This window comes from Muntiacus reevesi, chromosome 2 (assembly GCF_963930625.1).
Source record: "Muntiacus reevesi chromosome 2, mMunRee1.1, whole genome shotgun sequence".
Lineage (NCBI taxonomy): Eukaryota > Metazoa > Chordata > Mammalia > Artiodactyla > Cervidae > Muntiacus > Muntiacus reevesi.
The window spans coordinates 97,903,587-98,191,944 of NC_089250.1; the positions used below are offsets into that span (position 1 = coordinate 97,903,587).

Consider the following 288,358-nt stretch of genomic DNA (forward strand, 5'->3'; position numbering starts at 1 on the left):
GTCAGAAAAGAAGAAGTAAAGCTCTCACTGTGTGCAGATGACGTGATACTGTACATAGAAAACCCTAAAGATAGTATCAGAAAATTACTAGAGCTAATCAGTGAGTTTAGCAAAGTTGCAGGATACAAAATCAATAAACAGAAATCACTTGCATTTCTATATACTAACAGTGAAAAATCAGAAAGAGCAATTAAGGAATCAATCCCATTCACCACTGCAACAAAAAGAATTAAATATCTAGGAATAAACTGACCTAAGGAGATAAAAGAACTGTGCACAGAAAATTATAAGACACTAATGAAAGAAATCAAAGATGACATAAACAGATGGAGAGATATTCCATGTTCTTGGGTAGGAAGAACCAATATTGTAAAAATGACTATACTATCAAATGCAATCTACAGATTTAATGCAATTCCTATCAAATTACCAATGGCATTTTTCACAGAATTAGAACAAAACATTTCACAATTCATATGGAAATAGAAAAGACCCCAAATAGCCAAAGCAGTCTTGAGAAAGAAGAATGGAGCTGGAGGAATCAAGCTTCCTGACTTCAGATTATACTACAAAACTACAGTCATCAAGACAGTATGGTACTGGCACAAAAACAGAAATGTAGACCAATGGAACAAGATAGAAAGATCAGAAATAAACCCATGCACCTATGGGTACCTTATTTTTGACAAAGGAGGCAAGAATATACAATGGGGCAAAGACAGCCTCTTCAATAAATGGTGCTGGGAAAATTGGACAGCTACATGTATAAGAATGAAATTAGAACACTTCCTAACACCATACACAAAGATAAACTCAAAATGGATTAGGGACCTAAATGTAAGACCAGAAACTATAAAACTCTTGGAGGAAAACATATGCAGAACACTCAATGACATAAATCAAAGCAAGATCCTCTATGACCCACCTCTTAGAGTAACAGAAATTAAAAAAAAAAAAGTAAACAAGTGGGACCTGATTAAACTTAAAAGTTTTTGCACAGCAAAGGAAACCATAAGCAAGGTGAAAAGATAACCCTCAGAATGGGATAAAATAATAGCAAATGAAACAATTAACAAAGGATTAATTTCCCAAATATACAAGCAGCTCATACAACTCAATATCAGAAAAACAAACAACCCAATCAAAAAGTGGAAAAAGACCTAAACAGACATTTCTCCAAAGAAGACATACAGATGGCTAACAAACACATGAAAAGATGCACAACATTGCTCATTATTAGAGAAATGCAAATCAAAACTGCAATGAGATATCATCTCACACTGGTCAGAATGGCCCTCATCAAAAAGTCTACAAACAATAAATGCTGGAGAGGGTGTGGACAAAAGGGAAGAAACACTCTTGCACTGTTGGTGGGAATGTAAATTGATACAGCCACTATGGAAGACGCTATGGAGATTCCTTAAAAAACCTAGGAATAAAACCACCATATGACCCAGCAATCCCACTCCTAGGCATATACCCTGAGGAAACCAAAATTGAAAGAGACACATGTATCCCACTATTCACTGCAGCACTACTTACAATAGCTAGAACATGGAAGCATCCTAGATGTCCATGGATAAAGAATTTGTGGTACATATATACAATGGAATATTACTCAGCCATAAAAAGGAATGTATTTGAGTCAGTTCTAATGAGGTGAATGAACCTAGAACCTATTATACAGAGTGAAGTGAATCAGAAGGAGAAAGATGAATACTGTATTCTAACACATATATACAGAATCTAGAAAAAATGGTACTGAAGAATTTATTTACAGGGCAGCAATGGAGAAACAGACATAGAGAATAGACTTATGGACATGGGGAGAGGGGAGGTGAGGGTGAGATGTACGGAAAGAGTAACATGGAAACTTATATTACCGTATGCAAATAGATAGCCAATGGTAATTTGCTGTATGGCTCAGGAAACACAAACAGGGGCTCTGTATCAACCTAGGGGTTGAGATGGGGAGGGAGATGGGAGGGAGTTTCAAAAAGGAGGGGACCTGTGGCTGATTCATGTTGAGGTTTGACAGAAAACAGGAAAATTCTATAAAGCAATTATCCTTCAATAAAAAATAAATTAATTTTTTAAGAAAAGAAAAAAAAAGAAAACTGACCTCACACAGAAATGTATTTGGTAAAGACAGGAGTATCTTAGTAGCTTTTTAATATATTCATAGATAATCTTTTTTGATACTATACAAAAGTCTAACAAGAGATAAATGCAATTTGAAATCATATCAGTGAAAATTTTGTACTCTGTTACAATAGTATACATTAGTTTATCTTGCAATTTTACCTATGCTGGATTTTGTAAGATCATGAGGTCATTTGGAAAATACTGGTTGGCTGAGTTATATAGATTTTCCAAATGTTGATGAATTTCATTAAACAATATGTAAAAATCACAGCTTCTAACATCACTACCAATCTTTTCATAAAAGATGTAAGTCTTGGGAAACTGTTCACATTCATGGTAACAGATACTAGTTTTCCAAAATTCTAATGTTCATCTGAAATCTTAAATTTCAGCATTGGAAACAAATATTTTCAATTGCATGTCTTGTAGAGACAGACTGACTTAATCCATTTTGAGAAAATGTCTGCCAAAGAAACAAGTCCAAATAACCATAATTTGCTTGTCAGTTGTTCTTTTAAGTAAAAATGTTCCATATAAGAAGAAAAAGTATAGTTGAGCTCACAACCCAAGAAACCACATAAGTGCTTTTCCTTGAGAAAACTGTCACACTTTGGTACAGAGCAGTACTTCATTCATATTCCTAATTATGAAATATAGGAATATTCATAATTTCTGTTTCATCAGAATACTAAAAACACATGTAACCAAGCATCAGTGTTTAATAAAAATTAATGTGCTGTGCAGTGGTTAGTTGCTCAGTTGTATCTGACTCTTTGCAACCCCTTGGACTGTAGTCTGCCAGGCTCCTCTGTCCATGGGAATTCTCCAGGCAAGAAAACTGGAGTGGACTGCCATGCCCTCCTTCAGAGGATCTTACCAACCCAGGGATTGAACCAGGGTCTCCCGCATTGCAGGCGGATTCTTTACTATCTGAGTCACCAGAGAAGCCCCTAATTTTTTACTAATCCATCAGGGATATTTAACAAAACTATTTTTTTTCTCCCACATGATAGTGAAGGAATTGTGACTTTTAAGTACAGTCTGGTGTTCCTGCTAAGGTGCCAGTAGTTTTATCCATTAGTGCTTTTTTAAACCATCAGTGTAAATGTCAACATAGTAAACTAGGCAAATTATATTTTCAGTGTTATTATGAAAATAGTTTTGTTTTCTCCTATTGCTGAAAGGATCTCTTCCATTACCACTATTGCCAAGGTTTTGTGGACCATACTTAGAAAACCAGTTATACACCAACCTGCTAAATGTACATTCACATTAGCTGACATAATTCAGCAATTAAATCTTATTCTTTTGGTGTAACATCTTGGCAACAATAAAGTGTACATCTATATTAAAAGGGAGACATCAAATTTTAAAAATTATAAACAAATTATAACTTTTAAGCTTATAATTTGCTTTTGGGAGAATTTTAAAACTGGTACAACTGGTAAAAAACCTCAGAAATTATAGATCTGAATATAACCTCCAGTGGAAGAATATTTAGAACAATAAATGTTCTGGTGTCTGTTTGATGAATTACTTTGCAGGAACTGAGAAAGCCATGGATAGAGCCACGTGGTAAGGCAATTTCCCAAATCACATAAGATTAAGAATGCAAGGAAACTGTCTCAGAACATCCCACCCCTCTTAATTCTTAGCTACCATAAATAGATTTGAAAGTTAAAATGATAAAAAAATAAAAACAATTATATAAAGAAAAATTTTCAAAGGAAGCAGTTGTCATCACTGTTAATTTACTTAGATTCAGAGATACAGAGCTAAGGAAAGGGTAGGTTAATCCAGACTCAGCAATTTACTAGCTGTGTAACCTTGAGCAAGGGAACTCTCAGGCCTGTTTTTATTTTTATTTTATTTTATTTTTTTTCAGGTCTGTTTTTACATGTGCAAAATGAAAGCAACAGTCCATACTTCACAGTCTTGTTGTATCACATGAACTAATTACAAGTTATTACACATGCTGAATAGTACCTGGCACATAGTAGATACGTAAAAATGCTATTTCTACCTCTTTAAGCAGTGGTACAGTAGAGAAATTCAACTGCTAGTCTAACAAGTTAGTCTTTATTATGCACTCTAAAAGAATCATTAAAACAACAAGAGTTACCTAGAGCTAATAAGCCAACAAAGGTGACAAGATGTAATAATAGTAATAATAATACTCTCTTCATCTAAAAGAAGGCAAAAAAAGAGGACGAGGGAACAATGAACTAATGACTTGAATAGAAAACAATAGCAAAATAAAAGATTTAAACTTTGTCATATAAAAAAATCACCTTAAATGTAAATGATCTAAATAAACATACTAATTAAAAAGCAGAGATTGTCAGATTGGATGAAAAAGCAAGACCTTAACTGTTTAATCCTAGAAGAAACTTGCTTAAAATATAAAGAACAAATGGAGTTAAATGTAAAAAAAAAAAATGTAAAAGGCTGAAATGAGAAGTACCAGGATAACATTAATCAAAAGAAAGTAAGAGTGACTATGTTAATATCAGATGAAGTAGATTTCAGACCACAGAGCAAAGTTAGTGACAAGGAGAAAGAAAGTTACCTCACAAAGATAAAGGAATAAGTTCATTAGGAAGACATGAAAATCCTAAACTTTTATGAAACCAACAATGGATTTTTAAGATAGATGAGTAAAAACTGATAAAACTGTAAAGAAAAATAATATATCCATGATTAGAGTTAGGGATTTCACTATCCCTCTCTCAATAATTGACTAAAAAGACAGACAAAAGGTGGATAACAGGTACATAGAAGAGTTGAACAGCACAACTGAACTTAATTGACATTTATAGAACATTCCACTCAATGACAGAATATACGTTCTTTTTAAGTGCATGTACATAGAATACTTATCAAGAGACACCCCATTCTGCACCCCAAAACAAATCTCAACATGTTTAAAAAGAATTCAGTCTATATACAGCATGATCTCTGACAGTGGTATTAAATTTGAAATCAATACCAGAAAGATCTGTAGAAAATCATAAAATGTTTAGAAACTAAATAATAGTCTTCTGCTAAAGCTGTAATCCTGGAGAAGGAAATATGAACCCACTCCAGTATTCTTGCCTGGAGAATTCCATGGACAGAGAAGCCTGGCAGGCTACAGTCCATGGGGTCACAAAGAGTCAGACACTATTGAGCAACTAACACACAAAGTCATAATTAGAGGAGAATTCATACACTACATGCCTGTAATTAAAAAAAAAAAGAAAAAAAGAGCAGTCACAAATTAGTGACCTCAGCTTTCACCTCAAGAAACTGGAAAATAAAGAGCAAATGAAATTCAAAATAAGCAGAAGAAAAATAATACAGGATTAAGTGAAAATCAATGACCCTGAAAATGCAGAAGTAATTAAAATATCAATAAAATAAAAACTGATTTTTTGAGAATAAAATTAATAAACTTCTAGTCAGACTGATCAGAAAAATAAGAAAAGAAACAAATCAGTGCTATGTCAATAAATTTGACCACTTGGATGAAGTGCATAAATTCTTTGAAAATACATATGTTAGTATATACACATATATTTTCTAACTCTGTCAGTAGAGAAAGAAGGATACCTCAGTAACAATGAGCACAGTGAGCTATCAGATCTTGGTTTCTAACGCCATTCCCCAATAAAAGGAACCAGGGCTCCGTGGAGAAATGGCTGATTCTAGGATTGGGGCAGGAAATACACAGATGAGCCTGGCGAATTTTGTAGTACCAGAAAATGAGGAAGTGCTCAAACAAAAACACAATGTCTGAGGTATGTCATAGGAAAAAAGGGGCCAACTGAAAGAGCTCACCTAGATGAGGTAGTGTTTTATCACGTCTCACCACTCCCCTTCCTTCTTTCCATACAGTACTCTTTGGAAGGAAGTCACTATGTGTAGCCCAATTTATGGAATGGGAAGTTACGCTCCACCTCCTTGCTGCTGCTGCTGCTAAGTTGCTTCAGTCGTGTCTGACTCTGTGCGACCCCATGGATTGCAGCCTACCAGGCTCCTCCGTCCATGGGATTTTTCCAGGCAAGAGTACTGGAGTGGGTTGCCAATGCCTTCTCCGTCACCTCCTTGAGAGAAGGGTATTTACATAAATTACAAATGTATAACACATGTAAAGATATATTGGAATTCTCCTTTGCTATTTGTGCATGTATGCTAAATCACTTCAGTCGTGTCCAACTCTTTGTGACCCGATAGACTGTAGCCCAGTAGGCTCCACTGTCCATGGGATCTTCCAGGCAAGAATACTGGGATGGGTTGCCATTTCCTCCTCCAGGGGATCTTCCAGACCCAAGGATCAAACCCACAATTCCCTCATCTCCTGCATTGGCAGGTGGGTTCTTTACAACTAGCGCCACCTGGGAAGCCTTGCTATTTACTCATTCATTTTTGTCAGTATGAATTCATGAATAGTTATTTTATACTCTTTATTACAATCCAAGACTACTTTATTTTGTTGCTCAAATAGTTTCAGCTTTGGCTACTGGGAGCACTTTCTTACTTTCTGGATGCAGTAAGACATTTAAGACTCATCTTGTGCTGTCCCTATAACAGCAAGAGTCTCACTCATTTTTACAAGAAGCTCTGGTTCCTTTTATTGGAGAACAGTATTTAGAAGCAAGATCTGAGCACATTCATTTCTAATGATATGTCTTTATATATAGGCATTCTAAGTGAATAGAGCTAAGATACAGATAGATATGCAATAGAAATGGGTTCATAGTGATGCTTCCAATTCTAATCCATCACAGTAGGGTATATTCTACTCTTCCCCTTTCCATACTCATAACTCCCTTCCCCAGTAATGGGAAACCTGGCTCCCATTATCTTCAATATATTTACTCATTTGTTCAAGCCTAAAATGCACAAAAGATTGTTTCAATGGAATATAACAACATGGCACTTGATTAAAAGGTTAATCTCTATAACAGAAGCAGTGGAGGAAAAAAGTTAAGCATAGCTCTGGAGTTAGACCTTGAATCTATCACTTCCAAAGTGTTTACCTTTGGTCAAGCTACATCACTATTGAAGCCTCAATTTCTTCACCTATAAAATGATATTATCTACCTTATTGGGTTGTGTAATGACTAAATGGGTGGCTATAGTAGATATTCAGTAAATGGGGGCTAAATGCTGTTTTGGTATATTTAGGGAACTCTGTTTAAATACTATGTAGAGTGAAAATCTTAAGGCCTCATTGTGCCTAAAACACTTTCTAGATTATTACCAAAAGAAATTAACAGAGGGATAAAAATGAGGCTCACTTTTCATGGCACAGCTTCTTGTGCCATTTAAATATTTTGCCATGTATCTGAGTTACTTTTATATTTAGAAAGACAAATTTCATCTTAAAAGGTGATATGGTTAATTAAAAGTTTCACTTACTATCTCCAATAAAATGTTTGAAGACGATGTTTGTGAAGCTGGTTTTCCTGAGAATACAGTGCCATATCCTATTGTTTTATGGCATCAGAAAGAAACTCTGACCTGTTAGTAATGTTCCTGTCATTATGTTCTCTCTTTCTTGATTTGTTCACTCAACAGATGCCTACTGAGCACCTAACTTGTTCCAAACACTATTGGAGACACCGGGGATATAGCAGTCAACAAAACCAAAAAAAAATCCCGGTCCTCATGGAGCTCACATTTTAGTGTGGGAATGTTTCACATATCTATTGCTGCTTAATAAACTACCCCAAAACGCAGTGTCTTCCAACAAACTCTTCTATTTCCTAAAAATTCTATGATTTAGGAATCCAGGGCCTGGCTTGACAACTCTGTTCCATGTAGTATCAGATAGTGGGTCATTCACTTGACTCTGTTCATCTGAGGCTTATTGGGATAGAAAGTTCAAGAAGCCTCTGCTCAGTGTGGAGTAAGTCTTTACTATGTCTGGAGCCATGGGGTACTCATCTGTACATGGCCTCTCTCCACTTGGCTAGCTCGGCCCTCCTTACAGTGTGGTGGTCTTAAGGTAGTTGGTTTTCTCACATGGCTATTGGCCTCCAAGAGGAAGTATTCCAAACATGGAAGACAGAGGCCCAGATTCAAGTGGACGGGAAACAGACTCCATTTCTTGAAGACAGGGGTAGGGAGCAGCAATGTCACATTAGAAAAGAGTATGTGGGATGGAAGTTAATATGGTGATATTTGGAAGCCATCTATCTCAGAGAGATAGATAACCAGTAAGACAAATAAGTAAAAATGAATTCTAAGGAGAAAGCTGAAGGAAGGGTAATAGAAAGGATGAGTTTAGGAACAGAGTAATAATTTTAAGTAGGGTGGCTAGGGAAGGACTCATTAAAAAGTTTACATTTAAATTAAGACATGAAGGAAGGGAAGCTAACTGGGGCAAGAACATTTCAGGCAGATGAAACAGCAAGTGCAAAGGCTCCAAGGCAGAAACATGCCTGGCGCATTCAAGATCGCTAAAAGGCCAGAATGTCTGAGGCAAAGAGAGTGAGGCATCTCAAGAAGAGCAGGAGATAGAGTTACAGAGGTAAGGGGCCAGTATAATGTGTAGAGACTTATTGGTCATTTGGCTTTCACTCTGAACCGAATGGGGAGCCTTCGGTGACTTTTGAGTATGGAAGAGATATAATCCGAGTGGTGTCTTCCCAGGATCCCTGTCTGTTATACTGAGTATAGGCAATAGGAAGCTAAAGAGAAGTGGGGAGGACAGTTGGAAGACAACTCCACAATTCAAGCAACGGATGATGGTGGTCTGAACTAGGGTGGAAGCAACAGGGATGTGGTAATTTGTTGGATTCTGGATATAAATAAATATTATAACTGTTAATGGCTATGTCTGGGTAACGAGAATCTTCAAAAGTGATGCTGGGTTATGAGAGGAGAGAGTAATACATATCTTTTGTTTGTTTTAAAATTTTAATACACTTCTATGTCATGTATTTATACATATATATATATGTATATATATTTTACATGATTTAAAAGTAACATAAAATTTGTGTGGTTGGTGAAACGAACCAAGTCACCACAAGTCTCACCAGGAAAGCCCGTGTTGGATCAAGTTATCAACAATGTCGTTTTGAACTCTGATAATGATTTCTACGACTGGGAATTAACTGGTAATTCTTACCTTCACTTCCCCCGCTTAGGGTTCTGTGAAATTTGGAGTGTGTAAACAGTCTCTCTAATTCACTTGTCACATCCTGAAAACAGTACCAAGAGCTCTCAGTGCTTACCTACCTCACAGGAAATTTGAGGTTGGATTAGATAAGGTGTTCAAATACTTTGAGTTACCACAAAAGACAGGTGCTCATGTAGGTAGAATATTATGTGTCCTGGAATATTAAAAGACATAGTGAAAATAAGCTGTTCTGTGTTTTGATCACATAAGGCATTTTGATACTCGAACTATTACTCCTCATTTAGTCTGCTATTAAAATGAGTGTTTCTCCCTAAACAGTATTCATTTTAGCATTTTTGTTCATGCCTTCTGTCAAACAAGATTTTTATCAAGATTTACTTGACTTTATTCTTCAAAGTATTTAATTCAAAGTTCACTCTATCAGTGGGTGGATTAGTTGAGTAACTGAAATACCACTACTGAATGCCATAATAATTTGTTTTAATATTTCTCTTCACAGGAGACATACTTACCAAAGACATGTACTAATGAACAATGAAATGACTGTCTAAACAGCAGACATCGTTAAAAGAAAGCTACTGGTAAATTCTGAATGGAAAATAATAAACAGCAACAGCTCTACAAAGCGTTCATTCAATGCCTCTCAAGAATTCTTCTAAAGCCATTATTGTGTGTTGGGTACTGTATTAGGTGCTAAGAATACAAGACAACACATGTCTTTTCCCTCATGAAGCTTATATTCTGCCAGAGAAATGCTACATCGTATTTTTAATTTTGTGCAACTGTTCTAATGTGGTATTTGAGATGCTATGTGAAGAGGAATTTGGAGACCGACGGCAGTATTTGTTTCTGGAGATTATGCAGTTGATTATTATAATTTTGAAAAAAAAATTACTTTTACTCTCACAAAGGTGAAGAGGAAACCAGAAAGTCATTGCCAGTCAGAATCACAAAGGGTAGTCAGAGGAAAAGGTTGCAAGTTTCAGAAAAGATTAGCCAACTGAAAATGTAAGACAAGTTGAAATTAGGCTGATAGTTCAGGCATTTTGAAATTAAAATGTCATCCAATTAAAGAAAAAAAAGACAACCTTTCTTAGAACTGGAACTTATAAGAAATCAGGCTGAATGTTCTAAACACAAACAATCTAAAAATTAAAAAGTAAACAAAAGAAGTATGGCAAAATAAAGGCTGGGATAGATGGATATTATGGGTTGGGGGAGTGATTCTGTTTTGGGAAGGAGGTTGAAATAGATTGTCTCTGAGGCTTCTTTCTAGCCTAAGGAACTTAAAATAAGTACAGCAATTGTGAAGTTACATATTCTCGAGAGAAAGATTTCTCAACAACCAAATACACCCAAGATGCTAATATTCTATTTATATTTTATAATTATTTAACAATGTTCTTGAACCAGAGCTGAGTAAAGAATATAGGCCTGGTTAATTACTGAAGAGAGAATAAAAGTATAGCTTTTACCAGATATTCTCTTGCCTCATTAGAAATATTACCATTCACTGGTCAAACACCTGTCAAATTTAAAAGGTAAACCTCTGGTCAACAGTCAGTCCAGGACCCCTACCACCACACTCCCAAATCCCCAGAAACCTTGCTAAAAACTTTTCCATTGCTCTTGCCTCTGTGTTCTAATTAATTTGCCACCAACACATCTGATTTAAGTGCCAACTTCAGACAACTCTTGTTCTGTCTTACAATAATTTAACTTGACACTTCTTGCTTCTATAATTTATCATAAACATGACCTCCAGAGTAAAAATAAAAACTCACATTTTTGATTGGCAACCTCTCCAAGTTGACTGGCACTTAGGCATTGAGTCCTAAGCTAATAAGCATTTGATTCAATCAGTTCCTCTACCTCTGATCCAAAAATTGCTCTTGGGGCAAAAACAGACAAACAGGACATAATCAAATTCACAAGGTTTTGTACAGCAAAGGAGACATAACAAAATGAAAAGACAACCTACAGATTGGGAGAAAATATTTGCAAATGATGCGACCAACAAGGGCTTAATTTCCAAAATATACAAACAGCTCATACAACTCAATAGCTACTAATAAAAATAAACAACCCAATCAAAAAATTGGCAGAAGACCTAAAAAGACATTTCTCAAAGTAAGACATACAGATGGCCAACATGCACATGAAAAGATGCTCAATGCTAACTTGCTTCAGTCGTGTCTGGCTCTTTGGGACCCTATGGACTATAGCCCACCAGGTTCCTCTGTCCATGGGATTTCCCAGGCAAGAATACTGGAGTGGGTTGCCGTTTCCTTCTCCAGGGAATCTTCCCAACCCAGGGATTGAACTTGCATCTGCCTGTGTCTCCTGCATTGAAGGCAGATTCTTTACCCACTGAGACACCTGGGAAGCTCACAAAAGATGCTCAAACCACTAATTACTAGAGAAACAGAAATCAGAACAACAATGAGGCACTGTCTCACACTGGTCAGATGACCATTATTTAAAAGTCTACAAATAACAAATGCTGGAGAGGGTGTGGAGAAAAGGGAACCCTCCCACACTGTTGCATGCATGCATGCTAAGTCACTTCAATCATGTACAACTCTTTGCGACCCTTTGGACTATAGCCTGCCAGGGTCCTCTGTCCATGGGATTCTCCGGGCAAGAATACTGGAGTGGGTTGCCATGCCCGCCTCCAGGGGATCTTCCTGACCCAGGGACTGAACTGGTGTCCCTTATGTCTCTGCACTGGCAGGCAGGTTCTTTACCACTAGCACCACCTTGGAAGCCCCCTACACTGTTGGTGAGAATGTAAATTGGTGCAGTCACTATGGAAGACAGTATGGTGGTTCCTAAAAATATAAAAATACAATTGCCATGTGATCCAGCAACCCCACTCCTGGACATATATCCAAACAAAACTATAATAAGATACATGCACCCCTATGATCATAGCAGAACTATTCATAACAACCAAAACATGGAAACAAACTAAGTATCCATCGACAGATGAATGGATAAAAAAAGAAGATGTGGTACACACACACGAAAGAATAAAAAGAATGAAATAATGCCACTTGCAGCAACATGGATGCAACTAGAGGTTATAATACTAAGTGAAGTCAGAAAGAGAATAAATACCATATCATATCTCATATGTGGAGTCTAAAATATGACACAACTGAACTTGTCTACAAAACAGAGACTCAGAGGCACAGAGGACAGACTTGCGGTTGGCAAGGGGGAGGGGCAAAGGGAGAGATAGATTGGGAGTTTGGGATTAGCAGATGCAAACTATTACATACAGAATGGATAAACAACAAGGTCCTACTGTATAGCACAGGAAACTATATTCAAAATCCTGTGATAAACCATAATGGAAAAGAATATAAAAAGAATTTACCTATGTGTGTAGCTGAATCACTGTGCTGTTATATGAGAAATTAATACAACATTGGAAATCAACTATACTCCAATTTTTAAAAGTTCTTTTGGTAAAGACTTGCCTTACTTTCAAACTGTGGCGAGACATCAAAGGAGGGGCTCTTGGGTTGGTTGGTTTTTAAGGAATAGTCCAGGTTAACCTAACATCAGAGTTCATGGTATGGTTATATATTACTACTAGCTCTTTACCTTGTAGCCACCCCAAGCTCGGCTGTTTCCTAGTATATCAGATTATTTCTTGTGCTCAGAACAACTTCAGTGGTTGGTACACTAATAATAGTCTTAGGAGCTAACATTTATTGTATACCTACTGTTTTCTTAGAACTTCAGAGATAGTTTTACATACAGGTTCTCATCGAATCCTTGCAACAGCACTCTGAGGAAGGTTCTATTATTATCGTTTTACAGGGTTTGAGGCTTAGCAGACTTAGACACTGGCCTTAAGTCAGTCAGTGGCAGCAGCACCCTTGGGACTGGAACCCAGAGTAGTGCTCTTTTAGCACAACGGAAGGAGACTGTGAAATGTGATGAACCACGGGAGGGAGCTGGGTCATCGCACCTTCGCTTTTCTCTACTCCATGCCTGACTGCTCTGCCTAGGGGATCTCACTTTCACCTATTTTGCAGGCATATTCTTTACTATCTGAGTCACCAGGGAAGCCCATTCTTAACATATAAATATTCATCTTGTACTTCTTTTATTTTACATTGGGGAGATATTCTATAATTCAGTTAAAGTTTCAACTTAATCCACAGATATACTAAATGTTCCTTTCTATGTACCCACATGAAGTTTTGCTAAAGGACAAGTTAAATGAGTGACTTATTAAACAGAATTGATGAAGGGAACTGCTCTCGACTTGAAGGGGACAAATATGGAAATTTGCAACCATGGAGGAAGACAGAACACAGTGAATATCTTTGCACTCTTCTGTTTGCTAACTGGAATGGGTATTGGCACAATAGGGTATATGGCTGCCAGCCCTGTCATAGAAGATGTGTGGTTTAAGGAGATATGTTCTCTCCTTGATTCATAGGCTCAATGATTAGGTGAGGGCTAACTAGTGGGCAGGGCTTCCCTGTGGCTCAATCCCTGACATGCAGGTTCAACCCCCAGATCAGGAAGATCCGTTGGAGAAGGGAATGGCAGTCCATTCCAGTATTCTTGCCTGGAGAATGCTATAGACAGAGGAGCCTGATGGGTTACAGCCCATGGATCACAAAGAGTCGGACAAAACTCAGTGACTAAACAACAACAATCAGTGGAGAAGGAAGCCCTTGGAAGACTTGAAGCACTGAAAATTTTGATGCCTTCCTCCCTCCACCCTATATAATTCAAAAGCAATTCCATAACAGCTCATAAATACAAATATTATACATGAGATGGAATTAATATAGTTTCTTATTAAAAAATCTAGTCTGTCTCTTCTGTGTGTGGGTTTTGTTGGATTGAGTGTTGCTTATTTTTGCCCACTGAGTAATCCAGTCCTGAGCAGTGAAAATGTAAGGTTCTAGAAGGCCAATTAAATTTAAAAAAGAAAAAAAGTTAATCTAAAGCTCATCGGCTTCTAAAATGAATGTCCACCAATACTTCACCGACTCAAGCAGAACACTAGATAAGCCATTCTCAAACTGTTTTGGGGAACCCCAAGTTCCTATAGAGAAGGTTCTGGGCCTGCTAGGAAGTGAGATGGATGATGAACTAGGAAAGAAGTCAAGGATCCTGCACTCCCTTCCCATCCCAGGGGAGCTCCACTTTGACCTATTTTACATATTAAAAAGTCTACAGAAGATTTTATTTGGAAATGGGGCTCTGTGGCTAAAACAAAACTAAACACACTGTACCATTGTTATTTCAATGCTGGTTACTGGTCAGAAAATACTTTTTTTTTCTGACACGAACTAAACCCCATGAATCAATGCAATGAATCTATAAACTCTGTGAGGACAAAGACTAGCCTTCATCCTCCTCTTCATATACCCAGGCAGCTAACGGAGTCCCACCTTTAATGGGGACTAGCAAAGTGCTGGCTGAATTCATACCTTTTTTTTTTTCCCCAAAAATAGTATATAAACTGTACAACTTATCAACTGATTCCCAAGAAGTTCATGGCAGAAAATTAAACAGACTATTTTCACTGGAATTGATAAGACTCATTGTACATTTAGTCCAACCCTTTCTGGGTTCTCCAGTCTAAGTACTTTATTTTAGTAATTGATTTGGCTGAAATCAATCTCAAGCATAATCATATCTCCAAATTTTCATTGAATTTACTTTTTTGGGATGTTGTTGCATGACTTGATAAAGGTGTTGAAGTATACTGGGCACATTATTCTAATTTCCCTGAGATACTCTGAGTGATTCTGGGATGATATGATAGCAGGCCTGCTCTCCAAGTGAGTATTTAAAAAGCACAAATTATAAAAACAAGCAAACAAAAATCCAGCCAAATCAAACAAAATACACAGTTGAATTTCCCCCAGAGGGGAATAGGAATCATGGAATCCATTCAAGTGGGCACATATAAACAAAGTTTGCCCCGAGCCCCTGAATAGTCTCCTCCTTTCAATCTGATGATCGCTCCAAGTCACTCTTCATGGCTCTATAGGCTCTCCTTCCCTCTTGCGTACTGAAAAGAGAATTTGATAAATCTAGTCATACTAAGATGTTGCAGGTGAAAGCAATTTAATGTGTCACCCTCCTCTTGCAAAAAGGCTGGCAGGTAAGAAAAAATCGAGTCAATGGTGTCACATTAGTGACCTGGATACATGTGAGAAGTTTTTCTCTTCTTCAAAAAATATGTTTAAAAAGCCAAGGGAGGCTTGATTCTCTCAGCACCTTTATATTGACAAAGCAGGACTAATAAAGTGGTCCCTGTCTTTCATGAACTTAACATATAGGGGTGGCATTTATAGGTTATTCATTTTTCTTCTTCTAAAGACAATTTAATGATGAGCATGGTCCCCAATACTAACCATAGCTACTTCTGCCCTTTCTACTCTAAAATGTAGAATAAGCCAGAAGTGATCAGCACATACTAAGCCCATATGGTAGATTTCTTCAGCTACCAAATAAAAGGCAAGTGCTTAAGTCTGACATTCAAGGCCTTCCATGAACTGACTCCACTTGTCCAGTCAAGCTTATTTCTCACTAATTCCCAACCATACCCAATTCAATGATTTCAAGCCCTTGGCATACTCACACTTATTTTTGCTTTTTAAAAATATACAATGCCATGGAAACAAATCCACCCAAGTCTACTGACTAAAATAATAGGGTTCTGGACTGGAATTTCTCAAGAGGCTGCCACTACCTAGGCTTCTGGATCTGCTTGTGACTACTCATTCAAAACTTGGTGTTGGTTGTTGAGGGGAAGTCTCAGTTTCTCCCCACATGGGTCTCTTCCAGGACTGTTGGAGTGCAATGGCTGCTTCCCTCAAAGTGAGTGGTCTGAGACAGACTGCTTAGGTATGAGTTATCCTTTCTCCAAAGCTTCACAAGAATCTCTAGATTCAAGGCATTAGATCTGATAGACAGAGTGCCTAATGAACTATGGATGGAGGTTCATGACACTGTACAGGAGACAAGGATCAAGACCATCTGCAAGAAAAAGAAATGCAAAAAGGCAAAATGGCAGTCTGAGGAGCCCTTACAACTAGCTGTGAAAAGAAGAGAAGTGAAAAGCAATGGTGGAAAGGAAAGATATACCCATCTGAATGCAGAGATCCAAAAAATAGCACGGAGACATAAGAAAACCTTCCTCAGTGATCAATGCAAAGAAATAGAGGAAAATAATAGAATGGGAAAGACTAGAGATCTCTTCAAGAAAATTAGAGATACCAAGTGAATATTTCATGCAAAGATGGGCTTAATAAAGGACAGAAATGATGTGGAACTAACAGAAACAGAAGATATTAAGAAGAGGTGGCAAGAATACACAGAAGAACTGTACAAAAAAGAACTTCATGACCCAGATAATTATGATGGTGTAATCACTCACCAAGAGCGAGACATCCTGAAATGTGAAGTCAAGCGGGGCTTAGGAAGCATCACTACAAACAAAGCCAGTGGAGATGATGGAATTCCAGTTGAGCTATTTCAAATCCTAAAAGATGATGCTGTGAAAATGCTGCACTCAATATGCCAGCAAATTTGGAAAACTCAGCAGTGGCCACAGGACTGGAAGAGGTCAGTTTTCATTCCAATCCCAAAGAAAGGCAATGCCAAAGAATGCTCAAACTACCACGCAATTGCACTCATCTCATACACTAGTAAAGTAATGCTCAAAATTCTTCAAGCCAAGCTTCAACAATATGTGAATCATGAACTTTCAGACATTCAAGCTGGTTTTATAAAGGGCAGAGGAACCAGAGATCAAATTCCCAACACCTGTTGGATCATCGAAAAAGCAAGAGAGTGTCAGAAAAACATCTACTTCTGCTTTATTGACTATGCCAAAGCCTTTGACTGTGTGGATCACCACAAACTGTGGAAAATTCTTAAAGATATGGGACTACCAGGCCACCTGACCTGCCTCTTGAGAAATCTGTATGCAGGTCAGGAAGAAACAGAACTGGTCATGGAACAAAGACTGGTTCCAAATCGAAAGGAGTACATCAAGGCTGTATACTGTCACTCTGCTTATTTAACTTATATGCAGAGTATGTCATGAGAAACGCTGGGCTGGATGAAGCACAAGGTAGAATCAAGACTGCTGGGAGAAATATCAATAAACTCAGATATGCAGATGACACCACCCTTATGGCAGAAAGCGAAGAAGAACTAAAGAGTCTCTTGATAAAAGTAAAAGAGGAAAGTGAAAAGTTTAGCTTAAAGCTCAACATTCAGAAAACTAAGATCATGGCATCTGGTCCCATCAATTCATGGCAAATAGATGGGGAAACGGTGGAAACAGTGACAGACTATTTTTTTGGGTTCCAAAATCACTACAGATGGTGACTGTAGCCATGAAATTAAAAGACAATTGCTCCTTGGAAGAAAAGTTATGACCAATGTACACAGCATATCAAAAAGCAGAGACATTGCTTTGCCAACAAAGGTCTATCTAGTCAAGGCTATGGTTTTCCCAGTAGTCATGTATGGATGTGAGAGTTGGACTATAAAGAAAGCTGAGCACTGAAGAATTGATGCTTTTGAACTGTGGTGTCGGAGAAGACTCTTGAGAGTTGCTTGGACTGCAAGGAGATTCAACCAGTCCATCCTAAAGGAAATCAGTCCTGAATATTCATTGGAAGGACTGATGCTGAAGCTGAAACTCCAATATTTGGCCACCTGATATGAAGAACTGACTCATTTGAAAAGACCCTGATGCTCGGAAAGATTGAGGGCAAGAGGAGAAGGGGACAACAGATGATGAGATGGTTGGATGGCATCACCGACTCAATGGACATGAGTTTGAGTAAATTACGGGAGTAGGTGATGGACAGGGAGGCCTGGCGTGCTGCAGTCCATGGGGTCGCCAAGAGTCAGACACAACTGAGCGGCTGAACTGAACTGAACGAGCTTCACAAGTCACATAGCACTACTTCCACTATCCTCTATTTATTACAAGTGAATCCTGGAATCTAAATTCAAAGGGAGGAGAATCAGGCTCTACCTTTGAAGATGTGTCAAAGCATCTGTGAAACTGAAAGTGAAAGTCGCTATACAATCCATGGAATTCTCTAGGCCAGAATAGTGGAGTGGGTAGCCTATTCCTTCTCCAGGGGATCGTCCTGACCCAGGAATCGAACCAGGGTCTCGTGCAATGCATGCAGATCTTTACCAGCTGAACTATCAGGGAAGCCCTCAAAGTGTTAGGGGAATCACACTGATTGAATCCGCCCACCCTGGCCAGGCACCTTAGTAACCATTTGCATGAGTTGTTTTATGACAGGAGGTCCTGGTAAGGAACAGGGAACTAATAAGCCTCCACCAACCAGAAGAGTTCAGGAAAGGTCAAAAGGAGACACCACCTGTCCAAATCCCTCCCAGAATCCTTCTCTCTGGCATCCACCTTGGCTGAACAAGGCATGCACCACCAGGAAGGACTCTGAGTCAGAATGATTGGCTAAGGACAACCTGGAAACTAATCCCATCACCATAAAACCCAGCCATGTGACAGAGCTGTTCTCCTGGGTTCCCTTACCCAACTGCTCTCCACCCTTTCCCAATAAAATCTCTTGCTTTGTCAGCACATGTGTCTCCTCAGACAATTCATTTCCAAGCATTAGACAAGAGCCCAGTTTGGGGTCCTGGAAGGGGTACCCCTTCCTTCAAAAAGGCATCTGTGGACATATGTTAAACCACCTCAATGCTCCTGCCCTGTTGTTCTTTCTGTTCCCTTGCTCAGAAAACTCTCTGCCATATCTGCAAAGCCCAATCCTACAAGACTTTCTATATACATTTAGCAGCATTCCTGGTCTCTTGCCACCAGATTCAAGCAGTATTCTGAATCCACATCAGGGCAATCGAAAATATCTCCAGACATTGCCAAATTTTCCATGGAACACAAATTACTCCTGGCTTAGAACCACAGTGCTAGATTTTAAGTTCTGTATTCATTTTTTCACCCCAATATTAAAATATGTTGATGTTGTCACTACTTAGGAAAACAAAACTTTATTCTTTCAATCAATATACTGCCGAGGACCCCAACTTTTCCTGTCTAAACTTCGTTAGGCTCCCTTCACTCCTCTGGATTATTCAGCCAACTTATTTTTCTTATCTTCTGCTTCTGGCTTTTTTTCTTTTCTTTCTTTCTTTCTTTTTTTTTTTTTTTACAATTATTGTCTCTTGCTTTTTTACTAAAAAGAAATGCAATTAATGAAAACCAACCCATATTTTAAGCCGGGCTCAAATACTCATTCTCCCAGAAGTCCTTGGGTGGAATCTTTTCCTCCCTTTCATATTTCTATTGTAATGCTCTCCATAGCCTGCTAGTAGAGTCAGGTTTATATAAACCCAGACCTTCTCTCCCAAATGTCTCCTAGGACCAGACATGATAACCAAATAGTATAGGCTGGATCTAACTGTGAATGACATCGATTTTCATTAGGGTCTTTAATACGAAGAGATACTTCAAGTGATCACATCACTAGGGAAAAAGAGTTTAAAGGTTAGTATGGCAAAACTTCCTCTCAATGCTTTTCGGTTTTTTGTTTTTGCTATTTCACCTTTATTAGAGGCTGTAGTACAATGAGGTTGATCACTCACTTTGGATCATTACTGATTACTTTCAAATCCTGTCTCATAAACCATGAGATCGTGGGCAAGTTACTGAATTGTTCTGTCCCTCAAATTGCTCATCTTTAAAATGATGGCTTTTATAATACTAGATCACAGGGTTTAATCACAAAACAGATCAACTAAGAGCTGTTCCAGCTGAATTAGGAGAAGGAGAAACACTTGGCATCATTCCCACAGACTGTAGTCTCTAAAGGCATGAACTCAGGAACCTACTGCTCTTTAGATTTGTTTGAGACAAACACCATTTTAGTGGTTCTACTGACAAACATGTTGAAAAGGTTAAATAATAGCTCAAGACAACATGGCTAGTGATTTTTTTCCAAGGACTAGAATCCAGTTTCCCAATTCATAAACTAAGCGCTCTTCCCACTAAATCTGCCAACCGTGGTACTTTCCCACCATCAGGATCTTTTCAAACGAGTCAGTTCTTCACATCAGGTGGCCAAAGTATTGGAGTTTCAGCTTCAGCATCAGTCCTTCCAGTGAATATTCAGGACTGATTTCTTTTAGGATGGACTAGTTGGATCTCCTTGCAGTCCAAGAGACTCTCAAGAGTCTTCTCCAACACCACAGTTCAAAAGCACCAGCTCTTCGGTGCTCAGAATTCATTATAGTCCAACACTCACATCCATATATGACTACTGGAAAAACCATAGCTTTGACCAGACAAACCTTTGTTGGCAAAGTAATGTCTCTGCTTTTCAATATGCTGTCTAGGTTGATCATAGCTTTTCTTCGAAGGAGCAACAGTTTTTTAATTTCATGGTTGCAATCACCATCTGCAGTGATTTTGGAGCCCCAAAAAATAAAGTCTCTCAGAGTTTCCATTGTTTCTCCATCTATTTGCCATGAATTGATGGGACCAGATGCCATGATCTTAGTTTTCTGAATTTTGAGTTTTAAGCCAACTCTTTCACTTTCACTTTCATCTTTCACTTTCATCAAAAGGTTCTTTAGTTCTTCTTCACTTTCTGCCATAAGGGTGGTGTCATCTGCATATCTGAGGTTATTGATATTTCTCCCGGCAATCTTGATTCCAGCTTGTATTTCATCCAGCCCAGCATTTCTCATGATGTACTCTGCATGTACGTTAAATAAGCAGGGTGACAATAAACAGCCTTAATGTACTCCTTTCCTAATTTGGAACCAGTCTGTTGTTCCATGACCAGTTCTAACTGTTGCTTCCTGACCTGCATACAGATTTCTCAGAAGGTAGGTAAGGTGGTATGGCATTCCCATTTCTAAGAATTTTCCACAGTTTGTGGTGATCCACACAGTCAAAGGCTTTGGCATAGTCAATAAAGCAGCAGTAAATGTTTTTCTGGCACTCTCTTGCTTTTTCAATGATCCAACAGATGTTGGCAATTTGATCTCTGGTTCCTCTGCCTTTACTAAATCCAGCTGGATCATCTGGAAATTCTCAATTCATGTACTGTTGAAGCCTAACTTGAAGGATTTTGAGCATTACTTTGCTAGCATGTGAGATGAGTGCAGTTGTGCAGCAGTTTGAACATTCTTGGCATTGCCTTTCTTTGGGATTGGAATGAAAACTGACCTCTTCCAGTCCTGTGGCCATTGCTGTTTTCCAAATTTGCTGGCATATTGAGTGCAGCATTTTCACAGCATCATCTTTTAGGATTTGAAATAGCTCAACTGGAATTCCATCACTTCCACTAGCTTTGTTCATAGTGATGCTTCCTAAGCCCCATTTCACATTCCAGGATGTCTGGCTCTAGGTGAATGATCACACTATTGTGGTTATCTGGGTTGTGAAGATGTTTTTTGTACAGTTCTTCTGTGTATTCTTGCCACCTCTTCTTAATATCTTCTGCTTCTTTTAGGTCTATACCATTTCTGTCCTTTACTGAGCATGAAATGTTCTTTGCATGAAATGTTCCCTTGGTATCTCTAATTTTCTTGAAGAGATCTCTAGTCTTTCCCATTCTATTATTTTCCTCTATTTCTTTGCATTGATCACTGAGGAAGGTTTTCTTATCTCTCCTTGCTATTTGGAACTCTGCATTCTAATGAGTGTATCTTTCATTTTCTCCTTTGCCTTTCACTTCTCTTCTTTTCACAGCTAGTTGTAAGGGCTCCTCAGACTGCCATTTTGCCTTTTTGCATTTCTTTTTCTTGGGGATGGTTTTGACCACTGCTTCCTGTACAAAGTCACGAACCTCCATCCATAGTTCTTCAGGCACTCTGTTAGATCTAATCCCTTGATTCTATTTGTCACTTTCAGTGTGTAATTGTAAGGGATTTGATTTAGGTCATACCTGAATGCTCCCTTCCTTTAAGTCTGAATTTGGCAATAAGGAGTTCATGATCTGAGCTACAGTCAGTTCCTGGTCTTGTTTTTTCTGACTGTGTAGAGCTTCTCCATCTTTGGCTGCAAAGTACATAGTCAATCTGATTATAGTATTGACCGTCTGGTGATGTCCATGTGTAGAGTATTCTCTAGTGTTGTTGGAAGAAGGTGTTTGCTATGACCAGTGCATTCTCTTGGCAAAACTCTATTAGCCTTTGCCTTACTTCATTTTGTACTCCAAGGCCAAACTTGCCTGTTTTACTCCAGGTATTTCTTGATGTCCTACTTTTGCATTCCAATCCTCTATAATGAAAAGGATGTCTTTTGAGGGTGTTACTTTTAGAAAGTCTTGTAGGTCTTCATAGAACCATTCAACTTCAACTTCTTTAGCATTACTGGTTGGGGCACAGACTTTTATTCCTGATACTGAATGGTTTGCCTTGGAAACGAACAGAGATCATCCTGTCATTTCTGAGACTGCACCAAAGTACTGCATTTTGGACTCTCTTGTTGACTATAAGGGCTATTCCATTTCTTCTAATGGATTCTTGCCCACAGTAGTAGATGTAATGGTCATCTGAATTAAATTCACCCATTCCAGTCCATTTTAGTTCAGATTCCTAAAATGTCAATGTTCAGTCTTGCTACCTACTGTTTGACTACTTCCAATTTGCCTTGATTCATGGACCTACCATTCCAGGTGCGCACCAGGAGAACCTTGAGACTAAGCCAGACGTGACTTTGCGTGTCTGAGTGCCTCCTGTGGAGGTACGGGTCAGCAGTGGCCTGCCGAAGGGGCAGGCTCCCTGGGAGTGGCCTGGTGTGGCATAAGCCCTCTTGGAGGAGGTCAACATTAACCCCACCATAGAGCCACCAGAACTTACACAGGACTGAGGAAACAGACTCTTGGAGGACACAAGCAAAACCCTGTGAGCACCAGGACTCAGGAGAAAGGAGCAGTGACCCCACAAGAGACTGACCCAGACTTGCCCGTGAGGGTCCAGGAGTCCTACTTAGTTTGACTTATTTTCTTGAGCTGGCATTAAAGCCCTGCTCATGGTCCAGCAGATGGTAACCTTCCCCTAGTTCCATTTTTCCTTAAGGCATGCCAATCTGCTTGTTGGTTCTTGCCTTAACAGTAGATTAACTGCCCTATCCAATAAATCCTTTCTACAAACTTCCATGACAACTCATCTCCCTTAAATTCGAATGGTATAAAATTAAACTCCTATAGCCTGTTGAATAAATTGACTTTTACTTATTTCTCCTAGATTTGAAAAATCTTTTTATGACACATTCTGACATCAAAGATATTCATAGTATGTAATTGTGCACTGCTTAATTCATCATTTTAGTAGTAAAAAGATACAAAGGCCTTCTGCACTTGTTGAAAAATTGCTATGTACAAGCTGTCATACCCCTTGTGGATCACTCCCAGCACTTAAAATCAGACGTGTAATGCTATTATTGTAACTGTTCTTTTATAGTTCCCATCGTTGTTTTATGTATTGATCTTCTCCACTGATGTGTTAGGTTCGCTGATGGTAGGCAGAGACTGTTTTAAGTGTCTGTATGCAGACATATTTGTTATATATATACTTGTTTGCTCAGTTGCTCAGTCACGTCTTGACTCTTTGTGAACCCATGGACTGTAGCCTGCCAGGATCCTCTGTCAATGGAATTTTTAAGGCAAGAATACTGGAATGGGTTGGCATTTCCTTCTCCAGGGGATCTTCCTGACCCAGGGATTAAATCTGCATGTCCTACATTTGCAAGTGGATTCCTTACCACTGAGCCACCTAGGAAGCCTGGTCATGTATATATATGAGGCAGGCAAATTTAAGCAGTAAGCCACACCAATAGTCTCTAATATAGTTTAGCCCACCAACTAAACTGTGAACTTCTCAAGAATATGTATTTTTTTAATCTTATAAACTCTGAGTTTTATTATAAGGACAATAAGAATATGGACATATTTTAAGTATCTTTTAAACTTTTGTGCATGGGCTTCCCTGGTGGCTCAGCAGTAAAGAATCTGCCTGCAATGCAGGAGACAGAGGTTCGACTGGCAACCCAGTTTAGTATTCTTGCCTGGGAAATCCCATAGACAGAGGAGTCTGGTGGGCTACAGTCCCTGGGGTCAAGAGTTGGACATGACTTAGCAACTAAACAACACGACCAATAAATTCTTATGCACTTGGTGAGTATGCTCTCACCAAGCATAAAGTGAAAATGAGGCAGGAGTTATCCTTTCTTTTAAAATGATACATCTGTATGTATGTACACATATCACACACACAAGTACCAGCTCTTTCTTCTCATTCCTCTTTCTATATTTATTACATGCTACGTGTCAGGTTAAAAAAACAATGGAAGAACATATGCTAGGTCCTGGGCTATGCATTACATGCATTATTTTATTTAATAATCACAATTATCCTATGAGGTAAGAACTATTTCCATCTTAAAGTTTTCAAAAAAAAAAAAAAAAAATACACAAGGTTAAAAAAACCCAGCCCTATCACACAGCTAGATCACAGCAGAGTTAGAATTTAACCCAGGTCTAATTCCAGAATTCAAACTCTTAACTACTGTGCATTGTGACCCAGGGCAAGTCTTCCACATTACATTTGTTTAGTGGGGTCACTACGAGGACTATTTAAGGATTAAGTGAGTTAAGGCACATGCTTAGCATGATACTTTACACATAATAAATACATAATCATCCTCCCTCATTATTATTATGACAGGGTTAAAAGTCAAATAAGACATGCTCCCTGCCCTTGAAAAATCTAACTTGGGGTAGGTAGAATTTTTAAATGGCCTCCAAGATTTCCTGCCCTATTAATATGACATCATACCTATGACTGTTATAGTCAAGAGATTTTTCCAAATGTGATTAAGCTTACTAATCAGTAGACCTTGAATTAATCAAAAGAGAGATTATCCTGATGTGCTATATCTAACTACATGAGCCCTTAAAAAGAATCTTTCTCTAGCTGATTGGACAGGAGAGATTCAAATCCTCCTGAAGAAGAATTTGGATGTGTCAGGTTTAATAAGCTATTGCTGGCTTTGAAGACTGAGGGTCCACATATAAGGACTGGAGTGTGACCCCTGGCTGATCAACAAGCACGAGGAAGTGAATTCTGCTGACAACCTGAAAAAGACTGGAAGCAGATTTTCCCCAGAGCATCTAGATTAGAGTCCAGCCTGGCTGACACCTTGATATGGATTTTGTGGTATCCTAAGCAGAGAACCCATTGAAATCCATACAGATTTCTAATTTAAAGAAAGGTGAATTACAATATATTTAAAGCGAAGAAAGCGAAGAACCTACAGCCAAGAATACTTTACCCAGCAAGACTCTTGTTCAGATTCGATGGACAAATTAAAAGCCTTCCAGACAAGCAAAAGTTAAGAGAACTCAGCACCACCAAACCAGCTTTTCAACAAATGCTAAAGGAACTTCTCCAGGCAGGAAACACAAAACAAGGAAAAGACCCACACAGAATAAACCCAAAACAATTAAGAAAATAAGAGAATCATACATATCAACAATTACCTTAAGTATAAATGGATTATACTTAATGCACCAACCAAAAGATACAGACTGGCTGGGCGGATGAAAACATTCATGCGTGCATGCACTCCCATTTACCACATCACTCTACCTAATCACCTAAATTGTATGTAATTATTTAATATTAAGTTAATCATGTTTCCATTATGGCTTGCAATTGTAATTATCTCTTATTTTTGCCTAGCTATTGACTGTAAAAACTGATAAACATCTTTCACTATTGTGATTATGTAAATATTACTCACTTAATAACTTTGTATTGACAGTCAACAGAAAATAACAGAATTCTATATCACTAAAAGTACAATTTATACAATTTAGTAGGAAAAAACTGTAATCATTTTTTAAAATCCAGATGCATATCAGAATTATTTTGGAATTTTTTGAAAAATACAAATGCCCAAGTATTACTTTTATTCTCCAAAGCTCTAGATGTGTTTCTTATGAGCATCCACGTTTAAAAACAACTGGACTATATGATGGTTTTTTACATTTATCTAGTCTTTTACTTTTATCTATCTTACTTTTTCTATTTCATATTGTTTTACCATTTCATTTAGTTTATGTTTTCCAATTTCTCTCTCTTTTTTGCTGTTGTTCTTTCTCAAGCCTGTATCAAGCATAGTAGAAAAGCTTTTGCACACATGCTGCTGCTGCTGTTGCTTCAGTCAAGCCCGACTCTGTGCGACCGCATAGACGGCAGCCCACCAGGCTCCGCCGCCCCTGGGATTCTCCAGGCAAGAACACTGGAGTGGGTTGCCATTTCCTTCTTCAATGCATGAAAGTGGAAAGTGAAAGTGAAGTCGCTCAGTCCTGTCCAACTCTTAGCGACCCCATGGTCTGCAGCCCACCAGGCTCCTCCATCCATGGAATTCTCCAGGCAAGAGTACTGGAGTGGGGTGCCATTGCCTTCTCTGTTTGCACACATACATATATATAAATGGTATATATAATATATATATTTTAGAAAACTTGTGAATTTTTGCCTGGCTAAAAAAATTTATGACATATTGATTCCACTTGTTGTACTTAGTATAAATAGAATGCCAGATTTCGAATTTTATTTACTCAAAACTTTGATATAGTTCCTTGTGTTTTGCATCTGTTATTACTGCTAAAAGACTAGAAAGTTTACTATCTTAGTGATTTTTTAAAAAATTTGAATGAGGCTGGAAACATCTTATCAAAGTCTGAGAATATAAAGAAATGCTATGTTGTAAAAAAAACAAACAGGAAATTAACATGTGATATAGTATTATTAACTAAACTACAGATTTTGTTCAAATTTCACAAAATTTTATGCTAGTATCCATTATTTATTTTCATACTTTATGCAAGATTCTACACTGTATTTAACTGCATTGAGCAGCTTCAGCTGCATGCAATAAATTCTGATAAATTCATTTTTATTGTTACAAATATTTTCTGATTTTCAGGTCTACTACATCCATCTACTTTCCTGTATATTCACTCTATTTGAGAATTTGATCTTGAAACTCCAACTGAAATATTTTCTAAGGGTGTATCTACAGTTTCTTAGATACACCCAGCATTTAAAAGTGGACACTTAATTTCTAAATACATGGGGTTTTAAAAGTATCTTTGATATTAATTTCTCATTTTTACATTAATTTCTTATGTAAATACTTTCTTCTCTGCAATCACCCTCTGTTTTTCTAGTCTTCTAACTTTATTGAGGCTTTCAATGGCTAAGTCAAAGATCTCTCTTGGTAAATGTCACATAGAACTTGAAAATATGTGGCTTATTTTCAAATATCTTTGATATTGATTTCTAAACATAATTCCACAGTGTTAAGAGAACATACTCTGTATGATTTCAATGCCTGTAGACCATGAAAGTTTTGCACCTTAAGTTCAGAGATACGTTCCAATGTCTCCTAGTTGATAGTCTATTGGAATTTGAATAGAATTTGTATCCTACTATTGTGTGAAAGTTATATAAAGCTTAACAATGTTGAATTGGTTCATGATGATTTTCAGATCTACTATATCCTACTTTTCTGTATATTCATTCTATTTATTTTTAAGGATTTGATATTGAAACGCCAACTAAAATTTTAATTTATCTACTTAAAAAAATAATTATAAGATATAGTGGAACTACATGTAACTCTGTTCTGTATTTTCCAAGTCTCCTATAAAGGTATTACCATACTTTCATAATTTAAAATATAAAAAGAGAAAAAATAAAGAAACGCTAGATAATGAAAAGGATTTTAAGTTGATAATTTGTTATGCAGAAGCACATAACATTAATATGTAGGAGAACACAAGAATACAAACAAGGACTTAGGCTATAAATGGAGGTATACATAGAGCATAAAGGAAGGAGTGTAAATCCACTAGAGGGAGAGCCTGAGGAGGGCACAAAGTCATCGTGAATTTAGTGGTGCTACTACTTTGAAAAATGAATAAAATCTGCTGACTGTGGGTTGAGAGGAGAATGTGTGAAGAAGAGGAGAGGAAAGATATTCCAGGTAAAGACAGAACAGCACAGATTGCTGAGGCAATGTCCAAAAGACAAGGACCACAAGAGGAGAGCACCTAGGGGCAGCTGGAGCTGGGCCACGCTGCTGCCTGTAAGCGGTGGGAAAGGCTCGGACTCGCACTCTGCTAGCACGGCAGCACATTGCAAAAGAACAGGGAATATCTGGAGTGAAGACTTGACAGAGTACAGATACATACGTGTGTGTGTGTGTATGTAGATATATATATTTCTATTTATACATGTAATAAATAGAAAATACATGTTTTAATACTTAAGATTAATAGATTGATAACTTAATACTTTATCTCCCCTGTAAAATTAAAATCACCCCAACTAATTAAGCTGAAAACATGTTTCTAAACTGGCTAAATTCAACAAAAATACATCCATTCACAAAACCAAATTTTGTTTTCTTTTGAGTAAACAAAAATAAAATATATCTTGATACAACACTCAGGAAAGTATCCATTTTCAACAAAATTATCTATTTGGCTATCTTGAAACACATTTATGACAAAGCATAATTATGTATCTATATCTTTTCCATATTTCTCTCCTTTAGTAGTTAACATTAAGAGATTACCACATCTCTCAAAGCAAATTGCTGCCATTTAAAACACAAGTTTAGCAAGATATGAGATGATTTTGCCTATCAAACACACCAAGATTGGTATTTTTCCTATCTTGAGATAAATAAAAGTGTTGGTTAATATTGCTTTAATAGTTAAAGTTATGTTATTTGAACATTAAGGTACTTTGTTCATTTGAGTACATTTCTTAGCACCAGCTGTTGGGTATGTCTTTTCTCTGTTTACCCTGATTTCACAACACTGTTTACTTCTATCAGTTTAGCCTAGAGGACATACCTAAAGGAAAAAATCCAGAAAATGTTTTCATGAATCACTCTTTTAAAGTAAAGAAGTTAAAAAAATAAAAATAAAAAAAAGTAAAGTTTTAATCACATGACCTTGGTTTATCCATTTCTAATAGTTAAGTATATATATAAGCATAATACTTTTTAATCCAGAATCCTGACCCACATTAAAAAGGTAAAAATTATAAACAATGCCAATTATACAAATATGCCACAGAAAATAACATTCTACAATATTTTCAAATGAAATCTTGTCTTTAAAAATTCAAAGGTAATACATTCCTAGTATTAACCAAGAATAAGCATGATACAGAATAGACCATTTTCATTATAACTATTACTAGCAACAATGCAGTTACACATAAATGTATAAGCACTTAAAAAGAGTGTCTTTGAAATGTAAATGCAAAAAGTCAACTCTACTTACATTATAAGTTTAAGACTAATAGAACACTGAAGAGAACTATGAGAATATAAAAGGTCACCGAAGTTTAAATACTGTGTGATGATTCACTCTTTAAAAAGACAGTGAGTTTTGACAAATTCTAACCATAGGGATAGATATTTTTCCTGCCAAACCACTTCTCTCGTTCATGGTGCAAGCATTCTATCTCTATTTAGTACGGTTGTTCCTTGTTCAGGGTAACACAGGCGACTGCATTCAAATGGCATTTACCATAAATTGCACCGATCTGCCCTATAATTTCATGTTGGACTGAATTAATTAACTTCTCAGTAGGTGGCTGAGGTACTGAACATAAGCCTAAAGAAATATTTGACTGCTTAACCTACCTTCCATGAATTGTCTCTAAATCAAGGCAGCTTCCATTTTAATAAACAGTACCAGGTAAAATATATTTAGTAGGACCTAAAGGGTAAGATAAGGCATTTATAATAAATGGATTTAGTTTTCCACAAACATGCATGTCCATTTAAAAGAAGTCAGGGGGCACGGCAGACAGTTAGGATTTAACAAAACTAATCAAGAGTTGGCATGCCTGATATTTTGAAAGACTGTTTACCTTAGGAGGTATGCATTTATATTAACAAAATGCCTTCTTTGTCCTTGCAAGATTTTTAATAAAAAGCTCACTAATTTGTAGCAATTAAAATACTACTGTAATGCTGTTTTAAGTAATTTATATCTCAGGGCTTGAAATGTAAATGTAATTTTTAAAGATATTATCAGATCATCTGCATTATAATATCATAAAATACCTATTCTATTTATGACTCTCCAATTATAACATTATTAAAATCTGACAGCTAACTCTTTGCTTCAAGTTTGTCTTCATATTATCAAGAGGAAAATTAAAAGGACAAACAAGGAATGTGAAAAGTCAGCTCATAAAAAAGCTGAAATGTCTTTTATTATGTGGCATATTTTTCTCTGTCATAAACTTCCGGCTTAGGAAAATGAGAAAACAAGTAGTTCTTTTGACAAACTCCTTGAAAAAGTGCTTAACTTGGTATTTTTAGATATTAACTGTGGAAGAAATAAAAGGAGGGAGGAAGAGAGGGAGGAAAGGAGCCCTAACTTGGTATTATACCTTTTGCTGGGATGGAGAGTGGGAAGAACTAACACTTAATGAGTAGCAGCTCAGCAGAAGTACAGCTGAAGACTTCAGCCTGATTTTAAAGGCTTTATAATATACAGCAAGATGGGACCCCAGAAACAGTCTGAATAATTTTGGGGGGAGATGGCCCTTGGTCAAGCTTCATCTAAATGGTTCTAGGAAGAAAGGCTTCAGCCTTATTTCAAAGTGCCCACTGAGGGCACAATGTCAGGTAATTTCTCTAAGAACAAATTCTGGTTCCTGGACCATTTGAATCCTTCTTGATAATAACATGCATAAGCAGAAACAACAAGAATATAATTTGGAAGTTTTAACACTGGTTTATTCTAAGGAAGGCTTTAACTAAAAAAAAAAATGTGTAGATGTCAGTTTCAGAAACAATTTTTGCTGCACATCTTCTAGCTCAGTAATTTAGTGGCAACAAGAGTCATAAATGCTGTCAAAAACAGCAGTGAGGTTTAAAAATAAAAATTCAAACAATAATATCCTTCACATTTTTAATACGTCATTTACTGAATTGGCAATCACAACTGAGATTTATGAGAGCCTTCTAGTTAGAAAAAACAAATTAATCATACCTTTTTAGGTTTTCATTGTCTCTAAATTTTATCAGGCAAGCATATAGGATTTCCTTCTCATCAAATGCTATGTCTGTCCTGGTGTCTCCAGTCACAAGAGACCTTTTGTATCATTACTCCCTTGAGTCCTAATTCTTACTAGGAGTCCTGGGCAAACACAAAAGTAACCTGGCAGTTACATTATTCTACATAAATGAAAAAAGACTCCGCTATCTAAAAATAATGAAAGGACCCATTTAAATTAATGTTATTTTTTGTGAAGTATTCATTTTACTTTGTAATAATGTAATTCTGATTCAGATAGAGTTCTTATGAGCTTTAAAAAATCTCTAGAGATTATATACAGGGCAGTAATTTAATTCTTATATTTTCATTTCTTACAATGATATTTGAGATTTTTAGTGCTGCTGCTGATAGCTCATGGAAACTGTTTTATTTGGAAATTCTGATTTTTAAAACTGTCCAGCTCTTATTTATAAGAAGCATAATTATTAAGAAAAAGGGTTTTTTTTTTGTTCCTTTAAGGTACTCATTCTTTTGCTATTTATTCCTCACTTGATTTCATAATTCTGTTTGTGTCACTATGATTAGTTGCTATGGAAATTACCTCCTATGGAAATGATTCCAATGTCATTATTGTAATAATATGACTTTAATGGCAAATATCAATAGCAGACACGAACCCCTACTAGAAAAAGGAAATCTAAATAATATTTTTAGAAGGATTAATTCTGAAATTATCATGGCCAAATTTTCTGATATTCTTAATAGGTCATCTGCTTTTTAAATAAGTACTAAATGAATTTTAAGGTGTTAACAGCTACCCATTTCTCCAAATGCCAACGTCACAATGGAAATGAATACCACGCATAGAAAAGTGAAAGTGAAGAACACTTCATCTACCTGTTACCTAAGCTTAAAAATATTTTGCTTTACATATGAAAGGTAATGTCAACAGGATTTCAGGGATCATCAAGGAAACAACTTTGAATAACACATTACATATTCCCTTTAAAGATGAAGAATTTAATATTCCAAAATTTATCCCAGGAATTTGAAAGGTCAGTGAGTTAACTAGTGAATAAAACAATAGATGAGAGCCAGTGGACTATTAGATGAGAATTCCAGAATGCTAAGAAGAAATCTTCTTGGGTGGATTCTATAATTTGTGGTTTGAATAAAACTTTTGAAACATTCCATTAGTATTAAAATTCTCACAATGAGAATATGGCTCTTATTTAACACATTTTAAATTACTAGACAATCTCTCCCCAAAGAAATGTTAATGCTTTCTTCTGCCTAGTGCTTGTTCACCGCCTAGTACTAATTTAGGAATAAATTAACCCTTCCAACAATTGAGATATTGTCTAGAAACTGCCTTTTATGCTCTGCTAGAGAAATAACTTCAATTCTGAAAATCACAAAAGAGAAATCCATTTCTTCATTATAAAATATTTTATACCTACTAATTATTGATATAAATCACTATCATATTTACTACATAATTACATATTACTATATCTACAGGGCTTCTGAATTAAGCTTCACAGTTATAGATTTTTTAAATGTTTTATACATTAAGGGTTTTCTATACTTGTGTCCGCCACCATGATCTAGGGTCCAAAATGTCTTTGATAGATTTCTGCCTTGGAGCTGGTACTGGCTTGGCTTCAATGTTGGTTTTAGTGTCTGTGTGTTCACCACCAGTTAAACTACTTTTCCTGGCAGGAAGAAGTTTTCGAGGAGCAGCCACTGGTTTCTGTAAGTGATGCATTGGGGTTGACAGTTTGGTATCCAAAGGCAAGGTCTGAGATACACTTGTTTTTTCCCAGTTGCCCTGAACCAATTGATTTTTGTTGCTCTGTGTTTTTAAGTTGAATGGAGCTTTATCAGAAGGAGGAAGGGGAGCTCGTCTCTTTTTCCCTTTCTCTTCATATAACTGCTTGCTTACAGGAGATAATACCTTTTTCTTGATTACAACTTGGTGATTACCATCAAAGAGTGTGGCCCAAGAAGGAGGTGAGGCTTCTTCATGCTGGCCAATTTTTTTTTGTATTATACCAGTTAAACTTTCAAGTTTCATAGGTGAATCAATGCCTGTAATAATTATAAGAAAAAATACATGGAACAAATTCTGAAGCAGTACACCCTTTACCCAAGTAAGTTACTACATTATGTTATCTATATAATAGTTATCCAAACCAGATCAAAATGAGTGTGTTTTTTTTAATATGTTTACTTGTAAAAATAACCATACTAATGGAACCAAAAAATAAGAAGATCATGTACTGCACGCATGCACACACACACATACATACACATGCATACGTATATTCCTAAATATACGTGGAAAATCCAGTTTTCAAAGGAGTAGAGCTTCATCAGAATTTTTTTGAATTCTGCAGATTATTTATCAAATAACTTTCGTGGGGTTTAAAATCTATTCTGACTTATAGGTAAGAGTGGATTCCCTTTTATAAACCCCTGATACATAAACTGGGAAAATGTAACTGGATTAGTATTCTTTCCTGTAGACCACTAAAGTCTTTGTAATAGGGAAAAAATCCAAAACAAAACCCCCATGGAAACAGAGTGAATCTTTAATACCACTTTGGTAATTTTCCTTGGGGAAAAATGGGAGACATTTATGTCAATTACATGATATTTTCAAATGTGTAAGCTCAAATGTTTCATTTTAAATCCAACATTTAAAGAATATATGTAAGTGCAGGAACGTTGGTGGTAAAATACACTAAAATTTAGCACTGATTTGTGCTTGTTCACAACACTGCTCACTGAGGCATGCTCACTGAGGCAATCACACAAAGATAAATAAATATACTTCAAAGTGTGGGGAAAATGGAATATTTATGAGTCTAGAAATCTAAAATTTTCCAAAGTACTAAACTTAACCAATTTTTTTGCCTGAGAGGAAAGCTTCCATTTATTAATATTCATTTATCAACACTACTTTAAAACAAATTTAATAAAATATGGAAAAAATTACTGAACATAATTACATTTTAAAATGTCAAGGTTTATATCTTCACAATTTTCATCAGCTACTCAGCTAATATTTATTTTCAGTGTACCCTTATTCATTTTGAAGTCTTAACATTTTTGTTTGATCTTAAGCATTCAAACTATGAAAACTGTGTATTCATTAATTTTGCATTAATTCATCTTTTAAACATGAGTTTCTTAGTCTATAATCATAGTCTTTTTTCATTCATTTTTGACTGTGGCTTGAAAATTTTAGCATTTTAATGTCAATAGAATAAGCTGCTTGTATAAGGACAATGTCGTTTTTGTTACCCTGAAGCTTAGAAAAGACAAACCCCACTTACTCATATCATGGTAGACTGAGGTTGCCTCTTTTGTCAAGAACAAAGGTGGTTTCCGTGGTGACATAATCTCAATTTTCATAAGTTCTTCACAACAATGCTTCCATTGGCCTAAGGAAGAAAAAGGTAGGCTAGTTTAAAACAAATGTGAAATATATAATTTTTAACAGATTATCAACATGTTTTTTGCTTTGAAAAAATAAGTGAATTCACGAAGTATTATCTTAAAAAAGCTATAAAAACCTGCACTACCCATTATTTCTAAGTTTAGGCACAAATGTACCCTATTTTAAATATAAATCTCTATGAACAGATATTAAGCTAAGCTCTGTAGGCTACTAAATACTATATTACTTCTCTAAACAGTCAATAACTAAAATGTTTATGGTAAAAGTTTGTGTACGTTCTCTTATTTTAAATATTATATAAAAACATTCAAAACAGTTGAAAAGTAAAGATTAACTGAAATATAGTTACCTGGAAGGAAGCAAAAAAATATATAAGCAGTATTTCTCAGAAAATGATTTTAATTTTGAAAATTTTAATTAAGAAATAAGAATTGCTTACAAAAAATTCTTTTAAGATGATAATTATGCCCTCCTAAAAATCAGGAAAACTAGAAAAATGCTACATTTTCATTTTATTTCAGGTACATAAAAACCTGTTACTATAAACACAGATTACTCAAAATTCTAACTGGAAGTGATGGACTTGAGTTTGAGTAGGCTCCGGGAGTTGGTGATGGACAGGGAAGCCTGGCGTGCTGCAGTCCATGGGGTCGCAGAGTTGGACACGACTGAACTGAACTGAATTTATTTTAGGAAGGACACTTTAAATAAAGACATTAGGCATTCAAAATAATATTCAATAATAAAAATACTCTTGAATAAGTTGTTTTAATTATTAAAATTGAAAAGTATGGACCATATTAATTTTTCTTGTAATTATGTTTTACTATGTTCATCTCAAAACTAAATTCTCAGACTTATTTCTCCTGAGTGGATATAAAAAAATATTTAGCATTTCTATCTTTATTGTGGACTTGTATGCTGAGGTTTACCATTCTTACATGCTAACTTACATTAGCAGAAAAGTAAATGTAATATACACATGCCTTTTTATACTGATTTATGATATGTATTTCTTTTTATTATATTCTCAACCTCTACATTCAACATCCAACTTATTTTCCCATGGCTTAAAAATTAAAGATACTTCATGTTTACTCAAAGTATTTATTTTTGTTACTTTATGTCTAATTTATGTCATGTTGTTATGATTAATATATATATATATATATTCTTTAAATCCATCACTTTAAACAGTTAAGAAATAATTAAAAAAAAACCCTTTCAGTACATTTTGCTATAATGCTAAGTATAGAATATGGTAAAAAATTTCAAAATATCTCATATAGCAATATATAAAGGGAATAAAATCTTGAGTTTAAACCTTCAAAGGTTGCTCTGTAGAATTTAAATCTAGTAGGATCCGAGATTTGATAATTTATTCCTCCTTTCTACTTCCTTTTTTAGATAAATATAGAAGTGCCAGCCTTTTCTTTTTGGGGGCAGGAAAAAAATGGCCTTATCTAATGGGAAAGTAATGAAACACTTTAAACCAGCAAACAATTCTCTGTCAAATCTTAGACTAATAACATAGTACAGCATTGTTTCAATATTGATAGTTGAAAGCTTTTCATTGTTAAACTGATAGCAGAATACTAACTATATTGAAAACTGCAATATAAAGCCACATTATCCCATGTGTTATACAAGTCAGAGATATAAATGTGGCATGTTCACTGATCAAGACATTACAATTAAACACTTTAACAGTAAATAAATTAGCAAGCATAGGTTTATGTAGTAATTCTGAGTATGCTAACAATAAAGGCCCAGTATGAGATATTTAATGGGTACATTTTGCTCACATAAAATCTGTATATTGAAGATGTTTCCACCACATATACTATTACAATGCTCCCATTCAAAATAATCTATTATGTTAAGCTGCTTATTTAACTTAGTAAATATTTTATTAAATATTTGAAAAAAATCTTTCACTCACTATTCCAAGCAGTAACCTATTTGATCACCTAAAACAGGTGTCATTCGTCTTTTACATGTTAGCGCTCAGATATTAAAAATTAGCTATTAACTCCCCTCTGCCTCCCAGGCTCCACTCCTCAAGCTGTCCTTCCACAGGTTAAACACACCAAGCTCCATTAGTATTTTCTCATGATTTCCAGTTTTCTCACCCTCATGGTTTTCCACTCTCAAGCTAAGTCAAGTAATTGAAATATGTTCTAAGTATTAAATTACTCTTACTTTATTCTATCCTAGATATCTATCTTCTATTTTGTTGCATACATCACATTTCACTGAAGATTACAAGAGGCTACACTTACTACTAGGAGAGTAAAAATTCTAAGCACAAGTCACTCTTTGGGATAATATATGCACTTCCATTTTTTGCTTCTGATCTTCGTATCTTACACAATGAATTCTAAACAGCAAATGTAATACTATTTATACTTAAAAAATTAGACTGGCAGATTTTATATCCAAAGCATTAAATACTAAAGAAGTAGCCAGACCTGAGAACCTAGTCATCATCACTTAATTACTTTGACAGTACAAAATGTCATGAGATTCTTTAATTCTTATTGGAGTATATTTGCTTTACAATGTTGTGTTGGTTTCTACTGTACAGCAAAGTGAATCAGCTCTACGTATACACATATTCCCTCTTTTTTTATTTCCTTCCCATTTAGGAAGGAACAACTTCCTAGGAGCAACTGAGTAGAATTCCTTGTGCTATACAATAGGTTCTCGTTAGTTATCTGTTTTATATGTAGTATCAACAGTGTCGATATCAATCTCCCAATTCATTTCTTCTCAAATGTCATGAGATTCTTACCCCACCAACTCCCTCTTTTAGCATAATAAGTTATTTTACATAATTTGAGGAGTGAAAACATGAAATCATCTAACAGAAGTTGATATCTAGACTACACTATTCTCACAGTTTCACCTCTTTTTCTTGTTTTTGTCTACACAAAAATTTTAAAATGCTAGTGTGTGTGTGCATACTAAGTTGCTTTGGTCATGTCTGACTCTTTCTGACCCTATGGGCTGTAGCCCACAAGAATACTGGAGTGGGTAGCCATGTCCTCCTCCACGGGATTGTCCCAATCCAGGGATCAAACCCGTGTCTCCTGCAGCACCTGCATTGAAGGCAGATTCTCTAATGCTGAGCCGCTGGGGAAGCCCTTAAAATGCCAGAGTCATTTCTAAAAGTAACACAGTCTTCTATAAGACAGACTCTATAAATCAAGAGCAGTTAGGAAAGCAGTTAAAATTTTAGCTGTAATCAGCAAATGAGAGGAAGTTGTTGTCTTTTAAGTTACATACCTAAGATCAGCTGAAATTTTAAAATAAAGAAACACAGCACATGCAGGTAAACGTGAAACAAATATTTAAACATCTACTAGTGTTAGTTGCTCAGTCGTGTCCAACTCTTTGCAACCCCATGGACTGTAGACCACTCTCTGTCTATGGAATTCTCCAGGCAAGAATGTTGGAGTGAAAAAAAAAAAAAAGAATGTTGGAGTGAGTTGCCATTCCCTTCTCCAGGGGATTTTCTCAACCCAGGGATCAAACCCAGGTTTCCTGTATTGCAGACAGATTCTTTTACATCTGAGCCATCAGGGAAGACCCATTTAAACATCTACTGAGGGTCAACAGACAATACTTTAAGGAAAACAAGTTCTGAAGAATCCAAGAAAGCCCTGGAGGGAGTCCTCTGGTTCCCTGCAATAAACGTGAAACCTATTCAGGCTTTAATTTTCTCATCTTAAAAGCAGAGAGAAATAATTTCTACTTCACTGGGTTATTATAAAAAATAAATGAAGCCATATGGTATTTGGAAGCTAATCAATAAATTTATTTCCCTTTTCTGCCCCCTCCCCAACCATCACTGTAATAACTGGCCAAGCCATGGATCAGAGTATGCTTATAAAAATCAATCTGAGGACTGCAGATATTAAGTATTTTAGAGAGGTCTAAAATGTCTAAGATTAGGATCTAATCCTAGATCCTAAAATAACTCTAGGATTATCTCTAAGAGCTGCAGAAATAAGTTCCTATTGTTTAAAAATGGTTTTACTTTGCAATTCTATAGAAAAGTATCCTAAAGACATAAAGTACTGGTTGAATCTAACAGTAGGCTTAGTTTGCTTAGAAATAGCCATTATCAATAGTCTACATTTTCAATATACAGTTTCAATATTTTTGTTGATAAAATTCTTCCTTGAGAATATTAGAACCTCATATATTTTACATACTATAACTCTGTTACGTTACTATCACATTGTTTTTATAATCCATGTCATTGAACTGTATTATTGAAATTGAAAAACTATATGTGCTGTTTAAAAAAAATCTCTTTGGATGATGTCCAAGATGATACAGTGAATCAGGAGTTAACAGAAGTCTACCTAAAAATGAATCTCCTTCTGAACATTTCAATATTTTATGATCATCACTATCCTAGAGAAGTTTTTTTTACTCATATAACTTATTATCTTTTTGATGGGAAAGATTGCCTTAAGCCATTCAACCTAATATTTTGAGAAAATGTGGTTTACTTGTTTTAGGGACCAGAACTTAAAAGTAACAGGCAATGATACTAGGAATTCACAGGTATTATCAGTTATGCACTGGGGAAAAATTGACAGAAAAAAGCATCAATGCATTGATGATACACTACCATTTTATTCAAGAGCATACAAATTCTTAATACAAACTATACACTTGTAATTTTAATATTTAGTTTGCTATGTACATCCTTTCATGCTACAAGAATATACTACTACAGAATCCAAATGTCAGCTTACTAAGATCAAAGAAATGCTGCCAGAAGGCTTCCATCCACTTCTGAAGATCTTCTCTATTGTCAGCTGAAAATATATGAGTTACAGCCTGTCCAGCAACAGGGTTGATGACAGAGAAATTATGAATTCTTTTCGTTTTATCCTTATACACTGCCCGAATTCTGGTTTCCTAAAAATTAAGACAAAATTGGTGTTCAACAAGAGAGTATTTCTATAATGATCAAATAAATGTTTTATTGCATAGCTACCATGTTTATACCAGATGCAATTACAATCTTATTGCTGATCAGCTGAAATTTAAAATATGTAATTTTGAGAATTTTCAATATTCAAGTTCAAATCAAGAAAGTTTTTAAAAAATAAATTAAAAATACTGAGTAATATCTCAAAGTATACTACATGTAGCACCAATGTTAAATTACATGAGATTAAAACATAACCTCTGTAGATTTCTCAGTTTAAGTAGGAGTTTGCTGTCTTTTACAGACATGTTAAAATTTGTAATAAAACAAGTAAGCATGTTATAACTATGAGTTAACTGTATTTCCAACAGTAATAATAAGTAAAGTATGTTTCTCATATTCACTGTAACTGAATACAGTGTCATCAGTTAAAGCAGTAAAATCATAACATTTACATAACGTAGTAAAGTTTGGCTTTCATCATTAACATTTATTTCATATGTAACATTCATTTACCAAGCTCATAGCTAAAGATCCATAAAGTAATATAAATTTGAAAATGGTAAAAAATTATTTTTTAAAATGATGAACACACCACTTTATAACAAAGGCAACAGCTTCACACATGCTGACAGTCTAAACCTTTTCTTTAAATTTTTTTCAGTATTTATTTTTGGCTGTGTTGGGCTTTGTACTGGACGTGGTTTTTCTCTAGCTGCAGCAAGCAGGGCAGGGGGGGTGGCTGTTAACTCTTCATTGTGGTGCATGGGCTTCTCACTGAGGTGGCTTCTCACATTGGGGAGCACAGGCTCTAGGCAAACAGCCTAGAGGTGGCTCTAGAGCTTTAGAGCACGGGCTCGGTTGTTCCACGGCATGTGGATTCTTCCCAGATCAGGGATGGAATCCATGCTTCCTGCCTTGGCAGGCAGATTCTTATTCACTGTGCCACCAGGGAAGTCCCAATCTAGGAAAAAGGAAAGTCCCTTTTTTTCTGAGTGCTAGTAGGTATGACACTGTGTGATCCGTCTTGTGTTTATGGGCAGAAGAGACTACTCCCAAGTCACATATATGCATTGCTATGTCACGTGATAAGCTAGCAACTACAAGCAGTTTCCAAGGAACCATGGAAAAGAAGTCTGAAATAGACCTATTAAGCAAAGATAGTGATCTGGCTGCCTGGATAATGACTGACACTTACATTTTTCTAGCACAATGCTGTTCACTAGAAATATGTTGTGCACTCCATAAGTAACTTAAGATTTCCCAGTAACCAAATTTAAAAAAGGTAGAATGAAACTAGTGAAAATAATTATGTAATAATTAATATATTATTTTAAAATAATTTATTTTTGCAACCCAGATATTGAAAATATTTTAACATGTAATTGACAAAAAATGTTGAGATATTTTACATTGTTTTATTCACACTAAAGTCTCAAAAAATTCCAGTCTGTATTTTATAGTTACAATATATCTCAACGTGGACTGGCCACATCTTAAGTGCCTAACAGCCACAAATGGCTAGCGGCAACTGTACTGAGTAGAGCAGTTCTAGAGCTGGATGGTTAAGCCTACTGTTATGAATGCAGAATACTTGGCTGGCAGTTACAAAGGCTGATTCAGAGTGGGAAGAAATTATTCACTTTACACTGAATATAGAATGAAGAGAATCTGTGTGTAGAGTCACACACCAAAACCGATATATACATTTAATGATGTCCTATGTGGACATTTTAGAAGTAGCAAAGAGTTTGAAAGAAAAGCTATCCATTCCCTGACAAATAGGTAAATATGAGCAGGCGGACACCATACAGACGACATAAATTCTTTTCTGAAGGAACTCCTATTTAAAAATCACGAGAAAAAATGTATGCCATATAAAGTAGTTCAGTTCAGTCGCTCAGTCAAGTCTGACTCTTTGCAGCCCTATGGATTGCAGCATACCAGGCTTCCGTGTGTATCACCAACTCCCAGAGCTTACTCAAACTCATGCCCATCGAGTCAATGATGCCATCCAACCAATCATCCTCCATTGTCCCCTTCACTTCCTGCCTTCAATCTTTCCCAGCATCAGGGTTTTTTCCAATGAGTCACTTATTCGCATCAGGTGGCCCAAGTACTGCAGTTTCAGCTTCAGCATCAGTCTTTCCAATGAATATTCAGGACTGATTTCCTCTAGGATTGACTGACTGGATCTCCTTGCAGCCCAGGGGACTCTCAAGAGTCTTTTCCAACACCACAGTTCAAAAGCATCAATTCCTTGGTGCTCAGCTTTCCTTACAGTCCAACTCTCATATTCATACATGACTACTGGAAAAACCATAGCTTTGACTAGACAGACATTTGTTGACAAAGTAACGTCTCTGCTTTTTAATATGCTGTCTAGTTTGGTCACAGCTTTTCTTCCAAGAAGCAAGCATCTTTTAATTTGATGGCTGTAGTCACCATCTGCAGTGATTTTGGAGTCCAAGAAAATAAAGTCTCTCACTGTTTCTGTTGTTTCCCCATCTATTTGCCATGAAGTGATGGGACCAGATGTCATGATCCTAGTTTTCTGAATGTAGAGTTTAAAGCCAACTTTTTCACTCTCCTCATTCACTTTCAACAAGAGGCTCTTTAGTTCTTCTTTGCTTTCAGCCATAAGGGTGGCACTATCTGCGTATCTGAGGTTAATGATATTTCTCCCAGCAATCTTGATTCCAGCTTGTGCTTCATCCAGCTCAGCATTTCACATGATGTACTCTGCACAGAAGTTAAATAAGCATGGTGACAATAAACAGCCTTGATGTACTCCTTTCCCAATTTGGGACTAGTCTGTTGCTCCATGTCCAGTTCTAACTGTTGCTTCTTGACCTGCATACAGATTTCTCAAGAGGCAGGTCAGGTGGTCTGGTATTCCCATCTCTTGAAGAATTTTTCACAGTTTGTTATGATCCACACAGTCAAAGGCTTTGGCGTAGTCAATAAAGCAGATGTTTTTCTGGAACTCCTTCGCTTTTTTGATGATCCAATGGATGTTGGCAATTTGATCTCTGGTTCTTCTTCCTTTTCTAAATCCAGCCTGGACATCTGGAAGTTCATGGTTCATGTACTATTGAAGCCTGGCTTGGAGAATTTTGATCATTACTTTGCTAGTGTGTGAGATGAGTGCAATTGTGCAGTAGTTTGAACATTTTTGGCATTGTCTTTCTTTGAGATTGGAATGAAAACTGAACTGGTAAATGGTGAGTAGAAGGACGTGTGCTCATCTTCTCCTGTGAGAACTCCAAACCTACAACCCCTTGCTGAACAACTGTCGACTGGAGAATGTTGGATTCCACCAAAAAAGATGACCCATGTCCAAGGGCAAAGGAGAAGCCCCAGAAAGACGACAGGAGGGGCGAAATCGTGTTTAGAATCAAACCCCTTATCCACCAGAGATGCTCAGAGGGCTCAAACAAACTCTGTGAGCAGCAGGACACATAGACCCCACAGAGACTGAGCCAGAACTGTGTTTTGAGTGTCTCCTGCAAAGTGCCTGCCACAGGGGTAGGGGCTCTGGGTACAGCAGACCTGCGTATGGCATAAGCCCTCTTGGAGAAGGTCACCATTAACCCCACCATATAGCTGCCAGAACTTAACACAGGACTGAGGAAACAGACTCTTGGAGGGCAGAAACAGAACCTTGTATGCATCAGGACCAAGAGAAAGGAGCAGTGACCCCACAAAAGACTGACCCAGACTTGCCTGTGAGTGTCCAGGAGTCTCAGGTGGAGGCGTGGGTCAACAATGGCCAGCTGCAGGGTCGGGGGCACTGAGTGCAGCAGTGAGTGCCTGGGACCTTTTGAATAGTGGGTCACCATTACCTTCATTACCTCCACCATAGTTCGGCCTCAGGTTAAACAACTAGGAGGGAACACAGCCCTGCCTAACAACAGAAAATTGGATTAAAGATTCACTGAGCATGGCCCCACCCATGAGAACAAGACTTTCTCCCTCAGTCAGTCTCTCCCATCAGGAAGCTTCCATAAGCCTCTTATCCTTATCCATCAGAGGGCAGTTCAATTCAGTTCAGTTGCTCAGTCATGTCCGACTCTTTGCGACCCCATGGACTGCAGCACACCAGGCCTCCCTGTTCATCACCAACTCCCAGAGTTTACTCAAACTCACGTCCACTGAGTCAGTGATGCCATCCAACCATCTCATCCTCTGTCGTCCCCTTCTTCTCCCGCCTTCACTCTTTCCCATCATCAGGGTCTTTTCAAACGAGTCAGCTCTTCGCATCAGGTGGCCAAAGTATTACAGTATCAACTTCAGCTCAGTACTTCCAATGAACACCCAATGATCTCCTTTAGGATGGACTGGTTGGATCTCCTTGCAGTCCAAGGGACTCACAAGAGTCTTCTCCAACACCACAGTTCAAAAGCATCTTCTGCAACTTATAGCCCAACTCTCACATCCATACGTGACCACTGGAAAAACCATAGCCTTGACTAGACAGACCTTTGTTGGCAAAGTAATGTCTCTGCTTTTTAATATGCTGTCTAGGTTGGTCATAACTTTTCTCCCAAGGAGTAAGCATCTTTTAATTTCATGGCTGCAGTTACCATCTGCAGTGTTTTTGGAGCCCCCCAAAATAGTGTCTGCCATTGTTTCCACTGTTTCTCCATCTATTTGCCATGAAGTGATGGGATCAGAGGGCAGACAGAATGAAAACCACAATCACAGAAAACTAATCAAACTGATCACATGGACCACAGCCTTGTCTAACTCAATGAAACTATGAGCCATGCCCTGTAGGGCCACCCAAAATGGATGGGTCATGGTGGAGAGTTCTGCTAAAACATGGTCCACTGGAGAAGGGAATGGCAAACCGTTTCAGTATTCTTGCTTTGAGAACCCCATGAAGTAGTTAAAAAGCTTTGAAATTTTCAAGTATAGTAAAACATAAGGATTGGTAACTTAGAGATAGTCTATCCTGTCATTTTTTTAAAAAGTAGGAATGTGAGTATCTTCAGAGGATTGTTAATATTTATGGCCAGTATTGTAATTTTATCATAATAGGATCTTTTTACACTCTTATGCCTTGGAATAAACTTCATGAGTTAACTTCAGTAAGTAATTACTTATACAGTATTCAATAATGCTGCCCTAAATGGCATCTTTGGAGCCTTCGAATACATGTAATCAACCTTTTCAAATATAAACCTTATTATCATTAGCAGAGAATGACTTAACTCTCAAAATAATCTTTGATATATTTCTTTCAAACTAAATAAAAGCTGATGCAGATATGGAGGGCTGGGGTGACAACCCTCTATTGCTGTTAATATTTAAAAACAAACCTGAACGATAAAATGCAAACTATTCTTATTTCATATTGTTGCTGAAACTGTGATTCCCTCCATTCAAATCGATTTTAATACAAATTCTTGACTATCTTTTGTATTAGGTTGGTACAGAAGTAATTGTGGTTTTGGACCGTGAACTGAAAATCATTATAACTAGGCTTAAACACATCTCTATTAATCAAAATAGGAACCATTACAATAATACATTTCTGCCAATGAGAAATAAGTTTGTTTATTCCTACAGAGTAAAAATTCATGTTCTACGATTCAATGAACTCTTGGAAAGAGTTCCTCCTACTGGTTGTGGAAGTGTTTTCCCTGCAAAAAGTTATCAAGATACTTGAAGAAGTGGTAATTTGCTGCCAAGCGGTCAGGTGAATATGGCAGATGAGACAAAACTTCATAGCCCAATTCATTCAACTTGAAGCACTGGTTGTGTGACGTGAGGTCAGACACTTTCATGGAGAAGAAGTGGGACCTTTCTGTTGACCAGTGCCAGCTGCAGGCATTGCAATTTTTGGTCCATCTCATTGATTTGCTGAGCATACTTCTCAGATGTAATGGTTTCACTGGTATTCAGAAAGCCGTACTGGATCAAACCGGCAGCACCACCAGTGCTGGACCACCAGTGACCATGATCCTTTCTGGGGTCCAAGTTTGGCTTTGGAAAGTGCTTTGGAGCCTCTTCTTGGTCCAATCACTGAGTCGGCTGTTGCCAGTTGTCACATAAAATCCACTTTTTGTCACATGTCATAATCCAGTTGAGACATGGTTCATTGTTGCTGCACAGAATAAGAGAAGCTGAAACTTTAAAATGACGGGGTTTTTTTTTTTGATTCGCGGTCACCTCATGAGGCACCACCCACTTACCAAGCCTTGTCACCTTTCCAATCTGCTTTAAATGCCAAATGACCATAGAATGGCTGATACTGAGTTCTTCAGCAACATCTCACGTGGGTTGAAGAGGATCAGCTTCGATGATCCTCTCAACTGGTGGTTGTCATTTCAGATGGCCAGCCACTGTGTTCCTCATCTTCAAAGCTCTCGTCTCCTTTGCAAAACTTCTTGACCTACCCCTACACTGTATGTTTGTTAGCAGTTCCTGGGCCAAATGCATTTTGTTGAGGTTGTGAGTTGTCTGTGCTGCTTTCTGATCCACTTTGAACTCGACCATAAAAAAAAAATCACTAGAATTTGCTTTTTGCTTAACACCATTTCTATAATCTAAAATAAACATAAAATAAACAACTAATGTCATTGATAAAAAGATATAAAGCAAGAAGTGCACATTAAAATGGTGTATAACCTAACCACATTTACTTAAGAATGTATTCTGATATCAAATGACAAAGTTCAACAGTGCAAAACCGCAATTAAATTTGCACCAACCTAATATACAGACGGTAAAATGGATTTAATTTTTAAATGAGAGTTTTATAGATGAGTAGGCAGAATTTTTAACAATACCAATATGCCATTTCTAACAAAAATAGCTATGTAGGAAATCTGACAACTTGATCATTTATATCCTTCTACAAGAAAACAGTACAACATAGAAATACTGAGCACTCCATTAACTCTGATAGCCATAAGTACTATTAAAGCTTTATAACACGAGAGGATTTTTAAAGGTACAAATGAAACAGAAAATGCCATCTGAATTAACTTCAATGTGTTATCATCCAAAATAATTTAACTAATGAGAAACTTTTTTCAACCAAGAAAGTGCGTATCAAAGAAAAAGTGATTTAAAAGTTTCTGATAATGTCAGAAAGTTCATGCAGTCAGTTTTTCACTGTGGAAAAAGTATCAGTAATAGTGTTCAGGACTTCACTTCCCAACATGGAAGGAATTAGAAAATACATGGTGCATTTTAGGATTGTTATCACTATGGGCTCGAACAATGTATATATGCAGTGAGTATCTCCTCTCAGCAGGGTATGAAGGTGAGCAACATGGGTATTTTTGCCCCCATTATTTATAGTAACTAAAATATTGCCTCGTACTCACTAACTGATTGAAAAATATTTAATGAATAAATGAATAACAAAAGAATCATTCAGATAGCAAATAAAAGTTTGATACTGAAAGACTAAGATCCTAGAGATAATCCATAGTCAGTCTTTATAGATGAGGAAACACGTTCTGAGATAAGTGTTCTTTCCAAGGTCAGTTTCTTGTTTTGCTTTTGCTAATTCCAAAACTTTTAGCTGATTTGAGAGGCTTTAAAATAATAAAAATACAATTCGAGAAGTCAATTTTGTAACAAAATACAATTAACTCTTAAGTCAAAGGAAAGTTTTTCATTATTTTGAGTTAAAACTGTACTTTAACTTCTCCTTTCTGTGGTAACAGAAAAATACCATATCAGAAATAGATTCACAACTTGTTTATCTTACTTTTAAGTATGTGACTTTTCAAATGTCTACTATATACTCAGATTATGATTTTTAAATACTCTTTCCTACTAAATAGAATCAGTTCTTTAGAGAAATGGTTCATTTCCAGCCTGGCTCAAGAAATAGGATAAGCCTAAAACATCTTTCCTACTAGAAATCAAAGATTACTAAGGTTGTATCAAAAAAAACTCAAGAGTAAACTTGAAGACACTTCCAGTAGACAATTAGAGGGCAACTGAACATCAAGAAAAATCACTACAGAAATGGTTTGATGCATGGAAAGTCTTTAAATCCATAAATTCATATGATATTTAAAAACTAACTCATTGATCACCTCTGAAGGATGCTGGGGAACCACCTCATAGTTTTGGTAACTAGTGTATTAACTGTTGGAGAAGACTCTTTAGAGTCCCTTGGACAGCAACGAGATCAACCCAGTCAACCCTAAAGGAAATCAACCCTGTATATTCATTGGAAGGACTGATGCTGAAGCTCCAATAGTAGTCACCTGATACAGTCTACTCATTAGAAAAGACCCTGATGCTGGGAAAGATTGAAGGCAGGGGGAGAAGTGGACGATAGAGGATGAAATGGTTGGATGGCATCACCAACTCAAAGGACATGAGTTTGAGCAAGGTCTGGGTTATGGTGAAGGATAGGGAAGCCTGGTATCCTGCAGTCCATGGGTATACGCAGAGTCGGACATGACTCACCAACTGAACAACAACAAAGTATATAAATGTGAAAATACAAGCCTTTATCCCAGCTTTCCTTTAAGAATTGTCCTTCAACCTAATAGCTGATAAAGTTGAGATATGCCAGCAAATAAATGAAGAAAGAATGTTAAAAATAGCACCAGTTTGGAATCCCTGATGAAATAAAGAATTTATATAATGTTCATCAACAGACATTAACATGACTGGAAGACCCAGACAGTACTACACATCTCTTGATAAAAAGTCACATATATTCTTACCAACCAACCATTCTTGTTGTTTAGTCACTAAGTCATATCTGATTCTTTGTGACCCCACGGACTGCAGCACACTGGTCTTCCTTTGTCCTTCATTATCTCCCAGAGTTTGCTCAAACTCATATTCATTGAGTTGGTGATGTCATCCAACCACCTCATCCTCTGTCACCCCCTTCTCCTTCTGCCTTCAATCTTTCCCAGCAACGGGGTCTTTCCCAATGAGTCTACTCTTTACATCAGAAGGCCAAAGTATTGGAGCTTCAGCATCAATCCTTCTAATGAATACTTAGGGTTGATTTCCTTTAGGATGAAATGGTTTGATCTCCTTGCTGTCCAAGTGACTCTCAACGGTCTTCTCCAACACCACAGTTCAAAAGCCTCAATTCTTCAGTGCTCAGCTTTCTTTATAGTCCAACTCCCACATCCATACATGACTACTAGAAAAACCATCGCTTTAACTACACAGACCTTTGTCGTCAAAGTGATGTCTCTGTGTTATAAAAAGCTGTCTAGGTTTGTCATAGCTTTTTTCCTAAGGAGCAAGTATCTTTTAATTTCATGATTGCAGTCACTGTCCACAGTGATTCTGAAGCCCAAGAAAATAAAATCTGTCACTTTCCACTTTTTCCCCATCTATTTGCCATGATATGATGGGATTGGAGGCCATGATTTCAGTTTTATGAATGCTGAGGTTCAAGCCAGCTTTTTCACTCTTCTCTTTCACTCACCCTCATCAAGAGACTTTTTAAGTCCTCTTCTCTTTCTGTGATTAGGGTGGTATCATCTGCATATCTGAGGTTGTTGATATTTTTCCTGGCAATCTTGATTCCAGTTTGCAGTTCATCCAGCCTGGCATTTCACATGATGTACTCTGCACAGAAGTTAAATAAGCAGGGTGATGATATACTTGATATACTTCTTTCCAAATTTAACCAGTCTGTTGTTCCATGTTCAGTTCTACCTGTTGCTTCTTGACCGGCATAAAGATTTCTCAGGAGGCAGGTAAGATGGTCTGGTATTCCCATCTCTTGAAGAATTTTTCACAGTTTGTTGTGAATCGCACAAAGGCTTCAGTGTAGTCAATGAAGCAGAAGTAGATGTTTTTCTGGAACTCTCTCGCTTTTTCCATGATCCAATGGATGTTGGCAATTTGATCTCTGGTTCCTCTGCCTTTTCTAAATCCAGTTGTACATCTGCAGGTTCTCGGTTCACATACTGTTGAAGTCTAGGTTGAAGGACTTTGAGCATTACCTTGCTAGCATGTGAAATGAGCATAATTGCACAGTAGTTTGAACATTCTTTGGCACTGTCCTTCTTTGGGATTGGAATGAAAACTAACCAATGAACAAACCTAGACCTGCTTCAGAAACAGAAAGAAAAAAGACAACTTGAAGATGCAATCAGCAAACTCTGGACTATGAAAACTGTGTAAGATAAATGACCAAATTTCTTCAACAAACAAATTGTGTGTAATTGTGTGTGTGTATATGTAAGAGAGAAAGCAGGGTGACAGTGGAATGAATGCCAACTGATTAAGAAATTTAGGAGACCTAATCAGTCGACGGCAATATATGGGCCTTATTTGGATCCTGATTCAAAAAGCTGTTGAAAAAATCACAAGACAGAAATTTGAACATTGTCTGGATTTTTGGTAACATATTATCTTTATGTACAACTACAGATTTTCTTAAGTATGGCAATAGTAATATTTACAAGTAAAATGATATGATTGCTAGAATTTGCTTCAAAAAAATCCTACAGTGGAGGTAATATTCTTTCTACAGATTGTCTTGAAATTTTTCCAAAAAAAAAAACCCATAAAATACAACTACAAAAATGAACTGCCTGCTTTCTTACTTATAATACAGAGATAATATTGCACTTACATCTTCCTCAGAAACATGTTGTAAAGATAAATGAGTTCTTTGAAAGATGTCTGGTCTAAAGTCTATCAGGCATGAAGACAAAATTGTTGATGGCTAAAAACAAGCCTTAGAACTTAAACATACTCTAATGACAAAGAGAGCATACCTTCTACAAACATATGGCAAGGAATGTTTGAAATAAAGCATAACCGTAAGTTAAAATAAGTATTGGGTGTGATTAGTATTAGTGTGATATAATTATTTTCAATTTATGTCAATGAAATCAGATGCAAACTCCTAAGAAAAATGTTGCTTAAAAAATTATTTTTGCTGTATTTCATAAAGCACAATCTAAATAGTTGATAGGGTTCATACATTAAAAGGACTAACATAATCAGAAGAAAATCCCATATGCTTCATTATAATTTTACTTGCTAGGGTCCATGATAAATATAATGGTTAAATGCCATTTTTAAGACAATTTAACAAAGGACTATCACACCAGCTAGTGTTATTGACTTGTTTAGTACAGATTTTATTATTCATTAAAATGAAGTCATGCATAGTATTTAAATCAAAAAAAGACTATTGATCTCAAAGACTCACACTTCTTTTCCATTCCACTCCCCACCCCACTGGCAATGGAAAAAACTTTGGCTAATAAAATGCTTTCAACAATGTATAGGAGATTCAGTGGCTCCAGTTAAGTACCCTTTATTGGGGATGTCTAGCTCAACAACATTCATAGGGAAGTTTTTTGAAGTTAAACAATCACTTTGAAGTAAATCATCCTTTCAAATTTGGACTGAAAAGAAAAGGGGAATAGCTTTTAGGCTTTTCTTTTCTTAATGTGACTATTTCCACAGATGGCTCCCTCTGAAAATTAATGAACTGACTTAGCCTTACAGGAAATGCCATTTAGAAGGACAAGAATTACAGTCATAGAAAAGATCCTATGATCAAAATAGCAGAGCTATTATTTATATACCTTAGCAACTGTAAAATTTATACTTTCACATAATTTTTAAAGTAGCATTAAGCAAAATTACTATTTTCTAAATCTTGAGAGAAGACAATCAAAAGAAAGGAATTTTACTTTGTATTTAATATTTAACATTATTAAGCATAAAAAGGAAGATCTTAGAGACCCAGTATTGGAAATACTAACAAGTGAAACAAAAATACTATTCTTAAAAGTTTTATGTAGTGCTTATCTGTTCTACCTATGAGAAAATACCAACTTGGCTTTTATCAATGATCCTATTTACTTAAGAACACATTAATAGCATATCTTCCCTTAGAAATTTACAAAGTAAGCAAAATAATTAAAACATTTACCTTATACTTCCCTTGCAGCTCAGAGAGTAGTATCTGCCTACAATGTGGGAGACCAGGGTTCGATCCCTGGGTCAGGAAGATCCCCTGGAGAAGAAAATGGCAACCCACCCCAGTACTCTTGCCTGGAAAATCCCACGGATGGAGGAGCCTGGTGGGCTACAGCCCATAGTGTCACCAAGAGTCACACATGACTGAGCGACTTCACTTACTTACCTTATATTTAAAAACCAAGTAATTTAAAACACTGAGTAGACTGCATAGACTGAAATTTATAAGTTTATCATAATACTGAAGGTGGGATGGGACAATAGAAATGACACTCATATGCTACATCTGGGGGAGGTAATTCTACTCTAATACATGTTGTCAATATCAATATAATGTCAACATGTAAAACCAACTCCTTATTCTGAAAATTGGTCATTAACATTAAACATGCATCTAGCCTTTTCAGGAGTGACATAATTCACTCTTCTTTACAAAAGAGCATCAGCTAACACATATAGAGGAAGCACAGTAGGGAGAAAAATAAATGCAATCTCCAAAGTAATAACTGATCTAGATAAGTGCAATCAGTTCACTAAAGCCATGTGAAAGATTGTTGGACAATAAAAATATTTACACTGTGGCTTAATCACTGAACTGACTACTTGCTAACTGTAAAGACAAAAGTTAACCTTTATTTTGAAGAGAGCTAGCAGTCATCACCTTAATCAAGTCATTAAACTTCTCATTGCCAATAGTGAGACAACCTGACATCATGTGACTCTGAACATAATGTTCTATAAAGTATTTGACATTATCCCTGAAATATTTTAATAAAAATGTGTAAAATGAATTTAATCAAGTATCTAGACCTAATTTATAGTTTAGAAGAAGTTAGGATGCATAACTGTTGAACTGTCTTAGATTGAAAGTGAAAGCTAAAAAGATATTTTAGCGACAATGGGGAAACATGACTATGGACTGGTTATTAGATGATATATAGGAAACCCTCCTAATTTGCCCAGCTGGGATGATATAATTATATATATATACACATAATTCTATACATATAAATGTATATAATTTGAGAGGCTCCTGTTTTTAAAAGGTGGTGTTGAAATATTCAGGGATGAATTATTAATACTGGAGACTTATGTTCAAATGTCTTCACAAAAAAAAACAGATAAAAGACTTTACAAACCTTTCAGCTATAATTAGGTCCAATAATCTAATGTAAAACATGGTGACAAAAGTTGGTAACAGTACTGTATAAGTGAAATTTTCTAAGAGAGTAGACTTAATGTTCTCATTAAAAAGACCTAAACAAACTATAATCCAATAATGATTGTAATGATGATTACATAACTGTATCTTATTTGTCAAAATTATCAAGCTATACCCTTAAAGACTTCCCTGGTGACTCACAGGGTAAGGAGTCTGCCTGCAATGCATGAGACCTGGGTTTGATCCCTGGGTTGGGAAGATCCCCTGGAGAAGGAAATGGCAACTCACTCCAGTATTCTTGCCTAGAAAATCCCACGGATGGAGGAGCCTGGTAGGCTACAGTGCATGGGGTGGCAAAGAGTCAGACATGACTGAGCGATTTCACTTCTATACCCTTAAAATTGGTGAATTTTATTTTATGCAAAGTATACAACCATAAAGCTGATTAAAAATTAAATAATATATAAAGTGCTTAATCCACTCCCAAAAAAAGAAAAATAAAGAGATAAAGCAAATATGACAAAATGTTAATGGGTGACTCTAGATGATACACAAGTGTTCAATGAGGTGTTTTTTACAACTTTCCTATAAATCTGAATAATCTTATAAGTTGAAAAAATAAGTAAAAATTGCTTTAATAAAAAATGTATCTACCTCTATTTAACTTTGAATATATATTCTTTCTTTCTTTCCTTTCTTCTCAACATATTTGTTAGTTCTGTTTTCATTGCTTTATTCCCCACTTGGCATCTTGCTTTAGTTTTGTTTTCCAGTTTGTGCTTTAATTAGTTTTGTTCTTAACTGGTAGAAGTAATTTTTGATTTCCTTTGTTAGCCAGGTCAATCTACTGTACTTTATTTTTGCTGGACTGTTTTGATTTTGCTTATGGGTGTATGTGTGTGTGTGTGTATGTGTGTGTATTCCATTATTTTAATTATTATTTGACTGATTTTGTAACTGCCATTTGCATGGGATTCTCATTTTTGGGTATTTGTTTTAATCTCACTTATTGCCATAACAAACCACTTGTGGAATCTTCATTCCTGACCAGAGATCAAGCCCTGAGCCTTTGGAATGGGAGCACTGACTACAAAACCCTAGACTACCAGAGAACTAACCCTCGGGAGTATCAAATAGTGAGAACTCACACAAAGGAAACCCATTGAATACAAGACCTGACATCACCCAACCACCAGTCGCACCCTGTACAGGATGTCTCATCTAAACAACAAACAAAACAAAAATACAAACCCAATCATCAGCAGACAGGATCACCACCTCTCTCAGCCTTGCCCATCAGAGAAAAAATAAAACAAACAACAAAACTCAGCACAAATCTTAGGCTACACGAAGCTCACACAAACCAACGGACTAACCTGAGGAGGGCAGAAACCAAAAAGAAGACAAAATCCAACCTTGACGCCTGGGAAAAGGAGACCTCAAACACAATAAGTTAAAAAAAAAATAATAATGTAAAGGCAGAGAAATATGACACAAATGAAGGAACAAGCTAGAAATACAGAAGTCCAAATAAATGAAAATAGGAAAACTACCTAAAAAAGAATTCAGAATAATGATAGTAAAGATGATCAAAAACCTTGAAAACAGAATGGAGAAAATGCAAGAATCAATTAACAAAGACCTAGAAGAATTAAAGAATAAACATAGAGAGACAACACAATTACTGAAATTAAAAATACTCCAGAAAGAATCAATAGAAGAATATCTGAAGCAGAAGAACAAATCAGTGAGCTGAAAGATAATAAAAAGGTGGAAATAATTTCTGAAGAGCAGAATAAAGTAAAAAGAATGAAAAACTGAGGATAGCCTCAAAGACCTCCGGGACAATATCAAATGCAACAACATTCGAATTATAGGGGTCCCAGAGGAAGAAGAGAAAAAGAGTATAAGAAAATTTTTGAGGAGATTAGAGTTGAAAATTTCCCCAACATGGAAAAGGAAATAGTCAATCAAGTCCAAGAGCTACATTAATCAAAGTAGTATGGCAGTGGCATAAAAAGAGAAATATAGATCAGTGGACCGGATAGCAAGTCCAGAGATAAACCCACACACCTCTGGTCAAACTAATCTATTACAAGACAAGACTATACAGTGGAGAAAAGAAGGTGGCTTCAATAAGAGGTGCTGGGAAAACTAGACAGCTACATGTAAAAAAATGAAATTACAATACTCCCTCACACTATACACAAAAATAAACTCAAAATAGATTAAAGACCTAAATGTAAGGCCAAATATTATAAGACTCTTAGAGGAATACACAGGCCAAACACTCTCTGATGTAAATCAAAGCAAGATCTTTTTGAACAACATCCTAGAGTAATGAAAATAAAAACAAAAATAAACAAATGAGACCTAATTAAACTTAAAAGCTTTTGTATAGCAAAGGAAACCATAAACAGAACTAAAAGAACACCCATAGAATGGGAGAAAATATTTGCAAACAATGAGACTGACAAATAGACCAAAAAAAATGCAGCTCAAAAAAACAAAAAAACCACAACAAAAAAACCCAATTAAAAAATGGACAAAGGCTCTAGATAGACATTTCTCCAAAGAAAACAAACAGATGACCAAAAAGTATGTGGAAATATGAGCAACATCACTAATGAACAGAGAAATGCAAATCAAAAGTACAATGAGGTATCACCTCACACTGGTCAAAATTGAAGTGAAAGTGTTAATCGCTCAGTCATGTTAGAATCTGTGACCCCATGGACTGTAGCCCACCAGGCTCCTCTGTCCATGGAATTCTCCAGGCAAGAATACTGGAGTAGGTAGCCATTCCCTTCTCCAGAGTATCTCCCCCACCAGGGATCAAATCCCGGGTCTCCTGGAAGCAGGGAGATTCTTTACCATCTGAGCCACCAGGGAAGCCCCCACTGGTCAGAATGGTCACCATCAAAAAATCTACAAACAATAAAGTGAAGAGGGTGTGGAGAAAAGGGAACTCTCCTGTGCTGTGTGGGAATATAAATTGGTAGAACCACTGTGGAGAACAGTATGGAGGTTTCTTATTGCTACAGAGTTAATACAGTCCCCTCAACATCCTTTCCTTGCCTCCTGTATCTCAATTTTATGGTGCCATAATTATAATCCCATTACCACATCATGTTGTGGGGAGAAGAAGGAATGAACAACCATGGGTTCTTTTGAATTTTAGAAAAATGTTCTGGGTGAGGGCTAATTACGGAGCCATATGGGCTCTACAGCTGTTATCAGTTCAGTTCAGTTCAGTCGCTCAGTCATGTCCGACTCTTTGCGACCCCATGGACTGCAGCACGCCAGGATTCCCTGTCTATCACCAACTCCCAGAGTTTACTCCAAACTCATGTCCATTGAGTCAGTGATGCCATCCAACCATCCCATCCTCTGTCATCCCCTTCTCCTCCTGCCCCCAATCTTATCCAGCATCAAGGTCTTTTCCAATGAGTCAGCTGTTCGCATCAGGTGGCCCAAGTATTAGAGTTTCAGCTTCAACATTAGTCCTTCCAATGAACATCAAGGACTAATCTTCTTTAGGATGGACTGGTTGGATCTCCTTGCAGTTCAAGAGATTCTCAAGAGTCTTCTCCAACACCACAGTTCAAAAGCATCAATTCTTTGGCACTCAGCTTTCTTTATGGACTAACTCTCACATCAATACAAAACTACTGGAAAAAACAGCCTTGACTAGGCGAACCTTTGTTGGCAAAGTAATGTGTCTGTTTTTTAATATGCTGTCTAGGTTGGTCAGAGCTTTTCTTCCAAGGAGCAAGCGTCTTTTAATTTCATGGCTGCAGTCACCATCTGCAGTGATTTTGGAGCCCCAAAAAATAAAGTCAGCCACTGTTTCCACTGTTTCCCCATCTATTTGCCATGAAGTGATGGGACAAGATGCCATGATTTTAGTTTTATGAATGTTGAGCTTTAAGTCAATTTTTTCACTCTCCTCTTTCACTTTCATCAAGAGGCCCTTTAGTTCTTCTTCACTTTTTGCCATAAGGGTGCTGTCATCTGCATATCTGAGGTTATTGATATTTCTCTGGGTAATCTTGATTCCAGCTTGTGCTTCATCTAGCCATGCGTTTCTCATGATGTACTCTGCATATAAGTTAAATAAGTATGGTGAAAATAAACAGCCTTGATGTACTCCTTTATCTATTTGGAACCAGTCTATTGTCCCCTGTCCAGTTCTAACTTGCTTCCTGACCTGCATATGCCTCCTAAGAGGCAGGTCAGATGGTCTGGTAGTCCCATCTCTTTCAGAATTTTCCAAGTCTATTGGGATCCACACAGTCAATGGCTTTGGCATAGTCAATAAAGCAGAAATAGATTTTTTCTGGAACTCTCTTGCTTTTTCGATGATCCAGCGGATGTTGGCAATTTGATCTCTGGTTCCTCTGCCTTTTCTAAAACCAGCTTGAACATCTGGAAGTTCACAGTCCACATATTGCTCAAGCCTGGCTTGGAAAATTTTGAGCATTACTTTACTAGCGTGTGAGATGAGTGCAATTGTGCAGTAGTTTGACCATTCTTTGGCATTGCCTTTCTTTGGGATTGGAATGAAAACTGACCTTCTCCAGTCCTGTGGCCACTGCTGAGTTTTCCAAATTTGCTGGCATATTGAGTGTAGCACTTTCACAGCATCATCTTTCAGGATTTGAAATAGCTCAACTAAAATTTCATCACCTCCACTAGCTTTGTTTGTAGTGATGCTAAGGCCTACTTGACTGTGTCTGGTTCTAGGTGAGTGATCACACCATCATGATTATCTGGGTCATAAAGATCTTTTTTGTACAGTTCTTCTGTGTATTCTTGCCACCTCTTCTTAATATCTTCTGCTTCTGTTAGGTCCATACCATTTCTGTCCTTTATTGAGCCCATCTTTGCATAAATGTTCCCTTGGTGTCTCTGATTTTCCTGGGAAGATCTCTAGTCTTTCCCATTCTATTGTTTTCCTCTATTTCTTTAAACTGATCACTGAGGAAGGTTTTCTTATCTCTCCTTGCTATTCTTTGGAACTCTGCATTCAAATGGGTATATCTTTCCTTTTCTCCTTTTCCTTTCACTTCTCTTCCTTTCACAGCTATTTTTAAGGCCTCCTCAGACAGCCATTTTGCTTTTCTGCATTTGAGAAAAGCATAACTGAAAAAGATATATGCATTCCAATGTTCATTACAGCACCATTTACAATAGGACATGGAATCAACCTACACGTCCATCAACAGAGGAATGGATAAAGATATGATACATATATACAATGGAATATTACTCAGCCATAAAAGAAAGAAATAATGCCATGTGCAGCAACATGGATGGACCTAGATTAGAGATTGTCATACTGAGAGAAGTTAAGTTAGATAGTGAAAAATAAAAATCATACAGTATTGCTTATTTTGGGAATCTTGAAAAGTGGTACAAATGACTTTATTTACAACATGGATAAAGAAGTAGAAAACAATCTTATGGTTGCCAGGGGAAAGGCAGGAGGAGGGATAAATTGAAATATTGGTATTGATGTATACACACCTACATATAACATGGATAACTACCTGCTATACAGCACAGGGGACTCTACTCAATACACTGTAAATGACCTATATGGGAAAAGAATCTAAAAAAAGAGTGAATATATGTATACGTGTAACTGAGTCACTGTGCTATACACTTGAAACTAACACAACATTGTAAATTAATTATACTTTCATACAAAAAATCTTTTTAAGTAGGAAATGCAAAGGAAAAATTTCTACTGAGAAAGGGCAGGAATCAGTGCTGGAATCAGCATTGGAGAAAATTAAGATGGAAATATTGCAAAGTTAGGTAATTTAGCACTTTGTCATCAATTTAATTTTTGAGATAAGCAACTAAATTATATTAATCTTCCCAACCTTAACCTTACCTTTATGATTTAATATTAAAATTCTTTTTGGTACTTTAGACAACAGTCATATTCACTGGAAGCAGTAATTGTGTCATCAGTCCTCAGGGTCAAATACAGCTCATGTTGTACCAAGCATATGGCTGAGTCTATACAAATTATTAGATAAATAATTTTCATATGAATCTATAATGCTTAATTGTGGAGCCACCATGGGATTTCTAAATATGCCAATTTCAGTGATCATAATAATGGAGCTGATTGACTACAGAGTCCCATCAGTTGCCAGATTATCAGCCTTTATTACCACAGGAAAAATGAGTCAATTGAAAAAGGTCAATTTAGTCAGGTCATGTAAATACTGTTAAGCACTTTTTGGAAATTAGACTCTTGCCATCAAACAAGAAAATACAGATGCACTGACTACATTAACCAAGAAGTTCTATTATAATGGTCCTCTTAAATTTAAACGGCAAACTTTCAATAGTTTCATAAGTTACTGCCAACAGGTAACTTGGCTTTGTACTGAGAACCTCATTTCAAAGCTACTTTCTACTTTCAAAACTGAGTCAAAGTCAATTTGGAGATAGGAAAAAGTTTAATTTTGCTTCCCAAATCTAGACAAGCAGTATGACTATTAAGAAAAATAAAAACAATCCATGAATCTATGCTTTCTACCCATTAGGAAAAAAGTGAGCCATATAATTTTATGTACTAGCTAGACAAGTTCTATCTGATCTCTGAGTATGGGTTTTCACTTGTAAAACAGAAATAAGATACCTGTAAAACAGGGCTGACCTACCTGCTCTGCCTCCTTTAAAGGGCTGAGATAGGAAAAATGAGTACCTCGAAGGCTATTTTCAAATCTAACTTTTAAAATATCATTTGTTTGAATTAATTTTAGTTTATTTTATAGCTATCCATATTTCATTGTACAACATACAAGAAAAAAATTGGTAGGATTCCATTTTTATTACCTAACTACCTAGCGAAAATCAGGTTACACAAAATCATCCATGTATCAGAAGAGCTCTAACCAAAAATATTTAACATGAATAAAGCAAAACAATTAGTCAAAAACAAATTTGGGAACTTGCCTGGACTTTTCAAAAATGTCAATGATAAATTTTTTTTAAAAAGGCAAGTGAAGGGTACAATTTAGATAAAAAGGAAACAAATGACATGGTGACCAGATGCAATCTGTGATCCTTGATGGAGTCTTGGATAAAAGAAAAAATAAAAATTGGAACATTTTGGAGACAATCGTGGCAATTTGCTCAGTATATTACATAATATTATTTTGCCAACAGTAAATATATTGACTATGATAATAATATTACAGTTATGAAGAAAATGTCCTTGTTTTCAGGAGAAACATGCTAATACATTCTAGGGAAGAAATTTCATGCTGCTTGCTGCTTACTTTCAAATGGTTCAGAAAAAAATTTTTTTTAAGTATCTAGAGAGAAAGCAAATGTGGTAAAATGTTAAGAACAGCTGAATAATCTAGGTGATGGGTATCAGGTTTTATTTTTCTATTCTTTCAACTTCTCTATACATCTGAAATTTAAAAAATACTCTGGGGGGAAGTGAACACTATGTACAACAAAAAGTTGACAAACAATGGAAAAATTACATCAATTTTCCAACAATAAAATGATACTTTAACCTAATTTTTAAATGAAAATAAATTCACTGTTACAATATTTGAGGTATATTATTTAAGAGCAACATTAATCTTTCTAATACAACAGATAAATTAAGTGGACTTAATTACATAATAAAAGGTATCACTGTAGGATTTCCTTTAAGAAAAAGTGGCATCATCTCTAAAAGCAGCGCAGAAACAGATCAAATGTCATTACTGGAAAGATCATAGAAATTAACTAAATCTTTATACACTAGCAGACCAGTATCTACATGTTTTTTCAGGACATATACTAACATTTTTTCTCAAAAGATAACTTAAAGGCAAGTAGAACATGTATATTACAGTTAACAGATGTGATGGCTCATGTTTTACCACATACTGAAGGCAAGCAAAGTTACACAACTAGAAACAATTGAAGTTCATAGGCAGAAAACATGATCTTCTGATCTAGAAATGCTAATTTAATTCTAGAGTTGGAATGCTATAAAGGAGGAGGAAAAACTCTCTAATAAACCCTAGACTTGGAGGATAGACAAGATGGTGAGATAAAAGAAGTCTGCCTTAGACTGAAAAATTTTCCTGCAGATTTCTGGGTGAAAACTTTGAAACTAAAATTTTGTAATCTCCTTTTTATCAAACCAGTATATTTACGTGTATGTGTATTCTTCTGGCAGAAGGCTGAACAACTGTCCATCAATCCCATAAGAAATCAGAAAGTATACTCAGGAATTTCTTTTTATGGGTTCATTTAAGCATTAACTAGAAAGAGCATATTACTGTAACATGATGTTTACATGATTTCTTAATTATACATTCATAAAAAATTTAAACTACCTGTTAACATCAAGTTACATTCTCTGCTTTAAGATCTATTTGCTGGTACAGATTTCCAATTACTACACTTTCTTACAAAATATACAGTATTTCCTTTACCAGATAAGTTCTATAAACAGAAAAATAAGATTAAATTATCTTTATGAACTATTTTTAGCAGTTCTTCCCTTTCTTTGTAAATAAGATGACAACAGTGTGAACCGTAATAGAAAACAATTTCATAAAATATTATACCTTTATCTTCAAAATAGCATTTACCTTGTTAATAGACACTATCAAAGCTGGTTCCACTTTAGCTTCAATTTCTTCTGGAGTGTAAAAACAATAGAGTTTGCCCCCTCTTAAAACACAATACAACCTTCTCCAATGAATCAGACCTCCTACCATTTGCTGAAAAAGCAAAATCAAGAAATTCTCAACTTTAAATCATTATTTATCATCTTAACTCTCAACTCAACAAAATACTTGAATTATCAGTTAGTTTTTAAAGATGTTTTAATATTATAGGTACCCAATTAATTTACCATATAATAAGTTAGTAGCCCAAAGCCAAAAAGCTAGTTTATGATTATCACATTACTCATACACATAAAATCATAAATCAACGCAATTTAAGAGAAGCTGGTCTACTAAAAATTAGTGCTTGGAATTCCACAGCAATTCACCAAATGACTCAGGAAAATTATAAAAATAACTCAATATTCAGTAACTCAATATTCAAAATATAACTTTCCCTTACTGTTCTCAGAACACGGACTTCCCTATAAAAATGCAAATTTTCTTTCCTCTTAATGGAATATTTTTTAAAAAGCTATTGATTCATTGAAGCCCATAATTAATTATTTACTGAATATAAATAACTATAGTTATAAATAAATAAGGAGTAGGTTTCACAGAGGCAGCTTTGGAAGCCTAGAGGCCAAAACTGTGCTGAAAGCTGTCTGCCAGAAAGGTCTTTATGGGAAAGGTTTGAGAAGTCCTCATCAGCTTCCCCAGGGAGTCCTCTGTTACTGATTACCCTGTTACTGCTATTAATGAAGCAAAGGAACCTGGAGAGGCAGCTCCTTAGCCATCAAAATTGCATTAAGACCCTTCCCCTTCCCACCTTGTAACTCCCAGCCACAACTCCTATTCTATGTCTAACAATGAGGAAGCTACCCATTCAAGAGATGATTTTATATAAAAAAAAGAAAATACTTTTCAATATCAAAATGCCAAACAACTGCCATTAAGATCTAAATTACAGCTACAATTGTAGGATATTTAAAGTCTTCTAACCTGCTTATTAAGAAATCCCGCAAATACATCCTCAGCCATACAGGTTGGTTGGGCGACTAGTCGGCAGCACATGTTACCATATAAGGGAAGCCAAAATGAAGATTCTTCTATTTAAATGAGAAAAAGCCAAGGTATAAATATATGTTATTTAAAGTCATTATACACTTTAATTATTTTTATAATTTTTATTTTTGCTTTATATAAGAACATATGTAAAGGTCCATCCTACTCATATTACTATATTCAATGACAACAGCAAATGAAAGAAAGCAGTCAGGACAGGATGTTATTAAACTAATAGTTTGTAATAGTGGTCCCCAACATTGTTGGCACCAGGAACCAGTTTTGTGGAAGACAATTTTGCTACAGACTGGGAGGGTGGAATGGTTTCAGGATGATTCAAGCACATTACTTGTATTGTGCATTTTACTTATATTATTATTATTACATCAACTCCACCTCAGATCATCAGGCATTAGATTCTGGTGGTTGGGGACCCCTGGTTTATAGCATGCTATCACCTGGAACAGACATGGAACTTTTAGTCTCTTGATCTCTTTCTTGATCTTAAAGCAATTAATCAATGGAGGTAGTTCAGGGCATATTAGTAACCTCAGGTAATTTAAAAAACATCCTAATAAAATTATTTTTGTATGTCACATTCTATTTTTTACTCTGGTTTTCATTATAAAGTGAAAGAAAGTGAAGTCACTCAGTCATGTCTGACTCTTTGCGACCCCGTGTACTGTAGTCCACCAGGTTCCTCCATCCATGGGATTCTCCAGGCAAGAATACTGGAGTGGGTTGCCAGTTCCTTCTCCAGGGGGTCTTCCCAACCCAGGGATTGAACCCAAGTCTCCGGCATTGCAGGCAGAGGCTTTAACCTCTGAGCCACCAGGGAAGCCATTAGGGTTTTCACTATAGTAATTAGCAAATTGATCCTCTGAATAAAACACTTGAGAGCACAACTTAAATAATTTAATAATAAACCTTTTGGCCCTTCCCCTTCTCCCTTTCCTTACTGAACAGTTCAGTTGTAAGCCATTATGTGAAGCCCACCAAGATGGGGATCTGTGCCAAGAGTTGGGGGGAGGGGAACAGTTGTGGGCAGAGGTAGGTGCTGGAGCCGGGCAGGATAAGAACGCTGAGTGAGAAAGCTTCCTGGCATGAGGGGGCAGAGCCTGAATGGGCTAAGGACGATGGATCACACGGGGAATCTAGAACCCAAGGGGAATCTCTTCTCAGTGGTTGGCCTGGCATGGAGAGTTGGGGTCCAGGTAGAGCAAGGAGGGTATCTATGCGCAGTGGCTGCCCAAGTGAAGTGTCAGAATCCAAGGAGAGTAAGAGAAGTGTGCACATTTTGGGGGTGGTCCAGCCATGGGTATCAGCTTGAGAGCAGTGAGGAAGCCATTCACACATCTGGTAAACCAGAGGCGTGCGTCAGAGCCCAGGAAGAAGGAAACCCAAGCACAGGGGCAGCTGGCTATGGGCTGTCAGAAGACAGGCAGGTTGACAAGGGTGTCCACATGGGGTAATGAGGGCAGCCAGGCATGTGGAGTTAAAACCTCAGTGGGGTGAGGAAAGCAATTATGTGAGCAAGATGGGGAAATGGTTGCTTTTAAAGAGCCTAATCAAAGAATAAAATACAGTAGATAATATAAAGATAATAGAAGACAGGTTTCTCACTGTCAGAGAAAGGAAATACAAATATGCAGAATGAACTCTTTGGTATTGGTTTAGAACTAGGTTTAGAACTAGATGTACTGGTATGAACTCATGGTTTTCAACATATAGAGATTAAGAAATCCACGACAAAAAATATACACATGTATGTCCACTAAGAGGGCCTAGGAAAAGTGACAACTAATGGTGACAGTCTGATGGCAATGAATTTACCTAAACCTCCCATGTCTTCTAAATATTATTTCTATTAAAAAGAACCAGTCTTCTTTGGAGAAATGGCTGATCCCAGGACTGGGGCAGATAAAGTACATGATGAGTCTGACATATCTTGTCATGCCTGAAGCAAGGAAGTACTCAATGAATGAGGAGGACATAGAAAAACACAGAAACCATCTTGAATGTAACCCCATTGGCCAAAACAGAGACAATCTGAATCTCAAAATAAACAAGATATTAACAGATTATAATGCACCGAGTAAAACTATAAAACACAAATCCATGCTACTATAAATAAATCAATGAATAAAGTTGAAAGTCTAATAAATACTATACTTAGTTACAAAGTACCCCCATCCCACACACAAATTATGTACTAATTACAAAAGGGGTAAACAAAAAGAGTAACTGTACAGTAGAGAAGCTTGACAGACACCCTAAAATCAAGTGATCAAAGTGAACATCATCAGTAATGGGATGAATCAAAATATGCTTCCTGACAGAATGCAATGAGAACGCAGCACTTCTGTGACATTTCTGCCAAAGATGCACATCCTGAGTCTTAGCCCCAGAAAACATTCAACAAACCTAAACACAGGGAACTTCTACAAAATAACTATGATATTTTAAAATGTCATAGTTATGAAAGCCAAGGAAAGACTGGAGAACTGATTTAGATTGAAAGAAACTGAAGAAGCATGATGATTAAATGCAGTAAGTGAACCTACACTGGATCATTTGGTCATAGGGACATTACTGGAAAAATATTTGAATAGTGCCTGTTTAATAGGAATAATAGTAATACATTAACATTCATTTCCTGACTTGGATAGCTGTAACGATGTAGCTGGATGTCTTTTAGCAGGAAATAGATACTAACATAGTTGAGAGTAATGAAGTATCAGATAAGCAACTTGCTCTCCTATACTTTCGAGAAAAATAAAAAGACCTTGATATTCAACTTTTAACTTTTCTATAAGTTTGCAATTGTTTAATAAAGTTCTTTCAAAAACATTAAAATACTCCTCTAATGTAACGTGCAGGTGGGTATACAGCCTTTATAACTGTATGGAAGGAAAGCAATGTATAATTTATTGTGTGTATCAGAGTATAAATAAAAACGCAACATATGGTCAGTCCTTTGTTCACACTGGACCACACAAAAAAAGATTTGTAAAGCTTTCACTGCACCCCTGTTGGTAAATGCCTATTAAATGACTAACAATTGGCTGTTACTATTATTAACCAAAAAGTAAGTACAGAAAATAAAATACTTTTGGTAAAAATACAATTATTTAATATATATTTAATAGATGTAGCCAAGGTTTCGTACATCAGTTAAACGAAAAAGACCAGCCTAAATGAAGAGCATGTGTGTGGGTGCTAAATTGCTTCAGTAGTGCCCGATTTCTGTGCAACCCCATGGACTGTAGCCCGCCAGGCTCCTCTGTCCATGGGATTCTCCAGGCAAGAATACCGGAGTGGGTTGTCATGCCCTCCTCCAGGGGGATCTTCCCGACCCAGGGATCGAACCCAAGTCTTTATCTTAACCTGCGTCAGCAGGCAGGTTCTTTACCACTAGCGCCACCTGAGAAGCCCAAATGAACAGCACAAAATAAAATAATTTTTATCAATTTACCTGCTCAAGGTTCTACTAACGAATAGCACACAACAAATTTTCTGGGCCTATTCTTTTTTTTATTATTACCTTGTTAAAGCTGCTATCTTTTAGGAATGAAGGGCTTCATCTGAGAGAATTTAAGTGTATAAATACACTACAGGCAATGATTTTAAAATGCAGGTATAAATAAATGAGAATCTCCTTTCTTAAAATAGGCAGGAAATGAAAGAAACATTATATAAAAGCATGGATCTAGGTAATACATCTGAAATCAAATTTGTCATTTATGAATTTAAAGTTTCAAAGTGAGTTTCTTTACATACAAGACTTATGGATGATTTAAGTTAGGATGTAACTCTTAAAGAAACAGAATCATAAATGATTAGTTTTTCAGACCAGTTCATAAAGTTTGTTCAATCAACAATGTACCTGAAACCTAAACACCACATGTAACAGTTTCTCTAGCAAAATAACTTCAGATTTCACGGCACATCAAGAAAAATAATTCCTTCCTAGTTGCAGTCCTTGAAAACAGATATTCAATGTAAAATTCTTTGTTCTACAGATCACATGCCACACAGGCCGCAGTCAGCTGTTACTTCCCACATAGATTTCTCTACAGCTCATGACCACTGGAGAATAAAGCACAGAGCTACAGTTTCTTCTCTCTACTTTTAACAAGAAAGATGGCATCTAGGCTGGTCACGTAACTTGCCCAAGTATCAACTCTCATTCTTAAACTATCTATAAAGTACTAGGGTTGTTGTGAAATCAAACAAGAAAATGTGTAAATATGACATTTATCACTGTATCTGGCATGTAACAAATGCTTCTTATAATTTCATATCCAGGGCACTCTCAGTCCCGAAGCCATATCCTTTCCATTTCTCAATGCTGTCTTTCCAGTCTTGTGCAACACATTTAATCAAAATACTTAATTCTTCTTTTCTAACCAAGGGTGATATTGGGACAAGATGAAATGAAACAGGAAGTGAAAGAACAGTTTGACTTTTCATACGGGAAGATTTTATCTAATTCATCTGTAGTTTTAGATGGGGAACAAAATGGAGTTTTAAAATGACAGCGACAACAAAACAAAGGCAAGAGAAAGAATCCAGATAACATCTCAGTTCCCTGTCAGTCAATCTTTACAATGTGGTTTCATTGTTTTATAAAAAGTATAAAAAGTTCTTGATGACAAACACAAGCCTTAAGATACCATTTTGGCTTTTTCCTTCAACTAGTAAGAGCAATAGAGTTGAGTTATAAATTTCAAAAATCTTGTATTTCCTCTTTACAGTATTTGGGAGACAGTGACATAACTTTATTTAGGAAAACCTTTTTAAACGTAGATTTATTAACAAATAAATCAAAGGGTGACTTTTTCTTGCATAAAATTGTGTTTATTTTTAATTACACACTTTTTTTCCCAAAATATAATTGATTTACAAAATTGTCATTTACACACATTTCTAGGAACATTTCTATCATATCAAAAGAGTTTGACATATAGGCCAGTGTTCTTAAATTTTCTACAGCAGAAGCTACAAGTCGGTTGTCAACCGTTTTGGGGTGTTACTGCTGTAAGCACAGGTCTTTTCATAGTCTTTAATATCCTACTCAGGCTTCCCAGGTGGTGCTAGTGCCAGTGCAGGAGACAAAGAGATGCGGGTTCAATCCCTGGGTCAGGAAGATCCCCTGGAGGAGAGCAAGGCCACCCACTCCAGTATTCTTGCCTGGAGAACCCATGGACAGAAGAGCCTGGTGGGCAACAGTCCATAGGGTCACAAAGAGTCGGACATGACTGAGGCGACTTAACGGGAATGCTCAATATGCTAATCTCTATTGTGTTTTTCTTGGAAAGAAGTATACCACATAGTTATCCTTATTTGCTCCTGAGCATTTCTAAAGGAGAATCTAGTAATATCTTAAGAGCACTAACGACAAAGGGACACTGCTGAAATTGATGCTTTCTTTGTGAATTTTATTCATTTCAACAGTCTTTCTGATTTAGTTGAATAGGATCTTTCATCATCAATTCCATTGTTAACAAATCGATAGTATTTTGAATTTTCAGGTGCTTTATCAGTAATAATATATGCCTAGGACCAGAACACATAGCAGACAAAGCACTGCTTGTCCTGGATTATTTAAAGTCTGGCTTGAACACTAGCTAGCTACATAATCTGGCACATTACATTCTCTAAGCTGTATTTTATTCATCTGTAAAATGTAAATGATAACAAAATAAGGAACTTGGGAAGGTCAGAATTAGCCAGTGGTAGAACTAGAATACGAATCCAAGGCTGATGGCTCCACAGTCTCCATTATTAATCACTTCATTGTAATGCTCCCTAATAACTACATCTCACATAGACTAAAAATAAAAACTGCTTTAGCATAAGAACATGTAATAGGACACCTACTCTCAACAGATTTTGGGGAAAACAATACAGTATTGTTAACCTATGTCACATGTTGTACAGCAGGTTTCTAGAACTTATTCACATTGTATGACTGAAGCTTTATACCAGTTTATTAGCACCCCCTTTCTCTTCTTCCAAACCCCTAGTAACTGCCATAGTAACTCCCATAGTAAACTACGCTTTGCTTCTAACAGTCTGTCTATTTCAGGCACTTCATATAAGTGGAATCAGGTAGTATTTGTCCTTCTGTGACAGGCTATTTCAGTTAGCATAATGTCAAAGATCATTCATGCTGTCACATATTACAGAATTTTCTTTCTCAAGGCTGAATATGTCTGGAACATAACAGGCACTCAATATATGGTAATAATATCAATAATTCTAGAGAACTGACACAAAATGGGATTAAAACTTAATTTGCCAAGTTTTCTGATTTACCAACTGATAATGCTAATACTGTTACGAACTTGTGGGCAAAAGAAAGCTCAACTGGATTGTTCAGACCAATTCTCCCACTGAAAACTACTATAAAATGCTGAACCAAATCTATTTTAAAAACTTTAGAGCAACAAAGAGGTAACAAAACTAAAAGAAACTACCAGTACAAATCTGATAAATGAGAACCAGTAAGTTAAATGAGCACAGAATCTGTTTGTCTTGAGAGCATTTGCTAATTCCAGCAAATCCAATTTATGATTTAAAGATCCTGCAAGATGAGGGAAGTAGACCAGAAATCAGTCTAGGACTTTAACAACATAGGCAGATTAATGGGAGGATTCCTCATATTAAGCTGATAGCTCAAAGGAATCACCAACTGAGTAGTGAAAGTGAAGTTGCTCAGTCGTGTCCAACTCGTTGCAACCCTGTGGACTGTAGCCTACCAGGCTTCTCCGTCCATGGGATTTTCCAGGCAAGAAAACTGGAGTGGGTTGCCATTTCCTTCTCCAGGGAACCATAAATAAACCAGTCTAACTGCCCAGGATTCCCACTGCTTGGAAGTGGGGATAAAGGGATCCAGAGAAACTCAGATATGGTCTTTGGATAAAGTGAGCCTAGTTGCTCCAAGTTCCTGCCAGAAGCAGACACTAAGCATTAATTTATTCTGCTATGTAAACTTTCAATTATAATGACAAATACATGAAAATAACTATACATGAAGAAACTGAGTGGTAACCAGTTACAAAAAAAAAAAAAAATAGAAACTGACCAAGAAAGACTTTATATATCTGAATTATTAGCCATAGACTATAAAATAGTTATTCTTTTAATAAAAACCTAAAAGATAATATTAACAGTGCATGCAGGGAATACAAAGCTTCATAGCAGATTTAAGAAAAAAATCAAACAGAACTTCTAGAAATAAGAAGTATAATAAGTGAAATGAAGAACTTGGTATACAGACTCAACAGCAGATCAGAGAGCTGCAAAGAGACAAAAGGAAATAAAAGAGTGCACTAAAAATTCTAGGAAAAGTAGCAAAGACAGAAAAAAAAGATGAGGACTAGATCATAAGTGATAATAAAAATAGAGAACACAGAAAGACTAACATAGGTTTAATAAGAATGCTAGAGGAAGAAAGGAAAGAGAATGGACCAGAGGCTGTCTGAATAGACAAGATGTTGTCCAGAATAATGAAAGACATCAATCAGCATAAAGAAGTTCAAGGATTTCCAAAAGCAGCATAAATAAAACTAAATTCTTCACCTATAGCATGGTGAAGCGTCAGAAAACCAAAGACAAAGAAAAAATGAAAAGTTACCTTCACAGAAGTGAACACTGACAAATGATTTCTAACAGCCAGTTCAAGACCCTGAGAGCTCAGCTGGTGAAGAATCCACCTGCAGTGCAGCAGACCCCAGTTCAATTCCTGGATTGGGAAGATCCCCTGGAGAAGGGAAAGGCTACCCACTCCAGTATTCTGGCCTGGAGAATTCCATGAACTATATAGTCCATGGGGTCGCAAACAGTTGTACACCACTGAGCCACTTTCACTTTTCACACGACACCAGAAGGTAGTGGAATTATAGCTTTAATATTCAAAAAGAAAAATATTAAAGTGCCAAACTTCTACACCATGCAAAAAATGCCTTTTAAGAGTGAAGCTAAATAAACTCATCTTCAGACAAACACAAAGAATCAAGAAGTATGATCCCAACATAACATACTAAAATAAATTCTAAGGATTATACTTCAAGCAGCAGGAAAATGATCCCAGATGCAATAAGGTATAATATAACACACACGGATTTTTAACTTCTGAGCCACCGGGGAAGCCCCATTTATATCATAATTATTTTTTAAACTGCACATTTACATTTTATGAACTTTTCTCTATTTTTAATGTAATATTTAGTGTGAATTTAAAACATATAGAGTCATCTCTCTTTACAACAAAAAGTATAAGTAAGGTAGTAAATGATTTTAAATATTCTACCTTGAAAAATGAAAAAGAATAAATAACCCAAATCATATTTCCAATCTACTTTACCAACACAACTGTATATTTTTCATCATCAGTTCAGTTCAGTTTAGTCGCTCAGTCGTGTCCGACTCTGCAACCCCATGAATCGCAGCATGCCAGGCCTCCCTGTCCATCACCAACTCCCAGAGTTTACTCAAACTCAGGTCCATCGAGTCAGTGATGCCATCCAGTCATCTCATGCTCTGTTGTTCCCTTCTCCTCCTGACCCCATTCCCTCCCAGCATCAGGATCTTTTCCAATGAGTTAACTCTTCACATGATGTGACCAAAGTATTGGAGCTTTAGCTTCAGCATCAGTCCTTCCAATGAACACCCAGGACTGATTTCCTTTAGGATGGACTGGTTGGATCTCCTTGCAGTCCAAGGGACACTCAAGAGTCTTCTCCAACATCAATTTTACAGCGCTCAGCTTTCATCACAGTCCAACTCTCACATCCATACATGACCACTGGAAAAACCACAGCCTTGATTAGATGGACCTTTGTTGGCAAAGCAACATCTCTGCGATTTAATATGCTGTCTAGGTTGGTCGTAACTTTCTTTCCAAGGAGTAAGCGTCTCTTAATATCATGGCTGCAATCACCATCTGCAGTGATTTTGGAGCCCAAAAAAATAAAGTCTGACACTGTTTCCACTGTTTCCCTATCTATTTCCCATGAAGTGATGGGACAAGATGCCATGATCTTAGTTTTATGAATGTTGAGCTTTAAGCCAACTTTTACACTCTCCTCTTTCAGTTTCATCAACAGGCCTTTTAGTTCCTCTTCACGTTCGGCCATAAGGGTGCTGTCATCTGCATATCTGAGGTTATTGATATTTCTCTCAGCAATCTTGATTCCAGCTTGTGCTTCATCCAGCCCAGCGTTTCTCATGATGTACTCTGCATATAAGTTAAATAAGCAGGGTGACAATATACAGCCTTGACATACTCCTTTACCTATTTGGAACTTGTCTGTTGTTCCATTTCCAGTTCAATTGTTGCTTCCTGACCTGCATACGGTTTCTCAAGACCCAGTTGGTCTCATATTTCCATCTCTTTCAGAATTTTCCACAGTTTATTGTGATCCACACACTCAAAGGCTTTTAGCATAGTCAATAAAGCAGAAACGGAAAATTTTGTGGAACTCTCTTGCTTTTTCGATGATCCAGCAGGTGTTGGCAATTTGATCTCTGGTTCCTCTGCCTTTTCTAAAACCAGCTTGAACATCTGGAAGTTCACGGTTCACATATTGCTCAAGCCTGGCTTGGAGAATTTTGAGCATTACTTTACTACCGTGTGAGATGAGTGCAATTGTGCAGCAGTTTGACCATTCTTTGGGACTGCCTTTCTTTGGGATTGGAATGAAAACTGACCTTCTCCAGTCCTGTGGCCACTGCTGAGTTTTCCAAATTTGCTGGCATATTGAGTGCAGAACTTTCACAGCATCATCTTTCAGGATTTGAAATAGCTCAACTGGAATTCATCACCTCCACTAGCTTTGTCCATAGTGATGCTTCCTAAGGCCCACTGGACTTCACATTCCAGGATGTCTGGCTTGAGGTGAGTGATCACACCATCATGATTATCTGGGTCATAAGGATCCTTTTGGTACAGTTCTGTGTATTCTTGCCAGCTCTTGCCACCTCTTCTTACTATCTTCTGCTTCTTTTAGGTCCATACCATTTCTGTCCTTTATCAAACCCATCTTTGCATGAAATTGTTCCCTTGGTATCTCTAATTTTCTTGAAGAGATCTCTAGTCTTTCCTATTCTGTTGTTTTCCTCTATTTTTTTGCATTGATCGCTGAGTGAGGCTTTCTTATCTCTCCTGGCTATTCTTTGGAACTCTGCATTCAACTGGGAGTATCTTTCCTTTTCTCCTTTGCTTTTCGCTTTTCTTCTTTTCACAGCTATTTGTAAGGCCTCTTCAGACTGCCATGTGGCCTTTTTGCATTTCTTTTCCATGGGTATGGTCTTGCTCCCTGTCTCCTGTACAATGTCACAAACCTCCGTCCATAATTTTTCAGGCTCTCTGTCTATCAGATGTAGTCCCTTAAATCTATTTCTCAGTTCCACTGTATAGTCATAAAGGATTTGATTTAGGTCATACCTGAATGGTCTAGTGGTTATCCCTACTTTCTTCAATTTAAGTCTCAGTTTGGCAATAAGGAGTTCATGATATGAGCCACAGTCAACTCCCAGTCTGTTTTTGCTGACAGTATAGAGCTTCTCCATCTTTGGCTGCAAAGAATATAATCAATTTGATTTCAGTGTTGACCATCTGGTGATGTCCATGTGTAGAGTCTTCTGTTGTGTTGTTGGAAGAGGGTGTTTGCTATGACCAGTGTGTTCTCTTGGCAAAACTCTATTATCCTTTGCCCTGCTTCATTCTGTACTTCAAGGCCAAATTTGTCTGTTACTCCAGGTGTTTCTTGACTTCCTACTTTTGCATTCCAGTTCCCTATAATGAAAAGGACATCTTTTTTGGGTGTTAGTTCTAAAAGGTCTTGTAGGTCTTCATAGAACCGTTCAGCTTCAGCTTCTTCAGTGTTACTGGTTGGGGCATAGGCCTGGATTACTGTGATATTGAATGGTTTGCCTTGGAAATGAACAGAGATCATTCTGTCATTTTTGAGATTGCATCCAAGTACTGCATTTCAGACTCTCTTGTTGACCATGATGGCTACTCCATTTCTTCTAAGGGATTTTTGCCCACAGTAGTAGATATAATGGTCATCTGAGTTAAATGCACCCATTCCAGTCCATTTTAGTCTGCTGATTCCTAGAATGTTGACGTTCACTCTTGCCATCTCCTGTTTGACCACTTCCAATTTGCCTTGATTCATGGACCTAACATTCCAGGTTCCTATGCAATATTGCTCTTTACAGCATTGGACCTTGTTTCTATTACCAGTCCCATCCATAACTGGGTATTGTTTTTGCTTTGGCTCATCCCTTCATTCTTTCTGGAGTTATTTCTCCACTGATCTCCAGTAGCATATTGGGCACCTACCGACCTGGGGAGTTCCTCTTTCAGTATCCTATCATTTCGCCTTTTCATACTGTTCATGGGGTTCTCAAGGCAAGAATACTGAAGTGGTTTGCCATTCCCTTCTCCAGTGGACCACATTCTGTCAGACCTCTCCACCATGACCCGTCCGTCTTGGGTGGCCCTACACGGCATGGCTTAGTTTCATTGAGTTAGACACGACTGTGGTCCTGTGATCAGACTGGCTCGTTTCTGTGATTATGGTTTCAGTGTGTCTGCCCTCTGATGCCCTCTTGCAACACCTACCTTCTTACTTGGGTTTCTCTTACCTTGAACGTGTTTTTCATCATAGATAAAAGTAATCTGGGAGTGTGGAGAGTGCTTATGCTAAGTTTTACAAATCTTCCTAATCACTCACCTCCCTTCTTCACCCTGCTAACTATTTCTTTTTAACAAAATATAACTACCAATTGTCATCTAGAGAAAAATGTTTAAGATTAATTTAGCCCCACTTTTCCTTATATCCTCTGCTTTCTATGAACAGACAGGTTGGTTTCCTCAATTACAAATTAAAAAATAAGACAGGTCTTTGACAACTATTAACAGAAGAGTGGTGAAGTCATCCATTTCAAGTCAAAGAAAAGGATTCAGAAAATGCAAAACCTTTCTGTTCTTAACAAGCAAGCCTCACAAACACATCTCTAGCAAACAGGAGACAGAGAGAAAAATAAACTTTTCACATTTGGGGAAAAGGGACGGACATATTTGAAAGAATTCACAGAATCACTCATGCCTATGTCATATAAGCCAGTTGTCACTTCAGAGGAACATATTAAAATCAGCAATTATTACTTTCATGACACATATTGACATAACATGTATAATAAGTAAAATGAATACTGTACTTACCATTCCCATTAACAGAGAGATTATGAGTCTTGAAGCTATCCTCAGCACTTTCCAAGCTCAGGGTAGTATGAGCTAGCAAACTGTACTTTGCACCACTAATAGTGAGAAAAAAGACAGGTGTTAAGAATTTAGTATATTTTCTACTACACAAAATATTTAGATGTTCAACAACAACAAAATAAACAACCTGTTTTAAAAATGGGCAAAGGTCTTGAATAGACATTTCTTCAAAGAAAATATACAAATGGTCAATAAAAACATGAAGAGATACTCAAGATCATTAATCCTAAGGAAATCACAAATCAAAACCACTTCACATCCATTAGAATGACCATTATTTAAAAAAACAAAACAAAAAGAAAGCAACAAGTTGTTGGCAAGGATGTGGACAGATTGGAATCATTCTGCACTGCTGATGGAAATGTAAAATGTTAACCACTATGAAAAACAGTATGGTAATTCTTCAAAAATAAAACAGAATTACCATGTAAAGTGTGATGAGAATTTTTATTAATTGGGCCAGGTGATATGTTTCATAAATCTTGTCTCTTACTATATATGTAATAAAATAAACATTACAAAAAATATGTATACATGTAGCAATAAAGCAATGCATGCATGCACTTCATTAATAAATAATGGTACACTCCAAAGAATGTTGTTCCTGGGTGAAGGCTTCTTGGTTTTGGATTTTTCAGTTTTATTGAAAAACAACTGCCATACATTACTGTATAAGCTTAAGGTTTACAGCACTTGATTTCATTGGTTTGATTTATCTGGACAGAGAAGCCTGGCGGGCTACAGTCCAAGGGGTCTCAAAGAGTTGGACACGACTCAGCAACTGAGCATGCACATCTTGGTTTTCAAAATACAACCATCATAGACAAGAGATATCTCTTACTAGCCAGTGTTTTTTTGTTGGTGTTTATATAGGAAAATAGATGCTTCTGTCCCCAAAACTTGACAAAAAAAAAAATTAACAAAACAACTCGCAAGTACAGTTTTAAGTTACATTCTGAATACAACTGGTATAATTCAGACTTCTATTCAGACTATTGGGAAGGTTGCTAGAGCAAAGGCACACTATGAGAACCTCATTCTCAGTGTGGGCCATTCTCTGCTCTTTTCACTTGTCCTGAAAAATTTCTATAGTGAGTTTCATTATTAGCTCTTATTTTTCCCTACTTTTACATAATAAGTGCCCCTCAAAAGTTGAGGAAATATTTTTTTTTAAATGGTGAAGAATAAAAGCAATTGAGAACAGTGACTATAACAGAAAAACAAATATTACTACACACAAAATTGCCTATTAATAATCATAGGAGTTGCTTGGTGATGGGGCACAATATTTAAGCACTATCTCAACATAGTAATTTGTCATTGATTCATGGGTTTTATACAATTTTTCCCATGCTAAACAATGGTAAATAAACTCCCTATTAGTGTTTTAGTGCAAAATGTGTTATTTTCAGGAATAGATTATTGACAAGACGTGGATAAGTGATGCAAGAGAGTGACGCTAGGTGCATCTGACACACAACAAGGCCATCAGTGTGGCAGTATTACAGTGACAGAGAGGGAGACACAATGTCTACATGCCGAGTACAGGCAGACACTCTACACTGCAGGAGGGCATGCCCTGTGGGGCATGATGAGGCCCCTGGATTTTATTCTGAGTGAGATAGGAAGCAAGTGGCAGGTTCTGAGCAGAGGCATGTGCTATGATCTGACTTGTATTTTTTAATGATTTCTCTGGCTGCCATGTAGACAGAAGACCACAGAGGCCAAGAGAGAAATGGAAATGCCAACTAGAAAGCTACTGCACCTCACCAGTCAAGAGTTGATGCAGGCCTGGGATAGGGCGGTAATTGATGGGATGGTGAGAAGTGGTAAGATTTTTGATATAGTGTAGAGTTGACCCAATGTGGACACGGGATGCAAAGAAAGGAAAGAATCAAGGACAACTCCAAAGAGTTTGGCCTGAGCAACTAGAAAAAGGGAATTGTTATTAACTGCAAAGAGGCTGACTGAGAAAAGAAGAGATATGGGAAGTAAAAATTTAAGTTTTGAACAGATCAAGTTTGAGACTGGGTTGTAGGGTTGGCAGGTGGATAATGAATCTGAGGTTATGAGAGGAAAAAGTATTAAAGAATGAAATTTGGGAGTTACCAATATATAAATGATATTTAATGAAAGTTAGATAGTTAAATAAAATGTGACAACTGAGTATCTGGACACAAGTACTCCATCATTTCAGATTAAGTTGAAGCACAATGAACAAAGGAGACAAGCAAGGAACAGTCAGTGAGGCAGAAGAGAAATCACAAAAGTGGTATCCAAGGAAGCCAAGTTCAAAAAGTGTTCCAAGGAGAGTAATCAACTGTGTTGAATACTGAAAATTCCAGGAGGAGGAATACTGATAAAAGACGATGGTATTTGGCAACATGTAGATCACTGCTGACCTTGATAAGAGCAGTTTCTACAGGATGGGATAGAAGTTAACGTGTGAAACCTGACCAAACTGGTTCAAGAGAATAGGAGGACGGGAAGTGGAGACAGAGTATGTGAACACTTCTCTGTAAAGGACAGCTGTGCAATGGGGCAAGAGAAATGCAAGGTACTTCAGCATGTTTATGTTTTTGGAAATGATGCAGCAGAAGAAAAACTGATGACAGAGAAGAAGGAAGGACATGTGCAGGAGCCAAGTTTTGAGAACTTGAGAAGATGATCTAATGCACAGGTAGGTGGTCTCAGATGGAGTAAAGGCAGTTCAGAAGGAAGGAAAGCAGCAAATGAAGATACAAATGCCAGTAGGCTGATAGATTTGGTTGACAGAGGATATGCAAGTTCTCTTCTGATTACTTCAGCATCATCAATGCTGTATCCAATGAAGTCATCCGCTTTGACTATACAGACCTCTGTCAGCAAAGTGATGTCTCTGCTTTTTAATATGCTGTCTAGGTTTGTCACTGCTTTCCTTCCAAGGAGCAAGTGTCTTTTAAAGCTATGGTTTTTCCAGTAGTCACGTATAGATGTAAGAGTTGAACCATAAAGAAGGCTGAATGCCAAAGAATTAATGCTTTCAAACTGTGTGCTGGAGAAGATTCTTCAGAGTACCATGGACTACAAGGAGATCAAGCCAGTCAATCCTAAAGAAAATCAGCCCTGAATATTCATTTGAAGGACTGTTGCTGAAGCTGAAGCTCCAATACTTTGGCTACCTAATGCAAAGAGCCAATGTACTAGAGAAGACCCTGATGCTGGAAAAGATTGAAGGCAAAAGAAGAAAGGGTCAGAGAGAATGTGATGGTTAGATAGCATCACCAACTTAATGGATACGAATCTAAGCAAACTTCAGGAGACAGTGGAGCACACAGGAGACTGGGATGTACGTTCATGGGGTCACAAAGAGTCCAACATGACTCAGCAACTGAACAACAACATCAGCTTTGAATAAGGAGTGGAAAAGGAGGTTCTATAAGAGAGAGTAATGTAATGTGAAATACTTATTCTGACAAGAGGTAAAGTGAAACGCTGTGGACACTTAGGACGATTGCTCATGTTGGAACTCACTTAAGATCAGTGATCCCTCTAAAGTGAGACCAGACAGTATTATTATTCTTGTTTCCCCATCTATTCCTGAGTGCAGGTGCAGAGGAGCTAAAGGCAGGATTTAACCAAGCTAGTCAATCCTAAAGGAAATCAGTCCTGAACATTCATTGGAAGGACTGATGCTGAAGCTTAAATGCCAATACTTTGACCACCTGATGCGAAGAACTAACTCATTGGAAAAGACTCTGATGCTGGGAAAGATTGAAGGCAGGAGGAGAAGGGGATGACAGAGGATGAGATGGTTGGATGGCATCACTGATTTGATGGACATGAGTTTGAGTAAGCTCTGGGAGTTGTTGAAGAACAGGGAAGCCTGGCGTGCCGCAGTCCATGGGATCACAAAGAGTCGGACATGACTGAGTGATTGAACTGAAGTTTCTCCAAGGTAAGTATAATAAAAGGAGAGAAATAATAGAATGAATGAATTTAAGCTAATTGAATGAAGGAATTTAAGCTAATTGGAGTCAGAATATTGAACAGAGAAAGCTGGAAATGTGGGAGGTGGTAGATATTGTTGGATATTACTACAGAGACCATGTGCAATTATGAGCAATGACAAGATCTAGGGTACAACTGTGGGATGGATAGCTAAAACAGGCACAAGATCACCAGAGGCAAGGAAGTCATGAAACTTAGAGGTCAAGGTATTAGATGAATAGTCTGCATGTATTTTAAATTCATCAAGAAATATTGTCTGAAATGGTAAAAGGCAGAGACTGGGAGAGAAAGAGAAAGAAGATACTTCAGAGTTTTACTTTTAGGAGTGATGTAATTTATTCTCACTGACCAATAAAAGTATTAAAGTATTCTTCACATCAAGAATAGCATCATTTTGATACACAATGGAATATGAAGTACCGCTTTTAGTGTACACAGGAAGTAGCTATGTTATAGGCTATGCATTTGTACCAAGTGCATTGCAGAGGTGGCAACCTGTGTGGCAGAATAGGCTAAAATTGTGTGATGACCCAAATATATGTTGAATTTTTTCTCAGGCCTTATAAAATAATTGTGGCTAAGACATCTTCTCCTCAACTATTTGAGATAAACACATAATACATTTGCCTCTGTTTCCAATGAATTACACATCTTAAAATAACAATACGAAAAAGTTATTGATAACCTACCCTAAGAATAAACTATGATAGAAACCAAATGATAGATAATGTGGTCATTAAAATGATCATATAAAGACTCTGTAATAACTCAAGGAAAAAATGTATGGGTGTATATATATACACACACATATATATGAATGTATAGCATAATTAAGAATATATATATATATATATATATATATATATATATCTCACAAAGCTAGTAACTTTAAAACCTGGAGGAAAAATATCAGTTCAAAATTACAAAAAGCAAGCACAAGCTGGAATCAAGATTGCCGGGAGAAATATCAATAATTTCAGATATGCAGATGATACCACCCTCATGGCAAAGTGAAGAAGAACTAGAGAGCCTCTTGATGAAAGTGAAAGAGGAGAGTGAAAAAGTTGGCTTAAAACTCAATATTCAGAAAACTAAGATCATGGCATCTGGTCCCATCACTTCATGGCAAATAGATGGGAAAACAATGAGAGACTTCATTTTGGGGGCTACAAAACCACTACAGATGGTGACTGTAGCCATGAAATTAAAAGGCACCTGCTCCTTGGAAGAAAAGCTCTGACAAACCTAGACAGCATATTAAAAAGCAGAGAAATTACTTTGTCAACAAAGGTCCATCTAGTCAAGGCTATTGTTTTTCCAGAAGTCATGTATGCATGTGACAGTTGGACTATAAAGAAAGCTGAGTGACGAAGAATTGATGCTTTTGAATTGTGGTGTTGGAGAAGAATCTTGTGAGTCCCTTGGATTGCAAAGAGATCCAACCAGTCAATACTAAATGAACATAAGTCCTGAATGTTCATTGGAAGGACTGGTGCTGAAGCTGAAATTCCAATACTTTGGCCACCTGATGTGAAGAACTGACTCATTGGAAAAGACCCTAATGCTGGGAAAGAATGAAGGCAGGAGGAGAATGGAACAACAGAGGATGAGATGGTTGGAGGGCATCACCAACTCGATGGACATGAGCTTAAGCAAGTTCTGGGAGTTGGTGATGGACAGGGAGACCTGGCGTGCTGCAGTCCATGTGTCACAAAGAGTCGGAAACAACTGAGCGAGTGAAGTGAACTGAACTGATTTGATCTATAAAGTGAAAGTGAAAGTGACTCAGGCATTTCCGACTCTTTGTGACCACATGGACTATACAGTCTATGGCATTCTCCAGGTCAGAATACTGGGGTGGGAACCTTTCCCTTCTCCAGGGGATCTTCCCAACCAAGGGATCACACCCAGGTTTCCCACATTGCAGGCAGATTCTATACCAGCTGAGCCACAAGGGAAACCCAAGAACACTGGAGTGGGTAGCCTATCCCTTCTCTAGCAGATCTTCCTGACCCAGGAATCAAACTGGGGTCTCCTGAACTGCAGGCAGATTCTTTACCAATTGAGCAATCAGGGAAGCCCATTCGATCTATAATAAACTGTATGCATTTTTTTCTCTTTCTAGGCTCTATTTCTAAAGTTTATATACTTTTATAATGAAATAACTGGGGCTTCCCCAATGGCTCAGCAGGTAAAGAATCCACCTGCAATGCAGGAGATACAGGTTTGATCCCTGGGTCAGGAAGATTCCCTGGAGGAGGAAATGGCAAACTGCTCCAGTATTCTTGCCTGAAAAATCCCATGGACAGAGGAGTTTGGCAGGTTACAGACCATGGGGTCACAGAGTCGGACATGACTGAGCAACTAAGCGCACACACAATGAAATAAACAATGCTGTAGGATTTGTGAAGTAGCAGGATGAAAACTCTCCCCTAAAAATCAAAACATGCAAAGCATTATAATACTACATCTACCTATATGCCTGTAGCTAGCAAGTAGTACACTGGAAACAGAATCCCACTATACTATACTTACTACCACTACCCTCTATACTTCATTAATAGTTTAATTAAGGTACTTGTCTATTAAAACAGATACATACTATCTTTTACTATTGCAAGAATTTTGAGTGCAGGAAACATGGCTTACTAACTTCATGGGAAATAGATGGGGAAACAGTGGAAACAGTGTCAGACTTTATTTTTTGGGGCTCCAAAATCACTGCAGATGGTGATTGCAGCCATGAAATTAAAAGATGCTTACTCCTTGGAAGGAAAGTTATGACCAACCTAGATAGCATATTAAAAAGTAAAGACATTACTCTGTCAACCAAGGTCCATTTAGTCAAGGCTATGGTTTTTCCAGTGGTCATGTACAGATGTGAGAGTTGGACTGTGAAGAAAGCTGAGCACCGAAGAACTGATGTTTTTGAACTGTGGTGTTGGAGAAGACTCTTGAGAGTCCCTTGGAATGCAAGGAGATCCAACCAGTCCATCCTAAAGGAGATCAGTCCTGGGTGTCACTGGAAGGACTGATACTGAAGCTGAAACTCCAATCCTTTCGTCACCTCATGTGAAGAGTTGATTCATCCCTCCCTGATGCTGGGAGGGACTGGGGGAAGGAGGAGAAGGGGACGACAGAGGATGAGATGGCTGGATGGCATCACCGACTCAACGGACATTAGTTTGAGTAAACTCCGGAGTTGGTGATGGACAGGGAGGTCTGACGTGCTGCAATTCATGGGGTTGCAAAGAGTCGGACACAACTAAGCGACTGAACTGAACTGAACCGAACCTTTAAGTCCAAAGTGCCACATGATACAACTGCTGAATAATCATTTCTAAGATAATTAAATGAATGAATAAATAAAATTATACCCCTTAGCTGAGTAATTCCTTAGTTAATTTTAAACACTGCATCATCTTTCACACTACCAAACCATCAACATCACTGTTCCTCAAAACATAAATAATCCAGTTATTCTGCACAATGATATTTGTTTTATAACTTTAATTTAAAATGTAGTATAATAGCTTTTTTTTTAGTTAATATTTAGCTATCTTTTAGTTAATGCTTTTCTGTGAAGTAAATAATCACTCTCAATTTTACTAGTTTCCACAAGATAATTGTTTAAAATGATGTATATTTACACAATGAAGAATAATGTACTAATTGGTTCTCAAGGTACATAAAATAGTTAATTCAGCTATTAGAAACACTGGGAAAAATCTAGTTACAGGAATTTCAGTAAGCTAAATTCCACAAATAAAACGAATAAATGAATCACACCAGGGAGCATGCTAAGAATTACCAAAAATGTTCACTGTCTTCTTTTAGATCAAACAATACTTTATGATGATATTTCAAGTTACTTCATTTTTAAACCATGACTAATTACAATGCCAATGCTTCCAAAATCAACAATGATCTCACTTTTAAAGCATTCTTGTCAGGATAACATTTTCTTACTAAAACATTACACTCATTCTTTCAAGCCAACCCTAATATTGAGTTCCCAAAAGTTTAATCAGCTACATTTTTTTTTTAACAAATAGGCCAATTGTTGTAACATTTGATGCAGCAAGGGTTCCAAAAACTTTATGAAAAAATAAATGACTACCTTAGATGGAAGTCTGAAAAAAAAAAAATGTACTCTTTTGTAAGGAAGAACAGCTATATTTGGTCACATGACATATTACTAGAGAAGATATATTTTGCCCATTTTGGTTAAAAATTAAAGGCTATGTTAGGAATCTTCTCATTCAACTAAATCACTATTAAAGAAATAAAAATTGATCCTTTTAGGCATTTTGATCACTACTGCTATTCTGAAATAGCAGTACCTGCTGCTGAAATACCCTGGTAGGAACCAGGGTGCTAAAGAGGTCAGTTAAGGAAGGATCAGGTAAGACTGGTCCTGGACTATGAGTTTAACTTGGTACACTCAGCATTCACACCAAAAGCTCAAAAGAAATGCTGGTATTAAAAGAATATAAGTAGGTGAAATGCTATAAAAGGTTTTACCCTGTCTTTTGATCAGCTTTAATGATATAAATAAGCAAATTCCATACAAGTTTCATGGGAAATGGTGATAAGGAAAACTGATATTTTGATTTAGGTATAAACCAAATAGAATTATCCCTGGGTCATGAAGATTCCCTGGAGAAGGAAACGGTAACCCACTCCAGTATTCTTGCCTGTGAAATCCCATGGACAAAGAAGCCTGATGGGCTACAGTCCACAGGATCACAAAAGCCTTGGACATGACTTAGCGACTAACAACAACAAAATAGAATGACAAACCTGAATAGAAGAATAAACACTTCAAGACAAACATGTCAGTCCCTGTTACAAAAAACTTAATATCAATAATGTTATTCTCAAAAACACTTTTAGGCATTGAAGAGGAGTATAGGTTAAATATAAGTTATAATATCACTTAGATTATCTTCTATGAAATTATAATCATTGTATTTAAATTTTAAAATATTTGCCTACATTTTTAAATATAGTTTTATTTATTTATTGGCTATGCTGGGTCTTTGTTGCTGTGTGGGCTCTTCTCTAGTTGTGGTGAGTGGGGACCACTCTTCACCGTGGTTTGCGGGCTTCTCGTTGCCCGCAGTGGCTTCTCTTGTTGGGGAGCACAGGCTCTGGGGCACACGAGCTTCAGTACTTGTAGCAAGTGGGTTCATGCATGGGCTTAGTTGTTCTGCAGCATGTGGGATCCTCCCAAACCAGGGATCAAACCTGTGTCTTCTGCATTGGCAGGTGGATTCTTTACCACTAAGCCACCAAGGAAGTCCCTGTCTACATTTTATAATCCTAGGACGGTTTCTTCATGTAGTGCTTCAGCATGAATTTTTCAAATAAAATTTTTCAGAAAAAGCATTGATCGTGGAACAGTAAAAATAGTAACAATAATGGTAAGAGCTACATTCATTAAGTGCTTAGAACATAAGTTCACGAATTATCTTTCTGAATCTCATAATGATCCTATGGAGTTAAATATTATTCCATTATTATTATTCCCCTTTTACAGAGGGAAAAAGAAAAACCCAAAGAGTATATTAATCAGTTCTGGGTCACACAAATAATAAATGACAAGATAAAAAAATCAAGTACTGAAACCATGAAGTTTTGAACTGTGTGAAAACCCCACTTATTGTTTTTACATGCTTGAAAGGTACAGGAAACTCTAAAGTGTGTCTAAGGAGAGACTTCTATATTTGATCAAAGCCAAAAGGCCAAGAAGTGATCTAAGGAGCCTTCTAAAAATAAATGACTGTATCTAGGCAATCTTACCCTTCATATTAGAAAACTGAGGCCCAGGAAATAATGTAACTTGTTCAGGACACTACTAGTGCTGTCATTTTCTAAATAAAAATTTTGCTGCTTAAAAACACTTTAAAACTATTGAATTTGGTGATTATCTCTAAGGTTTCTTTCAATTCTAAAATCTATGTTTCAAACTAGAAATATAATTGCTCATTTATTCATCAAAAAGTACAGTTTCATTACCTTACAGTTGAATTAAAACATTTTCTAGCAAATACTTCATATAATCTTAATCTAGAAAAGTTTTAAGTTGGCCTTAAAATTCTAAAGAGGGAAAATTAAAGGGTCTCCCTTCCTTCTTTTTAATGACATTTATATTATAAACACATATCTTCTATGACTGTTCTTCAATAGACGGGACCCATTCAAGAATCATGAAATCAATTTAATGATTCATAAACAGCATTTTTAAAAACTGAAGATACCTAGAAAAAAAGAAGTCTAATGGCTATACTATAAATAGCAAGAGCTAAGTATTGTTTCATGAAACCTGACTGCTGATGGTACTGTGTATTCAGTAACGATATAAAATGCATTTCTTACTCATGGTCTCAATCAAAATAAACTGAAAGCCACAATGCTAAAGTCCCAAGGCATTTTTCACATGTAATATAACCGATATGATCTACAGGATCTACACCTAAAATATTTTGCTTTATAATTATAGTAAAATTACTGACATGCTGAAGAGTCAACATGCAAAGAAATTCTAGGAATGCTGTCTGTACAACAGTTTTCCTAAGAAAGAAAGATAAAACTACTTGTAAAGCAACAAACACAATGTTTAAAGAAAGTATCTGAAAGAAACCAGGACTCCTTGCAGAGGTGGTGACTCTAAATGTGAGCTGAAAAATAAAACATGAACACAGAACATGTTCCCTGGTCACAAAACAAAGAAGCTAATTAGAGATTGTGTGTGTGCTAAGTCGCTTCAGTCATGTCCAACTCTGCGACCCTACGGACTGCAGACTGCCAGGCTCCTCTGATTAGGTTGTGTCAAAAAGATGCTGAGTTGGTTTAAAGGTTTCCCATTGATCAAAGATGGGGCAATTTAGCTTCGAAGAGAATAACAACTGCATTAGATTGAAACACAAATAAAACTTCAGGAGTTCAAATAAAACAAAACACTAATCACCTCCATGCAAGGATAGCAAATTATTATTCTAAAATTGGATAAATAAGGCTTCCCTCATGGCTCAGAAAGTAAAATTGGGTAAATAAAAGAATCAAGTGTATTTTTTCCTCCTTTTCCCTCATCAATTTTTCACATTTATATAGAGTTCATGAAGGACAGTTATTCTTTGAGAGAATTCCAGATTTAAAAATAAATGCACAATATTGTAAAGCAATTATCCTTCAATTAAAAATAAATAAAATTTTAAAAATGACTGCATATAGAAAAATAAATAAATACAGGACAAATTTAGAAAGCCACTAAATTATAATCTTGAATGTAATAATGATCAGTCACAGCTGCTAAAACTATTAGATATAACATTGATAGGGAACTTGACAATGGATGTATCAGGCTAACAACACCTGAACCCACTGATCAGTTTTAACACAGCTGAAAGTGAAACAAGACCTACAAATGGGATACAGTAGAAAGTACATATAATCAATATGAAATATTATTGACCTAAAAGAGAAACTGAAACTAATCAGTCTTCTAGATCTAACTGTAAGCTACAGGAACACAGAGGATAGAAAAAGGTGTTTTAAAAAGACCACAAAGTGGTACATACACACCATGGACTATTACTCAGCCATTAAAAAGAATTCATTTGAATCTAATAAGATTAGATCCATCTAATGAGATGGATGAAACTGGAGCCCATTATACAGAGTGAAGTAAGCCAGAAAGATAAAGAACATTACAGCATACTAACACGTATATATGGAATTTAGAAAGATGGTAACGATAACCCTATATGCAAAACAGAAAAAGAGAAACAGATGTACAGAACAGACTTTGGGACTCTGTGGGAGAAGGCGAGGGTGGGATGTTCTGAGAGAACAGCATGTATATTATCTATAGTGAAACAGATCACTAGCCCAGGTTGGATGCATGAGACAAGTGCCTGGTGCACTGGGAGGACCCAGAGGAATCAGGTGGAGAGGGAGGTGGGAGGGGGGATCGGGATGGGGAATACATGTAACTCCATGGCTGATTCATGTCAATGTATGATAAAACCCACTTCAATATTGTAAAGTAATTAGCCTCCAACTAATAAAAATAAATGAAAAATAAATAAATAAAAAATAAAAAGACCACAAAGATGTAATCAGATAAATTGAAAATATGGGAAATCTACAAGATATAGCTTCTTCAACAAATGATGGCAAAGAAACAGAAAATTGTTAAAGATTTAAAGAAACTTAAAAGATTCATGTAAATGCAATGTTACAGACCTCGTTTGGACCTTGACATGCACAAATCAGAAGAGAACTTCAGAATTGGGGCAATTTGAACAAAGAATGGTTATAAGATTATATTTAGGACTAATTTTTTATTTTGTTAGGTGTGATAATGGTAATGTGATTTTGTTATAGTAAAATATTTTTAAAAATCTGTAAGACTGAAAGCATGACATATATTCAGAAATTCAATAGTAGATTGATACGGAGCAAACAGTTTGATTTATAGCTAGTCCCTTTTCAAGAAAAAAATTTCATCTTTCTGCTAGATCTTGGAATTTCAAATCACTAAAAACACACTGTCACCGAACTTTCTACTTTCAAAGGAATATACCACCTCGGCTGGGTAAATGTCAGACAACCAAGTTTTGTTACTGCTCCAGGATGTCTTTTCTCATTTAACATGTAAACATATTCACCACATACAATACTCTAAAATGTCACAAATACATAATTATACTATGTCTCTATAAATATTGTATTAGAAAACTTACTAAATAGCAGAACTGAAGGACAAGCACATTTCATGATCTTCTTGAAGCACTGAACTGATTTTCTTCCCTGTAGCTTTGCTTATAGATGTTTTCAGTTTCTTAGCTAATTTTTTTGGTGTGTTAGTTATAGAAGATTCTTCTGTACAGCAACTATATACTTCCACCTTTATCTGAAAGTCTGGCCCTGCTTCATTACTAAAAACAAGGGCAATCATGTTAGAAATTTAACTTAGGAGAAAATAAAATTACAACACACTCTAATGTTTTCATAACTTTTCAAAGCAGCATTTGGAACAGATTTATGTTAATATATATTAATGAGATAGAATCTCCCTGAGTTTATTTAGTATCTAAATGACCTGAGAGGGTCACTGCAACTTCTAGAGCTACCAGCTTCTAAAGTAGGGCAATTTTAACTCAATGTAAACAATATATTCAGGCAAATTACTTAAAGAAAAAGAATAAAATGCCCTGGTTGCTTTGTTGCCAATGCTATTGTTCTTTTTCAGTTCCTTAATAAAATTATTTTAAGGCATTTACATTATATGTGTGATTTCCTGAAATGACCATTCCTCAAAAGGAAAAAGATATGAAAACAAAAAGGAAAGAAAATTAAAAAAGGTTTCCTCTGCTGAAACCTTTAGTTTTCATGTCTTTTTCATAAAGTGCTTACAGTCCACTCAACAATGTGCCCCTCCTTCCTGCTCCACCTTTGTACCTAATAACTAACAATTCACTATTTGGTTATACAGGAGAAAACAAACGAATATAAAGAGATATACTTCACAAAACATTAGATGTATCTGTAAAAATGCACAATGCTACAACAAATAAACTCTGTGCATTAGCACCCAGCATAAATATAAATATTACCAATCTTAAAAAAGACAGAGAGGGAGAGAGACTTCAAGGCATGCACTCCTTGAGATGGAGTGAAGTCTTGGTAATCTTTGTATTCTTAATCTAGCATAAAATATATTCAGTATGTATTAAAACAATATGCAGAAAATCTGCAATGTCAAGACTGGCTTTGTTCTTTCTCAGACACAATGAACTATCTTTACTATAAAAGACTGTGGTGATATTACTGCTAATAAAATATACTTAAAATTGCAAAAGAGGTCCATCAGCAGATTTTGCCTGTAAAGGAAGATCCATCAGTCTCAGAGATTTTAAATACACAGCATAGACTTTTTAAGATTTAAATAGCCAATCTATAGTTTGAATAAATCCAAGGAATAATTGGATTTGAAATACTTTTATAGTTTATTACTTGGCAACTTTTAAACATACAGTATTCCTGGTAATGACTAACAAATGTCAATATTTAGAGAAAAACCAGGGATTCATAAATACTGAATACTTATTAAAACAATCATAACAAAAAGCACATTTTTAAAACAACATTTAGAACATTTGTGAGCAGTTATTTTTAGAACAATTTGAAACACTTACAGAATTATTAAAAAGTTATAAATCATGAGCTGTCTTCCCAAGGAACTTGCACTATTCTGTGAAAAAAATAATCATTTTTTTCTTTGTGGTGAAAATAAACAAAAGCAAATTGTTGTGAAGAAGAGAGTCTATTAACAGGACAGTTTTGCCATGAAAAAATGCTCTATAATAGTTGATAATGGAAATAAACATATTTAGATAAATAATAAAAATTAATTTTTTAGTCTCCATTATGTAAACATTTGGCAATATTTGGGGGATCCTAAGTAAATTCCTTTGGTTCAACAGAGCTTATAAGATGGCCCACACTACTAATTACACAAAAAAATGTACTTTATTTTATGTGTTGCACAATTACTTAGGGGACAGTGGACCAAAGCCCCAAAACATGGTTGCAATAGTTCTTTTTTTAATGCTACATGAGTGGCAAAACTAGTACTTTCAAACTCAACTGTGTATAGTTCCATAACTAAAGATTGGAAAAAACATATATGTTGATTTCATTTTAATTGATAAGTAGTTACTAGTATTTCAATATGAAGATACCGTCTTTGAAATCCAGTAAGAAATATAAATCACATACTGATTTAAGGCCAAAAGAAAAAAATGCCAGGAAAAACTTATATTAGTTAAAACTGATTTCTACGGCTACCGGAGGAGTTCTTTCTGATTCTATATTATGACCACAATAAAATAAGCCTGTAAAAGGGCAGGGGCAATAAAAATGGCCCTGAGGATCACCCAAGTTTTTACTGTTTTGGAGTACATGAAAGAAGTGCACCATAAGAAAAAGAACATCTTGAAATTTTACTAAAGTTCTTTTCCTACAGTACATATTTCAGAACTATCTAATAAAGTTGTTACACTATTTTAGTATTTCTGTAAGTAAATCTCCTATATGAGATGTAAGAATCTGTTTTATGCTCAAATTCACTCTATATAAAATCACGTTGTAATGATATGCCACTGGATTCATAGTTTTACTACTAATATTATATGATTTCCACTTTATTTGACATTAGAAAAATTTCAGATCCAGAAATGGCTTTTAAATAATGCAACATTCAAAATCAATTTGAACAGTTAAAGATTTTAATGCTTCAAAAATAAGTCAATAATTTTGCCTTCCTCTGAAAAAGGTAGAATTTTAGGTTCTTTTCCTTCAATTAAGATTAAAAAAATACTTACAATATGGTCACATTTTCAAAACATATATCTGTGATTGTTTTATCCACAATTACCATCTCAGTATCAAAAACTTCAGCTCCCATTTTGAATAAACAAAAAATGGCATAGTGCTGTGATCCTAGAGAAGAAAAATATTAAAACAATGACTCATGTGATGAATCATGCCTATTTTACATCAAAATCTACTTGAAAATGAAAAAATAGCCTAAATATTTGTTAATAGATTCTTATTTTCATACATTGTACACTGTAATCCTTTAATTTTTTATTGAGACTGTTTTGTCAGTATATATTAACTGCTTGCTCAACTAAAATACAACTGAGTATCAAAAAATAAAGTTAAAAATATAGGCCTAAAGTAACCATCAAACTCATAAATTTTATTCCTAGGAAACTCCTTAAGCTTTAATTAATAGCAAATTTTGCACTACATATATACTATTACCCCTGTCATTTTGGCTTCCAAATATACTTAATAAAAATAAGTTTTCTATTTTAAGAGGTTAGGAGCAGACACATTAACAACAAAACATTTTCCACCAAACAGAGAGGGGGTAAACTACAAAAACAAAAAAAAGTAGAGACGTGAACACAAAAACCATAGCTGCTGGACCTTCTAAATTAATATATATATATATATATATATATATATTTTTTTTTTTTTTTTTAAGTATTCGGTGATTAAAAGACTAAATCCTCATTACTGAGAAAATGGAGCTCTTCAGATAAACTTAATTCTCTATAGTAATCAGAAAGATACACTTAATTCCCACATGTATCCCTTTATAAACTAAATTATATTTCTTAAATGAATAATAAATATACTAACCTGATTTTGTATTTTTCATATAAAACTATGCTCAATGTGATTCAGGCTCAAAGTATGAGGAACAAAGCTATCATAATAGACAAGAAAGATAAAGGATTGTCATAACTTTTCTGCATTGCCTCTAATAGCTACAAATCATTTGAGGTTAATTTCCATGACCCAAGCCATGCATGGATTTGCTAAGACTATATAAAGCCATAAAATGCTGAAGGGGAAGAAAAATTATATCAAGCTAAAAATCTTTTTCTCTTATATCCCATTAAATAATCTGAAGGAAGAGAACAAGGCAAAAAAAAATCTCCAGTATTTCTGGTCAAATAGTGTGGCCTTTACCTTCACTTAAACATCTCCTTTTGTTTCACAATTTCCTTCTCTATTACCTGTTGGCATCCTTGCACAGGTTCCTATCAATAAGATTGTGCTTATTCTGTCAAATGACATTTATTTCAGTGTGGAAGCAGCTTCTTCTCCCAATTATCTCAAATTTACTACATACTAAAGAAAACACGTCAATTACAATCAAAATCATACATACGTTCTTTATTGCTGAAGTGATCAGAGTCTTTCCACATTAGTGGTATACGAACATCTATAATGGAGGTGGAAAAGACAAGACAAGGAATAATTTTGGCAAATTTCATTTCTTCGAGTAAAATAAACCTCTGTATTCCAAAATGGATTCTGACCACTAAAGCCAGTATTTATTTATTGTTAAATATACTAACATAGTAATATTTTCTCTTAAACGTAGCTTAGACTAGGAATATAAAATCTGTTACACTTATTTAAACCTCACCAAGTATTACTTAAGAAATTAATTTATTAAGTAGCACCTATAATGAGCTTTTGTTATAAAATTTTTGTGATTTATGCTTTTGAAATAGACAAAATATGGGTAACCTAGTGTTGAATTTACATTTTGGGTAAGCAGTAGCAGCAAATGTAGTTAAATAAATTTCAAAATCATAGAACAGTAGAGGTAGAAATGACTTTAGAACGAACTTTTATCCACTATGTAAACTTTAAAGATGAAAAAAAGTAAGTGACTTATATAAGATTACTGGTTTCTGGAAGAGATCCAACTCTTGACAAACAAATCCAAGATCTTTCCATTAGGAAGATTTAACTTGTCTGCAAAAGAATTTGCAGATCTTTGTATATTCATGCTACAAACTGTAGCATTTTCCTTAAGAAATAAAACTAAAAAGAGGAATCCATTACTTCTTTCAGGCCAAGAAAGGGCCTATATTCTAAAAGTGATCTAAATATATTTCTCTCATTCACATATTCTTCAAATTCTAAGTTCAATAAATAACAAATTTATTCCAGAAATTAACCTAGAGCTTTCAAACAGTCAACATTGGTTCTTCCTAGTTTCCTCCACTCCTCCTTTTACTTTTAATACCAGGTTAACATCATGGAGTACCAACTTTCCTTTGACATTCTTATGCTATCTGCATATTTTCAAAGTTTGAGAATTAAGATTTTACCAAATAGATTAAGATGAGCAATTAGAGCATAATACAGCACAGTAGAAATCTCAATGGTAAAGTGAAGTTAGTTTTAATTTTGTACTCAGAGTACAAATTTCCAAATTTTGTGGAAAATTTCTGTTTAAAACATTTCCCTATTACACTTTGGAAGTTTACATGCCTATTTTTTCATGCCTATTAATTATGCCACTTTCAAATAATTATAATTCTTTATGAACATAAGCTATTTGGCTATCTTTATGCTGTGCTTCACTTTTAGATTCTATGATCTTTTGTGTACAATTTTGTTTAGAATTCTTTCTAAGGTTCTTAGCTCCTATTTCCAATTTCCTTTCTAGAAAAGCTTTCTATTACTCTATTCCTATGCTTCCTAACCAGGTATGAGTGCTCTTCCCACTGCTGCTTTAGCACTAATTTTTATCAAAAATGAGAAAAATAAAACATTATTCTATTGAGTTCTTCTTGTGTCAAACCAAACACTTTACATATATCTCATCCAACAATAATTTTGAAAACATATCTACCAATATATGGTTGTGTTTTCACTGTCATTTATCTCAAATGAGATATTTTTTTTAATTTCCTCTTTGATTTCATCATCAACCCATTAGTCTTTTAGTATCATGTTGTTTAGTCTCCATCTAATTGTTTTTTCTTGTTTCTTTGTGTGGTTTACTTCCAGTTTCATGCCATTGTGCATAGAAAAGATGCTTGAAAAAATTTCCATCCTCTTAAATTTGTTGAGGCTTGTTTTGTATCCAAGTATGTGGGTCTATCGTAGAGAATGCTGCATGTGCACTTGAAAAGAATGTATATTCTGGATTTTTTTAATATAATGTCCTCAAAATATCAATTAAGTTTAACTGTGAAAACACAACCATACAAAATCTATAGGATGCAGCAATACAGACCTTCCTCAAAAAAACAAAGATTTCAAATGAACAACCTCATCTACCACCTGAAAGTATTAGAAAAGGAAAAACAAACAAAACCTAATGTCAGCAGAAGGAAGAAAACAATAAATATCAAAGAGGAAATATATAAAATAGATATTTTAAAACTGTAGGGGAAAAAAATCAATAAAACCAAGAGCTGTTTTTTTGAAAGGGTAAACAAAATCAACAAACTTCTGGTCAGGCTCACTGAGAAAGAGGACCCAAATAAAAAAACAAGAAATGAAAGAGGAGAAATAAGAGATACTGCAGAAACACAGAAACCCATAAGAGAACATTATGCACAATTATATGCCAACAAACTGGACAACCTGAAAGAAATAGACAACTTCCAAAAACATACAGTCCACCAAAATGGAATCATGAAGAAACATAATTTGAAGAGATCAATCACTAGAAGTGACATCTGCTGCTGCTGCTGTTGTCCTACTCTTTGCAATCCCATGGACTGCAGCACGCCAGGCTCCTCTGTTATCACTGTCTCCTGGAGTTTGCTCAAATTTGTGTCCATTGAGTCGGTGATGTTATCTAACCATCTCATCATCTTCTGCCACCCTCTTCTCCTTTTGCCTTCAATCTTTCCCAGAAGTGAAACAGAATCCATACAAAACAAAATAAAAACTCCCCACAAAAAAAATCTAGGACTGGATGGCTTCACTGGGGAATTCTAACAAACATACAAAGAACTTACACTGATCCTTCTCAAACTCTACCAAAAGACTGAAGAGGAGGGAACACTTCCAAAGTCATTCCATGAAGCCACCATCACCCTTATATCAAAATCAGACAAAGACACTATCAAAAGAGAAAATTACAGGCCAATAACTTTGATAAATATAGATTCAAAAATTCTCAACAAAATGGCTCTGATGGTAAAGAGTCTGCCTACAATACAGCAGACCCAGGTTCAACCTTTGGGTTGAGAAGATCCCCTGGAGAAGGGAATGGCCGCCCATTCTAGTAATCTTGCTTAGAGAATCCCATGGAAAAAGAGTAAGACACAACTGAGTGACTAAGCACAGAGCACATCCTTGATAAACACAGATCCAAAATCTCTCAACAAAATACTAACAAACCAAATCGAATAACACATAAAAAAGATCATACACCACCATCCAGTTGGATTTATCCCAGGGTCACAATGATGGTTCAACATATGCAAATCAATCAATGTGATACACCACATCAACCAAAGGACAAAAGCACATGATCATCTATCTCAATGGGTGCAGAAAAAACACCTGATAAAATTCAACATCCATTTATGATTAAAAAAAAAAAAAAACTCTTACCACAGTAGTGGGAACATATCTCAACATAATAAAACCTATTTATGATAAATCTATAGCCAACATAATATTCAACAACAAAAAGTTGAAAGCCTTCCCACTAAATTCTAGAACAAGACAATGCAACCCACTTTCACCACTTAGTTGTTTGTTTTTTTTTTCCTGCATCTCATGACTTGTGGGATCTTAGTTCCCCAACCAGGGATTAAACCCAAGTCCATGGCAGTGAAAGCACTGAGACTTAACCACTGAACTGTCAGGAAATTCCATCACCACTTCTATTCAACATAGCATTGGAAGTCCTAGCCACAACAATCAGACAACCACAACAAAAAGAAATACAAGATATCCAAATTGGGAGGAAAGAGGTAAAATTGTCATTATATGCAGAAGACAGGATACTACATAGACAGAACCTTAAAAGACTCCACCCAAAAACATTAGAACTAACAAACGAATTCAGCAAGGTAGCAGGATACAAAATTAACACACAGAAATCTGTTGTATTTCTCTACAATTAACAATGAAATATCAGAAAGGGAAAGTTCAAAATAGGTGCTTTTAAAATTACACCAAAAAAATAAAAATATTTAGAAATAAACCTGACCAAGGAGGTAACTTAAATGCTGAGAATTATAAAAATACTGATAAAGTAAATTAAAGATGACTTAAATAAGTGAAAAGGTATACCATGCTCTTGAATTATAATTTATAGCGTTAAAATGGCCATACTATCCAAAGCAATCTACATATTTAAGACAAGCCCTGTCAAATTACCCATCATTTTACACAAAACTAGAAAAACCCTAAAATTTATATAGGACCATAAAAGACCCAGAATTGCCAAAGCAATCCTGAGGAAAAAGAACAAAGCTGGAGGCATAAACCTTCCAGATTCAGATGATACCTCAAAGTTACAGTGTAACAATAGCATGGTATTGGGACAAAAACAGACATATGGATCAGTGTAACAGAAGAGAGTCCAAAAATAAACCCACACACCTATGGTCAATTAATTTTCAACAAAGAAGGTAAGAATATAAAATGGAGAAAAGTCTCTTCAACAACTGATGGTGGGAAAATGGACAGCTACGTGTAAATCAAAGAAATTAGAATACTCCCTTCACACCATATATAAAAATAAACTAGAAATGGCTTACAGACTTAAATATAAAACAGGACACCATAAAACTCCTAGAAAAGAACATAGGCAGAACATTCTCTGACATATATAGTAGTAATGTTATCTTGGGTCAGTCTCCCAAAGAAGTAGAAGTAAAAGCAAAAAACAAACAAATGGGGCCTAATCAAACTTTAAGCTTTTGCACAGCAAAGGAAATCATAAAAAAAAAAAAAAAAAAAAAGAAAGAAAAGAAAAGGCAACCTACAGACTGGGAGAAAGTATTTGTAAATGATATGACCAACAAAAGTTTAATTTCCAAAATACACAAACAGCTCATACAACTCAGTAACAATAAAGCTAAACAACTCAATCAGAAAATGGGTAGAAAATCTAAACAGACATTTCTCCAAAGAAGACATATAGATGACCAACATGTGCATTAAAAGATGCTCAAACATCACTTTTTATTAGAGAAATGTATGTCAGAACTATAAAAATTATCTGACCAGTGAAGTACTATCTCAGACTGGACAGGATGACCATCACTAAAATGTCTACAAATAATAAGCACCAGAGGCAGTGTGGAGTAAAGGGAACACTCCTACACAGCTGGTGGGAATGTACATTGGTGCAGCCACTATGGAAAACAGTACGGGAGGCTCCTCAAAAACTAAAAACAGAGTTGCTATGTGATCCAGCAATTCCACTCCTTGGCATACACTCAGACAAAAGTATAATTCAAAAAAAACACACAACATTGTTCATAGCAGCACTATATACAACAGTCAAGACACAGAAGCAACTTAAACATTCAGTCATGTGTGTGTGTATGTGTGTATATATTTACACACATACACACACACATAATGAAATACTACTCAGCCATAAAAAGAAATAGAATAATGCCATTTGCAGAAACATGACTGTATCCAGACATTATCATAAGTAAGGTAAATCAAAAACGGAAATACAAATACTATATGGTATTACTTATACATGGGGTCTAAAATGACGCAAATGAACTTATTTACAAAACAGAAACAGATTCACAGATATAGAAAACAAACTTGTGGGTACCAAAAGGAAAATGAGGTGAGAAAGGGATAAATTAGGAGTTTGGGGTCAGCAGATCCCATATAATACAAACTATTATATATATAAAATAGATAAACAAGGTCCTACTGTAGAGCTCCATACCTTACATGGAGCAGAATATGAAAAAGGGATTGAACCGAGGTCTCCTGCATTGCAGGCTGATTCTTTACTATCTGAGCCACCAGGGAAACCATGGTTGTTCAGCCAGCCAGTCATGTCAGATGCTTTGCGACCCCATGGACTGTAGCACACCAGGCCTCTCTGTCCCTCACCATCTCCCAGAGTTTGCCCAGGTTCATGTTCATTGTATCAGTGATATTGTCCAGCCATCTCATATTCTGATCCCCTCTTCTCCTTCTGCCCTTGATCCTTCCCAGCATCAGGGACTTTTCCAATGAGTCATCCATGCGCATATGATGACCAAAATACTGGCACTTCAGCTTCAGCATCAGTCCTTCCAATGAATATTCAGGGATGATCTTCCTTAAGATTGGCTGGTTTGATCTCCTTGCTGTCCAAAGGACTTTCAGGAGTCTTCTCCAGCACCACAGTCCGAAGGCATCAACTTTTTGGCATTCTGCCTTCTTTATTTACAGTCCAGCTCTCACAACTGTTATGTGACCACTGGGAAGACCATAGCCTTGACTATACAGACCTTTGTCAGCCAAGTAATGTCTCTCCTTTTCAACACACCATCTAGGTTTGTCATAGCTTTCTTGCCAAGAAGCAATCATATTCTGATTTCATGGCTGCAGCCACTGTCTGCAGTGATTTGGAGCCCAAAAAGAGGAAATCTGTCACTACTTCCACCTTTTCCCCTTCTATTTGCTGTGCAATAATGGGACTGGATGCTATGATCTTAGTTTTTTTAATATTTAGTCTTAAGCTGGCTCTTTCACTCTTCTTCACCTCATTATCAAGAGACTCTTGAGCTCCTCTTTGCTTTCTGCCACTAGAACGGTATCATCTGCATACCTTACGTTGTTGATGTCCCACTTGATACTGGTTTATAACTCATCCAGCCCAGCATTTCTCATGATGTGCTCAGTGTATAGATTAAACAAACAGGGTGACAGCAGATAGCCCTGTCGTACTCCTTTCTCAACCCTGAACTAATCAGTTGTTCCATACAGGGTTCTAACTGCTGCCTCTTGACCTGCATACAGGCTTCTCAGGAGACAGGTAAGATAGTCTGGTAATCACATCTCTCTAAGAGCTTTCCACAGTTTGTCATGATCCACACAGTCAAAGGCTTTAGTGTAGTTGATGAAACACATAGATGCTTTTCTGAAATCCCCTTGCTTTCTCTATAATCCAGCAAATGTTGGCAATTTGATCTCTTCCTTTTCTAAACCTAGCTTGGACATCTGGAAGTTCTTGATTCATATAGTGCTGAAGCCTAGCATGCAAGATTTTAAGCATGACCTTACTCACATGGGAGATGAGTACAACTGTCCAATGGTTAGCACATTCTCTGGTACTACCCTTCTTAGGAATTGGGATGAGGACTGACCTTTTCCAGTCCTGTGGGCACTGCTGGGTCTTCCAGATTTGCTGACATAATGAATGCAAAACCTTGATGGCATCTTCCTTTGGGGATTTGAATAGTTCTGCTAGAATTTCATCACATTCACTAACTTTACTAACAGTAGTGCTTCTTAAGGCCCATTTGACGTCACTCCAGAATGTCTGGCTCTGGGTGACTAGCCACACCATCATAGTAATCCAGTTTATTAAGATCTGTTTTATACAGTTCTTCCATGTACACACACACACACACACACACACACACACACACACACACACACACACACACACACACAGCTAATACTCGAGTTACAAGAACAACAAACTCTAGGGAGACCGAATGGAAGCTCTTGTAAGGCAGCTAAAATAGGAAAACGGTCTATCTGAAGAAAATGTCAAGATTTTAGAAAACCATTTCACAACATGAGTTACTATGATATGGACTAAAGAGGTTTGAAAGTTTGTGACTTTCATGCAAGGTTTCTGTTTGCCAAATCAAATTATATTTAAAGTAAACTTTTTCCTATGTAAAGTTCTTAACCTTAATGAAGCTAAACAAGTACTCTAATGTTATGAACTGCATCCTGTTCTCATTATGCTCATTTTTGAGAAAAACTAGAGAGTTGCTGGGCAGAAGACATTTCATTACTTGTTAATTTTCCAAATTTAAAGGAAAAATGTAGTGAATAAATAATATGATTAAGTTATAAAGTGGGAGAACACAGATATGGTAAATAAGAGCCCAAAACAGAAGTCAGGCTCAGGCATCAGTCCTGGCTCTACACTAAGAAGTGGCTTGGACAAGTTAGTTACAAGACTGAGTCTCAGTCTCTAATTTGTAAAAGGAGGGCATTTAACTAGATCTTTAACACAGTCCGTTTCTTTATAGTTCCTTCCCTTTCTATATGACAATCTTATACTAACACAAAACCACATGCTGGCTAGAATTTTATATTATTAACTGCTGGATTCTTCTCAATATTTACTAAACTCCACATTACGTGACCTTTTATATTGTATAGGAAAATACTCCTGTTAACATTTTATTCCAGTAGAACTCAAATCACGAATCAACCATTAGCCCAGTCCTCAGGAGAGGTACTTTAAACTTCAAAGAATATGTATCTGATATGTGGCTGACCATCATCAGTTCAGTTCAGTTGCTCAGCCGTGTCCAACTCTTCACGACCCCGTGAACTGCAGCATGCCATGCCTCCCTGTCCATCACCAGCTCCCAGAGTTTATCCAAACTCATGTTCATTGAGTCAATGATGCCATCCAACCATCTCATCCTCTGCTGTCCCCTTCTTCTCCCGCCTTCACTCTTTCCCATCATCAGGGTCTTTTCAAGCGAGTCAGTTCTTCGCATCAGGTGGCCAAAATACTGGAGTTTCAGTTTCAACATCAGTCCTTCCAATGAATACCCAGGACTGATCTCCTTTAGGAAGGACTGGTTGGATCTCCTTGTAGCCCATGGGACTCTCAAGAGTACTGTCCAACACCACAGTTCAAAAGCACCAGTTCGTTGGCGCTCAGCTTTCTTTATTCTCCAACTCTCACATCCATACATGACCACTGGAAAAACCATAGCTTTGACTAGACGGACCTTTGTTGACAAAGTAATGTCTCTGCTTTTTAATATGCTGTCTAGGTTGGTCATAACTTTCCTTCCAAGGAGTAAGTGTCTTTTAATTTCATGGCTGCAATCACCACCTACAGTGATTTTGGAACCCCAAAAAATAAAGTCAGCCACTGTTTCCCCATCTATTTCCCATGAATTGATGGGACCAGATGCCATGATCTTACTTTTCTGAATGTTGAGCTTTAAGCCAACTTTTTCACTCTCCTCTTTCACTTTCATCAAGAGACTTTCCAGTTCCTCTTCACTTTCTGCCATAAGGGTGCTGTCATCTGCATATCTGAGGTTATTGATATTTCTCCTAGCAATCTTGATTCCAGCTTGTGCTTCTTCCAGCCCAGCATTTCTCATGATGTACTCTGCATATAAGTTATATAAGCAGAGTGATAATATACAGCCTTGATGTACTGCTTTTCCTATTTGGAACCAGTCTGTTGTTCCATGTCCAGTTCTAACTGTTGCTTCCTGACCTGCATACAGGTTTCTCAAGAGGCAGGTCGGATGGTCTGGTATGCCCATCTCTTGAAGAATTTTCCACAGTTTATTGTGATCCACACAATCACAGGCTTTGGCGTAGTCAATAAAGCAGAAATAGATGTTTTTCTGGAACTCTCTTGCTTTTTCAATGATCTAGCGAATGTTGGCAATTTGATCTCTGGTTCCTCTGCCTTTTCTAAAACCAGCTTGAAAATCTGGAAGTCAATGGTTCACGTATTACTGAAGCCTGGCTTGGAGAATTTTGAGTATTACTTTACTAGCGTGTGAGATGAGTGCAATTGTACAGTAGTTAGAGCATTCTTTGGCACTGCATTTCTTTGGGATTGTAATGAAAACTGACCTTTTCCAGTCCTGTGGCCACTGCTGAGTTTTCCAAATTTGCTGGCATATTGAGTGCAGTACTTTCACAGCATCATCTTTCAGGATTTGAAATAGCTCATCACCTCCACTAGCTTTGTTTGTAGTGATGCTTCCGAAGCCCCACTTAACTTCACATTCCAGGATGTCTGGCTCTAGGTTAGTGATCACACCATCGTGATTACATTGGTCGTGAAGATCTTTTTGTATAGTTCTTCTGTGTATTCTTGCCACCTCTTCTTAATCTCTTCTGCTTCTGTTAGGTTCATACCATTTCTGTCCTTTATTAAGCCCATCTTTGCACATAGTTATTTAAACTTCTTGATACCCTGAGTTTAAGGTTATTTTTTATAAACCAAAAATTTCAATGAGGTTAATTTTTAAAATATTTTTAGAAATTACAGTTTGTATCTATTTAACATGTGTAACTTATTAAAATGTGTGCATGTGTCATTTTAAAATTCCAGAATGAAAGAGTACTACTTAATATTATACCTTCCCACTTATCTGTATTTTATTAAAAGAAATTATAGATAGGACCTTGGCTTTCTAGCTTGGGCAGTGGTAAAGAATCTAACTTCCAATGCAGGAGATTCAGGTTTGATATCTGGGTCAGGAAGATCCCCTGGAGTAGGAAATGACAACCCAGTCCAGTAATCTTGTATGGAAATCCATGGACAGAGGTGCCTGGTGAGCAACAGTCCATGGGGTTATAAAGAGTCGCACATGACTGAACACACATGCATGAACATATATGTACAACTGAATCACTTTGCTATATGCTAGAAACTAACACAATATTGTAAATCAACTACACTTCAATTAAAATATATACATATGTATTTACACAATTTAATAGTCAAGTGACAGGATTAACTGCTTACATTTGCATTTTCTGGATTAAGAAAAATGTTAATAAACTTACTGGCCAGTTCAGTGAATATGTTTGTATCCATGGCCCAGTTTTCTTTTTAAATATACATTATTTATGGCTCCTAGTTTAAAAAATTAATTATTTAATCTATGGAGATTTCTGAATATGTAAGGTAAAAATATAAATATTCTTCTTATAAAAATAGTTGTTCCAGCTCCATTTATATATCTAATAGGTCTTTTCTTCACTGACTGAACGGTGCCATCTTCACCACATATGCCATTCTGAGAGTCTTTTCCTTGGCTAATGCTTTATAGATCTGAGTCATTAATCAATTACTTCCTATTAATACACTGATATCAATACCACACCATCATAACTATTGAAATTTTATATACCTTACCACCTGATCAGAAATAAATCCTTCAAAAAACATCTTATTTTCACCTGCTAATTTCTTTAAGTAAATCTTAAAAATACTAGGTCAAAATCTCCCCTCCAAAATGTTTTATTATAATTCGATTATTCAAAATGAGCTTCTCAGGTGGCTCCTGACAGAAATTTTTTGTTATTGTTCAGTCACTCAGTAACGTCTGATTCTTTGTGACCCCATGGACTGCAGCACACCAGGCTTCCCTGTCCTTCACATCTCTTGAAACTTGCTCAAATTCATGTCCATTCAGATGGTGATACAATTCAATCATCTCGTCCTCTGTCATCCCCTTCTCCTGTCTTCAATCTTTCCCCGCACAGGGTCTTTTCCATCAGGTGGCCAAAGTATTGGAGTTTCAGCTTCAGCATCAGTCCTTCCAATGAATATTCAGGACTGATTTCCTTTAGAATTAACTGGTTTGATCTCCTTACAGTCCAAGGGACTCTCAAGAGTCTCCTCCAGCGCCACCATTCAAAAGCATCAATTCTTCGGCACTCAGCTTTTTTTATAGTCCAGCTCTCACATCCATACATGACTTCTGGAAAAACTATAGCTTTGACTAGACAGACCTTTGTTGGCAAAGTAATGTCTCTGCTTTTTAATATGCTGTCTAGGTTTGTCAAAGCTTTTCTTCCAAGGAACAAGCGTCTTTTAATTTCATGGCTGCAGTCACCATCTACTTGTGATTCACCATCAGAAATATACCCATCCGAAAACATATTATTCTCACTTGCTAATTTCTTTAAGTAAATCTTAGAAATACTGTGTCAGAATCCCCCCTCCAAAATGTTTTATTAGAATTCTATTATCCAAAATGGGTTTTCCCAGATGGCTCAGTCGTAGAGAATTGCCTGCCGATGCAGGAGACCCAGGTTCGATCACTGAGTTAGGAAGACCCCTGGAGGAGTAAATGGCAACCCACTCCAGTATTCTCTCCTGGAGAGTCTCATGGACAGAGGAGCCTGGCAGGCTGCAGTCAAGAGTCGCCAAAGTCTGACACAACTGAGTGACTGAGCACACATATTACCCAAAGTAACTTGGGAACTGTTAACTTTACAAAAATGCTATTTATATAGAGTAGTATAATACAATTACTCTTACGTCTTATTTAAGGTTATTCTTGGGATATCTATTGTTTGTTTTTTTGCTGATTTTATTGTAAAGGAGATAATTTTTGCCATCATATTTTATAACTAGTTATTCTGACTCTGGGACCAACTACCACTTTTGGTAAATGTCTCAGTAAATTCCCTTTATTTTCTAGGTGTGCAATCTACTATCTTCAAATAGTACTTAAATTATCTGTATCTTTTCAGTAGTTTCAACTTTCATTCTTAGTATTTTAGCTAGAATTTCTAAAACTCTGTTGTAAAATTGATATAATAGACAAAGCTATTTTGTTCTTGATTTTAATAAGATTGCCTTTATTGTTTTCTATGACTTCACTGATGTCCTGTCAAAGGGCTTGCTACTTTCTTGACCATAGTTGATGACTCACTGCATTTCACAACTGCTCTTTTCCATAGTTGCTCTTTTTCTACTAGGGTGATATTAACTATTTACACCACCTTGGAAGGAACACTGGACCCTTGCTTCTTTTGCCATACAACCACAGCCTATTCGTCAGTTTGCCCTTTCCCATGCCTAGCTACATCAAATCCTCAAGAAGAGAAGGTGGACATTTCTTATCTATTTCCCAGGCAGTCATGTACTGTTCAGATGGGAAAAAAAAAAAAACTGTATAAGTTAGTAATTATTTTTAAATTCAGTGTCAAAGAGTAGAAATTCCTTCCACATTCTTGCAAATGATTGACTCAATTTTAGTTTACAGTACTCTTAACTTCTTTTTTAATGTCTTAATTGACACTTTATTTTGAAACTGATCAGGATAGCTAAATTGATGCTATCAGGTCCCAGAAGTTCTGTCATTTTCAAAAGTGAAATCCAAGTTACTTTTGTGAACTGATTTGGTTTTAGTCAATGAATTAGTAGTCTGCCTATTTACCATGTGCAATTTTTTTATGTTTAGCAGAAATAATCAGGATAAACCTCAATTATTTTTTTAACTTTCCTAAAGATCTGGCCAGTGAGTGGTGAAGCTGGAAACAGAAAACCCAAGTACCTTCTGGAAAACAATGTAATCTCAGAAATACTATGAAATTTTGTCACAAATATTCATTTTGATCAAAATAAGTCATATTTTCATTCCCACATCAAAATAAAATGGATTTATAAAGGGCGAATTCATTTTTAATGTTCTTTGTTTTTATCTTTTACAAAGACACACACACATACAAAACAAATACACAGACAAGATATGATTAGGCCTAAACAAAGATAAGAAGAAATTTTGCAAGTGTCCCATTTTCTGAGAATTTTGGTTCCTTAATTTAAAATTATTATTTATAATAAAGGAACACATGAAATAAGATTGATTTCTACACTCAAGTATTCGTGGTCAAGGAAACAGTTTTCTCTCTTAAATGCTTCTATTTAAACACTCTTCTAAATGGATAGTTAATGCTAATTTCATGAACTGCTGCAGTCAATAACCTACTATGAAATGACAATAAAGGCTAACTCTGTCATGGCATTCAGTCTTCAAAAACAATTTAACACATTTCCTTTGTTTACGGAGTGGCACTACAACATAAGCAAGGAATTATATTTCAGTATTAAAGATTATATTTAAGTATTTTTAGAATCCTCTTTAAAAATCTACACTATTTTGTTTTTTTCACATTAAAATTTATTGAACATAGTTAACAATATGTAAAAGTGCTATATTTGGCATCAGAAGCATAAATAAGATATAAAACATGTTTCATTCCACTCATATCATAATTGCAAAGAGGAAAACATAAATAACTATACAGCAAGTAACAGATTTTTATATATAGTTCATTTATTTTCTGAAGAATTTCTGCTAAGAATAATTCCTCTGATTTAGGATAATTATGTCATATGTAAAATTCAGGTCTACCCGTCCTGTAGTAGAATTTTTGTTTATCATGAAGACATTTCTAAAAACAGTTCCTTGGGTGACATGGCCTGAAATGTAGCAGCAGGCTTCCTGGAGCTAAGAGAACAAGGCTTTCAGCCAATGAAACAACCTAGTTATTACTTAAGGGCTGCTGGAGGTCTGTTGTTTCTAAAATGTATCAGTGAGATAATAATTATAAAAGATACATTATCTAACTAGCATACCCATGAGTCAGTCATGTATTTATTCACTCCAATCTGTGGCATCTCCAAGCCATTGTCTTTAGCTTCCTTAAACACTTGGAGAAACTGAGACAACACAGCATAAGTGCCATCTAGTGGTGAAGGGTTTCCTAACTGCATTAAGAATTTAGAGAAGGAAAACATCATTTCTAGGGGAATGATAACAGGGAAGGCTTTATAGATGAGCTAATAGATCCTGAAGATACTATAGTTATTTCAAGAGTTAACTGGGTGTCAGGTGCATAGGATGCATTGATAGAACCACAGAGAAAAATATATGGCTAATATAGACAGCTTATGTATAGGAAAAGTGGACGATAGGACTAGAAAAATAGTTGTGAGTGTGAAAGTCACTCAGTCATGTCCAACTCTTTGCAACCCCATGGACTACATACAGTCCAAGGAAAAGTGCTTGGGTCAAAATAGGAAACTCTGGTGGGGGAGCTCTATCCTATGGGCAACAGAGTGCAGTCTTCCATCCAATCAATATTCACTGAATAATAACTACACATGAGCACTGTATTAGTTTCTGGGTATATAGTGACAAACAAAGCAAACACAGTTCCAACCCTCATGGAAATTTTGGAGTAGACAAACATTAAAAGAAAGCGGTATTGAAAGCAGAAGAGGAATGGAGAGTCAAATGACTTGAGTTTGTAGCCCAGCTCAACTATTTACAGGAAGTGATTTAACCTCCGAGGCTGTAGAAAAAGAGAACTACCCTGCTTATTTCACAGTGTGGCACTGATGAGAAAACTACATTAATATATGCAATACACATGAATCGGTTTTCTCAAACTGTAAAATTCTACACAAATGTAGAGCATAATGATAAAAACAGTGTTTTACAACAAATATTCTTGTAGAGGTATGCAAAATAAAATGAAAATGGATATAAGGAATTTAAAAAACCACTAATTCTAGGAAGTTACTTTATAGAACTTACTCAGCAATATAAAAATGATCCATTACAGCATACCTGATATGGCAATCTTTCCTCTACAAGCTGTCCGTTCTTTACTTTCAAAATTCTCCTCACTGTCAAAAGAAAATAAAAACCTAATGAAAAAAAAACAAAGATCTTCTCTAATAAGCAACTGTTTTAACTATCTTTCACAAATGCCTAAATATTAAAAACAAACACAGATCCTGGAATAACAATGACTTCCAGTTAATATAAACTATTTGACTCAAACTTTGTGATATTTAGTCAACAGCTAGCTGACTTTAAAAGAAATAGAGCCATTCTCTCTTTTATTTTTTCATATAAGCTTTACTTTCCCTGATGATTGCATATTAGCTTACTCTACAATGAAAGTCTTTTGTGACCTCTTACATTTATAAACAAGATATGCCATATTTACACAAGTCTTAGGAAGTATATCTTGGGTAACCATTTCATAAGTTACATTTCTAGCTTACCAGATTAGTTACCTGAAAAAGTTAATAAATAAACTTTCTAATCATGAGCTTGCCGCCGAAGAGTATATTATCCCTATAAAGTCTCTAACAAACATTTAAAAAATTACTCTCTGCTACATATTCATGTGTAGTAATATCGTAATTTACTTCCTTGAAGTTTTAAACACTAAGCATATATCAAAACAATAAATTAACTAAGGTGGCAAAGGAAGGGAGTGGCCCTCTAGAGAGAATAAATGTGGAGAGGAAAACATTACCATGACAATAGAAAATGTCTCAAAGGAAATTCTTGGGATATAAGACACTTCCAGGTTTGAATGTAGACTATACTATTATCATAAAGTTTTTTTTCAAAACAGTTATTTCCATTAGACCAAATCAATCCCATCTCTAAACAGTTCTCCAATATCCTGTTTCCTAATAAATAACCTACATTTAGAGATTAGTATTCCATTTCTAGAGCAATGTATCCAGGAGTATTCTTCTGTGCACTTTTTTTTTGTCTCTATTCAATTTGGTTAGCCAATTAACTGCCAGTTAATTTAATTAGGTACCTCAAGTATGTGATAAGAGAGAAGCTTCATTTGAATAGTTTTGATTCTAAAAGGACTTTTGGAGAAAGACTGAGTGGGAGTGTGAAGTGTATCTAAGTTTCAGAAGAGTATGACACATATTATATGCATTTCAGTAGCCTTGCTAAAAAGACTGCACATAATATTACCATGCACCAAATTTTAAAACAAAATATATCATCCTACTTTTTTAACTCTTATTGGATTAAGCCCATAAGTATTACAGGTGAAATAAATTCCAAAGGATCAAAAATAATTTACTGAGGTACTTATGGTCAGTAAGCCTATAGGGGACATTTATATATACAGTATTTATAGAATTTATAGAATTAAGCACTAGGTATAACTTAAGCAATATAGTAGACTTAAAGTCATAAATTCTCAGGATCCTATCTAATAATTTTGTGGTCACACTGGTATTTAAATTAAAATAGGGAATTCACTCAGTGAAAAATAAAAGTACTCATTATTTCAAAATAATGTTTTGGGGAATCATAAATTTTAAAAAGTCAAGTTCAATATTTCATAGACAAGTTCAGTTTGTCATGTTTACCAGCTGGCTTATTAGGTCATCAGAGTGAAAAATTCAATTGAATAGTCTATGTTGTGAAATTATACACTGAAAGGCCAACTAGAAATCAAACACAAATCTCAATTTCCTCAAATTGGTACAAGAAATACAGTATAAACACAGTTGGCTGGCATTTGTAAGTAAATATTTCTAAAAATATCTCCTATATGAGAAAGGCATAAACTCTTCAAAATATCCATTTCAGTGAAAAAAAATACAAGGAAGCTCTAATACAGTGAGTAACTTCAGTATTATGGAATAGGTCATAGATTATGCTAAAATTTAAATCCATTAGGCATTATTAAATTGGATTAAACTTAAGGCTTTGGCAGACAAGTGAAATTCTAAAATACTAGAAACACCAAAAGCAACTGGCTGAATATTTACCAAAAAGATTTTCCCACTCTAAGTTATTCAACCACCTGGCAGGGTATAGCTTTTTCTCCCTATAACTGTAAATTACTTGCATAGGCAAGTCCTTTTCAGGACTAGTCAACAAACTTATTATACACAAATATTATCAAACTATAATATAAATCCAATTAACCAAATAATCTTACAGAATATTAAGTCTGCCTTTAAAAAATTACGATATGAAGTAATTCAGTCTTATGTTTCAGAAACTTGAATTATTTTCAATTCAGATAACTCAATTGCTATTTAGGGTGCTAAAACGTGATGCTTTTCTAATTAATCCAAATTGACAACAAAATTGTTAAACATTATCTATTTAACAATGTGCTACTGTAGCTAATAGTTTGCTACAGTTAAATAAATATTTGTTTTAAAATCTGCAATGTTAATGCCAATTCTAAATGCTACAATTAGCCAGTCTGAAGAAAAAGCAAATAACCATAAAAATCACTCAATCAAAAGCACAGCTATATAACAGTGTACCTTATTCTTATGAACCTGGTTTAGAGAATTATTTTGGTAAGATTTGTAAAAGCTAATTTAAAAGATAGAAATAAAAATATAAAAGACAAAATTTTAACTGTTTTATTAACATATTTCTGCCTGTAGGTAAATAAAATGACCAACAGAGGGTGCCAATCAGCCACTTCGTTGCTCAAAAATCTGTATTAAAATTAGCAGAGTAAATACAGATTACCTTATTTTATATTGTTCCATATTGGAATTTACAATAGCACTGCCTTCCAGAGTTAACAAAATACATTAAGAAATGACACATGATGAAAGTATTATTTTCTTAATGAAGCACTAGAAGAATTCTAAATAGGATTCTATTATTTAAAAGCAGGTTATAAAAATCCTTCACCTCTCACGCAAATAAGTGAAAACTAAAACACCCAGAAATGCTTAACATGGAATTTTAAGTCATCTAAAACTATGTGGTATAAAATCAATATTTTCATAAGTATGTTAAGTTGGGAAGATGAGTTTTCTACTTTAAATCTTGAAATAACCTATTTTCAACAGCCACCAAACAATATAAAGTTTAAAAAAGTAAAACCCGCAATGTCTTTAATATACCATATTGTATTGCAGAAACACCAGGAGTACATAATTATCACTGGCGATCTACACTTTTGGCTTTTATTTTTATGTTATAGTATATAAGTAATTAAACTAGTCAATTGGAGTATAAGAAACTATTTAGCTTTGTGGCATTATTAAAATCACAATCATGTTGAATGATACATATAATTAGGTCCTATAAGTATCTTTGGCTAGTATTATAAAGTCAAACAAAGTTTCAAGAAGACAGACTAGTGGGTTGGGCGAGGAGAGAACATTACTGCTAAAATATAAGTTCTATAAGAACAGGAATTTGGGGGGCTTCCCTGGCAGCTCACTGGTAAAGAATCCACCTGCCAATGCAGTAGACAAAGGTTCGATCCCTGATCCAGGAAGATCCCACATGCCATGGAGCAGCTAAGCTCATGCACCACAACTATTAAGCCTGTGCTCCAAACCCCAGGAGTCACAACCACCAGAGCCATGTGCATGCTCCAAACAAGAGAAGCCATTGCAATGAGAAGTCAATGCCCCTCAACAAAATAGAGCCTCCATTCATGGCAACTAGAGAAAAGCTCATGCAGCAACGATGGTCCAGCAAAGCCAAAATTAAATAAATAAAATTATTTTTTAAAAAAGAATAGGGATATTTTGGCCTATTTTGTTCACTGCTCAATCACCAGTGCCCAATATATATAACTCAGAACAGTCTAAGGAATTCAATAAATGTTTAGTGAATAGCAAATGAAGTAAAACGGAATATGGTCATTTAGTGGAGCAAGTCCTAAATAGGTGTGACTCTTACCCATTAATAACTAGTTAGTAAGTTGCTGTTAACCTCTCAGACTCAGCATCCTCATTTGTAAATGGTGGGAAGTATTTATCTAATAGCTACTAAATAAAAAAATATTTTTAATGTATTCTGTATCATTTTTAGTGTCACTCAGTCATGTCCAACTCTACGACCCCATGGACTGTAGCCCACCAGGCTCCTCTATCCACGGAATTCTCCAGGCCAGAATACTGGAATGGGTAGCCATTCCCTTCTCCAGGGTATTTTTCCAACCCAGGGATTGAACCCAGGTCTCCTGCACTGCAGGCAGATTCTTTACCATCTGAACCACCAGGGAAGCCCTAGTATTTGTGTATCATTCTTAGAAAGGTACAAGAAAACCAGGATTATTTTGTGAGTATTTGTAGTTTCAGTTTAGTCACTCAGTCATGTCCAACTCTTTGCGACCCCATGAATTGCAGCACGCCAGGCCTCCCTGTCCATCACCAACTCCAGGAGTCTACTCAAACTCATGTCCATCGAGTCAGTGATGCCATCCAGCCATCTCATCCTCTGTCATCCCCTTCTCCTCCTGCCCCCAATCCCTCCTAGCGCTGGAGTTTCAGCTTCAGCATCAGTCCTTCCAGTGAATACCCAGGACTGATCTCCTTTAGGATGGACTGGTTGGATCTCCTTGCAGTCCAAGGGACTCTTGAGAGTCTTCTTCAACACCACACATTTCATTAGGAACAACAAAAAAAACACCCATAGAAAGTTACTATACAATGAAAGTAGAATCCCAATGCTTCAGCTGATAAAAATACACCACCAACCACTCTCCAAAAAACAAACAAACAAAAAGTAACATGATACTCCAATATGAATTAAGTGTAACTTAAAAAGCTACTGCAAATAGGAGAGAAACCAAGAATCCGAAATCTAACACCCCACACTAGTAAAGGATAAAGAGCAGGTAAAGGCTGCAAAAAGGGATACAGTGGATCAAAACAAAACAAACAAAAAAATAGAGTTTAAAAACATCAAAGAGAAAGTGACAGACATAAAAGACAGGCAAAGAAGATCCAATTGGCATGCAACTGGAGTCCTTAAATAAGAAAAATAAAATAACAAGACAGGAAAGAATTAATATTCCCACCCCCCCCCCCAGGCTTTAACTCCAGGAAAACTTTCTGAAAATAAAAGAACTGAATCTATTAACACATCTTTTTTAAAGTCACTCAGTCGTGTCCAGCTCTTTGAAACCTCATGGACGGTCACCTGCCAGGCTCCTCTGTCCACAGAATTCTCCAGGCAAGAATACAGGAGTGAGCTGCCATTCCCTTCTCCAAGGGGACCTTTCCAACCCAGTGATCTAACCTGAGTCTCCCCTATGGGAGGCAGATTCTTTACCATCTGAGCCAATATTTCAAAGGCACTAAATGAGTCAAAATGCTTGGCCTTAGTCATATACCAGATAAACGACTTGGTCTTTTCAAAAAAGGAAAAAAATTAGACATTAGATTTATTGGTAACAACACAACAATGGAGCAAGGTATTCAGAGAATCTCAGCGAAAGAAAGTGTTGTCCAAGGATTTTGTATCCAATCAAGCTGCACTTTAGGTACCAACACTAAAGAAAAGCACTTTAAAGATACAAGAATGTAAAGAAAACTGTGTTCACTTTAAGGAATCCACTAGCTCATGAGCTTCCTCTAAACAACAGATGATTTTAGAAAGCATAACAAAAAGACATGTATCAAACATTATATTTATTTAACTGCAGATCAAAGACTAAAATAAAGGTGGAGATACAAGTACAGGATTGATATGTAAATACTATCTACTTAGCAAAACAGAAATACAACTCTAAAAAAAGAAGACAGAATGGTAGAAAAGGAAGAAATGGGGAAATAGGATAATAAGTTCATTGATTTCCACACAGAAAATTTTAAGTAGAAATAAAATGATATCATGCTGCTGCTTCTGCTGCTGCTAAGTCGCTTCAGTCATGTCCGACTCTGTGTGATCCCATAGGCGGCAGCCCACCAGACTCCCCCATCCTTGGGATTCTCCAGGCAAGAACAATGGAGTGGGTTGCCATTTCCTTCTCCAAAGCATGAAAGTAAAAAGTGAAAGTGAAGTCGCTCAGTCGTGTCTGACTCTTAGTGACTCCATGGACTGCAGCCTAACAGGCTCCTCCATCCATGAGATTTTTCCAGGCAAGAGTACTGGAGTGGGCTGCCATTGCCTTCTCCAAAATGATATCATATAAAGCAGAAAAACAAAATAGGAGAAGCCTAAGTAAAAAAGAACTAAGGCCATTATAAAGCTAACAGTATATAATTTTTAATCATATAAAGTTCCAGTACTACTATGACAAATAATCTTAAATTAAAAAAAGAATAAGGAAAACAGGCCACATATAAAAGACAAGCTGCAATTATAATACACATAAATTAACATAGAAGAATATGACAAAACTGAAATCAAGTATGCCAGCTATATATATATATATACAATCAAATCCAGTTCTCCTGCATCGCAGGAGGATTCTTTACCATCTGAACCACCAGGGAAGTTCTAATTTCTCTAATTTCTCTAGATTTTCAGATAGGCTCATGATGTAAAACTCAACTCTGGGATGACTACAACAAACACATTTTCAACAAACAATTCATAAAGGTTAATTAGAGATGGACAAAGATATACCAAACAAATGCAAACAATAAGAAATCAGAGTATATGACTAGACGGAAAGGTCCGTCTAGTCAAGGCTATGGTTTTTCCAGTGGTCATGTATGGATGTTAGAGTTGGACTGTGAGGAAAGCTGATCGCTGAAAAATTGATGATTTTGAGCTGTGGTGGTGGAGAAGACTCTTGAGAATCCCTTGGACTGCAAGGAGATCCAACCAGTCCATCCTAAAGGAGATCAGTCCTGGGTGTTCACTGGAAGGACTGATGCTGAAGCTGAAACTACAATACTTTGGCCACCTCATGTGAAGAGTTGACTCATCGGAAAAGACCCTGATGCTGGGACGGATTGGGGGGAGGAGGAGAAGGGGATGACAGAGGATGAGATGGCTGGATGGCATCACTGACTCGATGGACATGAGTTTGAGTAAACTCCAGGAGTTGGTGATGGACACGGAGGACTGGCATGCTTCGATTCATGGGGTCACAAAGAGTCGGACATGACTGAGTGACTGAACTGAACTGATGGTGAAAAAAAGAAAAAGAACAGTGGTTGCCTCTTCAAGTGGGAATAAAGGCAGGTACTACTAATCCAGCATTGAGGAAAAACAAACACAGCATATACAGAAAGCATAGTTTATTCAAAGAGGGATAAAAGGCAACCCCAAACTGACACAAGTAATGAATGACTGTTTATGAAACTGATAACATAAAATACAGAGAGAGAGAGAGATTATTTTAAGTAACTTTTAAACTTTTAACCTTTTATCCACAAGAATGTATATATATTTGTATGTATGCACGCACACGCATACAAAACAAGAACTATCATAAAAAATAATCTGAACTGATAGATGAATAGAAAGATATAAGACAAAGCAAATATAGTAAAATATTAATTGCAGACTCTAGATTGCAGATATATCAGTCTTCACAGAATAATTCTTTGAACTTTTATGTACACTGTAAAGTTTTAATAATTTCTGTAGGTCAGAAAAGAACTGCAAGGACATCTTGAACTTGCCCAGATGGATTTATATCAGCAATCATGCTGGTATTATAATTATGAAACTATTTTATATAATCATAGTATAAAACAAATATATATACAAATAAAATAAGGAAATATATTGCTGTTTCTTAGGAATTAAGATATTTAGAATAAGAAAAAGAGATACAAATACAAAGTAATTTAAAAAACTTATAAATATCAATATAAACGCATCAGTTTTTTTAAAGTCTTTCCCATAGTTACATGGTTTTCAAGGCCTAAAATTAGCAATCCCCAATAAAAATGAGCATAGCTAATGCTCATATCTTGGTTTCAAATTACCATTGACCCTTAAAGCAGATCAAGGCTCATTAAAGATACGGCTGACTCCAGGCCTAATGCACAGAAAATACAAGGCAAATCTGGCCATCCTTTCATGCGTGAAAGGAAGGAAGTTCCTAATGATTAACAGGGAGACAAGTTGAAAAGAACAGAGAAGCCCGCTTAAAGGACCTTCCATTTAACAAACCTGGGACAATTTAATCTATCAAAAAGATTAATGAATATAAATGATAATAACACATTGGATTAAAAAACCCCACAAATCTATGGAGACAGAAAGAAAAGGAATGCTCTTCCTTACAAAAGAATATTAGCCAAAACTTATAGGAAAATAGAGTATTATTAATAGATAATGACTTGTAAAGCCCCAATAATTTAGGCAAGGATCATAAATGGATACAATCATTAAGTGAAAGCTTGTTGGATAACAGAATATTCTCCCAGTTGCAATGTAACAGCCCAAACATTACTTATGAATCATGAAGTGAAAACTATTAAAGTATTACAGAGGAGAAATGTGGCAACTGCTATTTAAACCAAGGGATCAAACTCTTATTTAAAGCAGTAAGAACAAGTATCATATTGTAACACATTGGCAGAATATACAATCTCACTTAGTACCCAAACAAACTTAGAAAAATAATTGCAAAATACGTTTAATCAGAGTCTGATTAAGATCCAACTTTCAGCTACAGCAAAAAATGAGAAAAAGTTCAATAATATCATTAACAATTAACTGATGGGAAGTGGGGGAGACTACCGCAAAATATGCCAAAGTGGAATACTATTTTGAATTAAAGTTACCTGAGAAATAGTTCATGCAAGAACACCCTAACCCTCCTTTGTTCCCCTGAAAGCAGGAAACAAAGCTCCTATGGGAAGATCTCCTCCCTGTGCTAGAGGTTGGGAGGCATCCTTATTGACAGAGACACATAGTTTGCGGCAGAGAAGTTGTTATATGCAAACTTCATTACTTCTTCATTATTTTGCTACTCTAAGCTCAAATCCCTTTGTTTTGTCAAATCTTCACAAATAATTTACTCTTTGTCCAAAAAGGTATATAAAATAAACAACCTGCTTTGGTCACTTTTTGAATCATTTAGTTGTGTTCAGTTCAGTTGCTCAGTAGTGTCCAACTCTGCAACCCCATGAACCGCAGCATGCCAGGTCTCCCTGTCCAACTAAACCCATGTCCATCGAGTCGGTGATGCCATCCAGCCATCTCATCCTCTGTCGTCCCCTTCTCCTCCTGCCCTCAATCTTTCCCAACATCAGGGTCTTTTCAAATGAGTCAGCCCTTCGCATCAGGTGGCCCAAGTATTGGAGTTTCAGCTTCAGCGTAGATCCTTCCAATGAACATCCAGGACTGATCTCCTTTAGGAAGGACTGGTTGGATCTCCTTGCAGTTCAAGGGACTCTCAAGAGTCTTCTCCAACACCACAATTCAAAAGCATCAATTCTTTGGCGCTCAGCTTTCTTTTATAGTCCAACTCTCACATCCATACATGACCAGTGGAAAAGCCATAGCCTTGACTAGACAGACCTTTGTTGGCAAAGTATTGTCTCTGCTTTTTAATATGCTGTCTAGGTTGGTCATAACTTTCCTTCCAAGGAGTAAGTGTCTTTTAATTTCATGGCTGCAATCACCATCTGCAGTGATTTTGGAGCCCAAAAAAATAAATAGATGGGGAAACAGCCACTGTTTATACTGTTTCCCCATCTATTTGCCATGAAATGGTGGGACCAGATGCCATGATCTTACTTTTCTGAATGTTGAGCTTTAAGCCAACTTTCTCACTCTCCTCTTTCATTTTCATCAAGAGGCTCTTTAGTTCTTCTTCACTTTCTGCCATAAGGGTGGTGTCATCTGCATATCTGAGGTGATTGATATTTCTCCCGGCAATCTTGATTCCAGCTTGTACTTCCTCCGGCCCAGCATTTCTCATGATGTACTCTGCATGTACGTTAAATAAGCAGGGTGACAATATACAGCCTTGACGTACTGCTTTTCCTATTTGGAACCAGTCTGTTGTTCCATGTCCAGTTCTAACTATTGCTTCCTGACCTGCAGACAGGTTTCTTAAGAGGCAGGTCAGGTGGTCTGGTATGGGACCACCATACATACACAATTAAATGTTTTTCTGTTACTAATCTGTCTTGTATTAGACCTGTCAAAAGAAATGAGGGGCAAATGGAAAATTTTTCCCTCCCCTATACAGACAAAGATAAAATGCAGAATATTTTTAGAGGATTTTTTTTTCTTTTCCCATTTATTTTTATTAATTGGAGGCTAATTACTTTACAATATTATAGTGGTTTTTGTCATACATTGACATGAATCAGCCATGGATTTACATGTGTTCCCCATCCCGATCCCCCCTCCCACCTCTCTCCCCACCCCATCCCTCTGGGTCTTCCCAGTGCACCAGCCCCAAGCATTTGTCTCATGCATCCAACCTGGGTTTGTGATCTGTTTCACCCTTGATAATATACATGGAAGGGAGAATGACACAAAACATAATGAAGCACAAATTAAACTGTTCTTAAATACTTATACGGCACTATTGGGTGTTCTGGGCTTCCCTTGTGGCTCAGCTAATAAAGAATCCGCCTACAGCGCGAGAGACCGGGGTTCGATCCCTGGGTTGGGAAGATCCCCTGGAGAAGGGAAAGGCTACCTACTCCAGTATTCTGGCCTAGGGAATTCCTTGGACTGTATAGTCATGGGGTCTCAAAGAGTCGAACACAACTGAGCGACTTTCATTCATTCATCATTAGGTGTTCTGGGGGATACAAAGAAGAAAGAGAAAAGAATCAACAGCAGTTGAATTGCCTTCAAGCTCTATCATTTCTATTTCACCAATAAGTATGAACCAGACATTGTCCCCATCTCCGAAAGTTTATCATGTAATTGAAAATACATATTCCAAAGAGAATATAGTATGTTACAGTGAGATATTCATGGTTCAAATGTTACTAGAACTAAGAGAAAGCAAATAATCATTTTTTGAGTCCTTACTGGGAGTATAAGTAAGAAATGATTTTTTTTGAACTCACTTATGAAGGAAACTTTGATGCAAGTAAGGTATGACAGAATAAAAAAGGTCTGTAAAATGGAAATAGAAGATGGGACACTTCAGTATAAACAAAAGCAGGGGCAGGAAAATTCAAAACCCGTTTTGGGGATACAGACCAAGCATTTGGCTGAAATAAACTTGCGAAGTAGAAATTAACAAACTAATTTATAAACTATCATGGAACTAGTTTGAGATCAGACCACAAAAATCATGGAATGTAGTGTCTATCTAAAGAATTTTAGTAAATGGAAACCATTAGCTGTCTTTAAGAAGTGAACCAATATAAGCAATTCTTTATGGCTATACAGGCTTTCCAGGTGGCACAGTGTTAAGGAATCTACCTGATAACGCAGGACACATAAGAGACACAGGTTTGATCCCTGGGTGGGGAAGATTCCCTGGAGTAGGAAATGGCAACCCACTCCAGTATTCTTGCCTGGAAAATTCCACAGACAGAGGAGTCTGGCATAGCGGTCAGAACACTGCAACGAACTAGGCACAATTCACATTGCACACGTGTGTGCGCACACACACACAGCTATAACATACAGGAAAAGGTGGTGAGTTTTACTCACCAATTAAAAGATTAACATATTGACAGACTGCTGTAAACAAGCAATCCTATTCTCTAAACTAAGGTAGCAAGCTGTCCACGCTCTACCTCTCACCCCTACTAGCTACTGTCTACTCAACCTAGAAAGCTTTCTATATTCCACTATTTTGGGGGGTGGAGGGTCTGCACTGGGTCTTCATTGCTGCACACAGGCTTTCTCTAGTATGGCAAGTGGGGGCTACACTTCATTGAGGTGCATGGGTTTTTCATTCTGGGGGCTTCTCTTGTTGCAGAGCACAGGCTCCAGGGCTCACAGACCTCAGGTATCGTGGGTTCCTGGGCTCTAGAGCACAGGCTCAGGAGCTGTGGCACATGGGCTCAGTTGCTCTGAAGCATGTGGGATCTCGATTGAACCCGTATCCCCTGCACAGGCAGGTCGATTCTTAACCAGAGAAGTTCCTTCACTTTTTCCTGAGTCACTCTGACTCTACTATGAATTTTACACAAACCTAAACATTTTTTGCGTATCTAGACGTAAAAAATGGATAATATACCAGAAGTTAAAGAGAACAAGGCTTCTGTTACATTATTAGACCATCATACTAAGGGAACATTTAACCAGTTACCAATATTCCCAGGTGGTTAAAGAAAGAACAAATGATATGACTGTATCACTGACTTATCAAGTAGGGTTCCTCAACTAAACCAAAAAATGACTACTATTTTCTCAGTTCTCCCAAGGATGGTACCAAACTAGCACTAGTCCACATATACAGAAGTCACTGTATAGAATGCATGTCTTAGGGCATTAGGGCTTAATTGTTTCTTGAAACCTCAGTTAACCAGACTATAAAATGAAGCAAGACTATTTGTTTATTTACAAGACAATTGCTAATAAATTAAGAAATAGCTGAAACTGTTTGCAGAATGGTTGTTTCTGTGTAGAGAGCACCTCGTGTGAATATCTATCAGAAAAATCCAAAACTCATGTACTAGTTTTTATAAAACTCTCATCAAAAGTTACTTATTTGATCACTTCATCTGCCTGTTCTTAAATTTGTTGTTCAGTTGCTCAGTCTTATCCGATTCTTTGTTCTTAAATATTTTCCTTAAAAATTGATTATTTCCATTATTTTGTCTCACCATCCTTTTCAATAGTTTGCCAGATAACCTTCCGAAAAATCCATTTTATCATACCTCTCTCTTGCTGAAAATAAAATGATAAAAGATAAGCAAACAATGAAATAAACATAAAGCCCTCAAATAACTTACTAGAGCAGCTTAGGGTAGTACAGAGTAGATGGCTTCTTTGGGGAGGGTTAAGTTTTCTCTGGCTTTTAAGTCATTTGGGTTCACATTCCACACAGAGAGACACCACTGGGTGCCCTTCGAAACAGTTACTTAATATTTCTAAGTCCCTATCCCAAATCTTCAATAAAGTAGTTTATACCTTTCTCAGCTTGTGATGTGGTATTTATAAATGCCCTGGCACAGAATATGCCAGCTGGAAAGACTATCAGGAAATACCAATTAAACTCCTATCACTGTAAACTTTCTTGATTCTTTGCTATCCACATCCTTTCCCACTTTGGCTTGATCTTCAGCTTCATCCAAACACATCTTTTCACTGCAACTGAATAATTCATGCTTATCTTTCATCCTAAACTTTTGAGATTTTTCTTTCTTGGAATCCTGCTTTCTTCCTACTCAACAAACCAAACTCTATCTATTCAATTTTTCCATTGGACCTTCCTTAACTATACCATTTTAGAGTGATTTAACTCTTCTTTGAAAAACTCTAGATGTAGTCTATTAATTTTCTGACATTTTATCATAAAATTTTAGAGAAGGTAGACTAGTGTTAGGCAGTAGACTCATTAAAGTGCCATTTAAGTTCTGGCAGCAAAGTAAAGTTGGAATACTTTTCTACCTTGAAGACCACCAAAGCAAAGAAAGGCACAGACTGCTGAGTCTCTGAAGGTAGATTATCTGACTGCTGAATATACAAATACACTCACATTTTGACAAATTCTGTTCTTTGAATTTGAAAACACTAGCACAATACTTAGTAAACGTTCTACAAGTAGTAGATATTTGATAAATACTGGATTGATTAATCAAATGGCATAATTTATATATTATATAAACTTTCTTCAAGAAACTAAAACTTTCTTCAAGAAACTAAAAAATCTATCATGGGATTCTTTTTTATCTTTAGGTTCTTTTATGTTCTTTTATGTAATAAGAAAAAAAAGTACTGTAATTTTCAGTTACATTTGATCAGTGACCTTGGGTTATATGTGCACATAACAAAAAGAAGTTATAAACAAAATAATTCATACAGAATATTCAGATTTTTAAAGAAATAATAATTAACAGATGCAATGTTTCTATATGAGTGATAAATATAAATGTTGAAATATAAAAGAAATATACCATCAAAGCTATTTTTATCAAAGATAATCAGTAAAGAAATTGAAAGTTGTACACATTTTCAGGTGAGAGTTCCCAGATATTTTTTCTTATCTTTGTTATATAAATTCAACAGGGATTAAGATAATTTAACATTTTTACAAATCAGCAACTTCACGAAAGCTGTAAAGTCAAATTAATAAAATGGCCAGTTCACAAATCATTATAAATATTTAAAGAACATAAATATGAAGGGCAGATGTGATTCCCAGAGGAACATTCTATGTAACTGTGAGTGATGACAAAATATTGAGTGTTTAGTCCCATATTGTACTTAAACCAGCTTCCCAGGTGGCCCAGTGGTAAAGAAGATGCAAGAGCCGCAGGTTGGATCCCTGGGTCGGGAAGATCCTGTGGAGCAGGAAATGGCAACTCACTCCAGTATTCTTGCCTGGAAAATCCCATGGACAGAGGAGCCTGGCGGGCTACAGTCCATAGGGTCCCAAAGAGTCGGACACAACTGAGCATGCCTATACTTAAAAACCAATGCTTCTCAAACTTTCCAACATAAATGATCCTCCTTGACAAAATATTATTATAAATACTGTACTTAAAATCCAGGGCTTCTCAAATTTTTCCACTTAAACAATCCTCCTAAACAAAATATTGTTATAAATCCTCCTTGACAAAATATTGCTAGGAGAAATATATACCCCTGTGAGTAGCATAATACAAAACTAAGCCACACTTCTAAATTTCTCACACTTTATCTTAAAAATTCATGCTACAAAAAGATATGCCATAGTTACTCTTTGGCTTTGCGTGTCTTCTGACACATAATCATGTACTCTAAGTAATACATTTGGCCCATTTGGGAAGCACAGACTTACTCCAGTGTTATGTGTACCTGAAAAATATTTTCCTAGATTATGATACTGGAATAATTTCATTTTATAATACCAGGGATAAATAATAGTGAAAATTGACATATTGTGAATACTAATTATATAAAAAGATTTTTAGGTTTTTAATATATATCTTAATTTTCAAAATGTAAATATTCTGTCAACTGTAGAAAAGAAATTTTTCTTTACTACAGAAATTAAACAGATTAAACAGCTATCCCAAGGGAATAAAGCTAATAAATACTATACTTTGTACTCAAGTGTTTATTATATGACTTCATCAATATTCTATTTTTACAGAAATCTCTTTCTCTGACCTGTGTCCTTACTTTTCAAGAATTTCATGGAGGAGTACTATGAACAACCAAATCAATGGCCACTAATGTCTAAAAAGAAACTTTTAAACAGCGCTATAGCTTTAACAATGATTAACCATGGATAATGTAAAACCATTTATATGATAAAGGAAGCCAGTATCTAGTCACTAAATTGAGTCAATTCTAAGGTCCAAATAAGACTTGGCACTGTAAAAGGCAGCACAAATCGACAGAGAGAACAAGGACCAGGAGCTACTTAGCAAATCATAAGTAACTGCTCATTAGCTTCTGTCACTAGTTAAAATGTGTCCTTGAGTTGAGTAACTTGCTTCACTAGAACTTACACTCAGCACATGAAAGGAATGTGCTTGCTGATTTTTAAGTTCCCTCCCATTGATATCTTTAATTCTATTCATAGCTTTAATTCTGTTGCCCACTCATTTCAATTTCTATACCTAAGTTTCCCTTTCTCTCAGATAGTACCTTTTTATCAGTTTAAGTAATTAGCTTTTTAAAATTTACATTTGTACACATTAATATTCTAGTATCAATCTTGATCCTTCTTAAAATATTTCCTCACTCCTTGCTTCTTAACCATTTCATTTTACATCCTTCAAGTAATGAACACAATAAAACTGCCCAGTAAAAACTGCTGCCTTAATAGTAAGTTTACTCTGAGCCCTACTGTCAAAATGTTTATGATACTAGAGGCTACTTCAGTGTATTTTTTAAAAGCTTTGGTGATTTGACATTTTAGATTAAATTTAAGGTTAAATCACACAGTGTTTTTAATGTAAATATTTAAGTACATTAAAAACCACAGGTAAACAACGCCACTAACCATTTTCCAGCTTGAGTTGCAATCTGCTCTTCTAACTTCTGCAGCTCCAACGTGTAAGCCATTATTCGAGCATTGCACACCATGAGATTCTTAACTGCCTGCAAAATCTGGCCTTTTTGAGTGCTCAAAGAAAGGAGTTTCCATATTCCTTCTCGTATTCGAATTTCCAAATCTATCTTTTCTTGAATGCTGCAGTCCTTAGAAAAGACAGAAGAAAAAAAAGCATTTTAAAAGGCAGCAAAACACAGAATAACATTTCTTTTTATTCCTAACAAGTGAAAAATGTACTATCTAGTATTATAACTTTATATCAGGAAAGTAATAAAGTTTTAATGTATGATAGCATAAAAATTGTTAAATACTCTCTGCAAAATCTTAATTTCTTGCTTTATTAGGGAGCCTTTAAATCTACTAGAAAAACAGAAACAAAAGTGAGAAATACTACATATTTTTACTGTAATTGTACAAGGCTGAATAGTGTCCCCCAAACATTCTTGTCCTCCCAAAACCTCAGAATGTGACCTTATCTGCACAGTTTTGGATGTAATTAGTTAAAATGAGGTCATACTAGATTCATTTTGACCCTAAATCCAATGACTATTGGCCTCATAGCAAAGTCAGGTGGAGAAACAGAGGGACACACAGAGAACTCTATGTGAAGATGCAGGTAAAGACTGCAGTAATGAGTCTACAAACCAAGGAACACCAATATTGCCAGCAACCATCAGAAGCTGGAAAAGGCAAGGACAGATTCTTCTCTAGTCCCTTCAGCAGGAACACAGTCCTGCAGATACTTCTGGACTCCAGAACTATGACAGAAAAAATTTCTGTTGTTTTAAGCCATTCAATTTTAATACTGTGTTATGGCAACCTCAGGAAACTAACACAAAAATATAATAACCAAGGTGAACAGTATAGCATATGTATGTTTCATGTAAGTTGCACTGTGAAATGGCAAGACGTTAACTGATGATACTGAATTAACCAAGGAAAAACTTTCTAAAAGAACAGATGCTGAACAAAGGAACTAAGGTTTAGCAGCAGAGAGATTAACAGGCTATTTGTTAGAGTAAGCAATGTAAATAAAATCTCAGAAGCAAGAGAGTAAAAGCACTGTACTAAGAAAATGTCAGGAGCTTTAGCTTCCTGGACCAGAGATTTAAAACACAGTTTTGTATATATTTATTTTAGTTTTAAGAGTCACCATGAAACTACTAAATTATTTTAGTTCTGAAAGTCTTTCTTTCATTTTGTACAATGATCTTATAACATCCCGGCTCTAAAAACAAGTTTCAGATATAACATCAAAATTCTATAAATTGATATGTACTCTTCTGATTTAATTATAAAAAAATTATAAATCACTAGATACTCTTTGTTATTTTGTTGTTTAGTTGCTAAGTTGTTACTTTTTACTATCCTACAAACATGTGCTAATGCTTCAGTTTGTCTACTTCTAAAAATGGATCACCCTGGTATCTGTCGTTAAAAAAAAAAGGCTATAATTTACCTTTTAAGTGACATAAAATCTGTATCAAAAAATGAATGAATCTAATAACAAAAGCTTCAGATACTGAAAAGACAATCTTTTTAAAAGGAAAAGCAGAAAAGTTAGAGCAATAGTCTATGAAGATTATTCGAAAAGAAAAATTGCAGATGATTTAACTTGACTATCCAAATCCATCAAACGTACTATTCACATGCAGAAAACAGATCTGTTTAATTACATTGTGTAATTACATCATGTGATCACTATATAAAAACTTTCTTTTGTAGCATAACTCAAAACTGATATACTATATAAATGTAGTCATTTGCTACTTTTCCTTCTTTACACATGACTGAATTTCAACAACTCCATCTCATCTTTTTATGACTTGTCAGTCCCAAAGTAAATTCTTTTTTAATGTAATTAGTAATCAATTTTAAGAATTATCTGTGTGACCCACATGTCTATAGAATAAATAATCTCTGGCAGACAGGTTAGTATTGGAGAGTGCACTTACGGAGCAACTTGAAACTGGGATGAAAATCTACCCCACAATTCAAATATAAACAAATACCATCTGGTGCCATTAAATTCAAGTTTGCTTTTTAAATACTAGAATGAAGCAGCCAGTTGAACTAGCACAGTCATTCTTAAAGCTGGCTACATATTAGAATCACCTCAGGCAAACAAAAACAAACAATTAGGATTTTTGGAATTAGAACCTGCACATTTTTTTTTTAAAGTTCCTTTGGTGATTCAGTGCACAGTCCAGGTAGAGAACCAGCGTTGGACTACTTGATATTCCCCAGCAATCTGGAAAATTGCAGAAACCTTAAGGAACCAGCAGGTGGCCACAAAAACACTTAGGAATTGGTTTCTAAGGTTTCCATCCTGTAAATGAAGACTGTCTCTCTTCATCAATTATTGATTAAGACTTCATAAAACTGGAGAGGCTTGGGATAGAGTGGAGAAAGGAAAAGTACAGTCAGGGCTTAAAAAAAATTTACAGTATTTGTAAGGTTAAAAGTTCATTAAAGAAATGAGATACAGCTGGCAGATATTAGAATTCTAATGCAAAGGACGGACTCATTGGAAAAGACCCTGATGATGGGAAGGTTGAAGGCGGGAGGAAAAGGGGATGACAGAGGATGAGATAGTGGGATGGCATCACCGCCTCGATGGACACGAGTTTGAGCAAGCTTCAGGAGTTGGGTGATGGACAGGGAAGCTTGGCGTGCTGCAGTCCATGGGGTCGCAGAGTCGGACATGACTGAGCGACTGAACTGAACTGATCCTTTAGATCAGGCTTCCCAGCAGCTCAGTGATAAACTGCCTGCCAATGCAGGAGATGCATGTTCAATCCCTGGGTCAGGAAGATCACCTGGAAGAAGAAATGGCAAACCATTTCAGTATTCTTGCCTGGAAAATCCCATGGACAGAGGAGCTTGGTGGACTATGTACAGTCCATGGGGTCGCAAAGAGTCACAACTGAGTTACTGAGCACACACATCCTTTAGAGCAGGGGGCAGCTAACTATAATTAACCCAGTGCCTGTTTTTGTAAATAAAGTTGTACTGGCGCATAGTCATGCCCATTTCTATTGTCTATGGCTACTTTCAAGCTATAGAGGCAGAACTGAATAATTTCAAGAGAGACTATGTGGCCCACAAAGCTGAAAATATTTACCATGTGTCCCTTTACAGAAGAGGTTTGCTGACCCCTAACCCAGCCAAATTAACATACATAGTAAACTGTGACCCTACCTCCCTTACTCTACATGAGTGGATGTGGATCTTGGAGGGCTGATACAAGTGGGATAAATTAAGTGTATTTTTTTTTTCTGGAGTATAGTTGATTTAAAATGTTGTGTTAGCTTCTGTTTTTAATGAAACAAAAGGACCAGTTTTGTGTTCTCCATGCAAGTTCTCTTACTGTAGTATATATACTATTTGATCTCTGGGTCAAGAAGATCCCCTGGAGAAGGAAATGTCAACCCACTCCAGTATTCTTGCCTGGGAAGTCCCATGGACAGGGGAGCCTGGTGGGCTATAGCCAATGGGATCATGAGTCGGACACAACTTAGCGACTAAACCACCACTACCAGACTAGAATGTACAGTACACATCTATGCTTTTTATGCAGAGAAAACATCTGGTCAGGGAAACTACTCTAACCAAGAAAAGCTTCATGGGAATCAAAGGACTTGGTTTTAGTTAAAAAGGGGTACAAAGGGCTCTGAGGCTAGGAGTGATGTCTAGTGCCAACCACAGTGAGGACAGTGATTGTGTAATGACAGTAAGCATTCAATGGTGATGCTTACTGACCTCAAAGAGGAAGAGTAGGCAACTAAAATCATATTGGTAGAGTCAAAACTGACTAGGACACATGACAAAAGCATGTCTCTAAATAAGGGCTTGCTATCAAGTCAAACAGAAGCCTTATCTCATACGTATTTAAAGATAGGTTGATAAGACTAAATGGATAGGGCAAGGCTAAGAAGGAAACAGATGACTTAAATGTGAAAACTTAGATAATGTAGGAAACAGAAATATACTAAGTTTTAAGAGCTAGAATGGCACACAAAGGAAGGACAAAGAAAATGCCAGAGTGGTGAAATTAAGTACTAACTAAAAAAAAGAAAAACAAAGCTGGCAGCTGGTAAAAAAAAACAAAACTGCAAGAATCCACAAAGAACCTACACCCACCTAATGCATATAGTTAAACCATGTTAACCAAGAACTACAATGAAAAAGACTGCAAAATGGCATATACAGATACATTCTTTCCAAAAGAAACTGTGTGTATTTTAAGAATTGTATATGTACAGAGAAAAGTATGGAAATTGTTAACAATGCTCATTCTGGGGAATGGAACTGGAGAAAGAGTTCATAAATTCATGTTTCTATGTTTACTCTTCTGCAATGAGAAAGTATGCCTTGAATTTTAATTTTTATAAAGATTGCAAAAACTTAAACATTTATAAGAAAAGGTAGGTGGCTGCCCCAACTATTTGGATAAATGCAACAAAGATAGTAACAAAACCAGTCATCTTTCAAGCATGTATGGTATGAGTGTTGTTAAGTACTTTAAGTGAAGTCGCTCAATCATGTCCAACTCTTTGCGACCCCATGGACTGTAGCCTACCAGGCTCCTCCGTCCATCCGTGGGATTTTCCAGGCAAGAGTACTGGAGTGGGGTGCCATTTCCTTCTCCAGGGGGATCTTCCCGACCCAGGGATCAAACCGGGGTCTCCTGCATTGCAGGCAGATGCTTTTACCATCTGAGCCATCAGGGAAGTCCATGAAGTACTTTAAATAAAGAGGTTCTCAAATTCCAACAACTCTCTAAAACAAGCAATTTCCCCATTCCACAACTGAAGAAACTGCAACTTAGAAAAGACAGCTAACTTATGCAAGGTTACACAACAAGCAGCATTGGATTTTACCTTAATTGGACTTCAAAGCCAATATTCTATGCTGTGAGTAGTGACAGCTAACTAATGTTCAAGTAGAGAAGTTATACTAGTGAGTGACTATCTCAGAATCTTTGAACCTATCCCTATCTTATGGCAGGTTCATTAATATCAAAGGAAATACAAAAACTCAGTGTTAGTCAAGTATAAAATTTTTTTACTGACCCTCAATATTCCTGTGAGATTACAACCTATTACTATTTGCAATTTTTCTTCGTGATCCAAACAGAAGGAATTCTACAACTCAATTATCTTAATTTGTTGCTACCTAAGAAATCATTAAGTATTGTACTTTCCTACATGTAAATAATCTCACCTTCATGTATATTGAAGTATTTCTTGTCATTCCACATAAAACTTCTTTTATGACCTTATTCTCATCCCTTTTGTACCATTCCAAAATATTGCTGCTACACACAGCTCAATAAATACACCTGATCGGCCCCACCAACACCTATGTGATAAATGCAAGAGCCTCAAGATAACCACCAATTCACTAGAAGTCAAATTTTTACAAAATAATTAGTACAATCAAAGTGAAACAGAGCAAAACCCTTAAGGTCCCTACCCTCCATGTCCTCAGCCTGCCTTTTTGCCTGTGAAACACCTTTAGCCAAACAATAAGTTTAATCAGAGAAGTAACAAAATACAGAAGCCAAGAAAACCTTGAAAACAGGACAAAACAACAATATCAATAATTTAGTCAGTAAGGAAAGTCAATGACATTTAGTTTCTTCTCAAGGGCTACAGATAATATTCTAAGCCACATCCCATGAGCTGTCTTAAGGATACTGAAACCCCAACCAGGCGGAATAAGCTAACTGTCAATACAAGACCAGACAGTAGCCATTACAGAAGCTGCTATAACTCCAAGAACTGGTCTCAAAGAAATGGGAACAAACCTACCCTGGAAGTGAAGTTTAACTATACTTGAAACAATCAAGATGCCACTGGTCAGACTACCAATGACAAGTTTAAGATGACTGTTGTTAAAGCTGACTGTGCTATTTCAGCATGCAGCCCCCTCCCTCTGCCTATAAAAGCTCTTGGCCGCTTGTCACTGGGGTGAAGTCAGCCTTTGGATAGGAGTCCGCCCTCCCCCAGGGCTTCTCTGGTGGCTCAGAAGTAAAGAATCTGCCTTCCATTGCAGGAGACACAGGTTTGATCCCTGGGTCAGGGAGATCCCCTGAAGAAGTAAATAGTAGAGCGGATAGCCACTCTAGTGTTCCTGCCTGAGAAATCCCACGGATAGAGGAGCCTGGTGGGCTACAGTCCATAGTGTCACAAAAGAGTGGAAGGACTGAGGGACTAAATAACAACTGCCCTCCCCCACTCTTTGTTGGCCTCCAAAATGAAGTCAACTTTCCTTTTCACCAACCTTGCCTCTTTACTGGCTTCTGAACATTGAGAGGCCCAGCTGGATACAATTTACAGTTAAAAAAAAAAAAAAAAAAAGAGGTACACAAGAAGATAGAAAAACACTGTGCATCAAAATGTTAGAAATTTTTTTAAATGCTGCCATAAAACAGTATAAATTACTGATAAAGTTACTGCACTCTCTGGAGAAAGACTAAATGTCATGATTTAGTTTTCACACCATTATGAAGACTTCCTAATAACTTCGTATCTGCTAAGGATTCTAAGATTCCCAGAAAAGAAAATAGGTTTCTAAGCAAAAAATAATAGGTTGGACCATTGCTAATGGTACGAAATTGCTAATATACTACCAATTCTAATATACAAACTGGGAATTTCATATGGTTTAACCTACTTCAGAAATAGGTAAAACTGGAGATTAAATTGGAAGTGGATATCCAGTTCAAAGGCAGAATTTTCTCTTAAGCCCCATCTTCTAAATATCTTTAAAGGTTCGGAGTGGAAAGTATAATCTTTTAATAAATGCCAAGAAATAATAAAAGAATCCACTGGCAGACCAACTGTTTCTCAAGTTCAGAGGTTCCAGTTTGCTTCTCCATCCCGCCCCATCAAGTTTATACAGCGTGTAGACACAGCTTCCACAGTAATTGTGCTTTACATCAAATCTAGTAACAAGCAAACTATTCTCCACTGGCCTCGGGTGGGCTTCCGGAAAATCCTGGGGCTCCCAGTCCCCGGAGTCAGCCACACTCACAGAAAGACAAGGTCCCAATCCTGGGAGGAGGGGTGACGGACAGGTGCGCCCAAAACTCGCTTCCCCCTTCCAGGCCAATTTCCTTCCTAAAAAACTGGGGCGGGGTTGGGGAGGTGGGAATAGGGAGATTTGCAGTCGCCTACTTTTTCCTTTTGTTTTTGGCCTCGGCTGAATAGAGACGCGGACTGGGTCTCTTCCCGTCGTGCAGACAAAACTACCGCTTGAGGACCTGAAGCCGGGCCCCTCCCTCACTCACCTGCTGGGCCGCAAGCCCCGCCGCGCGGAGCTCGTGTCCCCTCAGGATGTGCCTCTCCATCTCCAGCGCCACAGCTAGGGCCGCCGGCACAACTCCGAAGGAAAGGTTTGAAAAGCCCGCCCCTGGCTGCCCAGGAGGACGCCAACCGCCGTCCCGGCCGTACCAAGTCCCGGCGCAGGGGACCGGGCGAGGGGGCTGAGAGCCGGCGTGCGCACGCGCAGAGGGCGCGCCCCCGCGCCGCCCGCGTCTGAAGTTTGCCGCGACCGGAGTTCCCGGCGCCGGCTGGGAAGTAGGGAGCCGCTGGCCCACTTAAGGGAGAGGTTGCGAGGTGGGCGGGCCTGGGACAGGAGTGGGCGGGGTCGTGGGGAAAGCGTAGCCCACTGATCGACCTGACCGGAAGCCTGGTTCAGGCTGGTGGTGTTCGAGGCCAGCCTTTTGCGCGCGGAGTCTTCGTCCTGCATCTCACCGAGGACCCTCCAGAGCTCTCGGGGTCTGCTGACGTAACGCTGCAGTCCCTGGACTCCCACAGACAACCCAGTTCCAGAAAACCAAGTGACGCTGCCCTCAGCAGTCACCCTCTCACACAGCGCAGCTTGTCACCCGAGGTCACTTAGAAACCAGGGCCTTATTAATCACGCTGGTGTCAGGCATTTCACAAGCCTTTTTCTTTTGTCTCCAATGTTTCTTTGTAATTCCAGATGCCCCTCCCCGCTGCTAAGTAGTCTGTTCTTTCTTGGAAAAAACCCTTTCATTACTCTTTCCCCACCAACATCCAAAGTGACAACAGAATGATGTATTATTTCCCCAGACTCTCATTTCTTGCTGTCCCTAAAGACCAATATAAAGACCCTTTTAATTATATTGGGAAATTAATTATTGGGAATGAATTATAATGTCAAAATATGGAATCTTTAAAAGTCAAAATTGAAATGCCAAAGATTTCAGGCCTTTGTAAATTCTTTAAAACCCCACTGTCCTCTTGAAAAAACAGAAGCCTCTTTGGCTTCTAACATTTTTTTGCTCCTAAGGGAAGAATCTATCAAAACAACCCTCCCACCCTTACCTCTTAAAGGCCCAGGGCACTTTTCATTCCATAGGTAAAATAAAACATTCCACGTTTTTTGTTTGCCTGAGACAGTCCTTGTTTGGGTCTGTTGTCCCAGTCAGTATTCCACGGATCTTGTCTTGTCCTAGATAGAGTGAATATTAAGTTATGTGGACACATCCACAAGGCTTTTTTAAACCAGTTAGTCTGAAGATGATCTTGTGAAAATATAAAGGATGCCCTTTCTTTCAGAAGGGTAATTTGCCTCTTTGTGGCAATGGACCAGTGATTCTAGAGGCGTCCCCTCTAGGAATGGCCCTCCCCTTATATTAAGAATGCATGAGTCATTAGGGATGATGACACATATCCTTAACACAAAACCATAAAATACATAGAGCTCAAAGCTACCAATCCGGAGTTCAACTCATTTTCTCCAAATACAGATCTGAATTCAAGTCATTAGGTACCCTTCTCTAAGTGCACACCTCTCTCTTATGCTTGCCACTTTGTGGTATAATTATCCCCTACTCAAAGTGAGCCTCATGAGCCTAGTATTGTACCTGACCCAGAAATATTGGATGCTTATATCAGCCGTATATTATTTTTCATATATCACACATGGCTCTCGATCAAAATACTTAGAGAAACCATCACTTCACAGAAACAGGAACAAGCCAACCAATTGTTTTTTGTTTTGGTTTGTCTTTTAAATAATTGCTTGTTTACTGAACCTGGGGCACATTAGACACAAAACCAATTTTAAATTTACATCTTTTAACTCAGTTTTGAAGTGTTTACATACACACACAAATTGGCATGCAACAGTTATCCTAAGGTAAAATACAGTCACCTTAAGCTATTGCAAGTATTTTTACCCAAAGTTGAAAAATTGTTTACACTGAACATGAAAACCTGTAACAAATTTAAATTTATTGCATAAAACTCATTCCTTGTAGCTTTCCCCTTGCAAAGATCAAATATATATATATATATATATATATATATATATATATATATATATGAGTAACCAGTATACATCAGTCATAACATAATCCTGGATCATCCCCACACTAAAAACAGATGCTCCATTAATTTTAAACCCATCATCAGAGACCAAGAAGTCTTTGACAAAAAACAATTCACATGTGCCAGAACAGAAAAAGCCAAGAAAAATAAAAACCCTAGTACTAACAGTGATGCTCAGTACCCTTATTAAAGTGGCCAAAATGCCACTGATCAAAAATAAAATAGCAAGCCAACCAATTTTAAATTGGACTCTGAGGTAGCAATATTTGATGAGTAAATACCAGGTATATAATTGGAGATATACTAGGAAAAAGAGACCTAAGAAAAGTCATATTTAGTAATTATCTGTAGAACAGACAGTTGCTGTTAAAACTATTCCTTTCGGAGAAGATACAATGAGGTTCTGTCTCTTTATTATTCATCACGGGATGTGCTCAGGAAGTGCTTAAGATACAACTATTATACAATGATTAAAATAGCTCAGAGTAGTAATGCTATTTCCTTTAGTTATACTCAGGTCCTTTGGTATTGCTGCTAATTTCATCAAACATACTTTTCTCTGGTGTATGCAATGTACATGAAAATTGAATGATCCATGAAAACCACCAAAAAATTAAAGATATCACATGAAGTAGTTTGGTCAGCTTGAGGGTGAATGAATGAATGAATTTAAAAACTCCCAGAAAGTAAGAAATACCACCTTTTGCCATCTCAGATGTTTGAGAGGTAACACTTCGGCAGGGATCGGGGGGTCTCTCATTTGACAGCTAACAGCCCACCCTTCTTGGGTTCCCACAGTAGGTGGAGTCTCACCGAACTGCCCAGGCATAGGAGCTTCAGTCGGAGGTTGAGTGATGGAATTACTGTCCTCTCAATGTCACTTCCCACTGTAAGTTCAACATTTAATATAAGTATCAGTTATGGCTAATATAACAAATATTTAATAATTAATTATTAGAAAATCAGTTTGGCATAAATGGGACAGCAAATTTAGATAATACTAATAAATATTAAAGTATATTTTTCTTCTCTCTATTAACCATACTCCTTTTGTTAACTCTCTAAAAGGCCAAGAGAAAGAAAAATACTAAATTTGAACTCAATTCTTACATAATAGACCCATTATTTTAAAAATGTGATTTGCCCCAGAACAGGTAACTTGCAGTTTCTAATATCCTCCTGAACATTCTTTTTTTTTTTTTTTTAAATCCTATTAAAAAACATTGTCTTGGTGCTTCCTTTACTCATCTGTTACGCTGAGGGTAATGAACTTAGAATGAACCTCACAGACTAGAGCTATATCTTGAATTATATACACAAAAAAGAAGGAACTGAAGTAAAGATGCTAAGCAGAAGTACAGCATTTGCTGAAATGAATAAGCCATAATCTATAAACAGCTAAAGCATCATATAATCATAAGAAGAATATGCACAGAGACTGAGGACTTATGAGCCCTATGTATGAGCTTGGGCAAACTACTCAGTGTCCTTATCTATAAAACAAGTATAATAATACCCAGTTTGTCTTTTAAAAGTTGTTGAGGTACTCAAATGAGGTAAGATTTGTGAGAGTGCTTTGTAAACTGATTATCCATCACAAACATGAGGGATTGTTAGGCAGGAAGAAAACACCAGTCCCTATGAGCAACCCAAGGAACACTGAGAACCGAATGGGAAAAGCTTATATGAATGGGGTTGGATATAGTCAAAGTATATCATTCACCACTAAAAAATAATCAATACATAGATTATATAGAGAGAAATCCTGCAGATCAGAAAAGTCCAGCTGGAAAATGATCAAAAGTTATGGTAGGCACATATTACAGGACAGTAAATCCAAATGAGAAAATGTGTAAAAAGTTGCTCAACTTTATCATTAGTTTTAATCTGTACATGGAGGTACTATTTTATAGTCACTAGACTGGTAAATAATAAGTTTGATAATACTAAGGATTGGTAAAGATGCAAATCAAGAAGATATTATATACTGATAGAGGGGATGTAAATTTGTTAAATCAGTTTGGAAAAAAAATTCAGAGCCATCTTGTAAAGTTGAAAATGTAAATACCCAGCAGTTCCACTCTTAGGACTATACATTCTGAGATAAATTTTTGCAATTGTGTACCAGCAACATTGCTTGCAATCACAAAAATATTAAGGCAAGTCAAAAGTTCATCTCAGGAGAATGTGTAAAAAAAATTGTGGTGTTTACCCACTGAAATATTATATATCAATAAAAATGAATAAACCATAGATACATGTAATGTCATGGTTGAATCTTAGAAATACTGAATGAAGCAAGCAAGTTAAATAGGAGTGCATAAAATATATAATTTCTATAAGACTAAGAGAATCTGAACAGTACACTGTTTAGGAATACATACATGTAGTAGAAGATTATATTATAAGAGAAGAGAGTGCTAAAAACAAAGCTCAGGACTGTAACAGTCCCTGGGAGAGAAGCAATGGGGTGGAAACAGAACACACTTTAGTAATGGTAATGCTTTAGTTCTTAAGTTAGGTGATGGGTTCACATTTTAATGTTTACCTGGTAGGTAACTTATCTAAAGATTCTTTTATGTGTCTCAAACATTTTATAATAAGAAATATTTCTACAATATTTACAGTATTCTGTGTAAGTTAAATAATGATGATAATGTATGGTATTTTAAAAGATACTTACCAAAATAATAATACTTTTTTTTTGCTTACAAAATTAGATTTACATTTAATTCATTTCCAGTACATATTATACTATGAGAAAGTTAGAAGTACAGCTGTAATTCATTGGTGCCCCTGACCAGTGGGAGACCAGAACTGGCCATCTGGCCATGTGGATTTATCTGTGAACACTTAAGAGCCACTCTTGAAAAGCTTGGGTGGGAGGAGGGGGTGGAATTTGCAAAGGATGAGAGGTTTTGTCAGTAGGTGGGGATGAAATTAAGTGCAATTTGAGTTATTACTGTTAATGGGACCTGCATATTACACAGAGGCCTTAGGATATTCGAGTGACATTAAAATCAGAGGGCTTCATACTAAGCAAGCAATCAGCCGGAGGAATTAGTTTTAAGATTTTAATCAATGATCCTCAAACTATAGCACACAAAGACTTTTCAAGGTTTATAAAGGCGTGGGCACTTTTAAAGGAATCATCATCATGATCTTCAACTTATGTTCTCCATCATAAAATTGATCTACGTAACAACCTGTCTGCTCTCTAGGCTTCACGTAGGTCCCGTTTTCACAGCCACCTTTTCCCACTTGACAAAAGAAGGGCATCACGTTCACCCATTCCTATTGTGTGCCCCAGGGTATAAAAACCATCTGGGAGCCAAAGGGACAATTAAATTTATTGGTGTTGATGTTGCTATAAGCAATGAACCACAGACTTAGGGTTTACATTTATAAAAATGAAAACCAGATGTAGACTTGATATTAAAAGCTGTCTCAAAAAAAAAAAGCTGTCTCATTCTAGCATTATTTAATATTCAACCATGGATACATAAACTAACTGGAGGGAAGAAAAGGCTCATCCATCTCATCATGAGATTCATTTCCAGGAAAATTTTACTTTTGATGTTTAATATTGATTTGTCATAGTCTGTAATCAACTTATTTTTTTAATCAGCTATGTACTACTAATAATTTTAATAATGCAACCCAAAAGAAAACTCTCGACAATGAAATCTAAAATTCCAATTAACATGTGTTTGTTTGTTGCAGAGAAACATGATAGGATGAGCAATAAAGGCCTCTCAAGCATAAAAATATTGTGTACAAGGATAAAATTTTGTAGAGGAAGTGGAATAAAAATACAAGTTCAAGTAGGAAAAGGAACATTAAAACTTACAGATGAAGTTGTTCATATATTTAAATGGTGGCTGAATCTTTGACATTTTGGGTTCCATTGGACACACTAAAGATAATGTTTTAACTTTATAATTTTTCAATACATTAGCAATTGCATGCTTTGTAACTATTTAGATGTATGCTAAAAACATAACAGATGCCACCTTAAAATATATGTAAGGGATAAATTTTTTTAGGTGTTTTACACAAAAATATTTGAAAAAATTCTGATTTGGATATCTGATAGCATCACGCTACAGTACCCAAACACGTCTATGTTTAACAGAGGACACACACCTGCAGACTCACCCCCTCAAATATTTCTCTGATTCTCCTTCCACTTTGCACCCACTCCACACAGTCTCTCATATGGACCTCTAGTTTCCAAAATGGACCCAGCTCCTTCTCTAGGCAACTCTTTTTTTTATGTACATTAATGCCATCAGCTAGGCTAAAGACAAACCCTTTTCTTCCTACTTTGGTTCTTTAATGAATATTCACCATTGTTTTCTTCTTTTCAAAAGTGACCAAGATACTGCTCTCTCACATAACATTTTTAATCAGCTTTCCAAGTTCTGACAAAATAAAAAAGCTTGCTGGAATTTTTATTAGAATTGCACTGAATTTAGAAGGAAATGATATATTTAGGATATTGGCATTCCTATCTATGAACATCACATATGTTGCAAATTTAGATCTTCTTTAATGTCTTTCACTGAAGTTTTACAGTTTTTTCCACATAGGCCTTTCATATCTTTTATTCCATTTTTGGATTCTTATATCTCTTCTTGATATTGGAAATAAAGCTTTAAAGATATGTATTCTAATTTTGATTAGTGTATAGAAATAAAACTGATTTTCATCTGTTAGTTTTATATCCAGCTACTGTGCTACAGGGCTTGTCTAGTGGCTCAATGGGTAAATTCTCCTGCAATACAGGAGAAGGTAGGAGAGGCGGGTTCAATCCCTGGGTTGGGAAGATCTCAAGGGCATGGCAACTCATTTCAGTATTCTTGCCTGGAGACTCCCATGGACAGAAGAGCCTGGCAGGCTGGAGTCCATGAGGTCACAAAGAGACAGACACAACTGAAGCGACTGAGCATGCATGCAGGCACCATGCTAAATTCTCTTATTATTCCCGATTGTGGGGTTTGGGCGGGTATTCTATGGAGATGACTAAGTGTGAATAGTAACAATTTTGTTTCTTTCTTTTCTAATTCTTGTTATTCTTTTTACCTGGCTTAACTGCAGTGGCTAAGGCAGGCAGCCATTATAGTGTTGAAGTGGTGATATTGGGCATTTTTGTTTTCTTCCTCAATTTGAAGGAAATGTTTCTAATGTTTATTTCTTTATCTCAGTAAGTATACATATTAACCCCGTAAGCTTTGATTTATGTTCTTCATTAAAGCATTTACTCTTCAAAAATTGCCTCTCCTCTGTTGTCTCTATTCTGTCATTCAGGAACTGAAGTTTGGGTTCAAATTCAGCTAACCTTGACTTTCTTCCAGAGAGGATTTGTCTTTGCTTCTGCTGGGAGCCAAAAGCCTCTAGGTACCTGAGACAAGTTAGGCCAGATTCTTAGGCTTACTCTAAGGATCTCAGGTACAGGTCCTTCTACTTGCCACTGACAGAGCAAAACCCTTTGTGTGTGTGTGTGTGTGTACATCCCATGTGTGCACATATAGCTTACAGCTCTGGTTTCAACTCAAGGTTTTTTGTTTGGTTGGTTACTATTATTCTGATTTTAGTCCCTTAGAGATTTTTCTTTCTGGAGATCTCAGCAATGCTACAAAAGTTATGTTTTATGCAAAATTTATGGTTCCTGCAAATTTATGCTTAATGGTTTCAGGAAACAAAATATTATTCACAAAATCCACTGTGCTGCTGATACTGAAGTTCACAAGTAAGGATATTTGAGCAGCAAAAATAGAAGCAGTAAATAATTACAGAATGAAAAGCAGTCTTAAATTGTGCATATTTGATTTTAAGAAAAACTCATTGTATTATCTCTTTCCCCTTCTGTAAATGTAGTCACCACGAAAAGCTTCTCAGTCTCCCAGCAAGGTCGTATTCCCTGATGTTCACTTTGAAGGTGTCCAAAAAGGAAAATGGAAAGACAGAATTTTTTAAAGGTTAGAACAGAGAGTCATGGAGAATAAATGGACTGGAAGGCCCCTTCCAGGTCTAATCAAGGAACGTTTCTCTCCTCTTGGGATAAAGGATCCTTACAATATCTGCCTACCAGGATTTTCCACCTGCTACACATCAGTAACTGCTGTGTCTCCCATTTTTCTCCAGAGAATAGTTATTGATGTTACCATGAGCACATTTTACCTGTGTATATTGGATGTTTGGGGAACAAATGACTTGCCTTTTTAGTTCATAGGTTTCTTTGACTCAAGAGGAGCCATACCCAGACATGAAGTGAATTTCTTCCTGATGTAGGAACTGTAATATATCACCCACAGAGCTTGCTCTTTGAACTTGATGACCTCATTGAAAGGCCCCTCTGGCACTGTTATAATCAGTGACATTCACAAAATATTTCTGGTTTGGTTCCCTTGCTCATAGATTTGCCTGTTTACATCCCTCTTCAGAACTCTTTCATCTTGCAAAACTGAAACTCTATGCCCATTAAGCAAATATTCCCTATTCTCTCTCCTCCCAGCCCCTGGCAACCACATTCTTCTTTCTGTCTCTATGATTTTGATTACTCTAGGTATCTCATATAAGTGGAATCATACAGTATTTATCATTCTATGATTATCTTATTTTATATAGCTTAATGTCCTCAAGTTTCATCCACATTGTAGCATATGTCAGAATTGCCTGGGAGTCTTGCTTCGGCTGATGGAGCGTGAGCACAAGTGTCTGTCCAGCAGCTTTAAGAGCAAGTGTGTGATTTGATATAATTTTCTTTCCTTGTGTCCCAGTGACAGGCAACCTTACAGACAATGGATGGTACAATACCCTGGGTTTCAGAGTGAGAGAACTAGAGAACCCATAGATATCTAGTGATGGACATGTATTATGAGCAAGAAATGCATCTTTGTTGTTTTGAGCCTCTGTACCTGGGGATTGTTTGTCACTACAGCATTACCCAGCCCATTATGATCGATACAAGTACCAGACTAAGAGATGGTATTTACATTAATTATAGTCTTAGCCCTGCCACCTATCTATATGCCAAATCACTTGACTTCTTTAAATGTAAGTTTTCTCACTTGTGACATAGGATTAGTCATTCTCCCTTCTCTGCTTCACTGGATTTTTTTTTTTTTTTTGTATCCAGTATTTGTGAAAGTGAAAAATGTAAAGCATGTGCAAATATATGCCAGTAGTATCATTAACAACATTGGATTGCTTTATTCTCCCCTGTATAATGCCAATCTCCAGAAAAAAAATTAGAGAAGTTATGAGAAGTCAAGAATATATTTAAAACAGGTAACAGTGAATGGATGACTTGATAATTTCAGCTTGAAGTGGTAATATTTCCACCTAAAGTAGCTAAATAACTATACACCCCTTCTTTTATAACCACAAAACTTCTTTAAAAAGTCTTTAATGCTTTTGAAATTTTATTGTAAGTTAAAGAGTTGTAACTAACAACAGTAAAACCAAAGGTAATTTTAGAAGAAATAAAATTTGTTTTGGCCTTAGAAAATATGACAGTTTTGTTTTGTGACATCAAGGTGAGAATTGAGATGGTTTGTTTACCACAAATATCAGTCAAGCTGATTAAACTTTGTTTTCAAACTGCATCTGCCTTTCCTTCACCCCCACTTTCTGAATTTCAAGGGCTTGACCCCTGTCTTCCACTGTCATCCTCCCATTAGAAAGAATGAATCACAGAGTCCGGTAAAAATGCCCTTTTCTGTTATCTTCTGAACACCTAACGACAGGAGAATCCTGTGACCGCTTTGCAGAGTGTGTGAGCATGTTGAGCAGTTCTGCACTGGTTAGTGACAACCATAAACTGGTCACTAGAGGTGTTTGTGAGACACATGTCTGGGTCTTATGGGAACATTGTTTTTGGCTTGCCGTTTGCTGTGTTATGAATGGCCAGGCAGGGAGGGCAGGGCTGCGCGCCACTTCAGTAAAGTGCTATGCCGACTGGTACTGTCACAGTAATGAAGATGATGCGTGATGAATAATTATTTATGAAACTCTGAGTTACTTCTTCAAATCATTTCTTTGTTACTTACAGAATAATATTCATTTGTAAAACATGCACTAAACTCTTTAGTTGTAATTTAAGTATAAAATAATAAGTATATAGTATCAACAAGAAACTAGTCACTTTTAACTCAAATAATGTAGCTTTGAGTTCTTCAAAGGATATTTGTGCATATGCTAGAGGACGTAGTCATCAGATATACATCTGTCTTTTTTATGTCCTAACAGTATCTTCATCTTCTGGACTTTCATTTCTTTGCTTTGTAGATGTTAGCATAATAATGTCACTCTTTCTCCCTACCATAGTATAAATAAAACCTGAGATTTTACCTGCAGGTTTATTGTGTAGCTTCCTTAATGTGTAGCTTTAAAACTTTGAAGAATTCTATGTACTAATCATACACTTGATTCATACTTGAAAAATATCTAGCCAAAATATTCTTTTAAATGTTGCTGTGCTGAGAAAGAATATTTATATTAAATAGAAAAGGTGAATACTATACTATAAAATGAGCACATAAAACACACAAAAAAAGAAAAACATGAGGTGATTTCCTTGTTGAAAGAACCTTCTTCTCAATGCCTAATATCTTATTTTTCTTCATTTTTTTAATTTAATTGAATTCTACTTCACATCTTTGCTTAATAGTTTCTTATGTTCAAGACAATTATAGAAATTACATACAAAATGATATGTATTTTATTACCTAATGTGAAATTAGTTTCTACTTTTGAACATTACATTTGTTTACTGAAACTAAATTTGCCTCTGTTAACTGCTTCAAATTCATAAGATTAAAAAAATTAAAAATAATGGTTAATGAAATCAGGATTACCTTAAGTTACTTTTTAATATACTGCAGTTTAATAAAAATGAGCTTTATAAGTTGAAAATGTCTATAGAGACAATTTTCAAAATTCTTAAAAGCCCTGAGTGTATTTTTTTTTTCTGTACCTTAATTCACTAATAGGAAAAACCAATTGTTGATTAAGCATGTTAATAACCTTTTTTATTCAAACTGACCATGTTAATCAACTTTTATTATTCAAACAAAATATTTCCCCCTGAAAAAAATGTAGGTTGTCCAGAAATTTTATTTTAATAGGATGTCAGGTTAGATTTGGTATGTAAATAGAAGATCTTACAATATGTATTTTGAATAGGAGAATGAGTTAGTAATTATCACCAAATGTATAAGATAGATGCTATACTATGTTTTCCTACTGTACAACATAAAAATCTATTGTGTAACAATAAAAAGAGATCTAGGTTGATGTCGATTCTTTATGGCTTATTAGGTCAGAATTTTTGTGACTATTGCTAAAATGGATCATAGGACTTTCAGAGCAAAGAAGATTCATCACAGAATTTTAGAAATTAAAACAAGTCTTAGAAATTATCTATCTAGTTCTATTCCACAATTTTATAGAAGAGGATTAAAACAAGGTAATGATTATAAAGCATTATAAAAATAGCAAAAGAATTTACTCCTTATTAGGTACAGTTAATATGCAACTGGGGCGTACTGGCAATCCCTTCCTAAAGATCTTTAGTAACATGATAAATTGCTAGCTTTCACTTATTATATATTTGTATGAACATTGATATATACTATTAAAAGCATTTTGGGGTGCAATTCCTATATCTGATAAAAGAACATTTCACAAAGTCAATTTCTGATGTGACCTTTTTGATGACAACATTTATTGAAGGGCATGAATTGTTTGTTAATGGTCAGCTACCACAGTATTTTTCCATCAGTTTAAAATGACTGCTTACAGCATTGGCAAAGGTTTCACCCAGGTCACAATTCATGATTTCACCAGTGGCCATTTCCTCATGTTCATCAATTTCAACAGAAATATATGAAAAGTTCTTGCTACTATTTCTCTTTCCAGCTGTGAGTCCAAAAGTTATAAGTCGTGTTGGACATGTAGACAGTTAAAGAAAAGAGTGAGAAGGAAAAGATGCCTAGTATTGAAGATCCTGCTCTGCCACTTGTTCTCCTGCCTTCCATATCCAGTTGTCATAGTTTATAAATGATTTATTAATCAGCCAGGAGCGCAGGGGTTGTGACAGTTGCAAGTCTTTTAAATAAAACACCTCCCTTTACTGCACTGTGGTACAGCTGCACTTGCCAAAGAACAAATATATTAATTCATTCACTGAGAAAGTAATTTTTTTTCTTTCTAGAAGAAGCAGCAATTTTTCTTTTCAAATATAAAGCAAAATCTAGCTTTTAAGATAGAGCTCTTGACCAAGAGTCACCCTGTCTCTCTCTCTTCTCTCTCTAAAGTCAAGAGTCAGCCTCAGTGTTGTTAAATTCATTTTCAGGTTTTATTAGAGAAAGATTCCCATTAGAAGTATAGCCAGCTTCGGATTTTACCTGCTTGATTTTATGTATCTAATTTTCAAATGAAAAGCACAACAAAAGCCTTGCCACCTTCACCTTCAACAAAAGCCTTCACCATCAGCCTCAATACTTCCATAGAGAATTTGTAAAATTCTGTATGTTGAATTAAGCTATTCCTCAGGATTATTATAATTTATTTCTGTGGCAATAAACCCCAAATTAACAAGGTTAATATCAAAAGGCTATACAAAACTAGATAAAATGTCACTCTGATGCCATAGTAATCAATTTAAAAAATGAGACTACAACTCTGAATCTATTATTATGATCATCATATTTATGATTGTATGAATAAAGTTAATCATTCCAGAATGTTAACAAGATGTCTTTCATGTATCATTAAAATAACTTATGTCAAATACTTGGCTAAATTATTGAAGTACTTTCAATATTAATAATTTCATACCAATGTCTAGCAAGAATAACCAGTCAAAATTAAGTAATCATCAATTAGGATAGATTATTTCTGTTGGCTTTCATTTGCTTTCCTAATAATCAACTTGATTTTTTTCTAAAATAGGTCAATATGAAATGGGTGCTAGTCATTTCACACTTCTAGCTTTTAATAAACCAAAACTGTTTAAAGAAATGAGTGATTCTCTTGTAAGTTATTAATCCTTACAGATATAATATATCATGTTTCATCCTTTAAATTTGATATGCTCATTTTCTCTTTAATTATCATATACTAATATGATAATAGCACAGTAATTTTATTAGTTCTACTTCTAATAAATTTTGTAAAATTGATTTACTCTAAAATTAATCATATGTGACTGTAGTACTAACATCATTCTCATTATTACACTATTGATTAGGGGGAATTTATTTTCAAGATGTTTAGCTTAAAATATAAAAGGGGGCATTAACATCCTTAATTTTTAAATTATTTTGTACTCTGGTTTGGAGTTTTGTGACTCCAGGTCTGATACATAAATCTCTCTCATTAATTTAGGCTAGAGTCCAAGAGATAGAGAATCAAACCCTTTGAATTTTCTTATAGCAAGTGTGTAATACTAGCAAGAGTCATATTATCTAACAAGTTATAGTAAATAATACAGATCTAAAATGTCAAATAAGAAAATTAAACTTTTGAATCTTAGACATATTGAAAGAGATGCTGGGTTTTGACAGAAGCTTAAAGTCTTCCATTGTTTCTATATTTGAGAAAGGTCATTCCCTTTATGTATTTATAGAATTTATCACTTTACTTAGCAATTGCTAAGTTACAGATGTATAATAAAATGGAAAAAATCATGAAAATAACTGCAGAACAAAGATAAACAGAATCATTATCCTGAAAACATAATTCTTTTTTGAAAATTCTATCAACCAATTATTCTTAATGTTAAGTTTATCATTTAACTTAATTGGGGTCAATTCCCTTCTCACCTACAGTACTCAAAAGTAGTACATATTTTCCTAATGGCTTTGATTTCATGGCTTATTTTTCTTCTCCTAAATTATTTCTATTGATATTAGTATGCTAAATAAATGCTATACTTAGGAAAGCATGCCATTTTTCTAACTGCTTTCTACACTTTATAAATATTTCCCCTTTTAAAAGTAGAGTTGGAATCTGTTTAGATAATATCTTAATCACTTCAGGAATCTTATATAAAGTATGAATTAGAAACTTTGCAAATACTAATTAATTAATTTGGAGTTATTTAATTTGGAATTTAGAATATCCTGATAGCAACTAATGGAGAGTTAGGTGGGAAATAAAACTCTCACAAGCCACTCCTTGGTAATGGCTTAGGCATACAGTTGTGAATACACCAGACATGATTCCTGACCTTATGGGGCTTCTAACTGGAATGAATTTTCTGACACATAAGGTCTTATTTCTTGAAATATGGTTCTGCCTCAGATGGACCTGGTAGAGTTTCCTCAAACCTGATGCCCAGGCCTCACTAGGTCTCCTGATTACCTTTCCAAATGCTGAAAATATGTCATTCAGTTCAGTTCAGTTGCTCAGTTGTGTCCAACTCTTTGCAACCCTATGGACTGCAGCATGCCAGGCTTCCTTGTCCATCACCACCTCCCAGAGCTTGCTCAAATTCATGTTCATCAAGTCGGTGATGCCATCCAACCATCTCAACATCTGTCGTCCCCTTCTCACCCTGCCTTCAATCTTTCCCAACATCAGGGTCTTTTCCAATGAGTCAGTTTTTTGCATCAGGTGGCCAAAGTATTGGAGTTTCAGCTTCAGCATCAGTCTTTCCCATGAATATTCAGGACTGATTTCCTTGTGATTGACTTGTTTGCTGTCTTTGCAGTACAAGGGACTCTCAAGAGTATTTTCCAACACCACAGTTCAAAAGCATCAATTCTTCAGCACTCAACTTTCTTTATGAATCAACTCTCACATCCACACTACTGACTACTGGAAAAACCATAGCTTTGACTAGACGGATCTTTGTTGTCAAAGTAATATCTCTGCTTTTTAATGTGCTGTCTAGGTTGGTCATAGCTTTTCTTCCAAGGAGCAAGCATCTGTGAATTTCATGGCTGCAGTCACCATCTGCAGTGATTTTGGAGCCCCTCAAAATAAAGTCTGTCACTATTTCCATTGTTTCCCCATCTATTAGTCTCTCTAAAAGATAAAAAATTTTTAGGAGTATAGCCACAATCTCATAATTGCAATAATTCCATACTATTGTCAAACATCTATTCAGCGTGCTCATAGTTCTCTTGTTGTTGTGTAATATTTTTTTAATCTATTTTTAAATGGTGGATAGTTGCATAATATTTTTATGCTTTATAGGAATCAGGGTGAAAATGTTCCATACATTACAATTGGGCCTCTTAAGTCTCTTTTAATCTCTTTTTCTTTCTTGAAATTTATTTGCAGAATAAAGTCAGTTGATTGTAGAATTTCCCACAGAGTAGATTTTGTTGATTGCATCTCCTGTTCTTCTGTCCTCTGAATTTCTTTTAAATTGGTAGTTGGATGCAGAGTAGTGGTTCTCTGTGTCGGGGGAGTCAGGGAGGAGGGAGACATTTGTCAATGCCTGGAGATATTTTTAATTGTCACAGTGGAGGTGAGTCTGTTGGCATCTACTGGGAAGATACCTGGGATCTTGCTAACTATCCTACAATACATGGGAGAGGCCCCCTGCCCCATCAAGAGTTATCTGGCTCAAAGTGTCAGCAGTGCCAAGGTTGAGAAACTACAGAGGCATGATCAAGTTCAAGTTTGATTTTTTTCCCCAACTTTTTCCAGTTCTTCTGTTTTTATCATCTTCACATTTTAGGCAGTAATTATTGGCATTAATTACATCAATTTTAATGATGAGATTTAATGATAAGATATGCCATAGATTTTTTAAAAATATTTGAATGACTTTAGAAAGAGTTCAAAACTGCAATTACGATTCACCTTGTTCCCTGACCAGATTATATTTTTGTTCACTAAAACATAATTATACTCACTAGAGTTTGATATCTCAGTACAATTGTGATTGGGATACAAAGCACATTTTTTAAATACTATTCAATCCAAATTAGTCCAGCTGCCCTGCTAATATGTATTTTCTGAACCCATACATTTAGTATTTATACAATTGTCTGCAAAATTTTGAGAAAATTCCATGCAAAAGGCAGTGACAAGTTTGCTTCTCATATGTACAGCTATAATTAAATTTGAAACTAAAAAAGCCATCTGTCTCAGCTTCTGAAAAAAATAAAGCAACATCATTAAGAAAAAAATTGGAAAGAATATCTAATTTACAAATAGTTCAAGTCTTTAAAATTTAGTACTGAAAATTGCACTAAAGAAATACATTTTTTACTGGAAGTAGCCTAGTTTTTTTTTTCTTTTCTTTTCTTGTGAAGTAAACTTCTGAGTCCCAATTCTGCCAGTCAACTGAGTGCGGCTTTTATGTCTTTATGCTCTGTGTTCTTCTGTGATTTTTTTAAAACAGTGAGCAATGGAATGACATGCATTTGCAGAATGTGTGGTGGATAAAAGAGCACACTAATCTTAAATTCTAAAAATATTTTTATCTCAAAGATTGAAAACAAGATAAGGGTGAATAACCTTTTAAAATATTAACTGATTTTATGCTGGAATTGTACCAAAGCTCTGTTTGTGAGATAAAAGCTCAATTATCTTCTTAGTAAGTGCATGAAGTCTCTACTTAACATACATGAATGTTTGGGTCAACCTGAAAACACAGATAGCAAGAAAAGAACAGCCTTTATAATCTGTATAATTTTTTTATTTCTTTGGAAAGGGTATATAATTTATAAGAAATTTCACTTAAATATTTTAAAATTATAATAAAAAGATAAGTGTGGTAAAATGATATATTTTGTTACCCACGATTTGTTGTAAGGGACAGAAACTGGCTCAAAGAATCTTAAATAAATGAACTATTTCACCTCACATACCATAGAAAATCAGTGGGTGTAGAACCTGCCAGTGGTATATCTGCCCCCCCACTACCATTTTTATTTTTTATTTTTTTGCTTGCTGGAAGAGCCTGTCTCTCATTGTGGAGGTAAAAAATGAAATGACAGATCTGCACTTACCCAGCCTCCCTTGACCCAGATATGAACCTCTGACCCAATCCTGGCCAGTGAGACATAAGAAGTCCACTTGGGACCCTTAGAAAACTTTCCTTCCTTATAAAAAGAAAAAGTCCTTGAGGAGAATCCACTTTTCCTTCTTATCTCTGGACATGGTTGTATGAGGCTGTGATGCTGTTGTGATTGGACAAGCTGTATGTACCAAGAGCCTTAATTTGATTGACCGTCATCGGTAGAACAAGCTACTCTTGAACTCTTCGGTATATGAGGAAAAGAAATGTTTGTTTTTAAGAAATGTTTGTTATAAGAATGGTAGAAGCCAAAAGCATTCTAATTGATACTGTTGGTTTCAAGCATTGCTATGTTGAGAAACTTGTGAAATATTAACAAGTATTTATCTGTTTTTCTCACTACTCTGTTTTCCTCAATATTGGATTCATTATCAGGTTCCAGCTAGTGGCCCCTACTGCTGCTGCTGCTGAGTTGCTGCAGTCGTGTCCGACTCTGTGCGACCCCATAGGCAGCGGCCCACCAGGCTCCCCCATCCCTGGGACTCTCCAGGCAAGAACACTGGAGTGGGTTGCCATTTCCTTCTCCAGTGCCTGAAAGTGAAAAGTGAACGTGAAGTCGCTCAGTCATGTCTGACTCTTAGCGACCCCATGGACTGCAGCCTACCAGGCTCCTCTGTCCATGGAATTTTCCAGGCAAGAGTACTGGAGTGGGGTGCCATTGCCTTCTCCAGCTAGTGGCCCCAGGCAGGTTCAAGCTTATATCATATTTACCAGTATGGTTTCAGCCTAAGGATAACTTCCTTCAAAAAAGTTCTGAGAGTAGTCCTGGGATTTAGTCAGATAACTCTGACTTCATTTCTGTATCCTTTCCTGGAACAATCCAGGATATTACATAGGTGCTGAGGATACAGAATTTCAAAACACAAAACCTATCTTTCCAGTCTAATGAGGGAGATAGAGGGAAATCAATTATTACAACTTAGCAGATAAATGCCATGTGCACTGCATGTCATAGTTTTACAAGAGAACCACAGAAGAGGGGCATCAGTTTCTACCAAAAAACTTTCCAAGTGTGGGTGAGATAAAAGCCAAGTTTTTAAAAGTTGAGATGATATGAGCTAAGTCAGAATGGCTGGTAAACTCTTGATTCTCTTCACTAATTCTAGACTATTTCCAACTATGTCAGTGGACTGAGACAAGTCTTCTAGCTGAATTCACATCAGGAAATTAACAGGAAGTGGGTTGAGAAATAGGGAAAGAGTGGGTAGGGCTTTCCCAAGGTACTTTACAGATTTAGAATCTGATTATTCTACCTTCTTGTTACAAGTATCTCCAATTGATATGACAAAGACCTAAAAACAAAGAATTACTCATTTTAATCTATCATGAAATGAACTGACAATTGACCTAGTTTTCTAATTATTGCCAGAAAAAAGACTTAAACATTGAATAACATAATTAAAATTATCCCCCAAATTAACTGCCTTATAGTTAACAACTAATTTCCTAGGGATACATTTTACTATTTTTCTCTCAAGTGAGTTCATCAAAAAGCCATGTTGTTAAAGTCAAAAGTTCATTTAGTGTTTTCGTTTTGTTTTGATTATACATCTGTTTAAAGCTAAAACTCTCTTGGCTTTCCTTTGAGGCTTCAAGGATCCATTCATGCTCATTTACCTACATGCTGGAACATGTTTACTACACTTAACGTGAAAATCTGAATTCCTAAGCTCCTATAGTACCCCCACTGCATAGTACAGTAAAGTTCAGAAAGTGAAGAGGAGAAAATAAGGGAACAGAAATGATATAAGGAGGTTAAAGTTGAGGAAAGAAAAGTTCTTCTGGGACATGTCCTATGGTAACCGGTTAGGAACACCCCAATCAGATTACTGATCAACCTGAAAAAGTGAAAGGGAAACTGTTAGTCGTTCAGTTGTGTCCAACTTTTTCAGACCCCACGATCTGTAGCCCATGAGGATCCTCTGTCCATTGGATTCTCCAGGCAAGAATACTGGAGTGGGTTGCCATTCCCTTCTCCAGGGGATCTTCCTAACCCAGAGATTGAACTTGGGTCTCCCACATGGCAGGCTAATTCTTTACCATCTGAGCCACCAGGGGTCATCCTGAATTTGGCACCAATTTATTCTTTAGAAAGAGAGATCACTTTATCTCTTAATATCTTTAGTTTAATAAGTACTGATTTATTCTTCATCTTGACTATTGACTTTGGCTATGTTATCAAAGAAGGACTTTTGCAAAATAACCACTACTTCCCACCCCCTTTTTTTGCCACACAATACAGTATGCAGAATCATAGTTCCCCAACCAGGGATCAAGCCCGAGCCCCCTGCAGTTGAAGCCTGGAGTCTTAACCGCTGGACCACCAAGGAAGTTCCAGCTCCCCTTTTAAATTTATATTATTCTAAAATGTGTTCTAAAGTTTATATTAACTTGGAATAGATCTAAATTTATATACATTTTAAATGTCATCATAGAAAAGTATATCCTCTATAGGAAAGAAATTTCTCATCTCTTTTCTGCCTTCTTTTCACCTCTCTAAAATATCAACAGCAATGGAAAATTCCACTGTTTATTACATGGGACAAAAGCTAGTGTTCGTTGGACAAATATTGAAAGATTTCAGTTTTGAGGCTTAGCATACTTAGTGTTGTATATTTCTTACTAGCTTCAAGAAATTATGTTCAAGAAAGGAGGCATTTATTATGCTTTTGTTATTCTCTCAGAAACTAGGGTGGTAGGAGTAAAAATAAACTTTGAAAATATCTGAAAATGTATAGATCTATTCTGCTGCCATGGGCCTGTTTATTTCAAAGTTTGGTAGTAAATTTATGAGAAAACAATGCCATACATAGTAACTATGTGATACATTAATCTGAAAATATTCATTATGACAAATAATGAGAGGAACAGGATGCTCTATTTGTTTAAGTGATCAAATAACTCATTTGGAGGAATAATGAACTTTCCCTGGGAATTTGACATAGGAAACTCTGGGAGGACATACACAGCTTATCTGAAGCACATCTCTGTATTTCCTTTTATTGGAAAGTTTCAATCTTTTGTAGATGAATCCAAGGTAATTATTAGAAAACAGAGTGTTCTTAGGTTGTACTAAGCTAACAGTATGGTCACCTTGCTGCAGCTGGTGAAGTGGAACACCCAGGACAAGAAAAAGGAAATTAATACTATTTAATATGTGTTGGGATAAAAGAACTCATCTTAGTTTACCACTCTGTATGAAAGGGACCTCCCCCTCCTCTGAATCCCATGCCATTAAGGGAGGTCTGTTAAGATGTCACTCTGTAAACCCCAGACAGTATTGTTCTATTCTGTTCTCTCACCATCTGGGCTGCTGCTACTTACTGTTCAGGGTTGCAGTTAGAGGGCAAGACAGTGACCACTTAAAATCACACAGGTCTTCCCTACAACCACCATCACAGCACCCCTGGCACCACATTGCCCTGAGGCTACCAGGGAACTCTACAACATGCTTCAACTTGCTTTGGCAGCACCACCAGCATCAAAGTTCTCTCTTAAATTAAAAACTTTTGCTCTGTGACGGATATAGTTAAGAGGATGAAAAGACAAGTTACAGATGACATAACATACTTTCAAATCACATAGCCTTCAAAAAAGACTTGTGTCCAATATATATAGAGAACTTGTTAAACTCAACAATAAGAGAATAAACTCTGCAAATTAAAAAGAAATAACTAAAGCATAAGACTTGAATAGACACTTCATCAAAGAGAGGAAGGCAAATACATGCATAAAAAGATACTCAACATCATTAGTCACTTTGTTGTTGATGTTGTTCAGGTGCTAAATTGTGTCTGACTCTTTTCAACCCCATGAACTGCAGCATGCCAGGCTTGCCTGTCCTCCACCATCTTCAACCCGTGTTGCTAAAACCCATGTCCATTGAGTCAGTGATGCGATCCAACCATCTCATCCTCTATTGCCCGCTTCTCCTCCTGCCCTCAATCTTTCCCATCATCAGAGTCTTTTCCAATGAGTTGGGAAATGCCAATTTAAACCACAATGACAAAAAACAAAAAACAAAAAAAAACCACAATGATATATCTCTTCAAACTATTATAATAGAATGACTTTTAAAAAAGACAATGTCAAGTGCTCCACCACTGGAACTATTGCTAATGGGAATACAAAGTGGTACAAGCACTCTGGAAAAGAGTTTGGCAGTTCCTTACAAAGTTTAACATCATACTATTATTGTCCCTCAATCCCACTACCAGGTATTCACCCTAATGAAATGTTTTGGTCACACAAAAACCCATACACAGATATTTATAGCAACTTTCTTCATAATCAGTAAAACTGAGAACAACTCAAATATCCTCCAAAGGGTGAATATTTAAGCAAATTTTGGTACATTCAAACAAACAACTACTGCTCAGCAATAAAAAGGAACAAGCATGAACTTGGATGAATATCAAAGACATTGTCCTGAGTGAAAGAAGCTAGTTTTGAAACGTTGCATACTGTATGTTTCCATTTATTAAAAGATGACTTTCTCAAAAAAGAAAAACTTTATCAATAGAGAAGAGATTAGTGATTACCAGGAAGTGCAGTGGAAAAGAAGGTGAAAGAAGGTGGCTGCAAAGGAATAGCTTGAGAGAGTTTTTAGGGTCATGAAACCATCTATATCTGGACTTGAGTGGTAATAACATTAATCCTTAGTTGTTCTAACATTAATAAAACCATATCCCTAAAAAAAAAAAATCCCTCAAAAATCCAACATTATTTGTTCATTTAAAAAATAAAGTTAAAAGCAAAGAGGAAACCCATAAGCACCACTCACCTTCCTAAAAGATAAAAAGGAATAACCAAGACAATTTGGAAAAAAGAAGAGCTAAGTAGAAAGACTCACTGTACTAGATATCAAGACTTATTATAAAATTATGTTAATTCAACAATATAGTATTGACATAAAATAAATAAACCAATGGAGCAAATCAAAGTCTGGAAGTAAACCTACGTATGTATGGACATGTAATTTATAAAAAAGGTGGCGCTGCAGATTCAAGGAAGAAAGGATTATCACTCAAATCAATAGTGTTGGGACAGTTTGGGTGTCCATGTAAAAGAATATTTCACTAAAGTTATACTGTACAACTAAATATGAAGACAAAACAATAAAGCTTTAGATGATAATATGGGAGAATATTTTAAGAATAAGGAAAGAGCTTTTTAATCAGAAAAGTAGGAATATAGATATTATTCATCACATGACATCAAGAATTTAGAGATAATTTAAGTGTTCAATAACTGCTGAATGCTTAAATCATTAATATAAAGATATTACCATACAAATAATATTTTCAAATAATAATTAATAATATGGGAAAATATAATATTAAGTGATAAAAACATGATTCAAACTATATGCTAGTTACTGGAACTATATTGGAAATAAATACAGAAAATATTATCTCTGGTCTATTGATCAGGTTTCTGACAGGATACAATGGGCACTCTCAGGCCAGGTATTTTGAGGAGAATTTAATAAAGGGACTATTTACAAAGATGTGGTCAAGATTTAAAGAGAACTGTTGTTAGAACCCAGAGAGTGGCTATATGAAGGTTGCCGAACAGGAGTTGAGGCCTTTTATAGAGACACACCCAATCCACATGGATCTAGCAAGCAGTGAACAAGGAGATTAAATACCCCGGTTTCTCTCTCCTCCATCCTTCCAGTCTCTGACTGGTGCCTGCTATTCGCCAAATCTAACAGGAAGCCAGAAGGCAAAGGGGCTGGTTAATGCAGCCCACACAGATGGGGCTCCCAGAGCTCAAAGCAGGGAGAGAAGGGGATTTGCAGAAACAAAGGGAAGGTATCCAGCGCATCTGGGTGACAGGGTACCTGAGATGATGATTTTCTTCCTTAGAGTTTTTTCCTCTACATTTCAAGAAAGAACGTGTATTACTTTGAAAATGTAAAGATGTGGTATCAAGCCCTGGATATGTTTTCTTATTATCTAAACAATGGAGTTAAGTGTTAGAGAGGTAAGCTTTTCAAAGCTGTTAGGAAGGTACAGATAAACCCTTTCATTATAAAATCCTTTATCACAGCATTGGAAACAATTCAATGTCTATCAACAGTCAAATAAAATGAATCCTGTATGGCAAGAAGTAGAATAAAATCCAGATTCCTTACCTCAGCTGACAAAGTCCTGGCTCTGCCCACCTCACTAACATCATCCCCCTCCTTCCTTTTTGCTTTAGTCATTGATCTTCCTGTTCCTTAAGTATGTCGCTTATTCTCCCTTAGAGACTTTGACCTAGATATTCCCTCTTCCTGGAATGAAGATCTCCTGATCTTTCTGTGGCTGGCTGCTTCTTAGATTTCATCTTAAATGATACCTCTTTGGAGATGGCTTCTTACCACCCAATCTAAAGTAACTCTCAAATTTGCTTTTCAGGCGAGACTACTAGAGTGGGTTGCCATTCCCTTCTCCAGGGGATCTTCCCAACCCAGGGATCAAACCCACATCTCCTGCCTTCAGGCAGAGTCTTTACCATCTGAGCCACCAGGACAGCCCACCTTAATTATATATATGCTTATATATTTTAATATTATATATGTGTGTGTGTGTATTATTTGCTCAGTCATGTCTGACTCTTTGCGACCCCATGAACTGTAGCCCTCCAGGCTTCTCTGTCCATGGAATTCTCCAGGCAAAAATACTGGAGTGGGTTTCCATTCCCTTCTCCAGGAATATTATATGTGTATAGTTTTAATTTTATTCATCATACATTTTTCATATATAATACAGTATGTAGCATTCAGCTATATCTTTATCTATTTTTTGCTTATTCATTTATTGTATGATGTTTGTTTATAGTCACATGCCACTAGAATATAACCTCCCTGGATGCAGGAATTTTGTTGGTCTTGAACATTATCATCTCCACCTACAGTGTCCAGCTCATAATAGTTGGTCAACTCCTATGTGTGTAAGGAATGTATGTCCACCTCATATGTCCATACATGCATATATACTCCAGGAATGGAGCAGGGAGGTGGAGAGGAGAGGACCATCAAATCTGTTTTCCATGGTGAGGCCAACTGAAATAAGGAGACTTTTATGTTTGTTTTGAAATCCACTATTGAAATGGTAAAAATAAATTATTTAACCTTCTACAAAGTTTCAATAGTAATGTCCCACTTGCCAAGATAAAATTGTTTTTACAGAGCTTACTCTTTCTTTTGAACACTAACCACCCAATTATGCCTCAGAAGTTGGTTTATGGTGCTGTGCGGAGTCTGATGTTCCATTTAACATACAGAAATAGATATTCTGTGCATGCCAGGGACAGGGCACTCTGTCTCCCTTTCTCTTGTCTCCCTCCCACAACTCCACTGACTGTTCTCCATGTTGTGGGCACATCCACTCTCCAAGCTCCAACACAGAATCAGGCAGCTTGCTAAAATTTAGGCTAATAACAGAGGTGAACTCCTGATATGAGTTTGGAACAACCCAGGGAGAAGCAGACATTGAGGAGGAAAGTTTAGAGGCAGAGAACAATTTGTGAGAGTTAAAAGACTAATTTAGAATATGTTACTTTGAATCTAATTACATGTCCAATGGTGATTGCTAACCAAGGACGAGAATCTTGATTTAGGTCAGCAGAATGAGAATTTATCTTTAGGAATTCTACTTAAATAATTTTGAAATTATTTCACTACTCTCCCAGCAATCTTGATTCCAGCTTGTGCTTCTTCCAGCCCAGCATTTCTCATGATGTACTCTGCATGTAAGTTAAATAAGCAGGGTGACAATATACAGCCTTGATGTACTCCTTTTCCTATTTGGAACCAGTCTGTTGTTCCATGTCCAGTTCTAACTGTTGCTTCCTGACCTGCATATAGGTTTCTCAAGAGGCAGTTCAGGTGGTCTGGTATTCCCATCTCTTTCAGAATTTTCCACAGTTTATTGTGATCCACACAGTCGAAGGCTTTGGCATAGTCAATAAAGCAGAAATAGATGTTTTTCTGGAGCTCTCTTGCTTTTTCAATGATCCAGTGGATGTTGGATTTCAAGATTGCCAGGAGAAATATCAATAACCTCAGATATGCAGATGACACCACCCCAATGGCAGAAAGTGAAGAGGAACTAAAAAGCCTCTTGATGAAAGTGAAAGAGGAGAGTTAAAAAGTTGGCTTAAAGCTCAAAATTCAGAAAACTAAGATCATGGCAGCTGGTCCCATCACTTCATGGGAAATAGATGGGGAAACAATGGAAACAGTGGCTGACTTTATTTTTGGGGGGCTCCCAAATCACTGCAGAGGGTGATTTCAGCCATGAAATTTAAAAATGCTTACTCCTTGGAGGGAAAGTTATGATCAACCTAGAGAGCATATTAAAAAGTCAAGACCTTACTTTGCCAACAAAGGTCCATCTAGTCAAGGCTATGGTTTTTCCAGTGGTCATGTATAGATATGAGAGTTGGACTGTAAAGAAAGCTGAGTGCCGAAAAATTGATGCTTTTGAACTATGGTATTGGAGAAGACTCTTGAGAGTCCCTTGGACTGCAAGGAGATCCAACCAGTCCATCCTAAAGGAGAACAGTCCTGGGTGTTCCTTGGAAGGACTGATGCTGAAGCTGAAACTCCAATACTTTGGCCACCTCATGCGAAGAGTTGACTCATTGGAAAAGACCCCGATGCTGGGAGGGATTGGGGGCAGGAGGAGAAGGGGACGACAGAGGATGAGATGGCTGGATGGCATCACCGACTCAATGGACATGAGTTTGAGTAAACTCCAGGAGTTGGTGATAGACAGGGAGGCCTGGCGTGCTGCAATTCATGGGGTCGCAAAGAGTCAGACACGATTGAGCGACTGAACTGAACTGAACTGATTTCACTACTCAATTTTTTATGCGTGTGCCTTCTGATATACATTGTTTTAATGCATCTAATATATTGACATTTTGTTTTAGTTTTGACTGATGTAGTCATTAAGATTTATTGATGATGTTCTTAGGAATTTACATTTAAGACACATAGAAGAGTGTTTTATTGGTTTAGGTCCCATTTTCCACAGTAGGGGGGATTGGGTTGTGAAAAAGGAGCTGGCTATAGGGTAGTCCTGGGAAGTGGAAGCTGTCAGGGGTCAATGCAGAGAAAATGGACAGCTAAGAAGTGATGGTGCACCTGGAAGGGCTGTCCAACTCAGAAGGAGTGAAGACTGAAGTCATCAGCCCTGCTGAAGGGATGGGCAAAGATGAAAAAGAGAGACGTAATAATATTGGTGACCAGGAAGTGTTCAGGATAGTATTATTTGTTTTTTTAACTGGGTGGAACCAACAGAAGGTTTTCAGTTTCCTCAGTAAGAATGTGGTTGTCGACACTGCCTGTTACCTACTGAGCAGCCTTTCCACCTGCTAGGGGAAGACTTCCTCTTCCAGTTGGAGAAGGGCAATCCCTTGATCTTAGGAAGGACAGGTTTCTACTTCAGGCCTAAGGATGAATCATGAAACTCTACACTAATTTGGTCATTCATTCATTCCTTTACTTATTGTTAATTGAGCACCTATCAAGAGTCAGGCACAGTTCTAAGAATTAGAACCAAGCATTGTGCCCAGTTGCTCAGTCGTGTCTGACTCTAGCCCACCAGGCTCTTCTGTCCATTGGGTTTTCCAGGCAAGAATACTGGAATGAGCTGCCATTTCCTACTCCGGGGGATCTTGCTGACCCAGGGATCGAACCTGCATCTCTTGTGTCTCTGTCTCCTGCATTGGCAGGCAGATTCTTGACCACTAGCACCACCTGGGAAGCTCAGAACCAACCATTAGCAATGAACAAAATAGAAAAATTTCTGCTCTCAAGTAGCTTATTTTCTAGTGGGAGAAGGCTATAACTAAATGCATAGAGTATGGCAGATGGTGGGCTAGGAGAAAAATTAAGGAAAATGAAAGAGGGAGTGATGGGTTGAGATGAATGATGGTTGTTACTTTATGTAGGATGGTTAGAGAAGGCCTAAGTGAGAAAAGAGTAAGTCGTCCTAGCATCTAGAGGCAGTGAACACTGCAAGGTAAGAGGCCTTGAGGATGAGGCATGCTAGGGTTTGGGTAACACTTCAAGCTTGGGTGACCACATGTTAAGGTTTGCTAAGGATATTCCTGGTTTATGCTTGTTGTCTGCTTAATTGTTAACAGTACCTTCTTTCACTCTGAAAAGTGTCTTGGTTTGGATAATAAATTATAATCACATGCACACACAGACACATATACATGCATGTACTCACATATAGGAACTGAAAAGAGGTTCTTTGAAATGGGATTAGGTTTGGGGGAGAGTTATATTTGTTTGAATTTTATATCAAGTGTATGTTTTATTTCCAAAATTAAAAAAATCAAAACAACTAAAGGAAACATCTGTCAAACAATCAGAAGGATCTTATGCTAGAAGTAAGTCATGGATGCAGATGTCAGATTCTATTGGAAGTGACATCTGAATGAGACAAAAAATTAATATTTGAGGCTAAATGTTGGTTATTTGGCTCTGAAAGTGTGGTCAAACACACAGTAAGGCCCTATATGCCTGGTTCTATGCCTGGCTGTGCCATTTACTTAACGCCACCCCATTCTTTCTAACAGTATGGAAACCCAGGGATTGAAGACTGAATGGAAACATTTTCTGTAATGTTCAACATTCAACACATTTTTTGAATGTCTGCTATGTATGAGGCACTGGGTTGGACTCTGGGCATTAAGTTGACTTGCTCCCTGCTCTTGTAGGACTTAGTCTAGTAGGAGAGACAGACAACAATAAGCAAATGTAGAGAGAATGGCAAATTGTTATAAGTATTGTGAAGCAAGCGAAAAGGCACAGTGTCAGAAAAAAATGAATGAATGAAATAACATACTACATGTTCATTTTGTTGGAGTAAAGACAACAATATAAAAGCCAAGGAAATAAAAGCAAAACTAGACAAATAGGACCTAATTAAACTTAAAAGTTTTTTCAAAGCAAAGGAAGCCATTGATAGAACAAAAATCTACTGAATGGAAGAAAATATTTGCAAATTACATGACTGATAGGAGGTTAATATTCAAAATATATAAACAGCTCATACAACTGAACATCAACAAAATGAACGACTCAATTTAAAAATTAACAGAAGAACCGTATCATCATTTCTCCAAAGAAGACATGCAAATGGCCAACAGGCAAATGAAAAGGTGCTCAACATCACTACTCATCAGAGAAATGCAAATCAAAACTACAATCAGATATCATCTGAGTCAGAATATCATCAAAAAGAACACAATTAACCAATGTTAGCAAGGATGTAGAGAAAAGGGAATCCTTGTACACTGTTGGTAAACCATTATGCACTGGTGTAAATTGGTGCAGCCACTGTGGAAAACAGTTTGGAAGTTTCTCAAAAAACTAAAAACAGACCTACCATATGATACAGCAATACCACTCCTGGGTATATATCCACAAAAGCCAAAAAAATTAGTTCAAAAAGATACACACAGTCCAATGTTTATAGCATGATTATTTACAACAGCCAAGATATGGAAACAACGGAAACATCCATCAACAGATGAATGGATAAAGAAGATTTGGTATATACATACAGTGGAATACCACTCAGTCATAAAAAAGGAATGAAATTTTGCCATTTACAAAAACATAGATGGGTTTGGTATTATGGTAAGTGAACTATGTCAGACAGAGGGAGAGAAATACAATACAATATCACTTGCATGTGAAATCTAAAAAATACAACAAGCTAGTAAATATAACAACAAAGAAACAGATTCACAGATATAGAGAACAAACTAGTGGTTACCAGTGGAAAGAAGAAAGGGGGTAGAGGCAAGATAGGGGCAGAGGATTAAGAGGTACAAGCTGTTATGTATAAAATAACTACAAGGATATATTGTACAACACAGGAAATATAGCCAATATTTTATAATAACTATAAATGGAGTTGTTTTCATTTAGTCACCAAGTCGTGATCAACTCTTTTGTGATCATGGACTGTAGCCCACCAGGTTCCTTGGACCATGGGATTGCCCAAGTAAGAATTACTGGAGTGGGTAGCCATTTTCTTCTCTAGGGAATCTTCCCAAGACAGGGATCAAACCTGTGTCTCCTGCATTACAAGCAGATTCTTTACTGGTGAGCCACCAGGAAAGTCCATAAATGGAGTACAGTCTTTAAAAATTGTAAATTCTGGTGAGTTCTGGCTTTTATTCTGGCTGTAAAAGTGATAAATATTCTAAGCCTCATGTTTTTAGTTGACATTATTTAGTCATAAGATTGTTGTAAGAAAGCAAAACAAAATTAAATAATCAATGTAAGTGAAATGTAAAGTATTATCTATTCTCTCAGCAAACATTTACTGAGTACCATCTTTGGGATGTGCTTCTGTTCTAGGAACTTAATATAGAAAGCTTCAAGATATAGGCTATAATCACAAGTTTCATCTCTAATTTGGCAAGAGAGATAGATATACGTAACTATATTTATATATTTGTGTACTTATGAAGTTTATATTTTTAGGATGCTTTCTAGACAAATGGAAGTAAAAAACTCATATAAAAATTTTATTTTAAAAGATTTCAAAATTTTGCTCACGTGTTGTCATTGTTGTTCAGTCACTAAGTCGTGTCTGACTCTTTGCAACTCCATAGAGTACAGCACACCAGGCTTCCTTGTCCTTCACTATCTTCCAGAGTATGCTCACACTCATGTCCATTGAGTCAGTGATGCCATTCAACCATCTCATCCTCTGTCACCCCTTGTCTTCCTACCTTCAATCTTTCCCAGCATCAAGGTCCTTTCCAATGAGTTGACTTTTCCCATCAGGTAGCCCAAGTATTGGGGTTTCAGCTTCAGCATCAGTCCTTCTAATGAATATTCAGGGTTTATTTCCTTTACGATTGACTGATTTGATCTCCTTGCTTTCTAAGGGATTCTCAAAAGCCTTCTCCAGCATCACGTGTTAGTGGCCCACTATTTGCCATCACTTGTATCTATTATTGCAATCAATAGAACTAAATGTTTACAACATGATGTGCGTGCTAAGTTGCTTCAGTCGTGTCTGATTCTGTGACCCTATGGACTGCAGCACACTAGGTTCTTCTCTCCATGGGATTCTCCAGGCAAGAATACTGAAGTGGGTTACCCTGCCCTCCTCCAGGGGATCTGCCCCACCTAGGGATCAAACCCATGTCTCATGTCTCCTGAATTGGCAGGCAGGCACTCTACCACTAGAGTCAGCTGGGAAGCCCACAATGTGATACTGAGGCTCAATCTTTTTTGTGCCATTTGAACCACCAAACATTAAATCATCATCAGTATACATTTGTATGAGACATTTTGGTTTGTTTTTTATAGACTTGAAAATTAGTAGTTCATATGTAGTATAAATGATCACTCTCTGAAATTTTAGTTTGTCATAACACAATATTTCATGATGACAATGCCAGATAAATGAACTCTCTCTATTAAAAAAGAAAAACATTTTTGTATTGAAATTAGGGACTGTGAAAAGTAAATGATCTGTGGATGAACTGAAAATGATTGTGTCAAAACTGAAGTCTTCCAAAGAAGAGAATGAGTTGGAAAGATTGTTCCTACAGCTAGACTTTCCCAGGAGTTCAACCAGAGCCTTAATCTATTTAAATTTACATTAAAATAGAAAGCTTAAACCATCCCTCTTGAATCTTTAAAGATCCAGTGGTGTTAACTCAGGTTGTTGTTTCGTTCACAGGTTCTATAATTGGTTTGCCTAAAGAGATTGCCAATCCCAAAGAAAGACAATGCCAAAGAATGTTCAAACTGCCACACAATTGCACTCATCTCACACACTAGTAAAGTAATGTGCAAAATTCTCCAAGCCAGGCTTCAGCAATACATGAACGGTGAACTTCCAGATGTTCAAGCTGGTTTTAGAAAAGGCAGAGGAACCAGAGATCAAATTGCCAACATCCACTGGATCATTGAAAAAGCAAGAGAGTTCCAGAAAAACATCTATTTCTGCTTTATTGACTATGCCAAAACCTTCGACTATGTGGATCACAATAAACTGTGGAAAATTCTGAAAGAGATAGGAATACCAGACCACCTGACCTGCCTCTTGAGAAACTGTATGCAGGTCAGGAAGCAACAGTTACAACTGGACATGGAACAACGGACTGGTTCCAAATAGGAAAAGCAGTACATCAAGGCTGTATATTGTCACCCTGCTTATTTAACTTATATGCATCATGAGAAACGCTGGGTTGGAGGAAGCACAAGCTGGAATCAAGATTGCCAGGAGAAATGTCAATAACCTCAGATATGCAGATGACACCACCCTTATGGCAGAAAGTGAAGAAGAACTAAGGAGCCTCTTGATGAAACTGAAAGAGGAGAGTGAAAAAGTTGACTTACAGATCAACATTCAGAAAACTAAGAGCATTGCATCTGGTCTCATCACTTCATGGCAAATAGATGGGGAAACAGTGGAAACAGCGGCTGACTTTATATTTTTGGCCCCAAAATCACTGCTGATGGTGGTTGCAGCCATGAAATTAAAAGAAGCTTACTCCTTGGAAAGAAAGTTATGACCAACCTAGACAGCATATTGGAAAGCAGAGACATTACTTTGTCAACAAAGTTTCGCCTAGTCAAGGCTATGCTTTTTCCAGTAGTCATGTATGGATGTGAGAGTTGGACTATAAAGAAAGCTGAGCACCAAAGAATTGATGCTTTTGAACTTTGGTGTTGGTGAAGACTCTTGAGAGCCCCTTGGACTGCAAGGAGATCCAACCAGTCCATCCTAAAGGAGATCAGTCCTGGGTGTTGATTGGAAGGACTGATGTTGAAGCTGAAACTCTAATACTTTGGCCACCTGATGCTCAGAGTTGACTCATTTGAAAAGACCCTGATGCTGGGAAAGATTGAGGGCAGGAGGAGAAGAGGATGACAGAGGATGAGATGGCTGGATGTCATCACTGACTCAATGAACATCGGTTTGGATGGACTCTGGGAGTTGGTGATGGACAGGGAGGCCTGGCATGCTGCAGTTAATGGGGTCGCAAAGAGTCGGACACAACTGAGTGACTGAACTGAACTGAACTGAAAGAGATTGAATTCTAAGACTGAGCTGATGAGATATTTCATTTGTTAGTTCTACACCTGTAGATACTCAGAAATCACAGATATCCACTTTCTCCCTCAAAAGCCTATTTCTCTTTCAAAACAGTCCCACATTGCAACCTGTGTTTAGTTTGATCTTTACAAAGAATGTTATAGAAGTGCTACCTGAAATCTGTAGCACTTAAAACTTATTATTCTTAGAATAACTAAGGAGATGTTCTAACAAAATTCCTTAAACAACACAAAGAAGTAGGTAGGACTTCTTGAAAATTCATTTTGGCAATTTTATAGCAATTAAAAAACTCTAGATTACTTTGTTTTTTGTATACATAGCCCTACTCTGCTTAATTAGAACCTAGCTGTTCCTCTTTCTAAATTATTACAGTTCCCTGCTTCCTTCCTTTTCCTCTTTTGTCCTCAGCCAGAAACTAAATGATCTGACTTTTAAAATTTTGCTTATTGATAGTTCTTGTTATGAGTAAGATGGAGACAGAAGCCAAAGCCATTTATGGAGAGGAAGTCTATGGATTATTGGTTGATAATGATTTCCTGTTGAGTGGTAACCCCAATAAGAGCAATGACCATGCCCATCATGTTCAACATCACATCTCCATGACCTGGGAAGGGAGCTGGAACCGAGGAGGACTGCTCTGCCACGTGGCTTGCAGTCTCAGGTTTTATGGTGATAGGATGGGTTTCCCGGTTGTCTCTGACCAATCATTCTGACTCAGGGTCCTTCCTGGTGTTGCACACGTTGCTCAGCCAAGATGGATTCCAAAGAGGAGGATTCTGGGAAGTCAGTTGGAAATGTGACGTCTCCTTTTGACCTTTCCCAAACTGTCCCCGTTGGTAGTGGCTTGTTAGTTCTATGTTCCTTACCAGGACCTCCTGTCATAAAATACCTCACATGAATGGTTACTATGGTGTCGGGCAGTGTCATTCAGTGTGTTTCCCCTAACAGCTTGACAAATAAATTCATCTCTGTCTTGGGTTTTGTTAACATGCATGACATAGGCTAACTGTAGAATCATGATAAAATCACAATAATAGGAATCATTGAACTTGATTGGCCAATAACTAGATATAACTCTGGGCAAGAAACAATACTTTGTTTCTCAGGACATGGATTTTTAATTTTAAAATGAGCTTTCCATGACATCACTACCCTGAAAACAATTTTGCTAGTCCTTTTTCAGTAATGAAACATATTTGTTAAAAGGTAACATAAGTGGAATATCAACACACTCTATTCAGCTAAAGGCACACTCTAAAAGCAGAACGAATTTGCTTTGAAACAGGGCTGGAACCTCCCTTAATTGGCCATTCTACCCCCATTGCTTCCCCGTCCAGGATGAGCCTTGAGTCATCTTTTCTGGAACCTGAAATCTCCAGGGAAAATAATTTGAAAGTCAATAACCTTCAATAAGCAATAACCAATGACTTAGTTATTTTTAATATTCTAGTTTGAAAAATTTATGACCAGCATGAAAAGATGTCATAGTGAAGAAGGAACATAGCTCTCAATAAGAGCTGAAATCAAGTTCTAGCCCTGCATTACTGTGTGACTTTGTGGTTCAGTTTCTTACTATCAAACAGATTATGCTGCTTAATAATGGCATGCTGATGAACGACTAGATAACTTGGGATATAATTGTCCTAGTTACCTATTGCTACAGAACAAACTTCCCAAAATTTTGTTTACTTGATGGTATTCAGCATGGCAGACTCAAGGCAGTCAGATTCTTACATGGTGGCTCAAGGCTCTAAGAAGAATGTGCCAGCAAACAAGGCATAAGCTGTGTGGCCTTTTATGACACAGCTTGGGCTTCCCTGGTGGCTCAGAGGTTAAAGCGTCTGCCTCCAATGTGGGAGACCCGGGTTCAATCCCCGGGTTGGTAAGATCCCCTGGAGAAGGAAATGGTAACCCATTCCAGTATTCTTGCCCGGAGAATCCCATGGACGAAGAGCCTGGCAGGCCACAGTCCACGGGGTCGCAAAGAGTCAGACATGACTGAGCGACTTCACTTTCTTTGGAAACCACATAGCATCTCTGTGCCATATTCTATTTCTCGGAGTTGTCACAAGCTTGACAGATTCAAGGGGAGGGGCTGAGACCCCCACATCTCAAAGGGAGGAGTGTCAAAGAGTTTGCAGCCATGTTTTAAACTGCCAGACTTAACTCTTCAGTCTCTGCCTTATTACTGCAGAAGTCAAGGAAGATTGGTAGGAGTGAGCAATGTATTTCTCTCCACAGTCTTAAGGGAAGAGTATTACAATGGATTCCACACTTTCTTGAAAATTCCATATTGGGATTAAAGGTACCAAGCCAAATGACTCCTGGGTTTCTATGCTGGAGTCCTATGCTTCAGGCCAGCCTCAGGACAGTGGATCAGAATGTTCTGGCAGAATTTTTGGCTATTGCTATCATTTACTATAAGCAAGGCTTCTCTAGTTAGGACATACTAAACTGAGACATGCTAGGACTTGGGACCCTTGGCTGCAGTTCTGTGGGGCTTGCACATGGACATACCTTTCCTAGAGGAACAAAAGACAAAGAAGCTACATGAGACTAAAAATGACTGCATGCATGCACAGTGTGGGCAAATTCTGGACCCAAAAGATACAAAGAAACAAACAACCAACAACAAAAAAACCAACCCAAACTGCTACTTTTGAGGAGCCTGGTGCAAAAACAGGGTACTGTACATGCCCCCCACACTCAAGACCACCTAAAGGGTAGGCAAACACCTATGCCACCCCTCTGGCCTGACTCCTGGGCACACCCCAACCCTCACCCCACATAAGGAACAAACTTGGGGAGAGAGCAAGCAAGGGACCCCAGTGTTTGCTGTTGATCCCCACTGCCACAGCAGGGGCCCCAATAAAGTCTTGCCTGAATTTCTTGTCTGGCCTCTAGTCAATTTCTATTGTTTGGGGAAGTCCAAGAGCCCAGTTGGTAACAAAACCACTCCAGCATTATTTGGATTACAAAAACAGGACATGCACATTTGGAGGGCTGCTTCTGGAACTGTGATTCTAAGAATTCCTGGCATGTAGGTTTTGTTATGTAACAAGAACTGTTTGAAATTTTTCCCCCTGCCTCCCCAGAAACAAATAAGTTGAAGATATAGAATGTACGTCATCTGGGGAAACATACTGATGCACTTTTGGACATAGATCTTTTCTTTAAAATGTGTTATAACTTGGAAAGAGAATGTAAACATGTTTAGGAAGCTAAATTTCTTATTTTCCTTTGTACTGATAAATGGACTTGGCTGGACTTTTTCTATACAAAGGAAAGATAGCAGGGACTATATTTTCACTACCAAAAATGATCTTTTTTTTTTTAACCTCTATTAACTCTACATGTTGCCTGGAGAATTCCTCTCCTTATATATGTGGAATCTATAACTTGGAATTTTAAAAGATACGTAAGGGAAAATAAGTTCAGGAATCAAATTATTTTGGTGGAAAACTGCCATGAAACAAGTATGAGAGATATTCTTAGTGTCTTGCATAAGACCACTGTATACCAAGTGGATCTGCAGTCAATAAAGACATAACTGCCAAAATGTCTCCTCTAATCATCACAGCCCTCTCTAAAATTACCAGTACAGGTTAAACCCTTGGTTTAGATGAAGGTAATGGGTCAACTAGAGTTCTTGCTACCCCTCAGAGAGGTAATAATGACTAATTATTGGCAAGTATTGCAGTATTACTATATAGATAACTTGTGTTACTGGAGGGGAAGGAGGGCAGTGTTCCGAAAGCTTGAGGCTCAGGGAAGGTAACTGTGGCCGAAGCCTGGAGTACTGCTGGAGTGGCCACGTAGAAAGAGATGCCAGGAAGGGAGCCCTGAACCCCAGGAGGGGGCACCGGGATACTGAGAGCCAGAGGCACGGAGAGGAAAACTGCAGTGAGGAGCAAGACGGAGGGGTACAGTCATGATAAGTGCTGACTGTGCTGATTTCTGTGAGTCTACTTCTGTAAGTTTCCTGGTTACAAAAATAAGAGAACCTAGTCAACAACTCCGGGTCTTCCCAGGTGTCTCATCAGTAAAAAATCTGCCTGCCAATGCAGATGTGGGTTTGATCCCTGGGTTGGGAAGATCTGCTGGAGAAGGAAATGGAAACCCACTCCAGTATTCTTGCCTGGGAAATCCTGTGGACAGAGGAGCCTGGTGGGCTACAAAAAGGTCTCGCGGGGTGCAAAGAGTTGGACATGACTGAGCAACTGAGCACACAGTTAACAACTTGGTTATGGTTAATTTCTACTCTTCAGTCTTACTTGGTAAAGTGTGGACAAGACTGTAATGATTCAATGAAATGGCACATCTGACAGTTTCTTAGCATAAAGTTTCTTGATAAACGATAGCTGTGTCATTAGAAAGACAAAGATGGCCTATCCAATAGGTTAATTTGAGGAACATTTTTAATAGGAGCTCTTTATAAAGGCCTGGGATGTGGTGAAACCCTAAGCTTAGTACAACTGTACTACTCACCTGAGACCTAAATAAGTAAGAAAAGGGGACATTTACCAGAATCTGGGGCTTCCCAGGTGACACCAGTGGTAAGAACCTGCCTGCCAATGCAGGAGACACAAGAGATGTGGGTTCAATTTCTAAGTTGGGAAGATCTCCTGGAGGAGGGTGTGACAACCTACTCCAGTATTCTTGCCTAGAGAATCCCATGGACAGAGGAGCCTGGTGGGCTATGGTCCATAGGGTTGCAGAGTCAGACATGACTGAAGTGACTTAGCATGCACAGAAGCCGGGGACAGAGAGACTAGCTGGAGAGGGCTTCCCAAGAGCACCTGGAACTTTCAGTAGACAATCCCACAGGGAGGGAGCTGGGGGAATAAATAATCCACTGGAGCCAAAGAACAAGGGAGCTCACTGATGACATCCATGTAGCCAGCCTCCCAGGGGTACAAAGCAGGTGCATGGAGAGTGGACTTGGAGAGTGGGGGGCAGATGGACAAAAGGACTCAGCATAACTGTAATTATAATTACTTTCTCCCTCATTTTTCCAGTATCCAGTATACTTGGCACCATGCCTAAGACCTGGATTCTCAATAACAACCTATTGAATGAATGAACATATTCCTGTCCATGATTGTATCAGTTAGGAACTAAGTCAGGTTGATGTTAAAAGAAACCCAACTACAGTGGCTTAAGAACACAGGAGTTATTTTTTACATGAAAGAAATCTGGAGGCAAATTTCCAAAGAGGCAGTATTTTTCTGAGTACATTTTTACCTCGAATAAAATCTGCTGTTATTAAGGAAGAAAGTCAACATTCATTTGACCAAACAGGATGAACATCAAGGACCAAATTTTGATACCTGAGAAAAGAGAATTATGGAAGAGCCACATAAGCTATCTACCTTTATGTTTCCTGTGTTAGTCGCTCAGTCATGTCCAACACTTCGCAACCCATAGACTGTAGCGAGACAGTCTCCTGTGTCCATGGAATGTCCCAGGCAAGAATACTGGAGTGGGTTGACATTTCCTTCTCCAGAGAATCTTCCCCACCCAGGGATCGAACCCAGGTCTCCTGCATTGCAGGCAGATTCAGACATCTGTTTCCTAGGCCTAGTCTAAACTAGCCAAAAACTTGTGGTCTGCAACAACTACAAGAGAAAGAAACAATGTCTGAGGTATTGTGTTTGTATGTGTGTGTGTAGAGGGGGGGGAATTATCTTCCTTTTTTAATTTTCTAAACCGCCTCCCCCCATCACCGATTCAATGGACACGAATTTGAGCAAGCACTAGGAGACAGAGAGAAGTCTTGTGTACTGCAGTCCATGTGATTGCAAAGGGTCAAACACGACTTAGCCTCTGAACACCAGCAAAACCCCTCCCCACCTCACTTTTTGTGAAGCTCACAAACCAATGAATCAAATCCCAGCTTGTCCCCCAAAAAATCATTCTAAAAATGGTCTTGAAACATTATTAAACCTACAGCTTGACTGAATTTTTGTCTTTAAATTTTAAAAAATAATATTAAAAAAATAAGAAAAGTACAAAGGGCAATACATCAAACTCCCATGTTCTCACCACTCATAAAAGAAAATTAACACTTAAACACTTGTTCCTTTTTTTTTTTTACTTGCTTCTTTTAAAAGTAAAAATTATGAAACAAAATCCCCCTCTAGACCATGGTTGAGTGTGTAAGAAAAGTGGACAAGATGCTAAGGGCAAGTCCTTTGGCCCAGGATCTCTTCCTAGGTCTCTTGGGAAGATAGACTTGCAAGTTTCCCACACACCAGTGTGGAAGCTGGCCACATTAGTGTGAACTGGGATGTTCTCTCCCTGGGGGATACACACAGGAAGAAGGTTTAGCCTTCCAGAGCTCTTCTAATTCCTGTGTGCCACTAACTGGGTTCAGAGTTTCCAGATAGTAGAGGTGGGAAGTGGGGTGTGGGGTGGGGTCAGATCAGATTTCTCTGTAGAAGTCAGTCAGCAGGTCTGGAAGGAATGATCTTTTAGGAGGGTTTGTTAGATCAGACTCAAAGCAGAGCCAGACAGAGGTTATGGGAGAGACCCAGGAATGCTAGAGCAATGTCAAGCTCTAAGTTAAGACCAACTCAGGCTGGCAACACCACTGGGCCAGACCACATTGAGACCAGAGAGTACGGGATGGTTGCCAACTTCAGCTGCAGTGCCAGAGGGAAGGCATGGCCAGGCAGAAGCAAGAGATCACCAACCTGCAAGTTCACTGCACTCTACTGCTATGAGATAACTTACACTACCCTAATCAGATGCTAGTCAGGGAAAATTAGGGTAAATCTGAGGGATGGATCATTTCACTCAGAGTCACACAAAAGATAAGCATCTGAAATCACAGATTGAATGCTACTGTTTAAACAATATGCTGCATTTTTATAGTAATATAGTTATATGATCCATACATTGCAACAATGTACTGAAAAGACTCTTTATTTCCCACCCACTCCATTCCTAATCTCCCAATAGTTTTCTTCTCATAGAACACAATTTTAATTGGTTTCTTGTGTATCTTTGCAGAGTTTCTTTATGCTATTACTAGAGAAGCTAATACATAATTTTAATCTTATTTTTTCATTTTCTTAAAGCAAAGGTAGCATAACTATTTTGACCTTTCTTCCCATTTAAAATGTATCACTGGATTTCTGTATCAGGGTTGTACACAGGTTACTTATTCTTTTATTATTACTTTTTTTGGAAAGTAGTGTGTAAGGATATTTCATAATTTATTCAACTCTTTATTGATGGACATAGATAAAATTTTGCTATTACAAGTAATGCTGCAATGAATAGCCTTATAAATATGCTATTTTGTTTACATTCAGGTATATTTTTTAACAAAAACCTAGGGGGTTGAACTTTTTTTTTTTTTTTTACTGCACTGGATCTTCATTACTGTACATGGGCTTTTCTCTGGTTGTGGTTAGCAGGGGCTACGCTCTTGTGGAGCATGAGCTCTAGGGTGCACAAGCTTCAGTAGTTGGGGCCAGTGGGCTCAGTAGCTGTGACGCATGGGCTTAGTTGCTCCAGAGCATGGGGGATCTTCCTGGAACATGGATTGAACCTGTGTTCCCTGCACTGGTAGGTGGATTCTTAACCACTGGACAACCAGGGAAGTCTTGATTTTAAATGAATGTGTAAAGTAGATGGAGACATTTATGCCAGAGAAGACTAGAACACTACCAAGTAGAATTGTCCGAGGCGCCCAGTGAGAAGTATCTTTTAGGGACTCAGATTAGTTAGTGGAGAAATAAGGAAGCCACATAATCTTGGTAAATTTAAGAATTTTATTAGTAAGTTGGTGACTTTACCTCATATCCATAGATACATGTGAGCACACATTACAAATATAAAATTAGGCTCACAGCCTATACACCCCTGTAACAGTTCCAAGACAGAAATCCACTGAGGACATTCCTGAAAGGATTTACAAAGAATGACAAGCAAACTCTCCTGGAAATCTAAGAGCAGGGGCCGGGTTGGGACAGGTTCCTTGCACAAAGGGCTGGACTTCAGATCTGGATCCCAAGCATCTGCCAAGACCTCCACAGCAGGAGCTGGAGCCCCTGCTGCAGGGGGTGCATTGAATATTTGGCTGGTTGCTCTCCTTCTGACTTTTTGCCCCACTTTCAATTGCTCTGACTACTTGAGAATTTCTGCTTCCTCATAGTTTCAGTCTACTGCTTCTTACAGCTATTTCTCAATCTTCAACTCTACCCTATGACCTTTTAACTGAGCTCTCATTCTTATTGTCTCATGGTTTCTGAGTTTTTAGTACAGGTTTCAAACTTTATCCTGTTCATTTTTCCATCAAGTCCATACAGACAATAGGTTGCTGTCGAGTCTACTGAGTGGTTACTCGGATCTGTTACTCTCCTGAGCCAACCAACAATAGTAGGATGAGGAACCATGTGGTAAAACGAGGCCCTGCTCCCGGTTGCAAGATAGCTGGGTGGGGCTATTTCCCTCACAATGTGAATGGCAAGTGTATTAACAATTCCAATATACAGAATCATGATAACATTTCCCCATGTTGTTTAATAAATTAAAATATTTTGATGATTATAAATAACTGCATAGCTGTCTATCATATGGAAATTCTGTAATTTATGGAATGAATTCCTATTGCAGGACCTTAACATTGTCTTAAGTTATTTTGATAAGACTTTTAAAATAAAATGAAATGAAAACCAGGTTTAAAAATCCCTGAAAGTGAAAGTGAAGTTGCTCAGTTGCGTTCAACTCTTTGCGACCCCATGGACCGTAGCCTATTAGACTCCTCCATCTATGAGATTTTCCAGGCAAGAATACTGGAGTGGGTTGCCATTTCCTTCTCCAGGAGATCTTCCCAACCCAGTGATTGAACCCGGGTCTCCCACAGTGTAGGCAGATGCTTTACCATCTGAGCCACCAAAAATTCCTAAAACTGACAAAAGCCACTTAAGCCACTTACACAAAACTTAATCTAGTTTATTTCATGAATATAAGTGAAATGTAACTTAGGTTATTTCTTGTCAATGCCTTTGATAATCATAAAACTTAAGTCATCTTCCCCAAGTGGTATAAGATAACCACTTTTCACTAATTTCCTACAGTCTGGAGTCCCCCAATAACTGATCATGGGAAAGGCTAAAGAGCGTCCTTCTTTGTATTTAGAAACCATCCTGTAATTCCATGCCTCTGTACTTCACACAAGTTTTGGGAAGCTCCCTGGTCTCATTTCTCATTCAAAAAGTTATTCATATCAAGTAAAGGTCTTTGAGTTTTCTTTTGACAATACAAACAACACTTCCAATAAAAGTCAAGGAAAGAGATCCTTTAAGGGTTAGAAACAGGGCTGGCTTCATGGATATGACCCAGGCCGTTGTGTTCAAATGGGCCCCGTGCTTGGTTTAATGTTCTGCCATAGCTGTCTTGAAATTAGTAGTAATTTTTGAACGAGAGGCCTTGCATTTTTATTTTGTGCTGGGCTCCTTGAATTATACAGCAGGTCCCAGTTAGAGAATATATGCAACAAGGAGGAAGGGATGAAATAGTGATAAGAATTGAAGAGAGGTCAAGCAGTTGATCAGAACCTGATCAGTATTTCCCCCTTATGCATGTGTAGAAAGATATGATATTAAGGTATATTATCAGATGCATTTTTTCCCCTGTCCACTTTTGCCTCTTTCCACTCTCCTCACCTCCACTGGAGTAGCTTCTGGGAAGAGATGACACAAGAGGACAGAAGAATAAGCAGGCAATTCTACTGTTGAGTATTAAAATAGGTCTTTGGAAAGACAGCAAAAATAGCTGTCTTGAGATAAAAGGTGTTCTGAGTTGCAAGAGCCTGGAGTCTGGATGCTTTAGAACAGAATAATGACTCTTAAAGAAAAAAATTATCAATTCAAGACAGTTTTCCCACCCTCTCAACTATGATAATCCATAAAGAGAGAAGAATCAGAGCACACTTAGACACTTTCATTTCCTGCAGAGGCTCTTGTACCTTGGTCTCCACTGCTGGGGCATGTCCTCAAAAAATTTGGGGCTCCAAAGAAGACCCATGCCTCACTCACTTCCTGTGTGAAACATAGAGAGGCATCAATCTTTACAGGTCTCCCCTCAGCAGCATGGTGAGGAAGCAGTGGATATGGTGGAGGAGTGTCTGCCCAGGGGAGCCGGAGACACCCTCGATGGTCCCCCAAACCCAGGAAGGCTGGGGAAACAGCAGCATGCTTTCCTGCTTTCCTGAGAGGCCAAGTGATGGGGACAGGCCGCTAGCAGAGAGCTGGACCTGAGACTTTGTGGTTGGGAGTAAACAGGACACACACGTACCCATGACCTGAGGCCAGATGGGAAAGAGGTTATTTCAAAGGATGCCATTGAGGGAAGATAGGATCAGGGATCAAAGTCCCTCTGTGATACCTTGTAATTACCTAAATACCCTGAACAGGGTCAAAGTGCATCAGATATCAGGGCAATAGAACATAAAAATAGTAAGTAAGTCAGTTGTAGAAAAATGAAATGCATTTTAAAACTCTGCACTTGTGGTCTGAGATTCTTACTTGCTACACATATTTTTCATAGGTGCAAATATTTGAGATTAGATAGTCCCTTAGAGCTAATCAAACACCTGAAAAAAATGTGATTTAAGAATGAAAACTCTTCTGTTTGTTTGTTTTCACATTTCACTAATAGTTGAACTGGTGTCTGCCTCCTGAGATACATTCCTTTGTAGAGAAGTTATTTTTCAGACTCGGCATATCTTTAGAAGTGGAACCCTCTCTTTAAATGAAATATGAAGAACCTTGATAAACAAACAATTAGGTGGGAGCCCTCCCTCATTATCTTCCTTTCACCCAGAGACGGTCCTGGAGACACCGCCCCCCCCCCCCCAATTATAATCCTAGTGACTTGTGCACACCCCTTGTTCAGACTGTTCTACTTTTGATGGCCTCATAAATAAGAAACAAAATGGTGACATTGGTCGCACTTAGCCAGCTGGTCCTTAGCCTACCTGTCTGTAAAGTGAGCAGAATGAACTAGCTCATAGGTGTGACTATCATTAGAATCTCCAAAAGTGGCTTTAAGGATATCTAAGCCTGCTTCCCCTCCCCCTCCTCAGATTTGTCTGGAGTGGGGCCCAGGAATCTGTATGTTTAAAACTACCCCTTCCCCGACCTCATCCTAATATGCAGTCAACACAAGAACATGGAGGAAGATGATCTTTGAGGATTGCTCTTGACAATAAAATTCCATGTACAGGTATTTGGGGAGAAGAGATATCTTCTCACTTCTTAACCAGATCTTTAAGCAACTGGAATAATCTGCTGGTTTACCTTAATTTGATGAACCAATTGGTAAAAACTCCAGAGGATGAGAGAGTGTTTTGAGGGCTCAGAGGCAGTAGATATAATACATTTTCAGTTTCACTGCTGTTAAATCAGACAGTAAAGCAGAACAAATTCTATTCTAAGAAAGTAAGAATTTCTTTCCAGCAAAAAAGAGTCCTTGAAATAATTATTTGTCCTTGGCTCTTTGGAAAACAATGGTTTTCCAATGCCAGATGGGTATAGAAGAAGAATGATTTTTATTCACATGAATGTCAATATTGCCTTCAGGAGGTAGGAATGTTAAAAACAATGTTTGAAAATTTTGGAGCCTAGGTACCATATAATTAAATTAAATCTCAGCTACAATCTTGGCTTCTTTGAGAAAAGTATTATTCTATTTTTGTTAAATATTTAAAAATTAACCCATAAGGAAATGAAAATCATCATTTTAATCTTGCCTCATATTTGTTTAATAATATCAAATGATTAATTTCCTAATTAAGGAAATGGAATTGATTTTGGAAAGTTATCATGTAGTATTCATGGTTGAAGTGTTCAATATTTCATTATGACATTTAGCCCAGTTTAATAAAAATTCTGCAGTTTTCTAGAAGGGCATTCCTCAGATGTGTCCTATGGCTACTGTTAAGAGGTTAATAGAGGTCACGCACACAAAATACTTCTATATTAAAGAAGTTTGGGAAACCCCACATACATATATATAAGTTTGGGTTTGCATTTCCACATCCTAATTAAAGTTCTTAGAAATTTCCTTTATACTAGGTGCTTTTACCGCAAGACTATTTATAGACAGAATAAAAGGCAAAGACAGATTTTTTTAAAGCTATTATTCTCAGTCCCACCTTTGTTTATGCAGGGACTGATAATAAAGGGAAACCCATCCTAATTTTTGGTTCTCCAAGTGGAGATGTTGACAGATTATACAGTCATTCTCAGCTGAGACTCCTAAGCAGATCAAGGTTTGAGTAGAATGAGGTCCCTCTCAGAATCCTGAAGAGCAGAGATGAAAAGATACAATTTGGGGTCAAGTTATTGATTTTTATTCCTTCATCAGGATGAAGTCTGACATATAATGTAGCAGCTACCCTGTCCAAAATGGTGGTCACTAGCAACATGGACCTATTTCAATTTAAATGTAATTAATTAAAATTTAATAAAATTTAAAATTCAGCTCCATGGATGAATGCATTTAAAATTTAAATTTAAAATTGTCAATAGTCACAGATGAACATTTCCATCATTGAAAAATGTTACACTGGAAACATAGGTCTAGAATACTGGTCCCAGTCACTGAACCCTAACTCGAATTCTGTACTCTCCTGTTTGCTTGGGGTCTTCCCCGTCCATCTACACTGAGCTCCTTTGTCTTGACAATTGGTTTTTATTTTGTATTTCACAATATTTTCTCTCTAGATACTATTTTAGTACTTACTTTAGTGTTTCAAGTTTTTATTTTCATGATTCTGAGAAGTGAACCGTCTCAACTGGTGGTTCTTCCTCTTCACTAGGGTCCCTAAGGTGACCGCAGTCAGCCAGGAGCCTCACATGAACATGGAATGTCCAAGATGATTTCACCTACACATTGGGCACCTCAGCAAAGAGTGACTGGGAGCTGCTGGGGTCTCTCTTCCTCTCCTACAATTATGGTTCAATTCTTGTTTTACTCTACAAAAACAAGTGAAAGGAGAAGCTGCCAGAACTCTTAGGTGCAGGGCCTAGAACTTGCCCACCATTGCTTCTGTCACATTTTATAGGTCACAGCAAGTCACAAGGCCAACTGGAGTCAAGGGGAGGGGATACAGTCGTCAATGCTTGATGGGAGATAATCAATAACACTGTCCAACCCCCTTTTTGATCATCACATAAGACAGTTCTTGAAGATAAAAATATAACAAAACTGTATAGTGAATAACAAACTTTTACTTTACAGTTTGTAGAAATATATATTCATAAATAATATTTCCACAGCATTTAGGAACCAGAGGTGAAGTCATTATAACTGCTGTGTTAAGGGTCCTAAGTGCAACAACTAAGACTGGATGCAGCCAAATAAACAAACAAATAAATATTAAAAAAAAAAAAAAAACAGCCAAAACTATTGTGGTAAGAAAGGTTACAGGTGAGGAGGAGTGTGAAATGATTTTCCTTCAAACCCATTCCTTCCCTTAGAGAGTCACAGTGCTCATGAATGTACTAAAAAATCTGAGCTGTCCTGCAGAAAAGAAGCTGGTTTGCAAAGAGAATTTGGACTTATCTCCCTTCATATTTACCCATCATGGGATGATTTCCCCACTTTCCTTTGAGAGACTTAACAGAAATTCTCAGTTGGGCAGTTCATAAGTAAAAGAAATATGTGATGCTAGAACACATTCATAAGTTAAAAATGCAATTGAAATCCAAGACTTCATATTATACAAACAATATTTTCCACAGTTAGAATTAGTAACATCCAGAATGTGTATATGGAGATAGGTAAGGGTCCAGAATACTGTAAACTTGTGACAATATACACTTAAACAATATTAGACGGCATTTTAATAATACTTATCAAAATTTAGAAGGCATACTATTGAAGACAGCATTTTCACTTATAGGAATTTACCCTCACTCCAATAAATCCTTAGTCAAATCACTCCCTTAACATGCTCCATGTATTTAACAACCTTTTTGTCTCTTGAAGAAAAAGAAAAATATGAAACTGTGAGATAACAATTGTTCACAAATAGGATGTATTGGGAAGAACATGCTTCTTTCTTAGCAAAAAAAAACTTCACGTTATTGCCACAAATTGGCTGGGTAAAGACTGCAGAGTTTGTGGAAAATCTTTGTTCAGTAAACAGATTCAGAATGCTGAACTATTACTTTAACAATTAGGATGAGGGAGTTGGGATACCCCCAATGATTTCTACCTCAGAGAAGGTAATTAAAAGAATCAAAACTTACTTGCCCTTTGAAGATGTCATTCACTTGGAGACAAAACCCTCCATGATCATCTTGGTAAAACACAGTGAGTCCAGACAACTCAGATATTTGAAAGACTTCTGCTCAATGGCAGCGGACTGAAGTCAATGTGGGAATATATGAATATCGACTAAATTTGCTTTGAGTAGAAATTGAAGGTGCTATATAGTAACTGTTTTTAACTGACTTCTGGGTCTCTTGGATCCCTTGAAATTTATGTCTCATTACTTATTATAACCAAAATTAGCATGCTTAAAAGGTGATCTTGATTTTCAAGCACCTCATTCAATTTGACAGTGATAGACTATTTTCTTGGGCTCCAAAATCACTGCAGATGGTGACTGCAGCCATGAAATTAAAAGATGCTTGCTCCTTGGAAGAAAAAGCTATGACCAACCTAGAGAGCATATTAAAAAGCAGAGATATTACCTTACCGACAAAGGTCCATATAGTCAAAGCTATGACTTTTCCAGTAGTCATGTATGGATGTGAGAGTTGGACCATAAGAAAGTTGAGCACCAAAGAATTGATGCTTTTGAACTGTGGTGTTGGAAAAGACTCTTGAGAGTCCCTTGAACAGCAAGGTGTTGGAAAAGACTCTTGAGAATCCCTTAACAGCAAGCTTTTGAACTGTGGTGTTGGAAAAGACTCTTGACAGTCCCTTGAACAGCAAGTCAATCCTAAAGGAAGTCAACCCTGAATATTCATTGGAAGGACTGATGCTGAAGCTGAAGCTCTAGTACTTTGGCCACCTGATGTGAAGAACTGACTCACTGGAAAAGATCTTGATGCTGGAAAGATTGAAGGCAAGAGAAGAAGGGGATGACGGAGGGTGAGATGGTTGGAAGGCATCGCTGACTCGATGGACATGAGTATGAGCGAGCTCTGGGAGTTGGTGATGGACAGGGAAGCCTGATGTGCTGCAGTCTGCAAAGAGTTAGATACAATTCAATGACTGAACTGACTGAACTGAATTCAATTTGACAGATACATAAGTATGCAGATATCCATACAGCACTGATCATTGCAAAATGTTAGTCACTCAGTCTTGTCCAACTCTTTACAACCCCATAGACTGTAGCCTGCCAGGCTCCTCCATCCATGTAGTTCTCCAGGCAAGAACACTGGAGTGGATTACCATTCCCTTCTCCAGGGGATCTTCCCAACTCAGGGATCAAATCCAGGTCTCCTGCAAGGCAGGTACACTCTTTAACACTGAGTCACCAGGGAAGCCTGGTTTGCAATTTAAAAAAAAAAAAAAAAAAAGGAAGTAATTCTAATAGAGATTGGTTACCTGGATGATCCATACAAAGAAATGTGGATATATATATAGCCATTAAAATGAAAATATAGGGGCTTCTCTGATGGCTCAGTCATAAAGAATCTGCCTGTCAATTCAGGAGCCATGGGTTTGATAACGGGCCCAGGAAGATCTCACACGCCACAGGACAGCTAAGCCTGCGGGCAGCAACTATTGAACCAGAGCTGGTGAGCTTCAATTACTGAGCCCACGCGCTGCAAATACTGGAGCCCATGTGCCCAGAGCCTGTGATTCACAACAGAGAAACCACTGCAATGAGAAGCTCTTGCACTGCAAATAGAGAGGAGCAACTAGAGTCACACAACTACAGTCTTTGCACAACAGCAAAGACCAAAAAAAAAAAAAAAAAAAAGCCATAAATAAATAATGAAAATATAGAATTATATATATATATTTATGTGGAAATATGTGTAAGCTATGTTAAGTGAAAAAGAAAAGGGACAGAGAAATTTGCAAAATATACATTCATCCAAGCAAAAAAATAAAATACATGTGTGCTTTTGAATATAGAGAGAAAATTTCTGGTAAGGACTATGTAAGAACCTAACAGTGGTCATCTAAAGGTAAGGGCTTCCCAGATGGTGCAGTGGTAAAAGACTGCCTGCCAATGCAGGAGACACAAGAGACTCGGGTTGATCCCTGAGTCATGAAGATCCCCTGGAGAAGGAAATGCCAACCCATTCTAGTATTCTTGCCTGGAAACTCCTATAGACAGAGAAGCCTAACAGGCTACAGTCCATGGGGTTGCAAAGAGTCAGACACGACTGAGTGACTGAGCACACATCTATAGGAAGGGCATGGGATGTTAATAGGGGAATTAACTATGCTTTCCTTATTATTAGATCTTAAAAAATAATACAAGCAAGCCTACTTTTATAATTTTTAAAAAATAATTAAATGGCAAATAAACAAATTAATTATCAAGGAAAAGAAAAAAAATTAGCATGTTCTCAAACAATTCCATATGAATGTAGTTAAATGATCTTTTTAATCTGAAGCACATGGCAGTCAATAGTTTTATGATACAAGAAAGAATACAGGATACAGGATTTGGAGCCAGACGGACCTATGATTGGATCCCAACTGTTGGACTCAATTGAGCAACTAAACAACAACACCCAGCACTTAGAGTGGAGCTTTGGACAGGTCATTTACACTTTCAGAAACTCAGTTTTCACATCTGTCAAACGAATATAACTATGCCTTCCTTACAAGGATATATATAAGGAAATTTGTCATAGGAACTGGCTTATACAGTTATGGAAGCAGCATGATCTGCTGTCTGTAAACTGGAGAACCAGGTAAGTTAGAGGTATAATTCAGTCCAAGTCAGAAAGCCTGAGAACCAGGGGAGCCCATGGGGTCAGCTCTAATCCAAAGCCAGATGCCTGAAAACTGGAGGGCCACTAGTGTAAGTCCCAGAGCCCAAAGGCCAGGCAACCAGGAGCTCTGATGTCTGAAAGCAAGATATATGGATGTCCAAGCTCAAGAGAGAAAGAGGGAATTCATTTATCCTCCTCCCTTTTGTCCTATTCATGCTCTCAATGGATCAGGTGATGCCCACCCACAGTGGTGAGGGCCAATCTTCTTAACTCAATCTATGGAATCAAATGCTAATCTCTTCCAGAAACACCCTCACAGACACACTCCAGAATAATGTTTTACTGGCTACCTAGGCATCTCTCAGCCCAGACAGGTTCATACATAAAATTAACCATTATATGAGTTTTCTGATTTCACTCTGAAAATATTCCTACCCACCCATGACTGCATTTCTATATTTTTTTTTCCCAAAAATACATGTTGGCTCATGTTTAGAAAAAGAAAAATCATCTATTAGTGGTTTAAAAAAAAATGCAATATGTGCCTATGTTTGACTAAAGGCCTCTGACAAACTTCCAAGCCAACTTTCCATGGGAAGCCAACCAGCTCTATTTGTTTAGCAGGTGATAAATTGTATCCTTGTCAATCATGTCTCTATGATATCTTCATGAGTAACAAGAGAACTTTGTTATAAAAATCTTAAAGGAAATATATTTCTCAGTCTTCTCAGTTTATTCTATAAGCAAATTCTTTTTTTTAATATTTAATATTTCTTTGGCTGCCCCAGGTCTTAGTTGTCACACATGGGATCTTTAGTGGCAGCATGTGAACCCTTAGTTGTGGCATGTGGGATCTAGTTCCCTGACCAGGGATCAAACCTGGGCCCCTTGCCTTGGGAGCAAGGAGTCTTAGTCACTGGACCACCAGGGAAGTCCCTATAAGCAAATTTTATAAAATGTAAAACAGCCCATAATCCTTTTAGCCTGTATTGCTAGTAAATATCACTACATCCAATAAATTTAGCAATGATTCCTTAATATCACCCAATGCACAGCCTATGTTCAACTGTCCCTGGTTTCTTAAAATACCCCCAGGTGTGGATGTGTCTGATGGTGAAAGTAAAGTCCAATGTTGTAAAGAACAATACTGCATAAGAACCTGGAATGTTAGGTCCATGAATCAAGGTAAATTAGATGTGGTCAATCAAGAGTTGGCAAAGTGAATAACAACATTTTAGGAATCAGTGAACTAAAATGGATGGGAATGGATGAATTTAATTTAGATGAGCATTATATCTACTACTATGGGCAAGAATCCCTTAGAAGAAATGGAGTAGCCCTCATAGTCAACAGGAGTCTAAAATACAGTACTTCAGTGCAATCTCAAAAATGACAGAATGATCTCTGTTCATCTCCAAGGCAAACCATTCAACATCACAGTAATTCAAGTCTGTGCCCCAACTGCTAATGCCAAAGAAGCAGAAGTTGAATGATTCTATAAAGACCTACAAAAACTTCCAGAACTAACACCAAAAAAAATATGTCCTTTTCATCACAGGGGACTGGGATGCAAAAGTAGGACGTCAAGAGATACCTGGAGTGAAAGGTAAATTTGACCTTGGAGTACAAAATGAAGCAGGGCAAAGGCTAACAGAGTTTTGCCAAGAGAACACACTGGTCACAGCAAACACCGTCTTCCAAGAACACAAGAGATGTCTACACATGGACATCACCAGATGGTCAATACCAAAATCAGATTGATTATATTCTTTGCAGCAGAAGATGGAGAAGCTTTATACAGTCAACAAAAACAAGACCTGGAGCCCAGCTCATGAGCTCTTTAGTGCAAAATTTGGACTCAAATTGAAGAAAGTAGGGAAAATCACTAGGCTATTCAGATACGGGCCTAAATAAAATCCTTATTATCATACAGTGGAGGTGACGAATTGATTCAATGGATTAGATCTGGTAGACAGAGTGCCTGAAGACCTATGGACAGAGGTTCATAACATTGTACAGGAGGTGGTGACAAAAACCATCCCCAAGGAAAAGAAATGCAAAAAGGCAAAGTGGTTGTCTGAGGAGGCCTGACAAATAGTTGAGAAAAGAGGAAAAGTAAAAGGCAAAAGAGAAAGGGAAAGATATACCCAACTGAACACAGAGTTACAGAGAATGGAAAGGAGAGATAAGAAAGCCTTCTAAAGTAAACACTGCAAAGAAATAGAGAAAAACAATAGAATGGGAAAGACTAGCGATCTCGTCAAGAAAATTAGAGATACCAAAGGGACATTTCATGCAAAGATGGGCACAATAAATGACAGAAATGGCAAGGACCTAACAGAAGCAGAAGGGATTAAGAAGAGGTGGCAAGAATACACAGAAGAACTGTACAAAAAAGATCTTCATGACCCAGATAACCACGATGGTGTAGGCTCTCACCCAGCCAAACATTCTGGAGTGTGAAGTCAAGTGGGCCTTAGGAAGTATTACTACAAGCATAGCTAGTGGAGGTGATGGAATTCCAGCTGAACTATTTCAAATTCTAAGAGATGATGCTGTTAAAGTGCTGCACTCAACAAGCCAGCAAATCTGGAAAATTCAGCTGTAGCCACAGGACTGGAAGAGGTCAGTTTTCATTCCAATCCCAAAGAAAGACAATGCCAAAGAATGTTTAGATTACCGAACAACTGCGCTCATTTCACATGCTAGCAAGATTATGCTCAAAATTCTTCAAGCTAGGTTTCAGCAGTATGTGAATCAAGAACCTACAGCTGTACAAGCTAGGTTTAGAAAAGGCAGAGGAACCAGAGATCAAATTGCCAACATCCTCTGGATCATAGAAAAAGCAAGGAAATTTTTAAAAATCTACTTCTGCTTCATTGACTACGTTAAAGCTTTTGACTGTGTGGATCACAACAAACTGTGGAAAATTCTTGAAGAGATAGGAATACTTGACCACCTTACCCGCCCCCTAGAAACCTGTATGTAGAACAAGAAGCAACAGTTAGTACTGGACAGGCTGGTTCAAAACTGGGAAAGGAGTACATCAAGGCTATATTTTGTCACCCTGCTTATTTAACCGATATGCAGAGTATATCATGAGAAATGCTGGCCTGGATGAGTCACAAGCTGGAATCAAGATAGTTGGGAGAAATATCAACAATCTCAGATATGCAGATGACACGACTTTAATGGAAAAAAAGTGAAGAGGAATTTAAGAGCCTCTTGATGAAGGTGAAAGAGGAAGAGTGAAAAAGTTGGCTTAAAACTCAACATTCAAAAAACTAAGATCATGGTATCTGGTCCCATCATTTCATGTCAAATAGATGGGGAAAAAGTGGAAAGAGGGACAGATTTTATTTTCTTGGGCTCCAAAATCTTTGCAGATAATGGCAGAGATAGTCTTTTAAGACATTTAAGTCTTTTAAGGCTTATCCTTGTAAGAAAAGCTATGACAGAACTATACAGGGTATTAAAAAGCTGAGACATCACTTTACTGATAAAGGTTCATATAGTCAAAGCTATGATTTTTCCAGGAGTCATGTATGGATGTGAGAGTTGGACCATAAAGAAGGCTGAGTGCTGAAAAATTGATGCTTTCAAATTGTGGTGCTGGAGAAAACTCTTGAGAGTCCCTTGGACTGCAAGAAGATCAAACTAGTCAATCTTAAAGGAAATCAGTCCTGAATATTCATTGGAAGGAATGATGCTGAAGGTGATGCTCCAGTACTTTGGCCACCTCATGCGAAGAGCCTGTTTATCGGAAAAGACCCTGATGGTGGGGAAGATTGAGGGCAAGAGGAAAAGGGGGTGACAGAGGATAAGATGGTTGGATGGCATCACTGACACAATGGACATGACTTTGAGCAAACTCTGGGAGATAGTGAAGGACAGGGAAGCCTTGTTTGCTGAAGCCCATGGGGTTGCAAAGAGATGGGCACGGCTTGGTGACTGAACAACAACAACGGCCTATGTTCAAATATCCTTGGTGTCTTAAAATACATTTTCCTATCACATTACAAGCAAGTTCTGCATAATATATTTGGCTATAAGTCTCTTAAATATATAAAGCAAAACTTACAGACTTAAAAGTAGGAATATCCAAGTCTACAAAGATAATGGGAGAATTTATATACTTTTTTGCTAGGTGACAAAACAAGCAGTCAAAAATTCATCTTTGATAATGTTGGTAGGAATGTAAATTGCTATAGCCATTCTGGAAAACAATTCTTCAAAGAATTAATAACTCTTTGATCCAGAAATTCCATTCTTGTATATATTCAAAGGAAAGGAAATCACAAGTGATATCTGTACTACCATCTTTTATTGCAGCATTCCTCACACTAAGCCAAAATATGAAAGCAACCTAAGCATCCATCAATGAATGTTTGAATAAAGAAGATGTATATATACAATGGAATCTTATTCATCATGAGAACGAAGGAAATACTATAATTTGTGACAACCTGGATGAGTCTAGAGGGCATTCTGCTAAGCAAAATATGCCAGACAGAGAAAGACAAATAATATATGGAATCACTTTATATGTGGTTAAAAAAATCAAACTTATAAGAGATAGAGGGTAGAATAGTGTTTGCCAGGAGCTGGGGACGGGAGAAATGAGGATATCTTGATCCAATGGTATATATATATCCATTTATAAGATGAATAAAATCTGAGGATCTAAACATACAGCCTAGTGACTATAGTTAACAATGCTGTATTATATACTTGAAATCTGCTAAGATTGTAGATTGTAGGCATTGTAGATTGTAAGCTAAGGTTGTAGATTGTAGACATTCTCACCAAAAAAAAAAAAAAAAAAATTAAGGTGAAAATATCATTAAAGGTAAAGAAGAATTGATCTAACGGACATATGCAGAACATTCTACCTGACAGTGAGAGAATTCACATTCTTCCAGGTGTACGTGGAACAAACCTTAATTAATCCCATGCTGGATCATAAAGCAATCCTCTACAAATGTGACAAGACTAAAATTGATCATGGCAGGATTAAACCAGAAATCAATGATAGGAAGAAAATTAGAAATTAACACCAATTTCTGGAGATTAATCACATACTCGTATATAATTTAAGAGTCAAAGATGTCACAATAGAAGTATCTGAAACATAATAACAAGGAAGAATACTTTAACAAACTTGGGAAGGGCATTTCTTGAACTGGGAAGAAAAAGCATTAATTTATAATGGAAGCATTGTAAAACTGAGCTACATTAAAATTACACATTAAATAAGTAGCTTCTTATGGGAAGAGGGTAAAGTTAGTGAATTAGAAGGAATACAAAGAAAACTACTTAAGGGGTGGGGTTGGTAATGTTCTATTCCTTGATTTGGTTAGTATTTATATGAGCATATTCACCTGTATTAATTCATCAAGCCATAAATTTATGACAGTTTTCTGTATGTATATGAATATTTGCCAAAAATTATTGTAAAATATAAAGTTCTTAAGCATAAAAATAACCCTCCAAAAAGCAATTCCTTTAAAGATTAAAAAAAAACATAAAACTAAAACTAGATAAAAGTCTAAAGGCAACTTAGAGACTTACTCTGTATTAAAAGATTTGGATACAATAATGTTATGTCAAAGATATTTGACATTTAAATATAAGATATTCTCCATTTAAAATTTTATGTGGAGAAGCCATGACCTAAAATGAACATGGATAAGTTTTTTCACTTAATTTTTTTATTGTGGAAAAATGCACATAGAAGTATATGTAAGGAGATCACATCAAAACCTATGAAACATTGCAACAAAAGCTATAATAAAAACTGAAAGTATTAGCCTTTAAATGTTTGCATCATTAAGGAAAAAGTAACAAAAAAGGGTGCATTTTTAGTATATCTCTGAAGAACATTGAAAAAAATCAATAAAATATGCTGAAAGAACTAGAAATATGGAATTTAAAGATAGGAGACAAGAAAGTTAATAAATGTAAAACAAAAAAAGAAAGATAATAATGCTCTCAAAATACAGAAGAGTAACAAAATTAGACTCTTCTTGAGTCTGATTGAGAAAAAATAGAGTAGTCCCCAAGGGTCTTTCAGCCAATCACCCTGGGATGTGCCCCCCCCCACCCCCCACCAGGTGGCAGAATCATTCCTTGGTCCTCCAGGCTGCAAAACCACCCATGTCAGGAAGTGGACCTGCCTACCAGTGGGCCAGAACCAGCCAAGGACACCCCAGGCTATACAGAAAACTGCCAGGGCCCAGTCCTGCCCACTAGCAGGTCAGCAGCTGGTCCCACCACAACAGAAGGACCTATGCCATAAATAGGAGTCACCCCCAGAGCATACAGCTCTGGTTACCAGCATATTGCTGAGCTTCATAGGAAGTCTCCCACAGGAATAACCAACTCACTTAATACATAGAAATAAACACAGAGAATTGGGGGAAATGAGGGGATAGAGAAATACACTCTAAACGAGGGAACAAGACAAAACCTCAGAAAAAGAACTAAACAAAGTGGAGATAAAGCAATCAACCTGATAAATGGTTTAAGGTAATGACTGTAAAAATTGCTCAACAAACTAAGGAGAAGAGTGGATGAACACAGTGAGAATTTAACAGGGTCAGAAAATACAAAGAAGAACCAAATGAAGTGGAAGAATACAGTAAGTGAAATTTTAAAAATACACTGGAAGAAATGGAGGGTAGATTAGAGGAACAGATCAGTAAACTGGGAGATAGAGTGGTAAAAATCACTCAAGCTGAACAGAAAAAAGAAAAAAAAAAAAAAACTAAAATGAATTTAAGATAGCTCTGGGACAACATCAGGCATACTAACCTTCACATTATAGAGGTCCTAGAAGGAGAGGAGAGAAAGAAAGGGGAAGAGAACTTATTTGAAGAAATAATAGCTGAAAACTTCCCTAACCTGAAAAAGGAAATGGATATCCAGGTCTAGGAAGTGAAGAGTCTCAAACAGATGAATTTAAAGAGATCCACACCAAAACACAATGAAATTAAAATGGCAAAAATTAAAGATAAAGGGCATATCTTAAAAGCAGCAAGAGGAAAGCAACTAGTTAAGTAGAAGGAAACTTCCTTAAGATTACCAGCTGACTTTTCAGCAGGCCAAATAAACAATCTAAACTTACACCTAAAGGAACTAGAAAAAGAAGAACAAACAAAACTCAAAGTTAGTAGAAGAAAGGACATAATAAAGATCAGAGCAGAAATAAATGAAATAGCTACTAAATAAGCAACAGAAGAGGTCAATGAAACTAACAGCTGGTTCTCTGAAAAGATAAAATTGATAAACCTTTAGTCAGGCTCATCAAGAAAAACAGAGAGAGGACCCAACTAGATAAAACCAGAAATGACAGGAAAGAAGTTACAACTGACATCACAGAAATACAAAGACTAAAGCAGTTTACTACAAATAATTATATACCAATAAAATGGCAACCTAGAAGAAAGGGATACATCTTTAGAAATACACAATTTTCTAAGACTGAATGAGGAAGAAATAGAAAATATGAGCAAACTGACTGAAATATGAGCAGGAGTGAAACTGAATCATTAATTTAAAACCCCCCAACAAATTAAAGTGCAAATCTTCTGGCTTCACAGATGAATTCTACTAAATATTTAAAGAAAAGTTAACACTAGCCTCAAACTATTCCCCCCAAAATTGAAGAAGAAATGCTTCTTAATACATTCCATGAGGCCAGCATCACCCTGATACCAAACCAGACAAAGACCCAACCTCCTCCCCAAAAAAGAAAATTATAGACCAAAATCACTGATGAAATAGATTTAAAACTCCTCAATAAAACTCTAGCAAAACAAACTCAACAGCACTTCAAAAGGATCATATACAAAGATCAAGTGGGATTCATCCCAGGTTTGGTTCAATATCTGCAAATCAATGTGATGAAGTGAAAGTCGCTCAGTCGTGTCCAACTCTTTGCAATCCAATGGACTATACAATCCATGAAATTCTCTAGGCCAGAATACTGGAGTGGGTAGCCTTTCCCTACTCCAGGGGATCTTCCCAACCCAGGGATCAAACCCAGGTCTCCTGTGTTGCAGGTGGATTATTTACCGGCTGAGCCACAAGGGAAGATACATCTATTTAACAAATTAAAGAATCTCAATGATCAGAAAGAGCTTCTGATAAAAATTCAACACCCTTTAAAAAAAAAAAAACTCTCCAGAAAGTGGGTATAGAATAAAATACCTCAAAACAATAAAGGTCATATATGACAAACCAAGAGCTAAGACCATACTCAATGATGAAAAGCAGACAGCATTTATCAAAGATCAAGAAAAAGAGAAGGGTGTATGCTCTTGCCACTTTTACTCACAGCAATCAGACAAAGAAAAAATAACAGACACCCAATATTAAAGAAAGACAATTTGCAGATAACATATATATAGAAAATTCTAAAGATGTCACCAAAAACTATTAGAACTAATAAATGATTCAGTAAAGTTTCAGACAAATAGATGGCATATAAAATGGGGAATCAACAAAAACAGTGAGAGACTTTATTTTTTGGGGCTCCAAAATCACTACAGATGGTGACTGCAGCCATGACACTAAAAGACACTTGCTCCTTGGAAGAAAAGCTATGACCAACATAGACAGCATATTAAAAAGCAGAGACGTTACTTTGCCAACAAAGGTCCCTCTAGTCAGAGCTATGGTTTTTCCAGTAGTCATGTATGGCTGCGAGAGTTGGACTATAAACAAAGCTAAGCACCAAAGAACTGTTGCTTTTAAACGGTGGTGTTGGAGAAGACTCTTGAGTGTCCCTTGGACTGCAAGGAGATCCAACCAGTCAGTCCTAAAGGAAATCAGTACCGAATATTCATTGGAAGGACTGATGCTGAAGCTGAAACTCCGGTACTTTGGTCACCTGATGTGAAGAACTGACTCATTGGAAAAGACCCTGATGCTAGGAAAGATTGAAGATGGGAGGAGAAGGGGTCAACAGAGAATGAGATAATTGGATGGCATCACCGACGTGATGGACATGAGTTTGAGTAAGCTCCAGGAGTTGTTGATGGACAGGGAAGCCTGGCATGTTGCAGTCCATCAGGTCGCAAATAGTTGGACATGACGATAGACTGAACTGAACTAAACTGAAAGTTTCAGATTACAGAATTAATATACAGAAAGTTGTTGTGTTTCTATACATTAATAGCAAACTATCAGATAGAGATATTAAGAATACAATCCCATTTAAAATTATATTAAAAAGAATAAAATACCTAGGAGATAACCCAACCAAGGAAGTAAAAGCTTTGTACTTAGGTAACCATAGCCACTGATGAAAGAAACTGAAGACACAGACAAATGGAAAGATACACTGTGCTCAAAACTTTGAAAAGTTGATATTGATAAAATGTACATACTACCCAAGGCAATCTATAGATTTAATGTAATTTCTACTAAATACTTTTGCAGAACTACAACAAATAATTCTAAAATTTGCATGAAAACACAGAAGACTCTGAATAGCCAAAACAATCTTGAGAAAAGAAGAACAACGCTGGAGGTATCATACTCCCTGATTTCAAATTAAACTACAAAGCTACAATAATCAAAACTCTATTGTACTGGCACAAAAACAGACATGCAGATCAACTGAATGGAATAGAGAACCCAGAAATATACTTATCTAATCAATTAATCTATTTCAAAGGAGATAAAAATATATTAATACAATATATAATAATACAATACAATATAATAATATAAAACTATCACAATATAATAATAAAATTATGCTAATAAATATATTAAACAATAAATACCCTCTTCAATAAATAGCATTAGGAAAAACATGACAGTTAATGCAGAAGTAGCAAACTGAAATACTTTCTCACACCATCTACAAAAATAAACTCAAAATGGATTAAAGACAAATGTAAGATGTGAAGCCATAAAACTTTTAGAAGAAAACACAGGCAGTATATTCTCAGATGCTGGTCTTACAATATTTTTTGTTGGATATGCCTCTTTGGCACTGGGAAACAAAAGCAAAAATAAACAAATGGCACTATATCAAGCTGAAAGCCTTTTGCATAGTGGAAGCAATTAGCAACAAAACAAAAAGGCAATCTACTGAATGGCAGAAGATATTTGCAAATGATTTATCTGATGAGGTTAATATACAAAATATAGAAAGAACTCATGCAACTCAACATCATAAAACAAACAACCTGATTAAGAAATTGGCAGAGGACCTGAATAGGTATTTTTTCAAAGAAGACACATGAAAAGATGCTCAACATCACTAATCATCAGAGAAATGCAAATGAAGGCCACAAGGGGACACCACCTCACACCTGTCAGAATGGCTACTATCAAAAAGACAAGAAATAACAAGTGTTGGTGAGAATATGGAGAAAAGGGAACCTTAGTACACTGTTGATGGAGATGTAAATTGCTACAGTCACTATGGAAGATAGTACAGAGGTGTGTCATAGAACTAAAATAGAATGAATATATGATACAGCAGTTTCACTTGTGAAAACAAAATATTAACTTGAAAGATATATGCACTCCAGTGTTCCTTGTAGCATTATTTATCCAATATGATAGTCAAGGTATGAAAGCAATCTAAGTGTCCATCAACAGATGAATGGATAAAGGAAATGTGGTGTAGATGTTACAAGGGCAGACTACTCAGCCATTAAAAAAATGAAATCTCATCATTTGCAAAAATATGGATGGGTCAAGAAGGTATTATGCTTAGTGAAATAAATCAGATAGAGAAAGATAAATACCACATGATCTTATTTACATGTGGAATCTAAAAAACAAAACAAATAAACAAGCAAAATGAAAACAGATTCAAAGATAGAGTTAACAAATGGGTTTTGCAGGAAAGGAGAGGGCTTGTAAAATCAGTGAAATAGGTGAAGGGGGTTAAGAGGTACAAACCTCTATTTATAAAATAAATAAGTCATGGGGGTATAATACACAGCATAAAGAATATGGTCAATGGTATTGCAATAACTTTGTATGGTGAGAGATGGTTACTAGACTTATGGCGATCTTTTCATCATGTATGCAAATGTCAGATCATTATGTAGTATAATATTTCAGTTTAAAAAAGAAAAAAAAAATAGAACAGATAATACAGGTTTTACTTGATTCTAAGAAGGAATCATAGGATTCTGTGATGAGAAAAAAACCTTAGGTGAACCAACACAGATAACACAGCCAGGGGAAAGTTTTTCCTAATCTAAGAGTAAGGACAACCTAGATGAAGTATATTTGGGTCTAGCAAAGGGAAGATTTCTAGGATGTTCTTGAGGTTAGAAAGAGCACCGTGTGTTCAAAACCACTCAGTTTCCATATTTAGGACTAAGCAAATGAGGATCATATGGGGTAGAACTTTGCTTGAATGTATGAATAATATCACAGAATCTGTTTTTCTTTGCCAATAACCACAGGGTGGCAACAACAGGAAAAAGAAGAAACATCTTTTTATCAAGATATATACTATGGTAATATATTATATTATATAACATTACATGTAGATATAAACTGTATAAACAAGCCCTGTATAATAATTGTATGCTATTTGAAAGAGATTTTTTTTCTTGCTTTCAACTTTTTCAAGCTTTCAACTCAGAGAATTCTACTTGTGTAGCTTATTTCATCATGCAACTTAACACCACATTTGTTAGTCATTTCCTGTGTGTCCAATCTACTATGTGGATAAGTTGGATCTCCAGCAACCAGAAAGTATATGAATAATCTCTGTGAAGCTCTTACTCACTATGCCTTAGTGATTTGAATACTAATTAGTATTTGTAAAGTAGGAGGAGAAACAGGAGTTAAGTAGTGGTTGATTTTCATTACCTGATAGTAACAAACATTACCACAATATTATTGCAGAGAATAGCATCCTACTGTCCTTTCATCTTGTCAGTTTAAAGAAAATGAGTCTTTATCTCATTCTGCTAGGAAAGATTTGAAACAGATAAGGATAATTAAAACAAGGTCTTCAAAAGGTATAAAAATAATAGTGAATAATAATAGTGAAACATTTTATATCTTTTCTAATTGTCACACCCACATACACAAGGGCTTATTCAATAGATTCAATTGTATATCTACAACTCAAACTTGTTCAGTATGTTAGTCATTATCCTACTCCCATCTCAGAAGGTACACCATGGACCTCTCCATCCTTCCCTCTAAATCTACTCTCCTGCATTTTCTATCTTCATATTCCTTCCTTTTCTATGTTCATATTGCACAAACACTGACCCACTTTCCAATAGAAATATGGGAGTCATCTTATCTCTTCAACTTTTGTCACATCCACTAAAACAAAAAGACCTCCTGGGACTTCCCTGGTGGTCCAATGGTTAGGAATCTGCCTGCCAGTACAGGGGACACGGGTTCAACCCCAGGTCAGGAAGGTCCCACGTACCATGAGGCAACCGAGCCTATGTACCACAACTACTGAAGCCCGCGCTCTGGAGCCTGAGTTCTGCAACAAGAGAAGACACTGCTATGAGAAGCCCATGCACCACAGCTAAAGAGCAGCCCCTGCTTGTTGCAACTAGAGAAGGCCTTACACAACAGTGGAGACCCAGCACAGCCAGGGGGAAAAAAATCTCCCTGTCCTATTGATTTTACCTCCTGAATTATATTTAAATCCCATATCTTCTTCATCTTCACTGCTACCACTTCAGGCCCTCATTCCAACATTCAGATTCTTGTAATAGCCACATAATTTCCTTCTGACTCATCTTGTGCCCTTCTCTAATTTATTTGGTGTGTACTGGTTTCAATCAATCCGTACAAAATGGAAATCTCACTGCCTCTCTCCCCAGTTTAAAATCCATCATTGTTCCCTATAGTATTTTGGATTAAATATAACATTTTTCATTTTGTCTCTAAAGTTATTCATGATCTGCACTTTGCCTCTCTGCCGTATGTACCTGACACAATAGCCAGGCTGAGCTATTATACTTGTATTTAACTGCATACCATACTGTGTATTCTTCTGGGCCCTTGCACACACTGCTATTGCCTCTCTTGAAGTTTTTTCCCTCTTTTTTATACTCTCATATCTTTCAAACACTCCCCAAACCTGGCTACGTTGTATTCAACCTTAAAGATTCAGCTCAAATGTCACCTTTCCCACCTTCATCAATCTGGGTTATATGGCCTTCTTTGTACTACTCTATGATGAAGGTTGGAAACTGTTTTCTGTGAAGGGCCAAATAAGAAATATTTTAGGTTCTGATAGTATCCATGGGATTCTCCAGGCAAGAATACTGGAGTGGGTTGCCATTTCCTTCTCTCAGTAGGCTACACAGTGGACCCTAAAAAGATCCATGTCTTAAAACCAGGAAACTATGAATGTTACCTTATTTGAAAAAATGACTGTTGCAGATGTAATGGGTTGTGAGATGAAACCATCCTGAACCATCCAGGTGGGGACTAAATTTAATGATGTGTCCTTATAAAAGAAACATATAGGAGAGGATAGGTAGAAGAGGAGGATGCAGTGTGACCATAGAGACAGAGGCTGGAGTGGAGTGATGCTGCCACAAATGAAGCAATGCTGACAGCCACTGGAAGATGGATATGGCAAAAAAAAAAAAAGACAGCTCTGGAACCCTGTGGGGAATGTGGTCCTGTCAACACCTTGATTTTGGATTCTGACCTACACGATGTGACAGATCAATGTCTATTATTTCAGGCACCCAATTTAGCTAATCCAGGAACACATGTAGCAAGCTGTACAATCTCAACCACAACTATCCAGGTCTGCCACAGTGGTGTGAACGCAGTCATAGACAATATGTAAGCAAACGGGCATGACTGTGTTCCAGTAAAAACTTTATTCAGCAAAACAGATGGTAGGACCGATTTGACCCACAGGTTGTAGATTGGCACTTATAGAGCAGTAATCATCATACTTGATTATTTCTCCTCTAGAATATCAGCATATTGAAAGCAAGAACTATGACATATATCTTAGAATTTCTAACTTAAGAATCTCAAACTTTAATTCCTATAGTGGCCAGGTAGGTGAATTAAGTGAGTGAGACAGATTGGATGAAAAAGTGAAAGTGTCACCTAATGATGGCCACATCTGCTAGGATCCTGGTAAATATTGCCATGCTAGTGCATGCTAGTGCTTCCCTCGTAGCCCAATCAGTAAAGAATCCACCTGCAATGTACAAGACCAGGGTTCAGTTCCTGGGTTGGGAAGATCCACTGGGGAAGGAAATGGCTACCCACTCCAGGATTCATGCCTGGGAAACTCCATGGACAGAGGAGCCTGGCAGGCTACAGTCTGTGGGGTCCAAGAGTCAGACACGACTGAGCACCTAAACCCCCACCAGGGCTGCATATCTAGGAGGACCACCATATGAATGGTTAATGATAAATGTATATATATATTGGGTTGACAAAAAAATTCATTTGGGATTTTCCATAACATGTTGGGCAACCCAATAATTACAAGATAATAGAAGGGATAAATGAAGTAATAATTTTAAAAGTTTAGTCCTAAAGAAGGAAAGAAAAATAGAAAAAGCAGTAACAAAACAGCCTTAATAGAACATAGATAATCTGCCCTCTTAGTGCAGTAAGCAGCACATCAGTCTCATAATAGAACATAGATAGCAACATGATATATAAATCAAATTATGTCAGTTATTATTTTAACTGTAAATGAACTAAATACACCAAGTAAAGGTTTATGGTTGTCAGATTGGATTAAACAACAATATCTTGTTTAAAGTGTCACACTTTAAGTATAAAGATACAGGAATGTTAACAGTAAAAAAATAAACAAAACATATGCCATGCAAACAATAGACAAAACAAAGGTAGTGTATCTATAGTAAAATCAGATAAAATAGATTTAATGCAAAAAGAATTACCAAATTTGCAGATATAAAGTAAAAAGGATAATTAAGAAACCTCATAATTGTAAAAGGATCAATTCAGCAGGAAGTTATTTACAATCCTGAGTTTTTCTGTACTCCATAACAGAGCTTCAAATATTAAAGGAGAAATGAACAGAATGAAAAGGCTCAGTGAACAGATTCATACTCTTAAAGAAAAACTTCAGCATACTTTATTTAATAGCTCATAAGACAATCTAACCAAAAAAACTGTAAAAACAATATCCAATTAACTAACTTGACCTAACTGGTTTATATAGAATACTGCCTTAAACTATGACAGAATTCACCTTTTCAAGTGAACATGGATTTTTTTACCAAAACCATGAAGAAAATCTCAACAAATCTAAAAAAAGTCAGTTGATCACAGAGTTGTCTTTACACAAGAGAGTCAAGATAGAAATCAATAACAAAATATAACTGGCATAATGCCAACTGCTTGGTAATTAAATACTTTGCTGTTTTTCAGTTGCTCAGGTGTCTGACTCATTGTGATGCCATGGACTGCAGCAGATTCTTAGCCACTGGACCGCCTGGAAGTCCCAATTAAATATTTTAACACCTATTAATTTGACAATTTGGGTGAAATGCATAAGTTTCTAAAACTATATACATAATTTACCAAAACCAAAGTGGAAAATTTGACTAGCTCAGAATTTAAGCCAGTATTTGACTAGCTTAGCCATATTTTATCTATTATTCAAAAATCTCTCCCAAAGAAAACTCTAGGCTCACATGGTTTCACTGGTAAATTCTTAGAAAAATTGAAGGGAAAAAAAAAATACCATGAATCGTGCACAATTTCACCTAGAAAACAGACAACTGCTTCTAATGCAACTCTTATAAGAGCAGTATAACTAGAATTCCAAAATTTGACAAGGACATTACAAGAAAGAGAATTAACAGAACCAATCTTTCATAAACACAGATGAAAAATCTTTAACAAAATATTAGACAACTGAATCTAGTGATATATAAGTTGAGCTTATTCTAGGAATGCAATATTGGCTTAACATTTAAAAATTAAACTAATCGTATTAATGTAAATAAAAGAAAAAAGATCATATGACCATTTTGATAGATGCAGCAAAACAATTTGACAAAATTTTTCTCTTCCTCATGTATTTTTATATTTAAAAACAAAGCCTTCACAAATTTGGAATAAAAGGCAACTTTCTTAAACAATTAAAGAATATTACCAAAACAACAACAATAGCAAACATCATACCCACTGGTGAAAAACTGAAAACTTTCCTTCTAGCCTTGGGCATGAGACAAGGATGCCTTTCTTACTATTTATAACTGATATTGTACTGGAGGTCCCAGCATTGTGGTATAGTAAATGTGTATATATATATATATATATGAATTTGAAAAGAAAAAAAAGTTATTATTTATAGACAACATGATTATATGGTAGAAAATCCAAAAGAATCTATAAATTCTGTGAAGTAATATTGAATCTGCAACATTGCTGGATAAAAGGTCATTCTTGAAAAATCATTTGTATTTCTATATATTATTTACAAATAGAAAATTACATTTTAAAATACATTATTTATAATAGAATATATTGACTACATAAAAATAATTTTCATGAAATAAATATAAAATATTAGGTTAACCAAAAAGTTTGTTTGGGTATTTGTAAGGTGGTATGAAAAGCCTGAATGAACTTTTTGGCCAACCCAATATTTATAATACCTCAACACTGGAAACCAAAAATATCCTTGAGGGAAGCTACATATTTAAATACATTTAGAAATAAACATTTCAGAAAGCTTTTAACATTCAGAAATCTCAATATTGTAAAGATGTCAATTTTTCCCAAATAAATCTATAAATTAACACTACCCCAACCAAAATTCTAGCAGGATTTTTTGGGAAAGCTGACAAAGCTAGTGATGCCATCCAACCATCTCATCCTCTGTCATCCCCTTTTCCTCCCGCCTTCAATCTTTTCCAGCATCAGGGTCTTTACAAATGAGTCAGTTCTTCACATCAGGTGGCCAAAGTATTGGAGTTTCAGCTTCAGCATCCGTTCTTCCAATGAATATTCAGGATGGATTTCCTTTAGGATTGACTGGTTGGATCTCCTTGCAGTCCAAGGGACTCTCAAGAGTCTTCGCCAACACTACAGTTAAAAAGCATCAATTCTTCTGTGCTCAGCTTTCTTTATAGTCCAACTCTCACATCCATACATGACCACTGGAAAAACCATAGCTTTGACTAGATGGACCTTTGTTGGCAAAGTAATGTCTTTGCTTTTTAATATGCTGTCTAGGTTGGTCATAGCTTTTCTTCTAAGGAGCAAGTGTCTTTTAAGTTCATAACTGCAGTCACCATTTGCAGTGATTTTGGAGCCCCCCAAAATAAAGTCTGTCACTGTTTCCACTGTTTCCCCATCTATTTGCCATGAAGTGATGGGACCAGATGCCATGATCTTAGTTTTCTGAATGTTGAGCTTTAAGTCAACTTTTTCACTCTCCTCTTTCACTTTCATCAAAAGGCTCTTTTCATCAAGTGACTTCTTCACTTTCTGCCATAAGGGTGGTGTCATCTGCATATCTGAGGTTACTGATATTTCTCCCGGCAATCTTGATTCCAGCTTGTGCTTCCTTCAGCCCAGCGTTTCTCATGATGTACTCTGTATATAAGTTAAATAAGCAGGGTGACAATATACAGCCTTGACCTACTCCTTTCCCCATTTGGAACCAGTCTGTTGTTCCATGTCCAGTTCTGTTTCTTTTTGACCTGTATACTTATTTCTCAACAGGCAGGTCAGGTGGTCTGGTATTCCTTCTCTTTAAGAATTTTCCACAGTTTGCTGTGATCCACACAGTCAAAGGCTTTGGCATTGTCAATAAAGCAGAAGTAGATGTTTTTCTGAAACTCTCTTGCTTTTTCAATGATCCAACAGATGTTGGCAATTTGATCTCCGGTTCCTCTCTGCCTTTTCTAAATCCAGCTTGACCATCTGGAAGTTCACGTTTCACATACTTTTGAAGTCTGGCTTGGAGAATTTTGAGTATTACTTTGCTCACGTGTGAGATGAGTGCAATTGTGCGGTAGTTTGAACTTTCTTTGGCATTCTTCAGTATTCTTGCCTTGAGAACCCCATGAACAGTATTGAAAGGCATGAGCCATCAGGAACTCCTAAATTAAACCACAGTTTGAGATTACTACTACACTCACGAGGATGGCTAAAATCAGAAAGTGCCAAGAGTTGAAGGAGATGTGTATGTAGCACTTGGAACTCTTACACATTGTTAGAAGGTTTGTAAATTGGTACGTTTTTGACTACTATTAAGCAGTATCTACTAAAACTAAAAAGGGTCCATACAATAGGATTTTATTTACATGAAGCACACAGAGGCAAGCCTAAGCCCCTCTGCAATACAAGTCAGGATGATGGTTACCTGAATGGAGGAGGGCACAGGTGTTTGATAGGAATACCAAGGAGTGTTCTGAGAAGCAGGAACTCACCCTGTTTCCTGATCCAGATGCTGGTCACAGGAATGTATCTAATTGTGAAATTCATTAGGATTTACACTTACGATTTGAAAAACTATTATATGTATATTCGTCTCCAATAAAAAGTTCAAAATACACTAACAACTCATTTTTAGAGAGGAATTAGACTAGAAGGTTGAGACTGATGTACATCACTAATTTCACCTTACAATAATAATGTTCCAAAGAAGTTATCTTTTTAACTCACCTTATGATCTTAGCTATGAGCCACCTGATAAAATACCTTTCTCTTAACCCTAGAAAATCACTCCTGTACTGCCATGGAAGGCTGAGATGGGGCAGGTGGGGGAAATCCTTCTTCCCAATCAGAAGATTTATTTCTATAGCCTATATGTTATTCTTAAATTCAGTTCTCCATTGCCTATACTTATAAGTGCCCTCTTTCCCCCTCTTGCTTCTAGAAACAAATAGAACTTTCAATTAAAACAGAAGAAAACAGCCTATGTATTCTAGGTCCTAGAAAACAGGTCCTATTTTGACAAAACATCAGTTGCATAATTTATTTTTCACATAATCTAAACTCATTATCTAACAATACTTATATTTTAACTGTATCTTTTTCTATATATTTTATTCCATAGCAGTATGTTTTCTACCCACCCCCTACCCATTTTCTTAGGGGAGATGTCTCAAAGGTTTATTTTCATATTATAAACTACTAAGAAAGGAACAGGCTTTGAAGTTTTGTGAATAATACTCACTGAGAATCTTCTAGCATAGCAGTCATGCACTGCACATTCAACAATTAGTTTTTGAGGACCCTTGGGGGAGGTCAGGCAATGATCTGAGCACTGGGGGTACAATGGAATAATGGTCAAGCATAGGTTCGGAATTTAGGTAGCCTGTATTCAAAATCCAGCTAAATAATTTTCCACTACCGCCACCTGGGAAGCCCAAATAATTTACTACCTGTGTGATCTATTAATATGATCTATTAATTCTATTATTTTTACGACTCAACTTACTCATTTATGGGGCTTCCCTGATGGTTCAAATGGTAAAGAATCCACTTGCAACTCAGGAGACCCATGTTTGATCCCTGGGTTGGGAAGATCCCCTAGAGAATGGAATGGCAACCCACTCTGGTATTCTTGCCTGGAGAATCCCATGGATAGAGGAGGTCCGTGAGATTGCCAAGAGTCAGACATGGCTCAGCGACCAAGCACGTGTGCTTGCGCACTCACACACTCATATACACACTATCACTTATGAAATAGGGATACCAGTAATTTCTCTCTTGGCCCTGTTAGGAAGGTTAAATGGCATATTATGTGAAAATCACTTAGAACCCTCCTTAGCACGTGGTAAACACGCCATATGTCAGCTGTTATTACCAGAGGTGACCTAATTTTTGCCAAATCGCCTGTTGACAAATGACAAACTTTATCACCACCACACCTACCTGCCATGTCTTTTCTGCTAGACACCCCATCCACACGAGTGAGGAAATGACAAACACATTAACTGAACTAGCAACTAAGATTGTTGCGCTGGAAAGCCCTTGGTCCATTCCAGCTCCTGCCTTTTATAAGTAATGGCACTAAAGCCCAGAGAGGTTGCCCCTCTTGGACTGAATCTCACACAGCTAATGAGGGAGTGAAACTGGTGTCAGACAGACCTTGAGTCTGCACATTTCCAGTCCAGGTGTTGGGGTGAAGAAACCTGTAAACTGGAAAATTAGCACACTCTCAATTGGCTCATTTTTGATCCCACCAAAGTGTTAGTCGCTCAGTTGTGTCCGACTCTTTGTGACCCCATGGACTGTAGCCCAGGTTCCTCTATCCACAGGATTCTCCAGACAAGGATACTGCATTGCCATTTCCTCCTTCAGGGGATCTTCTGGACACAGTGATCAAACTCAAGTCTCCTGTATTGCAGGAGGATTCTTTACTTCTGAGCCACCAGGGAAGACTTGACTCCACCAAAGGGAGCAAGTAAGTTGCACTCCTCCTAGTGGGGAAGAAGAAACCTCCTTGTAAATTGCCTATTTTTAGCCTCCATATACCCTGTGCTCTCCGCACTCACTCTGGCTAACAGACTGCTGTGGGATTTAAGGCATTTTGCATGGTGTTGCTTGGTGGTTGCCATGCCAACGAAATTTAACAGAAATAGAGTGTTCTAGTAGATTATTCTGGTGAAGGCTTTAAAGCCAGATTACAACTCTGACTCTGAAGCTTAAATAATGCAAGTGATGCAAGTACTGGCACATAGTAGGTACACCATTATACTGGTGGAAAAACAAAACATGAATGCAGTTAGTTGCATTACGGAGATGAAGACCTAGCAGTAGATGCTACTTAAATCAATCCTCAGTCAGCCTGAAACAAGTTCACTCAAACACCCTGGATTTTCGTAATTACCTGACAATGTGTGAAATGATTTGTGTGATTCCAAAGGACTGTCTGCTTCTCAGGTCACTTACTTCTGCAACCCCGGGGACTCTGCACACACATGCATGTTGCAGACACGGAGAAGCAAACAGTAATCTGACCTGCGTTTCCTTCACAGGAGCTTTATACAAACACAGGGGCCCTGTTCTGTTCTTCTAAGGTCGATTTCTGGTAAATCGACCATATAATCAGCATATTTACTATAAAACATATTTGAATTCTAGAACTAGGATTTGAACCAAGCCTAACTCCAGAGCTTGGACTCTTAATTACATTGATGTGATAATTCATTTGCACCCCTCCCCCAAACCTGAGACAATTACTGAGATATTTACAGTTAAAATCAAGGTTGAAATGAGTAACAGTACCTTCTGAGAATAGAGACACCCTGTGGAGTTAACAAGATTCATCAAAGTAACTGCAGATGAACAAAATCTTCTTCTGACAAGAAAACCCAATGGTAACTTATTCTGGTTTCATTTCAACAGTCAGACTAGGAATGTCCCAAAAGAGGTTTAAAAAAAAAAAAGCTGAGTCATCTGTGTCCTTTAGAAGGAAAGAAACCTCTCTTTAGGATGGGAAATCTTCACTTCTGCTGGGGGGACAGGGGGAGGGTGCATCTCAGAGACGGGAGTGCGAATGGTAGGGGTCTCCTTTCTTTATTCACAACCCGTATACTTTTCTAGACTTAGTTCTGCCAGTTAACTCAGCACCAGCACACTCCGCTAGGAAGGTCAAGGTGGACTGTCTAGGCTAGTTATTCTGGGATGTCAGTTGAATGAAGAGGTCTTAACATATACACCCCGCATCTTCGTGCTGGCAGATTTTCAAAGAAGATGCCCAGCCGTGCTTCATCCTGACGCACACTCTCCCGCTGCCCAGTAACTGTAAAGTCCAAACAAACCCTGCCAGGGCCTGCAGAAAGCGCAGCGCTCCAGAGGCTGGCACGCTTTCCCCCTTCCTCCCCCGGAGGGGGAAGAGATCCCGGCACTTCTCATGGTGATGTCAGTGGAATCCTGAGCCCCATCCCGCTCCGCGGCTGGGAGAGGGCAGACGGTGCTCTCGGCAGCCGGGAAGAGCTGGGGTGTCCCCCGCGGGACCACGGCGGTCCCGGACCCCCGAGGCGAAAGCTCTCTCCGCGCGCGGGGTCCCGGAAACCGCGCACGCCGCCCCCGCTGGCACGCGCCACGCTCCGCCCTGGAAGCCGCTTTGGTCCCGGCGCGGGGGTGCGCGGGGGGTGAGAGCAGGCCCGCTCAGCCTGATTTACGGCTCTGCTGAAAACCACTTCGTTCCCGCAGCAGTAGCATCGTCGTGGCGGCAGCAGCAGCTGCAGCAACAAGTCGGGTAAGTGGGCATCTGCGCCCGCGGCCCGGCCCAGAGGGCGCAGCAGAGGGGGCCGTCCGGGCTGGGCAGCAGGTCCCGTCCCGCACCACGGCGGGGAGCTGGGCATCTCGGCCCCCGCCTGCGGGCACCCGTGTGCGCACGTATCCACTCTGGCACCGGCGGGCTGGCACGCAGAGGAGCTGGGGCGGGGAGAGCCGGGACCCCCGAGGCACACTCACTTCCAGCCTGCCGCGCTTAAGGCAGAGGAAATTAGGGCTGGTCTGCCAACCCGTGAACTGGGGCCCCCGCTGGGCCCTTGAAACCTTGCGCACTCCCGGGGCGCTTGAGCACCGGTTTCCCCATCCGGGGATGCCGTTCCTTCCCCATTGCTCCCTGGCATTCTAGTACCCCTTCTTTCACGTCTGGCCTCCTGCCCCCAGAATACGCGTGGTTACACAGCTTGCTGTGGCACAGGAAGAGGTTCCCCTCTCTGGGGGCAGAGGCTGATTAACACGGAGGCTTTGTCCACTGTGGGGGGACCGCTGGCGCCTCTGCTTTCAAAGAGGTTGAGGGCCCAATAATAGTACTTTTTAGCCAAGACCTTGGCTCCCTCCCTTTGGGGCCCGGTGCTTATTACATTTAAGAAACCATTCCTGGAGGGACTAGATATGCACTGCCTGTAGAATTGGGCTGCTAGCAGCCATCTGTTGCTAGGGCCAAGAAAATAAATTTCTACGAGGAAATCAGAACTTCCCTTTAACTAAAAGAGTTATGCTGTTACCTACATGGTTCAAACTTTGGCCGCCCTAGAGGTCGTCATGTTAAAACAGGATCAGAGTGGAGACAAATCCATCCAGAACACTGTTTTAGTAAAATCTTATCTGTGGCCCCACTTAGTATTTGATACACTGGGTTTCCAGATTTCAGTAAATCTGGAGTATTAGGGGAGCATCATTATTATGATAACACTTTGATTTAAATCATCACAGCAATAATTTAAAAATAAAATTAAGGGCAGAAATCTCAGACTGAAAAATTTTCAGCTGATTGTGCGTTTAATGCCATTGCACCTAGTTTGAGTGATACCTTTCCTCACTTGAGAAAGGTTGCTGAGTTTGCTGTCTTAGGACCTGTTTTGACAATTCACTTGAGTTTCTCTCTGCCTTTTTTTCTTTTGTTTTCATGCTCATCAGGGTCCTTAGTAAAATAGTGTGTGTTTTTGCAGTGACTGTACTAAATTATGGAGGGCAGGAAAGTTGAATTCCATGTGGGAATCTGACACTGTCCATTTGGCCTTGGATTAATTGCTTTACCTCCTTGCTCCAATTTCCTTATCTGTGAAAAGGGAATGATACCCATTTTTTTTTTCATCTTAAGTAGGGGTTGGCAAACTTTTTCTGTAAAGACCAAGTAGTAAGTATTTTGAATTAGCCTGCTATAGGGCCTCCGTCTCAACTACTCACCTCCATCCTTTAGTGCAAAGCAGCAGTAGACAATATAGAAATGAGTGGAATGTTCTTGGATTTGGCCCATGGATTGTAGGTTTTAATTTTAATTAGTTATTATATGTAAAAGTCATTTGGAATTTCAAAGCCTCTGTCCCCACGAAGATCAGCAACAATTATTTCAGTAGCATTTTTTTAAACAGACATGCAAACTACCTCTTTTATTCTCCCCTGCCCAGGACTTTTAGAGTAATGCAACAGAAGGCCTTTGAGGAAAGCAGATACCCCTGGCAGGAGTCCTTTGAGAATGTCGCTGTGTGCCTGCCCTTCCGCTGCCCGAGGTGTGGGGACCATACCAGATTTAGAAGCCTGTCCTCGTTGAGGGCCCATCTGGAATTTAGTCACAGCTACCAGGAGAGAACCCTCTTGACAAAATGCAGCCTCTTTCCATCTCTCAAAGACACAGACCTGGTCACTTCCTCCGAGCCCCCGAAACAGGGAAAATTGCAGAGCTGTGGCAACATAGTAAAGCAGAAACCGAGCTATGTTAACCTGTATAGTATTTCGCACGAGCACTCCAAGGACAGGAAGCCATTCGAGATGGTGGCAGAGAGGCCCGTGTCCTACATGCAGACCTACACGACAGTAGACCTCCGTGCAGACTCGCCGGATGCTCCGAGGGCCAGTCCGGGCCTGCCCACCTCAGACACCAGAGCAGCTTTCGAGGCACATGTCAGAGAAAAGTTCAGCCGGATGGTCGAGGCTGTGGACAGGACCATAGAGAAGAGGATTGATAAACTCACCAAAGAGCTGGCCCAGAAAACTGCTGAACTGTTGGAAATTCGGGCGGCATTTGTGCAACTGACGCAGAAGAAGCAGGAAGTTCAGAGACGAGAGCGGGCCCTGAACAGACAGGTGGATGTGGCCGTGGAGATGATCGCAGCCCTGAAGCAACGCCTGATGGAATCCGAAGAGGAGCTTCTCAGGAAAGAAGAGTAAGTGGCGTTGAAAAGGGATGCTAGCCCCCTTGCTTTAGACACTTCCCACGCGCTCCCAAGTTACACTCCAGTGTTAAGCATGGTTTGGTTTTAATTGCTTGCAGGTATCTTGCTGCATTCTCCCAATGGTATAGTTAAATGTAGGAGACAAGGCTTTTAGTTCTCTTTACCGTCTCTGCTATGGTCTCCAGCTCAGCAACCTGAAAGTCAAAATATTGCATTCCTTCTCACCTTAGAAACTATAGACTACTACAAATGTCCACTAAAAGTGTCCTCTGTCCATGGTGGGATCCATTCCTGGTGTGTGTGTGTGTGTGTGTGTGTGTGTGTGTGTGTGTGTGTGTGTGTGGAGTAGGGGGTGGGGGAGTAGAGGTAGTGAGTTGGAAGGCAGAAAGGGAGTGTTGGGGCACCCTTTCTGTCTTTTTGACAATCTCCATGTAATAAAATCAAGAACATGAGATGTTGTCTTATTCAAATATAAAAATATGGTCTAAATATAAATGATTTTTGCTTCTTAGCCATTTCATATTACCTGTCCATGTTAATTAAATGTTAGTAGCTGAGAATCTATTAATAATAATTTTTATTTCAAAGAAGCAGACATGAGGAAACCCAGAGGAAGCATCTGAGATTGCCATACTTTTTATGATTTAAGTTTGAGAATTTTCTTTTTGTAAAATACTAGACTAAGTCGTGCCTGCTTGCAGAGTTGACGCTGGTTTTTCCAAATTACAGGTGATCGGAGAATCTATTAGTTTAAAAATTATCATACTTGGAAAAGCATTTCCTTATCAATAAGTATGGTTTCATCTCAAACTAGAAAAGTATATGTAACAATGCAGTGTTATATCCCAAATGCAGAATGTTGGATTTAATTTTAAATGGAGGCTCAGAATTCATAGAACCAAAGGAAGTAAAAATTGATTGACTGAAACAGCCTAAAAGGAAGGTGTTCAAATAATTTGAGGTGTGTTATACAGATTGACTTAATTTCAGGCTTTCTTAGTCCTCTGGCACTCTTCTATCTGGTGTTGTCTCTTAAAATGTAGTAATTAAAGCTTCCTCTACTTGGTAAGAGGCTGAGAAACCCTATGTATTACAGAGATCATCACTTGCTATTACTAAATGCTTACCGCCTGCCTGAAGAAAAAGCCTACACTGCTCAACTAGATACTTATTTAAATCATGTAGTGAGGACAGATTTGAATCAGCCACTGATTTACTTTGCTTCTATGGAAATGATCTCCTTTGAAAAATGTTTCCCTCTTGGCTCTTGGTGTTTCCTGGTGGGAAGTAAGTGCCTTGACTTGCTATAGCACCAAGGGTGACTAAGACTGCACCACTGAAAAAACGGCAGATGGCATTGCTTTATGTGCAGAGAAAACCATGGAGTTAAATGTGTGATATTTCTGTTTGATGGGAGAGCAGTCAGTTTAAAAGGCTACCAAGTTAGCTGTGTGCATTTATTTATTTGTCGTGTTTGATTTATTAAGTAACAAGTAACAATGGAGATGGGTTTTGGGGTGGTGGTGGCCTGGAGCATGGGAAAACAATGGTAGGGAGGAGCATATGGTTAGATCTAGGTTATTGTCAAGGATCTAACTTTCATTTTGTGTTCGAGGGTGCTTTATTATTAAAAAATAACTGGTCAAATAACTTAAATAAAAGTGGGCCACGCATGAATCAGCAGTGATAATATGTTATATCTGGTTAATCCAGTGCTGTTACCAGAGGACCAATTAGAAAACTAAATATATTCGTAAAAATAAAATTTAACAGGGTGAAATTGTGTGTGTTAAAAGTCCTACCTCCTCTTCAGGTATCCCCCACCCCATTCTTTGGAGACAGCCACGTTTAGGTCAGTGGATATCCTTATGGACCTTTCCTGTGTGCACACAGTCATAGGTACTTTATATGCACTTATCAAGTTACTGTGTTTTCCCCGGTGGAAACATGACACATACTGTTCTAATCCGTTTGCTACTGAGGAATACATGGATTTTGTTCCATTTTCCTGGTATTAAAAAATAATATCTCAGTTAACATCCTTGTACATATATCTTTGTTCACATTTTGGGGTGTATACCTAAGGGTAAATTATGAGTTGAGTTTTAGTATGACATTTTTGGACCACTAGGGGAAAAAGAGCAGTGACCAAAACAGAACAAAAACCACTTTAAGTGAAAATTTAGTGAAACTGTCTTAAACTTTTAAACATTAGATGAACAAAGTCTTCATTTTGTTAAGCCTTCACTTGGCCTGTCCCATTAATTTCTGTATTCATGCCTCAAATAATCACTCTTTCTGTACGTAAAAGAGGACTGAAAGAGTGTTCTTTCCAGGAAGGACAGTGGAACTCTTGGTCTGAGAGAGCAACTGTAGCCAGCAGCCTCCACCCCAGAGTGGGGGGCAGAGCAAGCCAGCTGTCTGTTTGTCATGCCACTGAAACCAGGGTGATTGACCAGATCATCCTGGCTCAGCCACGCTCCTTCCCTCCTCACCACTCGCTCACAGTGCTGGGCCTTCCACCAAAGGAAAGAGGTGACCTTATACGGAAGGCCCTGGTTGCCCAACAGACATGCCAGGAGCTGTGCTCTCCTGTTTGTTGTTGTTATTGTTTAGTCGCTAAGTCTCCCAACTCTTGCAACCCCACGGACTGTAGCCCGCCAGCCTCCTCTGTCCATAGGATTTCCCAGCTAAGAATACTGGAGTGGATTGCTATGTCCTCCTTCAGGGGATCTTCCTAACCCAGAGATCAAACCCAGGTCTCCTAAGCTCTCAAGGCTCATTTGTGAGAAAAAGTAGGTTGTTACAGTCCCGTTTGAAATGGACTTAAACTCCAGGGACTCTTTAAGACACAGATGGTAGATTTGGTTTAAAAAATAAGCAGACCTCTAGTATTTTGACATTCACATGAGGTTCTCTTGATTATGGATTTTCCCCTCAACTTTAAAATTCTTTTTTGGGACTTACCTGGTAGTCCAGTGGTTAAAACACTGGACTTCCACTGCACAGGGCACAATTTGATCTCTGGTCTCTGTTTGGGAATTAAGATCTCACAAGCTGCACAGCATGGCCCAAGTTAAAAAAAAAATCCTTTTTTTTCATACTGAAATAAAAGACTTAAGGGCTGATTCTGCCTTGAGGCCTCTATAGGCTGAATCAACTTGGCTATAGAAGCCACCTGTATGCTGTGTAACAGAGATTGTTTGAATTGGCAGAGTTTTGTACTTTGTGCGAGTCTCATTGTACCTCCACAGAGAGGTGTCTCCATTTCTGGAGTGCACATCCAGGAAAGAAACTGCCCATTGTTTTCAGTCTGTGCAACTTTAAAAGTCTTATGCAAACAGATACTGTATTTACTTGTCCCAGAATATTTAGAGCTTGTAGGTAGCACTGTCTGTGATCAGGTAAATCAACCCTGGCCAACCTTGCAGTAGGGTATCCCTTAATTAGAAAGATGACATGGATTGGATTGTAGCTGACTCCTGGCTGATTTGGTTACCTGGGGTTCAGAGAACATCACTGTAATAGCAGTAATCCTAAATTTACTTACATTCTCACGTGCTAGCAAGGTTGGAAAGCCCTGACCGAGCACCTGTGATGTGCTAGGCGTGTGTGGGGGGTGGGGGGGGGACATAAAATTCTTGGTCCTTTTCCCTAAGAAGCTTCCATACTACATAGGAAGAATAAATCATATCCATGTTCAAACTCAGTGCTTAAATACAAACCACGGTTTCAAGTTGATGAACATTAGAGAAAGGGTTTTCCCTTGTGTTGAGGCCACAGTGAAGAGTGAGGAGGAAGGGTGGGATTTGCATTGGTAGTCGGAGGACAGTGACATTGAAGGACGTCAGAGAGGTGACTATTAGAGATGAACCCTGAGGGGACTGTGTACTTTTAGTTCTGGAGAAACCACATGTCAGAAATAAAGCCTGAAACAGCAGAATGACAGGGACAAAAATTTAGTAACAAAGCTGAAATGGGAACCCAAATTTCTTGTCTCTTTGCTGAGTGCCTTTTCCATTAATTCACTCTGCCTCAGCCAGACTTTTGAAAATGGGATATTTGCCCAGAGCATCAAGACTTAGATAATGCCAAATCTGGCCTGTTTTGGAATGGGCCTACTTCTCTGCTGTGTTGAGAGGCCTGGCAGGGTGACATCATTTAGCATCAGAAGTGTTGGGAAATGGGGAATGGCAGCATCATCAGTATAGTTATGATGTGAAGCTTCTGGAACACCAGCTCAGGACTTCCAGCTTACTACAGGGACTGTGAACTTGACCCTGTAGATGTCCATGCCCAGTCAGGGTGGAGAATGTGCCACTGCCAGCCTTGGATGGCAGTGAGGGGGACTCTTTATAGTTCCATGTCGTTTCCATACTGCTCCCTTGCCAGCTGCCGTAGATATGACCTTTACCTTCTTCCTGCATCATTTGTCCTCTTCCCAGGCTGGTGTCAGCCAGAAGACAACTCTTTATTGAGTGCCAGGTACTGTTCTAGGTTCTGGTCATACAGTGATAACCAGAGGAGTCCAGCTTCTGCTTCTATGACAGGAATAGATGAGCAGGTAAGTCATTAAACATCATGAGGGGTGTGTTAAAAAGAGACATCCAGGGGTGACTTGAGCTAGGAATGTCCACTTAGGTTTCTATCCAGGGCTCGCTATAGAATGCTGTCCTTAGAAAGACAAGTTTGACTTGGTAACTTGCTTTGCACAGCTGAACCATCTTTCCCATCTTTGATCAACTAAAATAGTGAGCGGGCAACTTGGTCTCCAGATTGACCCATAACTAGGAAGAGGCTTAGAAAAATCATGTTAGATGTAGAGTTCAGTGGGACAGGGAGGTGTCTGCTCCACGTTTTAATGCATTTATGTAAATGGAGTCCTCTTTATGCAGGCTGTGCTCTGTGCAGACTTATAGACTAATGTAGGAAAAAACAGGATGTCAAACATGCCCTCTTAGATCTCTGCTAAGATTTGGAGGACTACCCCCCATATTTTCAAATTTTGTAAAAGAGACCCCACCTCTATTTCTGTATCAGGTACCTTTGTTGTAGGTCACTTACTTGTTTTATGCCCCAATACTTGTCTGGAAAAAGAGACAAACCTCAAAATCTTTTAGTCAGTTAAAGATTTTTGACTAAAGATGGCGTTATTAATAACACATTTCCTGCATTCAGCCGAAATTGTGGAGCCCCTGATGTGTCTCTTATGTCCTCCCTTCCCCTACCACCCTCTCTGTCTGGACTGAGGGGCTTAGGATGGGGTTTTGATCTATTTAGAGCAAATAAGAATAATTTGACTTTCTTCTTAGAGTTATTTTTTTAAAGTCCTTAATTAGAATTGTATTCTTTTTGGTGTGTTCCAGGAGGTCATAAAAGAAAGATGAGGCCAAGGGCTGACCCGAGTAGAAATGTGATGTGGCTCCTGACGTGTAGCAGGTGTGGATTCCACCTTGTGGGCCCCGCCGGGGACACGGGAGCTGACCCCGAGCTCTGCGTGAGCAGCCAGGCTTCCAGCACTTGGAGGCAGTTGGCTCCAGTTTTAGGATTTGCCTCATGGGTGACATTACCGTCTGTCTGAGGTGCTCTGTGATCAATAGCTAGGCTATTTTTAACCAGGGGTATTTTTACCATTTCGTATACCTCTGAAGAGGTTCATAAATCAGTAATGCAAAATGAAATTTAAATAACTGGGTAGAGCTTTGCCCTTGGGATGGAAGCTGTTAAAGTGTTGTTTAAGAATAGAAAAGAGGCATCAATTTTAGATCCCACCTCTATTTCTGTAGCAGGTACCTTTGTTGTAGGTCACTTACTTGTTTTATGCCCCAGTACTTGTCAGGAAAAAGAGACAAAGAAACCTCAGAATCTTTTAGTCAGTTAAAGATTTTTGACTAAAGATGGCGTTATTAATAACACATTTCATGCATTCAGCGGAAATTTGTGGAGCCCCTGATGTGTTCTGGTTTCACGTTGGGTGCTGTGGGAATCGCAGTGAAGGAGCAGGCCAGGACCCCGAAGTCCTTGGTTTTGTGGTTCATGGCGTCGACGGCACAGCTAGTCCCTAAATAGAGTGTGGACTGTGACAGGCTCCCTGGTTCTGCGGGATAACACAGCAGATCACCTAGCCCACATTTAGGGAGCCTGAGGATCATTAAGAGGGGGCTTGGGAAGGCACCCGGGTGGAGGGAACAGCTTGTGCAGAAGTAAGCACCTGGCTTGGAGGCTGAGGGGAGTGAGCTAACGCTGGAGCAGAGAGGAGGTAATGTGCCTTATGAGGCCCTAGGTGAACCGAAGGCTTTCAGGATGGCCATGAAAGCTGGAAATGGTTTGTTGACAGTAGGTTACAACAGGTGATATGATCAGTCTGCCACCCCTCATTGACAACGCAGTTCACTGCCCGTGTAAAATCGCAGTGAACACCACGGAGCGTTAGCATGCATTTCCCTCTGTCTCTGCACTTGCTTCTAGAGTGTGTTGTTCACATACAGTGTATCTTTGATTTTTCTGAAATTAACCCATCTTTAACCTACTTCTGAAGAAGTAACTGAAGGGATTCAATCTATAGTAAAATGAAGTATTACCTATGTTTTAGAGCTTACAGCTATCCTGCAAGTGAATGAGTGCATGAGTGAACAAATATTTCTTTGTAAATATAATTTTGTACTGAAGGGGCTTTTTCCCTTCATGCCTCCTTCTAGAGTTTGTTTCTGAACACCTGTGCATCTCAGGATACCGACAGATTTCTAGGTCTGCAAATCATTCAGCATGATAACGAGCTTCAGGCCAGTTTCTTATGCTATATGCTGGTATCTTTTTCCTTTAGTATCAGATATTGCTTTAAATAAAAGTATTTTTTATTGAAGCTTAAAATCTTGATTTCAATCATATTTAACCTTTAAAAAAATAAGTAAATAATAAGTCAAAAATAGGGCTGGAAGCAGCCTAGAATCAGTTAATTTTCCCAGAGCTGGTCTGCACCCACACCTGGGTTGAATTTCAGGTTTGCCCTTATCTTCTCATCTGGCCTTCCAGCTTTGCACTGTATTCTGAGTCAGTGTTGAGAACTTAAAACCACACGTCTTTTACTCTGCTTTCTGATAGCATCATGTTGTTACTCTTTTTCTTAGTTACATTCAGCTTTGTAACTTCATGTTTGTTTCTTTTAATGTCTGCTTCCCCACTATGTGGGGAGTCTGCCTTACCACAGCTGGATCCAGCCCACCACCTGCTTTTGTGGAGCCCCTGCGCTAAGAATAGTTTTCTTTTTTTGAATGCTTGAAAAAAATTCAAAAGGCAAATAATAATTCATGACCTTTGAAAATTACATGAAATTCAAAATTCAGTGTCCATGAGTGAAGTTGTATTGATACGCAGCCTCTGTGGCTCTTTTGTGCTAGGCAGACTGGAATAGTTGCAACAGAGACCATATGAATTTCAGAGGTTAAAATATTTACTTTCTGGCCCTTTACAGAAAAAGTTGACTGACCCCTCGGTTAGACAGTAAGCTCCATGAGGACAGCCACTTGTTCATAAATGCCCTTGCACTAAGCCTGATACCTGGCAGCATTCAGTAAATGTTTGCTGAGTTACTGAATAGTGGAATAAATACATTTAGGGATTCTGGCTGCATTGTACCAGGGTTCTAGCCTGTGTTGTCCACCCTTGTCTGAGTTCTGAGATTTAGGATCACTGTGTATATGGTAGGGCTTCCCGGGTGGCGCTAGTATTAAAGAACCCATCTGCCAATGCAAGAGACATAAGAGATGCAGATTCGATCCTTGGATTGGGAAGATCTGCTAGAGAACGAAATGGCAACACACTCGAGTACTCTTGCCTGGAGAATTCCAGTGGACATAAGAGCCTGGTGGGCTCCAGTCCATAGGATCGCAGAGTCGGACATGAGTGAAGTGACTTAGCATGGTATTGCCAAATTCAGGCGTAAATTGAAGAAAGTAGGGAAAACCACTAGACCATTCAGGTATGGCCTAAATCAAATCCCTAACAATTATACAGTGGAAGTGAGAAATAGATTTAAGGGACTAGATCTGATAGAAAGAGTGCCTGATGAACTATGGATGGAGGTTCGTAACATTGTATAGGAGACAGGGATCAAGACCATCCCCAAGAAAAAGAAATGCAAAAAGGCAAAATGGCTGTCTGAGGAGGTCTTACAAATAGCTGTGAAAAGAAGAGAAGCAAAAAGCAAAGGAGAAAAGGAAAGATATTCCCATTTGAATGCAGAGTTCCAAAGAATAGCCAGAAGAGATAAGAGAGCCTTCCTCAGTGATCAGTGCAAAGAAATAGAAGAAAACGATAGAATGGGAAATACTAGAGATCTCTTCAAGAAAATCAGAGATATCAAGGGAACATTTCATGCAAAGATGGGCTCAATAAAGGACAGAAATGGTATGAACCTAACAGAAACAGAAGATATTAAGAAGAGTTGGCAAGAATACACAGAAGAAATGTACAAAAATGATCTTCATGACCCAGATAATCACAATGGTGTGATCACTCACCTATAGCCAGACATCCTGGAATGTGAAGTCAAGTGTGCCTTAGGAAGCATCACTATGAACAAAGCTAGCAGAGGTGATGGAATTCCAGTTGAGCTAAAAGATGATGCTGTGAAAATGTTGCACTCAATATGCCAGCAAATTTGGAAAACTCAGCAGTGGCCACAGGACTGGAAAAGGTCAGTTTTCGTTTTAGTCCCTAAGAAAGGCAATGCCAAAGAATGCTCACACTACCACACAATTGCACTCATCTCACACACTAGTAAAATAATGCTCAAAATTCTCCAAGCCAGACTTCAGCAATATGTGAACTGTGTACTTCCAGATGTTTAAGCTGGTTTTAGAAAAGGCAGAGGAGGCCAGAGCTCCCGGACCGCTCCTGAGGGGAGGGAAGGTGGAGACTGGGTCGGTCCCCACTGCGAAAGGCCCTGGACCGGGGAGCAGCGCAGACACGAGTATGACTATTACCGAGTGTAACAGCCCAGTTTGCTGGCCATGTCCTGTCTCCAGGAAAGTTGTAGCTGCTGTTGTTTCAGGTAGTCCCTTGGGTACCAGAGCCTCTAAATGTGACCTGTGCTTATAACTGACCTTACCTGCCAACATCCAGTCTATCATGGCCTCTGAAAAGCAAGTCAACATCCTAATGAAGTTACTGGATGAGGCTCTCAAGGAGGTGGATCAGATTGAATTGAAACTGAGCAGTTATGAGGAAATGCTCCAAAGTGTAAAAGAACAGATGGATCAGATCTCCGAAAGCAACCACCTCATTCATCTCAGTAACACTAATAATGTAAAACTCCTGTCTGAGATAGAGTTTCTTGTGAGCCACATGGACCTGGCCAAAGGTCATATAAAGGCACTTAAGGAAGGAGATCTTTCTTCTTCCAGGGGCATTGAGGCCTGCACCAATGCTGCAGATGCCCTGCTGCAGTGCGTGAATGTAGCTCTTCGACCAGGCCATGACGTGCTTCTGGCAGTTGAGCAGCAGCAGCAGCAGCAGCAGCAGCAGCGTTTCAGTGATTTGCGAGAGAATTTTGCCCGGAGACTGGCCAGTCACCTCAACAATGTTTTTGTTCGACAGGGTCATGATCAGAGTTCAACTCTTGCTCAGCGCTCTATTGAACTGACTTTACCTAATCATCATGCATTTCATAGAGACTTACTCCGATATGCCAAGCTGATGGAGTGGCTAGAGAGTACGGATTATCGAAAATATGAGGGACTAACAAAAGTATGGATTTGACGTCAGTTACTCACTGAGTATAGAGCATTATCTTTTAGAATCGAGAGGTCGTGTGTTCAGTTCCGCAAGTGACATTTGAAGCACTGTTGTATGTTCTTAAAAAAGCAGCAAGTAGTTGAATTTCTTAGTGCTCATTAGCTATGGAGAACATTTTTTTTCTTTTTCATTTATTTTTATTCGTTGGAGGCTAATTACTTTACAATATTGTAGTGGTTTTTGCCGTACACTGACATGAATCAGCCATGGATTTACATGTGTTCCCCATCCTGATCCCCCCTCCCGCCTCCCTCTCCATCCCATCCCTCTGGGTCTTCCCAGTGCACCAGCCCTGAGCACCCGTCTCATGCATCCAGCCTGGGCTGGTGATCTCTTTCACCCTTGATAGTATACTTGTTTCAATGCTCTTCTCTCTGAACATCCCACCCTCGCCTTCTCCCACAGAGTCTAAAATTCTGGAGAACATTTATTTTATGTACTTAGATGGAGAATAGCTAAATTTTGAACTTCAATATAGTATTAGGCCATACTGTAGCTTGAAGCATCATTTAGTTTAGTTAGTTAAATAATTATTTCCTGAGTTGCTTTATGTGCAATATAAAAACTAGAGAGTATGAAGTTATATTTTCAATGAGGCATTTGCTTTATAAGAACCTGTAATCTGTTCTTTTAAGCACATGCAGTGTGCCTCTTTATTAAGCAGACATTCCATTGTTCCAGGCACAGAGGAACATGGGTATTTCTGTTCCTGATTGTGGGACACACTAGCTGGAAAAATTGGATTATCATATTATGGTACATTTCTTTGTCACTCACCAGATTTTCACTGTGTGCCTCTTTTGTACTCACTAATCCATATGTAAGAATAAGAAGTGGCTCCCACACATGCTCCTACTTCCAGAGAGCGTCAGGTCTGCCCGGGAAGAGCAACTATCCTTAGCAGCCGGCCAGAGTTAAGTGCTGAACTGGATATGAGTTTAAATGTATAGCATGTTAGAGAAAGGAAATTCATGACCTGTAGCCACAGGAGAAAACTTCATAGAAAACATTGGACTTGACTCTTTTCCCGGGACTTTAAGAAGACCAGCCTGACTGAAGCTGAAATTCCATATTCTAGAAGAGTGAGAAGTTAGGTTGAAAAATCTGAGTCGTGAGTCCTAGCAGCATTCTTCAGACATAGGAAGAGACTTGATAGGGGAAACTAAGAACCTAATACAATAATGAACTGAAATGAAATCTTGGACGAAGAGGATGATAGTAGGAATAGAGATTATAAGTCACAAGAGAGAATCCCAAAACAAGGGACAGGATGGTGCCAGACTTGTGAGACGCAGAGATTAAAACAGTGATAAATACCACTTGGGCTTCCCAGGTGGCGCAATGATAAAAAAAAAATCCACCTGTCAATGTAGAAAATGCAGGCTTGATCCCTGGGTTGGAAAGATCCCCTGGAGAAGGAAATGGCAACCGACTGCAGTACCATTGCCTGGAGAATCCCGTGGAGAGAGGAGCCTGGTGGCCACAGTCCGTGGGGTCGCAGAGTGGGACACGACTGAGTGGCTGAGCACACACACACACGGATGGCCACAGCTGGACAAGAAAGAGCCATTCACACGTTCCCTTAGCAAACGCGCTGAGCATCTGCTGTGTGCTGACACTGTTGTATGCACGAAAGAGAACGGCGCTGAAGGAGACAGGCGAACACTTGCCTGTTCAGAGTACATATTCCAGTGGAGAAGGACCAACATAAAAGTCAACTTCATAGTCTGCTGGAAGGTACTGCTGAGAGCTCTAGAGAAAATAAAGCAGGGAATGCTAGGACATCAGAAAGGTTGCGGTTTCAAAAAGGGTGGTCCGAGAAGGCAACATTTGAGCACAAATTTTAAAGATAAGCAGGGGTGCGCAGTGGGAATTTCCGAGGAAAGCTTTCCCAGCACAGCACAAGTGCCCCAAGGCAAGAGCAACCTGGAGCACTGGAGGAGCAACCAGGCCGTGGTGGTGGGAGCACGGCGAGTCAGGTTCAGGATGGGAGGGCGGGCGTGAGAGGTGCGGTGGGGGGCGGGGGGCGGGGCAGGGCAGATCTGGAAGGGACTGGGCACCGGTGTTGGAATTTGGTTTTTACTTGCAGAGAGATGAGGGAGGGGTGTTGATGGGCTTTGAGTAGCAGAATGACATGCTCTCATTTAGTAAACGGCCATTGTAGCAGGAACCCTTGGGCTCAGGACTCTACTGTTGTGTTGTATTCTGATTAGTTTTGAGTCAGCAGAATTCTGATTTGGAGATAGTTTACAGAAGAATATTTGCATGACTGGAATCTTTGCCTTCTGAAGTTTTAAGAGGATTAATACTGTATTTTGAATGATTAAATATTGTTACATCTTAAAAAAAAAAAAAAAAAGAAAAGGCAGAGGAACCAGAGATCAAATTGTCAACATCTGCTAGATCATCAAAAAAGCAAGAGAATTCCAGAAAAACATCCATTTCTGCTTTATTTACTATGCCAAAGCCTTTGACTGTGAGGATCACAATAAACTGTGGAAAATTCTGAATACCAGACCACCTGACCTGCCTCTTGAGAAATCTGTATGCAGGTCAGGAAGCAATAGTTAGAACTGGACATGGATCAACAGACTGGTTCCAAATAGAAAAAGGGGTACGTCAAGGCTGTATATTGTTACTGTGCTTATTTAACTTATATGTAGAGTACGTCATGAGAAATCCTGGGCTGGAGGAAGCACAAGCTGGAATCAAGATTGCTGGGAGAAATATCAGTAGCCTCAGATATGCAGATAACACCACCTTTATGGCAGAAAGTGAAGAAGAACTAAGGAGCCTGTTGATGAAAGTGAAAGAAGAGAGTGAAAAAGTTGGTTTAAAACTCAACATTTAGAAAACAAAAATCATGGCATCCAGTCCTATCACTTCATGGCAAATAGATGGAGAAACAGTGGAAACAGTCAATGGCTGACTATTTTGGGGGGCTCCAAAATCACTGCAGATGATCACTGCAGCCATGAAATAAAAAGACGCTTACTCCTTGGAAGAAAAGTTATGACCAACCTAGACAGCATATTAAAAAGCAGACACATTACTTTTCCAACAAAGGTCCATCTAGTCAAGGCTATGGTTTTTCCAGTAGTCATGTATGGATGTGAGAGTTGGACTATAAAGAAAGCTGAGCGCCGAAGAATTGATGCTTTTGAACTGTGGTGTTGGAGAAGACTCTTGAGAGTCCCTTGGACTGCAAGGAGATCCAACCAGTCCATCCTAAAAGAAATCAGGTCTGAATATTCATTGGAAGGACTGATGCTGAAGCTGAAACTCCAATACTTTGGCCACATGATGCAAAGAGCTGACTCATTTGAAAAGACCCTGATGCTGAGAAAGATTGAATGTGAGAGGAAATGGGAACGACAGAGGATGAGATGGTTGGATGGCATCACCGACTCAATGGACATGAGTTTGTGTAAACTCTGGGAGCTGGTGATGGACAGGGAGTCCTGGCTTGCTGTGGTCCGTGGGGTCGCAAAGAGTCAGACCTGACTGAACGACTGAACTGAACTGTACATGGTATGGCATAGTTCTCAAACTCTTTGGCCTGACTTCCCCTACACTCTTAAAAAATCTGAGGACCCCAAGAAACTTTTCTCTGTGTAGGTTTTGTCTATCAAGGTTTGCTATATTAAAAATTAAAATTTAGGAAAGTAAAAAGGACACTTATTAATTCATATAAAAGCAACAATATTAATCCATTACTTGTTTTACACAATGAAAATATTTTATAGAACAATTTTCCCCAAAACAGATAAGTGAAAAGAATGGTATTGTTTTCAAAATTTTGGAAATACTTTCACTGTCTGGCTTAACAGAAGGCAGCTGAATTTCGTTAGTTCTGCTTTTAATCTGTTGCAAATTTGTTGTTTTGGTTGAAGTAGATGAAGGAAATCTAGTCTCACACAGATAGGTAGTAGGAAAGTGGAGAGGTACGTTAATAGCCTTTTGAGAGAATGGTGGCTATTCTGCTTTGATACTGTGCCAAAGCTTGACAATTGGTAGTTTCTCAAAGGTTAATTGCAGTGTGGAATCTGAAACCACACCACTGAACAAACATTTCCTCCGCCCCTCCATTGAAATCCATTGGTCTGTCTTGCACTGAGTGGATCTTTTACTGTTAGGAGTATAATTATTTTAAAAAGTACAAATGCAAAGTAGTTAAAAGCTCTTTCTTTTTCATTCAGGAAATTCACAAGATTCCTTGGGGAAATAAGAGGTGTTTCTGGATATTGTTAATCCAGACTGAACAGGATGTGAAAAGGGGGATGTGAAGTTGTGCATACATATTATTCCACAGTTAATCACCAGGTTTTATTCCTGTTTTTATCTAATACAGATACCTAAACACAGTCTCAGTATGATGAACTTCTCCAGCCCTTTTCTCTTGTAATTTCCCTTTTAGAATTAAATCATCATTTTTTTTTTTTCTTAGTTGATGTGAAACATCCATAAACTGAAATTAGGTTAGTATTGATGCCAAGTTGTTTGGAAAAAAGGGTATTAACTTCTTAGCTTTAGGGCACAAGATAATTGGATGAGGGAGGTTAGAAAAAGATCCTGCTTTTTTACAACATGACATAACACTCCACAATCAACTAGTGGCATTAATGTTTTAAAAAGTTTTATATGAAATAAAAGTTTTATATGAAACCAGTTATAAAACATCACTTGATGTAAAAATACAGCCACAGTCATAAACTGCATTGCATTCAGATTTCTTTTCTTGCTTTTGAGACGTTGATCCTGTGGGATTAAGCTGTCAAATACTGATGTCTTATATTCTAAACTGTATAGCTTGAGAGCCCAATAATAGTAAATATGCACAGAAAAAAAAAAAAAAAAAGACTGGAAAAAAATACACCAGAATGTTGACAGTAGTGACCTCTGGGTTATGGGACTATGGGTCACATTTTGTTTCTTCTTTGTCCTTTTTAAACATTGATTACGATAAATATTTATTGAGTATTATGTGTCATGTATTGAATGATGGAGTTAAAGCAAAAAGCTGATTGAACTTCTGCTCAGTTGGATCTTCCATAGATCACTTTTTATATTTCTCATAATAAATGTGAAATGCTTCTGTAATGAGATAAATATAGTAAATATTTAAACCAAAATAAACTGAAAAAATACACTGGCTCTTTTTCCTACGTTTTCGATTTTGGTGGGTGAGAGGGTTGTGGGTTTCTAGTTGTTTCTCCTTTAAGTACCAGTGTGGAGATGCTTCAAGAGTCAGTTATCCTGAATATCACTCTCAATGTAGAGGACTCTTTATTACAGACTTGATTCCACATAAATTGAAGCCTTGATTTTGGAAAGAAGAAGGAGTAGCCGTTTCCTGGGCTTTGTTTTTGGTGGTGCTTTTGAGCCGTATGAAGATGTTCCATCCAAAGGTTCTCTACCATAACTAAGAACCATGACAGGGCTGGATGTGACACCTGAATGGACCCTCACTGTTTTGCTGCTGGTTAGCCTTTTGTGACTCATCTAGGAGGCAGAGCAAAGGCAAATGACAGCAGAACTTGAAAATTGGCTTCTCTCTGTGGCTTGAACAGTTTGGAAAGTGTACATCTTCTATTCAGGGCTCATAGGGAAACATCTGGAAATAAAATTGGAACTTACAAAAGAGAACTTTCCAAAAGGACTCTTACTTCTTATATGTGATTACTTCTTAGCTACTGAAAGATAATGGAATTCTTATGGGCTCTGAGTTTATATTTGATCTGGGTAGGATAGAACAAGTTTGATGAGCAGTTTTTGTAGTGAAGCATTGTTAGAACCAGTTTCTTTTCTGTTTATAGAAATACATAATTCTGAAAGTTTTGCAGAGATGCTTGACTCTGTAGGAAGTATCAGAAACTTTTCAGTATGGCAAAATATGATGAACTATATTTGTGAGAGAAAAGTCATTACAAATTGTAAAAGTGGCCTCCTGACTAGTTGTACAGAATAAAGGAGTTGGAAGTCACCACCAATTATTTGGCAGAGATCTGTGAAACTGACTTACTGAGCTGAACATCCATGAAGTTCTACTCTCTAGAAATTATGGAGCTTAGCAGAAAATAAAAATCGAGTAGAGGCTGAGAAGATTCGGAGAAGGAATAGAATTTAATTGACTATCTAGAACAAATGCCTGAGGTTAGATTGAAAAAATAGATTTGTTAATCTAAAATGAAAAACGTTTAGGGGACAATGATCAGATTCTTTAGAATCTTGGTTCTGCATGAGTAGAACATGGCCAGAAAAATGAGGGATCACTCCTTGAAGGTTGAGAGTTCAAAGACACATAAATATTGTATCCAACAAGTAGTGAAATTATTGAATTCATTTGCTCCAGTGGGTGTGACACAACACACAAAGAGGATGGCCAAAAAGATCGTCATGATTTCTTACTGAGTGAGGCAAATCAAATGAGAAAATTGTGGTACTGTATACCTACTGGTACTGCTGATTAGTGTGTGTGTGTATTTGTAGAGATGTTTGTGAGGGCAATTACCAAATGTAAATGGTGATGGTCTTAGGATGATGGGATTTTAGGTGATATTTTCTTCATTATTTATTTCCACATTATTTAATGTGTTTGAATTTTTAATAGAGAACTTATTTAGTTGTAACTCAGGGAAGTATTATTTTCATACTTGCATTAGAATTAAGATATAAAATAGTAATATAGTTATTAAAAATTTTCTGGATTTGTGAATCACAGTGAATTATGCAGATGAAGGTATTTTGTTCAGCTTTTTAGGGAGGGGCAGCCTGCACATTGCTTCTATGTCAGCTACAGTAGCTTCCCCAACACACCTTGGATCTACCTCAAGATGGCAGTTCTTGGACTGTTTCATTCTTAGCTCAAAATATACTATTGGACATATGCTGTTTTATATGCTCTGGTGCTCAGTGTGGCATCTTGCTTCCACACTTCCCTACCTGTAGTCTTTTCTTCCCTAATAGCCAGACTTTTAAAATATAGGACAGAACTTTTCTCAAAAGTGGCCTGTGGTTTCCCGTCTCATAGTAAAATCTGGAGTCCTCCTGCTGACCTGTGAGACCCTACCTGGTCCCGGCCTCGGCTGTTCTCCCCTTCCCTGGCTCTGTTCTGTACTTCAGACCATTCTGCATGTTCCCACTGAGGGTCCGGCGTGCTCTTCCCAGCTGTCTTCTTGGCTCTCCTTGCTTCCTGGTGTCCATTCAAACGCTGCCCCATCCAAAAGGAGGTTCTGACTTTGCTGTCTCCAGTATCTCTTGTTCCTTTCCTTCCTCTGTCACTCTTTGTCCCCTTGCACCCAGTCTCCATTTCCTCCTTAGCACTTATCACCAACTGACATAAGTTTATTTTATAGTGACTATCTTCTACTAAAATGTAACCTCTAAATGCAATCACTAAAATGTAATTTTATGTCTTCTATCATGGCTACGGCCATACTATGTAGGGCAGTGCCTGACACATAGTAGGCTCTCAGTAAATATGAGTTGAATGAAAGAATTCACAGCCCACTCCAGTATTCTCGCCGAGAAAATCCCATAGACGGGGGCCTGACAGGCTGTGGCCCATGGGGTCGCAAAGAGTCAGACACAGCTGAGGTGACTGAGCACAACACACGTGGCCATGCTTCATAGGGCGGTGCCTGGCAGGGAGGCTCTCAGTAAATATTCGTTGAATGAATGAGTTCCTGTCTCAGTTCTCCATTCTGTGTTCTGACATTTTTGCCTTGCAGAGAGGTGGTTACATTCAACCATTTCCTGGAAACAGCAGCTGAGAAGGAGGTTCAAGGAAAAGCTCGGCTTCAGGACTTCATAGAGAATCTGCTGCACCGGGTGGAGCTCGCGGAAAAACAGCTGGAGTACTATCATAGCCAGCAGGGGGCCGGCCTCTGCGGGGACTCCCAAGAGCACGCGGTGAGTCCTGCAGGCCCGGAGTGAGGGTGGTGATCTGTCAGGTGGGGCCAAGGACAGAAGGAAAAGGTGCTGGGGAATGACTTGCAGGAATTTTCTAGACATCGTTTGAAGGCATTGCCCCAGCCACGCCTGTGTTGAGGAAGTGATACAGGTGAGTCTAGGACACCTGGGAGTAAGTGAGACCCTGGATGCGTGATCTCCGGTTCTTCACCTCCAACTCCACATTAGGCTGAGGTGGTAGAAGTACTTTTATGTTGCAGCATAACAGTTTGAAGTATCCAAAGAAATCATTTGTCCCAATTATGTGTCAGGTGGATAGGAAGTTATTAATATTATCCTGTTTTTGAGCTCATCAAGGAATCATCTGAAAACTTTCATGCTTTTTAGTTAGTGAAAGATTTAATCACTTCCCCCCCCCCCCCAATAGGAAGGGAAACACTTGTTGGTAGTCTCTGTAGGTGAAACATTCTTTTTTTTTTTTTTTTTTAATATTATTTTATTAGTTGGAGGCCAATCACTTTACAACATTTCAGTGGGTTTTGTCATACATTGACATGAATCAGCCATATAGTTACACGTATTCCCCATCCCGATCCCCCCTCCCACCTCCCTCCCCACCCGACTCCTCAGGGTCCTCCCAGTGCACCAGGCCCGAGCACCTGACTCATGTATCCCACCTGGGCTGGTGGTCCGGGTGAAACATTCTTTAAGTAGGTTTTCGAAAAGACTAAGCAAAATTCCCCAGTGGCATTATATAATAGGATTTTGCATACAATTTTACATATGGTTGCAGGGACTTAAGAAATCCCCAAAGCCCAAATGAGAACCCTGAATATAGATGAAGGTCCAGCTCTCATAAGTGGCTTGATCAGGGTTGCCTGTTCTCTTTGGAGGGTGGGTGGGAGGTGGGTGGTTTACAAATAAGCACGCTTCAGATGAGGGATGTGGGTGGTCACATTTACCCTCTATACAGTTTCCTTCATGGTATAAACAACAAAGCCAAAGAATGGATTTTTGAAAACCTAAAGTGGTTTATTTACAACATTTTCATCATCAGTTGAATTTTATTTACCCTTACCATCTTCTCAGAAGATTTAAAAATGATTCTTTTACTAACCCTGAAATGAGGATAAAAAAAAATAGGAAACATTTATGCTAACCAAAAGATTAGTAAGGTCGCCGTTGGTTGATTGAAAAATTTAGGTTGAGCAATCTGGAAGCCAAGATTTAACAGGAAACATGATTAAATAAACAAAGGAGGAACGAAATGAAATGCAGGTTGATGAAAGAAGTAAGACCAGAGGGAGAGACACAGATAGCAGGAAAGTACAAAGTCAAGGAGGAAGTAGGGCTTGATCACTGACTTGGAGGGAGCACACATCACCCTGAGAGGTGTCAAGGATGAACTGTTTGATTTCTGAAAGAATGGGCAGATGTGGTTTCCCCTGTTTTCACGTATAGTCCTCTCAACTCTTCTCTGGGTCATAATGTGCCATGTTATGAGACAGTCTACGAATCCTAAAACCATTTTTCCTTTTTACTTAGTCTATTTCTTATAATAAAATACATTTACCATGTGTTTGATGTAATTTACTCAGTCTGGCCTCTCTGTGTATCTGGGGCTGTGGATACATGGAAGAACTTGGAAACTTTTCGCAGGATAAGCTAAGGGTCACATCTGTAGTAACCTGTTTGGTCCAGCTTAGAGAAGGCGCAGGCCTCTAGAGCCTCAGCTCTGCCTGGGAGAGCTTCTTATCCAGGTGCACCCCAGAGCGAAGCAGAACTTTCAACTCCCAGCACCTAAACTCCCTCCTCCAGAACCCTGGGGAATGCCATCCCCAGCCTGGCTGGCTCTCCCCATTTCCACCAAGGCTGCTCTGCAGAAACAACACGGCCTCTTCGTCTTCCTTCTTCCCTGCCTCCCTCCCTCCCTCTCTCCTCTTCCCTCTTTTTCTCATTACTTCTCGAGAGAGTAATGACATTTCTAGATTGATGTGTAACTTGATTCTTTCTAGCCTTAAGATTCTTTTGTGCACTAGAAAAATTTCCTTCCCCCTCACAATTAGCACCTTTTCTGAAATAATGTTTCGGCATTAATCCCCTTGAGCATTTATGTTCTTTTTCACCTGGCTGATTTCTAAAAATGCAATGTGCCTACTCAGATAATTTGTCTGTATGCTCTGAAACATGCTGTCGAATTAGACACAAAGTGACCTAATATACCATCTGCCAGAATTACTCACAGACCTGCTCAAATAGAAGGTCATGAAATAGCTTGGATAATCTTATTTTAAGCATTGCATTTATTTCCTGCAGATTGCTAAATTAGTACTAGCTGTAATTCATTACCATGTTTATTGGGGATGCATCGCTTACTGGGTGCTGAGGAAACTGCTGTGAACGAGATCGATGAAGTCCCTGGTCTTGGAGGAGGGACACACAGTAAGCAAACACATAAGAAAGATAATTCCGTATAGTGAGTAACTGCTGTGAAGAATAAAGTAAGATGACATGTTTGAGATGGTCACTTTAGCTTTAGCAAAAAGCTTTCGAGAAAAGCCCTGCTGAGAAGACAGCATTTGCACTGTGACCTGAATGGTAAGGAGGCAGTTCTGGAAAATTTGGAAGTGGAACATTCTAGGCAGAGAAATAGAAGGTGCAGCTGCCTCAGGAGGGAATAGGCTTGGCACATTTGAGTGGCGGGAGATAAGTCGGAGAGGCAGGAGGGGTCCAGATCAGGCAGGAGCTTTCTGGTCATATTAGGAGTGTGGATCTGTTCCATCACACACAGGGGAAAACCATTGGAAGGTTTTAAGTAGAAGATGATCTGTGTTTTAGCAGAATCACTCTGCTGCTCTGGGGGAACTGATGGAGGGATGCAAGAATGAGAGATGGGTTGTGTTGTGGCCGATGAGAGGGGACAGCAGCTCAGATAGAGCCAAAGTAGAAATAAAAGGTGTAGGGTATGTTCTTGGAGGAGAATTGACAGGACCAGTTGGCCTGAATGAAGGATTAGATTTAGCTGGTGAGGGAAATTGAGGAGTCAAGAATGAATTCACAGTTTTGGCCTAAGAAGTTGGGTATATACAGAAAGGGAAGTTGGAGGAGGGCTAGGTTTCCAGTTTCCCAAAACCTGTCATGACCTGAGACACCATGTTTGTGCTTTAGAAGTACTTAGATTGGCTCTCAGTAGAAGGTTATGTATATTTTTTTTCAACCAGAAATGTTGACCAGGGCCTCTCTTGATACCCATCGGCATACCCTTCTCTCCCTAAATTAAAAGACAGAGTAGTTGGACCAGGAGAAAATGGAGGTAGGTGGATTGACTGAGTGGGAAGAGCATTTCCATCTGCCTACAGCTGTGGATCCAGAAGGAACACTGGCCTCTTGTGTTCACAGGGAGGAGAGCAGAGGGAATTCTTTGGTGCCTGTGATAACAGGCACAACCTCCACCCACAAACCTCATAATCCGTCAGATCACTGTTGGTCTTTTTCCCAGTAAGGGAACATGTGTGTGTGTGTACCTGCGGGTTCAGACACACACACACACACACACACACACTTTTGAATAGAATTCCAAAGGGAATTATGTACACATATGCAGCAAACCATCACATTATATGTTTACATACACACATAAAGTTGAAAACATTTTGTTATACCTCAATAATAATGATTTTTTAAGTGGGAAAGTATTTAAAGGAAGAAAAACCCTGTAAGTTTGTACAGTTTATAGATGCACTGAAATCCGTTCAAGGAGCCCAGCCAGTTGGAGCAGGGGGCATGGGTGCACTGGAGGAAAGAGAGTAGAAATGCTGATGCCTCCGGGGTTCCTAGAAGCTGCCAGTCTGGTGTTTGCTGGAGCCGTCTGTTCCCGCTTCTTTGTGTATTACAAGACCTCAGGACCCTCGTGCGAGGAAGGTGCCTTTTTCTGTTCACATTTACTAATCCCATGCCGAACCCAGCCAGCGTGGACAGGGTTGGCAATAATGTGACATTCAATTGTGTCCCGAGGCAGAAGGCAGGAATTCCATCTCACCTTCTTGGGCACCAAGAAGTCTGTTTAAGAAACCTTTCTGATTTTCCCCTGTCTGTGGCTTAAGCTGCATACAGAAAACTTGGAGGAAGATCCTGTTATTCCAGGTTTGGTTTTTTGGGTGATTTGAGTATAGCGGGGGTGGATGTTGGCCACACTGGGCCTAGATGGCCCTTCCTCCACATTCTCTTTGTCACCCTCTTCTTCTGCCAGTCTGCCTGTTCATGTGACGGCACTTCTTTTAGTTGAAGGCTGCATGCGGGAGGTTGGGAACTGAAGCTTGGGAATACACTAAAAATACACTTGCTTATAAAGTGTTTGGTGACATTTGGAGCACAAAATGATAATTATCAATTTATTCTTCAAATGGTATTCTGAGCCCAGCCACAAATGTGCATGCAGATACTTCACTGAGAGTGGAAAATTATCTCAATGATAGATGGCCTCAGGACAGTTGTGGAGTTGGGTTTTCGTATGCTCTCATTTTAGAAATGATGTATTTTAGGCAATAAACATTTTGTGCCAATTTCCCCTTTAGTTGATACACTGTGACCAGTTGTAGCTGTGTAAATTAGCTGCAAATACAGCCTGAATCAATCAAGAAATAATGGCATATCATTCCAGTTTTTAAAAACATGTTTCTTCAAATGTTGTTCTCTTGAGGGGCTGTTTAACTTTTTGAAATTTTTGAGATCTGCTGATACTGGCTTCTTGGAATTCTCAGAACAGGGAGCCACAGAGGCTTCCTGAGTAAGCAGAGCTGAGCACGATCCATTCTTGTTCACTGCAGTGATGGATGTGACATGGGCACTGCTCCTAATAACGGTCACTAGCTTCCTCAATGGGAATACAGTTTCTTAAAAACATAAGGAGGATTTTTATAAAACCAAACCTAACCTTTAAGTGAAGTAATATTTTGTCTTATTTGTTTTCCTTCAGCTTACAGATATCTCCTCAAATAGGAAACCCAAATGCCTGTATGTATATCTTTTTATACTTAGACCATTTGATTAATGCTTGCATAATATGCCTTCCTGTTGCACTTTTTATGGTATCTATAATATAAATGGATTTGAGAGCTTCAGATGAAAATTTACCTGCTTATTTACCTTTCTAAAAATGTGGATGTGACTTTTATGCTAATGGTCTATGAGTATATGGCAGTATAATGGTACTGTAGGAGTCTTTTTAAAGTATTGTGTAATAGAACTTTCTCGTATTGTGCTACAGTGTAGTCATATAACTCTATAGTGTTATTAATGTAGTGGGCACACTGATATATGTTTTATACATAAATTTATACTGTGCATCATATACTTTATGATAGCTGTACTACGGATTTGTTTGAATCCCCTAGAAGTCACTTAAATAGTCAAAAGGTATAGGTCCTGGTCTCATCTTCTCCATAGACCACTGTGTGTTACTCTTGATAGTCATTTAGGTTTTCCATGCCTCAGGTTCTATCACTGGTAAATAAGACTAGTAATATCTCCCTGGGAATTTAGTATCATGAGATCATTTTCATGAAGGCCATCGTATCAATATGGAAGGAAAAGTATCAGTACACAATATATTACTTGTTTTACTGGTAGCATTATTGCCACCTTAGCATGTAGGAGTGATTGTGCCATGAGTAGTTTTTATTCTTTCAAGGATTTAAATCTTTCTTTTTATCTACCTCCTCCCACAACCATCTATAGAAGCCGAGGGCACCTGCATTCTGTGTGTAACCACCCTGATCTCAAGACCCATTTCCATCCAAAAGGAAGGATGAAAAAAGCCAAGGATGACAGAGCCAGCATGCAGCCTTCTAAGTCCCTGCATGAGCAGACCGAGTCCCCAAGAGAACTCTGCAGACCAGCAAAGAAAGGGGAGCCTCTGGGGTTTGGCCGGAAAGGCCACATCAGACCCAAAATGGCCAAAAAAAAGCCGACAGCGATTGTGAACATCATCTAAAAGGGTGGGTGGTTCTGAACCACATCACTGGGCTTTGGGAAATACGTTCTAGGGGCCATCAGTAGTGTCCTTTTGGACACACTGCATCATAAAACATATTTCATGTCAATATGGGCACCTGGATTAACCAGAATTTAGCAAATGGGAATCTCAGTGAACCAGACTTTTACAAGTCCCTTTTGGAAGCAGGAGGCAGATTACAGAATTGTTTTTAAAAAAATGAATCAGTCTTATTCCAAAGTTTTAGTAAAATGAAGTTAGCTCCAGCTCTTAAAATAATTGGCCCTGAAAAGTTCTATGAAATAAAAATATTTTTGTTTTTAACCTCACCCTCAATTAATTTGGGAGCCTCCAAAATAAAGCTTCTTGTTTTCCCGAGAATTCTGGTTAATCAAGATTCCAGTGTTAGGGTTGCTTCAAGGACTCATTCCGTTAGACTTCAGTTGTCATCTCGACAGACTGTTTTCCAGTTTGTTCAATTCAGGTTTTTTGTTTCCCTGGATGTATTTTCATTCTTATTTTGGTGCCTCTCTGCTTTCTTCCTTGGCTGAGTATTCTGTACTCTAAGACTGTGCTGCCAGCCTCTATCTTAATAGCTGCTTCTACTTCTGAGGTTGCGGAGGACAGTAGAACCTTTATGATCAGCACCCGTCAGCAGTTCCGGGTCAGAATGGTTGGATACCAGTGGACCACACATTTAGTGCATTGCAAGCCACCCGGAGACACCACAGATGTTACTCCGCTCTTTCCTAAGACCTGCTTCCCCGGGTGGGGTGGGGGGGTTGGTTTGTCAGCAACCTCTCTGTCAGCTGTAGGCATGACTTTCTCCTTGCTGGTCTGACTTTTCCATCTCTTGCTGCTTCTGTGCCAATTTATGACTAAAATATATGTTCTTACCTTTCAGCCAAGTATCTGATGTATTTGTTGAATATGGCTTTCTAAAGTGATTTCTGAAATAAACAATGCATGCGGGATCCAGAATCTGAAATCATCCTCCCCTCTCTGGCTCCCTAAAATGGCCTTTGTTTCCATAAAGAACCATCTGTCATGAACCTCCTGCTTTACAGTTTTCTTCAAGAATAAATTTCTGTGTTACTTTTTAAAATTTAGCAATATCATCAGGTCTCCTGCAGAGTTTATAAGTGCTGACATTCCTTTGGAAACGAGAACAATTATGTCCACAACTATATACATATATGTATAACAAATACAAAATGTATATGTCAGGTATATTAATAACTTATTTTTAAATACTCATGAAAAAGGTGTGTGTTGGTGGTGGGTGATTTTTAAACTATATATTGCTTATGTAAATTGAATTCTCTGATTTTAGAAATTAAAGCTTAACCTAGTTAACATTAGTAGGATTATGATTGTTACTGCAATAAGCATCAGATTAGCAGTGCGTTAAAAATAGGTAACAAAGCAATTACGTAAAATGCCAGTAAATTGAAAAGTGTAACTTATACAAATACTTTGAGCCTATCATAGTGAAATGTTGATTTTTGAGTTTTCACTTGACTTTCAACTCATGGGGGTAGGCCTTTCACGTGGTATATAGGCAGCTATCAAGTGGTAACAAACATTGCTGTGAATATCACTGTTAGGATAACACTGTAAAAACTGTAATGTTAAAATAACTATTTATTTGGAGAATTAACGTCCTCCAAGGTTATTTATTATTGATGTTTATACCATGACTGCACTTACCTTTTATACTAAAAATCTGACTAGTTTGTTGTTCTGCATGCTCTTTGTCCCATAATGTGTGTGTGTAATGACAGCAGTTTGCTTTTAAAGGTAGTATAAGCCAAATTTTTCTCCCATTTTATTTAATGTAACTTACGTTTTCAGTTTTCATTTAATATGCCTTGAGGGCATGACAGCTCTCTCTGACAGTGGTACCCAGTGATCTTCAGAAAGCACTGTAATGTCGTATCTACTCTGTGGACATTATGCAAGACAAATGATTTTAAGGTTTATTATATTAAAATTTTTTTAAATTGTAACTAAATTCTGATCCTTATATAAGGAAATGCACTGTGTATATTGTGCTTCCTTAGAGACATAAATTTGGTTTTGAAACATGCGAGCCACCTCAGTCTAAAGGATATCCCCTTTACCTGCCATGGCCTGAGCCTTGTACCATGTCCCGCTTGGTGTTATTTTTAAATGCATTCTTTGTCCTCATAGGTAGTCAACCTCAGAGTTGATTTTTTTAAGAAGTCACCAAAGTTTTCTAGGAAAACATGTTAGAGTTTAAGCTGAAGAATGGATCTAATTTTATTATTTGTTTTGTAAGGAGGAAGTCTTTGTTTCAACCTGCTTTCATTCTCTTTTCCCAAACAAGGTTACAGATTCTTAACTGAAAAGTTCAGACTACTTAGACACTGTTTTCCGGTATTCTGCAGGGTCATTTTGTTGTATGGAAGTTGGAATATTCTGTTCCCGGATTTTAAATAAAGGTTTCTAGATTATGAAATATTATAATAATAAAACTATATTTATGACTAATGTGTTGGTATGTTTTGTCTAGCTGGAATGTTTCTGGGGAACCAAGCTGGTTCTTCATGAATGAGCTGTTCATTGTACATGTAAACACCATGATCTTATACCTGTAAGTTTTCTTAAGAGCTTAGCTTGATCATTTTTGTTTATCACAATGCCTCTATCCAAAGGTTCTTTTTACATATGTTCACACTGAGAAGTCCTCATTAAAAGCTCATTTGGCACTTTTCTCCCATCTTCCTCCACAACCATGAGTAATTTTCCTACAAGGTATTTTTAAACTTGTCAACTCTTAGCAAAAACCATGAGCAGATTTCACAGTGTGTATCTCAGATGGTATGTGCTATACATCCTAGTCATTATAAGGCTCAGAATGTGATCAGGATAGTTAACAGAGTTGTGTCACAAGTAGAATTACTCAGCCATAGTCTTTTAAGAACCATAGAATTAGGAAAATGTAGGGGATTCCATTTGTTCAGGAGCTGTTAGAGCCGTTAAAGAGATGACTCAGTCTGCTCTTATGCTTGCTTGTGTTGAAGTTAATGGGTTCACCAGGTTATAATGCTCCTGAGAAATAACTGTGACATTCTTGATTATCTATGGCCATTAGAAAACATAAATAAATCCCCGTATCTCAATTCTGTTCAGTCTGGGTCCTTGAAAAATGAATTCCAGAGATGGCATGCATGCAGGAACCAAACACAATTCCTGGAAACATTTCAAATATTTAAAAGGGTGGGGGACTTCAGAAATTGTTTTTCTTGTGGTGAATTTTTTTCTTTTTTGTCCATGTTCTATATGAGTAAAAAATGCACACATCTGAATTTTTTATTTGAGAAAAGGATCTTCAACCTGTAGCCCAATGATATATTTACTCCGGGTTTGCAGCCATTATTCTGTACAAGAAATGAATTTTTTCCATTCAAGGACGCTCACACACAGACAAGCTTGGCTATCCTGCCCACCCTATAATGGCTATGCTATGCTACGTTGCTTTAGTCATGTCTGACTCTTTGCGACCCTATGGGCTGTAGCCAACTAGGCTCCTTTGTCCATGGAATTCTCCAGGCAAGATGACTGATGTGGGTTGCAATGCCCTTCTCCAGGGGATCTTCCCAACCCAGGGATCGAATCCACATCTCATTATGTCCCCTGCAATGACAGGTGGGTTCTTTACCACTAGCGGCACCTGGAAAGCCCCACCCTGTGACAGGGATGCTGGTAAATAAATTTTGTGTAAGTGCAGGCAGGTGTCTGGGATGGTGAATGAGAGCTTTGGTACCCATGTGCTATGAGGAGGAGACACAGCTGCTGCCCTTGAATATCTGAAGTGTTGTCATAAGCAAGAATACTAACTTTTTGTGGCTGCAAAAGACATTACTAAGACAGTGAGTGGAAGTCCTGAAGAAGCAGATATTAAGTCACTAATGGAAAAATGAGTGCAACATGGAGTGGGTCACCTTGTTGAAAATTGAGGATTCTTCTAAGACCACTTGTAGCCCTAGGATTCTGTCATATGTGATACTGCATTATTGTAAACATTGGCTGCGTAAAACTTAGTGTTGACATGACATTGATCTTGGAGATTTTACCCCACTGACTTGGACTTTGTAAAGGTTTTTGTAACGCATATCCACAGTTATCCTTATAGAATGGTTGTGAGGCAGGCAGGGATGAGGTGGTATCACTTGTTTCTCTTAGCAGATGCAGGAACAGCAGTTGGGGAAATGAGAGAGATACAGGTGGCAGTGTTACCTCCGTCAGAACCAGGTGCTTCCCAGAAGCATCTCACCTTACTAAAATGTGGTTTCAGTGTTAAAGAGAAGGTACATTCCTTGTTTACAGCATGGCTTCTGAATGCAGGCCAACCACTTCGTCTGGTGTTCAGTTGAGTCAACAGCAATTCTGTCCAACACTGGGAGAGAAATTGGCAGCGTTGGATTTGGTAAGAGATGGTGCAGTGTGTCAAGCTCCAGCAAGGTGCCTTCCTCAGGCATTTGCTTCCTCAGCCATCTTTCAGCTAGTTTTGATGATATTTAACTTTCGCCTTTCTTCTTAAGGCAAATTTAAGTCACATACTTAAGAAGGTGATTTCGTCATATTTAACAATGAAGGTGAGGCTTATAGTGGTTTGAAAGAGTTGTTTGGGGCCAAAATCTCCTTCATGCCAGAGCCAGAGTGAGAACCAGAATACTGTCTTCGTGAACCTCAGCTAGTGCCCTTCACAGCTTTACGCCACTCCTTGACAAGTGTACCACAACATGGTCCTTAATATCTGCCTATTATACAGTGGCTCTCAACGTCCTAAAAGTTAACTTAGTGTTTATTATCAGTTATTGCACCTACTTAATGCAAGCCACTGTGGAGGATATAAATATCACCAATCTGTACATTCCCTGCCTTATAGCAGAGCCACCCCGACTTGCCAAGGAATTCCAAAGTTTCAGATTCTAAGTCTGTTAAGAGTTCAGTGCACACATGTTTGGATACTTCAGACTGGTAGTTTGCTGATTGACGAAAGGAGCACTGCGTTTACTTTGGTCGGATATATCATAGAGAAATAACTGATTATATATCTCAATCCTTCCTTTTTGTTCAAGGTGGAGCATCCATTTCCTTCATTCTCAAGGACCACCACTTTATTTTTATCCTTATTTAAGTCTGCCTGTAACTTGACACCATAGCTGAAATTCTTTATACTATAATCCTAAACACAGGGGGCTGGTGGAAGAAACTGGGCTTCTTATTAGGTGAGGGACACCCTCGCATAAACACAAGGGAGCTTGCAGGGAGTAAGGGCAAATGAGAGGACACACAGCCAGTTACCAGGATTCAGAACAAAGCCCTGAGCTTGCCTGCAGACTATGGACTGGCCTGCGTCTCCCACCCGGTCTCACCCCATAACTCCGATTTGCCTCTGTCCAGACAGGCTTCCTTCCAGAGGCTCGCCTGGACCTGCTTTTCCCCCTGCACCACAGGAATGCTGGGTTCTGCCTTCTGCCTGAAATGCCCTTCTCTTATCCTGGTTAATTTCTACTCAGCCTTCAGATTTCAAGTCTGTTGTCACTTCCCCAAGGCAGCCTCATAAGTCTGAGACCACCACATACCTTCAGAGTCAGATGTAGTGAATCTCACCATTTGCCTTATCGTGTGGGAGCTATTCATCAAAGTGAAAGCCCAGTTTGGCCCAATGGCTTAAACAACTCCTGCTTTAAGGTCTCACCAGAGAAATTTTGTCAGAATTACTGGAACTAACTATACATCCAACAATCCACTTGTCGATGCATCCATGCATGCATCCAACCAACTGTTCACCAACATTCACCAGGAGTCCTATAGGAACCAGTCACTGTGGTAGGTACAAGGGATACAGGCTGCCTCCTGACCAGATATGTCTGCAGTAGCTAATGAAGCTTTCTCAACCTTTAAGGCCAATCCCAATCACTATTGGCCTTTCTGGAATGGTGTCTACATTACCCTGACTGGCCCTAGGGCTTTTGCTGTCTTTCAGGACCACATCTAAACAGAATACCTGACTCAGTCATTCTCCATCCCATGATATGTGGCTGAACCGCTCTGCCACCATTTTGTTAGCTCCAGCTTAGGCCCGCAGTCCTACCCCTTCCCTTTTTCTGAGTGACTGAGCTTTAGGCTCACTCATAAGGAATGTACCAAACCAGATGAGTCCCCATTCAGCTTTTTTTCAGGAAAACTTAAGACTGCCTTTTGCTGACACAGATAGTTGATGGTCATGAGATACCCTCAGGGAGTGGGGGGAAAACCCCTAGTTCCAATTGGTGTGGACATGCTCTTCACTTGATCAGTCAACTCAGTAGCTTGTTCGTGTCTGACTGCTTGCGACTGCGTGGACTATAGCACACCAGACTTTCTTGTCCATCACCAACTCCTGGAGCTTGCTCACACTCATGTCCATCAAGTTGGTGATGCCATCCAACGATCTCATCCTCTGTCATCCCCTTCGCCCCCTGCCTTCAATCTTTCCCAGCATCAGGGTCTTTTCCAGTGAGTCAACTCTTCGCATCAGGTGGCCAAAGTATTGGAGCTTCAGTGTCAGTCCTTCCAATGAATATTCAGGACGGATTTCCTTTAGGATTGACTGGTTGGATCTCCTTGCTGTTCAGGGGACTCTCAAGAGTCTTCTCCAACACCACAGTTCAAAAACATCAATTCTTTGGCACTCAGCTTTCTTTATGGACCAACTCTCACATCCATACATGACTACTGGAAAAACCATAGCTTTTACTAGACAGACCTTGTTAGCAAAGTAATGTGTCTGCTTTTTAATATGCTGTCTAAGTTGGTCATAGCTTTTCTTCCAAGGAGCAAGCATCTTTTAATTTCATGGCTGCAACCACCATCTGCAGTGATTTTGGAGCCAAAAAAATAAAATCTGTCACTGTTTCCACTGTTTCCCCATCTATTTGCCATGAAATGATGGAACTGGATGGCATGATCTTAGTTTTTTGAATGCTGAGTTTTAAGCCAGCTTTTTCATTGTCCTCTTTCACTTTCATTAAGAGACTCTTTAGTTCTTCTTTGCTTTCTGCCATAAGGATGGTGTCATCTGCATATCTGAGGTTATTGATATTTCTCCCAGCAATCTTGATTCCAGCTTGTGCTTCATCCAGTCCGGCATTTAGCATGATGTACTCTGAATGTAAGTTAAATAAGCAGGGTGACAATATAAGCCTTGACGTATTCCTTTCCCAATTTGGAACCAGACTGTTGTTCTATGTCCAGTTCTAACTGTTGCTTCTTGACCTGTATACAGATTTCTCAGGAGGCAGATAAGATGATCTGGTATTCCCATCACTTTAAGAATTTTCCACAGTTTTCTCGACTACAAATTGGCACTTACCAGGAGCATTGTCAACGGCTGACAACAAAGGCATTTGCCGTCTGCCATGGAGATTGAATCCCTTGCTGGTATAGCTGTTGACCTTCAACAACCCCTGAGGGAGTTCAAGATGGAGTGAGGCACTCTGTGCTCCAGGGAATCTGGTGGGACAGGTCTTTAGATAGTTGGATGTTTTTAGGGACAGAGTTTATGATCTCAATCCTTGCATCTCCTCATATCTAGAGAAGCACTAAATACCTTCATGGTGATATCAGATCCTCATGACTAACAAAAAAACCTTTTGTAAAATGCGTGCTTCATGGTATTGAACTCCCCCTTCACCAAAACCTTATATATTGACTTTCCCCCACTGCCGCTTTAGAGAAGTCTCTGAGACCTATCTGAGATGCTGCCTCCTGGGCTACAGTCCCCATTTTGCCCCAAATAAAACTTAACTCGCAGCTCTCAAGTTGTACATCTTTTTTAGTTGACAGTTTGCCGTGATCCACACAATCAAAGGCTTTAGAGTAGTCAGTGAAGCAGAAGTAGATGTTTTTCTGAAATTCTCTTGCTTTTTCTATGATCCAACGGATGTTGGCAATTTGATCTCTGGTTCCTCTACCTTTTCTAAATCCAGCTTGAACATCTGGAAGTTCTCAGTTCATGTACTGTTGAAGCCTAGCTTGGAGAACTTTGAGCATTATTTTGCTAGCATATGAGATGAGTGCAATTAGTCCGTTTGCCGGATCCCCAGTTTGGAAATCTGTTGTGGGCCCCAGAACTTCTGCAACAGTGCGAGGACTTCTTTGGTATACTTGTTCTCCAGTTTGTGGGCTGTCTGCTTGTGGCTCTATGGTGGGGCTCACACGCTGTACCTCCCAGGTCTGCGGCAGCCAGAGCCCAGGTCCCTGGGGCAGGCCACTGCTGAGCTGCAGGAGGCAGGTCTGGCTCAGTCTCTTGTGGGGTCCCTGGGTCCTGGTGTGCACAAGGTTCTGTTTGAGCCTCCCGAGCATCTCTGGTGAGTATGGGGTTTGATTCTAAATGCAATTTTGCCCCTCCTACCATCTTGTTGGGGCTTTTCCTTTGCCCTTGGACATGGGGTATCTTTTTTGGTGGGATCAAACATTCTCCTGTCAATGGTTGTTCAGCAGTTAGTTAGAAGTTTGGAGTTCTCTCAGAAGATGAGCGCATGTGCTTCTACTCTGCCATCTTGGTCCCTCCTTCACTTGGTAGTCAGATTCTGCTTTTAGCCTAAGCCCCTCTAAATTACTCTGTGCCCCTTTGGCAGTGTGGGGTGAGGCTGCAAATGCTTCTGGATCCTCTGTATGCCCCAACCTGCCTAACTGAATGTAAGGCACCCACAATAAACTTCATAATTGCACTTTATGGAGCTGCCTGCTTTGTTTTCAGCCACAAGATCCTTCTCAGTTCAAGTGATGATATGATCCAATAACCCTGCTTCCCAACACATAACACTTCATTTGCTTCACAGCATTGATTACTATCTGAAATTATTTACTCATCTTTTCCCTACCCCGCCTTGTGGAAGTGCCATATATTGTTCATTGTGTACTGCCCAAATACTGATTGAGGAAAATGTGTTCAGTGAATCAGTGAATTGGTTCTAGACAGAAAGTCCTCCTGAGCTCTGATTTGGAGCAAGGCTAACAAATAGCCATTGACGACTGGGTGTTTACAGTGAAAAGACTTGGAGGAATGTAGAATACATGGAGGAATCTTTGGGGTATCCCATCTGGTCTGAATGTTCCTCTTCCTTAGATGAAGACAGTTTGTAACCAATGCTTGTCCTCCCAGGGATAATTTAGGCTTCTACAAAAGGGAAGTGGGCTAATAGGCAACCCTCCCTCCTCCAGATGGTAACAGAAATGTATATTCCTCAGGGAATGTGTATAGCAGTCTAAGGCATATCTTTGAGTTGTGCAGAAACTAACAGTCCTGCCCAGGTGGAGGATGGTGATTACATGTTGACTGCAAGCGCACAGACCCCAGACTGGTCAGAACCAGAAGGTTGATGATTAAGACTCCTAAAGCACCATCCTGTTTTTTCACTATGAACCAGTCAGAAGGAATTCATGCACCCTGCAACCCTCACCCCCAATGTTGTCTTAAAAGACCCTTCCTTGAAAGCCATCAGGGAGTTTGGGTCTTCTGAGCATGAACTGCCTGTTCTCCTTGTTTGGTGCTAGCAATAAATGCTGTACTCTCCTTCACTACAACCCAGAGTCAGTAAGTTAGTTTTGCTGCATGGTGAGTGAGCAGACTCAAGTTCCATTCAGTAACAGTATCTGTGTTCTCTATTAACTCTCTAGCTAATTCTGATACATACCAAAGTTTGACAGCCACTGCACTGTATTGCTGCATTTCCCAAAGTTTATTCCATGGAACACTAGATCTCAGAGTGTTAACAATTAATTAAATAAATTATCAGATGAAATAAGTTATCTGCAGTAATGCAGATGGTTCAGAATCATTCAATGTGAATATGCATCATGAATCTCTTCAGAGGGGGGAAATTATCTGATGCTTCCGAAACTTATTTAGCCATGGAACTCTTTCTTCTTGAGAACGTGCATCTTCTGCAACTGATACAGTTGTTGTTCAGAATATACATTGGTAAACATTTGAAAATTACAATCACTCCCCACTGCCCCCACTTCATGAGAGAACTTCAGACCTTTTATCTTAAGGCAGTACACATTTAACAACCCAAGTGGTCAGTTTTAGGTGATTTGGGGGTCACCAAAAACCTTGTTTCTCCAAGCAAAACAATTTCCTGCCTCCCTTGGGAGTTCTTTAGAAAACCAGAATCCCAGGTCCTACCCCAGAGCTACAGAGTTGGAATCTGCATTTTAATAGGATCCCTGAGTGATTCATTAGCATCAGCATAGAGAAGTGGCTCTTAATGGGGCCAGGGGTAGGGGTAGGGGAGGCAGAAATACAAGGGGAGCTATTCAATATGCAACGAGGCCTTTTGCTGGGGTCCAACCAAGATGGCACAGTCTTAAAGAATCCACCTGCAATACAGGAGACACAGGTTCAATTCCTGGGTAGGGAAGATCCCCAGGAGAAGGAAATAGTAACCCACTCTAGTATTCTTGCCTGGGAAATTTCATGGACAGAGGGGCCTGGCGGGCTACAGTCCATGGGGTCGCAAAAGACTCAGATTCAACTTAGCAACTAAACAACACCACCAATCAAGAAGCAGACCCTTCCTGGTATTTAAAGCATTTATCAAACAATAAACTATGTAAAAACACACATTGCAGGTGGATTCTTTATCACCAGAGTCACCAGGAAGCCCTATAAATTAATATATTTATATATATTAGAGAAAAAACTTGATGGTGACTCTACTAAGTATACAAATTGCTTGAGGTTTCATTGTTGTTCTTAGCTTCTTAGCACTAGTGAACTAAAAGTAAAACTCAAAAGTTCCTTTGTCTCTTTATCATTAAGAGCTTTCATCTCCACCTCTGAAATATTTTGCCAAGGGTACCACCCTGTGGATCATACGGGTAATCCAGCTTGCTTTTTTCTGTTCACATGGCCTCTCTTGTGTCTGGATTTTTGTGGTATACCTAGATTCTCTCTTTGCCTTGCCTTCTGATTTTTAGCAGCATTAGCATGATGTTCCCAAGTGTGGTTTTCTTTGTATTTATTTTGCTTATGGCTGCTTCTTGAATCTGTGGCAGAGTTTCATGAATTTGTTTATTGCTATCACCCTTCATTAGGAAAATTCTTGGTCACTTTATCTTCAAATATTCCTTTTGCTTCATTTTCTCCTGTCCTTCTAATGTTTATATGTATTACATATTTTCTTCTGTCCTAAATATCTTTTGTTTTTCTATGTTTTTCATTCCTACTTTCCTTGTGCTTCAGTTTGGACATTTACTTTTTCTTTTCTTTCTTTCTTTTTTTTTTTGCCTCATGGTGTGGTTTGCAGACTCTTAATTCCTGACCAGGGATGGAACCTTGTGTCCCCTGCAGTGGAACCATGGAGTCCTAACCACTGGACCAATGGGGAATTCCTTATTGGTCATTTTTGCTGTTCATTAGTCCTGTCTTCTGTTTCTAATCTCTATTAAATCCATAACATCACATATTTTTAAATTCTAAAATTTCCATTTGATTCCATTTAGAGATTATAATTCTCTGAAAATTTCCCATTTTAAAATTGATAGTCTGTTTTCTTAAACATACTACACAGATATTTTAAAGTTCTATTTTCTTGAACGTATTAATTGTAGTTAAAGTCCTTTTCTGCTAACTACAATATCTATGTCATCTGTGGTTCTATTCCTACTGAATGGTTTTTCCTGTGGCTTTAGTAATATGGTCCTGAGTCACAGCCTGTATAGAATTTTTTAAATTAAATGCGGGTCATGTGTCTAAAAATTGTATCGCTCCAAGTGGCTTTTCTTTCTTCACAGTGGGTTTATCCTTTCCTCTGTAAGGTAGATGAAATTGATCATCTTAAGCCAATCAGGGAATGAACTGAGTTGAGGCTGACAGTTCTGGCAAGGTTCAGTCTGCCTCTGAACCTCGTCTGTTACTAAGATACTGTCCTTCAGGATTTTCTCAACTAAATGTCTCGTGTGTCCACTGTTCCCCCTCCTCCTGGCAGGATCTCTTTTTCTTTTTTCTCTTTTGCATTACGAAACAGTGGGAAATTCCTTTCTGATTTTCAGAAGTTTCTGATATGGCTTGCAAGTCCTAAAGTCTTCTCTTTGTTTTGCCAGTACCATGCGTGCTTGCTGAGTTGCTTCAGTCTTGTCTGACTCTTTGCAACCCTATGGACCATAGCCTGCCAGGCTCCTCTGTCCATGGGATTCTCCAGGCAAGAATACCGGAGTGGGTTGCCATGTCCTCCTCCAGGGGAATCTTCCGGACCCAGGGATATAACCCATGTCTCCTGAATTGGCAGCCAGGTTCTCTATCACTAGCACCACCTGGGAAGCCCCCAGTACCATCAGTCTATGAAAAGATGTTAGTGTTTTAGACGTTTTCTTCTTAGCTTTTCAATTACCTCCCCTGCCACTTCAGAAATTGGCAAATATCAAATGTCTTGAGGGTTTTGCATTTGAGGTCCCTTAAGCCTTTAATTATGTCTCTGTAGCACCACAAGACCATTCAAATCTCTGCTGGTTTTTCTTCCTCGTGGCACTCTGGAAAAATCTCAGATCGACAATCTCTTACAATCTGCATATGTCTCAAGGAAAAAGTGATTGTAGATGCCAGAGGGCTGAGGTTCTCTCCTCTTGAGAAATTTAGGTTCTTACCATCTTTGATTGAGCAGTTGTCTATCTTTAAACAAGTGACTTTGTCTTATCCAGAGTTTTTAGTTGTTTTTGAAGGAAGTACTGGTCAACCACAAATTATACCATGCTACTCCACATTCAAGGTCAGGAGGGACAGCCGTGAGAAGATACCCCTAGTCCAAGGTAAGGAGCAGCGGCTGTGCTTTGCTGGAGCAGCCGTGGAGAGATACTCCACATCCGAGGTAAGAGAAAACCATGTAAGAAGGTGGGTGTTGCCAGAGGGCATCAGAGGGCAGACACACTAAAACCATAATCACAGAAAACTAGCCAATCTGATCACAGGACCACAGTCTGGTCTAACTCAATGAAACTAAGCCATGCCATGTGGGGCCACCCAAGACAGACAGATGGGTCATGGTGGAGAGGTCTGACAGAATGTGGTCCACTGGAGAAGGGAATGGCAAACCACTTCAGTATTCTTGCCTTGAGAACCCCATGAACAGTATGAGAAGGCAAAATGATAGGATACTGGAAGAGGAACTCCCAAGGTCAGTAGGTGCCCAATATGCTAATGGAAGTCAAGGGAGAAATAACTCCAGAAAGAATGAAGTGATGGAGCCAAGGCAAAAACAATACCCAGTTATGGATGTGACTGGTGACAGAAGCAAGGTCCGATGCTGTAAAGAGCAATATTGCATAGGAACCTGGAATGTTAGGTCCGTGAATCTAGGCAAATTGGAAGTGGTCAAACAGGAGATGGCAAGAGTGAATGTTGACATTCTAGGAATCAGAGAACTAAAATGGACTGGAATGGGTGAATTTAATTCAGATGACCATTATATCTACTACTGTGGGCAAAAATCCCTAGAAGAAATGGAGTAGCCATCATGGTCACTAAAAGAGTCTGAAATGCAGTACTTGGATGCAATCTCAAAAACGACAGAATTATCTCTGCTCGTTTCCAAGGCAAACCATTCAATATCACAGTAATCCAAGCCTGTGCCACAACCAGTAATGCTGAAGAAGCTGAAGTTGAATGATTCTATGAAGACCTACAAGACCTTTTAGAACTAACACCCCAAAAAGATGTCCTTTTCATTATAGGGGACTGGAATGCAAAAGTAGGAATCCAAGAAACACCTAGAGTAACAGGCAAATTTGGCCTTGGAGTATGGAATGAAGAAGAGCAAAGGCTAATAGAGTTTTGCCAAGAGAACACACTGGTCATAGCAAACACCCTCTTCCAACAACACGAGAGAAGACTCTACACATGGACATCAGCAGGTGGTCAACATTGAAATCAGATTGATTATATTCTTTGCAGCCAAAGATGAAGAAGCTCTATACAGACAGCAAAAACAAGACCAGGTGCTGACTGTGGCTCAGATCATGAACTCCTTATTGCCAAATTCAGACTTAAACTGAAGAGAGTAGGGATAACCACTAGACCATTCAGGTATGACCTAAATCAAATCCCTTATGACTATAAAGTGGAAGTGAGAAATAGATTTAAGGGACTAGATCTGATAGACAGAGAGCCTGATGAACTATGGACAGAGGTTCGTGACATTGTACAGGAGACAGGGATCAAGACCATCCCCATGGAAAAGAAAAGCAAAAAGGCAAAATGGTTGTCTGAGGAGGCCTTACAAATAGCTGTGAAAAGAAGAGAAGCGAAAAGCAAAGGAGAAAAGGAAAGATATTCCTATTTGAATGCAGAGTTCCAAAGAATAGCCAGGAGAGATAAGAAAGCCTTCCTCAGCGATCAATGCAAAGAAATAGAGGAAAGCAACAGAATGGGAAAGACTAGAGATCTCTTCAAGAAAATTAGAGATACCAAGGGAACATTTCAGGCAAAGATGGGTTTGATAAAGGACAGAAATGGTATGGACCTAACAGAAGCAGGAGATATTAAGAAGAGGTGGCAAGAATACACAGAAGAACTGTACAAAAAAGATCTTCACGAGCCAGATAATCACAATGGTGTGATCACTGACCTAGAGCCAGATATCCTGGAATGTGAAGTCAGGTGGGCTTTAGAAAGCATCACTATGAACAAAGCTAGTGGAGGTGATGGAACTCCAGTTGAGCTATTTCAAATCCTGAAAGATGATGCTGTGAAAGTGCTGCACTCAATATGCCAGCAAATTTGGAAAACTCAGCAATGGCCATAGGACTGAAAAAGGTCAGTTTTCATTCCAATCTAAGAAAGGCAATCCCAAAGAATGCTCAAACTACCGCACAATTGCATTCATCTCACATGCTGGTAAAGTAATGCTCAAAATTCTCCATGCCAGACTCTAACAGTATGTGGACCGTGAGCTTCCAGATGTTCAAGCTGGTTTTAGAAAAGACAGAGGAACCAGAGATCAAATTGCCAATATCTGCTGGATCACCAAAAAAGCAAGAGAGTTCCAGAAAACATCTATTTCTGCATTATTGACTATGCCAAAGCCTTTGACTGTGTGGATCACAAAAAACTGTGGAAAATTCTGAAAGAGATGGGAATACCAGACCACCTGACCCTGCCTCTTGAGAAACCTGTATGCAGGTCAGGAAGCAACAGTTAGAACTGGACATGGAACAACAGACTGGTTCCAAATAGGAAAAGGAGTACATCAAGGCTGTATATTGTCACCCTGCTTATTTAACTTATATACAGAGTACATCATGAGAAATGCTGGGCTGGAAGAAGCACATGCTGGAATCAAGATTGCCGGGAGAAATATCAATAACCTCAGATATGCAGATGACATCACCCTTATGGCAGAGAGTGAAGAGGAACTAAAAGGCCTGTTGATGAAAGTGAAAGAGGAGAGTGAAAAAGTTGGCTTAAAGCTTAACATTCAGAAAAGTAAGATCATGGCATCTGGTCCCATCACCTCATGGGAAATAGATGGGGAAACAGTGGAAACAGTGTCAGACTTTATTTTTGGGGGCTCCCAAATCACTGCAGATGGTGATTGCAGCCATGAAATTAAAAGACGCTTACTCCTTGGAAGGAAAGTTATGACCAACCTAGATAGTATATTAAAAAGCAGAGACATTACTTTGCCAACAAAGGTCCGTCTGGTCAAGGTTATGGTTTTGCCAGTGGTCATGTATGGATATGAGAGTTGGACTGTGAAGAATGCTGAGCACCGAAGAATTGATGCTTTTGAATTGTGGTGTTGGAGAAGACTCTTGAGAGTCCCTTGGACTGCAAGGAGATCCAACCAGTCCATCCTAAAGGAGATCAGTCCTGGGTGTTCATTGGAAGGACTGACGCTGAAGCTGAAACTCCAATACTTTGGCCACCTCATGTGAAGAGTTGACTCATTGGAAAAGACCCTGATGCTGGGAGGGATTGGGGGCAGGAGGAAGAGGGGACGACAGAGGATGAGATGGCTGGATGGCATCACCGACTCGATGGGCATGAGTTTGAGTAAACTCCAGGAGTTGGTGATGGACAGGGAGGCCTGGCGTGTTGCAATTCATGGGGTTGCAAAGAGTCGGACACGACTAAGTGACTGAACTGAACTGAACTGAACCCAGAACTGAATATTCTTAGCTCGACTTCTGAATTGACACTTTGGTTTTTTTTCTCCCTAGTCATTTTTTTTTTTTTTTTACCTTTTTATTTTTTATTGGAGTATAGCCAACTAATAATGTTGTGACAGTTTCAGGTATACAGCAAAGGGACTCAGCCATACATATACATATTGGATTTGACATTTTGATCACTTAATTTCTCTGACTTTTCATTTTGATTTCACCCATAGATGCTATTTCTTGGATCACCCTCAGCTCTGAGGCATGCAGATCTCACAATCCCTTCCTCAGTAGAAGTTCCCAACACAGATCAAGTGTCTTAGGCTTCCACCTGATCAGATGGAAGATCACCAGGAAAACACTATGAAATTAAAATAGTACAAACTGAACACAGAGTGAGCCAAATGCAAGAAATCACTTTTGGTGGAAGAACAATTATTTGCATCCATAATTAATGTTCACCTAAGAAAAGAAAAGGAAGTGTTTTCTCTAAATATTTTATTATTTGAAGAATGGTTTTTTCTGAAAGAGTACCATACTTTCCTAAAACTGACTCCAAAAGCACATGTCTGATATCTTGAAGGTAGAGCCTATTACTTCTAATCTCTTGATGATAGAAAATAGAAAAAATAACAGATTAAAGAGTTTTGAGTGGCCACAGATCCTGAAATATTAGGTGGCAATTTAAAATTCAAAATAAACTTCTATTCACACTGAAATCTTATGCGAAAGAGAAGGAGAGAGAGAGAGAGAGAGAGAGAAAAGGAAGTTGAAGAGACATGTAACCATACAGCATGAACTATTACTGTAATCTGACGTGCTTCCTCAAACCAATTATAAGAACCTTTGGGAAAAAGAAAAAAGAACCTTTGAAGGCAAGGTCCCTCTGGAACTCAGTAATCCAGACAATTTCAGATGATTTGAGATCTAATAGACCTATTTTGTTAGCAGAAGAACTATTGAAAATAATATTAAAAAATGTATTTCTATTTGAGAGAATCAACCTCAATAAATGTACTTACTTGGTTTACCAAATGACTATTTATATTGTTCCTAAAAATTTCTAACATTGGTCATCAACTCTTTGAGTCTCCTTGAGGTAAATATACTATTCTTGCTCCTTATTTTGTGTCATTTTTATTAATATATTAGCCTAACACTGATCATTACTGTGCATCCTGTCTAAAGTGCTTAGAGTAGTTTATTTTAGTACTTTGTACCATAGCAGTCATTTTTTAGAAAATACCAGTAATGATTACAGCAGATAAAACATTCACAAGTCTTTCATAAATAGAAACTGCTCTAAACATGAACAAAATGTCAGTTTCATTTCTTTGCTAATATCATGCTTTATTCAACTAAAGTTATTTCCTGCAGCCTTTACCCCTAAAGAGTTGGCATAGAAAGTGAGAGAAGATGAAAATAAGCTCATCTTAATCAAAACCTTGGAAAATTTGCTAATCTTCCTCAGAGTCATCGTACAGGAGGAAAAAAATTTTCCCTCTACCTTGTAGGTTCTGGATTGAGACTCCCTTATAATAAAAAACAGATTAACAAGAGGAAAAACAACTTAAAATACATATGCAGTTTTTTATAGATATGAGAGTCCACAAAGATAGGAGACTCAGAAGGGACCAATGCACAGGAAGGAACAATAAATTTGTGAAGAACTGACAAGACAATGCATTTCTAAGATAGGACTCTGTGAATCACAACAAACTGTGGAATATTCTTAAAGAGATGGGAATACCAGACTACCTTACCTGTCTCCTGAGAAACCTGTATGCAGAACAAGAAGCAATGATTAGAACTGGACATTGAACAATGCACTAGTTCAAAACTGGGGAAGGAGTACGTCAAGGCTGTATATTGTCACCCTGCTTATTTAGCTTATATGCAGAGTACATCACGAGAAATGCTGGGCTGGATGACTCACAAGCTGGAATCAAGATTGCCAGGGGAAATAACAACAACCTCAGATAAGCAGATGATAGCACTCTAATGACAGAAAGTGAAGAGGAACTAAAGAGCCTCTTGATGAAAGTAAAAGAGGATAGTGGAAAAGTTGATTGAAAACTCAACACTCCAAAAACGAAGATCATGGCATCTGGCCCCATCACTTCATGGCAAATAGATGGGGAAAAAGTGGAAACTTTTTTCTTCCCTTGGGCTCCAAAATCACTGTGGATGCTGACTGCAGCCATGAAATCAAAAGATGCTTGCTCCTTGGGAAAAAAAGCTTTGACAAACCTAGACAGTTTATTAAAAAGCAGAAACATCACTTCGCCGACAAAGGAGTGAATAGGCAAAGCTATGGATTTTCCTGGAGTCACGGTACAGATGTGAGAGTTGGACTATAAAGAAGGTGGAGCATCAAAGAATTGATGTTTTCAAATTTCAAATCTCAAGAGTCCCTTGGACAGCAAGGAGACCAAATCAGTCAATCTTAAACGAAATCAACCCTAAATATTCATTGGAAGGACTAATGCTGAAGCTGAAACTCCAATACTTTGGCCACCTGATGCTAAGAGCTGACTCACTGGAAAAGACCCTGATGCAGAAAAAGACTGAAGGCAGGAGGAGAAGGGGATGACAGAAGGATGGTTGGATGGCATCACTGACTCAATGGGCATGAGTTTGAGTAAACTCTGGGAGACAGTGAAGGACAGAAAAGCCTGGCTGCAATTCATGGGGCCGCAAAGAGTCAGACATGACTTAGCGACTAAACAACAACTAAAATGATGAAATAATGAGGTTCATTTAATACAACTTTGTTGGTCCTAAACACCCTGAGTCTTGTGACAAGAATGCTCTTTACCCTCCTAATACAGGAGAAGGTACCTTTCACATGGAAGATTTATCTCCAGCTTTAAGGGGGACAAAAGGGTCAGAAGATCCTTTTTTGCACTGGCTGTTTCTCAAATACCTTTATTCAAAATAATCAATATATCTAAGTGGCATGTAAGGGACATTCTGAACCCCTACACTATTTATCTAACTTAAGGTAAATGTGCTTCATCATCCACAGCCCAGACATGGTTGTGCTATTTGCCTGAAAGATGGACAGGACTTCAGAGATCTTTAGTCTCCTTCCTGTTTTATACTTGGGGAAACTGAGATGTGGACTGATAGCGTGATTTTCAGAGGATCACCTAGACAGTTAGTAGCAGAGAAAGAAGAACAATCTAAGTCTCTCAATTTTCTTAAACTGGAAGCTCCTTGAGAGTAAGTATAAAATTTACTTTTCTCAGAAACACTTTTTTCTTACATTGCATCTATTTTAAAAATACCTAAATCAGATTCAGTATGTATATTGTGCATTGTATGCTACCTTTGTGCAAAAAAGGGAAAGGAAAGAATATGAAATATATATTTGTAAAAGAAAACAATGGTAAGATAAACTCAAAACTACAGTATATTAGTTCCCTTTCTTAGGGGAGGGAGAGAATAGGAAGGAGAGAGAGATACAATGAAGACTTCTCTGAATTACTTTGTTTCATGATTTTGATTTTGGAATCACCTGTTTTACATAACAAAAAACCAACTTAAACATGTAAAAATCGAAAATAACAAGAAAAATAAAAAAATAGCTAAAGGAATGAAAAATAGAAGCCAACATGATTATAGTCAGGAATAATTTTTTGTGGTCTAACTTCCAGTGGTGATATTCAAACATAATGATGAACTCAACACTGATGAATATTTCTCATGAAAGGAAAGTCAGCAGCAAATGTCTGTATTCTGCTTTGGTGTGGTCTCCTTATTCTCAAAGATTGTGTAACATGTTTCATGGCCAACCTCAGACTATGTCATTCTTAAAGATGGTATCTACTAGTTCTGCTTTGGGCTGTATAGTCAGATTAAATTCAAATCCACTATTTACTACTCTTGTCACTTTGAGCAAAATACTTAACTTCTCTGGACTTTCATTTGCATATACATAAAGTGCAAGCCATAATGATCCTTACCTCAAGGACTTGCTGTGAGCATTAATATAGATAATCCACATACAGAGTTTAGCATGATCTCAGATGCATACTGAGAGCTCAATAAATTTTAGAAATTATTCAAAGAAATACTGCTTCAACAAGGAGAAATAACTGAGAAATAAAAGTAAATAGATCTATTTTTATATTAAAAAATGTGAACTACCACATACATACAAAAGAGTATATATAATATATAGGTATAATTTTTAAAATAATTAAATAAACTCTCAGGAGCTCCTACCTAACTTAAGGTATAGACTATAATGAAATTTTAAGTCCTTGCAGATAATGCTCTCTTTAGTTTTGCTTATTTCAGAAATTTTTTAAAATACAGTTTTTAAAAGATACAGTATCTTTTGTGATTAAACTTTCTCAGCATTTCTTTATTTGGGATTCATGCTAGCTGCATTTCACTCAGTTTCATGGTTGCATTGATGCTTTCAAACTGTGGTGCTGGAGAAGACCCTTGAGAGTCCCTTTGAGAGTAAGGAGATCCAACCAATCAATCCTAAAAGAAATCAGCCCTGAATATTCATTGGAAGGACTGATGCTGAAGCTGAAGCTCCAATACTTTGGTCACCTGATGCAAAGAGCTGACTCACTGGAAAAGACCTTGATGATGGGAAAGATTGAGGACAGGAGGAGAAGGGGACAACAGAGGATGAGATGGTGGGTGGTATCACCAACACAGTGGACATGAGTTTGAGCAAACTCTGGGAGATGGTGCAGGACAGGGAGGCCTGGGGTGCTGCAGTCCATGGTGTCACAAAGAGTCGGACATGACTGAGTGACTGAACAGCAGCAACAGAGTGGCAAGGTGCCGTATTTATTATATGAATGCACCACGACTATTTTAAAAATCCACTCTACCACCGATGCGTATTTGGATTGATTTCTGTTTTTTGCTACTAACAGTGTCAAATGACAAAAATAATACAATTTAGTAATGAGTGTGATGACTTAATTTCCAGAGACAAGGTACGTGTGGTTACAGTAGTGGGTGGTAGAGCCAGAGTAATAATCAGATTGTTTTACCATGGACATCTTTGGTGGTGCCTTATTGATGTCCCTTGGACTGTAATAGATAGGCAGCCGTCTTGTTAGGTCACAGAGATCTCAGTCATTGACAACTGTGTCCTCATCCCCGGTTTCCAACCTGAGCGAGTTCACAGGACGCTGTGAATGGAGGAGAATCTAGTCAACCTGAAGAAGGATTCTACAACACTGGCACAGTTATGTACTGTAAATCTGGTAATAGCCTTTCCCACAAAAATCTGTGGCTATTTACCAGAGTTAACCCACAGCCGGTAAAGTAAATACCCAGATTTTTCAGGGCTTACTTCTCATTGGCTCTGACCTGATACATATCACAAGGACCCAAAAGATTCTTGCATTTTACTTATCACTAAGAGTAGGGACTTTGGAGTTTATGTGAAAAATGGAATTTTAACCTAAATCCGTATCACAGTTGGCCCAGGGTGTCTGCAAAGTCAAACTGTGCTAATCTTTGAAAGCATGGTTGAAATTGATTTAATCAACTACTGGCAACATCCCCACATTGGCATCCTCACCTTTGGAGTAAAGCTTTTGTGACAGGAAAGGCCCAGTAGAAGTATTTAGATTTGCTTCTCCCAAATAGTAAACAGTTAATACTACATCCCTGAGGTAACTACAGAGATCAGTGCCACTATCAAATCCTGAAAGCTGCAGGGCCATTGATTCATTTCACATCAACATTAACTGATCTGTTTGGTCCATGCAGAATACAGATGAATCTGGAATAATGACAATGGATTATTTCAGTTACTACTTTAGATGTTACAGATGCGGGCTTCTTGCTGAAACAATAGCTGGTATTAGCTATTGATCTGGATAATGTTCTTCCCGCTCTATTCTGAATAGCAAAAAAAATCAGAGGCAGTTTGCTTTCATCTATCAGGGATAGCTTTATACTTTCATCATCTTCATTCGGAGCCATGTCAACATTCTGGGTTTTGGCAAGAAACTAGTCCACAGAAACCAAAGTTGTCTCACCACCCTACAGTGTCCTTATAGTGTGTTAGTCCATTACATGGATGACTCATGCTGCTTGAACCAGTAAGTAGGAAGTAACAGGTACTTTAGATGCTGTGGTAAAATACTTGCATGTTGGAGGTGGGAGAAACACCCCATGAAAATTCAAGGTATGTCATCTTGGTGAAACTTCTAGTTGAGCGACTTGGGAAATGTGATATCTCCTAAAAAATAGAAGACAAATCGCTATACCTTACACCCTTATCACTAGGAAGGTTCGGTGGATTTCTTTGGATTTTAAAGGCAACATACACCACATTTGAGTGCACTGTTCTGACACAATACCAAGTGATGACCTGTGAGTTTGCCAGCTTTGAATGCTCCTAGAATAAAAGAAGCTCTGTAGCTGGTCAAGACTGCTGTGCAAACTCTTCTGCTCTGAGTCTTATGACCCAGCAAAGCCAGAAGCTAGAGAGGCTGTAGTGAGCCCTGAGATATGCTCTAGAAGAATCAGAGGGCAGATCCTCAAGATTTGAGAGCCAAACCATGCCCTCTTCTGAATATAGTCATTCTCCATTTATGAAATAATTCTTAGCTTTCTACTAGGAAGAAGAGACTAGGGCTTCCCAGGTGACATGAGTAGTAAAGAACCTGCCTGCCAAAGCAGGAGACGTAAGAGATGCAGGTTCGATCCCTGGGTCAGGAAGATCCCCTAGAGAAGGGAATGGCAACCCACTCCAGTACTCTTGCCTGGAGAATCCCATGGACAGAAGAGCCTGGTGGGTTGTAGTTCATAGGGTCACAAAGAGCCAGACATCACTGAAGCGACTTAGCACACACAGAAGAGACAGAAGGCTGAAATGAACCACCACGTACACATGCAACCTAAGTAGTCCCTGATGACTTTGTTAGCGCCTCATCCACCAAACCATAAAACTGGATGTTCATAGAACACTCCATGATCCCAGGAAAGAGAAAGCGCTATCTCTGAGACTGAAGGTCAGCAGACGTTGAGGACTAAACTGAGTGATGGGAGCAGCTGGCTCAAGTGCCCAGGGCACCGGTTCCTGCTGTTGCCACCTCTGGCTCACCTTACACCTTTGGTCTTTTACAGAGTTCCCCATGACTAGCTGTCTGAAGAAGGAGTTCCCTGTGACTAGGTTATCTAGGTCTGGCTTTTGGGTGGTCTCATATAATATATTAGCTAGGAAGACACTTATTATAATGTTAAATGCCCTTATTGTGAGAACTAACCTTCATAGCTCAGTAGGTAAAAAATTTGCCTGCAATGCACAAGACCTGGGTTGAATTCCTGGGTTGGGAAGATCCTCTGGAGAAGGAAATGGCAACCCACTCCAGTATTTTCACCTGGAGAATCCCATGGACAGAGGAGCCTGGCAGGCCACAGTCCATGGGATCAAAAGAGTCAGACACGACTTAGCAACTAAACTACCACCAACATTTATAGTAGATGTTACATAAATGCTAGTCCAGCTCAGCAATTTCCAAACTATGTTCTGTAGGACATCACTAAATAAGATACTCTAAAAGAATTTCTGGTCTACCAAGTTTGAAGATTTTTTAATAGAAACTTTAAAAAGTATGCAGGTATGCCCAAGGAGATAAGATACCAAGATATACTTTGCATTTCAGCAATTTCTAAACTTACTTGACCCTAAAATCCCTTCTTGCAAAATGTTTCACAGGAATAGTGCTTTCCAAAATCTACCTTGAGTTTTAATAATTTAGACTTTGACAGAATATTAGTTTTGATAGCCAGGAGTGAAAGTGTTAAATTTTAATATTAGCTCACTACAATGTAAGATATGCTTGTCCTGGTTATTCTAAAGGACTAGAATTCATAGTTCAGAAAGAAATTTTAATTGAAAATCCTTGCCATGAGGGTAATATAGGTGACATTACCCAAAAGTAGCATGTAAATCAAATTTAGTGAAGATTTTTCCATTTTGTAATAGAGACTAGGGTTATAAGGAGATCACAGCTCTGTGAATTCAATTAGGATATAATGAAATGCACTCTTTGAGCTTTTTCATACCAATTGATTTAGAAAGAGAAAAAATATGATAATAAGCATGATATTTGTCATTATGATTACACATCAGGTTATTCAGATTATTAAAATAATTCTTAATGTCAAAACTAAATGTACCTAATTTTGCATTGAAGTTCATGGAGTCAGCAGTTTATTATACTTTCTTTTGAGACACTGGTGGGAGGAAAGAATTGTAAACAAGATAAAGACACGTTATGATAAAGAAAAAGAGATCTATTTACAAATGACTTTTCTTTATTAATGAGATTTTATTACAGGCCATATCAACATTATTATGTGTAGATTAAAAAGCAGAAACAAGTTTGCTGACAAAAGTCCATAGAGTCAAAGCTATGGTTTTTCTACTAGTCAGGTATGGATGTGAGAGTTGGACCATAAGGAAGGATGAGCACTAAAGAATTGATGCTTTTGAACTGTGGTGCTGGAGAAGATTCTTGAGAGTCCTTTGGACAGCAAGGAGATCAAGCCAGCCAATCCTAAAGAAAATCAACCCTGAATATTCATTGGAAGGACTGATGCCAAAGCTGAAGCTCCAGTACTTTGGCCACCTGATGCAAAGAGCCGACTCACTGGAAAAGACTCTGATGCTGGGGAAAATTGAGGGCATGAGGAGAAGGGGGCAACAGAGGATAACACGGTTTGATGGCATCACTGACTCAATGGACATGAGTTTGGGCAAGGACAGGGAAGTCTGGCGTGCTGCAGTCCATGGGGCTGCAAAGAGTTGGACATGACTGAGCAACTGAATAAGAACAAAAAAAAAATGATTGATCAGACCAATTTCTGAGAACTATATTAATCTGAGAAGCCCAGGAATGAGTGTGCCTATCAAATCAAATTTAGTTTAATTTTGATCCCATCCTTATTATCTAATTCAACATTGAATGTTCTGTTTGTAAGAGATATGAGATGCAAAAGTAGTAAAGTGAAAGGTGATAGGGTTTGTTTACTTGTTTGTTTTGGAAGCACTGTATTTAGCTCTGTTGCAGCTATTACATAATATTGTAAACCAGCTCTCCTCAACCGGGATTTTGGTAGAAAAGTAAACTATAATGCCCTCAGGAATCCATTGCACACAGTGAATTAACTTCCCTCCTATGCATCAAGAGCATCAAGAACACAGCTAGCTATGTTCCATCCTTGGAAACACTGAGAAAATAGTCATTCAAATAACATTCTTTAGGGCTAATTCTATAGTGGAAACATTTTGATCAGGGCTGCTCTGAACATCTGATTCTAGACATTAAAAAAAGACATTTTAATTAATTAATTTTATTTTTGGTCATGCTGGGCCTTTGTTGCTGCATGGGCTTTTTCTATTTTTGGTGAGTGGGGTCTGCTGTCTAGTTGCAGTGCATGGGCTTCTTATCGCAGTGGCTTCTCTTGTTGCAGAGCACAAGCTCAAAGGCACAGGGGCTTCAGTGGCTGTGGCACATGGGATCTTCCCGAACCAGGGATCGAAACTGTGTCTCCTGCATTGGCAGGCAGATTGTTTATCACTGAGCCACCAGGGGAGACCTGGACTACTGATTCTAAAACACCAATCAATGAAAGCTTAAAAAATTCCTACATATTCTGATTCAGTCAATCAGGAATGAAATTCAATAGTATGTGTTATAAATATTTCTCTAGGTATTTCTAATGTAACCAAGTCTGGGAACCACTGCTGCAGATACAAATATTGGTTACCAAGATTATGAAACAAGGGTTCTATACCCAAAGTGATCCTGTTCACAGTTAAAAAAAAAATTATTCCTAGTTTATCACACTTATTTTAACACAGAAAGCTTTTTTGCTGGATACCTGTGGTCATCTTGTGGAACTAGAGTGCCACAAAAACACTTTGGGAACTGAGATGTTAGAGAATGACTGGAGACATCTGTGAAGGCTGACTTTAGTAGAATCTTTTCCAATTAATTTCAACCCAAATTACTTGCTGTAGTACATTTCGAAATTCACCTTTGGGTCTTGGAAGTTTTCCAATTTCAAGTCCTTTGTTTTTTAAACAGTAAGCCCCACCTTACTTATTATAGGTTTCAGACATATAGAAGTTCTAAATGTTTTTTTAATTCATAAAATTAAATGAAGAAAAACAAGAATAATTTAAAAAATTTGGGGGGTGGAGATAGCCTTCCTAAATAAGACACAAAACCTATAAGCAATAAAAGGTTGATAAATTTATTACATAAAATTTAATACTTCTGTGCAGCAATTGTGTCTAAATATGACACATTCATATATGTATATATATGGCTATATACTCATAACATAAATGAAGAAAATATTTGTAATACATATGCTGTATGTGCTCAGTCATGTTCTGTTCTTCGAGGCCCCATGCACTGTAACCTACTAGGTTTCTTTGCCAATGGAATTTTCCAGGCAAGAATACTGGGGTACCATTATTGGAGTGGGGTACCATTTCCTACTCCAGATGATCCAGGGGATCTTCTTGACCCAGGGATCAAACACTCATCTTTTGCGTCTCCTTCGTTGGCAAGTGGATTCTTGACCGCTAGCACCACCTCAGAAGCTAATATATATGCTAGGCAAAGGTTAATTTCTTTAACATGCAAAAAGCCTTTTACAATTCAGTAAGAAAAAGACGGGCAACCCAAAAGAAGATATGCATATGAACAGACAGTTCAGAGTACTAACTACAAATTCTTTATGTTTGAAAAGGGGTGAGCTAAATATGGTCCAGCCAAAGGTCTTTATGCTTATTGTTCCATCTGCCTAAACTGTTCTTTCCCCAGGTATCCTTTACACTCACACCCTCACCTATGAAGCTTTTGCTCAAATATCAGTCTTATGAGGCAACCCCTATTCAAAATCACATCGCTGACTGCCAGCATTTCCTATTCCTCTTCCCCACCTTACTTTTCTTCTGGCACTTATCACTATTGGATATACTATATTTTTCTTATTTATTCAGTTTTTATTCCTTTTTAATGTAGGTCAAAACAGCCAGATTTTCATTTTGACTCTATAATAGTAAGCTGTCAACAAACACTCAAAATACATGAATCCCTCCCTTGATGCTAAAGCCTATACAGGGGTTTTATTCCTATAATTCAAAAAGCAAACTCTTCATATTTGTCTCCAATCCTGATTATGTAGTTCACCCTCTTTACTAATGATGTCACTGATGTCTAGTTCCCGACCTCTCCTTCTCTCTCTCTCAGTGTCTTGATGCATGCTCATCTGGGTGACTCTGACTATTTTTGGTTTCCCATCCCCAGCCTCTCCAGTGCCGCACTAACCACACAGCTCTGCACTCGCTGCTTCCTTGTTCAGATGCCTCTGTGGTCTGTCACTCATTACAGAAGTCCAAGTCTTCCATGAGCTAGTCAGTTGCCCTTCAGCCTCTGCTCCGAAACATGCACAGCCCAAGTCCCAGTCTCCTGAACATACCTAGAACTTTCTTCCCTTGTGGTTGTTCAGGGCCCTTTTATGAGATTGTCAGTCAGGTGTAGCCACAGAGGGGCTCAGGAAAAGAAAGCGTGTGATAATGACTGAGCCTAGAGACAGAAGGCATGCCATGCCAGGTACAACCATATGAGGAACACCAGGTTTTGGTCAACTGGCAGAAGACAGGAGCCAGAAGAAAGTCAGAACTAGAGGCTTTGAGGGGTTTCCATAGGAGAGGCCAGGCAGGGCAGGAGAAATAGTTTAGGACTGGCTAATTTGAATAATTTTGGCAGGCTCTAGGTCTTCATGGTCCCTAGTTGCCTGGCATCTGGCCTTGGGATGATTAAAGCAGAAGGATGCTGTCTTCTGGGGTGTAGGGGCCAGAAAAGGGAGGCAGTGCTCTGGACTGGTAAATTTGCATGTCAAAGGTCTGCTCCCAGTTGGGTCTTTTGCTATCTTCACAGGTTAGCCCCAAGAGAGGCAGCCTCTACACAGCCAGAAATATGTTTATAAGATGTCAAACTATAATATATAGAAAATGAATAATAGAAATAATACAATACTTTTGCCTATGTTGTTTTCATGATCTACAATACCTTTTGCCAAACCTTCCCTTTTCTCCATATCTGTTACTGAATATCTATTTAGCCTTTAAGCCCCAGTTCAAATATTAGTTTCCCTGGGAAGTCTTCTGATTTCTCCCAGCAGGAAACACTATTTCCCCCGGTGCTCCCATAACACTTTGTAATTTTTCTTTTACATCCTGCCTTGGTAATGTGTGTACTTGAGTTATTTCACTTGATAGTGTTACCCCAATAGGAATTCTGACTCCTCTTAAACACCCTGAATTTACTTGTGTTTGGTCTATGAAATGAGGAGGAAATGGCCCCTGTACCACACTATTAACGAACATTCTATAGATGCTAGAAGGCAGCTCCTCAGTTCTGTTGCTGTGGTAGGTGCCAGGGCTATAGATCAGAGCCTCCTTGTAACAGAACAGCCTTCAGAGTTGCTGAAAAATCAATCATGGAAGACTTGAACTTATGGAAAATTTCTGCATTTACTTTATTTGAATATCACAGAGGTCAGTATGATGGAAGAGCAAGTGTGATACAGGAACTCTGTAGCTTCAACCACAGGTTAAGGCAGGAACCAGTTTTTATACCGTCCCTCACTTGGATTGCTCTGTGATTGATCCTATGTGATTAATTCCCTTGGTCCTTCTGGAGACAGGATCTAGCAAGAGACATGTCAGGACCTGGACCCAAGGATATTCACCTTATGTGGCCTCTTCTGCCCCACCCCTTTAGTGAGAACACTAATAGTACTATTGTGAGACTGGAAATACGAGATTTTAAAAAGATCTGTGGGATGAAGACATAGACTCAAAGATACATGCTGGGTGTTGTGCCCTTCCCTTCCAGTCTAACATTAGGGGGTAGGAGTGAGGAAGGCCCTCATTTGAAGCAATTGCCATTTTCCATGGTGTAAATGCCCACACCATGGCCAATTTCATGAGTAAGAATCTGTCTGCAATGTGGGAGACCCGGATTCGATACCTGAGTTGGGAAGATCCCCTGGAGGAGAGAATGGCAACCCACTCCAGTGTTCCTGCCTGGAGAATTCCATCAGAGGAGCCTGGCAGGCTATTGTTCATGGGATTGCAAAGAGTTAGATATGACTGAGCAACTAACACTTCCATTTTCACTTTTCACAATGTGCAGTCCCTGAATGAGGAGTTGGGAAGAGAGGCCCACACTGGGCTCTCTTTAACTGACAGGAACTGGCTGCAGCGCATTTCTGCATTCTCTGTCTCTCTGAGCAACTGGTTCTGTCTCCAAGCAGAAACGCCTCTGTGTGTCAGCTCTGGTCATGAACACTGAGCTCTCTCAGGATGCTCCCCAGTGGATGCTCAGGGTGAGAAGTGGGAGTACTTGTCTGCATTGATGCCTGGCGTGCACGTCGAGCAGGGTATACCCCCATCTCAGCCTCGACCCACTGGAGAAATACTGTTTCACACATTGCTAGTATTGATTACATTGCTATTGCTGGTTGCTATTAAGTATTGATCTTCAAACATCTAACCTTGAGAATCTCAAAGTGGCTTTTGTTAGAAACCAAGTTACTTGTATGACAAAACCCACTGGAAAAAAAAAAAGAAAAAGAAACCAAGTTACTATAGGCATACTTGCCATTTAAAGAAACTGTTTAAAATAAACTTCCGTATGGGTTTCTGAGTCCTTCTGATGCCCTTTTACAAAATGCTTAAATGAGGATCTACTCTAAACAAGGAGAAGTAGCTTGATCTTTTTAAAAAACTAGAAGACGAAAAAACTTATCTAACTGTTGGTAACAAGTTAGGAACCAATTTTTATTCAAACTGCCTGTGTATGACTCCCTGAATATCCATATCTTGGTTTTCCAAAGCTCAATTTATTGGGGACATTGTAACATCAAACATGCCATTCTTCTAACCACTCTGGAAGTTTCAATATCTGGCTTATAAACATCAGGGGGAGAAATAAGCTTCTTCTCTATTGATGGGTTTGCAGTTATTGTCTCTCTTGCCTATCAGAAACGAAGACTGTTTGAAGATGGATGTTTTGCCTACCACCAGGAGTCATATTTGGAGGTTTATTCATATCTTAGTTTAGAACGAGGTAATGCTAAGGTTATGGTGATTGTGGGCCAACTCCTAGGTGAGGGCTGACTGGGGTTGATCACCAATTCTCAAAGGGCAGGTAGTAATCACTGAGCAAACTCTCATGAATAGCAGTGACATATTTACATTTATTTTTTTCTGATATGAAAGCAATAATCATTGTAGGAAACTTACAATTATAGGGAAGCCTGAAATAAACCCAAGTCTCAGAAAGAGCAAGAATTAACATTATAAATAATAAAATTAGATTGATATTGTATGTGCATAGTTTATATTAATGTTATTAATATTCTTAATGATACTATATCATTCTATCATATGAATTAGTATCAGTTCAGTTCAGTTCAGTTGCTCAGTCGTGTTGAACTCTGTGTGACCCTATGGACCGCAGCACACCAGGCCTCCCTGTCCATCACCAGCTCCTGGAGTTTACCCAAACTCATGTCCATTGAGCGGAGAAGGCAATGGCACCTCACTCCAGTACTCTTGCCTGGAAAATCCCATGGACAGAGGAGCCTGATAGGCTGCAGTCCATGGGGTCGCAAAGAGTCAGACATGACTGAGCGACTTCAATTTCACTTTTCACTTTTATGCATTGGAGAAGGAAATGGCAACCCACTCCAGTGTTCTTGCCTGGAGAATCCCAGGGATGGGGTTGCACAGAGTCGGACAAGACTGAAGTGACTTAGCAGCAGTAGCAGTATGTCCATTGAGTCAGTGATACCATCCAACCATCTCATCCTCTGTCATCCCCTTCTCCTCCTGCCTTCAGTCTTTCCCATCATCAGTATCTTTACAAATGAGTCTGTTCTTCACATCAGATGGCCAAAGTATTGGAGTTTCAGCTTCAATGTCAGTCCTTCCAATGAATATTCAGCACTGATTTCCTTTAGGATTGACTGCTTGGGTCTCCTTGCTCTCCATGGTACTCTTAAGGGTCTTCTCCAACACCACAGTTCAAAAGCATCAATTCTTGAGTGCTCAGCTTTCTTTGTAGTCCAACTCACACATCCACACATGACTACTGGGAAAACCATAGCTTTGACTACACCGACCTTTTATGGTAAACTAATGTCTCTGCTTTTTAATATGCTGTCTAGGTTGGCCATAGCTTTTCTTCCAAGGAGCAAGCATCTTTTAAATTTATGGTTGCAGGCACCATGTGCAGTGATTTTGATTTTGGAGCTCAAAAAGATAAAGTCTTTCACTGTTTCCACTGTATCCCCACCTATTTGCCATGAAGTGATGGGACCAGATGCAAGTCAGTTTTTTCACTCTCCTCCTTCACTTTCATCAAGAGGCTCTTTAGTTCTTCTTCACTTTCTGCCTTTAAGGTGGTGTCATCTTCGTATCTGAGGTTATTGATATTTCTCCTGGCAATCTTGATTCCAGTTTGTGCTTCCTCCAGTCTGCATTTCTCATGATATATTTTGCATATAAATTAAATAAGCAGGGTGACAACATACAGCCTTGATGTACTCCTTTCCCAATTTGGAACCAGTCTGTTGTTCTATGTCCGGTTCTAACTGTTGCTTCTTGACCTTCATAGAGATTTCTCAAGGAGGCATGTCAGGTGGTCTGTTATGCCCATCTCTTTCAGGATTTTCCACACAGTCAAAAGCTTTGGCATAGTTAGTAAAGCAGAAGTAGACATTTTTCTGGAACTCTCTTGCTTTTTCGATGATTGGGCAGATGTTGGAAATTTGATCTCTGGTTCCTCTGCCTTTTCTAAAACCAGCTTGAACATCTGGAAGCTCACAGTCCACATACTGTTAGAGTCTGGCACGGAGAATTTTGAGTATTACTTTACTAGCATGTGAGATGAGTGCAATTGCGTGGTAGTTTGAGCATTCTTTGGCATTGCCTTTCTTTGGGATTGGGATGAAAACTGACCTCTTCCAGTCCTGTGGCCATTGCTGAGTTTTCCAAACTTGCTGGCATATTGAGTGCAGCACTTTCACAGCATCATCTTTCAGGATTTGAAATAGCTCAACTGGAATTCCATCACCCCCACTAGCTTTGTTTGTAGTGATGCTTCCTAAGGCTCACTTGACTTCGAATTCCAGGATATCTGGCTCTAGGTGAGTGATCACACCATCGTGATTATCTGGGTCATGAAGATCTTTTTTTGTACAGTTCTTCTGTGTATTCTTGCCATGTCTTCTTAATATTTTCTGCTTCTGTTAGGTCCATAACATTTCTGTCCTTTATTGAGCCCTTTGCATGAAATGTTCCCTTGGTATCTCTAATTTTCTTGAAGAGAACTCTAGCCTTTCCCATTCTATTGTTTTCCTCTATTTCTTTACACTGCTCACTGAGGAAGACTTTCTTATCTCTCCTTGCTATTCTTTGGAACTCTACATTCAAATGGGAATATCTTTCCTTTTCTCCTTGCCTTTCACTTCTCTCCTTTTCATACCTGTTTGTAAGGCCTCCTCAGACAGCCAATTTGCCTTTTTGAATTTCTTTTCCCTGGGGATGGTCTTGATCCCTGTCTCCTGTACAATGTCACAAACCTGCATCCACAGTTCTTCAGGTATTCTGTCTATTGGATCTAATTCCTTAAACCTATTTGTCATTTCCACTGTATAATCGTAAGGGATTTAATTTAGGTCATACCTTAAGGGTCTAGTGGTTTCCCCTGCTTTCTTCAATTAAGTCTGAATTTGGCAATAAGGAGTTCATGGTCTGAGCCACAGTCAGCTCCAAGTCTTGTTTTTGCTGACTATATATATAGAACTTCTCCATCCTTGGCTGCAAAGACTATAATAAACCTGATTTTGGTATTGACTATCTGGTGATGTCCATGTGTAGAGTCTTGTCTACTACTGTGGGCAACAATCCCCTCAGAGGAAGTGGAGTAGCCATCATAGTCAACAACCTGGGGAATTCAACAACCAACCTGGGGAGTTCATCTTTCAGTGTCCTATCTTTTTGCCTTTTCATACTGTTCATAGGGTTCTCATAGGGTTCTCAAGGCAAGAATACTGAAGTGGTCTGCCATACCCTTCTCCAGTGGACAAAGTCTCTGGGGCTATGCAAATGCTCAGCTAACCTGGATAGCTTGTTGGGTGGAATTTCTTTGGATATTTTTCTGTCTGTTGTAACATCAAGCATAAGGAACCTGACAAACAAGATGTAATATGACAAATAAGGTGTGGCCTCAGATGTATTCCTAAATGAGTGACTGTCACACCCATCTTCTGAGAAGATGGTAATAAGGATTAAGAATCTAATCCTACCATTCTGCCACTGTTTTTATTTATCATGTAGGCTGTAATTATAGTGTTTCCTTTTTTAATGGCTCTTCTATACAGTGGAAGTGAGAAATAGATATAAGTGACTAGATCTGATAGACAGAGTGCCTGATGAACTATGGATGGAGGTTCCTGACATTGTACAGGAGACAGGGATTAAGACCATCCCCAAGAAAAAGAAATACAAAAAAGCAAAATGGCTGTCTGAGGAGGTCTTACAAATAGGTGTGAAAAGAAGAGAAGCAAAAAGTGAAGGAGAAAAGGAAAGATATTCCCATTTGAATGCAGAGTTCTAAAGAATAGCCAGGAGAGATAAGAAAGACTTCCTCAGTGATCAGTGCAAAGAAAGAGAAGAAAACAACAGAATGGAAAAGACTAGAGATCTCTTCAAGAAAATTAGAGATACCAAGGGAACATTTCATGCAAAGAAGGGCTCGATAAAGGACAGAAATGGCATGAAGCTAACAGAAGCAGAAGATATTAAGAAGAGGTGGCAAGAATACACAGAAGAACTGTACAAAAAAGATCTTCATGACCCAGATAATCACGATGGTGTGATCACTCACCTAGAGCCAGATATCCTGGAATTCGAAGTCAAGTGAGCCTTAGGAAGCATCACTACAAACAAAGCTAGTGGAGGTGATGGAATTCCAGTTGAGCTATTTCAAACCTGAAAGATGATGCTGTGAAAGTGCTGCACTCAATATGCCAGCAAGTTTGGAAAACTCAGCAATGGCCACAGGACTGGAAGAGGTCAGTATTCATCCCAATCCCAAAGAAAGGCAATGCCAAAGAATGCTCAAACTACTGCACAATTGCACTCATCTCACATGCTAGTAAAGTAATACTCAAAATTCTCCATGCCAGACTCTAACAGTATGTGGACTGTGAACTTCCAGATGTTCAAGCTGATTTTAGAAAAGGCAGAGGAACCAGAAATCAAATTTCCAACATCTGCTGGATCATCAAAAATGCAAGAGAGTTCCAGAAAAACATCTATTTCTTCTCTATTGACTATGCCAAAGCCTTTGACTGTGTGGATCACAATATACTGTGGAAAATCCTGAAAGAGATGGGAATTTAAGACCACCTGACCTGCCTCTTAAGAAACCTGTATGCAGGTCAGGAAGCAACAGTTAGAACTGCACATGGAACAACAGACTGGTTCCAAATAGGAAAAGGAGTACGTCAAGGCTGTATATTGTCACCTGCTTGTTTAACTTATATGCAGAGTACATCATGAGAAACACTGGGCTGGAAGAAGCACAAGCTGGAATCAAGATTGCCGGGAGAAATATCAATAACCTCAGATATGCAGATGACACCACCCTTATGGCAGAAAGTGAAGAGGAACTAAAAAGCCTCTTGATGAAAGTGAGAGGAGAGTGAAAAAGTTGGCTTAAAACTCAGCACTCAGAAAAGTAAGATCATGGCATCTGGTCCCATCACTTCATAGGAAATAGATCGGGAAACAGTGGAAGCAGTGTCAGATTTTATTTTGGGGGGCTCCAAAATCACTGCAGATGGTGACTGCAGCCATGAAATTAAAAGACGCTTACTCCTTGGAAGGAAAGTTATGATCAACTTAGATAGCATATTAAAAAGCAGAGACATTTTTTTGCCAACAAAGGCTAGCCAAGGCTATCGTTTTTCCAGCGGTCATGTATGGATGTGAGAGTTGGACTGTGAAGAAAGCTGAGCACAGAAGAATTGATGCTTTTGAACTGTGATGTTGGAGAAGACTCTTGAGAGTCCCTTGAACTACAAGGAGATCCAACCAGTCCATCCTAAAGGAGATCAGTCCTGGGTGTTCATTGGAAGGACTGATGCTGAAGCTGAAACTCCAGTACTTTGGCCACCTCATGAGAAGAGTTGACTCATTGGAAAAGACCCTGATGCTGGGAGGGATTGGAGACAGGAGGAAGAGGGGACGACAGAGGATGAGATGGCTGGATGGCATCACCGACTCGATGGACATGAGTTTGAGTAAACTCCGGGAGTTGGTGATGGACAGGGAGGCCTGGCATGCTGCAATTCCTGGGTTCGCAAAGAGTTGGACACGACTGAGCGACTAAACTGAACTGAACTGAACTGAATGTGTTTGGCCAAAGTGGAAAACCAAAGCAATTGGTTAAAGTCGAATGTTTCACCAACTGTCTCTATCAAGTTCCCTGGTTAAAGTTTCAGCCTGGGAGGACTAAGTGTTTACAAATACGTCAAGAAATCTATTGATTTAAGCCAGCATCTCCAGATTTTGAAAAACACAATGGCCTTCCTCCACCTGCTCTTTCCTACTACTTATGACATTATTATAAAGTAATAATACTAATGGTATTATTAGTAGAAAATACTACTGCTCGTAGGCATCCTCCCAGAATATTTTATGCAAAAACAAAGATATATGTATTTATATGAACACTTAAAAACAAACCCACATGGAGCCAGACCTACATAACTGCATATTGTTTTTAGTTGTCTTTATCATATGTCCTGAACCTCTTTTTTTCTTTACTTTTCTTTTTAATAGCAACATAGTCTATGTCTATCTCTAGTGTGATTTTTTAAACCAGTCACCTATTGATGGATACATCCTGTTTTTGATGGTTTCAATCAATGCTACATTGCAGATCCTGGGATAGTCTTTGGAGTATACATTTAAGATGAAGAGTATGTGTTACAAAATAATCTGTCAGTGATAAAGACAAAGAGCTTCTAGATATAAAAAATTAAGAATGAGTAATATTTTAAGGAGGGTTTTACAAAAAGAACCATTTGATAAACTTTCCATTCTGCCATTACAGCTGGAGAGGCGTAAGTACATTTGTTCTTTTGCTGTTGTTGCTTTTTTTTCTTAGTATCCTGTGCAAACAGAGACTCCAGGCATTGAGATCTAAAAATCACACTTAAAAAAGATTTGATGTAGAGGAAAGGAGAGGCGACCCAAGGTCTTGTTATAGTTGGTCACAAACTATTATATATCATGATCTTGGATGAATCACTTTTTGAGAGCTCAGCTCTTCTGTCTGTAAAAACAAAGTGTTGGAATATCTTTAAACCATCTTTTAGAATGGTTATATGTCATTTGGTGCCACTGAGGCTTCCAGTAGTATTGTTCATGAGCAGACGCTGGTCAAATCTGGAAAGCAGGCCCTTTGAACATGGGTTCTGTTGGCAAGGAGGTGAGCCTTTGTCCAAATTAGCATTGCCGGATGCTGAGAGGCAAATGTAAGATATTTTAGAAGAACATTTTTCATATTTTCCGTATTGCCTTTGTGATTCGGCCCCAGACGTACGTTCATCAGCTCTGGGAGGAATTTGACCAATAATCTATTTGAGCTAACTCTCGGAATCTTCCATAGTAAGAAGCAAACTTAGGAATGATAGAATGTCAGTGTTGTTCCTGTATCTTGAACAGCTTTGGTCCTTTCTACCTTGGAACCTGATATTTAGAAAGTATTTCACTGAATGGGTGCCTTGGTATTTACAAATCTAGCATAGAAAGACTGACCATTGACATTTTCTGGATTCTCTTTCTAAATCCCTCACTTAAACATATAATTAACAGTTTAAAATTCCTTAAAAGACCACTGACTTTTTAGACCAGTGAGAATAAATTAGTACTTCCATATTTTCAATTTACTGCAATGCTGGGTAAAAAGTAAAACTCAAGAAATGATAGTAACTATTACTATTATAATGACAAAAGTTGAGCAACTTTGCAATAGCAAATCAGGATAAGGTTCAAGGTCTGAAAAATTTTTTAAATGTATCAGTAAGATCAAAGAGAATCTAAGTAGAAAACATAACTCCTTTGTCTCAAAAGGTATTTAAAAAAAATCAGTTCCCAGAATATTTTACAAGTTCTAAAATGTACATCAAGCCCTCTCTCAGTACACCTAAACTAGGCATTTATTTCTACTTACTCTTCATTCATCATGAGGTTTAGCAAATCTAAGGATCTGTCCCCAGCTAAACCACTCTACACTTTGGGTATCCCCTAACCCCAGATCACCAGGGGAATCAAGCCAAATGGAAGTACAAGTTCACGCTAGATGTGGGATGTTCCTTACAGGACCTAGTGTTTGGCATCACTAAATTCAGCCTGGATTTCTCTGAGGAGGGATAAAAACTGAGGGTGAAGGAAAAGGCTAGGATTATTCACACAGAACCAATGAGTTACTAATGAGTTGAATTACCTTTTATAATTCCCTGGAATTAGGGTTCCTTAAATGAATTCCCTCAGATAGTAGACAGATGACTCACCAACTTTGGCCATGGAAGCAGGCTGAGTCATCTAAAGTTGGCTGAATCACCTGCTTTCAACTTTCTTTTATAAGAACTGGGACTGGTTGGATATTTCTCTCTCTTTGATTGTGAATATTAAGCATTTAAATATATGGAGAATATGACGTCCTTCTTAGAAAACAGCACATAAGCTTCTCATGCACAGATGGACTGCATTAGTAAAAGCAGATTAGTAGTTGTTTTTAGTTCCTTCTCAGAACACCTACCTTGCTGGATTCTTTACTCACAAGATAAACCAAGTGATAGTTGATTCGAAATCAGATAAGGATTTAAGAGACTGATGACTGACTTCACAGAGCCATAAGGCCTGTTCAGAGAACATCTTAAGATGTCATTTGCAGGATTCGCTTTTAAAGTATGAATGTTAATCTGGACCCCATATACAGTATGAGTGGAGCATCTTTGGGGGAAAAAAGATACTTCACAATGGGGGAATGTTGAAGGAAGTCAGCTAGTATTCTCATTCAAAACACTAAGAAAGCATTTTCAAGTGCTCAGTTCTCCTGTTGCACGTATTCTAAGAGTTAGTTGGTGGTGTTTTTTTCCCCAAGGAGCATGTGATTTAGTGGAGGCAAGTTTGGCATAAAAGAAAGAATTCAGGTCAAAGTACATGAAGATTCTTGAGCCATGTGATCCAGGTGAACATCCTGGCCTTTCTAAGCCTCTCTTTCTGACAAATGAAAGGGTATTTTAGACTGGTATTTCCCAAACTTGTTTGAACATAACCCCTGGGGCACTTTTTAAAACTACAGATATGCCCTCACTCCACCCAAGACTATTGAATCCAAATCAGCTGGGTGAGGCCTGAGAACTAGCATTTTAACCTGCCCCTTGGGTGATTCTTATATTTAGACAAGTTTGGGAAACACTGTATTAGATGATCGGTAAGCTATCTTTCAGCTCTGAGATTGCTCAAAGGATCTTTTGAAATGCCAAAACCTTTTTTTTCCCCCTCCTTCCTCAAATTGGGGAGGTAAGAATCAAATGTAAAACAAATCAAGGTAGGTCATAGGTAGAGAGGTATTGGTGAGGCTGGTCTGCCACTAAAGTATAAGGCATAGGAAGATGCTTTGGGTATCCTCAACATTAGGTGCTCATGGACTGTGTGTTGTTCCTGCTCTAAACTAATGTCTTCTCTCAGGAAGAGCCTGATCAACTCATTCACCCTGGAGTTTTAAAGAGCTCAAGAGCTTCCTTGAATTTTCTGACATATTAATAAGACCCGAAGCCAGTGGAATGAAGGCATTAAGAATACCAGGAAGCAGGGCAAGCTCTAAGATCATCCACTGACCCCACCTGCTCACAAAACTGTACTGAACTGTTTCCACATGAAGCAGGAGAGTCTGCATCAGTTCAAGTATGGTGGAATGGGACATTAGTGACCCAAACTAGGAAATATACTAGAAATCAGAACAAAATTAGTGTCTCCATCACAGAGCACAAACTCTGGAGAGCCTCTTGGAGCAGTTTTAACCTTTTCATAAACCCATCTGCTGATAAGAGACATTGGAACAAACTTGTTTAGAAGAGCAAAAGGTCATAAATCATACATTCATCCCTTCATGTACTCAACATTATTTATTGAGGAAATTCATTTATTCATGTATTCAACATTACTTATTGAGTCTTCTTATGCACCAGGCACTGTTCTAGGTCTCCCAATATAGCAGAGAACAAGATGGGTTCCTGAGTAATCTAGATGTTCCAAGACTTGTATTCTAGAAGGTGAAGGGTATCAGAATATGCTACCCCAAAATATGCCACTTTGGCATAAAGATGATTTTGTGCTGAATTAAGAAAGCAGATGCAGGTAAAAGCTCTTTATCCTTCCCCATCTGTCTAAAGGCAAAGTATAAATTCCCTTTGTGAAGATGTTCCCTTCCCCTTCTCTTGTACCACGAGAAGAAAAACATCCTTAATCACCTGAGATGGAGACCGTGCCAAGATGAACCTGCACAAACTAACCTCACTGAAATAGTTCTTATCTTCCACTAGCTTCTCCCATATATCTCACAATTTGCTAACCTAGATCCTAAACACCTAGATCACCTTTCCTTTGTTTTGTCACTGTTCTACAAATTCACTGTTCTGTTAAAGAGGTATTTAAAGCCCCTGGATCTACCTGCTTCTTTGGGATTTTGACTTCATTTCTTGAGGTCCTCCCATATGCATATGAAATAAACCTTTTTCTCTTGTTAATCCTTTCATCAGTTTAATTTCCAGGACCCAAGCATGAACCTAAGAGGGTAGATGAAGAATTTCTTTCTCTCTCCTGAAAAGAGGACAGAGACGATAAGTAAATGAACAAATAAATAAGACCATTTCAGAGGATGAGATGGTTGGATGGCATCACTGATTCAATGGACATGAACTTGGGCAAACTCTGGGAGATGGTGGGGGACAAGAAGGCTTGGTGTGCTGCAGTCCATGGATTTGCAGAGTCAGACACGACTTAGTGAGTAAACAACAACAGCAAAAAGATGATAAGTGTTATGATGGAAACACAGAAAAATGGTCTTAAAGAGAGATTGTAGGGGTAAAGTATGGAGTCTACCCTACAGGCCTTGCTAAGGAGATTTGGGAAGGACTATCAGACATGACTTTAACCCACTCCCAGATGAGTTTATGTCTCTGTATCTGGCAGGTGAAATAACTAAGGTCCAGAGAGGATGGAGAAACTACTCATGGAATGGTGAGACTAGAGCCCAGGTTTCCTAGTATTTGGAGGCAACTTTATTCTAACAAACTTAATTTTCTGAATGATACACCAAAGAAGAGGTTTTACTTTTGCCTCACAAGTGTCTTAGATATATATCTCTGAGTCCCTTTATGTTTATTGTTTGTGTGGCTTAAGTACTGAAATAGGTTTAGAGATCTGGAGCAGTGTAAGGTTCTCCATCCTAAGCACTGAGGAGTCTCAGCCCATTTTTAAAAGATTAAGGGATAACAGCAAGCCAATAATACTGAGGCATTGTAGACTTTTAACCTCACCTGACAAAGACTATTGGAAAATGGTTTGTTTCCAACCAAAGAAGATTTGGAATAGTTTAATAACCAGAAATGAAAGCAATCCCAATCCTCATCCATTCAGTTAACTAACATGAATGTTATTATTGTTATTATTATTATTTTTTTTACCATATATCTTTACAGTCACATTTCTATCCAGACTCCTGGCAATGCTTGAATCCTTCCACAAGAAAACAAAGAAACTCATTTCTTTTCAAACATATTGACTCAGTCTACTCTATCCTGTTTCCCATAAGCCACGTGGAAGAATGATATGCTCAAATATGATACTGTTTCTGAAATATTTACCAGAATAATTGAAAGTCGCTCAGTCGTGTCCAACTCTTTGCGACCCCATGGTCTGTACAGACTATGGAATTCTCCAGGCCAGAATACTGGAGTGGGTAGCCTTTCCCTTCTCCAGGGAATCATTCCAACTAGAATGATTAGTTGTATTAAACGTGATTTTGGGAGTGGGGGAGGCTTCCCTGCTGGCTCAGAGGTCAAGAATTTGCCTTGCAATGCAAGGGACCGGTTGGACCCCTGATCCAGCAAGATCCTACTTGCTGCAGAGCGTCTGAGCCCGTGCAGCGCAGCTGCTGAGCCTGCGCTCGAAGCCCGGAGCTGCGGCTTTGCAAGTAGAGAAAAGCCCTCATAGCAACAAAGACCCAGCACAGCCAAAAATAAACGCTTTTTCAAAAAGTGATTTTTCAGACTTGGTACAAGACAAGCTACCCAATCTTAACAGCCCAATGGCACCTTGTGCTTCTTTTCCTTGACGCTTAGAAGGTGAGATTTTACATCTGAGGCTCACGGAAACCATTATTTCTTTGTTGTTTGGCTTTGTGTAGTATAATAATTTAAGACTAACTTTCCTTTCCTTACCAGCCTAACTAGTGCACTAGTCTGAGTATCTTTGAGGTTCACTTACACACATATAAAGGAGCCATCGCCATCTTATGTATCAGAGAAGATACTACAATTAGCATGTTCCTGTCAATTCTACCAGGCAAGCAGCCAATTTTTCAGACCTTGGGAATTTTCTTCTAGACAGATGGGAAAGTTCCAATGGCCACATGAATTCAGTAGAATAAAATCCTGTTAATTGATACTAAAGTAACTAAAATACTTAATTAAATTATCATTCTTCTGGTGATCGGAAAGAAGCCACAGCCTGCAATACTTTGTATTGGTGGGGGGAGGAAGCAAATGGCAACAAAGTAATAATTGAGATTTGGTTAAATGAGAAAATTCTAGAACATGTTCAGGTTACCAATGATAGCACATAAAATGTGACATTAAGAATAAATTTTATACCCTACAAGATTTTAGACATTAATTAGTTTCACTGCTTCTTAGAACAGAATGATTTTCATCAGTCAGCTTTTAGTCATTCGGAAATAAATATTTGAATTCTGCTAGCACCCTTGACGACCAACACCACAGTACTTACTCAGCTCCCACCTGCTGAGTAGTACCAATTAACCGAAAAAGTCACTGATCCCACTGTTGGTCACCTTGTGCCAGGAATTTAGTATATCTGAATAGGTAGGCTGACTTATAAAATGGTGATAACAGTTGTGTCTATTTCATGGGTTGGTTTGTTAGGTTATGTGCCAAATTCAATGAATAGTATGTAACTGATGCTAAAAAAATGTTGCTAGTACACATGTGTGTGCGCGTGCACACACACACACACACACCCCAAGCATTTCAAACAAGTCCTATGAGCAGATGATTTTCTCATTTCAAATTCACTTTTAAACTCTCTAGCTAAGAGGGAAAGTCAAATGCCAAACTGAAATGTACGGATGAAAAATGTGTTCTCTGCTCTCTCGGTGCTTTCAGAATTAGACAGCATTTTGGATGCTTTATTTTGTAAAAGCCTTCCTCAGTCCATACCCATACACACAAATATAGGTGTTTGTGGTTGTTTTGAAAACTAGGATTGGATAGAGGCAGGGAAATGTTGAATTCAGTTAAGCAACTTGCTGTTTTGCAACTAATGATTTTTAAGTAGTGGTTTGGCTTGAATTTAACTGTTTTTTTTTTAATGTAGTTTTCTAAAATTAATCTTAAAAAGCTGATCTATATCAAGCTTTAGAGTAACTTCGTCATGGTTTTCTTGCTTTCTTGAAGACCTATTCATGTCATAGAGTAAATGTCAAGTTTTAAATGGGAAATCAATATTCCACTTTGAGAGGCTTTGCAAATAAATAGCTATTTTAAATCTTTCTTAGGAAAGTGTTCCGAAAGAAAGTGAAATTATAGTCAATGTATGACAAAACCCACTGAAAAATAAAAAAAATAAATAAATTAAATAAATAAATAAAAAAAAAAGAAAGTGAAATTATACAAGCAGATACGGTTCAAAGGGAATTTTAAGCAAGCTATTTTCATCTTTAGCTATGTTTTCTAGTAAGTTAACAAACAGCCAAATTAAGGCAAGGTGTAATTCACAAACCTTTTTCATTCTAAATTTACATGTATGTATGTGTGTGTGTGTGATATGTAATTCTAAGGTTTTGAGATTGATAGCAAAAGCCTTGCTTCCGCAAAAGGCCTCTGGCTTCTTTCTTTTGCCATTAACCAGTAATGTGGACCCTGACAAGTATATTCTTTACCACTAGGGGGTGACAGCTGATAATGAATCAGCTTTTCTTAATGCCTGACAAACTGTTGGCTTGGTTCCGCAGGTGTTCGAGTTAATGTTTCTTCTTTGACTGCCTGGTGATGTTTGACCTATTTTTTTTTTTTTTTGCTGAACATGCTCAACAGCCAGTATCAAACCTTTTATCGTACACAACATGGGTCTGATGGAAGGACAACTAGTGCTGGATAGCTCTGTGGATTTCAAGTAAATGTCTGGAAAATTAGTTAACAAATAAGAACACTTATTCATTCATGCATTCTGAGAATTCACAGGCCCTGTGACAGGCACTGCATGAACGAGAATAGAATTTCTGTCCTCATGGAGGTTCATTGTTGGGGGAAAGATGACAAAAACCAGGTAAACAAACACATCCATAAGATAACTGTGAGCTGTAACAACGCAGATAAAGGAAAGAAATGTGAGGGTGAGATGCAGACTAACTGGAATTAAAGGAGAGATGTGACATTAGATCAAGTATTACTTTAGCTGAGGCTTTGCTGTTCTCCACATAACCAGCAGATTTCAGAGATGCATAAATGCCCTACTTTAGTTTTCTCCACTTGCATAGATTCTGGCAAAACTCTCATAACTCAACATTTTGGTGCCTTGGAAGCTTGGACTATCACTGATGGTTGATCTCTGACACTTATCAGTACATCTTTCCCAGATACTTGGAAAGCCTCACTAGGAAAGTCCCTCAATGGAAAGAATATGCCTGTCTCTCTCTCTCTTATGCATTACAGAGTGGAAACTTGTGTAACTGACTAGCTTGCATCCATTCTGTCTAAACAGCTGAAACACTTCTTGAGAAATTTCACACACATACACATACACATTTCAAACAAAAGATGCTGTTAAAGTTGGTCATTTAGCATGGAAAGTGAGAAAATTCTAATGTTGATATAAATATTGGTAAGACTATCATCTTATTGCTATTAATATTGTACATCTTCTAGTCATTACAGACCACTTAATGTCATCTCCTATTTTAAAATTTCTCTCCTTACTTGAAAGGCCTTCCCCCTTTATCTCTATCAATTTAAGTCTGCCTTATCTTTCACCTTCTAATGAGTCTGTCTGTTTCTGACTCTCTTTAAATATCTTAACATACCATATGTATTCCTTCCTTTTCTTTATCCTAGAAGCACTAATTGTAATTGAACAATTGGTTAAATAACATATACTTAGGATTATTATAATCATTTCATCTATGTTGGAAAAACATGTTGATTCTTTCCTTTCCCAGCCTTCTTTGCAGCTGAGAATGAGACATGTGACTAGTTATAGCCAATGTGATAAAAGGGGAAATATACTGGCATCGTATATATACTCATATATGTATAAATGTATATTCTCCATGTCAAAAGGGAAAAGGTACATGTAGAGATTCTCTTACGACCTTGGCTCTTCTGTTGCACTTCCTTTTGTTGAGGTTATGAAGGATATGATGTTTGGATTTTTTGAACAAATTAGGAAACCCAAGAAACTCTTGGAGTTGCCAACCCAGAGCTCTTAACATGTGAAGTTGCTGAACTAACTCTGGAATGACCATCCTTCAGCTTCTTACTAGATAATTTAATGCCTTTATTATTCACCATTAGTTTGGTATACTGTTCCTGAGAGCCAAAGGGACTCTAACCAGCGCAGTAAAAATATTAAAATCCCTCAGAAATGTCATCTCACTTTCAATTTTGATACTCCTGAGAACTTGGTCCGGTGCTTCACACAAAGAAGTAGCCAAATACATATGTACAATCTAGATGTTTTTTCTTTGTCCTCTTTTCACTTTTTTCCCTCACTAAAGAACTTTTGAGGATCAATCCCAGATTCTTATTTCAAAGACTGAAGGAACTTTTCCTATAACTTGGAAAAACTTTTCCTATAACTTCTATAACATGAGTCTGTTAAGAGAAGATGTATATATGCCATGGTGTAGCTTATTTTCACTTTGCCGTGGCAAAATTTTTTTAGAGGACTGAGGTCTTCCTTTTTCATCTTTATATATGCTGATGCCAGCCCTGCACCTTGCAGAGAGTACATAGACAACAGGTGAGTAAGTGTGGGAAGAGAGGAGGGAAGGAAACTAGAGGCAGGAAAATTCATTTGGCTATTTGAAGAGTATGAGATACATAAACTGTAGATTTACTGAAGCAGAAATTTTGCCTTATTCATCTTTGTGTCTTCTATGCTAGTATTTCTAAAAGTACAGTTTGTTCATTCAGAACCAACTGGAGCTTTGCTAGTGTTGACATTCCTGGGCCCCACTCCAGAACTTCAGAGAGAAAAACCTCTGAAAGTAGATCCAGGAATCCATTATTTTACTCACTCGCAAATCATTGCTCTAGTGCCTAGCAAGGCATTTTGTATACATTAGATATTCAGTAAATAACAGAATGAATAAATGAATGATGTAAAGACAGAACAATCTCTCAATCTCAGATACAGTCTCTAAAGTCATCCTTTTAAGATTATTTGATGAGGCAGAATATTTCATTTGAAAAGTAGAAAAGTACCCCCTTCAAGCAGGCAAAATATTTTTTGACAACCAACAAGACAAATGATTAAATGATTCACTTGGTCTCAAATATAAATAAACTGAAAGCAAGAATCAGGTTTCTTTTCAAATACTTGGACAATTAAGAATGAAGACAAAACACTCTGGGCTCCCAACTTCTTAAATATTCCTGTCTACTTCTCTAGGAAATGTTCCCCCATGTACTCCTCCTTAGAATCTGGGCGTAACTTGATTTGGCCCAAGTTCATTGAAGAGTGAGCTCACTCTCTAGACAGGGATAGGGCACATCTACAGAGAAAAATGGTAAGCACAGATTCCTCTTCGAAGTGGTAATCTGGCTATTCCCAGCTCTTCAACACAAGTGGAAGGCTGAATCATTTCCATGACAGATACAGCCCTGATTCTTTCAAAGCTATGGGTAAGAGTGTGTGCTTCCCTGCTTTGCTGAAATAGGGTTATGCTGCATATGATCTATCCTGGCATAAGCAGATCAGCTGTATAAAGAGCCACCATCTGGATTATTTCTGTGCAGGAAGTGGAGTAAGTTCTTGCTTGAAAAGCTGATGTTGGAGAGTCTGTTTTAATAAAGTGTGGTTTCAAAAAAGTGAGAAAGCATCTGTTTGACTGGAGGGAGTGCAGAGGTCTTCTTTAGCCAAGTAGCTTGCACAACAAATTTGATGATCTAACTCCGCCCTAGCTATCAGACTTATCTCTCTCCTCTTAACAGAGCCAAGCCAGTTTTCTTCTCTTGGCCTAATATCCCATGTTCCTTACAGCCCCTGTGGTCTTGCCCAAGATCTTTTGCCTCAGCTGGAATACTTTACTTTCTTACTCTCTTATCTCCAGCAATAATAAGGAGGATAAAGCTCCAAATAATCAGAGTGGTAATTACTTGCTTTACATGCATTGTCTCCTTTAATCCTCACATCTCCAAGAAGCAGGTATATAATTTGCTGTTAGTTGATCATTCACCAAGTCGTGTCTAACTCTTTGCGACTCCATGAACTGCAGCACATCAGTCCTCCCCTGTCCTCCACTATCTCCTGGAGTTTGCTCAAATTCATGTCCATTAAGTCGATGATGCTATCTACCCATCTCATTCACTGCTGCCCCTTTTTCCTCTTGCCTTCAATCTTTCCCAGCATCAGGGTCTTTTCCAATGAGTCAGCTCTTCACATCAGGTGGCCCAAGTGTTGGAGCTTCAGCTTTAGCATCAGTCCTTCCAAAGAATATTCAGAACTGATTTCCTTTAGGGTTGACTGGTTTGATCTCCTTGTAAGGTATATAATTGTCTTTATTTTATCAGTAAGTAATAGATAAAACAAAGAGGTTAAACCACTTGACTAAGGTCATCCAGTCAGTATGTTATAGAATTGAGATTCATATGCAAGGATGTTTGATTCTAAAGTCCATACTTGGAACCATAATGCACTCATTGAAATTGTTTTTCTGCCTTTGAGTCCATTGTCCTCCCATGAAGCCCTTTTTTAAAATTGATTATTTTTAAATCCTATATATTGGCATTTTAAATAACAAAATCATAGATTGTCAGAGAAAGAAGGACTTCAGAGGCTATCTCTATCACTTCTCTTCTTCTACAGACGAGAAAACAGACTCACAAAGAGGCGGTTCCTGTCAGAGGTCTTAGAGAACTTGGTCAGCACGCAGAGCAGGGCCTTGCTGGTTCTGGGGCCCTTTTCTAGAGTTTCTGATTCAGTAGGTCAAGTGCAAGGGCCTAGGAATATGTGTTTTAAAAATAGTTCCATGATTGAATCCAATCATTAGGCAAAGCTGGGAATCACTAATATCTTCTGTCACTCGGTGCTTTATCTGTGTTCAATGTTTCATCTATTTCATCTGTCCATCTTATTTCTCAAACGTTAACACTTTGGAGACCTTGTTACATACTTCAGTATCCCTTACTGTGTCTAGCCAGGAAGGAGCTAGATATATTTTAAGTTCCTGGAAAATGCTTGTGAATCAAAATGAAGAAAGTTTTAGACACTGAGTATTTGACTAGGAAGTGGCAGGGAAATGGATTATGGCAATTAGGTACAAGGCCACATACAGCAAATGTTCCATGTGGGAGGCAAAATAGGTGATAATTATAAGATTTGACTTCTTTCATTTGCTTCAGCTCATAATGACTTGGGAGTCAGGTTGGACAAAGATTTCAGGTAGCAGAGTACTGATTTCTGATTTTGTTTTGTCTTCCTAAGCTGGGTAGACATGCTGAATAAAGGTGATCCCAGATGCTCAGGACATGCCTTGTTCTGCTGTGAGCACATGGAACAAAGCCCCAGTGGCACTCTTGCCTTGGAGTGGCAGAGCCTTATATGGAAGCAGAGTGTACTTTTTACTTTACTGGGGGATCTTTAAATAGCAGGGAACAGCAACTCAAAGCTTTTCAAAGAGCTACTTAAAGTTATTTTTCTCCATGACAACAGTCTGCCAATAAGGATACAATTTAAAGATCTAGGACCTCAGGAAGAAAGAGAAAAGGAAAATTTCCCTGCCAAAATGAATGCTCAGAGATGAACCACAGCCGGCGTGTAAATTCTATATATTGACTCACAACTAGAGAATAGAGGAGATGAGCAATCAGATTGCATTCTTTAATTATCTGTGTGAAAAATCAGGAGGATATTTAAAGGTGTTCACTTGGTGGTAGATGGGGTGGAGGGAGATACTCAGAGGCATATGCCGCCATTGCTAGTGCTGAAATGATGGATTCATTTTTTGTTTGTTACTCTTAAAGATTCAGAGGATTGATTTTGTTTTGGTTCTTAAAGATCAAGTTCTAAATAATCTGCTTGGTCTTCCTGTGCCTTAACCTTGCAAAAATAGCATTTTCTCTGCCTAGTGAAATCTTAATGCCAGGAGAGGCTATAGTGGACTCAACTCCTAATTCCCTCTTTTCCATCAAATGAAAATGTTCAGATGTTTTCTCAGGGAGCCCCCACACTGTTGCTGTTGTTTAATATTAAAAGTTTATTTTTTTTAAGAGCAGATTTAAGTTCACAAACTTAGGGAAAGATAAGAGATTTCCCATATTTCTCCAGTCCCTACACATGTCTCCTCATTATCAAAATCTTCCAGCAGAGTGGCGTATTTATTACTGTTGGTGAACCTACACTGACACATCATAATCACCCAAGGTCCTTAGTTTACGCTCTGTATGGTTCACTCTTGGTGTTGTACACGCTCTGAGGTTGGACAAATGTGTAATGGCATGTACACATCATTATTGTATCACACAAAGTATTTTCACTGCCCCTAAATCCTCTGTGTTCCATCTATTCATCCCTTCCCCAATCTCTCAACTCCTGGAAACCAGTGATCTTTTTACTGTGTTCATAAGTTTTGCCTTTCTGGGAAAGTTTTGCCTTTCCCAGAAAGTCACATAGTTGAAATCATATAGTATGTGATTGATTTCTATCAGTAATATGTATTTAAGTGTCCTCCATGTCTTATCGTGGTTTGATAGCTTATTTATCTTTTAGTGTTGAATAATATTCCATTGTCTAGGTGTACCACAGTTTATTTATCCATTCACCTACTGAAGGACATCTTGATTGCTTCCAGGTTTTGCAATTGTGAATAAAGCTGCTATAAACATCCATGTGCATCCATGTGTGAACCTAGGTTTCCAACTCCTTTGGGTAAATACCAAAGAGCACGACTGCCGGGTCAGCTGGATCAACTAGACGAGTATGTTTAGTTTTGTAAGAAATTTTCAAACTGTCTTTCAAAGTGGCTGCACTAATCTGCACTGCCATTGGCAATGAATGAGGGTTCCTATTGCTCCACATCCTCACCAGCATTTGGTGGTTGTCAGTGTTTTGGATTTTGGCCACTATAATCGGTGTGTAGGGGTATCTCATTGTTGTTTTAAGTTTCATTTTCCTGATGACACATGAGGTGGAGCTTATCATATGCTTACTTGCATCTGTATAGCTTTTTTGAGGTGTCTGTTAAGGTCTTTGGTCCATTTTTTGATCGGGTTATTTGTTTTCTTATTGTTGAGTCACATTGAGATTTTATTTCTCTGTTCTCAGAGGACCCTTAATCCTCCAGGTTGGGGGGATTTATAAGATTTATCTTCTATTCCTAATTGTCCCCAAGAATAGGATATACTTGCCCTCATAACCTTCTTACTCTTCACCCCCAAACAGGTCCTAGATGAACTCAGCAGCATTAGCGTTAGAACCGATCAGTTCCAGAAAAGAACAGATTCATTTTCTGTCTGATACAGGAATACCCTCTCCAGTGTTTCCTTCAAATGCTCATCTGGATTTTACTCAGTTGCAGGACTCCCTTTAGCTTGACAGTGGCAAGTTTCACCACTGATTCATGCCAGGGACTGCCATTCATTTAAAAATATTATTGGGTGTATTTTATGTGTCAAGCTCTGAGCTAGTGAACAGTTAAATAATCAGACAGCTATCAACTTCTTCCTTAAGGGGTAAAAGTGGTTTTCCTATAACAGCCAGCTTTAATTCTGCCCATTCAAACTATATAATTAGCCATTCTATTCCTTTGGAAATTCAAAGTCAGCCAGATTCCTCAAAGCCCACTGACATTTCTAGTCCCCGCCCCATGCCCCTTGGCCCCCTGCTTCCTCTGTCAAGTGCTCCCATTGGCCTGTGACCCTCTCAAAGGCTACTGCTCACATTTCACCTTACTTCTTGGGCCCTTCTACCTCTGCTAGCCGCTCAGGGCTTCTTACAATTGCCTAAATCTGTGGAGTTACATTGCCTGACATGTTTCTAGACTCTAGAGGTGCAGGCTTGCATATGTATGTGTTCCTTGGGGGGAAGGATTTAAAAACATTAACTTCAACCTGGGGAGTTGTTTTTCTTCTCCTGCTCTTTAACCAGAAAAATAGATGTGATTGTAGCTTTGAAAACCGAAATGCTAGCTTTTAAACAACTTACAAATAATAGAGTTCAAGATTTCAAGGGGAAAACAGGCTCCATGAAAATTCTGTGATAGAAGCCCCTACACTGCCCTTTTAGTTGGTAAATTAAGAATAAATGGTAACCAGAATGTAATCGCCTCTAACTGCAGTTCACTAAGAACTAATGTCCTTCTGACCAGGAAATGTTAAAAACAATTAAACCAGGTTTCTCCACGAAGACAATTTAAATAGGCAGCGATTATAGTCCTTGAACTTTTGTTCCCCCTGCCCCCAGGTGCAGCTTGACCTTGGGGGAAGGTGGGACAGGAATCTGGGGCCAGGCTGTCACACCAAAGCACACTGCTGCCTCCCCTGACAAGGGCTTGCAACTGGTGTAACCAAGGGTCAGGCAACCCCTCTGCTCTTAGTCTTGGCTTCTTCAGGGCTGAAGCATCAGACTAACTCTAGGAAGAGTTGACCATTTCTCTCTCTCTCTCCTTTTAAATTTGTAGTTGGAGGATAATTGCTCTACGATGTTGTGTTGGTCTCTGCTGTACCACAACATGAATCAGCTCCAAGTATACATATATCCTTCCCTCCGGAGCCTCGCTCCCTTCCCCCGCCGCACCCAAGACCATTTCTCCAATTTCAGAGTCCGGAAGGAATGATTTGTTCTCCTGGCTGATCCTTCTCTGTTCCCATTTCCCACCTTGTTCTGCTCAGGGGATATGTTCTCTGACTTCATCTGCCCTGCTCTTGACCCAGGAGGCTGGCCTCTGCAGGTCCATCTCTGGCTTGCCAGCTGGCTTCTAGTTCCACTTGCCCAATGAGAGGCCCAGGTGAGAGGGTAGGAAGGAAGAAGGTCAGTGTATATCTTCCAAGCCCCGTGCATCTGCAATGTGTCTTGGAACCCAATTACTTCAAACTATGGCTACTATGGCTTCTGCCAAGCAGCCCTTCATCTGGGGTTCCAGCTGTAGTCAGGCTCTAGGACTCTGGGCCTTGCTGGTAATGGCTTCCTATCATTAAACCACTGGGTACCTCAGCCACCCTAGCTTTTCCTGAACCCTGCCTTTACCTCTGTCATATCATTACATCCTTTTCATTAAGATCATCTGAAATAAATTCTTTCCCACCAGGGCCCAGACAGGATAAACCTCTGGATGTTCAAGTCTCTTGTGTAGTCATGGAGTATTGTGCCATCAGCACCAGGGAAGCCTTCTTTTCTCTTCAGGCAGGTACAGTCCCCAGTCACACGACCACAGGTTAGGCAGTCTCAACCCGGCAACTCCTCAGAATCACCAGATTTCTGAACCCAAATTACTACATGAAACTCTTCTGGGGTAGGGTCCTACCATTTCTACTTTTTTTTTAAAAAAGATCTGTGGAACAAGAATGGCAAGATAGTGGTAATTGTTCAACTTGGGTGATCAATACCTGGGGTTCATTATGCCATTTTCTCTACTTCTGTGTATGCTTGAAAATTTTCACTATAAAAAGGATTTAGGTATGTAAGCTTCTTCACTGAGAATCTCTGGTTCAAAGCAGGGGTTGGAAATTTGTTCAAAGCAGGGGTTGGAAATTCCCTATACTTCCATCACCCCATGATAGGGCCTCCATCTGTGTAAACAACTGAGATGAGAGAGAGATCCAGCATCTTTCCTTTACTGTCATCCTAGGTACCAGAGACACGAGACCGCAGGCTCTACCCCTACAGGATTCCTTTATAGGTTGGGGCTGAGCAGATTTGGCCAAACATCTTGGTCCTTCTCAAACATTTCCCACTCACACAGACATAATTGGTGACTTTTAGCCAAATTCTATAAGTGTAGTTAGAAGACCCAAGTCACCACACTCTGGTGTGGCTCTCTCCTCTGTCCCTTCTTCTGAGAAATTCCCCAGAGCCCCACAGTTCTACTTGACTCCTACCAGAAAAGGACCCAGAATTTTGAGGAAAAACATTCAGGTTTTTCAGTTTCTGCTCCTGTGTGATCTTGGGCAAGACACTTGTCTTTTCAATTTCTTTGACTTCATAGCATAGTAGCTAAAAGCACGTCTCTGGGTTTGAATCACAGTTCTGCCACTTCAACTTGGGGCAAGTTGTTTTACTTCAGTATGCCTCAAATTCTTTTCACCTTTAGGATGAAAATATTGATGGAAACCACATCATTGGGTTGTTGAGATAAAATGAGCTATCACATGTAAAAAAAGTAAGCAGCATGGTGCCTGGTATGCAACGAGTTCTAAAAAGGTGCTAGCTGATGCTGTATCATTATTGCTAATTACATTTATATTTATAACTTTGGAGGACTAGGCAGAAGGAAACATAGCAACAGTTTCAGATACGGAGTATCCAGAAGTGTTAAAAATTGCAATAAAATTTGAGAGTTATTGCAGTAGATCTTGTAAAAATTAATGGCTACTAAATCTAGAGTTAAAAACGATCCATTCAAACAAGCCAATGTGGCTGACTCTCTAGGCTCCTAGTCATTTTGTATAGTTCTGGGTGTCAGCTTCAGCCTAGCCTGGATGGAAGGTCTGGAATTGCTCTTTCCTTGCCCTGGCCTGCACTGACACAGCAGCCTAAGTTATGGGGTTTGATGTGTGGGAGGTGGTAGTGAAGGGACGAGCAGAGGATCATGGAGAATGCTTCTAAATCAAATAGAAAAGCCAAAATGCCTAGTTGGCCTTGGTTCCTGTATGTCCATTTTCAGCCAACTTGAGGACACACGGCTTCATTTAGTAAATCTGACCTCATGTTCATGTCAATTAAAAACTATGCAAATGTGTTTTGAATTTTCTAGGCAAGGGTGTACTACCTCCTAATGCTGACTTTTAAAATTCCTGATAAAATCCAATCTCCAAAAGTTGGACAGCAAGAGAAAGAGAGAGAGAGTCAGAGAGAAAACAAAATTAGCCCTTTTAATAATTTAGCACAAAAAATATAGTACTACATAATTATACCCTAAAAGAACAACTTCTTAAAGTCCTCCCTTGACTAGGAGGAGAAGGCTAGCTGGCCCCTGTTTTCCTCACCTCCCTCAGGTCACGTGTTCAGTCATGGCCAACTCTTTGTGACCCCATGGACTATAACCCGCCAGGCTCCTCTGTCCATGGAGTTTTCCAGGCAAGAATACTGGAGTGGGTAGCCAACACCTGTAGTCTCCAGTTTAAAATCTCTTGTTTCAAACCTTTTTTTTTTCTTAAATAGGAGCTAAGTACTGAGTGACATAAATTGATTCATTCTAACATCAGTGTCTGGCAAGTGGCTGAAAGCTAGCCTTTCCTTAGACAGGTATGTCTTTACTCTGAAACTCTGGCCACTTAAACTCTTTGGCATATTCTGTTAATTGTTCCCATTTCTTGTGGCATATGTTTAAAAGTCATTAGCTAAGAAAAGCCAGATATTCTATGGCTAGTTTTGATTTGTGAATGGCAGGGAGAAATACAGTCTTAGTGCAAGAACTCAATTATCACCCACCACCAGCTCCGTTGTCCTGAAGACTGCTGGCGAGTCAGATTGGGGTGCCTATGTTGTGATGAGTTCCAATAGCCAGGTCTGTGATGTCCCCTTTCTTTGGGAGGAATGCCTTTTCATTCCAAATTCTCATCTCTCCACTCCCTGCTCTAGCATATGTCCTGGACAGAAGCTGTGTAACAAATCCTTGCTGGCTACTGTGGATGGCTTAATGGTAGGCAACTGAGCTAAGCTAAGCAGTCGGTGCCTCACACCTCACTTTGGGACAGAGCTGGGGGGAGACCCAAGCTGATCTCACCAGAGTCCCTCCTCAGGACTTACTCTCTCTGCTCTCAACACTTTATTATGAAAATTGTCAATCATAAACAAGGCTAAAAGAATTTTATAGTGAATACTCACCACCTAGACTCTACCATTTAGCCATTAACACTTTAATATATCTGATTTATCATCTATCTATCTATCCATCCAACCATCCGTCCGTCCACCTCTGTATCCAGCTATTAACTCAAATTATTTTTGGTGCGTTTCAAAGTAGGCTGTAGATATCAGTACGCATCTCTATAAGTATTTCAGAATGTATTTATTAAGTAGGGTTCAAAGTTTGTTTATAGTTTTTTGGGTATAAAAACCATATACAATGAAATGTACATATCTTGTACATTTGCAGAATTTTGACAAATGTATACACTCGGGATTTATTTCCATCACCAGTAGAGAGAAAGCTTCTTTCCTCTTTGGAGAGCAAGGCTCAAAGATGTGAACCTAGAGTGAGGTCAGTTATGACTCTGGCTTTGGATTCTGAAAGCCAGCTGGGGAAAGCTGACATACAAACATGGAGGCAGAGCTAAGAGATAAAAATAACTGTGAAAGTATCGTAATCATTTCTGCCTTTTTTTTGCAGCTTGGTTATGTGAGCCCATAAATTCTTATATTTGCCCAAACTATTTTGAGTTGTTTTTCTTTTACTTGCATCTAGTTCTGATAAATATATGTAAACTGTCCCCTTCAATTTTAAATAAGACTTTATGTGTCTACTGCAAGTATCAGGATTAAGTTGGGGAGAGATTAAGAGAGTATAAGGTTTATTAAAAAATCTAAGCAGCTGTGGATCTAGTAAATTGAAAACACTGACCTTAGCTAGGTTCTAGTTGTAGATCCACTGTATGTGGGAACAAAGGACAATTTTGCTCAGACACTAGGATCTTTATTTAAAGCAGAATCATTAACAAATAAAAATAAAAGCAAAAGCATGACATATGATAACCTTGATATTAAAAGTATAGTTAGTGATATTAGGAGCAGGGCCCTACTGGACTTGCTAAATATTCTTTCTAACTTTGAACATTACCCAGTATTTGTGGCTTTAGCTAAATAATTACAGAAACAGAGACAGTGTGTTTTCACTGTTAGAGGTAGAATAGATTGCAAAATGCCAAAATGGGTTCAATCTGGAAAATGTTGAGTCCATGTGTGAGAGAAAGGAAAAGAGAGGAAGACTCTCAATCATCCAAGGGGGAGTAAAGGAAGTGTTTTATTGCCCAAGAGAAATTTCTTTTCTGTTTTTTTTTCTTTTTTCTTTTGGTCCTTACATATGATACTATTTATCAGTTGTTATTTTAGTATTTTATGGTGAGAAATGATTTCTTTTTCTCTATTTGTCTCAAATCACAGTACAAAATTTTTCCTTGGTGATTTCTATAAATGTCAGAATAGTGGTTACTTTGGGGAAAGGGAAGAACTTGTGAAAAGAATGGGACCCTTGAGGTATTTCCAGAAGAGATGTTCGAGTTCTGCTCAAGTAGCTTTGCCTTTTCCATAACGTCACATGGTTGGACTCACGCAGTAGATAGCCTTTTCAGATTGGTTTCTACCACTCAGTAATATGCAATTAAGGGTCCTCCATGTTTTTTCACAGCTTTATAGCTTATTTCTTTTTTAGTGTTGAATAATATTCTATTGTCTGCTGCTGCTGCTGCTAAGTTGCTTCAGTTGTGTCCGACTCTGTGCAACTCCATAGACAGCAGCCCACCAGGCTCCCCCGTCCCTGGGATTCTCTAGGCAATAATACTGGAGTGGGTTGCCATTTCCTTCTCCAATGCATGAGAGTGAAAATTGAAAGTGAAGTCATTCAGTCGTGTCGGACTCTTTGTGATCCCATGGACTGTGGCCTACCAGGCTCCTCTGTCCATGGGATTTTCCAGGCAAGAGTACTGGACTGGGTTGTCATTTCCTTCTCCCTATATTGCCTGGGTGTACCACAGTTTATTTATCCATTCACCTACTGAAAAGGATCCTGGTTGTTTCCAAGTTTTGGCAACTATGAATAAAGCTGATAGAAACATCTGTGTGAAAATTTTTGTGTAGCTTTCAGGGTGAAGGTAAGATGATGATGATGATGATGATTTTTCAACTCCTTTGGTTAAGGAGTTGCAGTTGCTGAGTCTGCTGAATGATATGTTAAGACTATGCTCAGTTTTGTGAGAAATAGCCAAACTGTCTTCCACAGTGGTTGTATTCTTCTGCATTGCCATCAGCAATGAAGGATTTCCCATTGCTCCACATCCTTATATTTAGTGTTGTGATTCTGAATTCTGGCCATTGTAATAGGTGTGTAGTGGTATCTTGTTTTTTTTTTCTTTTCCATTATGATCTGCTACAGGATACTGAATATAGTTCCCTGTGCTATATAATAGGACTTTGTTGTTTATCCTTATTGTTGTTTTAACTCAATGAAGTTCTTAAGAGCATTCTGATATAAGCAGGTAATTGGTGATAGCAACAGTTAATAATGTTTAGACATTTGATTTGTGGTAAGCATGTGCAAAGCACTTTACAATATTCTCTGATTTAATAATTCCACAACTCTGTGAAATAAGCACTATTATTGTTTCTAATTTAAAACCAGAAGAAGACTGGGACTTGTGAGGGCTCAATATGGAACAGCAGAGCTGACTTCATGGACATGAGATCTGGGCAGTCAGTCACACAGGGCCCTGTGATCAACTTTATATTTGGTTTAATGTTCTGAAGGTGCTGTCTTAAAATTCTGAATAATTTCACACAAGGGAACCTGCATTTTCACTTTGTACTGGGCCTGGAAAATTACGCCCTGTAGGGCAGAGTTGGGTGCTTGACCCCAGAAGCTTGGTGATTAAGCATTATTTTATTCTGCTGTTATCCCTCTTTAAATGAAACTAGGAGAAAGAAAAACAAAGAAACAAAGCAAACAAAACACCCCAAATGAAGAAACAAACAAACAAATAAAAAGGAAGTAACAGATGACAAGCTGACGTGGCATATGCATATAACTAGAGACAGTAAGAAACCAATCTGGGGAGAGTAAATTTAAAAATGTGTGACTTGTACTTAAATGAACATTTCCTGGATATTGCTGTTGGTGAAGGACATTAATATTTGAGACTTGTTCTACCTTAAGAAATGCACAAACTCCTGTGACATTTTCATTTTTTTATGTTCTTCATGTGTCTCAAGGCAAAGAGTATTTTTCTGAAACAAATTGTTATGTGGGGGAACAAGAGGGGTGAGGTAGGAGGAAAATCTGTGAATTTGCTTATTGTTTTTCCCAACTGGAGGACAGCTTCTCACTGTCCAATTTTTAGGCTTATAAACTCATTGACCCTTGCACCAGACGAAGCTTAGGTACAGAAAGCATCTAGAAAATGGTGGGTACAGATTGGGGAAAACTACACTGTACCTTCATCCATGTAAGATATGGGGAGGGGTTAAGGTCACTTCTTTTTCCTGTGCCCCCTGTATTTCCTGCTTGTTCTGTTTTGGACTTAGAAGCTCCTTTTTCCTCTGATTGCTGTAGCAACTATATTTTCCATCTTACTGCGATTTTTGCCCTTGTTTTGCTTGTGATCTCCGTCTGTGCTTGTCTCTTGGCTGGAGTATTGCTCAATTTGAGTTGCTAGTTAATAGCTTGTCTAATTTAGCCTTAAGGGTCCTCATCGCTTGGCAGTGAGATGAAGCTTGGCTCCTACTTCTCCCTGGTATGACTTGTTCAGTGGAGGACAAGGGTGAGGACTGGAGGCAGCAAAAAGGTGGAAGCTGGTCCACAGGCTCCAGCCTTTCTTCCCCATGACCTGCCAAGACATTTACTGACTGCCCCTGGACAGCTCTGAGGCTTAGATGCCTCGGGAGTTTTAAATCTTATAGCTTAGTGTTACTTCTTAAGCAGAAAAAAGAATCACAGGAGAAAGAGCTTTTCTTACTGCATGGGGGCTTGGCTAGGGTTCATTTATCGTTACTGACATTCCCCTTCTTGCCCCACCCAGTTCAACAATGCCCATCATTGTTTCCAAAAGGGTTTCACCTGTGTCTGGGCAGCACTTGTACAGGCAGGTTTGAAACAGTATCCAGCTACAGGTTCAGTCTTCTTACAGTGGGAACACCGTTCCCAACGACCAACATTCCAAACTGAAGGACTGTCATGATTTAACTAATTTCTCTTCATTCTGGATTAAGGAGATATATTTAAATAATAAAAATAATGCCTACTCCCGGCCCCAAGGTTTGTTTATTTGTTCCTCTCCATACACCTGTTAGGTAGACAGGATAACAGCCACTATTATTCCTATTTTGTCAGTGCAGAAACCGAGTTTCAGGGAAGTTGGGATTTGCCCAAGATCTAAGATGTCAGCATAGATATCTCTATGCCAAGATCAGCATTTCTCCATTACTGCATCACATCACTTCTATCATGAAACAAATTTAGAGTGGAAAGAAGAAGTTACTTGAGAATGCTGGGTGTAGCTTTCAGGGTGAAGGTAGGATGATGATGATGATTTGTGATTTCAGCATGTGAACATAAACTGTCATCCTATTCAGGGGTGGTCAGGTATGGTCTGGGCTGACTGAAGGGTCATCTATGTATTAAGGACCAAGGAACTTGACAGAAAGGAAAAATGCTGACCCCCCACCCCCACCCCAAGAAAATTAACCACTCTCAAAATAATGACCTGAAATTCTATGGTTAACTAAAGAGCAAATCTTGTTCTCTAGACTCTTACATTGACCAAGATTGAAAGAATCTTGAAAAGAATTTCTTGCTTCTCAAAGTGGAGTACATGGCAGTATGTTAGGGTCCTTGAAGTCACATATTAAATTATGGTACATCTTGTATGAGCACCACCAACTCTATTTGAGAAGAAACAGTGAACAGAAAGAGCGAACAAACAAAATATGTTTATCAATTAAAAATACCAACATCTTAAGGAGAAGAAGGAAGTTTTGGCCTAAACATTAGAGAACAGGAAAAAAACTGTACATCTACATTTGGTCTCTTTGGGTTTATACACCCCAGGTACTAACCTTAGGGAGAAATTTTCATTCTCTTGTAGCTTTGGGCAATTTCTGTGAATAGTCTGAAAAGCACTGGCCATTTTCACAGACACAATGAAACTAAGAAAAGTTAAATGATTCTCCTATGATCACAGCACGTCTGCATTCAAAGTCTTCTGAATCTTTTTCTACTATTTTCTCCATTATTCCACAAATCCATTCTTTACTGACAAAGTGTTTCTAAAACAAGAGTATATTTTCCTGCCTTAGGAAGGCTAGGAGGCGGAAATAATGGCATATTGGAGAATGGAGACTATGTTATAGTGAGAATCATTCTCATTGTCAAAGCAATGTGGGACACAGATTGAGGAGTTGCTTGGGTTGAATGTGAATGCAACCTAGTAAGGTCCAGCAAGGGGCTCTTCCAGTCATGTTTCAGCTTTTATCTTGCTGCTAAGGCTTTGTCTCTTTCTTCCAAAGTGAAAAATTAATTCTGGTTATTAAGATACTATGCTCAACCTTGGTCACTTACCTAGAGCCAGACATCCTGGAGTGTGAAGTCAAGTGTGCCTTAGGAAGCATTGCTATGAACAAAGCTAATGGAGGTGATGGAATTCCAGATGAGCTATTTCAAATCCTAAAAGATGATACTGTTAAAGTGCTGTACTCAATATACCAGCAAATTTGGAAAACACTGCAGTGGCCATAGGACTGGAAAAGGTTAGTTTTCATTCCAATCTCAAAGAAAAGTAGTGCCAAAGAATGCTCAAACTACTGAACAATTGTGCCCATTTCACATGCTAGCAAGGTAACACTCAAAATCCTTCAAGCTAGGCCTCAGCAGTACATGAACCAAGAATTTCCAGACATACCAGCTGAATTTAAAAAGGCAGAGGAACTAGAAATCAAATTGCCAACATCCATTGATTCATAGAAAAAGCAAGGAATTCCCCAAAATCATCAACTTATACTTCTTCATTGACTACACTAAAGCCTTTGACTGCGTGGATCACAAGAAACTGGAAAATTCTTAGAGATGAGAATACCAGGCCACCTTACCTGGCTCCTGAGAAACCTGTTTGCAGGACAAGAAGCAATAGTTGGAACTGGACATGAACAGTGGACTGTATCCAAATTGGGAAAGGAGTATGTCAAGGCTGCATATTGTCTCTGGGCTTATTAACTTATGGACTTCCCTGGTGGCT

General features: G+C 38.1%; 2 protein-coding genes across 6 annotated transcripts; one reads left to right on the forward strand and one right to left on the reverse strand.

Moving 5' to 3' along the window:
- Nucleotides 1-29,279: 29,279 nt before the first annotated feature.
- On the reverse strand, nucleotides 29,280-200,412 carry RTKN2 (rhotekin 2). 5 transcript variants are annotated; one of them, XM_065922409.1, is made up of 13 exons: nucleotides 200,303-200,412; nucleotides 132,819-132,892; nucleotides 122,587-122,783; nucleotides 106,620-106,678; nucleotides 91,670-91,723; nucleotides 90,306-90,423; nucleotides 87,663-87,857; nucleotides 74,863-74,957; nucleotides 62,559-62,665; nucleotides 61,539-61,670; nucleotides 39,622-39,787; nucleotides 34,725-34,832; nucleotides 29,280-33,474 (listed from the first exon to the last, which is right to left on the reverse strand). In XM_065922409.1, the coding sequence occupies exons 3-13, from the start codon at nucleotides 122,667-122,669 to the stop codon at nucleotides 32,966-32,968; spliced, it is 1,626 nt and encodes a 541-aa protein (XP_065778481.1). In that variant the 5' UTR covers nucleotides 122,670-122,783; nucleotides 132,819-132,892; nucleotides 200,303-200,412; the 3' UTR covers nucleotides 29,280-32,965. The 5 variants fall into 5 exon arrangements, with proteins under 5 accessions (XP_065778481.1, XP_065778484.1, XP_065778482.1 ...); XM_065922412.1 differs by lacking the exon at nucleotides 106,620-106,678; XM_065922410.1 differs by lacking the exons at nucleotides 132,819-132,892; nucleotides 200,303-200,412 and adding an exon at nucleotides 130,998-131,051.
- A 571-nt stretch (nucleotides 200,413-200,983) lies between these two features.
- Nucleotides 200,984-229,918, forward strand: ZNF365 (zinc finger protein 365). Its single transcript, XM_065919863.1, has 5 exons — nucleotides 200,984-201,278; nucleotides 202,942-203,697; nucleotides 221,232-221,412; nucleotides 226,388-226,425; nucleotides 227,149-229,918. The coding sequence occupies exons 2-5, from the start codon at nucleotides 202,955-202,957 to the stop codon at nucleotides 227,402-227,404; spliced, it is 1,218 nt and encodes a 405-aa protein (XP_065775935.1). The 5' UTR covers nucleotides 200,984-201,278; nucleotides 202,942-202,954; the 3' UTR covers nucleotides 227,405-229,918.
- The last annotated feature ends 58,440 nt before the right edge of the window (nucleotides 229,919-288,358 follow it).

What these genes read in the sequence shown, in the direction of transcription:
- ZNF365 (XM_065919863.1), top strand. Translation starts at nt 202,955, where the DNA reads ATGCAACAGAAGGCCTTTGAGGAAAGCAGATACCCCTGGCAGGAGTCC. An exon ending in GAGCTTCTCAGGAAAGAAGA is followed by an intron (nt 203,698 to 221,231) that starts GTAAGTGGCGTT and finishes TTTGCCTTGCAG; the next exon opens with AGAGGTGGTTACATTCAACC. An exon ending in AATAGGAAACCCAAATGCCT is followed by an intron (nt 226,426 to 227,148) that starts GTATGTATATCT and finishes AACCATCTATAG; the next exon opens with AAGCCGAGGGCACCTGCATT.
- RTKN2 (XM_065922408.1), bottom strand. Translation starts at nt 129,994, where the DNA reads ATGGAGAGGCACATCCTGAGGGGACACGAGCTCCGCGCGGCGGGGCTT. An exon ending in AGGAAAGATTGCCATATCAG is followed by an intron (nt 91,724 to 106,619) that starts GTATGCTGTAAT and finishes CCTCCATTATAG; the next exon opens with ATGTTCGTATACCACTAATG. An exon ending in CTCAGTCTACCATGATATGA is followed by an intron (nt 33,475 to 34,724) that starts GTAAGTGGGGTT and finishes TAATTATTACAG; the next exon opens with GCATTGATTCACCTATGAAA.